This window comes from Rhipicephalus sanguineus, chromosome 4, assembly GCF_013339695.2.
Source record: "Rhipicephalus sanguineus isolate Rsan-2018 chromosome 4, BIME_Rsan_1.4, whole genome shotgun sequence".
Lineage (NCBI taxonomy): Eukaryota > Metazoa > Arthropoda > Arachnida > Ixodida > Ixodidae > Rhipicephalus > Rhipicephalus sanguineus.
Genome location: NC_051179.1, coordinates 130,398,906 through 130,624,417, shown reverse-complemented (window position 1 = coordinate 130,624,417; position 225,512 = coordinate 130,398,906). Strand labels below are relative to the sequence as shown.

General features: G+C 47.9%; 2 protein-coding genes across 2 annotated transcripts; one reads left to right on the top strand and one right to left on the bottom strand.

Moving 5' to 3' along the window:
- Positions 1–20,456: 20,456 nt before the first annotated feature.
- On the bottom strand, positions 20,457–191,703 carry LOC119390700 (neurofibromin). The gene is made up of 50 exons (XM_049415148.1): positions 191,563–191,703; positions 183,981–184,124; positions 182,213–182,317; positions 180,044–180,112; positions 178,111–178,226; positions 176,174–176,280; positions 176,017–176,084; positions 172,798–172,873; positions 171,387–171,490; positions 167,141–167,206; positions 156,714–156,890; positions 156,053–156,181; positions 155,114–155,470; positions 149,121–149,324; positions 147,215–147,578; positions 146,933–147,006; positions 142,357–142,781; positions 135,148–135,319; positions 131,026–131,165; positions 128,120–128,452; positions 121,886–122,064; positions 120,732–120,943; positions 119,988–120,071; positions 110,901–111,169; positions 107,471–107,601; positions 105,901–106,075; positions 104,938–105,177; positions 103,974–104,141; positions 94,047–94,170; positions 91,819–92,121; positions 90,480–90,581; positions 89,616–89,753; positions 88,775–88,955; positions 86,734–87,092; positions 85,857–85,976; positions 84,833–84,950; positions 84,637–84,769; positions 83,076–83,331; positions 81,320–81,514; positions 77,406–77,612; positions 74,269–74,398; positions 73,699–73,786; positions 71,781–71,824; positions 70,384–70,609; positions 59,760–59,949; positions 41,465–41,752; positions 30,682–30,782; positions 24,323–24,462; positions 24,192–24,238; positions 20,457–23,283 (listed from the first exon to the last, which is right to left on the bottom strand). The coding sequence occupies exons 1-50, from the start codon at positions 191,641–191,643 to the stop codon at positions 22,939–22,941; spliced, it is 8,604 nt and encodes a 2,867-aa protein (XP_049271105.1). The 5' UTR covers positions 191,644–191,703; the 3' UTR covers positions 20,457–22,938.
- A 12,574-nt stretch (positions 191,704–204,277) lies between these two features.
- LOC119388990 (uncharacterized) lies at positions 204,278–211,374 on the top strand. The gene is made up of 4 exons (XM_037656298.2): positions 204,278–204,379; positions 206,197–206,323; positions 208,085–208,185; positions 211,058–211,374. The coding sequence occupies exons 1-4, from the start codon at positions 204,356–204,358 to the stop codon at positions 211,232–211,234; spliced, it is 429 nt and encodes a 142-aa protein (XP_037512226.1). The 5' UTR covers positions 204,278–204,355; the 3' UTR covers positions 211,235–211,374.
- Positions 211,375–225,512: the final 14,138 nt, after the last annotated feature.

Sequence of the window (225,512 nt, the reverse complement as noted above, 5' to 3'; positions counted from 1 at the left end):
ATACATCTATATGCCACTGCACGTGTTTTCTTGCGCATTAAATTTTTTGCTTAATCCCTTCTCTGAAAACTTGAGATTTTCTTAGTTCTCACTCTCCCCTTTGTGTGCGATTATGTGCACACTTTCATGCATTTGTGTTTATTTCGGTCCTTTTATTCTGCACTGGCACTTGTTTTTGCAAGTTTTCTTTCAGCTGCACAATTTCTTTCATAATTTCATTAACATCTCATTCAAATAAACCACAAAACTCCTGGGAATAGCAGGGCTCGCCTCTTAAATTTCGTTAATGTCTTTCTCTCGTGCCCACGTAATCCTCGTCTGCTCGGTCTCCCTTCCTAGTGTTTTCTCGTACTATATATATATTCTCTCCTTGCTTATATCGTTGCAGCAATTTGATTAACTCGCTTGCATGCAAAAAAATTCTATCGGTTATGACAAGAGAGTTTACACATAAATTCTTCGAAGCATTCTACAGGATGCACAGTAACCTTGCCTCTTTCCCGTTCACATGTTAAAACGACACTACATGCTGCAGCATGCCAGGAGTGCAAGTGAAAGGCCACCTCACTGTGATACAGCACCTTGCCATGTTGCTGCTTTTTTTCTTAGTAAACAAATGGTTTTGCTGCCCATCACATACGGTGGTGCACACATGGGTACAATGTGCAGCAGGGCGTCTTTTCCTATCCGATGCTTTCTTCATTACAAAGACATTTTTCAACAAATGGAGCACAGCATGCAGAGGGGTGCACCGAGAGGTTTTGCAACTTCCCAACGTCCATTACTTCATCAATTTTGTTGTCTTAGTCTGGCCACTACTTTGCTTACTGCTCGTGAAATTTTTTGTGAGATTACTTGTCTTGCATTATCAATCAATTTTGCAAGATATATTTACCAAGTTTTGAAAAATGCCCTCAAAACGAAGAATTTGGGCCTCTTAAGGTTATTCAGGATTAACGATTGTGCTTGCATTCAAGTTATTTGCGCAAGCCAGATAATCAAATTAAACATTGGCTATGACATGACTGCGCTTGTAGCCCCGCCACGGTGGTCTAGTGGTTATGGCGCTCGACTGCTGACCCGAAGGTCGCGGGATCGAATCCCGACCGCGGCGGCTGCATTTTCGATGGAGGCGAAAATGTTTGAGGCCCGTGTACTTAGCTTTAGGTGCACGTTAAAGAACCCCAGGTGGTCGAAATTTCCGGAGCCCTCCACTACGGCGTCTCTCATAATCATATCGTGGTTTTGGGACGTTAAACCCCAGATATTATTATTATTATGACTGCGCTTGTACTAACAAAATGTTTTAACACTGTCTTCAAAGTTTCTTCCAAACTAGTTTGACGGTACCTTTCAAGCGTACCTCTACTACTGCCATTTCTCCATGGCGCTTGCCAATTTCGAAGGTGGCTGCCGGCATGGCAATATTCATATCAATACGCTGTAAAGAACATGTCCTCGCAGCATGTTCTCGCAGTAATACCGGTGTCACGCTGTCACTTTTAATTGCAATCGGGCCGTGATACAGATCAAATTTCTTGATTGTGATTGGCTGCCTTACGCAAGCTACAGAAGACAACCAATTGCTGTTGAGAAGTTTGATCCTGATTGGGCGATCAGCAATGCACAGTGTGAAACCGGTATAGAAGTGGTGATTTCAGTATTGCGAAACAGTAATGCACTAACACAAGAAAAATCGTTTTTCTCTTTAGTGTCCCTTTAATATGCATTCAAGCTACTGTACTGCCTTCTCGTCAGAGATGGTCTCCCTTAACTATTATGTAATGGGCACTCTATGCCTCTTCCTGCAGAGAGGGCAGTGAGGCGGGCGACAGTCGACGAAACAAGCAGAACGCAAGCACTGTTGGTTTGCAGCCATAGATAAAAGATGCGACTTTATTTCTGATATACATTCAACAACACAAGAGCTGCTGAGACAGCGCACTACACCAGCACGTTGTGTGGCATTGTGCCGCCTCCACATCACAGTTCCCAACAGAAGGGCAGAACAGCAGGACGAAACAGGAAGTGGTGCTTTGGTAGACGCAACTGGTAAACCTGGTGAACACGGCTGCTCCGGTTCGAGCAGTTAAAACAAATAGACACTTCCATTACTATACAGTTTCAGTAGGCAGCACAAGAGCACACGCTACAGAAGCTCGCCGTGGCGCGCATCCCGCATGATAAAGGGCCACGGCCGTCGCAACAAGCTTGCGTCGTCATTCTTTCTTGTCCACGCATTCCGCAAAAGCATCATTGAAACCAGACTCCACAAGGTGTGCTGGTACAAATGAAGAGAGCACGAATGTACTGAACGTTCTTTTGCTAGCATCATGAGAACCATATGTACAAATCCTTACGGAATGACGCGTCTTCAGACTCTCACCAACTAGGCGCGACCGCGCATCGTGTCTTGGTAAAGCCTTTTACATAAGAGATAAGTTGTCCAGGATTACCACTGCTAGAGTGGGACCAGTGAAGTGCTTACAATGTTTTCAAAATTCAAACAATCTGCACTATTATTCAAACCTCAATAAAACATTTCATGCTTGCTGTTTCTTTGTTTGCCTGTGAAATATCCCAATTAAATGAACCACATACAGCACCAACGCTAGCCTGCATCATTTGAGCGAATGTGAGGAACCACTGCTATAAGCAGACAAGTGTTGTGTAGACTTGAAATGGTTTCAACACTAGTCATCAACTAAGCAAATAGTGTCACTTTGCAGGCCCACGCGTAATACAAAATTTCTAGTTTGTTTTCTGACCGTTTTCATACGATTCATCCGTGGTGCATCTTGCACGCCACATTGACCAATCGCGTGCGGCTCAATATAACGGACAGCCTCTGTTCCACTTTGGAAGACGTACAAGATTGCGCCACTGATACAGCCCTACCTGCAAAGCCATCTTGCCAAAGTCATCACCCGAATGATTCACTTAAGCCTCCAATAGGTGGCATGGGAAATCCAACTCTGTAGTAGCTCTGTCAGCAGTTTTTAACTGCTTCAAGTTGAATAAGCTAAGCAACAATGAATAATGGAATCATACTAACAGATTTTATAATGTTGTGAAATGTGGGTACGTAATAAAGGAGTGGGAGTAAGCACAAAAGTCAGCATACGTATTTTATGATATGAAACTTTTTTTAAAATCACTTTGCATGGTTTTCTAGCAATATGCATCCATGAAGGCAAAGCAATGCGCTAGACAGTGCTTTGTTTCTACACCTAGAGGGAAACAATGTTTTCACGTCCATAATGCCTACATATGCCCTTTTTTCCAGAAACTGGGAGATCTCTTGCCATCACATTATGTCTTTCTTGAACATGCTCTAGCTTGCACGCTTAAGGGGTACTGACATGAAAATTTTCAGTTGGTGTTTTTTTGCGCCAAATGAAAGGCTGAGCCCTCGAGAGCCTAGAAAATGTACTAAGCGTGAGTGCACCCTGAAAAAGTAATCACAGTATGTTTTTAAAAGCTAGTTCCGACGTCACAACACAGTATGAGCTTCTAATCACGTGCTCACGTAAGATATCGTGACATTTCCACGGCCGCTTCACACCGTTGCTCCACTGATGACGCACAAGTGGCCATTTTCAATGTTTTGGTGTTGCACAAGCAGCCATTTCGGAAGATTTGGCACCTGATGTCATCACAACTAGCCAGACTGCTGCGTGAAGTCACCAGAATTAGTAGTGTAGCCCAACGCCAAGCTAGTGTCGATGGCAGTAGGTGCACCACGGGAATACTGACTTTAAAGGGGCCCTGCGACATTTTTCCAGCATGGTCAGAAAACGCTGCCGATCAGTAGTTGAGGCTGCCAAGAACACACAAAACATTATAGCACAGCACGCGGCCCCAGATTTACAATAAATTCCCGAAGTCAGCTAAAAAGTGCTTCCTCTTCTCTCAACAAAAATGGTGCTTATGGCATCACTGACACAAGTTTCCTGCCATTGGCTGATTTGAACATGGCATGCTCGGTACCACGGCCGCTATCGGTACACTCACAGAATAGATAGAGTAAAAAGGGCGTCTTTTTTGTCCCACAACAATAATCATAATTTATTTTGCCTTCCTTCACTTGCATTATCACCGTGCGTGCAGCACTTTCTGGTCACGAACGGCATGTGGGCTATCAGCATGACATATCATTCTTGGTAGGAAAGTGGCCAGCGCAGAGTTTTCAAGAAAGGAAACGCAAGGAAGCCAGATGACGATTATTGCTGTAGGACAAAAGGACGCCCTTTTTACTCAATCTATTCTGTGAGTGTAGTTACTGCGGGCGCCGCGGCAAGCTGTCACTTGCCCGTGCGCGCGATTGCAGTGAGAGTACGCCGCGCGTTCGAAGAAAAAAAAAAGTTCTCAAGGTCACGAGCAGCGATTGACATACCTCCTTTCCCCGTGGCACCCCTCCATGCTTAGCTTCCAGCGCTTTCGTCAGGATGAGAGAAGAGAGAAAGCAATTACAGCGTGCGACAAATCTTTGTAACTCCACTCGTACTGGACGGATTCTAAAAGTTTTTGCGGGGGTCGATTCGTGAGGAAATAAGCTCCTTTATTGACGCCATTCCATGGCCACTTGGAAAAGTGTTGCAGGGTCCCTTCAATATCAAAATAAAATATCTTGTCAGCATTTGCTGAGCTTTAGACTTGCTCAGAGCCATCTCTGTATACAGGAGATTAGTATGGCAGAGTAAACTCACCTTCGAAAAATAGTGTCAGTACACCTTTAAACTGAACAGGTCAACCACTTCCTCTGTACGATTCTATCCATCGCAACTTATGAACAGAGCTTTGCATGAACACGCAGAAGGATGCACAGAGACTGCTGTTGTGCGATGTGCCTGCAAAGTCAGTCGAATAACTTGACAGTGGGGGGCGAAGGGGCCCAATTTACGGCACACAACCAAACCGCCTGGGACACAAAACAGTGCACAAATGAGAACTCAAGCACGGCACATACCTATGAAATGCAAGACAAAGACAAAAGAAAAAAAGGCATCGACTGTCTAGAAAGAACATTGTTTGAAGAAACAGTGGATGACATTCATCTCTTTCTGTAGCAATATGTGTAGTGACAACGACACACGAACTGAACACGTGTGTACTCATTGTCGAGGAAAAAAAGAACATTATTCCACAGTGACTCAACAAGTGCGGAGACTACAGCAAACAACAAATGCCACTTACGCAAGATCACAGGCTCGTTTTATGAAAACTTATTACTATTTGCAATTTTCATTATGGCTTTGAATGTGCATCGCTGCTGTCGATAATTGCCCTAGCCACAATAGCAAGTGAAAGCGACTCTACTGGACACTTTGCTTGCCTGTGGGTCACTGCAAGTAATGAAGTCATGCTGCTGGCCAAAGCTGTACAAGCCATATTCTCTACTCCATACAAGAAGACAACGTCAAGAGTAAAACCAGACAATTCTCCTTGATGTGAATGCACCAGAAGCTCTAGGTCAGCTCTTTGAATTCCGTGCTCACGTTAAACCAAACGGTGCATGCCTTCTTTGAAGCATCACACGACAGAAACATTGGATGGCAAGCGTTTTGACCAACAGGCTACACACCCATTTAGATGGCAGCGACAGCGTGACCTTACAGCTCATATGGTTCTCAGGAACGCTAGTGCGCACCAACACGGGACAGCATACTCATGCACTCTTCCAAAATAAAACGAATGAGAAACACCAGAGTCAGCAGCAATCTTTTCAAGCCGTTCTCGCACCAACCAAAATGTAGACGCACCACATGTACGCAGCCCCCTTTCGGGCACCAGTGGTGGCATGAACAGTGGCATGAACAGTGTACCAGTCGGGCATCCGCTTAATGAAGCTTGACGACCTCCCCTCGGCTGGCCACCCTGAAAGAGGGCGCGCACGCCCGTGCGGTAGCCATCAATAAACAGTTCATTGCTTGTCAGCGTCTTGTGTAGTCGTGTCCTTCATCCAAGCAAACTAGAACATGGTGTCAGAAGTGTAGCAGTCGGACCCAACACTGAAGATGGACAGTCTGCCACCTCCCAAGCGACTCACATTGACAAGTGCACCGGCGGACAACTGGAAGAAATTCTGCCAACGAATTGAGCTCTACTTCAAAGCTACCGAGACGAGTAAAGAACGAACGCCAGCACAGAAGGCCACCATTTTCCTCTAGGTCGCGGGCCAAGAGGCAAATGAGGTGTTTAATACCTTCCCCCTATCAGCAGAGCAACGAGAGGACTATGACTCCATCGTCAAAGCTTTTGAAGAATACCGCATGCCTCGGTGCACCAAGACGTTCGAGAGGTACGTTCTGCGCAGTTGACAACAGGAGGGTGAGCCGTTCGAACAGTTTTTGCGCGACATACAGTTAGTTGAAAGCACAGACCTGTAATTTCGGTGAACTAAGAGACTCTATGGTTAGAGACCAGATAGTGTGCGGAATCGTCGACAAGAAGCTACGTGCACGCCTGCTGCAGGAGAAGGACCTAACCCTAGAATCAGCTGTTGAGATCTGCAAAGCCGCAGAATTGGCAGCAGCACAAAACCGTGCTCTTGAAAGCGAAGCGAAGGTGCAGAGAGTCAAAAAAGTGACAAACGCTGTTGGACAGTTTCGTGCGAGCGGGCACCGCCGATGCTGCGGCTACTGTGGCAAGACCCACGAACCAAGACGGCTGCCCAGCATTTGGGAAAACATGCACGCTGTGCAACCAAAGAAACCATCTTGCAGCTCGCTGCAGGAGCAGACACGGCATTCATGAGTTGGGCGTCGCTGCAACAGAAGAAGCACTAGAGTCCTCGGACGCTACGGATGCAGACATTCACATTCTCACGATCCCAATCGGAAACGTTTCCAAAAGTCAGGATTGGACTGTGGCAGGCAACCTTGCAGGGCATCCGACAGAACTGAAAATGGATACAGGTGCTCAAGCGAACGTTTTGCCGTACTCGCACTTTCGCAGGATGCGTTTGTCGACTCTAGTGCAGCCATCGAGCACAGTGCTTACGAATTATGAAGGAAGCAAAATACAACATTTCGGCGGCGTCACTCTGCCGCTACGCCTAAGAGAGAAGCAAGAAAACGTCAATTTTTTTCGTGGTCAAGAGAGGCAAGCAAGCTCTGCTCGGTTTGAATGCGGCTGAGCGCTTCGGACTGATTTCCCGCGTTCACGACGTGTCCACAAGAACTGGCACTAACACTGACTGGGTGACCGAGTTCCCGGAGTTATTCTACGGCCTGGGCTGCATCAGGAGACCGTACACGCTTGCAATGAAAGACGACGCCCGCCCCACTGTCATGCCGCCAAGAAAAGTACCGCACGCACTTCGAGGTCCACTTAAGGAGTTGGGCCGGATGGTCTCGGAGGGCATCATATGCAAAATGGAAGAGCCGTCAGACTGGGTGAGTCCCCTTGTGATTGTTATGAAGAAGAACGGCCGCCTGCGGATATGCATGGAACCGCGGTACATTAATCGAAGCCTTAGACGCGAGCATTATCAGCTACCCTCACGTGAAGAAATAGAGGCAGAGCTAGCAGGAGCTGCGATGTTCACCAAGCTTGATGCTAATAGCGGGTTTCACCAGATGACCCATCAGGGGACCCTGGCGTGGTCCCGGCGCAGCATCAGCTCACTTGCCAAGCTCAAGAAGCCGACTCCAGTCTCAGAAGATCCACGAGGTCACGCAGAGCACCGACACGCTTTGCCGACTCCGTCACCTAAAGAAAAGGGAGGATGTACTACCAGGAGGCACAAAGCGGGGAAGTGCAGGGCGTTTCACCAACGTTGGTATCAAAATAATCACCATTCCAGCAATCTTGAACCTATGGACGCATGACCTCAGCGCGTCAAACTTCGCGCTGCGTTTTCTGGGCATTTCGTGAGCGCTTTCGAGAGGGCGTCGATAGTTCGCCAGCTTGGGCCTCCTTTCTCACCCGGAACACTGTCCTTCCGCTGACACCGAGCATCTCACCGACGAACTTGCACGTTTCCTCCACGGTGCGTTCACGGTCCTTGTCACGCCAATAGGTGTAGCAGCGGAGGATCATGGCGCGTGAATCACGGCAGAGGATGTGACCGCTCTTGTTTTTCGTGCTGAGGTTCTTTGGTGTGGCTGTAGTACTCGAAGCGACACAAGGCTCGTTCACGGCTCGGAGGGCATCGAAAGGCCCGCACCCCTGCGTCCATGCCTTCGTCAAATCGTTGGGCTCCATACGAAAGCACAGAAAACGCAGTGCGCCACAGCAGGCAGAGAACAACTACCATAGAATAAAGAACCAGTTTCAACTACAGTGTACTGCTATAGTACTCTGCAACCACTGCAACTACCACATCTACCACGCGCGATTTCGCGGATTGCAAAAACGTGAAAGGAAACTAAACTAATTTATTTAAAAAAAAACATCACATGAAAATAGGTTTGTTCAAACAAAACATATCAAGGCAAATTTATGCTATTAAAAATAAAAGGCAGCGTCTCCTGCGCCGCGCGGCGCAGCAGCCAGCCCCACACAGAAGTGGCTCCTGCGCCGCACGGAAGTGACGTCACTTTAAAAATTATTACTTAAAGCTATTTGAATGTATAAACTATTATTGTATAGTACGTTAAATTTACAAAAATATTACTAAACAGGTGTTTCAGGAGTCAGTTAGCCTATATTTGTTAATTAAGCACATATCACAAGCATTTTAAATACAGGGGGCGCCATGGGCGCTGCCTGCGGCTGCGAAAGGTAGCGGCAGAGATGGTAGCTGCGATGTGTGGTGGTGGTAACAACCTTATTGAAAACTCCGGCAAATTCGTGGCCTGGGCCTAGGCCGCCCCCAAGGAGGACCGAAGACCCTGTGTCGTCGTTGCCTGAAGGGATTGCTGGATGCCCAGTTGATCCTGGAGGTTGGAGCTAGCGCGGCCGTCCACCGCGCCGTAGCTTCATCCGAGTGTGTGCACCATAAAGTTTCTCAGTGTGAAGTGTGGATTATTGTTGTTGGACGTACTGCATTTTCTAGATTGCAATGCCAAGCGTGTTGTTGTGGAAGGTGAAAGTGTCCTTGCCGCCGAGTTTTGCTTGTCGCGAAGGGCAAGGTCGACGATGAAATAAATGCTTTTGCACAGTTCGCGTGTGAATGTCCGTACGCACATGCATGAAACCCCACTGCGTCTGCGAAGTGTACTTACGAAGCCTGTGATCTCCGAAGGCCAAAGCTACTGCATTGCAGGCTGTTTTGCTAAGTGAGAAAACGTACGGCCGTTCTCATCCGTTGCTACGGAAATGCTCCCGTGCTGTCACAGGCCGTGCGTGTTATTCAGCAAGGCAGAGAAGCTGTTTTGTAGGTAGATGGGCTAATGCAGTTGGCACTTGCCCTTGGGTATCGTTTGTCAAGTGCTAATCGCCTATAGCATTACTTTGGCTCGTCAGTATTTTGAAGCGGCCTGCCGGTTACCTCGTCAGGTGGTGACGGTATGTTGAGCGACATAAAAAAAGTTTCCTGTTGCATATTCGGCGTGGCTACGTTGCAGTCCGCCTTTTTGTCATCAAAACTTTGATAAACCGTGGAAATCAACATTCCTGACACGTGTGCCGGAGAAACTGATGCAGCCAGCTGCATTTGAACTCTTCGTGTCCTCCTGCGTCTCGCCGATTAAGAGCATTAATTCGCAAAACACTTTATCATAATAAATATAGCCAATTCTGCGAGGGTCATCATCAAAGGGCCTGTGGACAGGACCACCAGCAGCAAGTCAAGCTGACGGGAGGCCGATGAGGAGGCGCAAATGTAAAAACAATAGTAGCGCGACCAAAAAAAAAGTAAATAAAACAAACTGCGAAGGGGCTCGAACCAGCGACCTTACGCGTCCTTTATGAGCTGCGCTAGCTAACTACGCCACAGCTGCCGATCATTTCGGAGGGTTTAACAAGCCGGTTTTGTATTGTAGTCACGCTGGACGTAACTTTAACATTTTTCATTTTTACGTCTGGACGTAACTTTCACAGCTTCTATTGTTACGTCTAGACGTAACGCTAGACACTCCCGACTATTCAAACCATATACTATTATTCAAACGAAGCGCCGAACCGGAAAAGTGCATGACGTCACATCCGTGCGGCGCAGCAGCCGTTTCTGTGTGGGGGTGGCTCGTGCGCCGCGCGGCGCAGCAGTCTCTGCCAAAATAAAAAGACAGACTCGAGATTATTTTGACCGCATAACCGCATTTACCATCTATCAAAATGCGGCCGGCGCAGCGGAGCTAAAAACCCAAACATTCGAGTTTCGGCTGTTTCGGCCGGCATTCGGTGCGCTTGACCAGTCGATTAAGCGTCTCCCGCGACCGTCGATATCGCAGCATTGCAGAAGGCTGGTCATTTTACACTCGACGCCCTAAAACATCCCCTATGTCCACGTCATTCAACGACTGCAGCTGGTCAAATGGGAGCTGCCGATGTGTCGCATTCGCTGGTTTCGTTCGAAGACCAAACCGGCGCACGCATCGAGGCACGATAGCTTAGCCTTCAAGCGCCATGTCGCGGGACTTCTATCTCATAGAGTATGGAATACCTTAAAGTGGGAGGAACCGACTGGGATCACGACAGTCGAGCTGGGCACGAGCCCTCAAGAGTTATGGAAGTAAGCTTTCGCGTCCAGCTGCGCGGAGGGAAGGTGGTGCAAATGACCGAAGACGTGCAACAAGACTACCGGAAGAATCCATCTACGATTGGCTCGGGCAAAACCTCGCGGGCCAGTCCTTGAAGGTCCGCTCCGCATCCGGGTGTCACGCGGCCGATGCCAACCGGCTGCCGAGAACTGGAAACATCGCTTCATCAAATGCGGTGCGACCCATGCAGCAGCAGACAATGCCACTTGCCCCAGGTGGCAGGAGGAGAGACGTGTGGCCACTCTCATGGCCACGTCAACGACGCTGCTCTCGAAACGGACAGCCGAGCAGCTGTACCGGCTGTACGCGATAAGACCCGGAAGGTGCGATCGAATGCTGCCGCTCTGAAGCACAACCCGCCACGCCGATCCCTCCTGGCGGCAGCACAACCAGCTGAGACTGCAGCTAGAGGACCCGAGGGATGCTTTAATCACGAACCTCATCGCCACTCGGCAGACAGTCTGCCATTACTTGCTGATGGACCACCCGCTGCGTGCCTTTTGCCTCCACGCAGCCACTGCGTTGCCCAGTGCTCTATACCAGTGCAATGCAGAGTGACTAACAATCTAACCGGCCGCGGAGGAATTTCCTCCACCATAGAGACTCCCACTGTCCACCACACCAGCCTCGGTACCCTGCTGCGGCGGCCGACCATTCTTTCTCTACTTTAGTGCATTAGCGCATTATTCTATCTCCCTCTAATCACCATACATATCGCTGCTGACAAATATCGTGAGAACACTAAAAGTGGCTAGTGGATCACAACATTAGATTTATCAGACTGGACGACTAGCATCTCCAGAGGGTGTTTAACAATGACATCTGCATGTACACAACATTGAACTTTATCGAACTCTACTGGAACACGCAACTCTCAAGGCAACTTGCAGTAATTTTACGTGACTGTGGAAGCATCCTTTGACGCGGTGCTCTAACTCTTGAACATTCAGTTTGATGGCAACCAGCAGGAAATTTAAAACTTAGCGAATAACCTGTATGCACTAGCAGAAAAAAACTACCCAGAAGAACTGTATCGAGGTGGTGTCATGCCCCAGTGCAGGCGAGAACTTTTTCTTTGATGCTGTCCGCTCTTTTTATATCAAGAGAGGAGGCACACGAAACATTAACCACCTTTCAAACTTCCCCTGTGATACACGGCAAGCTGCTGCATAATCGTCTGAAGTGAACCAAACTATGAGTCTGCTGCATTTGACACAGCAAAGAAAACATTAGGTGGCGATGTGGACGGCAGCCGAGTCCACATCGACCAGACAATATCCCGGACGCCGGTCATTGTGCTGTCTAACAACGAGGTGTTTCCAGATGACGACGCCTTCAACCACTGAATGTCGTGGTACAAGTGGAAAATGTGACCCCAACTCAACCATACGCCGTAAGTCACACTCTTTGACAAGTTTGTACTCGATGCCGACTATATCGCTGCCAGGCAATAAAAAGTTCCATCCCGAGTACTTGTTCAGTGCTTTGCATTCTTTGACGACATCAACAACACACGAAGTTAGGTTAGGTTAGGTTGAAACACTCTCTCACAAGTAATGTTGGGTTGTGCACAGTTGGGTTTCTCATTAATTATATAGAGGCACCTGGTTAGGTTAGGTTAGGTTTACTCTCACAAGTTGTGCACTGTTGCGTTTAAGGCGGAAAGCTTAGATGCCTCATGAAACACGGAAAGTAACTGTCAGCGTAAATGCTAAAGTTACAAAAGTCACGTAATCGACGATGACGTCACAGATTGCCCAAATTTGTGACGTCACATGACGACAACATCCCATGACATCATTGCTAGGTCAGAGGTGGGCCAATACCGGAGGAAGTACAACACCATGTGAGCTCGCGCGTCCATTAGTGACTGGCGACCGAAAAGTGACTCAAGGTGTGGCGACCGATACCCCGCTTGCCACACCGAATCCGCGTCTTCTCGCACTGCCATTTCCTCGTAAACTAAGCTGACGTCCTGTTCATGTGCATTGGTTCACTTGTGTGTTCGTGCGACTGCTTCACTTGTATGTTTGCGGCTGTAGTCGCACAACTGAAAATATGAACAGCGAGCACCTGTGCTTAAGTAGTCGCTTTGCGACCAAAACGACCATTTGCAGAATTGGCTTTGCAACTAACTCGGTTGCGTGACACACTGCATCTGCGGGTGCGAACGAGCCTTTAGGCGAAACGCATAAGGGACCCTGTGACTTGCTGTCGCAATCCGGCAGGTGCTGTAGCATTCCCATCACGAGAACTGTGCCAAACCAGTCGTCAAGCTACATCTCATTTACACCGAGAAATATGCCCTTGAGAAGCACGATGTTTCCAGTAGCCGTGGAGGCAATCGCTGCTGTGTAGCGTGCATACGAGCCTTAATTTATTCATTGCTGTCTAAACTGCCAATATGAGAGTTGTACCTCTGGGCCTGAAGTACAGCTCAAAGGGACACAAAGTGAAACAATGGATTAATTTTAACTGAAAATTATTCTTTTAAACTCCACTGCCATTAATTTGTTGGGTTTATGCGGTTTTAACGTCCCAAAGGAAGTCCTGCCATGAGAGACGGGGTAATGGAGAGCTCTGGATAATTTCGACCACCTGAGGTTCTTCAACTTGCACTGAAATCGCTCAGTACATGGGCCTCTCGCATTTCGGTGCCACTGAAATGTGGCTGGGATCGAGGTTGCGTCTTCCTGGTCAGCAGCCGAGTACCACTAGACCACCATGGTAGCTCATTCATTTCAATATCATAAGTTCACCATAAGAGGTGAATAAGAGGTCAGGGTTCTATTTTTTAAACTGCACACTCAAGTCTCCGCACATGAATGTTCGCGTGACGTCATGGATATCAAGGCGGTTTTTCATATTTTGGCCACATTATTGGCTCAATGAAGTTCCCTGAAAGTTGTCACGTTAATGGACATCACGGAGGACAGTACGCTTCCTTTTCCCCTATTAAAACAAATAACGTGGACCTCAGCAGACAGTGTCAAAATCTGCGACGTCGCAGCGAGTTGGAGCGGCATGGATGGATGCTATGAGCGTCCCCTTTATAACGGGGCGGTGACATGTCTGCCACCAGGCTCGAAGAAAAAAAAGAAAAAAAAACTTCCTTGTTTCAAGTTGGCTTAATACCTTATCTACACTGATTAAATCTATATTATATAAAAAAAATTATAAATTCACGGTCCATCTCTCTGCCTCTTAAGGCAGAATGACCTTATTTTTCCCCATTATTTATTTTTGCACTTTATCTCTACTTTTCTGCCACCAATACTCTAATTGTCTCTTACTTATTTCTATCGCGGACGTGTGCAGCTTTCCATTGTTGTCCCTAAAACCCAAGGCTTCATGTAGACTCGTGCCCACACGTATACCTGGGTGAATATCGCCACATTCAATCAGTACATGTTCCATCGTTTCCTTAGTTCCCCCGCAGCATGTACATTGTTCTTCTTCGTTACTGAATCTCGCTTTATAACTACGCGTTCTAAGGCAGCCCGACCTTGCCTCAAACAGTAAAGCGCTTCCCCTTGAATTATCATAAAACCTTTCCCTCCTTATTTCGTTTTTTCCCTTTCGGTAGTTACTCAGAGCCGGCTTCTTTTCCATCGCTGTCATCCAATAAGTCTTCTCCGCCTCTCTGACCTTCCGCTTAATGCTCCTTGTTGCCATATCGCCCGCACTGCTAGCCGTATATTTACTGGTGAGCCTCCTAGTTCTTTTTCTCCACTGCGTGTCAACGCTTTTTCTATACAAATACCTGAAAACGTTCTCTGCCCATCTACTCTTCTTCATTTTCCTCAGCCTCTCTTCGAATCTCATTTTGCTCTAGCTTCCCTCACGGCAACGTCAAGGTGGCAGCGCCACCTGCATTTTCTTCTTGTGCATAATCTCACTTGCATACCAAGAATCTTCTTGCAGCAGAAGTTGGGTTTTTGGTGTCGACAGTGGGCAAGAAAAATCGTGTTTTCGCTTTTATGTCCCTTGAAGGCTGCGAATTCAATCAGTGCTCTAGCAGTTATCGTGCTACTAAAATGCACTGCTTAGATTGATTGCTTGAGAGTCGATAAACAAAGAATACAATAGATGGGAAGATCTCACCAAGCAGCTTAAGTGAACCATTAGTGCGTGACTGACAGCACATAGCACATCATGCATCAACATTTATGCACCCACCTGAGCTGCCAAAAGAAGCGGAGAAATGACAACTGCAGCAGGTCACGATGCCAAATGGTGCCGCAAGTACTCTAGCTCCTACAGTCGGCACCATGAAAGCTCACCAAAGGGATTTATAATGTCGCAGAACTTGGCGAGTGATTAAGGCAAATTAATTTACGTTGTCCCGCCATGTCGGCCTCTAGTAGATTGTTGAGTGAACCCTGACAACTACTACGCTGTTAGGAAACCAGTGTGGAGACTTCACATGCTAACAGTATCACCACAACACACACATCCTGTTAGGCAGAGGAAGTGCCTTTCAGTAGGACAGGCGATGATTTCACATCAGCATGTTTTAGGCACATGCGCCCAGCAACTGCCTCGACTGGAAACTGATGCGTTAGTATGCAGGAGCGCACCCGCCTTCTGAATGCCCATGGAGAGAGTTTGACCGCAAGCGTTGGGTGCTGGTGAGCGTTGTTAGTACGAGCACTCGTTCAGATTCTTGAGGACATTGTACTATCTCTGTGACCTCACTTCCAGATGGCATCAGTATGCCTTAATATGAGCTCAAGCTACTGTAGCGCCTCCCCCAGAGAGGGAAGCGAGATCAGCGAGAGTAAACACAAAAAAAAAAAAATGCCAGGCCTGCGTGAAATACGCAGCACAGTCGTAGAGAAAGCTGGAGGCACGTCTGTTCTATAGCCCTTTGTAAATTCTCTTGGGGCGACTACTACAAGTATACAGTTACAAGGTGCCCACTACTCCATCAGTCATAATTTTTAGAAGTAGGGAAATAACCTCTATGCCATTATTCATCATTCTGCTGAGAAGCGAGGTACCCACTACACCTGTCCAAGACATTATGTGCATTTTTTTGATGGTGTGGCTGATGGCGAAGGATTCTGCCCGAGCCCTTTGTAATGGGTGGGTAGCATTGAACCATCCACTTGTTATGCAATTCGCATTTTGCGACATCTGGTCTTATTTTACTCTTCTACCACGCTATATTACATCTGTTAACGCGATTCCCTGCCCAACATGCTGCCCATGTAGGGTCTCTTTGCGAAGGAGTTGCAAGCAGTGGCGTGGCTCTGTGGTAGAATACTCGACTGCCACGTAGAGGGCCCGGATTCAAATCCCTCTCAATGCTGCATTCTGTTTTTCCTGACTGTGCGCGATAGCAGTTACGAACACTAGCAGCGGACAACTACGCCAACAGAATCTGCTGTTGTGATCTCATAACAGCTTTTGTTGCAAAAGCAAAACGCAAGCACTGTCGGTGTGCAGCCATGGATAAAAGATATGACTTTAATTCTGATATACATTCAACAATACAAGAGCTGCTGAGACGGCGCACTATGCCAGCACATGGCATGGCAGTGAGCTGCCCCCACATCACAGTTCCCGACAGAATGGTGGAACAGCAGGACGAGACAAGAGGTGGTGCTTTGGTATACGCAACTGGTCAACCTGGCAAACAGGAGAGGGGGTTCAACAGTAAACAACACGGCTGCTCTGGTTGGAGCAGTTACAAAAAATAGACACTTCCGTCACTGTACAGTTTGAGTGGGCAGCACAAGGCCGCACACCACAGAAGCTCGCCACAGCGTGCATCACGCATGATAAAGGGCCACGGCCGTCACAACAAGCTTGCGTCGTCGTTCTTTCTCGTCCAAGCATGCCGCAAAAGCGCCATTGAAACCAGACTCCGCAAGGTGTGCTGGTATAAATTAGGAGAGCACGAATGTACTGAACATTGCTAGCATCATGAGCACCATAGATACAAACCCTTACGAAATGACGAGTCTTGCGATTCTCACCAACTGGGTGCAACCACGCATCCTATCTTGGTAGATCCTTTAGCGAAAGAGATGAATTGTGTAGGATTACTACTGCTGATAGAGTGGGACCAGTGAAGTGCTTGTAATGTTCACCAAATTGATTGCAATTCATAATGTTTGCACATCCATATGCTTGTATATGCACCTGCATATGCTTCTCTGAAAAACTGAGACATCTCTTGCCATCACAGTAGGTTTTTTTTTTCTGTAAAGGTCTTGCATGCATGCTTGAAACAAGCTAGGCCAGCCACTTCCTCTGTAAGACCCCACACATTATAACTTATAAACAGAGCTTTGCATGAACACACTGAAGGACCCACAGAAAGCAACACCATGGGATGTGCACGTGAAGACAGCCGAATACCTTGACAGAGCGGAAGGCGCCCAATTTATGGCACACAACCAAACTGCCGGGACACAAAACAGCGCACAAACCAGAGATCCAGCATGGCACATACCTATGAAACACAAGACCAAGACAAAACAAAAAACATATCAGCTGTCTTGAAAGAACATTGTTTGAAGAAAACAGTGGATAACAGTCATCTGTCTCTCTGTAGCAATATGTGTAGTGACAACGACACACAAGTTGAACATGCATGTACTCACTGCTGAGAAGCAGAGAACATTCTGCGGTGACTTGACAACACGTGCGGAGATTACAGCAAACAAGAAACCAAGCACACGCACCTCACACACACACATCACTCGCGCATATCTACAGGAGCAGGCCTCCTTTTGCCATAGAAAGATGTAAAATCTAGAACCACGCAATAAATTAGAACACATTCTCTCTCTCTCTCCACAACAAATGGAAGAGGTAATCAACTTCTTTTTCGCGCAACAACTGGCAAACCCAGATGAAGACACATTGTGCGAAACAACGCTGGATCATGATTTCACGTGACGATGGCATGGATGATGACAATGATGGCAGCAACAACAGCGACAACAAGACCAATAAGAAATGGGGGGAATGAACACCGAGGCGAGAAGCACGTGGCGCAGCACGCGCTCGTCCTCCGATGCACGCTAGGCCGTTGAAGATGCAAGTCGGGGGGAACACAACACACTGTGACGAAAGCACGTCCCGAAAATTGTCCTTCAAAGTGTCTTTTGCGCCTAACTCCTTTGGCAGAAGGGCGGCTCCTTCTCACATCACAAGTCCACAAAGAGTTGTCACACTTTCCAGGGCGGTAGCCTCAGTGTGGCTGGAGCAGACGACAAAATGCGGCCCTGCGCCAGACGACGAACCGGCTCTCACTGCCGTCCTTCATTAGGATCGTTTGGTGTGCACGTGGACACAGCATATCTTTGAACACTTCACAGAACAGAACGCGAGACCCCCAGGCAAATGGAACTATCACTACCTGTTGTGGTGGTGAGATAATATTCTCGCATCTGCCTCGAATGGGGCTGCATGCAATTACAGGGCTCTGCAAACATCATGCCCCGACTGCTCCACAGCAAGACCCTAAACACACTGAAACCACTGGCCGCCCGAGTCTATGTAAAAAAAAAAAGTAACTAGAACAACAAAGACAGAATGCCACTTATGAAACATCACAGCCTCGTTTCATGAAAACTCCTCACTATTTGTACTCTTCATTTTGTGTTTGCATGTGTGTCGCTGCTGACTCTGGAGACCACTTCAACTGGCGAGATAATTGTCTGAGTCACATCGGCGAGTGAAAGCAACTTCACTGGACACTTTGCTCGCCTCTAGTTCAGTGCAGGCAATGAAGACACGCTGGTTGCGAAAGCCGCACAAGCCACATCCCTGTACCGCATACAAGACGACAACGTCAAGAGTCTATAGAAAACCAGGAACTGCCTCCATGACGTGAATTCGCTACCATCTCTAGCTCAGCTCTTTGAATTCTGTGCCCAACTTGAGCCAAACGGTGCACGTCTTCTTCGAAGCATTAGACGACAGGAACAGCACGGCCTCAAAGCCCGTATGATTCTCATGAAAGTTAGTGCAGACCAACGCTGTGAAATGAAACACCTCAATGTCAACCAACATTAGACAGCAGCTAGGATCTTTAACGATCCACTGTACCGAAAAACGTCCGAGTGAGTGGAAACCCTTTTAAAGCTCCTTCTGGACAACTGTCAAAACGATTTTGACGTACCACACGGACACAACAACGCTTTCAGCAACACTTGCGAAATACCGTAACAGTTGGCTCTAACTGTAAGTGGAGTGTTGGTAAGCAAAAAGAAATATGCAAGATCAACAAATGCTGCCTAGCCAAGTTCCCGTGCTGTGAACTTCCGAAACGGCTTGCTCCGCACTGGCCCAAACTTTCTCAACAAATCCTGATTACAGCACTTTTTGAGGGAAACAAGTACTCAAGCCTAGACACTCCACCTATATGAAAATATCAGTGTGCTTTCAGATGTGCAACTGCCCACTAACAAACTGCAGCCCACAAAACGCCAATAGGAAAAACTGCTCACCCTTTTTCACTGATGAACTTGTCTATCAACCAAATGAAAAGTCCAGTCTTTAAAGATTATCCTATCACACAAAAATAATGTATGGCTGATCATTAGTGACCCTTAAAGAAAATCACCCTATGGTACTCTCATTTTATGCTCAGCAGGCAACACTGCACAAGTAGTGCCATCTTAGAAGCCTCGGTCTCCTTATATAGCAGGGCAGTTTATGATTGGCAACACCTACTGTGGTATAGATACGGTTAAACGTCAATGTAACAAAGTCGGTAAAATGGGCAATCTTCTTCGTTATAATGAAACTACGTTAAACTTAAATGCGACCTTTTACTAAAGTACAGTTGCCAAAGGATTCATTTTTTAAATGAAAAGTGGCATAAGAATGTTCACATAATACAGCAGTATTAAAAAAAAAAAAAAACTAATTTCAACGACATGAAAATTTAATTTGTTGCTGGGCTAATTGGTGCATAGTTAAAATATAAGACGGTGGTGCAAAATGGGACAAGGACGAAACAGGAAGAAGAGACGTATACAAGCGCACTTCCTGTTTCGTCCTTGTCCCATTTTGCGCCACCGTCTTATATTTTAATTTTGTTGAACCTAGATCCAGCGACCACAATTTGATGCCGCGACGGTGAATTCCTCTTCACAGTGCTTCGCAGTGTTTCGTTCTGGGGCATTGCTTGCCGTGCTCAGAGCTGAAGAACCCGTTACAGGGTTGCGAATTCCGTTTCCACTGTGCGGTGGCTCAAGAAGTCCTCTAAGTCGGCTTTGTCACAGAACAGTAACATTATACAATAGAGCTGGTAGCGATGTGGGTGGTAATTGCGAGCAGCTCTAAAAAATACTGCTTGTTGCACGAGTGCCCTTACCAAATAAAAAATAAACTGAACTCATTTGTGATAAATGCCTGTAGCTAAGTTCCAGTTCCTTTCGCTGGGAATTCATTGCATTCTTCACAAGGCCAGAATAGCTTCTTTTGAGTTCCACATCGCGAAGCGTGAGCTCTGAGGTATTTCCAAACATGTGGCGACACCATTCTTCTCGCCGATCAAGATCACTAACCAGCCTTGTCGGCGGCGTCCATTTCCTGAACGATCGCGATCGTTTGCAAGATAACTCGGAGCACATTACATTTACTGCTACCGCCTCTACGGCTAGCTGTGCTTGTTACTCGAAATGCGACGATAACGAAAACACTAAATCAGGCATTGACACACGGTGCACGAAGCGCAAGATATGGACCTATGCTGCAGTGGGACAGTTGCATAATGCGCAATATGATGCATCAGGGTTCCAGCTTGGCATGCACCTGACGCATCCCCTCCCTCTCCGAAGATGCAACGTTTCTGCACTGTGCTGCCAGAAAACGCTTCCCTGCTGCGGCGGCTGCACTCGGTCACGTAGTGCGCGACTTGAAAAGTCCGTTGACAAAAGCCGCGTGCAAGTCAACAATATGACCGCTGGCATCATCACAAGCTTCAATTTACTGCCTGCAATTCCTCTTTGGTTAGAGATCAAACTTTGTTACGATGAAATTATGGATAAACACACTTCGTTATATTTGAGCAAAATATAAGTGGTGTACTATGGACATTTAAAAAAAGACTGAAATACTTTGTTATATAGAGAATTTCGTTACATTGAAGTTCATCATATCGAGGTGTAACTGTGCTTCACACATTACAAATAAAACTTAGCATGAGGTTATGTCAAGTCACATATTCTCTGTGCATCTTTGGGATATCAGAGTTTTGGCCCCATGAATCCCCACTGTTCACTGTGGCTGAAATGTACCAGCCCGTCGCTCGGAGGTAAATAGGTTCACACCTAGAACACCTTCTGCGTCATAATTACATAACATATCGCGATGTGAAGGCATGAGCATCGAAATTATATCACACATACTCAACGTGTCTTTCTCCCATATTTGATGCCCTGCTTCGTGTTTGTGAAAGCGGAAGGCAAGAGAAGTGGCGTAGCGTTGCCTGCTCATGCATAAAATAAAGGATGCATTGGTCCTCATATTCCAATGGAAATGTCCAGAGTTGTAAATGCATGGTGTGGGCAGCCTTCCTCGCAAGTACCCAAGAGTGACCTGAATGTTTAACGTTCGGCCGCTCCTCACTCAACGCATTCTACATCAAAGCCAATTGATAACAACGTGGCTGCCATTGTCCAATCACACAAAGCTGGGATAACTGCCGTTAACACCGCACTATGAGAGGGATGCACTGCAGAAATTTGCACAGCACACTGTTTGGCCATTTCACTACTGAGTTTTTTTTCTTTACATATCGGTCGCCTAACGACCCGAATCATGTCAAGCTCTCGCATCACTTCGTGAATCACAGGGTACGTGGAAAGAACCCTCGGCGATTGTCAGTCCTGAAAAAAAGAAATCCAGTGTGCAAGATGCCAGCAATCGGAACGATTCACTTCCGTTAACTTGTTTTCAAGCGTATCGGATATCAACCCGAGCTTCTCTCGAAAGATAACAGAATGAACTTATTGATCTAGAGCATTGTCAGTGCGCTCCCCAGACCAGATCATCCTCAGAACGGCAGAGTTTTCAAGCGATGGTCCTTGTCCTTCGTAAAGCTATTTCGAGGGAGCAACATATTTGACCCAAGAGTTCGAGCTAAATGCAGAGGTCTGTCACACTGTGCTTCCTGTTGTTAAGTTCACAAAAGAACTTTTGGCCTCACCTGCCTAGAAAGGAAGGCTTGCATAATCATTGCGAATGGTCACGATCTTATCCATACTGAAGCAGTTGAACTGCAGCCCTCCGGAATGCGTCCAGAGCGCCACAAATGTGGATGCTAAAGAGAAGATTCTCCGAACAGAGGCCGGGAGACACTTTTCTGCGCATGTGTCTTTCAAGACGAGGTACCATACACTCCAATCCAGCTTGCCATGAGAGAACTCACCACAAGCTGCTTCTTCATTAGACAGCTGTTCAGAACCTGCAGCTGTGCTGCCGCAAGACACAGATTATGGAGCCGCACATCCGTTAAAATTAGTGTGTCGCGAGGAGCTGCGACTGCTGTGGGGAATGCGAGGACGCTAGCCACAGTGTCACGTGGAGGTTTCATCAGCAGGTGACAAAGTGCCGTGATGACTGGGCTAGCTAGCAGTGAAGTTCCGATTATTGTCAAACGAGTGGAGCTAGAAAGAAATGACAGGAACAACTGTCAGACCACGAAGCAGCCCGTAAAGGACGAGAGTGTCAAGCTCTCGCACGTGGTTCTATGGCAATGTGATGCACACTGCAACGAGCGTGCAGCAGCTATCACGACTAAAGCTACCGGAATGGAAGATGTGCTGCCCAATTCCTCGCCACTGACACAGCAGTCACAAGTTAGGTCGCAACTGGATGGCCCTGTCAAGGCCATTGTACCAATCGGTATACGAACAGAGACGTCTTTCACGACACAACCACGCTGCCATCTAGGCCTCTGTGCAGAAGAAACCATCGAAGTCGAGCCCATGGTTGCCTCACACATTAAAGCCAGCCTTGAACCACAGGCTGAGACATCACTTGCCCTAGGTTCCCGAGAGATCTGGCGACCCAGATATGGTGCAGTCACCGAGACTGCAGCAGCCTCGATACGAAGCAGGTGACCCGGCTAGTGGTGCGCGGTGGGATGTTGTCGGAAGCAGACACCTTGGTCCCATCCCAGGAGCGTAGGCTGGGTTTCACAGGGCAGACCGGAGAACATCCTCGCCTGGCACCGTGGAGTAATGGTGTCCAACGAAAGGTAATCACATCACAGCCATCGTTGCAAGGTCCCGTGATTAACGGTCACAAATGCAATGTTCCTTCAGTGCGAAGTGCGTCCGCTCTTGGGTGCCCCCGACCCGCTGGGGTTTTTGCACTTGAAGCTGCGCTGCTTGGACAGTTGGGAGGCCGAGCGGGCACGGTCGGGCGGGGCACCCGACCCGGGCGTGGGTGCGCTCCCGCCCCCGTCCGAGCAGGCCCCGCCGTCCTTGTCGGTGGGCGAGGCCAGCGTCAGACTGCTCATGGAGGAGGAGAGGTTGATGGCCGAGGCCACCGACAGGGAGCTCGGGTACTGGCTGAGCTCACCCTCGTCGGCCGGCAGACTCGTCTCGACCATGGCTTCCAGGCAGTTGACAAACAGCTCGGCATTGTCCAAGTTGGTCTGGCTCTGCACGAGGAATGCGGGAAACATGCGGTCAATGGCTTAAAACAATGATTGGTAGGGATTCGCGAGAAAGCTGCGCATGCAGACATCGACGCAAGAGAAGGAAAACGACGTTTGCATAGTCTATTTCCCTTCTCTTAAGCCCACGTCTGCCGCCTACCTTTTTCTAGCATCAGTCAATGGCCATATCTTTTCTATGATCGGAAGTATTTCGCATTCTTATTAATCGTGAAAGGCAAGCCAAATGGGTGCTCCGTCCACTTCGTGGGCGTCATCAATGTGCAAGTAACCACTGTGGCAGAATACTGAACAGTGCGAAATAGGATGACAAACGGAACCACTGGACAAAGAAAGTGCTACACTGTAGCTCCTGTATTTGTCCTGTGGTTGAGCTACTTAATACTTTGCTGTTTGACAAGATATACCAAACACCAGACATGAGAACGCTGCAAAGTATTGTGGACTGAACATGGACAGCTAGTAAAAACAGTGTACGAATGAACACTGTTTCTTCATAGGCCCATGTCAGTGAAAAATTTACACCTTTTCAAAATGTGTCGATGACTACTGCCGGACTTGCATGTATATCTTTAGCTCTATGCCCCTATTACATTGCTAGTGACCAGCATTGACATTATATGTATTGATTACAACACACCTTACATAAAGCGATTATAAACAGTCTGCTTATACTGATCACAACACACTTTATACATAAAGTGGTTATAAACAGTCTGCACTGACGTGATAACTGCAACAGCATTAGCAAGGAAATGCGCACAGCACCCCCTCAAGCAGTGCAGTGCAATTAAGGATGGGGTACTGCTTCGGCCAACTTGTCTACAACCAGGAATCACTGTGGGACTAGCAGACACACGTGCAAACAGCGATGAATGCAAAATGACACCGACCGTGGAGAAGGGGCCAGCAAACCTCCACAGTCCCCCAAAGCCGCAGGCTGCAATGAAAGAGAAGCAGGCGTTACACACAGCAAAGCACAGCTGCGCAGAGTGAGCGGATTGTGGAAGGAAAGTGAACGCACTCTGCAAGTAGTGCAGCTGCTGCTGGCTGCTGTCCTCGCAGGCAATCATGTTCTGGATGATGCACTGCACGGCACTCAGGATGATGTGGTCGTGGTTCTGTGACAGCACCGTCGTGATCTTGGCATCCAACAGGCTGTGACTGCAGCGAGGTGAGGTGAGCCACGAATCAGCTTAAAAAAAAAATTGCCGAAGCTTGCACTAAGCACTAAGCCGCGCAAGCCTCGAAACAGCGAAACTGGACGATTCTGAAGACTAATCTGCTTGCTTCTAGGTTGTTTCTAGGCCTCCGCTAGGTGATGAGGGTTGTTTCTAGGTTGCTTCTAGGTCGTTGCCAGGCTTTAACTAGGTGATGCTAGGTTGTTTCTACGTTGATTCTTAGTGCAGAGATGTTTCAGTTAAACCACACACAGTCACAGACACGACACGGATGTCCAAACTCCAGAGACAGAAACTTGCGCTGAAACCAAGTGTTCGCACCTCTCATGCAATTACAGACACGACATGGATGACCAGCCAGAAACAAACTCGCGCTGAAACCAAGAGATCAGACCTCTCATAGATCTACGGGTACGTCGTTGTTAGGGGAGGCCTTCCATCACTTCGGAGTTTTCTCGCAGCTGCCGCTGTCTTTCCCGTTCCTTAGTGTTGGGCTAACTGCTGTCTTCTTTTTAGTGGACCAGTGGTGAGTAGTGGGATTTACCCACTTTCTGTTGCAAATACCCATGTATGATGATGACATCTTTCTGGTAGGGAGCACAAATTTCTGTGGCACATACCCGTTTGTTGGGCTAACTGTTGTTTTCTTCATTTTAGTCAGTGCCTCCTCTATTTTTCAGTGCCTGGGCGAACGCTCTCCTCGGGCCGTCGAGCGCGCGCTATGCGTCCGCTCGCCGCTGCCGCGTGGTGGTGCCGTGCAAGCAGACTACGGGAAGCTGGCGCTGAACGGCCGCGCGTATCACGAAGCTCACGAATTCGTGTATGCATCAGAGTTTAATTGCATTTGTGCTTCTTGCAGGCTTTCACAGGTACAGGGGGATGGAAAGAAACGCGAACATAGTGGCGCGCTGTTTTCATCACGCTCGTCACGGTCCCTTATGCATTCATCTAAGACGACTGAAAGGCGAGAGCCATCTCCTTCTTTTTCTTCTAGTCAATGTATTGAACATTCCCTGCCTCCCTCTGAGATATTTCTGTGCCTAACGTGGTTTTCTTACAGCTTCAAGGATCGGAGGCAGTGCAAGCTTTTTGCACATCAGCGGACGCATGCACTGCCTCCGTGATCGGCCCATTTTGACCAAGCGAAGATGTACTATGACGACGTCACGTTGTGTGACATCACGATGATGTCACAAAATTTTATGATCTGTGACGTCATATGATGACGTCATCACGTAATTATTTTTTGCATCACTCGTGCTGACGCCGCCGACTGTCAATTTTCGCGTTTGATGAGGCATCTGAGGCTTTCGCCTTAATACACTGTTCGGCTGTCGTTCCATGAAATTCTAGCTGCCGCTGGTGTTCGGTAGAGGTGGCTTGCAGTAATTAGGCGGGATAATTGGTCTCCTAATACATCTTTAAACTACACTGAATATGCAGCCGTCGTTTACGACGCGAGGACTTCATAGAATATAAAAAGCGGCGGCTTATGAAGGATGCAGTAGCGTAACTCTTTGCAGACTACCCTTCACGTTTGCAGCCCAGGGTAACAACTGAACCAAGCATGGCAAGTATCCCTAAACGTGACCGTGTTGCGTCCGAACAGTCAACGAATGCATGTAGTACCAGTAGCAACGCTGCCTCGCAATCGACGCCATGTGCATGCAGCGCTGACATTAGGTCCCCAAGCTGAAGAATCGGAGCCCATGGACACTACATGCGCTACCGGCGAAACAACCGACAATCATTATGTACATTGTCACTGGAAGCAGCTTAGTGACATTTCATGCTATTTAGCGCATGAACTCATGGCTTGCGTATAGTGCGCTACACCAATAGACGGTAGCACGCATCGGGGAACTTTAAGCGCCCAAGCTTTCAGTATTAGCTCTTGGCAAATGCTGCTTTTGAAAATCAACTTTCAGACAGTCAAAAACCGACTCTCAGTCAAGTGAACGTAAGGGTGACAAAACAATTTTCCGCGCATCACTGGCATGCGTTCTCTGGTATCGGACTAGCAGACCGCGAGCGTCTCGATCAAATAGCCGCGAAGGTCACATGCCTTCGAAATGGGCTGGTTGTCCAAAACGACAAGTGCTTCATGATTCCAGTTTACAAGTTTTCATTATACTTTAAACAACGCGAATACAGCCGCAAACTGAACCATATAGCAGCTTCGAATGCAACCACGGCATTCGTTTCCGTGAGTGACGACGTGACGGCTGGTCTACTACGGTGGCGGCGCCCGGCGGCTAAACGCCGCACTAACGCTGACAGTCGGTTCCCATTGCGCTCCGCTCCATCGCCCAGGCACAAAAAAATAGAGGAGGCGCTGTTTTAGTGGACCAGTGGTGAGTAGTGGTATTTACCCAATTTCCGTGGCACATGCCCATTTATTTTTCGAGATAGGGTCGGACACATTACGGCTAGCTTAAACAGCTTCGCTGTTAAAAGATAGTCAAGGCATCTCTGGCACTTTGTAAGGCTCTTCTAAGGCCTGAATGCGCAAGTCGACACTGTACCACTGCATGTAAGTACAGGACTTCTGGATGATGGTTTGCCGAGTGAATCCACCACAGGGATACAAAACTGCAGTGAATCTTCGCTAAGGAAATGTCTCGCCATATGTGCTGTCATGAGGAATATGAGCGCGAACACACGAGCATGTGGCAAACAGCCTCAAACCCCAATTCAATTGACACTCAGATGGAGCTGTCAAAAAATATAGTGAAAAGGGTGACATTTTTCCATGAGCTCTCGTCCCTCCCACCATGCATATGTTTTTATGACATGCGGAACGTATGATACAGATAACGGCATCAATGTGTCGCGCCTGTTGTGCTCAGGTGCAGCAAAGAGCAGTACTGTTCTTCTTAGTCCTATTTTGCCTGTATGCAGTGATGTGATCGACTGAAGCTGTTTTGGAGCAGGTTTTTGGAGCAGCAAAAAGTGCGTTTTGGAGCAGGTAAAAGGGCTTTTGGAGCAGCCAAAAACGCATTTGGGAGCAGGGAAAACAGCTTTTGGAGCAGCTAAAAACTCACTGCCAAGTGGAAAAATGAACCGTGTGAAGCAGAACAGTCAAATAAGGAGGAACTCTTGAAATAAAAAGTTCTGTCCAATAATCGGTGTTTGCATAACACCACTGGATCACCGAACAGCCCCGTAAGTGTAAACATTGGCATTGCGGTCGTATAATGGCTTAGGGTAGCCAAACAAACAACGCAGGTAGGGTTTCCCAACTACAGTAGAATCTCGCTGATACGAATCTGAAGGGGGAACGACAATATTCGTATTGCCCAAAATTTTGTATCATCAGAAAACTAGCAAAATCTGTTTTCAAACTACAATATACGCACAAAACATTTATTTCCGTCAAAAGAACTTGCGTACGCTTTCCTGTGACACCCGTGAAGGGACCAATAAGGGACGGAGAGCTGGCTGCCGCGAAAGCGCGCGTCAAAGCATCGCATGAGGCCAACTGAAAACTAAGTGAAGTCCGCTCCACCATAGTGGCAAGCGAAGATCGACACAAACGCCGAAAGGCTTCATGCCAGGGGCGTAGGCAGACATCTTTTTCAGGGGGGGGGGGTCACCTCATTGACTTGAAGTGGGGGCCGGGCAGGCAGATGTGGTCAAGTGTCATTTTGTCATGGACTCTGTATGCCATAGCAAAAAAAAAAAAAAAAAATCGGGGGGGGGGGGGGGGGGTCGGGCGTAGTGCACCCCCCCTCCCCCCCCCCGGCTACGCCACTGCTTCGCTTCGTGCCTTTTTTTACGACTATATAGCCTTTAATCTACCGCTGCGTTAGCCGCTTACCTTCGGAGCACGTAGTCGCTATCGATGAACGCGTTGATAGCGACCGTGGTTTCGTGCGCAACGGTTGCGGCAAACGGTAGTTCCGTTTTCAATCCGCCTGTGCTGGCCGCGCAGGTGCCCTCAAAACTACGTCGTTTGTTGCTATCTATAATCGCATCTGTAGCGGTTTTGTCCGCGGCGTTTGCGGGAAGCAGCGTCGCTTGGACTGGGTGGGCGTTGCACGCGTGTGCACTTTCGGAGTTCCGTCAGTTTCATCGTCGCCATACATGATAATGTCAAGAGCGACCGCGGTTTCACCCACAGCGTTTGTGGCAAACGATAACCAGAGTTCTGACAGTGTGTGCGCTGGCCGCGCGCGTACTTCCGAAGCATTCTGATCGCCCGCCACGACGCGGAAAAGTGTTCGTAACATCCACATTTCGGCCCATTCGACACAGTGGAATTCGGCTGCTTGTAGCATGTCGCTTTATCGCTGCAAAGCCATGCTGTTCACGGTTAATAGTCTGACTGCAGACAATGCAAAATCCACTGACATCGCTGCCTTGGCGACACCAAGATGACATAGTGTCACCATTTTCGTCCATCTTGTTCGGGATGTCGACATTAAACTTGGTGGAACGACTTGAGGCTCTGAGACGGCGAGATAGGAACAATGCGAAAAGCAATTCCCCTCAAGAAACGTGTAGCGATACGCTTTTTGCTAATCCCGTCGAGGACGGAACAGTCTTTGTCGATAGCCGTTCCACGGCGAACCCGGGCGAACCCAGTTTTCCAGTTCTGCTCACCGACTGGAGTCGCGTTCCGTGAAAATCCTCAAACAACACGAAGCTGCCAATTAACTGCGCCAGTTCACGGCTGGTGCGAAGCTTGTCCGCCATCTTGCCAGCTTCTCTGTTTGCGATAACCGCGGTTACGAGATTAAGTGCTGTTATTTCTGCTGTGTAGCTACCCCTAACCATGGTTAAGGTTGCCCATGTGACAGGGCTATAACCTTAGTTCGAGTAGCAGAACTTAAAAAGGGGGCCAAAAATAAGACAGGCATGGACGTCGCTGTACTAACAATTGAAATTTTACTTCTATGTTGCTGCGGCGGTGCGGTCACACCAGCTGTCGGCGAGCCGCTCCTTCCAAGGTGCATTTTTGGGGGGTCATGCCAATTTACAGCAGTCTGCAGAGGGTTATGTCGGCCCCCAAAAGCCTGAGCAAGCCAAACCAGTGCTTAACGAGCCTACCCATCAATCTGCGTCCGGTCAGGTCCCCCAGAAAGCGCCGGGCAGCGTGCCGTGAAAAATGATGCACGAACCCATTCCTCTCGCGGCACGAAAATTTTGCCGCGCGGCAGCTTTGGCGCAGTTTTGGCGCCGAACAGCGGAGATGTAGCAGGATGTAGCAGGTTCCACGTATTGGCGCAGTTTGGCGCAATTGGCGCAGCTATCTGCTGTATGTTGATCTTGTGTGTGACACACACATACACAAAAGCAAATGGAAAAAGAGATCAACAGCAGTATCATGTGCAGAATTAGAGACAGCATACTGCCGAGCAGTGTGTGGCATTACCACCTTGCCATTGCGAGTGGCCCGTGCCATGCAGTCAGCTACCCAGGCCCGTAGCCAGGAATTTTTTCGGGGGGGGGGGCACATGCTGAAAGCCTTGACTATTTGAGAAAAACGCCTATTTTCACTATTTTTTTTTTTCAGTAAGACACCATGCATCATAAAAATTTCGGGGCGGCCCGAGCCCCCCCCCTGGCTAGGGACCTGCAGCTACCATTTTGTATCGGCAAAAGCGAGGCGGAAGTAACAATAGTTAGTGGAACCGTGGCGCTCTTCCCATGTTGTTTCCTTCAGTGGCCACCATGAATCGCCCTATATCGGGTACGAGGCTGTTTTCTACACACTCGCATGTTCCCGCTCATATTGCTCACAACAGTACGCATGGACTACGAGAGGGTACAAAAGCACAGCTTTCCGGGGTGGAGTTGCTACACATGTACCGTCAGCATACACTGGCGTGCCGGCAGAAAAAACAAACAAACAAATAAGATGGCCTGCCATATTACACAGTAGTGCACAGACTCTATAGCTAGCTTCTGATCGTGGTGTAAGACCAAACGTACATGTTGGAGCGCAATTTGAGTGAAGCTTACAAATGTCGGCAGGCCAACAAATGTGAGGAAGTTTTTTTAGTCGTTACTAACTTGTTCGCATTACAATTTTCGGAGACAAACCCGCCACAGTGCCATGTAGCTAGGGTCAATTTGGCACTGCTCCCAGCTTCTCTCGTTTACACCTACGAAGCTACCTACAGCAAAGATTGGTCTGAACATTGCACACTGCTCACCTCATTCGCTACAAGGAGTGGTGGAAAGCGGCACTACTTACATGACAGGGAACACTTTGGGGAAGACGACAGAGGCCTCGGCCAAGTACTCGTACAGGATACGGGTCTCATTTTCATCCGTCGCAAAGCGCACGAGGGTTGCCTGCAATGTCAGAGGAACTGGAGGTTTTATTTTGCACATGATCACCATTCGAGCTATCGCAATTAGGATCCACGCAGGACCGGGGCCCCTTTCCCATGGACCAGAAATAGCAACTGTGCTGCGTAAGCCAAATCCACAAATTGTTTAATCTATTAGTCAGTCAGTGCAAGCTAGTGAGTAAACTAACCAACTTTAGTAAGACTTGCTGCTGGGCGAGTTGGTTGAAATCGATCACTCCCCGTAACCAACTTTACTTTGCTCGTTCGTCACTATACTGGAGTTCCTTGTCAATCACAACGCCCCCTTCCCTTGACACCAGGTCTCCTGATTCTAAGGGACACTTCCCTAGAAAAAAGTAAGCTGAGCTGTACACTCAAACCTCATTATAACGAAGTTACATCTTACATGAAAATAACTTCGTTATATCCGAAAATTCGTTATAAACATATATTCCTGACAATGTATGTATTGCAAGACTGTTCTTCCTTTACTTCGTTATAACTGATATTTCGTTATATCCATGGTCGTTATATCGAGGTTTCAGTGTATGAGTGAATTAGAACAGTCCACAATACAGGAAAAAAAAGCACTCTTATAGCAAGAGGAGGCTAGGCAAACCAGAAAGGGCGCAACAACAAAAGATGGGTGTCCATGCAACCATATCACTGTGACATCAATAGATTCGGCAATGTTGGCATGGCCGTATTTAACTTTTATTTATCAATAAAGATGGAATGCATTCACATGGGGCGATGACCCAAAGGGTGGGTACCAGCACTTGTTCACTAAGAATGGCATGGAAATCCCCCCCCGCAAGGACACCATGTGCGCACTAGGCATGCTCATTTCAGAGAATGGCAGGAATGCAGCTATGATGCAGAAGCTGCAACAGCACACAGCTGCCACGGTTCAGCTCATTCGAAGGATCTCGGGTAGAAAAGGAGGCATCAAGGAGGACAACCTCCTCCAGCTCTTCCATGCTTCCCTTTTAAGCCATGTCAATTATGTCGCCTCCACGCATGCCTGGAGTGCTGTCGAAAAGGCTGAAATCGAAGTCCCTATTAGACAGACTGCCAAAAAGGTTTCAGGGCTCCCTTCTAGAACGAGTACTACAAAACTCGAGGCGTTGGGCATACACAATAAGCACGACGAACTAATAGAAGTGCAGCGCACTGCCCAGATTTCCAGGCTTTCATGTACAGGAGCGGGCAAGGTGATTCAAGCCAGAGCAGGCATCACCTCTCCCCTGACTAATGAGAGAACAGCTTCACTTCCATACGCTCTAAAGAAGACAATCATGGTTCATCCACTTGCACAAAATATGAATCCAGTACATAATCAGGCCAGAAGGAGCACGCGGACTAAAGCCTTCCTCTCTCAGTAAAACAGCAGAAGAGAAAATGCGCTTTTCGTAGACGCATCTCATTCGAGACTGAATAGCTTCGTGGCCACCATGGTAGACACGAGCGGCCGCACTGTTAGTGCTGCCTCGGTAAGGAACAAGTCTGTCCGGGTGGCCGAACAGGTCGCCATCTCTCTGGCGCTAACGACTAGAGATCCATCCCCCATCTTTTCTGATTCCATGACGGCCGTCAGGTCGTTTGACACCAACCAAATCATTTTGTCTGCTCACAGCATTCTTACTAATAACACGGTATTCCCTCACGAGTTGGCACGGTTTCCCACCGCATGGGTGCCTCCGTCGACAGCATCGCCAACCCCAACGAAATGGCTCACGCTTGGGCGTGAGGATTCATTCTCCGCACCGGGCAAACGAGTCCCCTGCCCACTGCGGGGGAGAGGAGTGGCGGTGGCGCCAATGGGGACCCGTTGACCATCTTTCAGGAGATATCTTCGCACTACAGACTAGGCATGAAATCCTTTCTGGATGCACACAGAGAGCTAACTAGGAGGCAGGAGATAGCCCTCCGACTCCTCTGGACTAGATCCTTCCCTTTGCCGGCAACTATGGCCGTGTATAAGGACATTTCACCTAACTGCTCGGCATGCGATCAACTCGCAACCTTTCTTCATTTGACGAGGCAGTGCCCCCGCTTGCACATTTTTACAAGGAAGCACCACGTCAACGAGACGGACTTCTTGAAGTGCATTGCAAGTCCAGACCTTGCACACCAACTACGGACGGTCTAGGGAGCCTGTGAAGCGATCGGGAACCTTTGGTTCCCAACCCTGTCATGGGCGATGCCCTCGGCGAGTCCTTAGGAACTCTCTTCCCAGGACGCAAATAAAGTCAATCTGTCTGTCTGTTGCAGTATTTTTAAAGAGCCAAACAAAGTTTTGTGCACTTTTTACAAGGCACAGGTTTACGTGCAAAACAGAAACCCGTGATGTCAGCCTGCTGTAAGTGGCAATAAGCATGACTAAAAAAGATCTATGGTGAGCCTTTTCTGTTCTAATAATCAAGTGCTCACCATTAAATCAATAGACCTTATGCAAAATTGCTGCCATCTGTCGGAGCTTTGACGAAGCTACCGATTCGGCGCCATTGTGTACGAATCCTATTGCTGTCGCTACTACAGTGAAACCTCGTTAATACGTACCTGCCGGGAACGCGGCATAACTACGCACTAAACGGTAGTACGCATTAAACACCAAGTACAAATTTGCATCTCCTAGCGTACGCCATCGCCGCCAGCAAATAAATAGAGCGCCACAGCAAATATTGCCTAAAGTACCCACCACAAAGCCTTTTCTTTCTTTTTGCCAAAGTGGAGAAAAGATCCTGGCACATTCGCACGACCGCCCGATAGCGCGTAGTGGCGACGCCGAAGAGCATTTCGAAACTATTGCAGGGTCCGGGATACGCAGTCAACGCAGTGACCGACATAGCGACAGAACGGACAGTGTCTGCTTTCCGCGGTATATGTGCGTGCGTCTAACCGCGATCTGCTACTAAACGAAAACTCACACAGTTCCAGTGAAACGCGGTACCGCCGCGTGGAGCCGATCGTCTCCCGGCTAGTTGCGTGCAGCGCGTCGCCTACTCGGCTAACGCCGTCACTACTCGGCCGCTTGCTGTGCCGCACGCGCGCATTTATCGTGGGAATGTTGTTCGTACCCACTTCGCTCCAGATCGTGCACAGATGCGGCGAGTAGCTTGTTCGGTTAACGCAGCGATGACGAGCTTCATGCAAGCGATGCGCACTCCGCGATGCTCTAGCGGTCCTGGCAGCGGACGGAGGCGCGTTGGGTGGTCGCCTAATAAAAGCGTGCAGTATGGTTACAACCGCGCTACGCTTGCTGTATTGTACACGTGCGTTTAGTGTGATAGCGTCAATGCAGCGAGGTTTCTCGGCGCCCGCGACCCGCAACGCTAACTACGCAACAGCGATCTGCTTTCGCTTCTACATAGCGGTGCGCGCCTGATGACGGCTTAGTAGCGTTTGCTGTCGGGCTAGTTGGTAAACAGCTGAAGTTCTTCGTCCCTGCCCGAGCATTTGTGCCATTAATTCAACTTCAGCCTTGAAGACGGCCGCGCACAACGAAGCGGCAGCGATCGGCGGCCCAGCGCGTTCAGGTTGTCGCCTAATAAAAGAGTGCAGTAGGCTTAAAAAGTAGCGCTGCGCCGCACGCGTGCCTGGGCAGATAGCTGAAGATACTTATTGTGATAAGGTTGTCGGCGATAAGTCATGTCGGCGCGTTCGTCGGTGGCCGCCACCTCGCCTTCGTTCTTTACCGATGCTTACCCGCAAAGGCGTCGCCGCAATCGCGCGGAAGTCGGAATCGGGGATCGACTGATCTGCGCACTTCTCAGAAAGGCGGAAGACCTTTGGCGGCACATTCTGGCGTCGGGAACTTGAGCGACGCAGTAAAATTTTATGGCACAAAAAGTTATCGCGGTACGCAGGGTACGCAGTAACCGGTAGGCATAGGGCGAACCACTACGGCTTAAGCGGTCAGCGAATGCATCGGGCTCTATGGGACTCGGTCGGGGATTCGTCGCAACTACGTTTTAACCGTTAGTACGTTTAAAGCGGGTACGTATTAACGAGGTTTCACTGTACAACTTCTTGCTTGCATCTGCTTTGATAGTAGGAAATCGGGGCATAAAAACGTCAGACGAGTGTGTAAGGGCCTGTACACGTTACCGGCATTTCCTAGTGATTACGTTGACAATTATTACGAGTAAAGAACTGCCTCACAACGAGAAGGTATAAATTTGTCACCGAGTCGCCTGCATAGGCATGCAGTCATTGAGAATGAAGCTTTGCGCTAGGTTATAAGTTTTGTCTCTCTGTGTTCAGTGTAGCGAATATAAAGCGCTGTTAACTATCGGTATATCATGCTTGTAGTGTACGATGGTTAGGAAGAGGCTATAGCGCACGACACGGCTAGGCACAGTGATGACGGTAAGTGCTGTTGACCCATTTCAAAGCGTATTTCATAAGAGGCAGCCTACGTTGACCTGATGTATTGTGCACCTAATTTTAGATAAAAATGTTGACATCTTCTTTTATTTTTTTATTTATTTTATCACATGCGCGTGAAGAGTGAACATCAAAAGTTTTTGTTGCTCCAAGAAGTAGGTGCCGATTAGCTGGTATTTTATTGAATATCCTTCCGGCATGTGCTCGTAAATAACACGATACGTCAAGAATATTCGCGTTCACATCGTTGCCTTCGGGGCTTACAGGCGCCTCTCAATTTCAACTCATTGCAGCAAGAGATTTTTGCGTAGCCTAGTGAACACTTGTGAAACCACCTCAGCGTGTAACCAACAGTAGCGCACTCACGGTCAAATGCAACATATTTCTCGGAACAGCATCTTTTTTCAGTTTCATACAAGAAGTCCCACACACTTGAAGCATATGTTGCAGGGGCGTAGCCAAGGGGCTGGGGGGGTGGAGGGGGGTTCACCCCACCCCCCCGAAAATTTTCTATTTCGCATACATACAAACGGACACACGAACATACAAACATTTTAGTCGAAACCCCCGCCCCGAAACAATTTCTCGCTAGGCCCCTGATATGTTGACATTTCATAGCACACGGGGGTTGATACAGGATTTTTCCAAAGGGGGATGTGCTTTTGGAAGAACTTGATATATGCTCTTCTTGTGGAATAAATAAGGAAAAAGTAAGGAAGGGGAGGGGGGAAGGCGCGGTCAGGACAAACGGGCCACGCCTCTGAATTTGGCAGTGATAGCACATGAAATGTTTCGAAAATACCCATATGTATAGTGAAGCAGTACGCGCGCAATGCAATCCAACAAACGCTACCTTGTTAAACTCCACAATCGAAAAAAAACTACCAACAAGACCCTCTAGCACAACTGGTCCGTTCACTGAGAACCGAAGATGCGCATGAGCAACCTGTCTACCATGTTATTGTTTTTGCAATGTAATAAACAAAGTAATGTTGTCAACAGCTGGGCAGGCATGCGCGAGTAGCCACGATGCAGCTTTGAAGCACGTACACGAAGCTGATTTGTCTGTGCCTGCAAGCACACGGCATGAAAACTGTCTCGTTCCGGCATGACACGAAAGAGTATTCTCTGATGACTGCCGATGGCGTCACATAGCGCATCTATTAATAACGGCGAACGTAAACACGGCGTTAGTCGTAAGCAGCAACCAGAGTCACGGAACGATCTGCTGATTCTCGTCGGCCGCGAGGAAATCTAACAACATGGAGGTTAGTTTCTTATAAACCTTTTTTTCAGCATGCCAATTTCCTCAATCTGAGCGCACGAAAATATGACGGCATTACTGTTCGTATCAGCCGCCACACGTTGATACGTATGCTCCGTGTGTACGTTTGCGGGGCGCGCCTCACCTTCAACATGGCGGAAATGCGCACGGCGGCCGCTAGATGGCAGCAGATTTTGCATAAGGTCTATAACAACAGATCTGAAAGAGTTACTTCACCAATCTCAACTGCTTGGCAGCTTCTTCTTAGTGTCCACTAATTTGTTCCAGCTTTAAGTGATCGACCCAAATGCAGTTCTAAACTCACATTTGATCAGCAATCTACTGGCCGCGAGATCGAGCGGAGTCGCCGCCTGGCGGCTACTGGCTGAAGCGCGCCTAGTGTGGATTGCTCCATGCGTCGTCTGCTAGCCGCATTGTGTTTGCATGTGCGCGTACGTCATGCAGGGCCTCAAAAGGCGGTTTGTTCCGTTGCGTTGGTGCAACTTTAACCGCTCGTACGTATGCCTAACAACATGTAAAGAACCATTTGGCCGTGATCGGCTGTATGTGTACTGTAATAAGATCAGTGAGTGCACTTGTCGAGAGTGCTGTGTGTGGTCGTCGTACCGTCCGTTCACGAGAGTCATATCAGTGTAGGTGCCGCTCTGTGGTTCAAGCGCATTGCAAAGTGCACTTGGCACTGTCCTAAAGATGAGAAGTATTAAATCTCATGTGAATAAAGCCTTTTAGCGGCTCGGTGGTTAAAAAAAAAGGCTCTCATGCACTTGCGCGTTGTGGTTACGTGTATAGCTTCGGGACTGTCGTTTATAGGTTACGCGACGAGCTTTAGTTGTGTACGGTCCTGGTCCCACTGCATAGAAATATTTCTGTCAAATCACGTCTGACACTTCGGTACTTAAATTGTCCCCTAAACAGAACAGAAAATGGAATGACACGGAAATCGCAAAACTGAGTTGCTTTGCGCAATTATAACTTGTGTCGAAATGTATACAAAGACACCCGTGTACTTGTGAGGTAGCTTATGCCTGTCAAATTTGTGCTTTGGCAAGTTCAGTGTCGGAAGTGCGTCAGGCCTCAATCTCTTCCGCGAAAACCCTTAAAAAAGAGAGCGAGGGAGAAAATATATTCATCAAGACAAGCAGTGGCGATAAACTCGCTCGCGCATTTTCATCGCTTACGTGGCGTGTGAGGGCTCAATAAAAGGATACCCTTTACTCTATGCACCAGATCATGCATGCGCACTTGCCGCGTTTCGGTGCACGTACTTGCCCTGCGGAACACTGAGAACTGTTCTCGCGGCCGTGTAAACACAATGGAACATGCGTGAACTACAAAAGGGCTCGGGGACTCTCGTTTAAACAGACTCATAGCCAAGCGCGAACAAACTTTGCATTCATAGCGCAGACGGTACAAGAATGACAAAGAATAAATTCCATGAATTAATTTTCTTCTTTCTCTATTGATTCTCGCTTAATTTTCCTGCGGAAGTGTAGGAAAATCAAAGCACAGGGAAGTTTCCCCGAGCGTTCGCTTACTGCGACCATCTTCACGCTCGTAGTGCACAGCAGCAACAAGCATATAAATGCACACATTAGCGAAGTTATCGCTGACTACTCACCATTCTTTCTCGTCTGCGAATGCAAATGCACGTCGTCGAAGTGCTTGCTGCATGCACACCATCGCGTACTTGGAAGGCGTCCTGCCGTTACGAAGCCTAACGAGCCACAGTCGGCGACGTTCCGCGTCGGTGGGATAAAAATGGAAGCTTATCCCTGGCTCTGTGCAGTATGTACGGCATTGTGGCACCGAACAAAACCTCACCTTCGATAAAGTTTTCTGCGGGTACGGAACACAAAATCACGATGTGAAAACAGAAGCCCCGTGCACTTCTACACACACCACACGAAACCAGTATCCACACTAGCGGGGTGACGGTGCTGCCACCTATAGGTCGATCTCGCCGCGAATACCACCGCCATTCTGTTTTTTGACATTGTGCCTCCCATTTTCATCACTCATTGCATAATCCCAGGCTCCTTTTCTAAGTTTATTTGTAACTTTTGCAGCTACAATTGAGTGCAAGTGCAGGTTCGACATAACTGTAACAGAAGCGATAAATATTCATAAGGCAATAAACACCGATAGTGATGTCATTCGATGATTACTTTGAAGAGTGTTGCAGGGCCCCTTTAGAGGGGAGGTGGGGATCAGAGCTGAAATTCTTTATTTTTGTAGTAGAACAATGAAATTTGGCATGCTCATTGGGAAGTGCACTGAATGACTATTTACAAAGTTACATTAAAGTATCTCCAGCAGTTTTGACATTATAAATCTTTACTTGCATCATTATTGTACCAAACTTGCAGAAAGCCTCGCGTGACAACAAAACATGGTAAAAGCCCAAAGTTGCTCTTATATTTTAGCCATAGGAATGGTTCATGCTATGACATTCTCCAACTATTTTTATTACCCCAATTTTTTTTTACACGGAACATTACATCCATGTTTGCATAATGCATTCATTATCGTCATGTCAAATTAGCTAAAGAGTAAAAAACGAGAGAGTAATTAAGAAACATAGGAATGTCATACCATAGAGAATTAACTAGGAAATACAATGCAACAGACTTCATGAAAATCCATCAAGCCATAGTCGTGCTATGCTTTCTGCAAGTGGGACAGTCGGGTAAAAACACACTTCTGATAAAACAGGCACTGAAGTTGCACAGCCACTACATGTATATCAAAATGCCCTGGTGCTGTAATATTTAGTGTCCTTGCTTGCAGGGGTTTTCTTATGTCTTTGATCTTTCATTTTTCTGCACTACGTGCTTTCCTTTTTCTTTATTGGTAATTTTTGTCAGCTCTTTGAAGGGTCAGCCTATTAGGTTTAATGTCCAGACTTGCATGTTACAAGTCTGTGGCATGCAAATTTAGGCGTGCTGTGGCAGTTATGGCCAAGACATTGGTGGCACAGGAATTTCTGAGTAGTACTTAATGAAACATATTTGGCGGATAAAAATTCGTCCACTCCTTTACACAAGTTCATTTGTCACCTGGTCGTGGTAATGGTAGTTGGCGAGGCTTTCATTAATTCAGTACATTCACAAAAGCTTGCTGTGATACCATGCACGGCTTGAAGCGCGCCTAAATTACATCACCACAGAGTGCTTGTTTCCCCGCAAAGTGCTCGGCAGCGGGGCTCGGGAAGTCGGTGTCCGATATGCTGGGTGGCGGCATTTGGTGGCAATGCGCAATATGCCAAGCCGCAGCGACGAAACATCGGTGTGCAATATGCTTGGCCTCGCATTTCGGGGCGCCGGTATGCGAAATTGTTGCGGTGCTTCGAGCGATCGCTGTGCGACGAACTTGGCCGCAGGGTCCACGGCGCTGCCGATGCATAAAATGCTGAGCAGCGATTCCGAGCTGCCAACGGGCGATATCATTAGTTGCTCGCAACAAAGCGCATTGCGGCTTGTTCGCTTTCGCATGTCTGCTAGCACGATGTTCTTCCCCACAAAGTTCGAATTCGTTGGTGCCATGAACGTAGATAGGCCTAGCCACGACTCCGAGCAGTAAGCTCGGTCACGGTGTGCGCTGCCGCGGTGCCCGATGTTTCAAAGTTAGCCATGTTCGATCGCGAGCACAAAAAGTCGTCCCACGGTAGTCTTCGTCACGAGGTCCAAGATGTTTACGGGCAGAACTTCTAACCATAGGTCTGACGAGTGAATGCAATACAGGTCTGAGACGTGCTTCTGTGATGTTCACGACGAGAGCGTCGGGCTATCGCAGTCTCATGCAAGGTCTGATGATTGAGCTTCCGGGTGCAGTTGCTAACGCGTAATTATCATTGACCAGCGAACACAAAACGAGTGCGAACGCTTCAGTAATTAGCGTGATTTTTAACAGCCATGACTTTGCAACGTGGAAGCCGCAGACGGCGCACACTGGGAGCGACCATCAGACCAATGGCGAGGCGCGCTGGAACATCATGGCAGCCGCGGCCAATCAGGGGCCTCGAAACGACCTTTAAAGGCCAACTCCGGCGATTTTTCGAGGTCGATGGATCGCAATGAAATTCGCTGGGTACGTTCCTTTGCACGTTTCCGTCATTTATGCCAAATTACAGGCTTGAGACATGCGCAGATTGTTTGCAAATAAATTTTAAAGATTGTCTGCAAACGCCCTCATGGCTTCCCCACAATTATTGGCAACATTGCGTCTGTGACGTCAGTGTTGGCAAGGCGGCGGAAGTGACGCAGCCGAGGGCACCGCTAACTTCGGCGCTTAGGCCGCTACAGCGAGCGTCTGCTGTGCACAAGGCGACAGACAGCGTTGGTTTGGCGGGCGCTTCGCTGGTCGTCCCGGCTGTCACAGTTTTCATACTCTGCGCTGGCGTGACCGGCACGCCTTGCACGACTTCCGGTTCGTTCGTAACAACGTCTACGTCATACATAGACAGTACACTCGGTTGGGTTTCGGTTTCGGTGTTGCGCTTTTTTGCTTATTTAAAATTATTCTCCAATTTGCCGAGCATTTCTGCTATCGGGCCCGTAACAGGAGCATCTCAGGAACATAAAAGCACCATTACTTTGACATGGCCAAAAAATCGCCGGAGTTGGCCTTTAAACGTTTGCTTTTTGTGCACTTGTTTTTAAATGGAGAAGCCAGCTGAGGCGGGGAATTTGAAGACGGAGAAATGCTCTTTCAGGAGAGCCCTAGATGGTGGTGCCTGGCCACGCCGTTGCGGAGCTATAATTTCTTGAAAAGCGCATTCTTTTTTGCGATTTCCGCAATAATTTTCGCCACCTCAATGGGCGCAACAATTTTTAATAGCACTTCTACGTGGTTTTCAGCGAAGATATTTTGGAATTAGATAAAAAAAAGGGCTACAGGAACTGAAAATGTGATTTTCAGAAAATCGACTTTTTTGCCATTTTCCGCGACTTGATCCCCGCGTCCCCCCTTAGATGAGTGGGCAATGATGAGTGAGCACAAGCACAACTCACGAGGACGGTGAGCACCAGGGCCTGGGTGGGGAAGTCCGTGAGCACCTCGGGGTCGAGCAGGACATTGTCCTCATTGGAGACGGACACGCGAGACGAGCGCGGGGGTGCCAGCGCAGCGTCCCCTTCCGCCGTGCCGGGTGGGCCCTTCTGAGAGCGAGGTGTCGGCATGGAGCTGCTCCGTTGGGTGCGGAACAGAGGACGGCCTCCACCCTCGCCAGTGTCCAGGCTACGCCAGAACTTGGGGTCTTTGCTCGACGATGGAGGGCCAGGTGGTGTGCCCCCACCACCCTGCACGTGCAAGGAATGAAACGGGCTTAAAAAATCGCTCGCATATTCGTACTGCAAACATCATGAAGACCCATGAGCACAACAGAAGAAATTCTAGCCAGTTCCATGCTGCTAAAACCGTCAAACAGTGAAGCCGTCGCCCCTTTCATCAGGCATTACATTTTGGTCCTAAGTTTCGACAAAGTTTTCATTAAGGATTTCTTTTTCTTCAGGTTTAGCGATGTGGATCCCGTGTGGCGATATGCTCATTCATGGCTGCACTAGAATGCTCCTGTAGCGTTCCAGTGCGGCCGTGGCGCATCCACCCGCCCACTTGCCCAAAATGCTTATTGCTATCACAGCTACACTGAAATGCATCATCATCATCATCATATGGAGAATCATTATCATTTAGCAATATCACCATCATTCTGTTTTATTTTATTCACACTCCCCCCTCTGGTCACGTGAGCTGCGGGACGCCTACTACTACTACTACTACTACTACTACTACGACATACTAATACAGCGACGATGATGGCACAGGGTAGACTGAGACAGCTTTGCTGTAGAAAAAAGTATGTAGACACATGAAGAGCTGTAGTTCTGTTTATCTGAACAATTGTCAAATGTTAACCGGCTTCAGCATAGGTCGGCAAAAAATGTGGAGCTCACTGAGACTCACTCATGAAATACAGTCGCCAGCCGTTTATTTGGACGCTGAAAATTCGGACATGCTCGTTTATTCGGACAACTTCACGGCACCGCCACTCGTCCCATTGAAGTAATGTAAACTCACGACCGAAAATTCGGACGCCCCGCAGCCTGCCGTTCGATTTTTCGGACTCTGGCTGGCTGATCGAGTCAAGGCGTTGAACGCCTTGACAAGCTGTCAGCAATGTCAATGCCTCCTTGACTAAATGCCCGCCGCGTCGCTCGCTTTCCCATTGCGGCGGCGGTTCGGCGGTTCCCTCAGTTCCCCACAAACTCCGTGAGGCAGCACTCGTAGTCTGACCGACTTCCGACGCCAGCGGAAATACGCTTACCGCAGCAGACGATGTTGTCAGTTCCGCCGCGCGCCGCGCCTGGCACCTCCGAGACGGTAACAGGCGTGATGGTAATCTCGGAGGCAGCAGCACGTGACCTTTGTTAGTAAGTAAGTAAGTAAGGTTAGTAAGGTGTTTCTATTCCCTTTTAACACAGGGCGGGCGTTTTAAGCGCCACAGAAAGAAAAAAATTACAGTGTATCCACGGGGTGAATGATGATTGGGGCAAAGCTCCGGAGGGCATCATCGGTAAACCGTGAATACGAGTAATTCGCCCCACTGAAGTAAACACGTGAGAAATGTTAGACATCAAACTTTCTCACATCGGCTGCTCAACAGTCACCTGTGAAGCGCCGGCGGTGGCCATTTCTCCTGATGTAGGGCTTGGCTGGAGAAGTTCCAGAGGAATGGCCTCGGGACTAAGGCCTCGCAGTCGGCGACTGTAGCGGTGGACAGGAGTATCCACTGCAGGAACGGGTTGCGGGATCGGACTGGCAGAACCGCTTCGTGAAGGGGTGGTGAGCATCAGGCGTTGAAGTCCGAAGAACCGAAGACCCGAGCGTCGTATTCCTCAGAGAAATCGTGGTTGCTGCTCGAGCTTCCCACTTCGTTGTCCTCAGTTATCTAGCCGGCCTTGAACACGTCCGAAGAACCGAAGACCCGAGCGTCGTATTCCTCAGAGAAATCGTGGTTGCTGCTCGAGCTTCCCACTTCGTTGTCCTCAGTTATCTAGCCGGCCTTGAACACGTCCGAAGAACCGAAGACCCGAGCGTCGTATTCCTCAGAGAAATCGTGGTTGCTGCTTGAGCTTCCCACTTCGTCGTCCTCAGTTATCTAGCCGGCCTTGAACACGTCCGAAGAACGGAAGACCCGAGCGTCGTCTTCTTCAGAGAAATCGTGGTTGCTGCTTGAGCTTCCCACTTCGTCGTCCTCAGTTATCTAGCTGGCCTTGAACACGTCCGAAGAACCGAAGACCCGAGCGTCGTCTTCTTCAGAGAAATCGTGGTTGCTGCTCGAGCTTCCCACTTCGTCGTCCTCAGTTATCTAGCCGGCCTTGAACACGTCCGAAGAACCGAAGACCCGAGCGTCGTCTTCTTCAGAGAAATCGTGGTTGCTGCTCGAGCTTCCCACTTCGTCGTCCTCAGTTATCTAGCCGGCCTTGAACACGTCCGAAGAACCGAAGACCCGAGCGTCGTCTTCTTCAGAGAAATCGTGGTTGCTGCTCGAGCTTCCCACTTCGTCGTCCTCAGTTATCTAGCCGGCCTTGAGCTGTGTTTTCATCATATACAAGTACCACCATCCAGCGGACACTCCACGAACTAAACGAGAGGTGGCTACTACATACATCGGGGACGCACGACCCACGGCTTAAAGGCCAACTCCGGCGATTTTTCGAGGTCGATGGATCTCAATGAAATTTGCTGGGTACGTTCCTTTGCACGTTTCCGTCATTTATGCCAAATTACAGGCTTGAGACATGCGCAGATTGTTTGCAAATGAATTTTAAAGATTGTCTGCAAACTTCCTCCTGGCTTCCCACAATTATTGGCAACATTGCGTCTGTGACGTCAGTATTGGGAAGGCGGCGGAAGTGACGCAGCCGAGGGCACCGCTAACTTCGGCGTTTCAGCCGCTACAGCGAACGTCTGCTGTGTACAAGGCGACAGACAGCGTTGGTTTGGCCGGCGCTTCACTGGTCGTCCCGGCTGTCACAGTTTTCATACTCCGCGCCGGCGTGACCGGAATGCCTTGCACGACTTCTGGTTCGTTCGTAACAATGTCTACGTCATACGTAGACAGTACACTCGGTTGGGTTTCGGTTTCGGTGTTGCGCTTTTTTGCTTATTTAAAATTATTCTCCAATTTGCCGAGTATTTCTGCTATCGGGCCCGTAACTGGAGCGTCTCAGGAACATAAAAGCACCATTACTTTGACATGGCCAAAAAATTGCCGGAGTCGGCCTTTAAGGAGCTTCGCCCCTAAAAACCATTGCCTCTGTTGCAGGCGTGCGCTATAGGCGGCGCTCATGGCCTGACCGCGGAGAAAAAAAGAGGGAGAGGGTATGAAACCGGGTTACCGGACCACGCGGCGGGCATCTAGTCAAGCAGGCATTCGCAATGTTTACGATATTTTTGCTAGGTTGCCGGCACTAAAATGTTGCACTGGCTATAACTGGAGATCGTGCCAGTGTCAAAAATCCATGCGGAAATTACCGATCTCGAAGGCTATGTTTGTTGGCTACCTGTAATGGCTGCCTTTTGGCTTTAGCCAGTCAAGTATCCATTGTCCGGGTACCACGGCCAAACAGCAGGCCAAGCCAAGCCAATATTGGAATCAGCTCGGTGCAGCGTTTGAGGCGAATGACAGCGCGTACGAGTACGACGCGGATCGTAATTCGGACAAAGACAGTACGACAACAGACGTGCTGCAACATCAACTAGCCCAATGTCGTTTTCTCTTGGCATGTGAGGATTTGCGTTGTCAGACGTTTCTGTGGCTAGGCCTGATCTGCGTCCCGAGCTTTGTCTCACTCCCTTGTTGCTTGGCGTGAGAGGTGTTGCTCCGACGCCGCCCGTTCCATGTGCGCTGTCGGAACTAAAGAAACGCGGCAACTACGAGGCCCTGATGATGGCGAAAAAAGCGATGATTATTCACCAGGTGGAAGTCGCTTGGGAGTTTTTGCCGAGTTGGGCGATGAGATCATCCGTCAGCTACTCGAACCAGCACATGTGGACAGTGACTGCCGTGATGATGCACCTCCCACACCACAGCCACCAAATGCGGATTTAGCATAGGCTGTTGCAGTGCTATTGCCGACCCGCAGGGGTGGCCAAACATTGGCTGAAATACAGGCCCACTTGGTCGCGCGTAAGCGTACATGTGTACAGACGCGCACTGACAAGTTTCTTCCAGCCGCTGGGCCAATAAAAGTGCTTTTTTCTGGTTAATCCTTTTTTTCGGACTCCCGATTATTCGGACTTTTGGGCGGTTCTCGCCGAGTCCTAATAAACGGTCGACGACTGTATATTTTGCCCTTAGAGCTCAGACACAGCAAAATTTTCCTCAACCGGACTCACTCAGACTCAGAGTCACTGAAATTTTTCACAACCGGACTCACTCGGACTCTCACTGAAATTTTCCTCAACTGGACTCACTCGGACTCTGACTCACTGAAATTTTTCTGAACCAGACTCACTTGGACGCAGACTCACTGAAATTTTCCTCAACCGGACTCAGACTCACTGAAGTTGTTCACAACCGTACTCACTCAGACTCAAACTCACCAAAATATTACTTGCCTGGACTCACTCAGACTCAGACTCACGGTTCGATCTGAGTCTGAGTGAGTCGACTCATGAGTGAGTTTGCCGACCTCTGGGCTTCAGGATCTGTGAAAATATTGAATTTCGAAGTAGTTTGGAGACCATAGCTACTAATACTATACTGCAACGCCCGCTTCTTGTTTTATTTTGATGTATTCGGGTTTGACCAGCAATGGCAGTTAAGGCACGTTCACACCGAGCGCGGATCCGGAAAGCAGAGAGGCGGATCCAGAAAGCGGACGCGGATTATCCGTCAAAGCGGAAAATCCGCGGCCGCTTCTCGGAATCGCACCCGGACCGATTTTCTCCGTGCAGAAAAGTTGACCGCTTTGGCCGCAGCCAATCAGGGACTAAGACAACGGAGACAAGTCCGTGAAAATGGCTACCATCATGAGCGAACCGGCTGTGGTGTTCTCCGTCGAGCTACCGCTAGATACAATCAAGCAGCACCCTGTGCTGTACGAGAAACAGAACGTAGATTCACCCTCTGCAGTACTCCAAATCGCGCGAACAAAGGTGAGGCAACAAAGCATTTTCCTGACCCATTTTATCGCGCTCTTGTAAGGTCGGCCGAACACCCCACCAATGATGGTCGTTGGTGGGGTGTCTTCCTCTGCGCCTTCCATTTGAATAGCAGCTAGAGAAGTGGCAAGTACAATGGCAACCAATTCGTCTTCTTCATCTGAGTTCTTCATCTTGCTCCAGCATGTAGTGGACAGCAGCACGACAATGTTGACAATGTACAACAACAACAGAAATGCGCGCGCGCGCAGTATTGGCAGTATCACACAGTGCCGCAAGGTGGCGGCACGTGCGCCGTGAATTCGTCGATTGGTCCTCCCCCGTGGCGGAGCGGGCAAAAAGCAACGCGGTCGGTCTGAACAGCCGCGCGCACTCGCTGCCTCTCCGCTTCGAAAATCCGCTTGCCCGCTTGCGTGCTCCGCGTTCGGTGTGAACGCGCCTTTAGCAACGCTCGGCACTGACCGCGCGGCAGTGTTTGAGAAGCTTCGCGATTGTAGTAGATCACTTTGTTAAGGGGGGACGTGCCTTTCGGAACGAACTTTCTTGTTTCTGGTTAGATCTTGATGAAAATTGGCACAAAGACTAAGAATGACCTCATAATGCTTCCATAAAAATTTCAAGATGATATCACGAAAACTTCCTGAGAAACAAATAATTTCGAATAACAGAGAGCTGAGCTAGTTGGTAAGTATTCATTCTAAAAAGACAGGGCGTGCAAACAAGGACACAAGAAAGAAGTCAGGACACCACAAACGCCGACTAACAACTGAAGAGACGCACAACGGCTGAAAAGAAAGAAGGCACGAAAACTTATCTGCGCATGCCCATGCAACAGGCGAACCTATCAATCCGGCACGCGTGGCGGTCTACGTTGAAGATAACTGTTAAGGCATTTGATTTCATCTTTATGCAAGTTAATCGACGGTTGGCTCACGCATGCGTTACCACTATTCTCGATATGCCATGCTTCTATCATCAGGCGCGTTTCTTCATTTCTATGACGGTACAACACTGCGCATTCATCGAATTTTGGCGTGCACTTACAATCTCGACAATGTAAAGATAGATTAGAAGGTGAGCCTCCTGTTAGCGATCTCTTATGTTCTAATAATCTCTGGTTGATGCATCGGCCCGTCTGTCCTACGTAGAAGCGGCCGCAGCTGAAAGGGATCTTATACACCACACTCGTACGGCAGTCAGTGAATTTGTTGGTGTGTTTTACGAAACAAATATCGGTCCGCTTCTTGTCTTTTACTCGCTCATTCTTCCTCTGCACAGCGGCGCAAATCTTACCTAGCTTATTGGCAGCCGTGAAAACAACATTAACGCCGTATCTACTTCCTACTTTCTTTAGCCTGTGAGACACGCAATGAATGTACGGTAACCTACGACACGTTTCTTCTTATCGCTTTCTGCAACCATGCTCGGACTTAACACAATAGACTTCTTTAAACGTTCAGCGACCGTGGCCACTGCATCACGAGGATACCCTACATCTAAAAGACGCGTAACCTGTGCGTTAAAGCTATCACTCATTTTGTGCTCACACGACTTGGTGAGGGCTGATTTAAGGCAAGACATGGCGATACCGTTTTTTACAACCTTCGAGTGCTTCGACGAAAAATTTAACAGCGGTTTCGAAGATCTAGGAGAATACTGCCAGCACACGTGGTTCTTCTGGAACGTTAAAGAAATGTCTAGAAATTGTATTCCATTATTCTGAGGCACCTCTTTAGTAAATCTCAGCCCACCTCCATTAATTTCAAATTTTTCGCTCACGGAAGTTACCACCTTTTCAAAGTCCTCACCACTACAAAAGATCAAGTAATCGTCCACATAACGAAAAACCTTAATAACCGAATTACCTAAGGCGCCTTCCAAAAGATTGTCAATCTTGCTAAGGTATAGATCACTAAGAACCGGAGCAACCTTAGAACCAATACATATCCCTGATTTCTGCACATAAACGCCTTCCTTCCAACCTACAAGCGTCGACTTTAAATACATGGAAAGGATTTCTAGAAAAGCCCCGGTAGAAACACCACATTTGTCGGTGAAAACGGTCTGGTGCGCTTGTTCGTAATACATTCATTAACACAATTTAACAACTCCTCATGCGGCAAAGAATAATACAGGTCTTCAATATCCATACTAAAAGCCTTACAACAGCGGGGTTCTCCTCGGAGAGGAACTGCACTAGTGCCTGAGAATTACGCATACGAAAAGGGTCTGAAAAACTCAAAGAGGTTAAGCAGTTCTGCAAATAACTAGATACAGCGACTTGCCAGGTGCCTTGCTCTGAAACGATTGCTCGAAATGGGATCTCGTTCTTATGTGTTTTGGCTGAAAAAAACAATTCTAAAGTAAGTGATTTAGCCTTCTTGACATTACAAGCTATTCTCTCAAGATTATGTCTTAACAAAAGGTCGACAGCACGTTGCCTGACTACCGATGGCTTAAGTTTTACAGTCCTAAAATTCTTTTCTATGGCTGTTAATGCTTTTTCTGAGAACAAACTGTCCGGCATAATTACAAAATACCCTTCCTTATCTGAAATTACTGGCCTGAGTTTCTTTTCGACACAGTAATTAACCAAAGGCTGGACAGGATCAGAACACTTGAGATGCATATTTGAACCCTTGATGCTAGCAACGCAGTCTGAAATGCAGTGGGAACGCTCTTCTTCAGGAACAAGTCTAGTGATTGTACGCGGCAAACTTAAAACGTCTATTGGTTTCAGGTTCGGCTTAAAACAGTATTTAGGACCTAAGGCTAGGGTTTTACGGTGACTATCATCTAAGGCAGCTCCTCCAAGGACTAGCAAGTTATTTTGCGATGAAACAGTAGAAATAATCTTCCTCTTACATGGTTGAAGTTCTCGAAGTTTTACCCTCCATATGAATTCCGCATGCTGGTTAGCTACCCTCATCCCAGTCGGCGTACATCTGCTTCTGGCGGCGATCGTCACGCGAAGTCGAACAACCGGACCTTGAGGCATTCCTGGTAAAATCTCACTTGACGCCATGATTCCGCGGTCAATATGGCACATATCCTCCTGGCATGTCCGGTAGATGGTTGCAGAAACCCGCACAACAGTTGAACTTCAACTGGGCAAACTCTATTCTTAGAAAACCATGAAAAAGTTTCTAGCACGGACCAAGCAAATAGCAATTAAAGAAGCCAAAGAGGCAGGATTGTTCAGATAAGTAGGAGAACACGGAAAAGGGCTCGAGTACTAGAATGAAGCTTAGAATAACAGAGAGCTGAGCTAGTTGGTAAGTATTCATTCTAAAAAGGACAGGGCGTGCAAACAATGACACAAGAAAGAAGTCAGGACACCACAAACGCCGACTAACAACTGAAGAGACGCACAACGGCTGACAAGAAAGAAGGCACGAAAACTTATCTGCGCATGCCCATGCAACAGGCGACCTATCAATCCGGCACGCGTGGCGGTCTACGTTGAAGATAACTGTTAAGGCATTTGAGTTCATCTTTATGCAAGTAATCGCCGGTTGCTCACGCATGCGTTACCACTATTCTCGATATGCCATGCTTCTATCATCAGGCGCGTTTCTTCATTTCTATGACGGTACAACACTGCGCATTCATCGAATTTTGGCGTGCACTTACAATCTCGACAATGTAAAGATAGATTAGAAGGTGAGCCTCCTGTTAGCGATCTCTTATGTTCTAATAATCTCTGGTTGATGCATCGGCCCGTCTGTCCTACGTAGAAGCGGCCGCAGCTGAAAGGGATCTTATACACCACACTCGTACGGCAGTCAGTGAATTTGTTGGTGTGTTTTACGAAACAAATATCGGTCCGCTTCTGTCTTTTACTCGCTCATTCTTCCTCTGCACAGCGGCGCAAATCTTACCTAGCTTATTGGCAGCCGTGAAAACAACATTAACGCCGTATCTACTTCCTACTTTCTTTAGCCTGTGAGACACGCAATGAATGTACGGTATACCTACGACACGTTTCTCTTATCGCTTTCTGCAACCATGCTCGGACTTAACACAATAGACTTCTTTAAACGTTCAGCGACCGTGGCCACTGCATCACGAGGATACCCTACATCTAAAAGACGCGTAAACCTGTGCGTTAAAGCTATCACTCATTTTGTGCTCACACGACTTGGTGAGGGCTGATTTAAGGCAAGACATGGCGATACCGTTTTTTACAACCTTCGAGTGCTTCGACGAAAAATTTAACAGCGGTTTCGAAGATCTAGGAGAATACTGCCAGCACACGTGGTTCTTCTGGACGTTAAAGAATGTCTAGAAATTGTATTCCATTATTCTGAGGCACCTCTTTAGTAAATCTCAGCCCACCTCCATTAATTTCAAATTTTTCGCTCACGGAAGTTACCACCTTTTCAAAGTCCTCACCACTACAAAAGATCAAGTAATCGTCCACATAACGAAAAACCTTAATAACCGAATTACCTAAGGCGCCTTCCAAAAGATTGTCAATCTTGCTAAGGTATAGATCACTAAGAACCGGAGCAACCTTAGAACCAATACATATCCCTGATTTCTGCACATAAACGCCTTCCTTCCAACCTACAAGCGTCGACTTTAAATACATGGAAAGGATTTCTAGAAAAGCCCCGGTAGAAACACCACATTTGTCGGTGAAAACGGTCTGGTGCGCTTGTTCGTTAATACATTCATTAACACAATTTAACAACTCCTCATGCGGCAAAGAATAATACAGGTCTTCAATATCCATACTAAAAGCCTTACAACAGCCGGGGTTCTCCTCGGAGAGGAACTGCACTAGTGCCTGAGAATTACGCATACGAAAAGGGTCTGAAAAACTCAAAGAGGTTAACTTGCACGATTAACTTGCATAAAGATGAAACGATTAACTTGCATAAAGATGAAATCAAATGCCTTAACAGTTATCTTCAACGTAGACCGCCACGCGTGCCGGATTGATAGGTTCGCCTGTTGCATGGGCATGCGCAGATAAGTTTTCGTGCCTTCTTTCTTTTCAGCCGTTGTGCGTCTCTTCAGTTGTTAGTCGGCGTTTGTGGTGTCCTGACTTCTTTCTTGTGTCCTTGTTTGCACGCCCTGTCTTTTTAGAATGAATACTTACCAACTAGCTCAGCTCTCTGTTATTCTAAGCTTCATTTCTAGTACTCTGAGCCCTTTTCCGTGTTCTCCTACTTATCTGAACAATCCTGCCTCTTTGGCTTCTTTAATTGCTATTTGCTTGGTCCGTGCTAGAACTTTTTCATGGTTTTCTAAGAATAGAGTTTGCCCAGTTGAAGTTCAACTGTTGTGCGGGTTTCTGCAACCATCTACCGGACATGCCAGGAGGATTATGTGCCATATTGACCGCGGAATCATGGCGTCAAGTGAGATTTTACCAGGAATGCCTCAAGGTCCGTTGTTCGACTTCGCGTGACGATCGCCGCCAGAAGCAGATGTACGCCGACTGGATGAGGGTAGCTAACCAGCATGCGGAATTCATATGGAGGGTAAAACTTCGAGAACTTCAACCATGTAAGAGGAAGATTATTTCTACTGTTCATCGCAAAATAACTTGCTAGTCCTTGGAGGAGCTGCCTTAGATGATAGTCACCGTAAAACCCTAGCCTTAGGTCCTAAATACTGTTTTAAGCCGAACCTGAAACCAATAGACGTTTTAAGTTTTGCCGCGTACAATCACTAGACTTGTTCCTGAAGAAGAGCGTTCCCACTGCATTTCAGACTGCGTTGCTAGCATCAAGGGTTCAAATATGCATCTCAAGTGTTCTGATCCTGTCCAGCCTTTGGTTAATTACTGTGTCGAAAAGAAACTCAGGCCAGTAATTTCAGATAAGGAAGGGTATTTTGTAATTATGCCGGACAGTTTGTTCTCAGAAAAAGCATTAACAGCCATAGAAAAGAATTTTAGGACTGTAAAACTTAAGCCATCGGTAGTCAGGCAACGTGCTGTCGACCTTTTGTTAAGACATAATCTTGAGAGAATAGCTTGTAATGTCAAGAAGGCTAAATCACTTACTTTAGAATTGTTTTTTTCAGCCAAAACACATAAGAACGAGATCCCATTTCGAGCAATCGTTTCAGAGCAAGGCACCTGGCAAGTCGCTGTATCTAGTTATTTGCAGAACTGCTTAACCTCTTTGAGTTTTTCAGACCCTTTTCGTATGCGTAATTCTCAGGCACTAGTGCAGTTCCTCTCCGAGGAGAACCCCGGCTGTTGTAAGGCTTTTAGTATGGATATTGAAGACCTGTATTATTCTTTGCCGCATGAGGAGTTGTTAAATTGTGTTAATGAATGTATTAACGAACAAGCGCACCAGACCGTTTTCACCGACAAATGTGGTGTTTCTACCGGGGCTTTTCTAGAAATCCTTTCCATGTATTTAAAGTCGACGCTTGTAGGTTGGAAGGAAGGCGTTTATGTGCAGAAATCAGGGATATGTATTGGTTCTAAGGTTGCTCCGGTTCTTAGTGATCTATACCTTAGCAAGATTGACAATCTTTTGGAAGGCGCCTTAGGTAATTCGGTTATTAAGGTTTTTCGTTATGTGGACGATTACTTGATCTTTTGTAGTGGTGAGGACTTTGAAAAGGTGGGTAACTTCCGTGAGCGAAAAAATTGAAATTAATGGAGGTGGGCTGAGATTTACTAAAGAGGTGCCTCAAAATAATGGAATACAATTTCTAGACATTTCTTTAACGTTCCAGAAGAACCACGTGTGCTGGCAGTATTCTCCTAGATCTTCGAAACCGCTGTTAAATTTTTCGTCGAAGCACTCGAAGGTTGTAAAAAACGGTATCGCCATGTCTTGCCTTAAATCAGCCCTCACCAAGTCGTGTGAGCACAAAATGAGTGATAGCTTTAACGCACAGGTTACGCGTCTTTAGATGTAGGGTATCCTCGTGATGCAGTGGCCACGGTCGCTGAACGTTTAAAGAAAGTCTATTGTGTTAAGTCCGAGCATGGTTGCAGAAAGCGATAAGAAGAAACGTGTCGTAGGTATACCGTACATTCATTGCGTGTCTCACAGGCTAAAGAAAGTAGGAAGTAGATACGGCGTTAATGTTGTTTTCACGGCTGCCAATAAGCTAGGTAAGATTTGCGCGCTGTGCAGAGGAAGAATGAGCGAGTAAAAGACAAGAAGCGGACCGATATTTTGTTTCGTAAAACACACCAACAAATTCACTGACTGCCGTACGAGTGTGGTGTATAAGATCCCTTTCAGCTGCGGCCGCTTCTACGTAGGACAGACGGGCCGATGCATCAACCAGAGATTATTAGAACATAAGAGATCGCTAACAGGAGGCTCACCTTCTAATCTATCTTTACATTGTCGAGATTGTAAGTGCACGCCAAAATTCGATGAATGCGCAGTGTTGTACCGTCATAGAAATGAAGAAACGCGCCTGATGATAGAAGCATGGCATATCGAGAATAGTGGTAACGCATGCGTGAGCCAACCGTCGATTAACTTGCATAAAGATGAAATCAAATGCCTTAACAGTTATCTTCAACGTAGACCGCCACGCGTGCCGGATTGATAGGTTCGCCTGTTGCATGGGCAATGCGCAGATAAGTTTTCGTGCCTTCTTTCTTTTCAGCCGTTGTGCGTCTCTTCAGTTGTTAGTCGGCGTTTGTGGTGTCCTGACTTCTTTCTTGTGTCCTTGTTTGCACGCCCTGTCTTTTTAGAACAAATAATTTCATTACTGGACCTCGTGGAGCGGCTGGAGAGTTTAAAAAATGACCTAAAAAGTTGGTAAACACTGTGTGCAGAGGCGAATGTATGCTGAAGGGGGCTGCATTTTCAAAATAATTTTTTTGCAACACTAAAAACTGTAGTTCATGTTTTCTCCACTGATACTTCAATGAGCACATTTGCACTACAAACAAGAAACCCTACCAAATATTCTTAAAAGGCTAAATTAAAAAAATAAGAACGTAGCCCCCTGAAGCACAGTTCAAGGAGCATTACAAAAAAAAAAACGGAATCAAAATCTGTCAAGTAGTTGCGAAGATATCTGCTCCACGAGCTGAGCTACATGCCAAAAAAACGGTATTGAGAAAACGAGGTTCAAAGTTTTTCGTCACGTTTACATGCCTAATAGGCACCAGGGTTGTAGCCCTTAGTGTCCTTTGCAGTGCGGCGTTGCTTGGCCATCTGACCTTTAGCCTGATGAGCTTTCACAGCCTTTTTTTTCCGCATGGCATCTTTTTCGGCTGCTCTACGAAGTGCATGGCGTCCAGGTTGGAGACCAAGAGATGTGCATAGTTGGGTGTAGGCATGGAGGTTCCCAGCATTATACCTGCAGATTGCTTCACTGACAGCAGTTTCTGCAGCTATCAATGAGGCATGCTCTTCTTTGGGCAGAATCGACCAAATAATTGAGTACAGGCTTTCGGCAGCATTTTGAGTTTTTTTGCCCTGGCACCGCTCAAGAAGCTGTGGGTCTGAAAGTCGCTGGTACACAGGCAGCAGGGCGCAGCAACGTGTCGTCCCAGGTGGTACTTATGGGGTGGCCGTGGTTCACCTTTAGCTTCTGCAGCCCGGTGTTTGCACCAGCTATCAGGACCTGGTGGGCAAAGTTCGTGGTGTGGATCGTGGTCAGTCAAAGTGGTGTGGTAGAATGTAGCCATGATCGCTCGCTGCATATCCTCCACTTCATCATGCTGCCTAAGGGCTTGGCCATAATAGTCAGTCAGTTGCTTGATCAAATTTTGTGTAAGGCCACCTTTTCCGCCAATAGGTTGGTCTTTCTTGCTCTTTGTGACGATGGTCCGCAGGGCTGTGCCCATCCTCTTTTTAACATGATTGATACAATCTTCTTTCTTCAGGGGTATAAAACCATAAGTCTGGTCCTGACACAGAGCTAAGAAAGTGCGGCTGTCGCCATCGCAAACGATGGTTGTGTAGCGCAGGTCATTTTTTTTTAGTGAGCGCCGAAACAGTATGAGGGCTGCTTCGACTTCCATTTGGCCTGAGTTTGCCTCTGTGTTTTTCTGGCAAACATGCGCTTCCTTCCACTCACTGTAGCCGTCGTCACTTTCTTTGGGGCCCACAGCACATCCATGACAGTAATTTGACAGGACAACACTGTCAAGCACTAGTCCGGGGTATAGAACTCAATGACCGTGCCCACGCCGATGTGGGACGCGTGGCCGCGTGTCATCCACGTCCCATCGTACACCACCGTGACATTCTTGGTGGGTGTTCCCTCCATTTGGTTGTACACATTGCGAACGGCTGCAACAGCGTCGGAAAACACATTTGCTGCGGCTGCTGCGCCAGCAGGCCGAAATTTCCCCTTGAGATGCCTTTGAAAAGTCTTGTGGTGAATTCCCCTATGTGATACATTCATCACTGACCAAAAATCGCTGAGTGCAGCTGATCCCTTTCCAATCGTTTTTATAGCTTGCATGGCCCAAATATTCACTTCAAATGACTTGCTGTTTTCCATTCGCGGCGACGACCACGCATTTTTCGCGTCCGCGCCGCAAACAGTGCAGATGAGCACCATCTTTACTGCTAACCTGTGCTTAGTTCCGTGCTTCATCTTGAGTCCCGGCTCTTTGCACTGCGGGCACAGGGCACTGCCTAACAGACCATTCAGGGCCGGGCGTTGCACGAGGAAAAACTCATTTTCGTCTTCCGTTTCGATGTCACTCTCGTCCCCTTGGTCCATCAGTGACATCTTGCGCTGCGTCGCAGACACTGCTCTTAGAGACTCCTGAACAGCCGCGGCGCGTTTGAGAGATGCCTCCGCTGACACGAAACGAGGCTCTAATCGGGCCCGAATCGTGCTAGTGGTGGTGCTGGTAGACGACCTCGCATCCTCGCGCGAAGTACTTGGCTGAGCATCCGCGATGTCTACATCCTCGCGCGAAGTGCTAGGCTTAGCATCCGCGATGTCTGCAGCCTGCGCGGAACGACGAACGAATGTTTCCTCCGACGGCACAAAGCACTGCTCCAACGGCATATCAACAGTTTCATCGATGCTCGCGGACGATGCTCCGTGCGTGCTTGTGCTCGGCTGCAAGTCCTCGTCGTGCTGCACGCCGTCGTCGCTGCTTGCAGAAGTCGCCGGACTAAATTTCTTTTTCACGATCGGCGGCTTCGGCTTACAAGCACCAAATCGCTGCGCAGTCTTGCGTTTCTTGAACGATCGCCGGTCCATGATCGCATGTGGGAACCGATCTCAAAACTACAATGCGCCAAACTGGACAACAACGTTTTTCTCTCACGAGCGCCGGTCTTATCACAGCGCGATGCGATCTCGAAACCACGCCGCGACAAGTTGAAAACACTCGCAGTAAGCGGCCCGTCAGCACTGTCAGCGCATAGAGCAGACGACCTTTGCACCGATTGCTACAAGCGACCGCACGGGCGACCAATGCGGAGCCGCCGTACAGTCACGTGACGCGCGTGGCCAATCGGAAACTGTCGTGATACCTTTAAACTTTGGCTTGCTGTGCGCTTGCTCTTGCCTGGTTCAGCCGGCCGAGGCGGCAAATTTGAAACGGAAGAATCGCGCTATCCATAGAGACAAAGATGGCGGCACTAGGTTACGCGGTTGCGGAGGTATCGCGGCTCGAAAAACGCCGTTTTTTTCGCAATTTCCGTGAAATTTATCGCCACTCTAGCTTCGATAAAAAATTTTTACGTCATTTCTACAGCCGTTTTCAGGGACGAAGCTTCGAAATTAGATAGAAAAGGGGTCACAGAATGTGAAAATGAGATTTTCAAAAAATCGATTTTTTGGCCAAATTTCGCGATGCCAAAGCCGCGTCCCCCTTTAAGATTACGCGGAGGCCGCGAACAGCCTAGATTATTCCAGAGCTTGTGCGACCACCAGTGATAAGACTGGAATGTTCGATGCATGAGGTATAAAAGACGGCGCATCCTAGCCATGAGCAGTTTTATTGACGGCCGACGCTTTGTTCGCCGCTATCAGTGTACAGTCAAACCTCGTTACAACGAACACCACATTAACGAACATTTCAGATTAACGAACTTTTAAGAAATCCCGTGCCGACTGCTTATAGTTTCAATGTAAAAATATTTGCACGCGACTTTCGAGCGACGGCGACTGCGACAAACGGGCTCCGTCGCAACGGGAGCACCCATATGTTCGCGACAAAGTGTTACGGTTGCTCGATTGAAAACTACTGCGTGCACGCAGGTAAATTGCGAAAAAGAATTACAGAGTAGAATAATGACAACTTGCCAAATTTATTATTGTCTTGTTTGAGACAAGGAAGCCATAAAAGCGTTTCGTGACTTTCTTTTTTCGCAATCTTATGTTTAACCGCGACAGTAGTATCTGCTGTGATCCCATGGGGCGCCCGGAAGCGTACGCTGCCTACGCTACGTCGCACTTTGCAAACTGGTTATGTTGGGGTTAGTCCACGAGGCGCATCTCGACAACATTTCCTGTTGCTGTCATGGAACGTTTAAGAAAAGCCGCAGCGCCTCACATCGTTGCTTCGCAGGGGGAAGGGCTACCTCACACGACGACGATGTTGACATTGCAGCAAGCTACCACCGAAACATCAAAACGAACCTTCGATCAATATTAACGACAAAATACGGCTGCTGCCTTGTTCTCCGCGCGAGATGGGGCTGTAAAGAAGGTAGTCTATAACTTGCATTCCTAGAAGTACGCGCCGATTGGAAGCATCACGAGCAAATTGCAACCGAGGTGAGGGTCAGAGATGCTGCCATATTGCCAGATATCGTCATGCTCACTTCCGGGCGACAAGCGATGTTTTCTGGCTTTCCAGAAACCTGCGACGCGACAAGCGACGGCGATGGACGGCCCTCCGCGACAGCAAATCCTGTCGCTCGTCGCTGTCGCTCAAAACTCGCGTGCATGCGGTTGGGCCTTAAAGGATTGCAGCGATGACATGGACAACGATGTCACGGTAGCACCCGAAGATCGCGACGAGTCCGTGTCGGCCACAGATGCATTGGACTACTTGAGGAAACTCCGCATATTCATAGAAAAAAGCGGAACAGCGACCGAAGCGACGCATAAAAATGCGGACGGTCTAGAATTGTTCGTGACGCAGAGTTTGTGCTGCACCCGTCAAAAAACGATCACGGACTATTTCAAATAAACGTTCCTTGTCTGACGTTCACGTGTGCATTGTTGTGAGAAACGAGTTCAAGGACGTACCGTTGCAAAGGTAGGACGTTTGCATTACTAAAATTTCATTGTTATGGTGAATTTTTGGGCTTTCAATATAACGACCTTACAGAAGAACGAACATTTTTCTGCGGTCCCCTGAAGTTCGTTATACCGAGATTTCACTGTATAGTGTGTATTGCTGTAGTTTGACTTTCCATTTCACAGCCACAAGTTCGGCCAAATAAAGAGGTTCATCTCGGACACACCGACCGCTGCCTTCGCTGACGTCACGACCCCGTGACAATACAAAACCATGTCTTTTGCAGTATATATATTAACACACGCTGGAAATCCAAACACCCGGCTGCATTTTGCAGCTGTTAAAACATTCAAGCCTTTGCACACCTTGTGGCCAATTAACTTTTCAGACTGTATGTAAAAAGCTTACACTCAACCTCCACACTGGCTGCACAAGAACTTCAGACACTGAGTAACACCAATGATGGCCGTGTGTGAAGAACTCCAATGTTGACGAGATCTCAATATACACACGTATAATAGCAAAGAACAACTGGTCTAAACAGCAAAATCTTAGTAAATACAATGCTTTTTGTGCTTTAGCGGCAAAAATTTTGTCGCTGGTTTTCAGAACAGGCCTCGTAGATCACACCGTGCCAGTAAGCATTTATGAACACTATCACAATTAAAAAAAATTCGTCACTGCATTGAAAATGCATGCAACATAATAAATTGCACTGAAGGCATGGCTTGCGCACAGGCCGTGCTTACTGGTAAAGGCTGCTGTTACATACCAGGGTGTGCATGCCTGTTACCACCACTATCACGCCCCACCAATGGTAGGCGGCGAAACTTTCAAGTCCTTGATGCCGCTTTAGAGCTACAAATGGGCAAGTCCCTCCTTTTAACCATCTCACAAGACTTTCGTGTGCCCATTAGCCCACATGCTCCCCAACGCTTCCATACGTCTGCCCGACACGGGGTCTGGTGTACCTGCTGTTGTTGTTGCTGCTGCTGCTGCGGAGACTGTCCTCCTCCTCCCCCCTGGGCCCCCTGCTTGGCGAGGCGTGCCTGTGCCAGGGCGTTCTGGTCAAGCAGGTCCCAGGACTTCTGGCGCCGGCCGCCCTGCTGCTGTTGGCCCAACGGAGGGGGAGGGTGCAGCTGGTTCGCACTGCTGCTGCCCCTGTGTGTGAACGTCCAAAAACCATTAAATGCTCGCTTCTAATGGAACGCGGAAATGGTCTTTTGTTTTCTTAAAAGGTCGCAAAGTACGGGGTAGAAAGAGAAAACATCTTTTCCTTTTGTACAGTTCTCCAAAACGGCCAGGTTCCGCCGTGACAAAGCACTCCCTGTTCCCCACAAGAGACCTGTACGAGCTAATGCTCAACAATTTCCTGCGCACTGAATACCTTACTCACGTGCTATGCCACTTCAACTAAGTTTTTACAAAGCGGTGCTCGGCTGAACTTAATTTAATTTACCAGGAAATGCCGAGATGAAAATCCGGTACATTCTGGCATTCCGTACTTTCCAGAGGTTTATATCATGGCATTAACTCCACTGCCACAGGCAGCCACAGACGACCAGATCTCACCAGCCTAGCTAATCATCAGAGTTCTTCATTCATACAAGTTGCAAAGCTGTCCACAGGCTCCATGTATCAAAGTCCGCACAAGCCACTGATCAATATCACGTAGGTCTGCTTGTTGTAGAACCATTTGCAGACAGAGAAACAAGCTCATAAAAAAAACTCTCCTGTTTTTTACAATTGCACATGACCGCTAATGATGCTCCAGTAATGAATCGAGCAGTGTGTTAACATTTGTGGATTACATTTTGCGGATGACAGTGCGGCCACAGAACTTGACCTTTCTGAAAGAAAGCACTTCTTTTTGTTGTCACGGTAACTCACACAATGACAGCGAAGACTGCAGCGATCGCAGCAATACGGTGTATTTTCTATCGTCGCTGCCAGGTGGGGCGTCAGTTTGCTATCCTCCACAAATTTGTCGATGAGCATGTCTGGATTTTGAACCAGACTATCGCAACTAGTATTCCGAATTATTTGCATAGATTCATGTGACAGTGGCTGTTCCTGCTTTGTTGATGCTGTATTGTTGCTGTTGCAGCTTTGCGTATTCTAGCTTGCAAGGTGGCAGTGCGGTGACTTTGGAGAGAAAGCGACAGTTTTCTTCGTTGGAAACTTGAGGCTTGTGTTATCAGACGAGCCTCGCACACCGGGTAAGCCTAATCATTTCTGCTTCCTAGGATTTGGCGATTATATTTGTGGTTTCGTGCAGAGCCAACATAAAACTGTCCTTGCAACTCCCATAGGACACTCTGAAAGCTGAAATTGCCTTGGCAGCAAAAGCTAGGCCAAGGGCAGGGTAACTTTGTTTATTTTCGCCATGTTTCCAACACAGCAAATGTAAATAAATCTGAAAAAAACAAAAGATGAGCAACATAAACATAGCATGCAGCATCTAAAACTTCAGTTGATATTACTGGTGCAATAAAGTGGGTGGCAGCAGGACCTCAAAGTCAGTCATCTGAAAAAATTTGTCGGCACTTGTACTACACTAAAAAAAAAGAGTAGCCTTGTCACAGCTACAGTGTTACAAATAAACGTTTATAACGAATTTTCGGATATAACGAAGTTATTTTCGTGGCAGACGTGATTTTGTTATAATGAGGTTTGAGTCTACTGATATTGGTGCACATTTCAACCTGTTTACTGCATTTCTCAAGACTTTTGTTCTGTAAAGTAAGTTGGCGTGGGAAGTAAACTGGTCTGGGAACACCAATTAGCTCAAAGTGGGAAACTAAGTGAGGTCAGTGTTTCAGAGTGTAGCAGCGAGGAAAATATTAAAAAATAGCAACATATCAACGGAGTTTCACTCTATTCAGTAGACTCTCAGTAGAGTTCAGACAATTTATAATGCAACCACTTATAGTTATAGTACAGGCCCGGTTACAATGCAGTCTTTTTTTACTCCTGTTTACCCTCCCACAGAAGCCCATGTGCAGTCGAACCTCTTTATAAGAGACATGCACTGGGGAGCGATTCTTGTCTCTTATATGAGGTGTCTCTTATAGGCAGGGTACCACGCATGCATTTTCTGATCAACCCCTACTTCAATGTAGGCACACTAGTGTCTGTTATACCCATTCGTCTCTTAAATCAGTCTCTCTTATAAAGGGGTTCAACTGATACGCATACTTCTTATTGTGAAGCCCTCCAAGATGAAAGACAGGTTACAGTCAAATCTCGTTACAACAAACACCACATTAACGAACATTTCAAATTAACGAACTTTTAAGAAATCCCGTGCCGACTGCTTATAGTTTCAATGTAAAAATATTTCACTACTACGAACTTCAGAATAACGAACATTTCAGAATAACGATCGTTATTTAATTCCCGTGTAATCTTAACAACACCTCAGTACTACGAACTTATATCCCGAAATGCGAGGATTCTTAGATTTCAGTGTATCGGTCATGGCAGTCGGAGCTGTAAGGTAGCAGACGACGCAGCGCGAAGAGCGGACGCCCTCCCGCTAAAACCTGAGATGGCGCGGGAGGAGAAAGACGCGGGCGGCAAAGTTTTCTTTTTTTTCCCTTCGTTGCGGAGGCGACAACGCATCAGGTTTTGTAAAGGCCCAACCGCATGCATAGCACGCGACTTTCGAGCGAAGGTGACTGCGACAAATGGGCTCCGTCGCGCTGCTCGATTGAAAACTATTGCGCGCACGCAGGCAAATTACGAAAAAGAATTACAGAGTAGATGAATGACAACATGCCAAATTTATTATTGTCTTGTTTGAGATAAAGATGCCATAAAAGCGTTTTGTGACTTTCTTTTTTCGCAATCTTATGTTTAACCGCGGCAGTAGTATCTGCTATGATCCCATGGGGCGCCCGGAAGCGTACGCTGCCTACGCTACGTCGCACTTTGCAAACTGCGTTATGTTGGGGTTAGTCCACGAGGCGCATCTCGACAACGTTTCCTCTTGCTGTCATAGAACGTTTAAGAAAAGCCGCAGCGCCTCACATCGTTGCTTCGCAGGGAGAAGGGCTACCTCACACGACGACGATGTTGACATTGCAGCAAGCTACCACCAATGCAGCAAGCTACCACCGAAACATCAAAACGAACCGTCGATCATAAATAACGACAAAATACGGCCGCTGCCTCGCTCTCCGCGTGAGATGGGGCTGTAAAGAAGGTAGTCTACAACTTGCATTCCTTGAAGTACGCGCCGATTGGAAGCATCACGAGCAAATTCCAACCGAAGCAAGGGTCAGAGATGCTGCCATGTTGTTGCATATCGTCATGCTCACTTCCGGGCGACAAGCCCGGAAGTCAGCATGTTTTCTGGCTTTCCAGAAACCTGGGATGCTATCGCGGAACGATTCTATTTCAGATTCCAATGCCTTTCGTGCTTTTCGCGCTTGGCCAGTGATCAGAACGACGGTCCGTCCGCGTTATCAGCGCGATCAGCCAGCCGTGTGGAATCGGAAATACCGTATTTACCCGCATAATTTGCGCCCTCGCATAATTTGCGCACCCCTAATATTTAGCCAGCTTTGCTAAAAAAAATATTTACTCGCATATTTTGCGCTCCCCGCCCCGCTCGAGCCAGCTCGCCGGCGCGCGCGCACGGGGCGAACTTTGGACGGCCGCGCCCCGCGGCCCTCACCGAGCAGGCGAGCGCAGTCATACACAAGAGAGGCTGCGAGTGCGAAGTCCCTTCTTCCGATTACTTCGTTCTATTCTCTGGAAACCGCCGAGACCGTACCAACCGTTAATCTGTTCACCGGTTGTCGGAACTGTTCGAGCGTTCTCCCGCCGTGAGAATGCATGCACGCGACACGGCACGGACTACTTTCTGCATCGGAGGCGTGCGAGGGCCAGTCGCGCCAACATTTTCCCGCGTTGACCCTCCTCCTCTGCGTCCGCGCTGCGACGCAGCCTTCGTTGATTTCGGAAGTTTAGGTTTCGCGATCAGCCAGTTGCGTTTTCACTGTTCTCTTGCGCTGAGCTACAATAACTATTCAGCAAAATTCAAGCTCACTGTTATAGAATTTGCCTAAGGAAACGGGAACCGTGCCGCAGAAGAGTTCGCTTTTTAATACAAGAGCGGGAAGGAGACCGTTCCGAGGACCGAAGCATGGAAAGTTTCCTGCCGTTGAAGAATACCTTTTCAAATATGTGCGAGAGCTTAGGCCCACCGGTATCGCCGTGCCGTGGCACCTCGTTACTCCCAGCACTGTCGCGAAGAGCTTCAAGAAGACGCCTCAACGCACTCGACGGAACCAAGGACGACGCGCTTTGGGAAAGCGGTGACAGCGGCCGCGGCGATGATTCTCAGTCGGACTTCTCAACCAGTGATTCTGACTAGACCGCGCATGACCGAATCTGGCTGGTTAAAGTACGTGCTAATTCTGTTAAAAACCCTTCGTTTGTGCTATAATTTATTTTCTTCTTTAATGTATTATATCGCGCGTGTTAGGACTATATATTGTGCGTTATTTCAGATGTGCTCGCGAAATCTCCGCGTAATTTGCGCGCCCCCTTTTCGGAGCTCCAAATTCGCGAAAAAAAGTGCGCAAATTATGCGAGTAAATACGGTAGCATCGTTTCGCGATTGCACCCCTGCGACAAGCGACGGCGATGGATGGCCCTCCGCGACAGCAAATCCTGTCGGCCGTCGCTCAAAACTCGCGTGCATGCAGCTGGGCCTTAAAGGGGTCATGAAGCACCCCTTGGGCTGATTGAAAAAACACATCCTGCGGAAAGCTGACACGGCTATGAACTGCTCTGCCAAATATTACAGTCGTGCGCGCCGCGTAATGGCCACAAGCGGAGCGCGAAGTTGCCGTTTCCCCAGGCACCCTCTTTTCAAACAGAGGCCGGTTCTCACTCTCGTCGGTGGGCGGGGCGTCTGTCCGCTGTACGTCGCAAGAGACATAGCATGCTTATTGGCCGATAGCCGACGTAAATCGAGAGCGGCGTTCGGATCAGATGCGCTTCTTGCCGCGGGGTGCCGCCAATTGCCGGCGCCGCACTCCTCAGTACACGGTAGCCGCACTCGCGCAAGCGAATCACAGCGGGAGAGCGATCGCGTTTCATGATGCGCGCTGGCGTAACTTCTTTCCCCCATGCCATCCCTCCCTGTCTAGCTTCCTGTGCGCTCGCCGGCACGAGAAAAGAGAGAAAGCGCTGGGAGCGTGCGCCAAACCCCCGTAACTCCGCTGATTCTTGACGGATTCGAGAAATTTTTGCGGCAATCGATTCGGGAGGCAGTACACTCCGATTCTGAGGCCATTAGATCATTACTTGGAAAAGTGGTTCATGACCCCTTTAAAGGATTGCAGCGATGACATGGACGACGATGTCACGGTAGCACCCAAAGATCGCGACGGGTCCGTGTCGGCCACAGATGCGTTGGACTACTTGAGGAAACTCCGCATATTCATAGAAAAAAGCGGAACAGCGACCGAAGCGGCGGATAAAAATGCGGACAGAGTTTGTGCTGCACCCGTCAAAAAACGATCACGGACTATTTCAAATAAACGTGCCTTGTCTGACGTTCACGTGTGCATTGTTGTGAGAAACGAGTTCAAGGACGTACCGTTGCAAAGGTAGGACGTTTGCGTTACTGAAATTCTATTGTTATGGTAAATTTTTGGGCTTTCACTATAACGACCTTTCAGAATAACGAACATTTTTCCGCGGTCCCCTGAAGTTCGTTATACCGAGATTTCACTGTATAATGTGTTTGCCGGAAAATCTTTTTGACAAACGTGGTGGCGAGTGCACTTCTCTGGTGCGATCTTGTACGTATTGCAAATAAGCACGGAGGCGTGGCGTTACATCCAGCTGCACGCAAATGGCCAATGTGAACCGCAACAAATGTCACAACCCTGCATTGACCAATCGCGTGCGGCTGGATGTAACGCCACGCCTCCGTGCTTATTTTGGAACGCGCACAAGATCGCACCACTTAAAGGAGGTGCGCCGCTGGGAAGAAAGCAACGAGGTCGTTACGGAGGAGGAAGGGACGCAGAGTCAACGAATGAGGGGCGGAGGGACGGAATCAACGAAACTCTTTGCGGTGGCTACACTCGAAGGCAAGGGAATTATATCATTAGTAAAAACGAGGGCATGGGTGGCATGCGCAGCACTAGGATGGTGGTTCGCGATTCGACTGCAATGTATTGCACATCGGGTGCATGCTCGTCAAATCGAACGATCGGTACCTTTCAGCGTGCGAAATTGTGGTCATGATTCAACATAGTTTCTGTGTAATGCGCACAATCGAGGTGGTCTGAAATGTAGTCAGTGAATTCCGTGATGGCACTTTCTTTAGTTATTTTCCCCTGCGTTCAGCGTGTTGGCAACGCAGGTCTTTGGATGTTAATTTTTGAAAATTTGGAAATTTAAATGGTTGTAAGCACACTGCATCACATGCCTCAATTCTCAGACATGCGAGGCTGCATGCTGAACATGTTTTGTGCAATTGCAGCCTTTAAAAATAGGTTGCTTTGGTTATGGTGCAGTACCACTCATAGTGCGGATATAACAGATATAACGTAAGTCCCGCGACTTACCTTATAAGCGGTCTATGCTGTTAATGGAAATCTCTTAAACGGAACAGCTGCTTAAACAGAAGAACTGCCTCTAATACAGTAGAACCCTGCTGATACGTTTTTGAAGGGACCGTAGGAAATAAACGTAAGAGACGGGAAACGTAAGAGCCGAAAAACAGGAAAAACGGCAAAATATTTAGTGGTACAGAATTTTATTTCAATTCTTACGAGCAGCACGAAAATTGGTGCGCTCAGCCGCGATCTAGTCGATGGATAGAAACGCGGAGCTTAGGACGGCCTTATCCACAGAAATGTAATCAACGTATGTGATTTTTTTAACACCAACAGCTGTAGGCATGAAAAAACTAAGCACACGCAATCACGACCGGCGCGGCGAGTCCGACCGCGAACCGCACGCACGACCATGCGAGCTCCAACCAGCTCGAACTCCTCCCGTTCTCCGACAAATAATGATGATGATGAGTCTACGCCAACGCGATGGCAGAAGTGAATGCCAATCTCGAAGGCCTTGCTTTCGCAAGCAATTACGTCATACACGCCATGTTTGTGCAATGCAAATCTCAGAGGCTATGCTTTTGTCAATAGTAAATGCCAATCTCGAAGGCCTTGCTTTCGCGAGCAGTTACGTCATAGACGCCATCTTTGCAATTTGAATCTCGAAGGCCATGCTCTTGTTTGCATCAGTTGAAAGATTCTGTTGCTTGCGCCTCTCATGCAGCTAATATTACGGTCAAACGAGGCCAAGCTGCGTGAAAATGCGCCATGGCCGCTCTCTTTGGTAGTCACTCGGTCGGCTCCGGGCGCACTTCGCGACGTATCATACGGGAACGGTCCGACAGTTACGACGTAACAGCGGGGTTCCCAATACATTGTATCCTATGGGAGCTATGCCGGGACCGGCGGAAAACGACATAACAGCCGGGAAAACGCAGCAGTGAGGAACGTAACAGCGGGGTTATACTGTATGACTGGTTTCATACTTGAACAATGCATCCCTGCTCATCTCTGAGCGAACGGAACTCCTGCTAAACGCAACATATTTTCCTGGTCTCTTCAGGTTCCGTTTAAGGGGAGACGCGGGTCTTGGAACGGTCAAAAATGGTCAAAAAATCGATTTTTCGCAAAGCTTATTTTCGAGGCGTTTGTACTTCTGAGCACCTACTCTCAAATTGCTAACGCTAAATTCGGTCGGGAAACGCGATAAAATCGGCTTTCAAAGCACCCCGGCAGCACTAAAATGTCCCCAAAAGGACGAAATTTGTTCGAACTTCCCGCGCGCGCCATGAGCGTTGCAGCGGGCCGAGCGCCGCCATCTTGGGCTAGATTTGAAGCTGTTTTCTTTGTGCACATTTTGCGCCATCTCAAAATGGCGTCGCTCAAGCAGAACGGCCGCCGTCGCGGGTTTTCTGAAGGTCGTTTCCAGGCCACTGATTGGCTCTCACGCGGCGCGCTTTTCAAGCGCGCCTTTCCGAGTCTCCCATTGGCTGGCGCGACCGACACGTCATTTTTTTTTTCTTTGTGTTTGGTTCTCCGCCGTGGCTGTCCGTTTGTGTGCGCCTGCTTTTGCGATCGTGCGTGTTTCTCGACGGACCGTGTCTCTACTTTGTGCCGGTAGTTTTTCCACGCGATCGAGATGCCTGGAGACTCTCGTCTGAAACCATCGACGCAACGAGCTTTTGGAAGCCGTAAAAAACGGGCTTGGAACAAGAAGGCGCCGGCTGCAAGTGCACCGTCGGCAGCGGAGTTGGAGTCGCGGCCGGACCCTTTGGACCTGCCGGGAACTTCAACTGACGACACCGTGGGACCAAGTTCGACTAGCGAAACACTTCGGTTGATGCCGCGTACTACTCAACGGCGGAGCAGGCGCAGCGAGTTGAGAGATCGGCGCAAACGAAGACCGTTCTGTCTGGAAAGTCGGCTACCCAGCGCAAGTTCGACCTTCTTGGAGTAAGCGCGGAGTGCCAGACCGGTGACGCCGGGACCGATTTTTTGCTCGTCGATATGAAAGTTTTGAATAACTTTTTTGCACAAGCGAAGTGCGACAAATGCGACGCAAAAAGTCTCAGCGTGAGGAAGGCAACGGACAAGGAGTACGGCCTTGCGGTAAAGCTTATTTTTTCTTGCAGCAGTTGTGATTTCGAGAAGAAGCAATTTTCTTCTCCGAGAGTGAGCGGAACTGCCACCATCACTCCCTTCGAAGTCAACATGAGGGCCATGAAGGGGATACAGATGATAGGCAAAGGTGTTACTGCCCTTTCGGGACTTTTGTGCGTGTATGAACCTTTCGCACCGAGGCTTGCACCACAAGACGTTTCAGGGACACCTAAAAGTTTAGTGAAAGCCTGCGAAAACACAGCGACTGAAAGTGAAGCTGCTAGTGTGGCAGTAATAAAAGAGCTGTATACAGACTTCCTGAACCCCATAGGGAACATCGATGTTGTGTTCGACGGCTCATGGATGACGCGAGGTCGGAGCTCACACATAGGTGTGGGCTGCATCATTGAGCTCTACACTGGCCTTGTAATTGACCATGTTGTTTACCTCAAACTTTTGTCTCGGCTGTGCCCTGGGACCACAGCCTAGAAAAAGACTCTCTGCGTTTACGCAAGGCAAATGCAACTCATCTGAAGAGCACCAACACAAAAAAGACTCTTGCAAGGAGACACAAACGGGTGCAACTGAAGATTACAGTCCTGGACTACTTTGAAGGTATTCTCTCAAGCATAGCAACCTATTACCCAGGGTAACATGCTGCCTAACATCTAGAAGGTTCTTCCTAAAGACTGAAAAGACATGAGCAGCCAGTCGCTTGAGCCTCATACCCCATGGCTTTTCCAGAACCCCCAGCCGCTTGTCATGGTGGGGTTTTGATCATGCTTTGCACATTGGAAAATTTTTTTAGATATGATTCCTTGGGTGGAACAAGACACTTTCTGTTTTGTTTTGAAGGGAAACAGATGGGGAACATGTGAATAAAATTTATGGTTAAAGGTTCCTTTTAGAAATTTATACAGTGCGTGTCAATCTTCAAACGCGATTTTCTCAGCTTCACATTTTTTGCCAACTTGACCAGCCTTACGGATCTTTTCATTATGTTTTTGTAAGGTAATTTTGATAAATTTTATACCGTTGAATTCGTAAGAATAGGACTGTGGAGCTACGCTATTTTTTTGTGGCTAAGATGAACATATGAAATTTTGTGAACAATAATGTGAGCTAATTGCATTTCAAGATTACACAATGTCAATACAATTGAAAGTTCTTATATGATGATATATCTCAGTGACAATATAAATAGCATAGCTCCACATGGCAGGTCTTTGGCTACAGCTGCATCTTAAACAGAACCTAAAAATACTGAGGGAAAGTGTCTTAATGACCCGTAAGAAATTACCTAATTAGATTTCACTTATGCTCTCACAATTTGATAACTAATTGAAGTACATGAAAACTAATTATATTTTTGAAAACAGGAGGAAGAAATACATATACACACCCAATTTCATTACAATATCTCCAATAATAAAACTTTTCGTTTCGAGACCAGTGTCTCCCCTTAATGAGAGTATACTGCATATCACTGATGCAAGGTTTTCCAACACAGACCAGGGTCGTGATCTTGTATGCTATCTTGTATGCTAGAATGCTTGCCCTTGCTGCACGCAATTGGCTGAGGCACGCGTTAACATAGCAAACGGGGGACGTATGCATGAGCCTTGGCCAATCGCATGCAGTGAGGACCAACGGATGAAAAAGGCAGCGCTGAAAATTTCCCAAAGACAAGAACGACACAGACTGCCTTTCTCATCTATTACGTTTCAACTAGGCCCTGCGCAAGCTCTTTTCAGGACTAACGTCCCACTGAGGAAAGCATACAAGATCGTGCCCCAGTAGTAAGTTGAGCACCTCGTTTCCTATTAGCTTGTATGCATTTGAACTCTAAACAAGTACCAATTTGTGTAGCAACCTGTTTGTCATAGCTGAGCACGAGAGCACCTACCCAGCTGGCATGAGGAAGGTTGGCGGACTGGGTGCCGCAGCGCCTGTGGCTGACGGAGAAGAAGCGCCGGCAATGGCGGTCGAGGAAGACGACGCCGACTGCGTCCCCAGGGAAGTGGGCACAGGGCTGGGCGGTGTTTGTGCCAGGGCCTCCGACGCCACCCGCGTCGACACCCGGTGCTTCAGGTGGCAACGGCTGCGCACCTCCTCTGACACCGACACAAGCGCTGCGTGGCACAGGCGGAGACAGCATCAGCATTGAACAGCAGTGCCGAATTTGGAAAATGAATAAAACAAATGATGACTAAAGAAAAAGGGGTAGAGGCACCCAAGTGTTTCTGCATACTCTAAGCCCAATACCATATTTGCATTTACTCATTCTTTTGTACACCTTGTTGTGTTCTTCAGTGTGCTCAGTGGTCTGCATCCTTTCATCACGAACGTGCAGTACCTAAAGCTCACTAATGTACGCTGCTACATAAAACAAGAAGTAGCCTGCTCCAATGAAACTTGGAGTGGTCTGAAGCTGTGGCTCTCAGCTCCAAAAATTTTTTCCGGCATCTTCCAAGTAAAAAAAGAATCCATTAGTGATTATAGTTTGAATTTAACGAAGTTCTTTAAGGTTTAAGTTATTTTAAGGTTTAACTGCATTACAAGATGAACTGATGCAGCTTTATATTTTTCATATAAAGAAAACTGCAGTTGCTCCAAACACAATGGTTTCCTGCGTACACACATACTGGGCGAGTAAAAAAATTGGACCATCTCCCCGAAGGGAACCCTGATGGGATGCAAAGCAGCAGCGTTGCGCACGGGTGACGTCACGGGTTGAACGGCGCTAACGCGGGTGCTGCGGTGAGCACTGGAAGATTCGTTTGAAGCGAAACTCGGTGTAGCGTTTACTGGTGTAAACGTTTGTTTGAAACGCAGACATGGGAGGCGAGCGGGCGTCGGAGCCGGCAGCTGCGGGCGCTCCGGCGGGTGAGGGAGAGAGTGATGTATGCGCGCACCTGCGAGGGAAGCGTGCGAGGGGTGCGTGACGTCAACGCCCAGCTGCGGCGTGACCTACTTGGCACCGCTCCAACACCTGCGCCGAGGGAAGCGCGTTGCCTCGCGTTTGTGCGGACGGATGGACAGCGTTACGCAGGCTAGTCAAAGAGCTACTACGCATCTAATAACATGTGCATGCATTAGCTACTAAGATACAGTGCATAGCAGCAAACGCAACACGCGTTTAGCCTATTTGGAAACTGTGGCACGAATGTGCTTCAATACAAGTGACTTCCGAGTGTTCGGGTATGCTGTATCACATACAGACCAATACGTAGACCAACATAAACCAGCAAGGTGTGGTTGCAGAGAAAGGCTACAAAAGGAAATCTGCACAGTGTTTCTTACCAGCCAGGTAGGCCACGCTCTCTGGGGTCACCTCAAACTTGTCCCTGCAAAAACAACAGCCACATCACATGACACATTCCTCCAGATGCACACTGTGTTGGCCATTCACACTGGGATGACTCAAGGCATATGACAAACCAATAAGAATGTGACTTGTTTACCACCAACAAAAGATGAAGAATCGTCATTTGCATTTTATTTCATTAGCAGTAAGCATTTCATGCAGTCAATATCAACTGAGCCAAACTTACGGCCTTGTTGGCTCAAGTCATTCTCACTTGATCTACTACTGAGGCTGACATAAAAGTGGCACACTCACAGCCACTACATAAAACACGGTGTTAGAATGCTGGCTGGCACGTGGTAATGAAGGTTAACGTCCGTTTAACGACCAATCCATCATGACTCACCATGTGCCATTCTGATTGAGCCTTTCGTTATTCGTCACAGACATGCTGTTTGTTGCAGTAGCAGAAGTAGAACTTTGTGCCCTGCTCTGGGTGCACAAACGTGAAATGGTCGTGCCCGTTTCCTTTTCAGCGCCCTAACCATTTGCTTTCCAGTTTCTTCTTTCGGGAATGACAGGAATTGAGAGTGACACCATATTCTATGACGTCACTGTCTGACCCGTTAAAACTAACACGCCAAACCAGACGAGGCCCCATTCGTGCACATACGTTCGCCAGTCGAAACGCCTGCCGCCTAAATGCTAGCCTATTTGAAATAGCTTATCCTTGTTCATCGTGTCCTTATTTACGCAACTTATATTGTCCAGATGGGCAAGGAGTGCTTTGTGCCGCAATGCAACTCGAGCTACAAATCGTGCACGGAGAAAGTCTCCCTTTTCGCTGCTCCGAAGGATAGTGACCACTTGAAAGTGTGGCAACATACTATTCCACGGAAGGATCGCGAGTTGCAAACAACAGATTTTATTCGTGAAAAACATGTTGATGCACGATTTCCTGTATTTTCCGACGTGCGAGCGGCGCGTCACGTGCTAGTGCACGCCCCGAAAGACCTAGAGTTATTCTATTCCATTACATTGAGGCATTTTTCTTCTCGTAAATGTTTACGGAATCTGCAAATAAGCGGTTCATAGTAAAAGACACCAGATGGTCACTTGATCTCATATGCGAAATGCCACTTACGCACGATACCTGCTATTTATATGATGCTGACCGCAAATCAATTAATTAATCTTTCGAGGGCAAATGAAGGGTGAATTCGACACTCGTCATGCAACTGCAGGTTTACTTGTGTCGACAAAATGCGGGCACGGTCGCCTAGGCCACGGTGTTGCCGAGGCCGAAGGTGGTTATGAGCTTCACGCCGCATGCCGAACCGTCATGCATAAAACACTGCTAAGTCTTTATATTTAACTTATGTGTATGATATTACAATACCACACAATCCTCACAGGGCCTTGCGACATCGCTAAACACGCTAAAACACCGAATGTTAGAAGCGTCAGGTTTGCGCTGGGTAGAGCCAGGCGGCCACCGTCCCGCGCGCGCCGCCTTTCGGCAAGAAAGGAAAAGAGGTCCCCGATTTCTCCTCATTCCAACGCGCTGTTGCTCCACCTAAACTATTCTAGCACCGTGACATAGAACAACACTGCATGGACAAAGCTGTTATTTCTCCATTTTGTGCCTTAACATATGCAATCCTTATTTCATTGTATATTGACAAATTTACTCGTTAATGGCACATTAATTACTTGCTAATGGCTATGCTAATACACAAGTACAAAAACGAATCACTTTTTTGGGGCTAGGAATGGACTACCATTTTGCAGCTGAAGTTGCAGAGTAACACTAAAACGAGGACAAAGAGAACATCAGGGCACAGAGCAACACATTAAAGAAGCCCTCCGACAGTTGCCAAGAAAGATGCAAGGAGCTTCAGAGAGGTCACTGACCTCTTGTGTGGCTTGGCCACGATACCCAACAGCATGCTGAGCACCCGTGCTGTTCGGGACACCGTCGTCGCCGTCGGGTGCCTGAAACCTGCGGTGAACAGACACCAGACACTTTGTTAGCCGGCATTTCCTAAATGAACTGTACAAAGCAAATGCCACCGTACTGTTTCGTGCGGTGGCCAGTTTTCAAAACAGCGAAATGGGCATCACCACTGCCGTTGAAGAGGCAGCAAGTTTTGGTTCCAGTCATCACACGGGAGGGATGAAAGTCTAATTTTGATGACGAAACTCAGGGGTGCAATCATTAGACAAGTGTAATCAATAGCGAGCAAACATGGTAAATTCCTGCTAAGGAGAATCGTGCACCAAACACTACGTCGAGAACTGAGACAGATGTCCATTGGATACGGTCTACTTGCTAGATCAGCTGCTCCCAAGAGGGTGCTGGCACGAATCCTCAAACTTTTCATCCTCAACGTCGTCTTTCTCGTACAGCTTTCAACACGAACATGTGGCAACGAGGGAGGACAGCCCTTATGCAACCACCAGTGCTGCGCAGCAGACGCTCACCCTTGAGCAGGTGTCCGACGAGTGCAAAGTGGAAGTTGGAATTGAAGCTGAGCCCGACAGAGTGGTCGAGCTGCTTGAAGTGCCACTCCAGGGGCTCCCGGGTGCTCATCATGATGTGCCGAAGGGTGTTCTGCACACACACACACACAGAACAGTGCTTCACACCGTATGACTCTATACATGGTATGAAGGTACATCAGTTGCACAGCTGTCATTTCCAGGGATCCAAATGAGTGCACATGAAGACACAGGTTTGAAGCGATCAAGCAGTCAAACAAATGGAATCTCTACATGCTGGTAACATACCAAGACAAATATAATGGCATGCTCACATATGTTAACAATGCATGATGGCCATTCTTCACTGTTGCTAAATTAACACTCAACAGCCTACTTGTATTGGCACGTTCTAGAAAGGTGTTAACAGCCTACTTGTATTGGAACGTTCTAGAAAGGTGTTGCTGATTCTATTGCAAATGTCTTATTTAACCAGATTGTGTGCGTGACGTGAACAGTGCTAATACATTGTGGAATCAATCAGTGGAATCTACAAGGAGTTGTGAAGTGTGCCAAGTGTTGACGCGTTTTTCATGCATTCGCAAGCATGCTGAAAGCAGACCTAAGTCGATGCTGTAACTTTTGCTGTTGCCCGAGTGCAGCACCAAGCAGTTCAGAGGGTGCGACCTGTACACAAGCTTCAAGTTGCAGATCCCGCTTTGGTCCGGCAGCTAGAGGATTGCCGTCGTGCTTAGCTGCAAGGATTCTACCTATACAGCCTTGAAACTCTTGATCTTCCCATGTGCAGTGTAGTTGTTGATAAGCAGCAGAAAATGTCAGCTCTGTGTTTCAAATCTTCTTTCTGTACTGCTTACTCATCAAACAACTGCTGAGTGACCCATGCTTTTTTGTTGGCTTTGTACGAAACAGGTGCGCTTACCGCCATCTCGGGTTCTTTGACTTCCCCATGACAAGCATACGAAGCTTCTCACTGTCTGATATATTGCTGTAGATGAGAATGGCCAGCTGTATTCTGCCATGTCAGCCACCGTGGCAAGGGTCACCAGTGAACGCAAGTGTTTATTTCGGAAGCATTTTCTAGAACAAAACAGTCTCACTGCAGTTGACAATGCTCTCGGGAGTGAAATAATGCAACGCAGACCACAGCTTTCCTGTGCGGCACCTGCACAATGGCTGAACTGTTGACAGCGTCACTTTCGGTGCGCATGTAAACTACTAGAGGTCATTTTGATTTTTGATGTTCCTCAACCACCCATCACTGAAATCCTCAATGTTCACTTGAAGCTGACAGCCCCTGCCTTTTGCTTCAAGACGTGACCAGAGAATGGCATTTGCATGGCAGTCTTCGCCTTCAACTGCATGAGGAGAGCCTCTTCAAGCTTGGAGTAGATACCTTGACTCACATTCCTTTTTTTTTTAACCAGAGTTTAATTTCCGGCCTCTTCCAAGACCTTTACCTTATTTTTGAGGAAATCCAAAACAGTCCACCTAGAAATCCCAAACTCCTTGGCCATGTTGGCTTGGGACCGGCCCCTCTGAACTTGCTTGATTACAGAGGCTTTCCTTTCCATCACCAACCTATGATACCATCTTTCACGCTTCAAAGTCATCGGTGAGGATGACAAAGGTGAAGTGGGTGCCATCACTTACAAACAGTGCTCTCAATGAAAACAGAGTTCGCTAGCGAGCGCTGAAGCTCGTAGCCAGGGGGGGCATGGGCCTGGTGTGTCCCCCCTGGCTACGCCACTGACCCAGCTAGCCAAACACCATGTAGTGTAGAAAGGAAGTGGCTAGCATGACCGGAGCTGACCAATATGCGACAATGCTACGTAGTATGATGTTGGGATATGACATCGTGGCTTTGGCTGCAAGCAAGGAGAGCTGGTTCGAGGCTGTAGGATAATCAAAACGGCAGCAATGATGCCATTTCAGATATTCTGCCATGTCGTAAAGTCTGAAAAATCAGATTGCAGAGGGTTTCAGAGTTTAAAATTTCAGATGTCCTTATACACCGACTCTATGGGGTACATGGTGGTGCCACAAAAGCGTCCGAAGTACTGTGTGTCTAGAAAATTAGTCGTACACTGTATTTCTGCTTGATTTGTTAGCCAAATCTTAATGTGTGGTCATGCATGTGAAGGGTGCATTATTGAACAATGTCTAAAATTTTTGTCTTCCTTATACGTTATGGCTTAGACAATGTCTGTGCAGTTTATATATAAAGTTTTCAGGACCACTGGTGATACCGTACACAAGGCTGTCCAAACAATAAAGCATGACTGAATAAATTGCGTCAAATAATCAGGCAGCAAACATATTCGATACCAATGATACACAAGCTTTTTCAAGGTTACTGACAGTATCATTTATAACTAAACATCCAAGTGGGCACTGTAGGCTGCAGTACAATGTGATCTACTCTTACTGACAAAACCTGACTGGAATTCAAACCAAGAAAACTTAGATATATCAACCTCACAAGAAACAAGTGCTTGATGCGATGTGTTAGACTGGCCACTAACACACGGCAAGTGAAAAGTGCTCATGTGAGTAGATACAGTAAGGCAGTGGTTCTCAGCCATGGATGTTTAGGAGACCCCTTGTGGACTGGTGGAAGTGATCGGGGGACCCGTTGCAGTGCGAGAAAGCGGGAGTCATAAATTAACGCAACATGCAGCGTGAAATAGGTGCCTTTTATTTCTACCTGGCAAAGAATGGATGTACATAAGTGCTACGCCAATTCCATCTCAACAACTGGTCGATTAGTTGCACAGCCTGCAGCCATGTTCTACCTGTTTCTAGCTGCGTTTGCTTTTCAAGTATATACAAGCCCTAAAAAGCATGCTATGCATATGTTGTAGAAGACTGCAACGAAAGCTTTACAGTCATCTCATAAAGAAGGGAAAACATAAGTCAGCTCTGCCGCAATGCAAAGGTGTTACGCAGTGAAGCATACAGAAAATCGGAATGTTACGAGGCATAGTGTGGCTTCGTAAAACTCCCGAGCATGGGTTTCGCGGGCTCCCATTTGAGAACCACTGCAGTAAGGGCATCAACATAGGGTGGTGCAAAGGCATCGCAACAGCTTTGGCCAGCTCTTTCGAAAGGCTACTACTCACAGGTGGTGTGTCGAACATGCCCTGCGAGTCGAGCGTGTGCAGGTTCTGCTCGAGCAGGGCCAGTCCCGAGGCATACAGGGCCATCTCGTCCAGCTGCAGCACCGAGATGGCCACCCAGAAGAGGGCCCGGTGGATGGGCGACTCTGGTCGCAGGAGAGGCTGCAGCCGCGTCAGGCCCATGATGATGGCATCGATCAGCTGCAAGTCCTGCACACGTGATTACGGCACAACACATTTGAGAAGAAGGAAGAGCTTCCCGGTAGAAACTTCAAGCTGAGCAGACGGCGAGGAAAGAGGGAAGGAAGGACGAAAGGATAAGAAAAGGAAACCATGCACACACAAAGGCAACCATGACAAAGTATGCATATGGCTTGTGCGTTACAAGGCGTCTCTACAGTAAAATCTCGTTAATTCGACCCCCGTTAATTCGGAATTTCGGTTAATTCGGATGCGGCATCTGGTCCCGTCCAAAATGTGCATTGTTCTATGGCTGAGAACTCTCATTAATTCGGACAGATTCGACCTCGCTTCGGTTAATTCGAACTCCCGACCGAGGTCGGGTCGAGACGGGGAAGCAGCAGCGGATACCGCCACGGCCGCGGTTCGGATATAATTCGGATTCGCAGCCGAAATCGACGGCGCATCTAAACAACTTCGAGATCGGATCATGGCCTCCGAGATTTAAAACGAGGTAACGAGATCGGATTATGGCCTCCGAGATTTAAAACGCGGTAACGAGATCGGATTATAGCCTCCGAGATTTAAAACGAGCTTTGCATCTCGGAGGCACATACACAATGAAAGGCAGTGCATCGCTACTGTCATCGGCAACAGGCAACATGGCGACGGCCCGTCCGCGTTATCAACGCAATCAGCCAGCCACGAGTGGTGGATGATAAGAATAGCATAGAATATGGCATAAGGCATTGTACCGCGATAGCACCCCTGGTGTTCCGCAACGTGCGCGGTGAAGCGTTGTGCAGGCCTGGTGTTCCGGACTTTCCGCACGCCTTTCTACGCACGAGCCGTGCAACATTTTCAACAGTGACGAGACAGCGCTGTTCTTTAAGGTTCTGCCTGACAAGACGATCGTGTTTAAGGGGGACCCGTGCGTCGGCGGGAAACGCAGTGAAGAGCGGGTGACGGTTCTTCTGGCTACGAACATGACCGGCATGGAGTGGCTGCCGCTGCTGGTGATAGGAAAGGCTGCGAAGCCAAGATGTTTTAAGAACATTAAGCAGCTGCCTGTCGACTACCGCTTTAATAGAAAGGCTTGGATGACGGCCAAAATATTTCAAGCCTGGCTGCGTCAGCTAGACTGCCGCTTTGGGGCACAGTGTGCGCGGACAGCCACCTTCAGGAACTTAGCAAAATTGTGATTTCCTTGCACGTTGCCTCCGCGAAGCAAACCGCGATCACAGACTTCTTTAAGAAATAAAAGTCTGGTGGTGGCGGGAGCATTTTTCTAGTGTTTTGATCGTACTCGCGATAATTCGAACCCTCGGTTAATTCGGACATTCTCTCTGGTCCCGTGAAGTCCGAATTAACGGGGTTTTACTCTACATACAAAACACACACAGACTGAGTGAGGCACATCAGAACAAGCAGAAACAAATAACATATGGCTGGCTCTCCCGCAATCAAGAGCAGATGTAAGCATGAAATGGCTACCGGCAAAGCAGATCGGTTGGAGATGATATTAGCCACAATCTTAACATGCGGCCACAACACGACGCAGGCCTGGAGGCTTACCGAGCTGGAATGAATCCGTCTTGAACTGAACCTTGTTGCAAGTCTCGCCTCTAACACCACATGCCTCATGCCAGACGCTGCCAATGTGGTCTACAGCCCGGCCCCACCTCTTGAATGACGCGGCACAAAACCCGACACGCAAAGCTCATGGTTTGCTGGTGTACCGCTGGTGTTGAAAAGAGCACAGGCAACCCTGTCTCAGTACCAAAAGATGACACTCAACTGCATGATGCCCTGCTTCTGCTTTTCGAACATCGCTTTTGGAAATGACAAATAAAACTTCAGTGTACTAAAAGTTACAGCTTCAGAAATATTGTGAACAAACATTAAGAAGAACTCGGAAGCAATATTTTTTGTAACTTATACGAACATTAAGTAGCGTATGTAATGTGGTACTGTACAGTCGATCCCGGATATATCGAACTCGAAGGGGACGGCGAAATAGTTCTATATATCGATAATTCGAAATACGAAATATGCGTATGTAAGGCTTTAATTAAAGCACTGCAGGTCTCGACACAGTTTTCTGAAATCGTAAAAAGCGCGAACATGACGATTCGCTCACATATGATAAAGAACAAGGCGAGAACTTCTTTTGCAAGTTAGCGCACTTTATTTCGCATGAAAAAAGTCCGTCAACTTGTCTTGCTTCTTGCGCGCCGTGAATTCATCAAGTCATCGTCAATATTATTGAAGCTTTCCAAATAAGTAAATTCAGCACCTTACGCCACAACAGCGGTGATCAACGCTGAACGCTGATGCGAGCTCTGTAGCGCGGTAAAAGGTGTAGCGGTGGCAACGGCGGCTGGCATCTTCAAACCGCACGGGTCCATTTCCGCAGCACCGGCAACGTCAGCTATGATCTCGGCATCGATGCAATAAGAAACAGCTACGTCGTTATCTGCACCGATGAAGTCACTCGCTGTGCTCCCGTCCGATACGGCGCCCGCAAACGCTAAGTTGCAAAATTCACTGACGCACCGTACGCCCTAGGCGGCGGTCATGACGCGCCCGAAGTCGTCACCTGGCACCAAGGCCCGTAAGGAAACAGTGCACGACGGTGCTTTACTTGACGTCGTTTCAAGCACCGGTCATCATTTTTATCGCTACGAGCGGGACAACGTTTAGTTCGACTTCCGAATGACGATTTATCAAGAACAAAGCGCGAAGTACACATTCTGCAAGAGACAACGCTGCACGAAGAAACATTTCTCCACCGTCATGTTGGCGATACCGATGGCACTTGTGGCTTTGCAGACGGCAGCCGCTACTTTGGCGAGAAATGCGAAAAAAAGCGTAGCCTCTGAGATCGGCATTTTAAAACCGAAAACACTAAAAATGCGTCACGAGGTTGCGGATCTCGAAGGCCATGCTTTACGGGCCCGCATGCCATCGTGCGCGAAGAGACAAGGAAGGGAATGCAAGCGTTACAACAAGGCTGCCAAGTCACTTCGAATTCTCATTTTGGTGCCCTCGGCAATCAGCCTCTTTGAAAAACACTAGCCCATGCATTAAAACCTGCGGACCGCGCGTCAAATATACCGGTGAACTGACAAGCGCTGCGCAACGAACTAGAGCAACGCAATTTCGTCACCTGCGCGCGACGAGGGATTGGAACTTACAAGAACGCGGCCGAAAAATGATCAATAGTTGTTAGGAAAAATGCACTTTCTGTGCTTCAGCGCAGGGCGGCGTTCGATATAGCGAATGTTTCGCTGTGCGGGAGTTCGATATACGTGCACACCAACCCCATACTTTTGCATGGGAAATTCGAGGGGATTTCTCAACTGTTCGATATAGCCAATAATTCGATATATCCGAGTTCGATATACCCGGGATCGACTGTATATCTGGGGGCCAGAGACCATATTTTCTTAATTTTTTACTGGTTGTCCGGATGTTCTTGTTTGAGTGCCCAGACGACAACTCTGGCTTTTGGCTCGAGGTCACCAAAAGCATTTCATTAAGGTCACTGGAAGGACTAAGGTCACTAAAAGCATTTCATGCTTACAATGTTCTACGAAGCAAGCAGTTGCCCCGTGACCTGTGTGCTCCTCTTTACAGTCATCTAATCATGCCGTTTCAGATAAGATAGGCCTGCATCAAGATGTTGCTGCTGCCGGTATGAGAGAGAGAGAGAGAGAGTGAAGGTGTTGTAGTACCTGGAAAGCCTCGAGTGCCTTGACGAGGACGCGCAGCAGCTGCTTGGCCTCCTGGTCTGTCACCCCCTTGCTGATGCAGCCAAACACAATCAGGGCCCGAGGCTGCAGGGCCGGGTTGTAGCGGAATGCAAAGCTCTTAGCCAGTGCCGTCCACTGGGTGAGCCAGTCGCAGCTGGGAAGGTTCTTCATGCACGCCTGCAACACGAGCGAGGCAAGGATGGTTGAGATAACTGTGTGCAACGAGCCAATTGATACAGGCACCAGTAGCAACGGTAGTACTGGTAATAGCAGTCACACAGTAAATCCTTGTTAATTTGAATTCATATGGGATTGGAAAGTTTTCTGAATAAAAGAGAGTTCTAATGTAAGCTCCTCTGAACAGAGCGCCTAATGACCTGTGTGGCACTGTGAACTAGCGTATACCTTACCCATATTCCTGAGCAGGCATAGGTGTTTCCTGCACATTTATTTTTCGCTTTAGCTTATTCAAAGGTGGGAATGAAGTTATCCGCAATAGGCACTGTCCAAGTCATCCTCACATGTGCTGTCAGGGGTGAGATGAATGCAAAAGAATTTGAAGAGGGGGGGTGCAGGACGGTGTGCGCTTTCTCATCAATTTGGCCAGGCTGTGCAAGCAGAAATGGCTGCAGCGTCTCGGCACTCCTCCTCCGGCTGTCAGCCAGACCGTGCACTCTTCGTGTGGCAACAGTCCCAGCAGCTGACCGCTCCGCTTCCTTTGATTGGTCAGAGCGGGGCCATTCCGTGTGTCGATGGTGGTCAGAGCAGCTGAGCACTCCTCCTCCATTACGCAGTGAAACCACCGATTCAGGGAAAGTCCGCACTGCCACGAATCCATGCTTTACGCTTGAATGTGCACATTACCTGCAGCCTAATTACATTTCTTTCCAATGTTTAAAAGTGCGCTATATGAGTTAAGTAGCATGAGAAATTTTAAAAGATAACATATTTCACCGCTTGTAACTTGCACCCTACTACAGTAGGCTCGTAAATGGAACTTGAAAGCACCAGGAAAATGTGTTTCGTTTAACAGGAGTTCCATTTACTGAGAGATGGACAGAGGTGCAGAATTCAAGTATAGAACCAGTCTGACTAGAGGCAGTTATAGGCAGCTCCATTTAAGCAGAAACTTTTTTTTTCGTTTTAAGAGATTACCAATCCCTGAGAGTCTACTCTACTACTAGTGAAGTCCTGCTAATATTCAAATTGGCTTCAATATCATTCAGTACTAATTGCCATTTGCTTCAACTTCACTTCGAACCAAAAGTCATATTTTCACAAGCCTACCCCTGAGCTAAGTTTAATGCCATGCAGAACAAACAAAAAAGCAGCATGCCGCAGCCAGAGACCAAATACGGCTTCAAATCTGTGCAGGAGACAACCTACAGCATGGAAAGTGCAGTGAGCAGGGCTAGTGGGATGGAGCCGAGATGCTTCAGATGACTAAGTGAGCAAGAGTTTTCTTCACCTTCACCCTTAAAGTTCGAGGTGATAAGAGTGTGTACAGTGAATTTTCACACGTGTATGTGAAGAAACCCATAAGCAATTTGAGGAAGATCCATCACACTTATCAGTACTACTTAGGAGTGCCACTGAGTCGTCACTCCAATGTCAGAGGCAGCGCATCAGTGACATTATCAAGAGATCAACAACAAACTCGACCTGATCGTTCCCTTGTGGCTTTATGGCTTTACAGATGACACCTGCCGATCCTGTTGCCAATGTTCCTAACACTCACCTCCATGATCTCGAGGAGGGCGTCAGTGATGATCTCAAGGTAAGCGAGCGGCATGCGTTCCTGGTCGGCTGTGGCGCAAGCGAAGGACCTGTCCAGCAGGCCGTGCCGGCAGTTGGACCGGAAGGCCGTCACTGCCGTCGACTTCACCTTGCCGATGCCAAACAGGTGGTAGAACTTGGGCAGCGAGAACTCGTCCAGGCTTAGCCTGAGGACACGCTGCGTGTCTGCAAACACCAGTCGGGAGGACGTTGAGAAGCTCACAATCTACAGAGACCACTGGCTGCCTTTGTGAGAACATCGTGCAGGGTTGCAAGTAGGCCACATGAGTATTGCACGCGTTACCACAGGTGCTACGCCCAGTGGCACTGTCTTTTTTTTCTTTCCTAGAACTGTTTCAAGAGGTAAGAAGTTGAAAGCTCAGGTTTGAGAAGTAAAGCCCAAAATGACTCAATTGCCTAAAGTACTTGTGAAAACACAGGAAAATGCCCTACTCAGTATTTGCCCACTTCATCTCAAGTTCACTCTAGGCCACAAATGCATAGAAGAATCTCCTCGGGCACCGTTGTGGAAGATTTGTTGTGGTACACGTTGTTGCGACTCCTTGCGTATTTCACTAAGCGAGAATACCTTACTCTTTAACTACCTAAATCAATAACGTTTGATGGCAAGACTAGTTAGTGATACATTCTTTGTAAAGATACAAGACATACAAAAGTATAAAAAAACAAGGAGGCAGAGCACAGGGTACTGACTTACAACTAGCGGTTGGGGGGCAGCTCGGCAATCACAAAGGTAACATCATCTTTTCATAGGTACACATGTTCCTTTCTCGTACAATGAATGGCACACTGACATAGAATATATGGAAAGCTTCAATTAATCCCATTTCACTGCATCTTCACACTGGCATGGTCCTTTCAGAGCCTGGATTACAAGCGCAGTCTTTAAATCAATGCCATGTGACTCTACACCAGCCTTGCCTCATTGCACTGGTACTCTTTAAATCTCTCCTTTAAGCACCTGCTTGTCTGGACAATATACTGATTTCCACAGAGGACATGTCACTCAAGCACTCCATAAGTCACATACAGCACTGTTTTAAACTCATGGGCATTGAGTGGTATGCACTGACTGCCTTGTATTGCAATGTCCAGACGGCTTTACTGGTGCAGAAAACACCACTAGAACACCTACACGGTTACCTGCCTCCTTCAAGTTGCTCCATCGTGGCTTTGACATTGACAGGCAACTTTAGCTTCTGCAGTAAGCTTCTGGCCACCTTCAACAAAAGAGCTACTATTGTGTAACCAGTTCTTGAAAAATGCTGCACTAGTCATATCTGCTAGAGTGGGTTTCATGCAGGCCACTTGAGCCTATGTTCTAGAAGCAGGCCTCTGCCACCGAAGTCTGCCATCCACTCGTCCAGGACTGAGGACTATTACGAAGCACCACCTGAATTCAAATACACACGTGCGCAATGCTCATCATACTGCAGACATTTAGGTCTCAAAATGACCCAGGCCAATGCACAAGCCAAGGGGTGATGCACTTGCCATTGAACGAAGGTTTGGTGCAGGTGCACAGAGAGTGTATGATGTTGATGACCAGGCCATGGATGGAGGCCCGCAGGGATACCGGCCCAGTGTGCACCAGGAGCGTCACGATGTGAAACAGGTAAGGCAGGTGGCTGGCCACTGCAAGAGTTCACGTGTTGTGAAGAGGAGGGCAACAGCTACCAAGGGTCTATCGTCACTGACCGTCCAGCGAGTTGTTGAAGGACAGCATGAGCAGGTAGCGTGCCAAGATGGCGATGTCGTCCCACATGAGGTGCTGCTCGAGGGTGGGTGTGGGTGACGTGCACGTCTTCTCTATCACCTGCACATGGCCGGACAGAGGAAGCCGCTGTCACGCAAGCTGACGCAACCTCAACATCCAGGAACAAACGCATCAGAGGTAGCAGCAATGCCCGAAGCTACGAGTGAGCTAAAGAGGCCTTCAGCTGTTCCTAAAGGTGGTGGCTCTTAACACGGCAGCAGACAGCCATCCTTGCGCAGCTTCACTGAACGTCACCAATGACTTTTCAGCTGTTCCCAGTGCTTGGTTGCAAGTGTAATTACGTTGACAGCAGGTCACACTGGCTCGATTTCTTAAATGCTGACCCATCACCGATTACAACATGAAGGCAAAAACACTTTACGCAATTAAAGAAATTGCACTACTGTGATTCAGTTCAGCTTGCAAACGAGACATTCCCTTTCTCTAAAGCAACCAGTGGCGAGTGCTGCAGAGCTAAATCACGGCTTGCGAGGTTAAGTTACATCACGCATTGTGCAGGCAAACAGAACAATTGCACGTGGACATCTTAAAGGCAATAAAAAGCCATTGCCCTAGCATACTTATATTAAACCTCCTTGCAGTTTTGTTCACATAAAAGCATGCATTACAGGCGCAATTTTTTGTGAGTGGATTATACAACGCATGAGTTGTACGTTGATGTCACGCAGCGCCTAGGAAGTCTTATAAGCTGGGTTCCACTATATTCGTATCTTTAAATTTCTCTGTCGCTAATCCTGCAAGCTCTTCTTTAGAGTCCTTGTTTAAAAAGAATTATCTTTAGCAGCACTAAGAATATCATCTGAACTTGACAGGCCACTGCTCTGAAGAGTATCGACAAACCCCATCAATGGAGGCCCACTCTAGGATACGTGTCTATCAAAAGGCAAAATCGTTCACATTCTCTAAAGGCTCAAGGTGTGCAGCCATGTGACAACAGGCACGTACCCTGCACAGGCGGCTGATGACTTTCATGGCCACCAGCTGGACATTGGAGGAAGCCAGAGCCACAGCCGTGTCGGCCATGATCTCGGCCTGAGCCGAGCCCAGGCCACCGGTGACACTTCTCTGCAAGGAAGGCAACAGATATCCTTTCTTGACACATCCGCAAAGACGACAATCCCAGGTCATGTAAACTCAATCAGAGGCCCTCCCTGATGTTCTCCTGTCGAAATGTCTCACAGCAGCTGTACAGACTCTGTATCCCTACGGGACTTTCAATAGAGGTGAGTAAACATATGAAAACTTCCAACACCAAATCGAATAGCCACCATTTGCAAGTACAAATTTTTGTCAAATAGTAGTTTCTGAAAATTTGAATATGTTAACTACATCGAAATAAACAAGAAGCCCTCATTAAGAAATGGTACATTTCATCCCCGCAGCCTGCCGCAGGCATAAGGCATAAGAGTTTATGGAGTATCGGGGGGCCATACTTTACCAACTATACAATGATCATTCATGCTCTCTGGAGAGTTCTGTGCATGCAAAGAAGCTGCTTATTTGTTTCTGATGCTTCACATGTGCTTATGAATAACATCATTTTATATTAACTGTAAAAACAACTTCCATAAACTTTTCAAAATGTGTTTGACATTCTGTTTTCTTCAGGCACTATTCGATTCGTATTCAATTAACTCTCAAAACTTTCTGATCTCAATGCTGAAACTAACTCTGTGCAGCCTCTTGTGGAGTTTCCTTTTTTTCTTTTTTGACATCGAATTCATTACTCGACAGAATGTTGCCACTTGAGCAATGGGGCTACATTGGAGACCAGCCAGCTTTTTTTATGCACTACACTCAATAGAGTACAGAGCCTGCCCACCTTGATGAAGCTGTCGAGGACCATGTCCAGCAGGTCGGACACCTGTCCGATCTTGCCCCAGATCTTGGCCTGGATGGAAGGGTACATCTCCACTTCCTCGATGGTGAGCGTGATGAGCTTGTCCAGGATGGTGGCCACCCGCTGGCGCTTGCTGTCGTCCGAGTGCTTGCAGAAGCGAGTCAGGTTGGGCAGCCATGGGGTCATGTACTCCAGGCACAAGTGCTTCAGCTCGATGGACGACGCCCGGAAGCCCTGGATGCACTCTTCCAGGAACTCCAGCGTTAGGTGCGACGCGTTGGTCGCCAGTTTCTCGCTGATCTGCTTGATGAAGATGGTGTTGTTGGACGGGATGCACAGACCTGCATGTTGCGAGAGGGCGCGATGACGTCTGTGAACTGGCACAGGTACGGCAACTCTGGCAAAGACATTGTGTGTCTGAAAACTGCCGTCTCTTACGTAGAGAAGTAACAAGAGATGTATGCATACGAGTGATGGTTGTACCCCATGCTTCTCCTCGCAACAGATCGGTTACGGTGGAGCACTCGGTTACAACCAGCACTGCCAAGCACTGACCAGTTACTGTTTTGGCTCAATCACTTCACATTCTTCTCCCCTGTTGTGCTATGTGGCCAGCCTGGTAATCAACTAAATCATAATACGCCGTTCAATAGAAAGAATGAGAAGTGGCTTGAAAGGCAACTTAAATCGTCACCCTGTGAACTCCTTCGCAATGTAGCAACTGAAGCCTTTTTACTGGTCTTTGAAAGTGCACGTGACTGCCACATTATTACTGAAAACTATCTAGTCTTCTTTCATGCACATCATAGTGCTGCAGACAACTAGACAGTGATATGACAAAGAATAGTGTTTGTGTCACTTTAGTTAGGTTAGGCTAAGCTTGGCTAGACTATGTTCAAAGAAGATAGGTAACTGCCTGCCCTGTTTTGTGCCCTTCTCAAATTGTAGTGGCAAGTATACATACAGCAATACCACATTAGTGAAACCTGTAGAAACTGGAAAAAAAAATTCTTAAGGTAAGCAGTTTCAAGATTAGCAAAATCACAATATTGAAGCCCATTAACCCCATGGAGTGCTTCTAAAATGGCGTGAATTAACAGTGACAGTTTCACATGTCTTGGCACTGACCCCTCACCATTTATCGGCAACAGCATTACAAGCAGTATGCCAAGACTGCATGTTAAAGTGTCATGCCTTTTGCAGATGCCCACCAACATGACGCATACGATTGGTGCATTGCCATTGCAAAAGTGTAAAGTGAGGGTCCTCATCAAGATGTGTCCCAGCTGAAACGCTGCGGGCTCGTATGCCTGCCTCGTTTGAGTGTGGATGTATCGTGCCTGCTCGAAAGCACCGACCGTATTGCACGAAGTTGGTGTGCAATTGACGGCAATGCACATGGGAAGGGGAAGAAAATAAGACACGAACACACGTTCATAACGAAATGAATGAGAGCAGCAGAGCAAGCACCACACACTGAGTGCTGCACAGAATTCAATTTTCTCCTAGGATTTTAATGATGTCGCTTCTGCTACACACTATCAGGGAATGATTTTTCCAGGATGTTTTCACTGTAGCTGTTTCAAGATATCCAAAGTGTGGCACCACAAATTTTCAAGATACAGGCTGAATGGCGTACGCACTTCAAGCATGACCAGAAAAATGTTTTGAATCAGACAATATTTCGAGCTATCAGAGCTTGAGTTAATGAGGGTTCACTATGTTCGAGCTGACTTCTCATTACATGGAAAATTGTACCTAGGTGGCAAAGAAAATGAGAAACAAAGCTCAATTAGCACACCTTGAAGCAGTAGCCTCGGGCATACAAGGCAAGTTCTGAAGACTTTAAAGCATCATTTGATGCCTTTCTTGGTCAGCACAAACAAAAGCAAAAACTTGCAGACCCGGCTTCAAAGGCGCAGATTTGCCAACATTACAACAATGTCTCCTGGCCTCGGTTAGAGTCGAATTTATTAATATTAATGCACCACTAGCGCACTAAGGCAGGAAAAGGAAAGAGTACCAGCAGTCTCCAGCAGCTGCCCTTCGATCTTGAGGTCGAAGGTGGCGGTGAGTGCGCACAGGAGGTTGTACGCAGCAGTCCGCAGGTTGGGGTCCGAACTGCCCAGGTTGAGAAGGGCCATGTTGAGCAGCGTGCCCGGAACGTCCTTGGGTCGGATCTTCGTGTGCACCGTCACTGAATCCTGTTGCAAAACCACAGGGAGAGAGAGTGCATGTACAGTGACAATGATTCCTTTTCTCCCAACCACTGATCAGCAAGTGGGTAGACACAGATGTGAAACTAACTGAATGTAGCTATTCGGTTACTACGCCAGTTAAAATGAAAAAGCGCCTTTTTGACTTGAACACAGTGGGTCATACATAAGCTGACAGCAACTGTACGATGTTAAAAGGAGTGCAGGTCCCTTTTCAGACCTTCAAGTAGCATTGACTTGAAAAATTAAAAGGCCAGACAAATAAACCGATGGTCAGATAACAGACGTTCTGACCAACACCGTTCTAAAGCCATCATACAACAGAAGTCAACTCAACAGACAGCATAAAACAAGGCGTTAATTCACAAGAGCAGCACAAATTACTATAAAAAATTTAGCAAGTTTTGGCCATTGCTGTGTTCTCCAATATTATGCCTAAGTGGAGAAAGACACCAAGAACACAGGCGCCATCTTATGCAAGCTATATTGTACTTTGATACTTGTAATCCCTTATTGCACAAAACCTGCCCTCCCAGTCACAAATGCCAAAAAATGGCATGGCAGGGCTTGGTTTACAGAGAAAATAAAGACACACGGAGGTGCAGCAACATGCAACTCCGTCAGTAAAAAAGTGCTGCCAGAGCTCACAGGTTGTGAGAGTTCCCAGCGGGTGCGTATGTGGATGATGGCCTGGACAATGCTGTCGCAGTCGTTGTGGATGAAGGACAGTGGGCCACTCTCGTTGGCAATGGTCAACGTGAACTGGTTGTCGTCCACCAGGCACACCTGTCATAGAATCATGCAGGGTTGGCAACATCCCAATTGCTAGTGAGAAATCAAACTAATGGCAAGTGCCAGCAGCCGAATTACGGGAAGCATGAGAGGTCCTTTCGAGTACTTCAGTGTGCCTAGGAATTGGTTCAACAGTGCATTGCAACCAACTTGAAACAGTGCGCAGGAATGCCGATGATGAAGTGCGCAAGTGTGGGCATGAGCACGTAGTGGTAAGTGAATGGCATCTCCATCAAATCGCACCGGTGCGCACTGGGGTGTCTTGGTGCGTTGTTTTGTCGAATCATCGTAGTGCCTGGGCACCCCGGTGCAATTTATCAAAGATGGCATAATACAAGCGAGATTATCCCCCAGTTACCACACTGCAGCTACGGTAGAGTGACGCAATTATAAACAGTTTCGGTAGAAGCTGAGGGCAGCGCAAGAATATTTTTTTCTCAAAGTCACGAAAGGGCTTCGCTCTGAAATGGCACGTTTCTTTACACCACTAAGTCATCGCCATGTACTCCAGTGAACACTCGGCATCGTTTCCTTACATGCACAACAGCAACCTTCAAGAAGGCAAACTGCAGCAGTGACCCTCACTGTCTCTGCACCTTGACTTGGCAATGCACGGAAAGCCCAGAGAGCTAAATGCCACTACGTTTAAATCACTGACGTCCGTCTTGGTCACTGTGCCTGCAACTGTGCACTCCAAGTAACCAAACTGAGTTCACAAACCTCCTCAATCTCGGAAGCATAGTAGACGTCGTTGAGGAGAACCGAGTGGCTGAGCACCTTTGTCTTCTCGGCAGAGGTCACCTGGATGGCTGTCGGGCCAACCTGCACAACGCAGAGGGCACGGAATGTCACCACACACCAGGACATCATTTCAGGGGTGTCCAACACACCTCCTCCCCCTCAATATGTATGTTGTGTGTAACATACACACACCGTAAATACAGTAGACTCTCAGTAAACGGAAATCTGTTAAACGGAACTGCTGCTTAAATGGAACAACTGAATCTGATATGATTGGTTTCGCACATGAATTCTGCACCCCTGTTCATCTCTCAGTAAACGGAACTCCTGTTAAATGGAACACATTTTCCTGGTACCTTCAGGTTCCGTTTAATGAGAGTCTACTGTACTTCGAGAAGGGAGGGGGAGGGCAGGTTTGAACCATCACTTTATCCTAAAATGTCTATGTCACAGATGACATCTATGAAATATCTACATTACATCGATAGCATCCAATACTAAATTTTCAGCCAAAGCAAATATCAAATACATAGTATTCTATTGGGTATTCAAAAATCTCTCATATTTGCCCAAGCCTAAACTTCATTACAAGCCTAATGTGACAAGCATTCAAGAGACACTCCAGGCTTACGAGCACCTGCCTCTACAAAGAGCACTTGATGAGTAAATATGACACAGTGACTGTGGGACATAATCCGTTAGAGGAGCTCTGTGAATCTTTCTATGAAAGGCATAGGACCTCTCTAGCACAAGAGAAAATTCCCTTGCGAACATTTTGTGGCAGGAAATTCTCAAAACAGAATAGCCCATTTTAGTTTGCTTGGTGAAGGTATCGAATGGCACACTAATTGTCGCCAATTCCATTAGGACATCTTCGCTGCAAAGGACGCACTCTTCCGAATTGATTTAAGAAGGTTTAGGAGGATTCCTAAGCATACTCTTATGAGGTGAGAACACAAAAGCATTTCTTTTGGCTAGGTTGTCGTTACAAAGGGGTGCAGGGATTCCACTCTCCTATGCTGCAGCTGCACGTGGTTGCTGCGGCAGAGTGTGCAATTTCGCCAACGTTACCAAGAAATACTTCCACATCAGAAACAACTTGATGAGGGCTAGTCGGTTCATAATTGAAACAGAGGATGAAACAGCGCGATCAGAACAAGGACAACAACAGAATGAAGGCCACAAAGTTTTCCAGTATTGAACATTCAGTTGGTGGTCAGCGCTTGCCCCGTGGTCTTCGTTCCTTTGTTGTCCTTGCTCTAATAGCGCTGCTGCATCCTCTGTTCCACATTAATAACGAATGTTTGTGAGTACTGACCTTAATGGCGACCTTGGTGTCCTTGTGGGAGAGCTTGAGGGCGTTGTTGAACACCTTGAGGTCCTCGTCCAAGGCGAGGGTGGCACCCGGCAGTCGCTGCTGCTCGGGCTCAATGTACTCGTGCAGCCGCTGCGGGGTGTCCATGAACACCAGCTTGCGGTTGCCCTTGAGCGGCGCCAGGATGCGGTCGTGGTACTTGGTGTACTCGCGCACCCACGAGTTGCAGTTGTAGACGTACGCGGCCTGGACTTTCTCGTATGCAACCTCCGGCAGCACGACAAACCACTTCTGCAGGAACTCCGTCTGGGGATGGGTGAGCAGTCGGAAGTGATGGTGGTCAAGAAACCAGATTGACCAAGGAACAAGACTGACCAAGCAAGCAGCCTCACCTTGTGCAGTTGCCATTAAGGAAGAGAAGCTTGGTAGTAGCAATGCTTGTGTACAGGAACAAGTTGTCCTGACACTCAATGACAAAGTGAGCCAATAACACTGGAAGCTGGGCATATCAAACTTCTAGGAGATTGTGAGATAGTTCGTGTGCATCAAAAAGTGTCGTTGAGATTGCAAAAGCCAAGAATTTGCCAACTTGTTTTTCTGGGGCCACGGCAAATGTGTAAGAGATTACTTATTCATTTATTCATCCATGCCTTCTCGTGCAGCATACATGTTGGACCAGCAGGCCTTTCACATTCTTGGATCAGTGTAGTGATCCTCTTGCTAATAACAATCTCCACAGAAACTTTGCTGCAAGGCAGTTGTCTTCTTTTTATTACAATCCTTCACCACCAGTACGGGTACGGACTGGACGCCAGGTACAACCTTGTGCACAACCTAAATTTTCCACTGCAAGGCCTTTTCTTAGAAGAAAGGCTGAAGAGAGCGCTGACAGATATCAGCGCTGCTTTAGGCATTTCTTCTAGGAATATCTAACCATTCTTATCACCGTGAAATCATTGTTAGGTGGTGCTTACTTTTGACAACCATGATTCAGCAAAATATCCACCTCCCCTTCGACCCTTCCCACTGCATCTGTTAAAACGATGCTATATTGTCGGCACAAATATTTCTGATGATGCAACTATCACAGGCCAGTAGGGTAAGTACAGCTATGGAGGTGCAGCATGGTGCAACCTACCTTTGACATATCAAATGCAGGAGGTGAACAGGATCTCGATCTACCTGAAGTTCAGTGCTACACTTTTGCATGGGATTTCTGAGGGAACTTTACAAACTCTTTGAAATAGTAAATAGTTTGATATATCTGAAAAGAACTGTTTAGCGAACAAATTTATCACATCCACATCAGCTACTACAGCCAGAATAACACCTCAGGACTAGGGATGGGCAAATAGTGAATTTGAGGTTCGAAGCGAATCCGAAGCGAGTAGTGATTTGGTCGAATAATTTCGAATCGAATAGTTCGAATAGTATTTACCGCATATTGTTAAGAAAAATGAGCATTTTTGTCATGACCCTTGCACAATATTTTTAAGGATTGGAACTAGGTATGAGTCACTTTCTTGGTTTGAAATGAAGCAGCTTGGAATAATATCAAGATTTGAATAGCAGTAGGGTGCAAGTTATAAGTGGTGCAATACGTTACAATTTAAAAATTACTATACTTAGCGCATATAAGCCCATATAACAAGCTTTTAAACTTAAAAAAAATATGTACATTTAACCTTGAAGTGTGGCTTCGCGGCAGTGCAGATTTCCCCTGGATGGGTGGTTTCATGGCACGGCAACTAAATAATGCAGTGAAACCACCTTTAGAGGGGGTTATGTGCGGTCAAATGTATACATATATTCGTTCATTTTGAATACTTCTAAATTTCGAATAATCTAAATTCGTATCGAAGCGAATTCAAATACTGTAATATTCGTTCGAATATTCATGACACTCATGACAAACAGTGCCTAGGAATTAAGTGCAAAAAGACGTAAATGTTGATATTGGCTAGCCCATCCTTAACTGACAGATATGGAGCTTTGCAATCGTGACATGCACTTCCGAGGACAGCTGAAACAAAGTCTGTACAATGCACTTCTCTCTGCTTCTCATTATTTTCACAGCAGCTAATAACATTACGAGCAGCTTGCCTTTCTTGAGGTATTTAACATGAACTGAAAATCTTGAGGAACCTATGAGGCGTATTTGATATGTCCACATTTTAAGCTCTGTCAGTCAAGACTTTCAGAGTTGAGCTTCATCAATTTTCCCTACTCACCCTGAACCGGTTGTCAGCACAAGTGTGCGTGAAGTCAACGATGAGCTCAAACGGCTTGTGGCAGAAAGGTTTCAGAGTGAGAATGACGTGGTAGATGAGCAGGTCGCCATTGGTCTCCCCAATTCTGAAACCAAGAGGCTTCATTCATATAGGCAGAATTGCAAGCATAATTATGCACTTCCAAAAGGCGCACAGAATAGTAGCGGATAAGAATTACACCAGCTTACCGTACACATCTCGCACAACCAGCAAGCAAACAATTTTACGAATGTGCAATGCAAAAAAAGAAAAAAAAAAAAAACAGAACTACACTTTCTATACACCTTTCCCACCTTGTGAACCAATACTAGGCCTTTGTCTCGGGTGTGCTGGGTAATAACGTCCAATGAAATAAAAGCGCCAGCGCCAACTTAAACCTCCTTGTGGACAGGTTTTTATATTAGGCAATGCAAGAGTTTTGCATTCAGCTTACACATGCAAGCCACTCGAGTCCATGCAAAACCAAAGCTGACTTTGGCTTCTCATGTACACAAGTCACCTGTGCAGCCTAGTCTAATGCTTTCCCTTGTTTCTTAAACCCACAAATAAGTGCACGGCAGCATTTTTTTCATTCCGTTTTGACTGCAATGTGGCCACTGCCGCCAGGTATAATACATGCAATGTCAGGCATTGAGCTGCAGTGTAAAAAAGCACGCAGAAAAGAAGAGGAAACTGTCTCTTCTTTCTTTTTATTAAGCTTATTTTTTAAAATAATGCCAGTGTCTCAAATAGCTATGCACCGACTCATCCAACACATTACGCTGTTAAGACTGTGCGTGCAAACGCAAACTAATAGAGTACAGGATTTGCTAAAATGTTCTCACAGATTTCGCTAAGTCTTCTGCAAGATTGTCTCAACCCACTAATGAAAGAAACTTCTTAAAAACATCCTCAGAAAAGAAACAAACAAAGCACCAAAGCTGAGAGCATACTTTATCATGCATTATAACTAAGGGTGTGCGAATATTCGAACTTTCATATATTTTATTGCGATAGCAATTATATGGACACTCTCGACAGGTTTTTGCCATCGCTGTCGTCCGGCGCCATCATGTCGCGTATGTGCATATGCATGTATCTATATATAATAACCACAAAGAAAATTAATTCAGAAAAATTTTTCTGAGGCATGGAATCGAACGGGCGATGTCTTGCTCCACAGCGCGCAATGTTAGATGGCTGGGCCACAAGAAGTATGCCTTTCAGCATGCTAACAGCGGGCTATTTATATGCACCATTTACTTCAGCGTGCTTTCTTGGTCACCAGCGAGATGGCGTGAAGTGCGCGAGGGGTGTGCTTTAAAGGTCGTTGCCCCACTCGTTGTGATGAGCGCGTGCCTCCAGTGCAATTCGCCCGACAGGACGTGGTCGCCTGCGCGCATGCTTATCTCAGGGGAGGGGGGATTTGCATGTCTTGTGCTTTCCCCGCGATGTCCGCGCTGAAGTTAGAGAGCGTACAAAGGTTACTTCGCTCACTGCAGTAGCTGCATTTGCGAAAGGAGTGCACTGTTCAAACAGAAATGACAACTGTGATAGTTGTTAGTGCGCACTTGTCCTGTGTGTGTTCTTTTCATCAGTCCTTTGCACTTGAGCGACGCACTGGAAATTTCGAGCTGCTTCCTGTTCTTCACATTACATTTCAATTTGCTGCTATCACATTCATTGCTTCGCCGTTGCGGCGAAACTGTGACAAACACTGTTCGATCTGATTCGCACCGGAATTTTACTATTCGAAGTATTTGAACTTCTGGAAAATAAATATAATGATTTATAGAAACGGAAAATAAATATAACGACGAAAAATCGGCGCGCAGCATGCTTGGTCTTGCGTTTTATGGCGTCGATGTGCGAAACTGCAAGCAGTTTCCACCAGTGCTCCTAGCGTCCATGCCTCCGAGCGGTCGCTACACGATGAGCTTGGCTGAGTGGTCCGTTGCCGATGCATAAAATGCCCATCCACGGTTCCAAGGAGCCAGCAGATGATGTGATTCGTTGTTTGCGACGAAGCACATTGCGGCTTCTTCGCTTTTGCATGTCCGCTAGCACGATGCTATGCAAGCTTCAGATTCGTCTCGTACATCAGCGCCGTGAGCAGAGTGAGTGGCGCCATGAGGCCTAGCCACGACTTCGAGCAGTAAGCTCAGTCGTAGTGTGCGTGGCCGCTGTGCCCGATGTTTCATTGCATGTCATGCTTGATCGCGAGTACAAAGACTCGTCCCACGATGGTCTTCGTCACCCGGTCCGAATTGCTGATAGGCATAACCTCTAACCACGTGTGCCACGAGTCATAGAGTTGGTCAGAGACGCGTGTCTGCGATGTTCGCGATGAGTGTGGCGCACTATCGTAACCTGATGATTGAGCTTTCGCTTGCAGCTACCAAACGAAAGCATAATTATATTCTAAATGATCGTCAACCCGTGAACACAGAACGAGTGCGAACGCGTGACTAAGTTGCGTGATTTTCGGCGGCCGTGACCTCACCACCCGCAAGAAGTAGACGACGCTTTCCCGAGCGAGGATCGAAAGAAACAACATGAAAGAAACACTTTCATGTTGCTATCTCATAAGAATATGCTTAGGGATCCTCTTCAACTTTTGTTTGTTATTTCTAGAGCTGTGCAAATAGCAAAATTTTGGGTGCGAAGCGAATTCGAATATTGAAGTGCGAGTGCGAATCGAATCGAATATTTTTCGTATATTTCTCAAATATTTCAAAAATATTTTTCGAATACTTCGAAGCGAAATTGCAGAAAAAAAGTTAGAGAGGATTCCTAAGCATATTCTTATGAGATATCAACATGAAAGTGTTTCTTTTCGCTAGGCTGATGAAGGACTGGTCGGATGGTGTTTCATAGTTGTCTTATCAAGACTGGGGCAATGTAGAGGCCGAATTGTATTTATGTTGTGGCGAGGCAATTGGTACTGTTTAACGGTTGCGCTCTCCAGCGGCTCCTAGTGGGTCGTCCTCTTCTAAACGCCGCTCGCGCTCGGAGCCCGTGTTTCGGCCTTGACTGTCGCCATAGCTCATTGTCGCCGAGTGCTGTCCAATAAACAGCTTAACAAATTGGTGGAGAGTGCTCTGATCCCATTCGATGCCCCTGGAGCTTCGTTCCCGTACTCTGCCGCCTACCATGCCTCAAGACGCCGCTCAGCAAACGCCGCCTCCCACACCGACCACATGTCCCGGTGTCCCACGCATCCGCGATCCACCTATCTTCACTGGCGCCGATGGCACCGACGTGGAGGACTGGCTCGCAATTTACGAGTGCATGAGCGTACCCAACAAATGGGACGAAGCAGGCAAGTTGAGCAACTTGGTCTTCTACCTCGCGGGAGTAGCAAGCTTGTGGTACAACAACCACGCGTCCGATTTTGCGACTTGGTCGGATTTCAAGACTGCCGTCATCAACATTTTTGGCCGCCCTGCAGTTCGTAAGCTGCAAGCAGAACAGCGCTTACGCGAACGAGCTCAGCAGGCCGGTGAATCTTTCACCAGTTATATCGAAGACGTCCTGGACTTGTGTAAGAAAGCCAACGGCACCATGTCCGAGTCTGACAAGGTCCGGAACATTATGAAGGGCATTGACGACGATGCCTTCACCATGTTGCTCGCCAAAAACCCTTCCACCGTGGCCGAGGTCATAACACTGTGCCAGAGCTACGAGGAGCTCCGCCGGCAACGTTCGATGACCCGTCGCTCTCCATCACGCGACGAAGAGCTTGCTGGCTTGGCGGCCATACCTGACCAGGCCACGCTGCTGGCAGAAGTGAAGGCATTCGTTCGCGAGGAAATCGCACGCCAGTTCTCTCTCCTGGCCTTCGCCCACCCGCCGCACGTTCAACAGTCGTCGACGACCCTTCTTCCTCCCCTCCGACGAGCAATTGAGCAGGAAATTGCCGAGGTAATGCCTGAGTACCACCAGCAACCTCCGACTCCTGCGCCACAGAGTTACGCTCAAGTTGTCGCCAGGACAAACCAGGCAATCCCTGCGGCTGCTCCATTGAGTTACGCCGAAGCCGCCGCTAGACCTCCGTCCTTCGAAGCGAGCGTGCCGGCTCCGTATGCTGCCGTCATCCCTAGGCCCCGACTGCACCCCACCATGCAGTCGTTTCAGCAGCCGCCCCGTCAATCGCATCCTGCGACATGGGCGGGACCTGCCCCGGCGAACTGATGGCACACACCCGACAATCGGCCCATCTGCTTTGCATGCGGTTATGCCGGTCACGTGGCGCGTTACTGTCATCGCGTGCAGCCGCCTCGAGTCGCGTCACCCACCACCAGCCAGTCCAGCCGTGCATTCTACGAGCCGCCTATGTCACCGACGTCACGCCCGGCTCCATCCACTCGCCGCTCTCCGTCTCCACGACGTCGCTCACTGTCACCCATGCGGCCACGTTCTGTCGCACGAGAGCAGGAAAACTAGTCGTCGCAGTCCACGAGGCAAGGGCTGCGACGCTATCGAACTGTAAAAGCCCTCAGCGAAGTCCATCGAATGTCATAGATGTGTTTGTGGACGGTGTTCGCGCATCTGCCCTTATCGACACTGGAGCCGCCGTATCCGTTATGGACGCAAAACTTAGCCGCTTACTCCGAAAAGTGACGACGCCACTTTCTGGGATGTCCCTCCGTACCGCCAGTTCCCAGAGTATTAGGCCTACAGCAGTATGCACTTCTCGCGTCGTCATTCAGGACGTTCTGTACGATGTCGAGTTCATCATAATTGCTGCATGCTCCCACGACGTCATCCTGGGATGGCATTTTCTTTCCCGCCACGACGCCATAATTCACTGCGCACCAGCCGCCCTCGAACTCTCACCGTTCTCACATTTGACGCCGGCAGACAGTCCATCGGCATTCACCAAGATCCTCGTCAAAGATGATACCAAAGTTCCCCCAAACTCGTCGACGGCCGTGCCAGTTTACTGCGCCGGTCTCTGCGACACCATTGCACTCCTTTCGCCATCTGACCGCGTTTGCACTAGGAAAGGGTTGCTGGTACCTTTCGCGACCGTGAAAGTCACTCGGGTAGCACCGCTATTTTTGTTACCAACCCATCCCCGCACATTGTTACGTTGGTGCGAGGGGAATGTCTCGGCAGAGTGGAGCCCCTCGAAGACGCACAAGTTCTGGACGCACCCGATGACTCGCACTGCACCAGTTCCCGCACCATCAGTGCCGTTTCCACGTCTGATTCATCATCCGCGGATGTATTTGGTCCCGCCATTGCTGACAACCTTACGTCGGTCCAGCGTTCCCAGCTTCTGTGCCTGTTGGAAGAATTTCGTTCTTCTTTCGATGTCGGGCAAATTTCTCTCGGCCGCACGTCAGCTGTCACGCATCGCATCGACACTGGCGCCCAACCACCACTGCGGCAATGTCCATATCGCGTGTCTCCCACAGAACGTCGGGTCATTAATGAGCAAGTCGACGATATGCTTCGACGCGACGTTATTCGACCCTCGGACAGCCCATGGGCGTCTCCTGTTGTTCTCGTTGCCAAGAAGGACGGTTCTGTGCGGTTCTGTGTGGACTACCGAAGGCTCAACAAGATCACTCGGAAGGATGTTTATCCGCTGCCGCGAATCGACGACGCGATTGACAGCCTCCAAGGAGCAGAATACTTTTCATCTCTCGATTTGCGCTCGGGGTACTGGCAAGTACCCATGGCTGATGATGCTCGACCGAAGACTGCCTTTGTCACGCCCGACGGCTTGTACGAGTTCAACGTCATGCCGTTTGGTCTGTGTAATGCGCCCGCGACCTTCGAGCGCATGATGGACACCGTTCTGCGCAACTTGAAATGGCACACGTGCTTGTGTTACCTGGACGACGTCGTCGTTTTTGCTCCGGACTTCTCCACGCATCTTCAACGTCTGCGGCATGTTCTGACGTGTTTGAGCAACGCCAGCCTCCAACTGAATCTGAAGAAGTGCCGATTTGCAGCACGGCAGCTGACAATTCTAGGCTACGTCGTGTCCAAGGACGGAATCCTCCCCGATCCGGCCAAGCTTCGGGCCGTGGCCGAGTTTCCCAAACCTACGTCCGTCAAAGAACTGCGCAGTTTCGTCGGACTGTGCTCATATTTTCGACGTTTCATACGCAACTTTGCCACCATCATATCGCCGCTGACGAAGCTCCTTGGGAGTAACGGGCCCCTACATTCGTGGTCGTCCGAATGTGACGACGCGTTCGCCAAGCTCCGTCGTTTATTGACGTCTCCTCCTATACTACGTCACTACGACCCTACGGCCCCAACGGAGGTACACACGGACGCGAGCGGTGTAGGCCTCGGCGCTGTTCTTGCGCAGCGCAAACCAGGGTTCCCCGAATATGTCGTAGCATACGCAAGTCGTACGCTTACTAGAGCCGAGACCAATTACACCGTCACGGAAAAAGAGTGCCTGGCGATCATCTGGGCTCTTACAAAATTTCGACCTTATTTGTATGGTCGCCCATTTGATGTCGTCACCGATCATCATGCACTATGCTGGCTGTCGTCATTGAAGGATCCCTCAGGCCATCTCGCCCGCTGGGCACTTCGCCTGCAAGACTACGACATCCGCGTGCTGTACCGCAACGGACGCCAGCATGCTGACGCCGACGCCCTCTCGCGCTCCCCCTTGCCTGACGACAACGCCTCCTGTTCAGTATCTGACATTGCTGCTATCGATGTTCACACCATCACTACCGAGCAGCGCAAGAATAAATGGATTGCCTCGCTGATAGACTTGCTCACTGATCCGTCGGCAACACCAATCACTCGCGCGTTGCGTCGTCAAGCCCACCATTTCGCCGTTCGTGACGACCTACTGCACCGACGCAATTACAACGCCGACGGCCGCCAGTGGCTACTTGTAATACCCCGAAGTCTGCGTGCTGAAATATGCGAGTCCTTCCACTCTGATCCGCAATGCGCGCACTCTGGGGTATCCAAAACTTACCAGCGCATTCGACAACGATACTTCTGGCGAGGGATGTACCGCTACGTGCAGAAATTCGTCCGCTCCTGCCTCGATTGCCAACGCCGAAAACCTTCAATGCACGTGTCACCAGTCGGTCTACAACCATTACCTTGCCCTAACCGTCCGTCTGGGCGCGTGGGCATCGATTTGTATGGACCACTTCCTCTGACGTCGGCTGGTAACCATTGGGCCATCGTCGCTGTCGACCATCTAACGCGATACGCCGAAACCGCCGCCCTCCCAGCGGCTACAGCGCGCGATGTTGCCTCCTTCCTGCTACACCGATTCATGCTGCGTCACGGTCCACCCCAGGAGCTTCTCAGCAATCGAGGCCGTGTCTTCTTGTCGGAGGTCGTCGAAGCCATTCTCAAAGAGTGCCATGCTGTTCACCACAAAACTACTGCTTACCACCCGCAGACGAATGGCCTAACCGAACGCTTTAACCGCACGCTCGGCGACATGCTCTCAATGTACGTCGCCGCCGATCACACATATTGGGATGCCATTCTGCCCTTCGTCACCTACGCCTATAATACCGCCCCTCAAAGCACTACTGGTTTTTCACCCTTCTTCCTGTTGTACGGAAGGCACCTGTCGCACACTATTGACACGATACTACCCTACAAGCCATCCGGCTTGTAGGGTAGTATCCATCTGATTGTGCGCCAATTTCTGACACAGCCAGGCTTGCTGAAGAGTGTCGCACACTATTGACACGATACTACCCTACAAGCCATCCGGCTTGTAGGGTAGTATCCATCTGATTGTGCGCCAATTTCTGACACAGCCAGGCTTGCTGAAGAGTGTCGCGAGCTTGCAAAGTCCTTTACAACGCACGAACAAGAGCGGCAGAAGAGCCTTCGCGGTGGCACCACCACTTTTGAGTCCACGTTCCTCCCCGGAGCGCTCGTATGGCTCTCGGTCCCTACCACTACAACTGGTCTCTGAGCGTCAAAACTACTGCCAAAATACGAAGGCCCCTACCGGGTCGTCGAGCGAACATCCCCGGTCAACTACCTGATCGAGCCCGTCGAACCAGCTTCGGACATGCGCCGTCGAGGGCGCGACATAGTCAACGTGGAGCGCCTCAAGGCCTACTATGACCCACTCATAGTGACGAGCTGTTAGGTCGCCGGACGGCTCCCCTTTTCGTACCCGGGGTAATTGTGGCGAGGCAATTGGTACTGTTTAACGGTTGCGCTCTCCAGCGGCTCCTAGTGGGTCGTCCTCTTCTAAACGCCGCTCGCGCTCGGAGCCCGCGTTTTTGCCTTGACTGTCGCCATAGCTCATTGTCGCCGAGTGCTGTCCAATAAACAGCTTAACAATGTATATGATTTGGTGCAACCAAAGTGTTGCCGACAACACTTTACACGTGATGGGCAAAGATGTCATTTCCTCAGCCTCTCCTCCTCTTTCAACTTCTGTGGAAGCCCACCTGATGTGGCGGACAAGGGTGTGCTCCCTTCAAGTCCAGAGTTCCAAATCTGCCTCGTAGACGTCGATATATAAGAACATCTGAAATTTTTGATGCTACAACGCTTCGGCGTCCGATTTTTCGGACATCCTGCCCAAATTTCAGGTCCAAAACGTCATTAATTGAGCCCCCACCTCTGCCACATCTTTCATCTCCATGTTGGAATCAGTGTTTTCTTGAATTAATACACTTGTGACCGTAGGAAAGCTTGAAAGGCAGCTTTGCCGCAATGCACGGTGTGATGAGGTGAAGCATATTGAAAATCTAGGTACCACTTCCAATCGGACGTTGACCGTCTCTTGGCTAAGTTCGACCGTAACGGTGCTTGAAAGGCAGCTTTGCTGCAATACGAGAGTGTAATGAGGTGAAGCATGTTAAAAAATTGGCCGCGTATCTGCGTGCTCCGCTGCAAATGCCGTCTAAAGACGATAGAGGAGGCGCTGCGTGAGATATAGACGCCATCTGGCAATATGTCGGGAAGCATGAGCTTGTGCAGAGGGTTTCCTTCCTCCGTGGCAGAGGGCGTTCGTCGGCGCGCATAGCATGGCATTTTCAGCGCAGCTTAAGAAACTAGGGTCTTTAGAATTATGTATCTATGTATTTTCTATTAAAGGAACACACCACCTAATACTTACCTAGTGATGTTACGCCTCAGATATGCGTAATATTTACTTTTTGATCGACAACGTTCACAAGTATGAACAGCTTCGCCAGTTCAAAATGGGTGGGCGGTAAGCAAGTGGTTCAACTTTGGCCAGGTGGCTGAATTGGGTGACAGACAGACAGACAGACAGACAGACAGACAGACAGACAGACAGACAGACAGACAGACCGACTAATTTGTGCGTTTAAGTTCCCCAAGAAAGACTATCATCTTTAAAATTTGAAGGGGTCACTTTCAATCAGACATTGACTGTGTCTTGGCCAAGTTCAGCCGTAAAGCAGCTTGAAAGGCAGCTTTGCCGCAATACGAGAGTGTGATGAGGTGAAGCATATTGAAAATCTGAAGGGGTCATTTTCAATCTGACGTTGACTGTATTTGTTTTGGGGAAGTTCGAATAGTTTGAATAGTAAAATTCCAGTGCGAATCAAATCGAATAGCAAACACTATTCGAAAAATATTCAAAATTTCGAATATTTGCCCACCCCTAGTTATTTCGCTTCAAAGTATTAGAAAAATATTCAAGAATATTAGAAAATTATTTAATTCGACTCGCACTCACATCTTATTATTCGAATTCGCTTCGCGCCCAGAATATTGCTATCTGCACAGCTCTTATTATAACTTTGATGAGCAGCAACAGGCAGAGAATGCCGCAGATAATGGCGCTGGTACTCGTCCAAGTTCAACGAATAAACCGACCCGAGCACTTCTTCTTTTTCTCCGAATATGTATGCACACAAACACTGTAGGCAAAGACAAGAACACTCAACAAAGTGGCCGACTCACTTGTATCTGCGGGCAATGTAGTAGAACACGGGATTTCCGGCACGTGAGGTGCCCGCCTGGTAGAAGATGTTGAGTGACTTGATGGACTTGAACTCGTCCTTCTCGTGCATGTTGTGCTTGGACATGATCTCCTCGAACTTGGTGCTCGTCATGTCCATGCTGCTCCACCTGCCAAGGACGTTTGCAGTGCCCCGGTTAGTACTTTACACCCCTCTCATTACCAGATTCACATTTTTAGTAAGTTTACTTGTTTTGTATTTTAAGTTCATCTGCACAACGAAAAGGCCATGAAGGCTTGTGAATAATACACTTAATTGGTTTGTAGCCTCCGTATGTGCCTCACCCCTTGTCCATCACCCGATTATGCTGTTCTACGCTTTGTCATGTTTCCGTGTACTCAACTAGCCCACAAGCAAGTTGCAGTGGATACACATAAAAAAAGCAGCATCACAGTTTCCTTTGTTGTCGATAGCGCTTGTTAATTTTTAGCCTTTCTTGTTTTCCACAATTTTCACTACTGCTTTTAGAAGTGACACACAGACACAGTGTTGTGACACAGGGTCACAAACAAAATGCTGACGTACTGGGCTTGTCTTAGCGATAAACATAAAGTTGGAATGGTGTCTGCAGGTTGGCAATGAACATTATGAGTGGAAGGTGGTACACAAGCACACACCAAGCCCACACAGGTGATTCCACTTGCTGACCTATCGGTTCGAGCATAGTGAAGCCTTCATCTCAGCACCAGAGTAATTTACTTAAAATAATACTGCTTATTAAAGTGTGGCATCACTTAAGAGTGTGGATGCATGTTTGCCCAACAATTCACATTACAGAAGATTTGGAGATTGCATCAACTGCATCAAGCATTTAATAGAAATGCTATGTCTTCAAAGGGTTCTTTTTGAATCAAAAGAGCGCACAAGCCAAGTAAGATTCAAGCAAAGAGAAACGAGTGACTCACTGCGAGTCCATGGGCTTGTGCTCGGGTGGCCCCAGGTAGGCCAACAGGGTGGCCATCTTGTCGAAGGGGCGCCTCCCGACCGCCTTGTGGTCTCGCGAGCTCGACAGGTAGTCGCCGATCTTCTCCTGGTGGTTCCACAGCAGCCGGTGCAAGGCGTGCACGTTGGCGTCGCTCACAAACGACATGCTGTGGCTGCCGGGCTCCACCGACTCGCAGTCGGACGTGATCTGCATCACCCATCTGCAGCAACGGCACGTGCCCTGGTAAGCACTGCCCCCCACAGTTGCCTTCAGCACAAGGACGGGCAAAGGAGCTACGAATGGATAGCATCCACGGAGGCAGAAGAGCACAGAGAGAAGGGAAAGTGTTGACACGGTCAAACCCTGTTAACAATGAAGTTGCAGCTTTAGAAGGTACTCGAAAATCACAAACGACGAAGACGAAAGAAACACAGACAACAGGACTTGTTTCCTTCGTCTTCGTCATTTGCACTTTTCAAGTACCCTCTAAAGATTTTCAAATACCCTAAATCAAGGTATTGTTGAAGTTGCATCCTCTACAGAAACGCCTTCATCACAGCTGACGTTTGTTACAGATGATATTCTTTACATGCTGACATCAGAGAAAAAACATTTTAAATGCACTTCATTATCAGCTAATTCATTGTACGAGTCCATTTTATGAGCTATGACTGTTCTTGAATCCACTCAAGGTCTCCTTCTTTATGTGGGTTCTTTGCGTATCACATATCATTTGGTTGGGTTACTGCTGCTATATTTCAGTGGTGTTCAAGTGTACACACCTTCACGCACCAGGGAACAAAGTTTTGCTGACAACTAGCGCTTTCTGCCATCCCCGCCGATGCTCTCACATGTATGCCGAATACGCTTCACTGACTGTCTAGGCCTAACAGACGCATGCTGGCTATCCGCGAACAACTCGACAGCCGAAGGTGCTCCTGACCTGCGACCAGCTTCGAAATTGGCCCGTAAGAAGTCATTGAAGGGTAGCATGTGCTGCTCCTTGCTGAACTCCACGTGGTTGGCGATGTTCTGCAGGATCTTGGACATGAGCATCAGGCCCCTCTTGACACGTGACGATGGCTGCCGGTCCACTATGCCCATCTCGTAAGGGGACACTGCAAGACATGGGAGAACACATGTTAAAGAGACACTAAAGGCAAATAACAATTTATATCAGAGTAAAAGCTCAATGTATGACGTCTAAAACGGCAATATTATCAACAGCAGTACCCTACTTGCCGAGAAATTAAGCTAAATGTATCACACGATGAGCGCCACGAGTGGGACATTTTGGAAGTGATCCCGATGACGTAAGAGAGTCCAACTACAATTAATCACTCATAATCAAACCAGCTGCAATAAAAAACACCTTTTGTGCATCAAGAGACGTAATAAAGTGCTGCTTGTTCGTTTCTGTGTGATTCGTGGAAGAAAGAACCTCTTTGGCGTTGCCATGGGGAATGGCGCGCGTGGTTCAAAAGTTCTGTTTTCGCCGAACTGCGCTTTGCCCGGCGCCCTGCTTCACTCACGCGTGTCGCGTGTCACGTGTCTCAGTGGTAGTTTCGGTATCGCGTACTGCCACGTGTGTTTTGTAGCTCGAGAAAATAGCTCTGACTGAAAGTGCGACAAAATGCCGCATGCACATGATGTTGCCGGATGCCCGAATGGTGCACGCCGCCAGTGCATGCCGCCGCACATAAGGCGGGCTACACTGGGCACGGCAACAGTGACGTGAGAAAGACCGCATTCAGGCGGGTGATTTCAAGTGCGCTAACGCGATGCGGACCACTAAAACGTGATTTTATTTCAAAATAAGCACTTCCTTGGCACAAAAGTAGCACTACGATGTTTATGGACCGCTATTTCAACAATCAACGTCTACTTAATATTTACCTTCGATGTCCCTTTAAACAACACCTCGCAACTTCTCTAAGCTCGCAGGAATAAAGCATACACTTCATAAGACAGACAACTCCACATACCCTGCGTGTAACACAAGACTGCAAATGTATTGTTGTTCATGTCATTTTTGTAGATACTGCAGTAACAGAACATTCTTGCTGTAAAAGCAATTTGCGTTCATTTTCAATAAACGAATTTGCAAGTCTGTACACATCTGTCACCTTTCTTACACTGTGTGCCATCTTGTCATGCAGTTTGTAGCTATGTAGCAACGAAAAAATTTATTTTCGGGTCTGCGAGAAAATGTGGATGTCTTGCCTTTATTCTACAACACTTCTAAAACCACTGCACTAGAATGCTTGGCAGCTGTGGTTTATGTGAACAACTTCAGGACCAGCACAAGACAGGCATGGGCACCTTACCAGTTCAGTGAAACAGTTCCGGTTGTTCACAAAGAATCTCTAGAAATGTTCGAAGCTCAGGACTTACACATCACCCCACGGTAAAATTTGTGAACAGCAATGAGTTTCCAGTGCTCTGTGCATTCCAGAATTTTCCCTTCATCAGCAGTTGAGGCAAAACAGAGACAAGAGAGGAGGTGCACTCACCGATGGCCGGGTTGATGAATCGCAGAAAGATGACAGTGCCCACAGCGCTGATGTTGTGTGGAAAGTTGGGGAAGCGCTTGTTGAGCACCTGGTACAGGCAGTGGCACATGCTGCGCAGCTGGGGAGGAAACCTGCATGCACCGACAGCCACTCATTTGGGACCCGCTGCAAAAGCTTGGTGCTGCTACGAGACTGTAATGTCCTCAATTGCTGGCCATGGGCACCATTCACTGGCCAGTGCCACTGACATTAGCTTCTAGGGCTACGAAGAGAAGACAACACCAAGCACTATATGCACGTATGCTTCATCATTCACCGGATGCAGCAGAAAACTTTCAGATTACAGATGCCCTTGCCTCGTGATAGGAAATTCAAGATGTCACAGCTGATGTTTATCATGTCCACCTGCGGTTAGACTAAGGGCAGGTGCGCTGTGCACATTCAACCCCCTTTTCAAAGCAATGATTTAGCCTGGCTCAATTTCGGTTCTGCTCACTAGGCCGTGTGCTCTGGCACTGCTGTTGCATGCAGAATGCTCCAGCATGCGGTGCCCACGTTGGCCATGTTTCAATGGGGCTGAAGTGCTTGCCAACTTAGATTCAGTTGCATATCAATGAAACCCAGATTCCTCCACAGCTCCCCCACTAAAATGTCTTCAATGTAAAGACGCATGAATTGTTTTGTACTGTATTACAAAAATAGCTCAAAAAGACAACAATAGTAAGCAGGATGAGTGCTGGCTAACGAATGACTGTCCTGTACTGCAGCATTTACAGTGGCCATGCAAATGATAACACAGCAGAGACAGGTAAGCTTAGGTCTGAAGACAGACTGAGATTACAGTCAAACCCCGCTACAACCAAATTGACGGTGCTCGGAAAAATGTTCGTTGAAGCGAACATTTCGTTGTAGTGAAATCGAAAAAAATATGGCTGATCTGAGCTGGTAGAACAGTGAAACTTTTATTTCCAATATTCAAAAAAAGTCTGCTGCTTCCTTTGCATCCCCAGCAGCGTCACGACGCGATTCTCCTATATGCATAGCGACCCCACGTTGAAAAGCACGCAGAAACAACGGCTTCTGCGAACGAATCAAACAAGCACGGGCGCGCAACACGAACTGCACAGTTGCACCAACACGCTAACACTAGCTATTCGCCGACAACGGCAACATGCAGGCGTGCTGTCGCAGAGCGATGACTTACGCCTTATTCTATGCTATTCTTATCTACCACTCGCGGCTGGCTGATCCCGTTAACGCGGACGAATTGTTGCTCCAACCACCGATCGCACTGGCCAAGCGCGAAAAGTACGAAAAGCATTGGCATTGGAAAAGGCGCCATTCCGCGATTGCACCCCAGAAGGGCTGCTCGCGTTGATAACGCGGATGTGGTGGATGTACCGTCACTCTGACCACTAGCGAAGCGCGAAAAGCACGAAAAGTATTGGAAAGGCACCGGAAAAGCTATCGTTTCGTGATTGCACCCCAGTGTCGACAACTGAGCTTTGGCTTCGGATTGTCTGCGACTCAGAAGCAACTCAAGCCAGTTGCGAAAGCAGGGCAGTCTGATCACCATCGCTATCAAGCAATGGCGGCCCCCATGCTCAGTCAACAGCGGCGGTTTCTGGTGGTTCCAACACGCGATTCAGACTTTGAATTCGTATTTTTATGTTCTAAAATGCATCAAAATGTCCGAGATTGCGTTTATTGCACGGTAAATTATAAATTTTTGAGCCCCGAATGGCATCGTCAAATTTCGTTGAAGCGAAACGGCAGCAGAAAAAGTGTTCGTTGTGGCGAGCATATTTATGCATTGACTCCTATGGACTGTTGACGGGGAACCGAGAATTTTTCGTTGTACCGGAAATTTCGTTGAAGCGGAGTTCGTTGTAGCGGAGTTAACGGACAAAAAGGAAAGAGCTGCACACGTGGCTCTGTAACCTAGTCACTACAGGAACACTGAAAGATTATGTCAATGCCCTTTTGCTTTATTTCCTGTCAAAATAGTTATGATGTCTCAAGTTCTCTCAACACATTAAAATTAAGTGCTATGGTACATATACGTACGCACCTACGTTTCTTTGATGTTTCATATGCTCTGGTGCACTCAATTCATGTGAACAACACTGATATCCACACGTCTGTGGTGCCAAGAAAACTAAGACGAGCTGAAGGGCAGAATAACATTAGATTAACAGATTAGATCAGGAAATTTATTAGCACAGAGCAGGTTAAACTGGCCCAAGGAAGGAGTGCTTAACGACATTCCTGCTGCAGTGGTTTTGTACAAATTGGCTAATAGTACTCACTATAAGGCACAGCCCAACTCTTACAGCAGGCTCTTTGTGAAAGCATTTCAGACTATAGGCTGCTTCTGAATTGGTGTTTAACATGGAACAATAAAATTACTCACACATATCAGCAGGGTCAATTGGTAAGTGTGAACTACGTATGAATGAGCGTGAATTAAAAAATGGGTTAATAGTATTGATAAATTGGCTCTCGCACTTATAACAAGGATGGCAACGACTCGACATCGGCCCTTTCAGGGTCCCTCCGTTTTTTTCTTTTTATGCTTTACTAAAGCGGTACGCCGGCTATCACTTGGGCATCGCGCACGGGCATGCAGCGGCTAGTTTCAGTTTCATCCTCTGGGCTTGCAGCCTCAAAACTGATGATTGTCTGGTTTAGATTCTCTCAAAGGGAGACCACTTTGTTACTCTCTCGTTTATTGCTCCCCGGGCTGCGATTACGCCCGTTTCCGTGCAGGCACTGACTTACACAAACAATGCTGTTGTGGTTACGTTTCCTGTTTTGGGGACTCAAAAAATTGCAACGCATCAGTTTTTAACAGCCGTATAAGCCTTTGTATAGAATTTATCTCGCTGTTATTCATGAATAAGCTATGTGTATGTAACAGCACAAATGATTTTTTTGTCACCATATGGTGACCCTAAAAAAATTATGACAATTTTTGTCTGAAATAGATTCGTCTGAAGAATTTCAATCGGCAATAAAAAAACTTTACCCTCGGGGGTCGCAAATGGTGAAAAAAGTCGACTCTCAAAGGGTTAAAAAGAGAGGAAGAAAGTGATGAGGGCATCTTGTAGAATGCGGTGTACACTTGCAACACTGTCCACATAGAAGACTCATTTCTCCCAATATGTCACCCAACATTAATTAATTGACTGATTGAATGAATGATTAATTTGCATGATACACACTTCAGAAGTGACTCTAGAGATTTGAGAGTGGATGCGCGGGGTTATTTGTGATCACATGAGGCTCTCTAACCTGCACCTCAGTAGTGCCGCCTCACACAAGCACTCAACCTCACTCGGAATGCAGTTGCTGTGGCTGGGAATCAAAATCGCAACCCTGCACTTGACAGCAGAATGCTATCGCCAACAATCTGACTGCAGTGACGTACCTGTCCGAGGAGGAGATGACGGCGTTGAAGACCTTCTGCGTCAGTTGAAGCAGAGAGCGTCGGTTCTCCTCGACGTCCTCGTGGTCGTCCACTCGTGCCGGGTCCACCTCATAGCTTGGTCCGTCGGCCAGCAGCAGCAAGGGCTGCACCAGGGGCTCCAGCAGGCTGTGTAGGTACGAGGCCCCGTAGATCTTGAAGCAGAACGCCATGATTTTGCTGCCCAGGCTGTTGCCCCGGAACAGCGTCTGCATGCAGTCCGACAGCTCCACCTGCATCACAAGAAAGCAAATGGGACGGGGCCATCAGAGAACGGATACAATCATAAGCGCAGAATATGGCGGCGGATTCCTAAAAATCATCATCATCATAATCCTGACTATGCCCACTGCAGGGCAAAGGCCTCTCGCATGTTCCGCCAATCAACCCGGTCCTGTGCTTGCTGCCGCCACGTTGTACCCGCAAAGTCCTTAATCTCAAATTGCCCACCTAGCTTTCTGTATCCCCCTCACGCGTTTGCCTTCTCTTGGAATCCAGTCAGTTACTCTTAATGACCAGCGGTTATGTTGCCTACACGCTACATGCCCTGCCCACGCCCATTTCTTCTTGATTTCGACTAAGATGTCCTTAATACCCGTTTGTTCCCTGACACTCTGCTATCTTCTTGTCTTTGAAGTCTTCTGGTTACATGTGGAGTAATGCAGAACATAGAGATGTGTTTTCTTGTTTTCTTTAGGGGTGTGCGAATATTCGAAATTTGGAATATTTTTCGAATAGTGTTTGCTATTCGATTCGATTCGCACTGCAATTTCACTATTCGAACTATTCGAACTTCCCAAAAGCAAATACAGTCAACGTCCGACTGAAAGTGCCCCCTTCAAATTTTCAATAAGGTTCACCTCATTACACTCTCGTATTGCAGCAAAGCTGCTTTTCGGGCTCCGTTACGGTCGAACTTAGCCAAGACAGTCAACGTCCGATTAGAAGTGGTCCCGAGATTTTCAATATGCTTCGCCTCATCACACCCCCGCATTGCGGCAAAGCTGCCTTTCAAGCTCCGTTACGGTCGAACTTTGTCAAGACACAGTCAACGTCCGATTAGAAGTGGTCCCGAGATTTTCAATATGCTTCGCTTCATCACACCCCCGCATTGCAGCAAAGCTGTCTTTCAAGCTCCGCTACAGTCGCAAGTGTATTAACTCAAGAAAACGCTGATTTCAACATGGAGATGAAAGATGTGGCAGAGGTGGGGGCTCAATTAACACTGTTTTGGACCTAAAATTTGGGCAGGAGGTCCGAAAAATCGGACGCCGAAGCTTTTTAGCATCCAAAATTTCAGATGTTATTATATATTATAGGGTTTTGCGGCTATAGCTAGCCCTGAACCCTTTAGAGATGAGGCCGAGACCCAAAGAGACACATCTTTACTGGTCCAAGCCTCGGCTGCAACTGCCCGCTGCCAGCAGCTGCCGCGTGACACGAGCACACACGCGATCGTCGTCACCTTCTACGCGCTCACAGCCGCCGAGCGCCCCCATACTGCCCCCTTCCCTCGGAAAGAAGTGAGCGAAAAGGACGCGAACTTCCCAACGGTAGCCCGCGCAAGTGTCATGGCTATCCTTGGCCACAGCGGACTGTGCATGGCACACAGGACCACCTGCCAGCACTGTCCGTCCACAACTCCTTGTAGAAACTCATGGGCTGTCGGATGTCATAACTGCTGACTTGTGCAGCGGTTGTGCCGCTGACTTGTGCAGGCTCACCGGACTCGCTCAGGTTGACGACCACGTTCATCCGCGAGAGCCCGGTGCAGCACCACACCCACCGAGCTAACGGGCACAGAGTAGTCACGGTAGACCTGCAGGCGCTGAGGTTGTTGCTTGGTGCTGGTGCCGTTGTCGCAGATGTTTCGCTGTCTCGCTCGCTGTGCCGTGTTTTTCCGTTGTAGCCGCCAGGACCAGTCACGTCGGGGTGGCAGCCAGTCCTCCAGGTGGTAGTCGTTAAATGCTGGCGACCTCTGTTTCTTGAGCTCGTTCTGCCCGTCCGTCTTGTCTTCAGCGTCCGACGCTTTGTCGCCGCTATCTGCGTCCTTCGTGTCGGTGTCTTTGTAATTGTCGTCAGTGTCCCTGTCGTTGCCGGTGTCGTCACTTTCACGGTTGGCCTCGCGAGCGTTGGCGTCGTCCTTATCGTCTTCGTTCTTGCCGGCGACCGTTCGCTTCCTCGGCTCCGTCTCCGCGCCCGACGCGTTTGTCCCACCTGGCCGTTTGTCCCTGTGTTCGTTCTGCTGCTGTTTCGTCCGCTTATTTGTCTTGTCTTCCTTCACGACCGCAGCCTGATCATCCCGGGACTCTTCAACCTTTCTGTCACCAGGCTGTGACTCCCCGACCTGCTCGTCGTAGTGCTGAGACACGCCAATTTCTTCTTCACCGTCCTGGCAGTCACCATCTGCGTCGCGAACGATCATCTCGTCAACGTCCGTGTATTCCTCGTCGCTTACGTTCTCCGCAGCCTCCAACATCACCGCGCCATTCACCGTGGCCTTTCTTTTTCTGTTCCTTTTTCTTCTTCCTTTTCTTCACGGCTGCCGCATTGTAATCCCGGGACTTTTTGACCTCCGTTTCAAGGTCGTCGCAGTCACCGGCCGTGTCCCCAGAAAGCGTGTCGTCCAACACCGTGTTCGCATCGCCGTACCGGGGCTCTGCACCGTCGTTGGCGGACGATGCGTTGCCGGCGCGGCGCTTGTCGTCCGGCGGTGCTGGCCCGCCGCACAAGCTCGCACAAGCTTCGACGCCGACCTCGTCAGCGCACGCGTCGTCGGCGCTTTCGTTGTCGGCCTTAAGTGCCGCATCGCCACACGAGCGCGCCAGAGCCTCCTTGACCTGCACGGGCAGCGGGACGCCGAAGTAAGCACCGAGGTGCTCCAGGGCGATGATGGCATGCCGCTGCTCGTCGGGGGTCATTTTCCCGGAAAGGCAGAGGCACACGAGGGTCTCGACCGGCTGATGTAGGAGGACCAGGTCGTAGACCCCGTAGGCGGCCATGTCCAGGAACGCCCGTTTCAGCGCCCATAGCTCCGCAAAGGCGATATCGCGGTGCAGGGGGCCGAAATCAGCAGCTGCTGGGATCCGGCGGGCGATGATCGGGCAGAACATGGCTGGGCGGGGTCCTCCCGTTGGGCGCCAGATGTAGGGTTTTGTGGCTATAGCTAGCCCTGAACCCTTTAGAGATGAGGCCGAGACCCAAAGAGACACATCTTTACTGGTCCAAGCCTCGGCCGCAACTGCCCGCTGCCAGCAGCTGCCGCGTGACACGAGCGCACATGCGATCCTCGTCGCCTTCTACGCGCTCACAGCCGCCGAGCGCCCCCATAATATTGATGTCTACGAGGCAGATTTGGGACTCCGGACTTGAAGGGAGCACACCCTTGTCCGCCACATCAGTTGGGCTTCCACAGAAGTTGAAAGAGGAGGAGAGGCTGAGGAAATGGCATCTTTGCCTACCACATGTAAAGTGTTGTCGGCAACACTTTGGTTGCACCAAATCATGTACGTAAATACAATTCAGCCTCTACATTGCACTTCAACCTAGCGAAAAAAAACACTTTCATGTTGCTGTCTCATAAGAATATGCTTAGGAATCCTCTCCAACTTATTTTCTGCAATTTCACTTCGAAGTATTCGAAAAACATTCGAGAAATATTCCAGAAATATTCGAAAAATATTCGATTCGATTCGCACTCACACTTCAATATTCGAATTCGCTTCGCATCCAAAACTTTGCTACCGTATTTACTCGCATAATGATCGCACTTTTTTTTTTTTTAAATTGACGCAAATTTCGGGGTGCGATCATTACGCGGGGTAAATTTTCCGTGAAATATTTTGAGCCCCGAAAACGCAAACAAGTCGCGTATCGGAATTCTTACGATAGCTATCATGAACATAACCTAAAATAAAAGTAGAGTAAGGCTTACCTTTGTAATAAACGCACACATTACGCAGGAACTACATGCATTACATATTGCCCTTTATTTTTTTCATTCACTGACCCCCTAACTTTCATTCAGAGTTTGAAGCGTCAGTGTCGTCGCCGCTCGATTCCCTGTCGCAACCGGCAGGAGGTTATCTGCCGTTCCGTCGAGCGCGTTAGTTTTGCTCTTGCCAGTTTTGGTTTCGCGGAAAGCCCGGCGCGTGCTGTCGGTAGCCATGAGCTTCTCACGCTGATTTTTCCAATACCTAATTCTGATTTCGTCGACGCCGAAATGCCTGCCGGCAGCGCGGTTGCCGTGCTCGAGCGCGTAATCAACCGCCTTCAGCTTAAACGCGGCAGTGAAACTCGCGTATCGCCCCATCGTGAACCGGCACTCAAACAAGCCCACGATCGAGGTGCATCTCGACAACGTTTCCTCTTGCTGTCATGAAACGTTTAAGAAAAGCCGCAGCGCCTCACATCGCTGCTTCGCAAGGAGAACGGCTACCTCACACGACGATGTTGACATTGCAGCAAGCTACCACAAATGCAGCAAGCTACCACCGAAACGTCAAAACGAACCGTCCATCAAAATTAACGACAAAATACGGCCGCTGCCTTGCTCTCCACGTGAGATGGGGCTGTAAAGAAGGTAGTCTATAACTTGCATTCCTTGAAGTACACGCCGATTGGAAGCATCAAGAGCAAATTGCAACCGAAACGAAGATCAGGGATGCTGCCATGTTGCCGGAAATCGTCACACCCACTTCCGGGCGACAAGCGATTTTTTCCGGTTTCCCCAAAACCTGCGACTGCGATGGATGGCCCTCCGCGACAGCAAATCCTCGTCTCCGTCGCTCGAAAATCGCGTGCATGCGGTTGGGCATGCGGTTGGCCCTTAAAAAACAAACATGGCGGATGGCGGAGCTAAGCAAACGCGTTTTTTCTCGTAAGTCATGGAGGTCGTCAGTGCGTCATGCGCGTCATAACAGTTTCTTCCATCGAAATAATGAATTATTTCGTTTAAATCGGTAAATTTGCGGCAAAAGCATAGCCATGTTTAAAGGACAGAAACAGAGATGGGCGCGTTCAGCTGCGACAGACGTAGAAACACATGGCGGGCATGTGGTGAAAACTACGGCATTTGTCTTTACTGCTATTCTAATACGGCACGCTTCCGCCAAGGGTGGGCAAAAATTAGGAATCTGTTTGGTGCGTGCAGTTCACTTGGTGAGTCTTGAAGAGTTATTTATGTAACGTTCGACAGATGGTAAACATGATGATCATCAGCTAGACTTGGCACACTGCATATCGCTGCGGCAAGTTCGGGGTGCGATCATTATGCGGGGGAAAAAAAAAATCGAATTTTGACGACAAAATTTAGGGGTGCGATCATTGCGCGAGTGCGATCATTATGCGAGTAAATACGGTATTCGCACAGCTCTAGTTTTCTTACAATTGAAAAGTTTTCCAGGAATCACTAAAGGGATGCTGAAACAGTTTTGACAATTTTGTAGAAACACCGGTAGAGCAAGTCCTTAGGATTGTTAGCAGACCAATTTAGGCTCTCTGCAAGAACTGTGTAATTTATTACAAGGCATTAAATCAGCGAATCACTACAGATCACAGCAGCTCAGACAAACAAGTTTTCAACCACCCACTTCTTCCATGGCGTGAAACGGTGACATGCAATGTAATAACGGTGTTCGATCTGATTGAATATCCAATGCATGTCATTGATCATTTTTCTAACCTACCGTATTTACTCGCATAATTTGCGCACTTTTTTTCGCGAATTTGAAGCTCCGAAAAGGGGGTGCGCAAATTACGCGGAGATTTCGCGAGCACATCTGAAATAACGCACAATATATAGTCCTAACACGCGCGATATAATACATTAAAGAAGAAAATAAATTATAGCGCAAACGAAGGGTTTTTAACAGAATTAGCACGTACTTTAACCAGCCAGATTCGGTCATGCACGGTCCAGTCAGAATCACTGGTTGAAAAGTCCGACTGAGAATCATCGCCGCGGCCGCTCTCACCGCCCTCCCAAAGCGCGTCGTCCTTGGTTCCGTCGAGTGCGTTGAGGCGTCTTCTTGAAGCTCTTCGCGACAATGCTGGGAGTAACGAGATGCCACGGCACGCGGCGATACCGGTGGGCCTAAGCTCTCGCACATATCTGAAAAGGTATTCTTCAACGGCAGGAAACTTTCCACGCTTCAGTCCTCCTCGGAACGGTCTCCTTCCCGGTCTTGTATTAAAAAGCGAACTCTTCTGCGGCACGGTTCCCGTTTCCTTAGGCAAATTCTATAACAGTGAGCTTGAATTTTGCCGAATAGTTATTGCGGCCCAGCGCAAGAGAACAGTGAAAACGCAACTGGCTGATCGCGAAACCTAAACTTCCGAAATCAACGAAGGCTGCGTCGCAGCGCGGACGCAGAGGAGGAGGGTCAGCAAGGGGAAATGTTGGCGCGACTGGCCCTCGCACGCCTCCGATGCAGAAAGTAGTCCGTGCCGTGTCGCGTGCATGCATTCTCACGGCGGGAGAACACTCGAACAGTTCCGACAACCCGTGAACAGATTTGGGTGTTCGGGTACGGTTGGTACGCTCTCGGCGGTTTCCGGAGAATAGAACGAAGTAATCGGAAGAAGGGACTTCGCACTCGCAGCAAGACTGCGCTCACCTGCTCGGTGAGGGCCGCGGGGGCGCGGCCGTTCAAAGTTTCCCCGTGCGCGCGCGCCGGCGAGCTGGCTCGAGCGGGGCGGGGAGTGCAAAATATGCGAGTAAATATTTTTTTTAGCAAAGCTGGCTAAATATTAGGGGTGCGCAAATTATACGAGGGCGCAAATTATGCGGGTAAATACGGTAATTGTGAACAAACGCTGTTTGTAATAGCTGAAACACTATAATATCTCCCAAATGCTGAGAAGTAGGGTAACATCATATCACTCTTAGTAGCCTTGATACAAGGTGTGTCACTTATCTTATGGTGCGAATGATTTGATAATGCTGTAGCGTAAACGCTCCCTAAATTTCGAAAAACCATTTCATGGTCCGTTTAGGACTTATAGGCAGGAGGACTGCCAAGTCCTATTTATCGGCTGTTGACAATGCTGCAAACTGTACACAAGACGAAATGTTAAATTTTACCGTGCCTCTTCTAAGCCGTGTACCCATCACAATCGTTGTGAAGCCATTCCAGTACGTATGATGACACAATGGCAGCAGCGTTTCCTTCACATCAACACAGCTACAGCCAAAACATCATATAGACTTTTGCGAAATTGCAGTTTAATTCTTACGCCTTATCTTATCACCGTGAACCCATCATTTTGATACCAACTTTATTTACTTCTCCTGATACAGCTATGGTCATTACTGTGATTATTCTTGCGTTTGTCAATACTACAAAAATGATTGCACTGCTGCTGTTTATGCGAGTTGTTTCGCAGGTGCCTCAAACATATATTTACTGCTTTCCCTCAAGCATAGAATGTGAAAAAGAAAATTTTTGTATGAAGAAAAAAAAGAAAAGAACAGAAACATTCAGGTCGCATCATTGGGCAGTTGCTCAAGATGGCAAACACAGTAGAAGCTCGTTATAACGAAGCGGGATATAATGAACTAATGGATATAATGAAGCAATCGTAATTCCCATAGACGCCCATGTATTTAAAACCTCGTTTTAACGAAGCTAAAATTTCCTCGCAATAGATATAACGAACCTTTTTTTTCCCCATCGAGCATTTCTTGATCATTTTGGTAGCCGGCAAGTCAATGTCTTATAGCGCACGACGGTTTACGTCCCATCACGGATGCGGGAATTCAAAACTCGCGCCTCGCGCTCCCGACGAGCCGCCTGCCAACACGCGTGAGGGTGCGCATCTGCCTGCCTCCCCTTTCCACTGAAACTCGTGGACCCAACCGCGCACGTCACCCGGCCTCCCCTCTCCCGCGGAACTCGTGGACCCGCCCGCTCTCCTGTTGCGCGCGTGGACCACGTGGACGGTGACGCGGCGACCGCGGGCCTTCTTGTTGTTGCTTGTCATTCGCTGCGTGTGTATCAGAACAGCGTCTCTCTCGGTTCCCGCCACTAGACAGGAGATGGACGACGGCAACGGCAAACGAAAGCGGAAAACGATTACAATCGAGCAGAAGGCGGCTATGTTGAAAGCCGTTGAGCCCGGCGTCAAGAAGAAAGTTGCCCAAGATTTCGGCGTAGCGTTGAGCACGGTACCGCAAGCGTGTAATCGACCGAATTCTACTGAATATGAGCATGAAGCACGAGACTACGATCGACCTCTACATGGTGATCGAGATGCTACAGGCTGCTTGGATGTCTGTAACAGCAAGCACGATTGCCAACTGCTTCCGGCATGCCTCATTTGGCGGCAAGAGCGGCGGTGACAGCGAAGATATCGGTGCTGCTGCTAATGAGGGTGCCGCGGGTGACCGAGACCTGGCGTCGTGGGACGCTCTCCTTGACACCGGAGTTGTGCCCGACTGTGACACCTTCTGCACGTACGTCAGTGCCGATGCTGACGCGGTGACATCCGAAGAGCTGACAGAGGCTGAAATTGTGCGCGCGGTGACAGGGGTGGTGAATGACGACAGTGACGAATGTGTCGACGACAGCCCGGAGTTGGCGAACCCGATGTTCCGACGTCCGCGCAAGCGCTGGATGCGGCAGACCTGCTGCGCCGCTTCTTCGGCACTCACGATGACGGCGAGGACGGACTCGACATAGCGGCAGCGGCCGAAAAAGCCATCATTCGTCTGAGGAAGACACGGCAGAAGTCTATTAAGGACTATTTTTCTGCTATGTGAGCCGCCAGCTGGTGTGCCGAGTTTGGCGTGAATAAAGTAGCAGTTCTTTGCTGTTCTTTTTTTTTCTTTTGCTAGTTTTTCTCCATGCGACGGCCGTTTTTCGTTTGCGTGGCGGGCTGCTGTGGGATTTGGTGGTGAGTACATCCTCTCTTGCGTGCTAATTGTCGGTAGAAATGGATATTGGCTATAACGAACTGATGGTTATAACGAAGTAATTACGACTCCCTCTTCAACTTCGTTATAATGAGGTTTTACTGTAAACAGGGCAGAGCCTGCAGGGTGTGTCTCACCTCTTTGTAGAACATGTTCCACAGCAGTGGTGACAACAGGTGCTTAGCGTCAAACAGCGTCACAAACACACGGGCCAGTTCATCCTGCAACAAGAGAAGAGGAACTATTGTTCAAAGTGCACTCCCTGTGACCAGACTCCAATGTTCAGCGGAGTCCGCAAGGCCTTCCTTAAAACATGTTACATTTCCGTAAACACGCTATCAAAAAAGAGTGTGGGGAGTTCAGGTTCATCTGTACAAACATCTCATGTGCATATCAATACATTGATTGTGTAATGCAGCTCTTAAAAGCTCCTCAATTCATGCATCTAGGCGTCTTCAACAACTGCTTCAAATGTACACTTGAAAGAACAGGTACATTCAATTCGCCAACACTGCTGCAAGCCAGTAATTTTCAGTCTCGTGGATAACACAGTATCCCCTGCAAATCATACTCATACACTCGGTCAGTCATTTACATTTTTTAGGATAGTCACGTACAGGGGTTCTCAAACTGATTTCCACGAAGAGTGTTTTAGGAATCCACGAGTAATCAGAACAAATGCTAGCCAATTCCGTTTCACCCCGCTTAACACGATCTGCTAATTTAGAGAAGGGAATATGCATTGCATTTTGGATTTAAGAAAGCCATCTCACGCCACATCGGTGCACTGGGCATTTGTTAGCAACGAGAGAATCATGTGGCAGCTGCTTTAGGACTCATGTCTATTATGAGGAGCAAAGTGAACAGCAGCGTAGACTGACCATCTGCGGGGTGATGACCACACTAGCCAGGGCCATGGCGATGGGCAGCTCGCCCTTGTCGCCAATCATGGTGACCAGCTGGACCAGCTGCTCGAACCGATCGGCCAGCACTGTCTCGGCTAGCATGTCGAACTCGGTGCCTTGTTGCAGGATCTTGGTGAGCACCTCCATGAAGGCTGCTCGTGTCTGCAAGTCCTTGTGGTAGCCCAGGCCTGCAGGCAAGCCCATCACCTCGTCTAGGTTAACAAGCTACATCCACCCAATCAAACCATTGCGTATTGCCGTATATCAACTGAATCGCCACGTGCAGTCGAGTTTCCACAATTTCAAGTCGAAGCGGTTTGAAAATTTGCACAGGTGAAACAGATTCCAAAGCGGAAGGCAACATCAGGCTAGCTTTTCAGGAGACGGAGCTTAACAGCAATGACAGCAGCAACGCATGTAGTGATATGGGGTGTGACATGGCGAAGGGTTTTTCAGAGAAACTAGAAACGAGGAATGCAACTTTGATAGAGCCAATAAATTGCTCACAAGTGATGCTTTGGATGCTTTTGTTTTGATGTGTTCAAAAGTTTAGTCTGCATTTTGCAAAGAGCATGTAATATTTTGCTTCACAAAAGTTGCACCGTTCCATTGCTCTGAATTCAAACAATATTTTGTGCATTGTTAGCACGGACAGTGCATTCTTACATCTATTCTGTGTGAGAAAGGCTGGTAAAGCCCTTATTATGATGTTAAGCTACAGGAGGCTATCTCTGGACCAAATTTTCAGTTTAAATGAACAATCAGTTTAGCCAGATGAATCCCATGCATTCCTGGCACATTTATTCAAACAAACACTTTGTACAGCGGTTGTGGAATGAAATGCGAGGTCAAAACTTTTAATATGACCACCGCCATGCGCAACTGTCCAAGAAAACTATGTCATGTCACTATGAATCTGGCCACCCGTGGGCATGTTGATGTGAGTGTATGAACCGGTATTATAGCAATGTGACAACTGAAGACGGTGGAAATGAAAGTATCTGCATTACTTAGCCCTAAATTGGCATATTTTGCTCCATGAGCACTGTACACTACAAAGTGCTGTCCTTCCGTGCAATGGCATGAGAGGGAAGAAGCCGACAGTGCAATCAGACTCATTCCTAACTCACCAATAGAGTGCATCAGGCCAGAGTCAATGTTGGCACTGAGCAGGTTGGACATGGCCTGGATGGTGCAGGTGCGCAGTTCGCCCAATTTGGACGACTGGAGCCGGTGGCGGCCCACGTCCTTCTCGTCGGGTGCTGCTTCGCTGCACTCGTTCAGCAGGTTCATGAAGAGTGAGAAGTACCTGCAAAGTGGATGTCCCGTCTTCATCTCGTCCTTTGTATTCGTTTTAGTGCTGCCGTTTTACGTCATTATGAGCCCAAATGAACTCACCCACCTATCTGTTATTCTACCTGCAAAGGGCCCAGAGAGAGAAAGAGGCAGGAGCCCACTTAATTTTGCGACACCCTGCACACGATACCAAGCTCGGCACATAAGTGGCAAGAATCAGAGGAAGAGCCTGCATTTCTTTGCAGCATGAGGGCAACACAAATTCAGCATGGACATAGAGAACTCAGTCACATGAGCACTGTACGCGTTGCCTTGCCACACATAGTGCTCCGGCAACCTTCCCTGTTTGAATATTTCTCATCACTTCAAGGTCCCATCTTGCCCTGAACTACTCTCTTGTTTGGAAATCACGCAAATGCAGCTTTTAAAGAGTTCGTTCCTTGGCTTGGCTTGCTCTGTGGCAGTTAGCAGCTGTCAGACTGATTGGTTAGCTAGATTAAAGTGGCAAGTTGGCCTTGTTGGTACATAATTCTGACACACTGCAGTGCAAAAAAAAAAAAAGACCGCGCTGACGGAACACGAACGACGACGACGACGAGCGCTGAACTTGCAACAGCTTTTGTTGGAAAAAACTGCACATATCGCTATGCTGTCCAACACAGACGTCAACTACACATGCGTAGGTACGCCATCTCTTTATCTGTAAGTTGTACGAATGGCACGCATGTGTAGTTGATGACGTCTGTGCCGGACAGCATAGAGATATGTGCGATTTGTTTTCTAATAAAAGTTGTTGCAAGTTCAGTGCTCATCGTCGTCGTTTGTGTTCTGTCAGTGTGTTTTTTTGCGCTGCAGTGTGTCAGAATTGGCTAGCTAGTATCAGTTTTGAATACATAGGTGCCAGCAACTAAGCAAAATTGAAATACTTTTGTTATTCCTGTTACTCCTACACAGCTAAATTACTTTACAGTCACAAAGCTGGAGTCCGTTTTATCGCGCAACATGCTGCATTCCTTCCAAAAATTCCGTCATCCTTATCATTAAGTCTATGGGGCCAGTGGTGGCACCACGGAGCCGTCTGAATGATCAGACATGTCCAACTACTGGAGGCTGGGTTGTGGGTCAGATTACAAGACATGCACTCGTTAGACATGTCAAGCAGGTTCATTAATCTGAAGTACGAGGTGAGAAGCTACTAACACAGAAACAGCAGCCCTGGGGCCAGCAGATGTCAACCAGACTTCATGCTCCAATGATGACAATGTTTTCTTGAATCTTTTTCATTACACGTGCATCAATCAGTTGCAGCTGAAATAAATGTTCAGCACAGTTACTGGTTTCTTTCTGTAATGGTTCCCAATGGCAGTGTAACTGCAAACAAATGTGGATAAAGTACACTTCCACAAAATTCAGCTTCTGTCATGCTTATTAAAAAGTTGCTTCATGCATTTCATTTAGAGCTGTGCGAATAGCAAAATTTTGGGTGCGAAGCGAATTCGAATAATAAAGATTGAGTGCGAATCGAATCGAATAATTTCGAATAATTTTCGAATATTTCTCAAACATTTTTCGAATAATTCGAAGTGAAATTGCAGAAAAAGTTGCAGAGAATCCCTAAGTATGTTCTTGTGAGATAGCAACATGAAAGTGTTTCTTTTCGCTAGGTTGATGAAGCGCTGGCGGGGTGGTGTTTCATAGTTTTCTTATCAACAATGAGGCAATGTAGAGGCCGAATTGTATTGATGTACATGATTTGGTGCAACCAAAGTGCTGCCGACAACACTTTACACGTGATAGGCAGAGATGCCATTTCCTCAGCCTCTCCTCCTCTTTCAACTGCTGTGGAAGGCCAGCTGATATGGCGGACAAAGGTGCGCTCCCTTCAAGTCCGGAGTTCCAAATCTGCCTCGTAGACGTCGATATACAAGAACATCTAAAATTTTGGATGCTAAAAAGCTTCGGCGTCCGATTTTTCGGACTTCCTGCCCAAATTTCAGGTCCAAAACAGCATTAAATGAGCCCCAAACTCTGCCACATCTTTCATCTCCATATTGGAACCAGCGTTTTCTTGAGTTAATACATTTGCGACCGTAGCAGAGCTTGAAAGGCAGCTTTGCCGCAATACAGAGGTATGATGAGGTGAAGCATATTGAAAATTTAGGGACCACTTCCAAACGGACGTTGACTGTCTCTTGACCCTCTTGACTAAGTTCGACCGTAACGGACCTTGAAAGGCAGCTTTACCGCAATACGGGGGAGTGAGGAGGTGAAGCATATTGAAAATCTAGGGACCACTTCCAATCAGACGACTGTCTTTTGGCTAAGCTCGACCGTAACGGAGCTTGAAAGGCAGCTTTGCCGCAATACGAGAGTGTAATGAGGTGAAGCATATTGAAAATCTGAAGGGGTCACTTTCAACCGGACGTTGACTGCATTTGTTTTTGGGAAGTTCGAATAGTTCGAATAGTAAAATTTCAGTGCGAATCGAATCGAATAGCAAACACTATTCGAAAAATATTCGAATAAAATTTCGAATATTCGCACACCCCTAATTTCATTAGCTTATGGTCCACCAAGAATGGAGACTGTTGCTGGGTGGATTTATAGCATTGTGCCAGCAGCAGTAAGCCCCTTCACGAAATGCATGTTTGCTCATTCATTCGGTGAACTCATTTATGTAATAATTTCTGGAAATTTATGAGCCAAAACTATGATATGATTATGGGGCATGCCACAGTACAGGGCTCCAGAAACTTCAACCACCTGGGGTTCTTTAACATGCACCTAAATCTGAATACATGGGCCTCCAGGATTTCGCCTCCGTCGAAATGAGACCACTACAATTAAAATCGACCCCGCATCTTTCAGGTCAGCAGCCAAGCACTGTGACCACTGCACCACCACGGCGGCTGAAATCCTTTATGTGACACCATGGGTTTTTAACATGTAAAGGCTGTTTCACGGGCTGCGACTGCAGTGAAAAAGATCGTACCGTTAATTCTGTTTGCAACTGCCGCTAATGGCAGTTTCGTTTCACATGGGCTGCGAATGGGCTGCAATTTTCGCTCTGTGACTGCCATGGCGTGCAAAGTTGCTTGCTGCCGTTCATTGTGGTAGATAGTATTGCATAATTTTTCAAATGTAATGTAACAATCTGCGTGTTATGATACTGTTAAGTTTTCATCAACGGTAGCAAAGAGTACAGCTTTTGGTCATTTAAAAACAATTCCCAATCTAAATTCATTTCGAAGTTCGTGACAGTGGCCATAACCAAAACCAACTCGACGGCGCAATTTTGACGGCTTGGCCAGCTCAGCGCAATTTTGACGAGTCCCGACCCAAAAAAAAAGTCGCTTTGCCGCTACGAACAGAGAGAAAAATTTGTAACTTGTTGGTCACTTGCAGATGACCACTGCAGTGATGCTACCGAGGACTTCTGATTTGGAGCAATTTTTGGAGCAGCAAAATTTCCGTTTTGGAGCACTTTGGAGCAGCAAAATTTTCATCTTGGAGCACTTTGGAGCAGATAATTTTGCATCTGGGAGCACTCTGGAGCAGCGAACTTTACATCCTGGAGTGCACTACAGAAGCATATTGCAATAACATTCAAGCACCAGAATATTACTATGGGGCTCTTATGAAGGCTAGAAATATTTCGATTCATTGCAAATCTCACGGAAAAAATCATCTCAGGAGAAATCCATATTTCACTCGCTAACGAAAAAATAAGGGCTCATGCAGTTGAGTGTTCTGGATTAACCTCTTCGGCGATAATTTTGGACACTAGCAAATAAACAGAATACCGGATCAATAAAATTGCACCTTATGAAATAACACTCTAAATACATCTATGTGGTTATCAGCAGACGTGGTAGACAAACGCCGTGATGTACAGCAGTGCCTCAATGTCAAAGAGCCACACTGTCCCAAATGCATTCCCCTAACACAACTCCAAGGCGAAAGCCAGGTTCTTTTTCTTCTCGATCGACGGGTTGATCCTCCCCCTCCTTCTCCGCAAGCTTTCTGCACCTCACCTGGTTTTGCGCTAGCTCCATGATCGGCGGACCGATTACGGAAGCAGTGTAAAGCGACGATGTCATGTGATGGCATCATCACGTGACATCACGATATATGACGCCATGATGACGTTACAAGTTTTGACGTCTATGACGTGATGATGACGCCATCACATGATGATTATTTTTTGCATCAATCGATTGACGTCGCCGACGGTCAATTTTCGTGTTTGATAAAGCATCTGAGGCTTTCGCATTAATATTGCGTATTGAACGTTAACAACCTGGCCTTACATACCAAACTGTCCTCCACCATGTCACATTTTTGCCATGCGCGAAACAGCTTCGCTTATCATCCACTTCACGGAGTGAAATGGCTCCTCAACTTTTTTCAAATGTTTATTGTGATAACAATTATATGGACACTTTCCGCGGATTTTTGCCGTCGCCATTGCCTTAATTTTCTGTATAAAGACCAAATTAATAACATCACCACGCGCATTCTAGCCGCCGGTAAAAGCTCGTGAGCGCTGGCGACGAACGCAGCTGAAGCGGAGATTAAACTAGCCGGCCGTCTGTCTCCGCCGCACGGACAGCGCATGAGATAACACCTTCCCGCGTGCGGGCCTGCCATCGATTGCTCATCAAACAGAGAGGAAACGCCCCGCCCGTCTTTCGTGAGGAGCAGGAAAGGACGCCAGGGGAGTGGAGGGGGGGACCGCATCGTTCGAAGGGCGCAGTCGCTTGCGCGCGCGCTTTCTCGAGGCATCAGGAGACGGCTCGTAAACTTGCTGTGCTCTCAACGCTTACTTCGTGTTTAGAGAACTCAGAGCAAGAAAACGCTTCGGTTCCTGGAGCGGGCATATTCCCTTAAACCAGTGTTTTGTTGAGTTACGCGAGATCGGATACAAAAGAGCTGCTAGCCTTACTTCGTTTAACAATGCAATTTGTTGGTATCGCATTCATTGCTTCGCCCTTAAGCGAAACTGAGTTTTTTTAACCATCAGCTATTGACCCCCGAAAGCGAAGGGCGGACGTGTAACATGGCGTAGCCGCTTCACTGTGGGCCGTCAGCGACGGGCCCGCTACTGACAGCTGCGCATTTGTGGCTGCTCCGACCAGGAGATATGATTTTACTAATGAGATGACATTTTTAAAAAAGCAAGCAAAAAATTCGAATTGGAACCCTAGCACGTGAGCTCGAAAGGGCAGGGCCTTTTAGGGGGTACTTACCGCAGAGTGATTACAAACTCGGACGCGTGCTGGCGGAAGGGAAAAAGCTGTTCTGGATGAAGATCCATGGATAAAGTATATCTGAGGAAAAGTGTTAACGCGTTTCCACCGTTCGCGTGCTCTTCCATAAAAGCGAAGCAAGGAAAATTCGATAATGTCCATCTACTGCGAGCGATCCCAGATTTCATTCCGCGATGTCCGGAAACAGAAGTGACAGACATTTTAGCGGCACTCATGCAGTTATTACTGAACATATTGCTTCCCTTACGTGCCATGCGACGCTTGAAACGAGCTATCAGCAGCGTTTCTAGAACAGACGACGTCCGCCGAAGAATCGCCGTCGCACTTTCTCGCTACCGATAGGCCTAGACGTCACGAGCCTCTGCGGAGAGTGCATTTTGCTATCGAGCCGACTTGCAGAACAGAAGCTGCGCCGGCACCGCGCATGGCATCGTGGCTTACTCGGGACGCACACGCGAGCGCTGTTTATTCAGCGGAATAATCCTTGGTCCATGGTTGCAACTTTGGCAGCCCCAAGATCAAGCTGCACATGTTCTGACGCGCCAGCCGTGCGATTGCCGGTGATAGACGCCCCCAAACCCGACTTTGGCGCAGTTTGGCGCAATTTTCGTCGATATTATCAGGATGGCGCAGTAAATACAATTTGGCGCACTTTGGCGCAGTTGGCGCAGGAGTGGAATCACTGCCACTGCAGTGAGAAAGCGAGGCTGTTTTATCGCTGCGAGCGAATTCGCAGCCTGAAAATTACTGTGTTTCGCGTCATGTGAAACGACCTTAAAGAGTGATGCGGTGACCCACTTGAGGAAGAGCTGTGACTTGGCCTCCATGAGATCTCCCCGGTCGCTCTCCTCTGGCTGTAAGGGCAGGCCGAGCAGGAGGGCAGCCACTGCCTGCATGCATGCCTGGTCTAGGTCACGGGTGATGGCCGTCACATCCCCGCAGCCCGGAGGTGCCATCTGGTGGCTGTTGCCCATCACCCAGTCGGTCAGGTACTCGACCAGCTTGTTGCGGAACTTCATCTCCTGGCGGAAGGCCAGGTCGTCCCGCCGGGCCATGGTCGCCTCCACCAGCTGGCACAGCTTTGTTTTGATGTGCAGCGCATGCACCGTCGTGTCCAGGTGTCGCACGTACCTGAAATCAAACAAGGATCATCATGACACCGCTGACAAAGGACACAATCCTTGCTCCGAAATATGAACTGTACAACTGGCACTGGTTGTTGCAGATGAACAAAAGAATGCCTGAAGGTCAGCAGTTTTACGCAGTCCATTGGGAATCCCAACAAAAAAATGAAACATGCACAACGAAGTAGCATAGAATGCTATTTATGATAGATGGGACTTCTACAAAACTACAATTGCATAAGAGTCCACAGGAGATAAGATCTCACTTCTGAATACTTAGAAAAATTCATTTTGCAAAGCCTACAATACAACACAGCAAGCTGCCTCAATGGTCAATGGAGTCATAATGCACCCATTGTAAGAGCCAGAGTTTCTGCTGAAGAGGAGTCATCAGTCATTGAATATGATTTCTGTGGCAGACTTTGCTCAAGGGTGACAGTTTTAGGTCGGGAAACTTTGTTTTGAGCTCTTGCACTGTTTGCTAACTAATGGTAAGCCAGCACCTGTGTGCTGTCAGCAAAGTTTAGGTTTTGGTAGGATTGCATGTATGAAGTAGTGATTACGTAAAAGTTGCTTTCAGATGGGGGGTTTATGTACAGAATTGTAAGCATGTGCCACATCTGAAAGCATTCAGGATGCTTCACAGCCAAAACACAAGCTGCAAGACTTTTTAATAAATAATGCCATGTTTCAGCACCAAGCTGCTCACTTATGAAAAAATAACCTGTATAAGAATAGTTTGTGTAATAAGTCTCTTACAGTTGCACAGTCTTAAAGAATCCTCCAAAGCATTCTATGATTACTATTACGCAGAAGCTCAAGTGAACTTAAGCTGGCTGGAATACATGGATATCTTGGCACAGACAGGGACTGGTTTTGCATCTAGAACCAGCTCACATCTGGTTGTCCAAGTCACCATCTGATGCCAGTTACATACTGGCCCCAGTTGCCATCTGGTTATCATGGCAGCTGGTACCAGGCCATCTAATACCAGACAAGATCTAGGTAAATGGTACCAAACCAGGCCATCTGATAACCAGATGACAACTGGGACCAGATAGATGGATTGAGGCATGGCTCTCGGACAAAACCTTTCTTTTTGATTCACGACTTTTCCCTGCGGCACCTCAAGGAGAATTCACACAGGTCCACCTGCTTGCTGCAAGGAATAACCACATACCCCCCATGTCAAACTGTCATACTGCAGTGCGGGCCCTCTGAGCTCCCCCAATGGACCTCCGAGCACTTGTTCGAGAGCGACCCTGGGAAGGGCACAGCAGCTGTATCTGTGCAAGTGCTTGGTGGCAGCGCATTACTTCGAAGACCATAGGGGAGGATGGCTCACTAGAAATGACGCCATGAATAGTTCCACTGATTCTTCCCGGAAGAAGTGCCCCACACAAACACCCCTTTACCATGTTGCCCAAATGACTGTTTTTTAGGGGTGTGCGAATAGTGAAATTTCACCTCTAATCGAATTCGAATCGAATAGTGCCGAATAGTGGCCAGAAATATCGAATAGCATATTTACACGAAATGTGTACTGCCAGTTACAGCAAGACAAAGGAAAAATCCCTGACGCTACGGCGTGCTGACAGCTTCATTACACACTTGTTCGGGAGTGGCTTTTGTTTCAGCTTTTATGGGCGCGCAGGCATGTTGACAGAAGAGTCGCCATTCCAGTCAGCAGCGGCACTCCTCACCTCCTAACAGAGGGGGCTACGGTAGTTAGTTTTCTTTCCTCATGGTCGAGCAACGAAGCTGATCTGACAGCAGTAATGTTGTGCTTCATCGTCATGGGTTGCTCCGGGCCCAAAAAGTCTTTGGGTGCCCGTTCTCAGCAGTGTTTTAACTGCACGCCGGAACGATGAGAGTGTCTGAGCTAGTGGTGCGGTGCAACAGTGGCGACTGCCCAGCGTGAACAAATTTTTACATGCAAAGCCAATCACCGAGGGTTTCACAGGCCAAAGTCAGGACGACGTTAAGAATGGCGACGTTAGCGTTAGTTTTAGCCAGCGTGAACAAATTTTTACATGCAAAGCCAATCACCGAGGGTTTCACAGGCCAAAGTCAGGACGACGTTAAGAATGGCGACGTTAGCGTTAGTTTTAGCCAGCGTGAACAAATTTTTACATGCAAAGCCAATCACCGAGGGTTTCACAGGCCAAAGTCAGGACGTTTTACAGCGCTTGCGGAATACACAACCGAACTACGAAAAGAAGTCCTTGCCTTCGTTTCGGAAGCGATGTTGTGAAGGACTTGACAGTTTTCTCATGTGTTTTTCTACGTGCAGAAATGACATAATCTTTGTCAAGATCAACATGTGCTCACTTTTGAACCAGGATTTCAGTGGAAGTTTTAAGAATGGCGACGTTAGCGTTAGTTTTAGCCAGCCAACCCTAACCAAGTTGCACCATTGGTCTTTCTCGCGTTTGAGATATTCGTCCTGTCAAATTATTCGAAATTTAGAATACTAGCTATTCGAAAGTCGAATCGAATTATTCGATTAGGAACTATTTGATTCGAATTCGAAACTCCAATATTCGCACACCCCTACTGTTTTTTGAAGATCGCACCCACCTGACGATGGTGAGCATCATGGCCTCGATGCTAGTGACTCCCAGGTGCTCTGTGGTGTGGTCCACTCGGTTTTCAAAGACACTCTTCATGATGAAGATGACGTGCTCAATGAACTGCGTGTTGGTGTCTATCACAGTCACCTGCAAAAGCAACAGGCGCAGGGAAGAGATGATGTACAACAGGTGGGTCCCAACGGGCTCTTGCTTCCTATGCATTTCAACACAACAGTTCTGGAATATTCCCAGGACACAATGAGCAGTGAACCAGCTGAGATTTTGTACTGACCAGACAACTCACATACGCATAAAGGCGAGACAGAGAAATGCACTAGAGCTTTCGGTTCAACGAAGGTCTCAATCTTAGTGTGCATGCAGAACTGGTGTTATATCAGGAATGTGAAGGTCAGACAAGTGTGTTCAAATATTATTTGCCATAAAAGAAAAAATCTTATAGAGTCGAATTTCACTATAACGAACTCCGCTACAACAAAATTTCCACCACAACGATAATTTTCGATTCCCCATCAGCCGCCTATAGAAAACAATGCAAAAATGTGTCTCCACAGTGAATACTTTTCCTGGGCACTTCCGCTCCAACGAAGTTTTCACAAGCACCACCACATAAAGAAATAGAGCTTGCCTAGGACTGCTGCGAAATTCCGCTAGCAACTCGACCATTTCTCGCTGGCCCGTGACTTCCAGAGCCGTGTGGTAGCAACGCAAGACCCATGTCTTCATTGGAGACGCACTTTTTGGCACCAAACGCACATCCCAGTAAATTTCTCGCTATTGAGATGCTCAGCAACAGACTGTCCATCCACGAAGATGCTGCCAGCGGGTATGATGCACGTACGGGCCGCGGAAGAATCGTTCAAGAACTCCCGCCAAGTTTTTTATGTAGTGCTCAAAACAAAACTACTGCTCATCGTCACTAACACTGCAATCGTGAATGACAACCACGGTTTTATGAAGGCACACGAACAGTCAGCGCGCACCCATTCCAATCTTAACTACATCCTGCCGGAACTGCTGCGAACACAAATGTGATCATGGGTGACCACGAAAGTACGCGCTCATCGAACGCGCACCGAGTCAAAGCAATGCTGCTTGCCGCAACACTGCGGGTAAAACCACAGTAGAAGCGATCACAGATAGCAACGATGCAGTTCTGAAGGCACGCACACGGCCAGCGCGCAGATTGAAAACCGAACTACCATTTGCCCCGCAGCCACTGCGCAGGAAACCACGGTCGCTCTCGTCACAATCATCGATAGCAAAAAAGCTCCAAAGATACGCAGCTAACACAGTGGAAGAATAAAGGCAATAAAGTCATAAAACGGCGCAAAGTGTTTCAGCTTTCTTGTCGTTCGCTTATGCCTATGTTAGTGCGGCGCTTCGGCACGCTTGTTTGTTGCGCGGCGCGCTCGGTACGCTCCGAGGGTAGCCTGAATATCGTATTTTTTCGTTTAATATAACCAGCATATAACCGGCACCCCCCACTACAAAATGCGAGAAAAAGAAAAAACATACCGACGTATTGATGCGAATCTGCCTTCCCTGCATTACTACGAAGGCATGCTGTGAAGCCAACTTGCACACCAATATTCGCATATAACCCGCACCCCGAGTTTAGCTCCAAATTTTCTGAATATTTTGTGTGCGTTTTACATAAGAAAATACGCTCTCTCGGTGTGCGGTCAAGTAAGTCTGAGTTAGCGAGAGTTCAATGCAAAAGTTAATGCATGCGCGTGCTGGGACCAGAGGACGGGTCATAATCATCAGATCTTCCTAACTTTAGTGGCCTATACATGAAATTTCGTTGCAACGAAATTCCGTGGCAACGAACTTTTCCACACATCACGTCAATTTCGTTGGTTCGGATGGTTTTATGGTTTTCTTTTTATTTATTGCAAAGAAAAAAGCAAAACGGCTGCATTTTAAACATAAAAAAAGGTGCTGATGCTGGAACATAATCAGTGGTTGGGGAAAGGACAAAAGCAGCTTGAAGAATTCAAGTAGAAATTTTTTAAGAACTCTTCGAAGCACGGTAAGTGTGTCAAGCAAAGCAGTGTGGTGTATGGCCCTCGTATTTTATCAAAAAGCAATCGTTTATTTCTCACGTGTACAAGAGAAGCGTTTTCATGTAAACACTCGGATCTGATAAGTTGAGCGCAGCAGCCTGTTGAGGCTACTGCTGTTAGTCTTCTGGAAGAATACCTGGTTCTGAAGACTAACCTTTTGTGACAGTGTGGGACTATGAGACAGTTGTGAGGCTATGAAAAGCAAGCTTAACTGACAAATGAATTTCGTTGAGACACAAAAAAACTGCTTTCGAAAATAGGAAATGAGTGTACAGGAGCAAGCGTAAAACCTAACTTAGCCTTACCTAATCTTACCTAAACTAACATAACCCCTGCCCCCTTTCCTAACCCACTTTTCTTTTTTGTTCAAGCAATGAAAAGAATAAAGGCTGCTGATAAGCAAATACATAGCATGAAATCACCTGTGCTCTGTTCAATGCAGTAGCTGTTTACTCTAATGCTTCTGAGTAGGACTATGTGAATATTCGAAAATTCTGAATAACGAGTTAAATAATGTCCTCACTGGTGGGTCTTTGGATAGAATAGCCAGCATTCATAAATCACACAAATATTTTCATGATGGTTTTTGGACAGTATAAAATCTTCAAGGGGAAGTGATTAGAACATAAAATGCGAGAAGTAGCGTAGTAAAGCTCATTAGACAATGTGCATGGAGCCAGACGCTTTCTTCTAAAATGTGAAACTATTCACCCTACGAAGAGTCCTGGGTTTATGAACAAGCTGCTTAATTTTTTTCTGAATGATGCTCCTTTTCGACTTCTAACAAACAACACAACATAACATGCAATATTACAACAGAAATTTGCTAGCATTGTCCACACTGCAGGCCACGAACATCATTTTATATTGACAATTAAAAATGCCAATTTTTAAAATAAAAATGTACTTGATATTCAATGTAATTAGACTTGCCTCTAGAACTATTCAATTCGTTTTCTGTTCACTCTCAGAAGGAGCCTACTTTTTAGTAATGCTCACCTATGCCTAAAATCAAGTCAGACTGAAAAATGCACACAGCGTAGATAGACTGACAGTCAACAAGCTTGCAGCCACTCCGGTCCAAAGTGAATAGCATTTACAAAGTAGATAACAGAAGTCTACTAAGCACAACACTAAACATTGAGAATTTTAAATTTTCGAACTTATGAGTGGAGGATAGAAAAATGTGCACGACTGCTTGGACCAGCATACGCATCCAATAGAGCTCCAATAAAGGGCATCTGATAAAGTAACATCTGACAAGTACAGAATGCCCCAACAAACCTTTTCACTGCAGCCATGAATATAGGCAGGGTCTGCTATCATTTCCTGTTAATACATTATATAGCGTATTTTCTCGCATATAAGCCGCCCCTGCGTATAACCCGCACCCCTAACTTTAAGTCTACGAAAAGAAAAAAAAACTATGCATATAATCCACACCCCAACTTTTTAAGCACATCTTTCCGTTTTTTAGGTGTGCGTTATATGCGAGAAAATACGGTATATGTTTGAAACAGCTAGACTGGAAGATCAATCTTTACATCCCAACACTACATGCAGGCTATGATAAGAGGTGCAGTGAAGTGTCGCAGATTTCCTACTTTGTTCACCTGCAGCAACATACCTTTTGACTTAAACCTTCAACACAATGCTCGATTCCATCAATATAAATGATTGTTGGTTTCTTTCTATGAATAACTCACAATACGGTTGTTAGTCCCTACAAAGAAGCTTCACATGCACGCAGCGCGACACACTTATCGGCTCGTCGATCTTGTCAACGTCGCCTCTCGGCCATAGCGCACCATTTTCGTGCCGAAGCAGAAATCAGCGGTCTGTCGATTCGTCCCGCTCTTTTGGTCGGCGGCGTGAATGCTGCCCGCCTTGGGACCGCGCACGGTCCGGCAGTCGCGCGAGCGATTGGGCCGCGGACCAGCATGCACGTCCAGCTTCAAAGACTGTCCCTCGCCCTCCTGTGCGGAGGGTGGAAGGAGTGGTCAAGTTCCCAAAAACAACAACCGGGCAGTGGATCCACTCACCTGTCCCTGGGGGTCGAAGAACTTCTCAACGATGGCCTTGATCTGGTCGAACAGGATCGGGTACAGGGTCGGGCTCATCTCGTGGGCCACCAGGTCTTTGACGTGCTTCTGGATCTGGGTGCCAAACTTCTCGTTGTGGCACACCAGCAGACGCAACAGCTGGCCCACAAACCTGCACCACAATGGCGAGAGGCTTGTTCAGCACATTGGCCTTTTCAATAGACCAAAGCTATGCATTGGTCCGGCCTGACCAATTTGGCTGGTGGAACACTTTAGTGGTCGTTTCGGAAGAGCTACCTAGCACTGAGTTGTGAGGGTACTGGACTGACACCAGGCGGCGGAGAGTTGCGGGCAGGAAAGATTAGGCAACTGTGGGAGTGCATGCGACGTGGTGCAACAGGCAGGGGACAGCGGGACTTAAGGAATGGTGCGCAGTGTGGTGTGTGAATGTGGACTGCAGTGGCTACGACGGCATGGCAAGTAAAGAATGTTCCGGCAAGGTGAGCAACTTACACAGTTGCAATAAACAGACTTAACAGAGCAATAACGCTGACCACCAATTGTACACATATCTTGAAGAGCTAAGTTCCATGCTGGGCCATACAAGTTTGTCTCGCGCAGCTTACAGAATAAAGGTGAATCTTGAACTTTCGGTTGAATTCGATGAAGTTTTGGATGAATCGCAAAGCAAGAGAATCAGCTGCAAAGTGAGCCAATTCGAGATGATCAGTGAGACAATGTAATTTATTTCCTCGTTTATTAAGGGTCACTAAACGCAAATAACAATTTACGGTATGTCAGAGTGAAAGGTCAATGTGTGAGAACGTCTAAAACGTCAGTAGTATCAACAGTAGTGCTATAGTAATCGAGAAATTAAGGTAAATGTAGGACACCATGTGCGCCACGAGTGGGACATTTTGGAAATGATCCCGATGACGTCAAAGAGTACCGAGTACAATTAACCACTACTAATCAAACTAGTTACAATAAAAAAAGAACCTTCCGTGCATCACAAGACGTAATAAAATGCTGCTTGTTCGTTTCTGGTTGATTCATAGAAAAAAGAACCTCTTGGCGCTACCATGGGGAACGGCGCGAGTGGTTCAAAAGTTCAGTTTTCGCCGAGCTGTGCGTCTCAGTGGTAGTTTCGGTATCGGGTACTGCTGCATGTGCTTGGCTCTCGCTATTTTCGCCCTGTCGATACTCTACTTGTGCTGCTGCTGGCCAAGCTAAGCTCCGTTACAGTGAACTATACAGTTTCGGAGTGGCCCGTGGCTGCGTCTTGGCAAGGTTGATGGCCGCTGTTGCGCAAGAAAGCGTAGCTTCGGCGGCCGGGCGGTAAAGGCGGGCAACGTTGGGAACGGCAACTGCTACGTCAGAAGGTCCGTTCAGGCAGGTGATTTGAATGTGCTAATGCCGTGCGGACCGCTAAAACGTGATTTTCTTTCAAAGTAAGCATTTCCTTGGCACGAAACAAGCACTACGAGGTTTATGCAACGCTATTGCAACAATCAACGTCGACTTAATATTTGCCTTTAGTGTCCCTTTAAACATGCACATATAGAACAACTTGTTTTAACAATTGAAATTTCTTGGAAATGGGCATAACAGACCACTCAGTAAAAACAAAGTTTCACTGATCATTCCACACCTATACAATAAAAGCTCGTTAATTCGACCCTCATTAATTCGAAAGATCGGATAATTCGAATGTGTTCCCTGGTCCTGGCCAGCATATGCACTGTTTAATGGCCTCAAACACTCGTTAATTTGGTCCCGTTTAGCCACCTCCCGGCTAATTCGGACGATCCACAGAGCGCGCCGAGCACCAAGCGCGTCAAATGTGCGATGCATAAGAACGAAAACGGCGTTCACAGGAAACCAAAACGAGGCGGCGCTGTCCGCATCGCTGTCTTCATCAGCTAGTAACCATGGTTTCATCCACATGCGGATCCGGCACTCAGCAACTTCGTTTTAAATTGACGTACTGGGCGCGCAATCTCAGAAAACGCAAACATGGCAAAAGATGTTCAAGATAAATAGCTTTCGGCCGCGGTTGGCATGCTGGCATAAAACTCGTTTGCTACATCGCGATGGATGAACTATCAGTTGCCGGCCACTTTACCTGCGAATAAACTATCATCACGTGCGCATGGTGGTGGTGGCGGCGGTACGTAATACAGAAATGAGAACATGTTCTGCACAAATTAAACACTGGAGTCGCACGATGAACACAAAGTCGCACGATGATGAAAATTGTGACTTCTACACTGCTCTTATGCAAAATAAGTACAGGATTTATGTATTTAACAAGAAAATGAAAGTGTATTCATGTAACAGACATTTGTTTATTGTTTTCTTGACACTTTTGATATTTCGGCATTTGGTTCATTCGGACATTTTTCCTGGTCCCATAAAATCCGAATTAACGAGTTTTTACTGTACTAGGCAAAATGCTTCTGGCTCCCGATGCTGTCAGTCTCACCTGATGCAACAGTTCAAAACTTCCTCAAGCTTTTGGCTATCCGGCAACACACGAAAACCAAGCAGGCAGTTCCATCAGGTAAGTTGGTATGGCAAGGCAGGCAGCACAAAATTGACGAGGACAGAGAAACAACAAGGCATGAAACACACTTGCGTTTCAAGTTGTGTTTGTGTTTCGTTGTTCCCCTGTTCTCAGTTTAGCAGTGTCTGCTACCACTGAAGCTGTGCAGAGCTGCCCAGCAGTCATGGCCTCAGAGAGGCCCACAGGCAGTTCCCCCCGTAAATTAGATACCGGAGGTCTTAATTAAGCCATATACATTATTCTCCCAATGCTGTAACCGTAAGGCTGCACCTGACCAGCTGCACTTGTCACGGTCCTATAGGCCTCAACAGCTGGTATGGTGGCGCTGCAGTGTTAGGACAGTCAGCGCCACCAGTAGCGGCCGCGCACGTGATCCCGTCATCACACGTTGCGGGCGTTCTTTGCAATGACATGGTTGAATACGCAGCCCACATTATCATTATTGTGTGGATTCCGCAGAATTGAACACATAGAATGATACAGTAGAGCCCCGCTGATACGTTTTTGAAGGGACCGTAGGAAATAAACATAAGAGATGGGAAACGTAAGAGACGAAAAACAGGAAAAACGGCAAAATATTTAGTGGTACAGAATTTTATTTCAATTCTTACGAGCAGCACGAAAATTGGAGCGCTCAGCCGCGATCTAGTAGATGGATAGAAACGCGGAGCTAAGGACGGCCTCATCCACAGAAATGTAATCAACGTATGTGATTTTTTTAACACCAACAGCTGTAGGCATGAAAGAACTAAGCACACGCAATCACGACCAGCGCGGCGAGTCCGACCGCGAACCGCACGCACGACCATGCGAGCTCCAACCAGCTCGAACTCCTCCCGTTCTCCGACAAATAACGATGATGATGAGTCTACACCAACGCGATGGCAGAAGTGAATGCCAATCTCGAAGGCCTTGCTTTCGCAAGCAATTACGTCATACACGCCATGTTTGTGCAATGCAAATCTCAAAGGCTATGCTTTTGTCAATAGTAAATGCCAATCTCGAAGGCCTTGCTTTCGCACGCAGTTACGTCATAGACGCCATCTTTGCAATTTGAATCTCGAAGGCCATGCTTTTGTTTGCATCAATTGAAAGATTCTGTTGCTTTCGCCTCTCATATGCGGCTAATATTACGGTCAAACGAGGCCAAGCTGCGTGAAAATGCACCATGGCCGCTCTCTTTGGTAGTCACTCGGTCGGCTCCGAGCGCACTTCGCGACGTATCATACGGGAACGGTCCGACAGTTACGACGTAACAGCGGGGTTCCCAATACATTGTATCCTATGGGAGCTATGCCGGGACCGGCGGAAAACGACGTAACAGCCGGGAAAACGCAGCACTGAGGAACGTAACAGCGGGGTTCTACTGTATTTACAATAAAAGCAATCTTCGTCAGAGCAATGATCTTTACACCGGCAATCATGTTTACGGCATTCGGGAGGAAACTGTGTTTGCCAAGGGGCCCTCGGAATTCATTGGTAAGTGTGCTGCTCAGATGAAGAGTGTCGACTAGGACATCCGCCTTCAGGTTATCAAAATTTAATCATTGTATTATTTACATTAAATAAAATAATTTTTTTCATTTTCAACTATTACGTGAAGAGCATCTGCTGACTTTTGCATCCGTTCTGTTGGTAGTAGTTGGTGATTGGGCTATTCAAGAAAAAAGTTTGTTCACTATGTTTCTCTCGCTTTTTTGTGCTCACTTGTTCTTACGGGCTGTTCGATGATTTCTGCCCTTTTTCCCACGTGTCTATAGAACCAATTGCACATTGTGAGAGCAAGGTGCACATGCAAGGCTGGATGCCGAGGATGGCGTAAGCACGCCGCCGCCTTGGCTATGTTTGTCAACAAGTGCACATCCTGCACAAACCTACCATGCGACTGGCTCAGGGAATCGCTGCGTCCCCTTCCAGATATGAAGATTTTGAATGCTTCATCGTAAGGTCACGCTGTCGCCTTTCCCATAGCACACAGGAAGAAGTGTCGGAACATATTGGCCTGGAGATCTTGGAGTGGCGCCCTCTCGCGTGTGACGGCAGAGTGGGGACTCCACTCTCAAACGCGCTGCAGCAGCCGCTGCTCCTGCATGCGGATCGTCTGCTTCAGGCGGGAACGTTGTGGAACGAACAGCCTCGCGACGGTCAACTAACGCCTGCAACGAATGTTTTCGAGTGTAATCTTGAACTTGTTTTAGTTGCGGCCCAATCGATAGGGCCAAGAAATCCCCCGGATCGCTGACGAGTGCACCGATGCCACCGACCGCATTGTTGGTAAGAAAGTGAAACTATGTGTGAGTGTTCTCGCTCGTTATCTTGTTTCCGCCGTACGAGACTAATTAGTTTGGGTGTTTCTTTCGATATTTCAGTAAGCGTGCCGTTCTCCAGCATCTACAAGTATGTAGATGAAGCTTGTGAAAGGTCGCTGTGCCTCATCGAGGGTGAGGCGGTGTACGACGCAGGCCACGTTGTTGAATGCGCGGTCGAGGCCGTCAACGGAGATCGCATCACCGTCTCTCGTCCTGCAAACAAGTGCCGCCTTGTTGGTTGCACACCCCCTGCCGATGCCCATGATCGCAGTTTGTCCCGTAATGTTGGTTCAGTGAGAACGATATTACGTCGTAGTTCATAATAACTCCGCACAGGGCCGTCGCATGGGTATTAGAATATAACAAATAGTTAATCGTTGATTATACCACTCACAGGGCCACAGAGATTAACGTGGCAAAGGCAAGCTGGGTCTAGTTTCACGCCACGCAGCCTAACGAAAAGCTAAAAGAGCTCCACTTTAAAAAAAGTTTCTGCACTGCCTCAGGTGAAAACTTTTAGAGAATGTGCACTAAACAGCGGCAACAGGTTTCGCTTATGAATTTATGATAAGCAGTCCGCTAGGTGTGCACTTGCCTTCATAAATAAAGTACGTATGTACACCATCCAAATGCAGCCATAGTCACAGATATCCTGTGCCGCTCAGCTGAGCTCACGAGGCGCGCTTTCCTGCGAGGCGATTCGGAGGCCGCGTCGTCGGCTCCTTGTCTAGGGGCCTTCGCGGCAGCTTGTGGGACGGCACCACGCCTGGTGTAAGTCGCGTATGCTTATAGCCTGCGTGCAATGAACGCCTGAAGTATTGGCGAGGCGCTTAAACGCGGTCACAAGCTTACCTAAGAGTGGCGCGTACGGTGGGTAGCAGAAGTCACTGTCTGCGAAGTGCTTGCTGCACACGGTCGATGAAGGCGTGAGGCGCTTTCCCATTCTGAGCTTGACTATCCACTTCTTCAGCTTCGGGTCCTTAGGATAGTTGTGAAAGCTCACGCCTTTTTCACGAGCGGACGAAGTACACTGAGGCACAGAGCAGTACTTCACCATTGCGCAGCACTCGCCGCGGAGACAAGCGGCCGCAGTTCTAAGAAACAAAGAGCTGTACTTCTAAATGAACGTTAAAAGCAGACCCACGGTTTTTCCAACTATGTCAGTAGCCACCATACGCAAGATAACCAATTGAACTGCTTTTTTGTTGAGATTTACCACAACGGTGGTTTCAACACGGCGCTCGGCCTACGTAGCAGGCGAAAGCGCGCGAATCCCCGCTCTGACGTCATACAGGCGCCGTTCGCAGCGCCGCCATCGGTCGCACACCAGGCCAATAGGCAGAGTGCAGGGCTTTCGAGCTTCCCTCATCATTGCCCAAGAAGTGGGCGCTGCATATGCGGTTTCAGTGCTTTACAAGCTGCCGAAGACCTCCATCGGGAATAAAAAAAATAAAGGCAGAGTATATGACCATGACGAGCAAATATACGCAATAATAAATAACAGCAAGGAAAGCATTGAAAAATGAAGAGCATCTGTTCACCTCACACGTCGCACCAACCTCGTCCAACACTCTCATCGCTCGTTCTTGTAAGCCTTCCATATAAATCCATATACTTTCATTTTTGACAGCATACTGGCAGCATTTCTGTAGCTGTTGTGACAGCCATACACGCAACAATAGCATAGTTCCTATATGACCACGAATTAGCTTCGTCCTTTCGAGCTCCTGTGGTTCAGCCCGTACGCACCCACTCTCAGCCGCGACTAACTAGTAGTGCACCGCACCGCGGCATCACAACTTGCCCAGTCAAATCTGCAGCACACTAGGCCTATACTGCTATACTCAGCTCAATAGGTGTGGACAACTGCCTTGATTATGAAGCACACCTAGCTAGGCTTTTCCTCTCAGTATACATGGCCCAGAAGAAGCTTTCAAACCATGATTGCTCAAGACTCATAGACACCTGATGCACACAAAACTAATATAAGTGACCCCCTCCTCGAGAAGAAAAAAGAAACTAGCTGTTTCGACATTACCACCAACTCTACCACACCAACCTTCAGTAAACGCAACATGCAATCACTGCCATGGGAGAGGACATAATCAGAGGCTGCGTTCCAAACTAGTGGCTTTCAAAGCCATCTCTTTCTGTGAACACCGACTGGCCGAGTCAGCGAAAAGAATTTTCATCGTACCTGCGAGCCGCCATCTTGGATTAGCGCTTGCCAGAAATGTGTGAAAGCATCCCGGAAAGCAATCCTTCCAGAATACAGACCGGACCCCCATGACGTGACGGAGCAACCACTCGTGACATGACAGAACGGCCACTCACTGCGTGACTGGGCAGAACTGGATGTCCTGTCCCGGCGTCAGCATTCCCCCGCCGCCTCCTCCGGCCACCCCGGCCGTTGCTCCGCCCCCTTTGGTGCGAGCGTCCAGAGAGGTGAGAGTGCCGCTTCCCCCTCCCCCGCCGTACAGGGACGACCTGGTGGCGGGCACCAGCGCCCGAGAGGACGAGGACGGCGACCTGCGCTGCAGGCACACGCCCCCGAGGGCGCACAGGAAGCCCGTCATGTTGGCCCACTCATTTACTTGGTCCTCCAGCTCGTGCTCGGTGCTCTGGTGAGAGGCACGCCGCTTGCCGATGGTGCGGTGCAGCGACTCGCAGATCATTTGGCCTTCCTCCAGCTTGGACTTGGGGTAGCTGACCAGCAGCTTGGTCACTGCGTCCCAGTTCATGAACGTGTCCTCCCAGGCCTGGGTAGATGTGGTCACGGAAACGGTGAATCCGCAAGAACCACGAATGACACAAACATGTAGAAGCACCTCATATATGTTGCAGGACAACGCGAGAATGAAAAGAAAACGGCACGAAATTTGTACCCGATTCAGTTGGCAAATTCAGTAGAAATTCAGTAAATTCGATAGAAGATAAACAATATCTAACAATTCACTTAAAATTAAATGGTCACTCTTTTGGGAACCTGCATGCTTCATGAAACTTTTCCGCAGCCATGTGTTCCAGAAAATAAAGTTTATAATTTTTAAACAGAGTAACGTTGCAAGAACTAAGTGACTTCCCCAGTTTTCTCTAGCTTGGGAAGATATATTCTAAATTTAATTAAGGAATATGTGGACAACTAATTACAAAATTTATAAGAACTTAATCATGAGAGCCAGACAGTTTGTCAGACTTGAAGAAAGTCATTTCAGAATTTTATATAACCGGTTGCAGAGTCGTAGCCAAAAGTGGAGTGCCAGAGTGCAGCTGTTGCAGACTTTAAGGGCCCCTAAACAAACCACCTCCGATAATTTTTTAACATTTCAAGCAAATGCGCCTTGAGTTCAAAATGCCGTCACGATCAAAAATGCCAAACGTGGCAGTGCTACGAGCAGCGGGCCCGCCACAAATTTTGAGAAACAATCCCTTGTCCACTCCAGGCCTTTCAGTATCCTCAGCGTTGGCCATGATGTCACCATGCGCATCTGGGGGGCTATTTTGTACGCGTTCTGCGACAGAACGAAGTGGAACATCACCAGAGGACAAACAGCGGGAGCAAACAGCCGATAGGCGAGCTGATGGAATTCAGAAATGTTTTGAACACATGAAGAAATACAGAATTATACAGAATACTCAAACCTCATTATAACAATGTCGCATATGACTCGAAAATAAGTTTGTCATATCCGAAAATTCGTTATAAACGTATACAGTCGATCCCGGATATATCGAACTCGGATATATCGAATTATTGGCTATATCGAACAGTTGAGAAATCCCCTTGAATTTCCCATGCAAAAGTATGGGGCTGGTGTGCACGTATATCGAACTCCCGCACAGCGAAACATCCGATATATCGAACGCTGCCCCGCGCCGAAGCCCAGAAAGTGCATTTTTTCTAACAACTATTGATCATTTTTCGGCCGCGTTCTTGTAAGTTCCAATCCCTCGTCGCGCGCAGGTGACGAAATTGCGTTGCTCTAGTTCGTTGCGCAGCGCTTGTCAGTTCACCGGTATATTTGACGCGCGGTCCGCAGGTTTTAACAGATGGGCTAGTGTTTTTCAAAGAGGCTGATTGCCGAGGGGCACCAAAATGAGAATTCGAAGTGACTTGGCAGCCTTGTTGTAACGTTTGCATTCCCTTCTTTGTCTCTTCGCGCACGATGGCATGCGAGCCCGCAAAGCATGGCCTTCGAGATCTGCAACCTCGTGACGTATTTTTAGTGTTTTCGGTTTTAAAACGCTGATCTCAGAGGCTACGCCTTTTTTCGCATTTCTCGCTAAAGTAGCGGCTGCCGTCTGCAAAGCCAGAAGTGCCATCGGTATCGCCAACATGTCGGCGGTGGAGAAATGTTTCTTCGTGCAGCGTTGTGTCTTGCAGAATGTGTACTTCGCGCTTTGTTCTTGATAAATCGTCATTCGGGAGTCGAACTAAGGATTGTCCCGCTCGTAGCGATAAAAATGATGACCGGTGCTTGGAACGACGTCAAGTAAAGCACCGTCGTGCACCGTTTCCTTACGGGCCTTGGTGCCAGGTGACGACTTCGGACGCGTCATGACCGCCGACTACGGCGTACGGTGCGTCAGTGAATTTTGCGACTTAGCGTTTCCGGGCGCCGTATCGGACAGGAGCACAGCGACTTCATCGGTGCAGATAACGACATAGCTGTTTCTTACTGCATCGATGCCGAGATCATAGCTGACGTTGCCGGTGCTGCGGAAATGGACCCGTGCGGTTTGAAGATTCCAGCCGCCGTTGCCACCGCTAAACCCTTTACCGCGCTACAGAGCTCGCATCAGCGTTCAGCGTCGATCACCGCTGTTGTGGCGGAAGGTGCTGAATTTACTTATTTGGAAAGCTTGAATAATATTGACGATGACTTGATGAATTCACGGCGCGCAAGAAGCAAGACAAGTTGACGGACTTTTTTCATGCGAAGTAAACTGCGCTAACTTGCAAAAGAAGTTCTCGCCTTGTTCTTTAGCATATGTGAGCGAATCGTCATGTTCGTGCTTTTTACGATTTCAGAAAACTATGTCGAGGCCTGCAGTGCTTTAAAGCCTTACATACGCATATTTCGTATTTCGAATTATCGATATATCGAACTATTTCGCGGTCCCCTTCGAGTTCGATATATCCGGGATCGACTGTATTTGTAACACTGTATCTATGACAAGACTATTCTTCATTTACTTCGTTATAACCGATAATTTGTTACATCCGTGTTCGTTATATCGAGGTTTGAGTGTAGCTAAACATCAACGCTGGCAGGCATTGTTTTTTAAAGCTCGATATTAAAGAGTGTCATGACTTTAACAATTTATTTGTGTTGATGTCTTGATTGGGCCCTAGGTAGTGTCGCAATTTCACGAGTCGTTCGGTGGTGGGGGGCTGGTTGCGATTTTTGCAAGCTATTGGCGTGGAATTAAAGAAAGCCAGGCACAAAGCAGGCGAATTCAATTCTCCGGCTCCAGCGCTTACGTTTTGATTCAATCCAACTTGTTCGGAGGCCGTTCTGCATCCATTCTATTAAACAGAACAGGGCCTCCTTCCATTCCGTGGCTGTTCTGTGCCAAAATGATTGACAGCACTGCCTTTCCCGGTCGCTATTTCTCTCGTCTGACCGTCAGACGAGCCTCGACCAATCCCGTGCAGCTCCCTTTCGTCCTCTTGATGACGTTTCATTCCATTATGTCACACAACGCTTACAAAAAATAGCCCCCCTGGTCCTGTCATCCACAAAGAGAAACTGTTTGTCTGCTCGCAGGTATGTGCGCTTGCTGCTCTTTCTCCTCGCACGGCGAGGAGCACTCGGCCTGGAGGGGAGACGAGCCGATGAACGGAGTGCAGCGAAGGAAAAAGGGAAGCAAGTGAGGGCCACTTTTGGATCGTCAAACGCGTACAGCACCCTTTTCGAAAAATTCTTGTGGCTATGTGTTCGTTGTACATTTGTGCGCAACTGCAACACCACAACTAAATTTTGACCTCTTGGTGATTTAGGGGCCCTTCAACAGATGCCCTTGATTTAAACGGCAGTTCATGCCTAATCGTTCAGTAAGCATTAAGTGAGGAAGATCATTGCTTGATAAAAAAAAGGCTCACTTCATGTTCACCCATGGCCAGGAATGAATGACATGTCTCACCATCGTGCGAAAAACAAGCAGGAAAGGTGTAGTAGTGCATCAGCCCACCTGTGAACTTTATGATTCGTAAATAGCCCCATGCACGCCCACAAATTTCGCAGGACACTCACACAATTTATTAACTGGCAAGCAATTAATGAATAATAAAGTTTCACCTCTCCAAACTGCTCAGTGGAGGGCTCCAAATCAATTTTGACCACCTAGGACTCTGTAATGTGCAGCCAAAAGCCCAACAAATGAGCGTCTTCACATTCTGTCTCCACCAGAATGTTATTACTACGGCTGTGAATTGGACCTGCAACATCGTGCTTGGCATCCACAGCCACAGTCAATGTGCCATTGCCGCTGAGCCACTGCAGAAGGTACACAGTGAACATGGTTTCGGCAGAAACCTGACGGAACATTCGTATTATCACACAATGAGCCCTGATTTGCAAACCTTGTGGAAAATTTGGGAGTTGGCCATTAAAGTGGATTCATATAACGGACCTGACTGCGGACTGATCAGTCACGCAACGTGTGACATGATTTGGATTACCCCGCAGATAGCACTCACACTACAGGGAAGCATTTCAGTATTTCTCGCCTAACTGCGATTTGGGTGTGCATCATCTCGTAAATTGCTTAGAACGGACCAAAAAAGCGCTGTGGGAATGGAGGATGCATGGCCAAGTGATACAAAATCAGCGGGATTGGCTTTCAATTCGTTCCATTGTGTGATTACAGTTTTACAGCAGTGCATTTGAATGCAGGCGATGCTCACCAGGGAACAGCCTTGGGTGCAGTGCTCTATCTTCCTGAGCAAGGCCATGATCCTCTTCTGCAGCACTGCTCGACCTGGAAGAAGAAGAAGAAGGGTAGGATGACGTGCTAAGGACAAGCATCGACGACAGGCCGAAGGAGTGGAGCCCACCCTAAATCAGAGAGACCCTTGTCAAAGACATGTGGGTAAGATGCAGTGTGGTCACGTCATGCCACAACTCTAATACAGCCTTCAAACACAAACTCAAAATCAATGGAAAAAGAAGACGGTGTCCTTTCATACCAGTAGTGAGCACCGTGCTGGCAGTGGCCAGCTCCTGGTAGACGTGGTAGTTTGGCAGCAGATAGGTGACGGTCAGATCGTCCTGTCCGCACCGTATGTCGGCCTCCTCGCAGAGCAGGGCAAAGCAGGACATGGCCACGAGGACAGCGTCGATGTCAACGCTCCAGAGGTACATGAAGAAGACCACCTCGAGCTTGATGTGGGCCTGCTTGCAGATTGGCACGTGGGAACCCAAGTTGGCGTACTCGCGGTGCCTCGCCAGGAAGGCATTGCGGCAGCGCAGCACCTCACGCAGCCATCGCAGTACGTCTGTGTAGCCGATGATCTGGTGCTGGATCAGCTTCTGAGAGATGGAGAACAGCGCCTGCACACGAGGAGAGACGAGGGGCGTTCAGCGAATGTCGCCTCGCATTGCAGCACAATGAACAAGCCGTTGCGTGTGTAGAATCATCATCAGCGCACAACGTCGTCACCGTCATCATTTTGCCACCACCACGCCACGCCTCTCACGTAGCTCATGCGAAGAGTTCGAGGTGCAAACCAGAAGAGAACACACTCGTGATCTCGGCTGAGCTGGGCACCGCAGCCGCCACCACTTTGCTTCAGCCATTTGTCTTCCAATAAGATGGCAAGGACGAAATGGTCCCTTCAGCCGCCGTCACGTCTCTCTCACATTACAGTATGTGACAACACTTGCTTCTGGATGAGAATAGGTGTCCTATTTGTATCACATATGTGAAAAATATCAGCAATGATTATGCTGCTCCATAATATGAACGTTGAGCACAGCTCTATGCGTTTTTTTTTATCTGGGTTTTTAGACAACGTAAGTCCCAACGGCAACAATTATGTGCTTTTCCACACAGGTAATACACCGTAAAATCCCGAGCAAGCGCGCCCCCTCCCTTCTTCAGGATATTTCAAATATACGGCCTCTTCTCCCCTCCCATATTTTTCGCTGTTTCATTCACTGTTTTTATTCACCCAATGAGGGCAAATGAAAACAGAGAATGCATGCGTATTCAATAAAGCATTTCATTACATGCACGGGTGGAAATTCTTTATTCTTAACGGCTCTTCCACTGCCATATTGATTTTTGATCCATGACCAAGCAAGGGCCCCCCCTCCAAATCTTGTCAAAATATCCTTCATTGTAGGATGGGGGGGGGGGCACTTATTGGAATTTTACGGTACTGTTAAACTTACTGAAAAAAGTATGATAAGAATGATTGTCATGTAATCATTGCATGTCGCTTTATCCATTTTGAACTCTATACAGTGACAAGCGAAAGATTGACACAATGCACGAACATGCATTTGATAGGTTTCAATGCGCACGCCAGCTCAACCGCAGAAAAGTTCCGCTGGCGTGCGCAGAGAGCCAGGCCATCTGGCGGCATTGGAAGAAACCAAAATGCCATGCCATGTGACCGCATTGCGGACTCTGATTGGCTGTTGTGCACATGATGTGTTCCTCTTCAACCTTTTATCTTTCGCTGTGCTAGTTCATTTGTTAACGATGAGCGCCAAAGCATGCTGGCACTCAACGCAGGCACAAGCAATATGGCAGGAGGCTTTGGTTGAGTAATGCAAGCAAGCAAATATTTTGATAAACCTGCAAGAGAAGGCAATGCCTTCAGGAGAACCAAACATCATTGATTTTGCTTTATAAAGCCTCCCATGGAGGTGCGAATTTTTACTTATTAACAAATGGCCATTTGATATTCAATCATGCATACCACCTCTGTTCCATGTGCTCTATTGTTAGTAAAGTACTATGCAGACAAGGTTAAGATTGAAGAACTGGCTCAGAAAAGCAAATGAACTGTTTCACAGTGCACACGTTTGTAGGCGTATTGAGTTCCCTACGAGAGGATCCATTAGATATAGCCGGAGAAGGCCAACCTGTGAGGAGAGGTCCCAGCAGGTGTTGATGGGTGCCTCGGGGTTCCAGCGCTCAATGTGCTCGGGCAGGTGCAGCACAAGCAGGGCCTCCATGGCCTCCTGCGCCAGGTCCTGCATGCTGGGTGGCTGGTGCACCAGCGACACCAGACCGTTGATCAGCTCCAGCGTGCTGCTCTGCACCTCGTGGCCCGCCTTGCCCTGGCTCTGTGAATGGAGATGCCGCAGTGGCATTGGCACCACCGAACAGAGCATTTGTACCAGTAGACCCTGTCCATAATCTGCAAGTGCACTTCCCTGCGCTGCATATTCGCCTCTAATAATGGCGGCACCTGTCGTGCTTCAAGTGGAGAGGAGGTCTTAGTTGGACATGCTGCGGCTTGTCTATTATGCGTGTTTATAACAAGAGAGCTTAGTCTTCATTTTCTGCGTCACAGCACAAGCAAACTGCCCTTGAACACGCTGTTTGCAATAAGTGACTAGCCACCATTAGCTGGGCTAACTGCATCGCAGGAAAGTTTGCATTACAATTATGAAAAGGGTCTATACACACGACACTGCAGGCACCCGACACGAGAGCTGTTTCAAGGATGTTTCAATTGTCAATTGGCTGCCTGCTAATGACTACAATCTCACCTCATGCAACTGAATCCATACATAGAAAACAAAAAGAGTGAAGAAAAAAGGAGAAGAGAAGAATATGTACACACAGGACAATATGATGCACAGTTGCTGTTGTACAACATAATGCGCGCATTAACCGTGAGGTGTGTATCACAAATGTAAAAGAAGCACTCAGAAAAGACACCTTGGCAGCCTTGGGATCTAGAACGACCCAATAATGACAAAGACTAACAGCTGCTACCCTAAATCGTGAAATTGGTGCTCAGAGAGTAATAAGCAGGAGGCATGTAGCTGTCATGCACACAGCTTAGGAAAATAGTTGTCCGGGTGAGCTGACAGGCATTCCCATCAAAGTTAGGTTCTTGGGTATTACATGCTAAGCCACAATATGATTAAGAGGCACACTGCAGTGAGGGACTCCAGGTTAATTCTGACCACCTCCTTGGATTCTTTAACTTGTACTCAAATCTAGCTACATGTTTTTTGTCTTTTGCCCGCATCGAAATGTGGCCACTGTGACTGGGAATCACACACCAGCACCCTCAAGTTTAGCAGTGCAACACCTTAGCCGCTAGGCTACCACAGTAGGCCATTCATACCAAAGCTTCAGCACAAAAGAAGTTGACAAGGTGAAAAAATAAAAAAAGGGAAACCACATTGCATTCATGTTATGTTGAACACACTTTTTATCATCACCCGCTTTTACTACTAAACTTGCAAACGGGTTGACCAGCGAATACAGTGGAACCTCGGTGATTCGAATCTCAAGGGGGAGCAAAAATATTCTAATCACCTGAAATTTCGTATCGCCAAGAAAACTAGCAAAATTCGTTTTAAAACCACCACACACACGCAACACATTTATTTCTGTCAAAAGAATTTGCGTACGTGCTTCTGGGACACACGTGAACAGACCACGAAGAGATGCCGCAGCTAGCTGCCGCTAACATGCGTGTCAAGGCTTTGCACGAGGCCAACTAAAAACTAAGTGAACAACAGGAACGCCGAAGCACTTTGCGCCTTTTTACGACTTCATCACCTTTAATCTACCGCTGCGTTAGCTGTGCACCTTCAGAGCTGTGCAGTCGCTATTGATGAGTGCATCGATAGCGACTGCGGTTTTGTGTGCAAAGGTTGCGGCAAACGTAGTTCAGCTTTCAATCCGTGTGCACTGGCCGCGCATGTGCCTTTAAAACTACGCCGTTTGTTGATATGTATGATCCCATCTGCCGCTGTGCAGTTGTTGTGGAAAGCAGCATCACTTTGACTCGGTGAGCACTGGATGTGCATGCACTTTCGGAGTTTCATCATCACCATACATGATCGCGTCGATAGTGACCGCGGTTTCATCCACAGCGGTTGAGGCAAATGATAATCGCAGTTCGGACTGTGTGTGCGTTGGTAGTGCATGCTTCCGAGGCTTCCAGAGCATGCTGCTCTTGGCCGTCCCTCGACAGTTTCGGTACCAAAGTTCGTATCACCCATCACGACACGTGAAAGCGTTCGGAACATCCGAATTTTGGCCCATTGGAGACAATGAAATTTGGCCGGGGAATTTTACGAATTCGTAGCAGACCTAAATTCGTATCAGCTGGGTTTGTATCACAAAGATTCCACTGTACACAAGGACAGGTGCAGTGCTCGTCAAATGAAACCCGAACACCGGCAAGCTTTTGCAGTGGTATAGTGCGCGCCGTCCAGTTACAGTCAAACCCACTTATAACGATCCCAGATATAACGATCTATCGGTTATAACGACCATAGTTCGGTGTACTTACGTTTTTTCTATGCTGCCCATTGAAATTGCGTCCACATATAGCGAACATTTTTCAAAGCCTCATACTTTTAAAACGAATACTTCAGACATGGTCGCGGTAAAAATATGGCGCATAAAAAGCGAAGAAAGTTAAAGCAGGCCTTCTAAAGCACGAGAGGAGCGCGCTCACGCATGCCCCGCTACAGCTTACTCGTGACGAAGACACCCTAGATCGGCGAGCAACACATGCTGATTTCGGACGCTGCGAGCGAGGTCGCTCGCTTTCCTGGCATTTCTTCAGTGGCAGAATGGCAGTGGCAAATAAAAAAAAAAGAAATAGGAGGCAGCATGAAGCCTTGTGGTCAGCTTTCGTATGGCAACCTTTTCTGGCGCCGTTCTGTGCAGCTACGACCGCCTACGATAAACCTATGCCTTGGAATGCAAGAACCCATAAAATACAATAAGCGATGACCGCGATAACTTTTCAGCGCTTAAAAGTTCACTGTGTCGACGTGACAATGTGCTGCAAAATGTCTTTCGTCTTTTCGGTAATGGCAGAGAGCAGCCGATCAATGATTACTACTTCCGCACGACTGCAGCGATTCCTTCACGGATAAGCATCAGAAGAGAGCGAAGGCAATGTGGCGGCCGGTGATGAATGTGCCATTATGACTTATCGTCGACAACCTTATCGCAGTCAACTGCAGCTGTCGGCTCGGCTGCACGTATGGCGTACACTGTTCGGATTAACGGTGGTACGAGCAGTACAAGCGCGCGATGCTGCCGTCCGCAAGTTTGCCGCTGTCGTGCCGTGTGCGATAAGTGGCCGTCGCTTCGTAGAAACCAAAGTAGCTCGCGGGTGTTGAGCGACGCGGGCACCGAGAAACGTCGACGCACTTACAGCGAGCGTATTGGCCTCGAGGAGTTACGGAGTCGCCCTCTATCGGACGCGCCTCGATTGCGTGCTAGGCAGGATGCCGCCGGCGCGCTCCCCATAGGTTTTGCTGTCGGCGCTCTACAAAAACACCTCGCGGGAGCCCTCCAGGGCATTTCTGTAAGTACTTTCGAAATGAACTGCGTTCTTTACTGTCAAGATAATCATTTTCGACGAACTGAAAGCACAAGATAGTCTACAGTCGCTGTCTCTTTGCAGAAAACCGAGCACCCGCTTCACGCTGTCACCGCGTTGGAGACCCCTGAACCGGCTTCTTACGTGAAAGGTAGTCACTCGCTGAGTGCAAACTATGTGAAATATCTCGTTAGAGTAGACTGCCTGTATAAGCAAACGGAGCATAACAGAAGGAAGCCTCAAGCCAGCGATCGCACGGGTTCGCGACGACTGACGGTGCCTCTACATGTATATATGAGCGTCTGCATGTATGTTCGTACTGCTGGTTTCGCTTTTGCTACAAGCGCGTTTTGGCACCGCGCGACCGCGCTGTGAACTTTAGGCCGCAAAACATGAGAATTTGTGAGTAAACAAACAACTACTGTTGCGCGGACGCTATCAGAGCAGTTCAAAAACAATTTCCTTACAACTGCGGCTTCGGTGCGCATGACAGCTTTGTGATCTGCCGTCCCGACGATTCAGTGTTTTTTTTTTTCTTTTTCGGTCTAAATTCGGGTACGTTTCAATGTCATTTGACAAGTTGTCTCGCACTGCGTGTTGATCGGTCTTCAGCGGGCAAATGCCGCTGCTTCTGTTTCTTTATTCAGCGCATTCGTTTCGTTTGGTGCTCACACAAAACGTGAGCAAATGCGACGCCTTTTTTTTAATGCTCCTTATTATCCTTCCGTTTGCATTCCAGTGAACTTGCCGCTCTCTGTGATCAACAAATTCATATACCAAAGCTTCACCACTTCGAGATTGCTGGTGGAAGGAGAACCAGTCTACGAGACCGAGCATGTAGTAGCATGCGACGCCTAGGAAAAGAAAGAAAATACAGTAACGCGGGAGAATCAGTACATCGACTGACAAGAAGAAGATGGCTTTCGCCTTCTAGTCATCTTTAACGAATTCATAAGGGACCCTGTGCGTTTTTTAATTCAACGTATCTAAACAATGACTTGTGCATCTGCAGCCGATTTTGTGGACGCTGAGCACGGGGCCGATGATCAAGAGGTCGCATTGGAGGGTTCTGAGATGGCATCGCACGTGGTAAAATGTAGCGCTTTTACCATCCTGTGGCAGATAAGCATCATTTGCCGGCGGGAAGCGCGCGCGAGCCATCGTCTCAGTGCGCGCTGTCTGCTACTCACCGAACATCGCAGGCCCGACGCAGTAACAAAAGTCTTCGTCGCGGAAGTGTTTGTTGCACACAAGACTCGTAGCGGATGGCTACTTGCCGGTTCTTAGCTTTACAACCCATGCTTCACGCTGTTTCTTGTCCCGCGGTTACCAGTGCAGGCTGACACTGGGCTCCTTTGCGTAAGCGCGGCGCTGCGGCACCGAGCGGTAGAGCCCCATGTTCGTCGCCTTCGGAGGCAGCCACTCTATTAAAATGGTTTCAATTGAGTAGAAAATGAGAGAAAACTTCCGAATTTGAGCAGACCGCAGCGAATGTTGGACTTGAAACTCGTTTTCAAAGCACGCGGCAGTGCGCCACAAGCAGCCGACGCGGCCGCGGAGACCACGTGATCCTGCCAAGTACGTCACGCCGACGGTGGCGCCGGCGTTTCCAGTGGTGGGCCTCGAGGCCAATACTGCGTGTTTTATTAGGCGACAACCCAAGCGTGCCGCGCCTGTCGCGCAGGGCCATCAGAGCATCGCAGAGACGTAAAGTGCGCGTTGCTTGAAAAATGCTCGTCTTCGCCACGTTGAACGAACAGGCTACTCACCGCACCTGTGCATGGTCCGAAGTGAAGCGGGCACAAAGAGCGCACAAATGCGCGTAGTACAGCAAGCGGCCCGGCAATGATGGCGTGAGCCGAGTAGGCGACACCCTGCGCGCAACTAGCCAGGGACGATCGGCTCCACGTGGCGGTACCGCGGTTCGGTGAAACAGTGTCTGTTCGCCGTTAAGGCGGCTTAATTCACTCGTGCCCGCGGGAGGCGTCGCTTCACAAGGCAAAAAGGCCTAACTTCTCACTGAAGGTGTTGTTAGCACTTTTCAATAAATATGCGCCGAAAAAAAAAAAAAGCGGCTTGGTAGCTAAATGCATGTTTTTGAGGGTGAGTCCATTTACGACGAACTACTTACATAACAACCAGTTTTCGTGGCACTTTCGAGTTCGTTATAAACGGGTTCGACTGTATCACCATGGACAGGCAGGCATATGCGCAGTGCGGTCAAACCGGATGCGCGCGCTTGTCAATGGTGATAACTGGACGGCCGCACTATACCATGCGAAGGCTTGCCGCTGTTCGGGTTTCATTTGACGAGCACTGTACACAAGAAAAAGGTGTCGGACATGGACTAACAGCAGCATTCATCAGTGTCCCAAGTCCTTTTTCTCTCGTAAGTGTCCTCGTGTATTCACTGGTCACCCCGTTTTCAAGTTCATCGTGCACCAATTAGCCCAGTGCTCGCTAGTGCTTGTTTTCTACTAAAGCTTCGACTTTTGCACGCAGCATCACAGACACCCAGCCTTTCAAAGGTGTGAGAAGCCCACTCACGTTGAGCATGAGCATGGGGTCGGCATGGATGAGCCGGACCATGAGCAGCAGCAGGTTCTTGTACGAGAGTTGCTCCTCAGTCTTCTCCTTGAACTTGAGCGTGCTCACTTTCTCCTTCAGGGTCAGGCTCGGGATCATCTTGGCGGGTCCCCCCGAGGAGCTTCCCCCGTGCGACACAAAGCCCTGGGTGACGCGGTTCAGGGTTTCGGTGAACATGTGCCGCAGCTCGGGGGCCTTGGAGTAGAGCAGGTCCACCTGGGGCCACCAGGCCAGCCGAGGCTGGCTCACCACCCGGAGCAGGGAGCCCAGCAGCACGTGCTGGTACGTCCACGTGGGGCCACCCGCGTGCAAGCACACCTGGGAAAGTGCAATCCTCGTTAAGCCTAGCCACTGCCATCCAGGCAAGTTCGTTGTCCATTGAGGAAACTGCCTTTCGTGCCAAATGAAGAAAGAACTGAGCTGGGTCCAATGCATGCAGTAATCCACTAATCCACACAGCATGCCATAATAACACGACCAGGAAAAGAGATTTTGCAAATTCTCACAAACACCGTCACCAGGTGAGGAAGATTAGAGAGTCCTTTACAACCCTTTTTAAAATCGCAGAGCTTGGACAGAAACAGCCATTATCAAATGACTGTTTTGACCTTGACCAGGTTACTAGCTCCATGAAACAAGCTACTTCATTGTAACTTCTCAAATTTTATTCTTTGATGGAATTTTCTGACCATTTTGCTCGCTTCGTTAACATCAATGACCGTACATTTCATTACCAACTGCAGTAAACTGTATTCATAATTCACCCCACTCCCCTTTGTCATACCCTTCTTTTTGTGTGTGTCACAATCGAATGCTCATCTTGCTCGTGTGGTAGACCGAGAGTTCAGAGTGGCATGTCACCGTAAGATGAAAAGAAGAGAAAGGAAGGCTGGCTCCAACCTTGAGCGCCTCGTTGTTGTGTGGATTGATGCGGAAGCAGGAGACAAAGCAGTCGGTCATGAGTTCCACGTCCTGGGCCACTGTGGCCTGGCTGCGCACAAATGGCTTGGCTGGGTTGAACAGCAGCAGCTGCACATACAGAGAGGGACAGTAGTTGCAGCGTGCAGTTGCAGATGGGACATCCATAAACATTGCTTTGCATTGTTCACTGCAAAGCTGTAGTATTTCAGAAGAGACTACAAATAGACATGAGCATAAGCACACTGTGAGGTAAACATGCTTGCAGACTATTACTAATGCATTACTGCATAGTGGCAGTTTAGTCTATCATTTCGTTGTCTGCACAAGCCGAACCTTTGGCTACCCGCAGATTAATCGAAAAGCCATGTGACTGGAATTCTGCTAGCTCTTGGTCCCGCTTCCAACTCCTCCTGTACCACAAAAAATGACACAACTTGTGCTAAATTAGCCAGAGAGCTTTTCTCTCAGTTTATGCAACTCCCATTGTTTAAAAAATTTGGTACGGTTGCTTTATTTGACAAACTGCTCGGCTCGTATATTGTTTGTAATACCAGCTTTCCTACGAAGAACCTCATTTGACGACGCTGACGCAAAGAGCACCTGTTGAGAGTGAATTAAGAGAACTGCCCATTCCTCGCACCTTGAGGTCGTTGATGACCACCTGGACGAGGGCGAAGACGACGTTGTTGCTGTCCAGGATGTTTATGTAGGTGGACGCCTTGCAGAGCTTGACACACGTCACGGCTGCAGCTTCCGTCAGCTGCTTGCTGGTCCCGTGAGGCACCAGGGCTTTCTTGACATTGTCGATGAATTGCCTCTGCACATTAAGCAACCCAGAGAAGGCTGTCGTAACTAGGCTATATCCACAGGGATTTCACGCTACAACAAGAAACTCATTCTTTGTTCCGTTCAGAAGACAATATGGGACTGGACAGCTGGGATAGAGGAATTGTGTAGTTATAAGCCCTTCCCTACTTCAACATCCTATAGGAACCTTTATGACAGACCCTTAAAAGGGCCCTGCAACACTTTTTGAACATGGTCAGAAAATGCTTCCAATAAGTAGTCAAGGCTCCTGCGAACATGCGAGCCAAACATTACAGCGTACCACAGCATTAAATTTCAAAGTCAGCTAGAAATCTCTCGTTTTTCTCTCAACAAAGGATGCCACACAGCAAAAATCAATTGCATTACCCTACATACCCAAAAGCGCATGGACATGGCTGTCACCGATCTCGGAGGCGTGTGCGCTGGAGATAGATTGAGAAGGCGCAGGTAGGCACAGCAAACATAATTTAATTACACACAAGAAAAACTATAAGAAAACACTCAAAATAACTAACAGAGAAAATCTTATAACCACAAAAGAAATATGCGAAAGTTAACAAACACACTTCTCAGTACTTCGAGACCTACGACTAGCGTCGCTACTGGAGTGTCTGGCCACGTAGGCCTCGCCGTCGAGTCGTAGTCTGGATGGAACACGCTTACTTGGTTCCGTCAAACTCCATGAGTCCCGCCTCCGTGGGGTCGGATCCGCAGTCGATGTATCCGACGATCCTCTTCAATTGTCGCTCCGATACGCGACGGTTGGCCACGCTGCCGTAAGCCTCTTCCCGGACGCTGACGTGGCCAGGCGTCGCTGCCGCTTAGGCCTAAGTACGAGCTCGGCCCCTGCTGTACATGATGATGTGGCGTCCCGGGGATTGTTGCTGGCCGAAGTTTGAAGGGGGACTGCTGCTGGTGCGTCCGGGATTGCCGTAAGGTGCTGCAGCACCTCCGAGGAGCCTCGCCCGAGCGTCGTCGAGGTCAACGGCCACGCCACGGAGTGCCAGCGTCACGGCCTCCGGAATCGAACGCTCGCTGCCTTCCCGTTGACAGAACGTAGCTGCCAATGCGACCTTCTTCTCCAGTAGCCACGCAAACAGTGCCAGCTCATCGAACTGCTGCCTTCGTTTACGGCTCGTGTCACGCGCATCGCGCCGTGTGCTACCCTGCACGCGCTTGTGCCTGTTCCGCGTGCTTCTCCTCCTACTTCGTCGTCTTCGTCATCCATACGTCCTCTCCTTACTCATGACATGGACATGGCCATTGGCTGATTTGAGCATTGTAAACTGCATAGTTACCACGGTTGCCATGGTGTGCCGCCCACACACTCGTGATCACCCTGAAAGCGAGCCACATTTTCAAAGAAAACAAGAAGGGCTCATGGTCGTGACACACACTGACGTACAGCATACTCACCAGGATGAAGAAGAGGAAAAGCACTTGGGGCGCGAGACAAATCCCTGCAACTCCGCTCGTAGTTGACAGATTCTAAAAATATTTGCAGCAGTTGGTTCGTGAGGCAACAGACTGCTATAAGTCATATCTTAAAGCAAAAAGGCGCACTACAGCGCGGTTCCTCCCTTCTTATGTCCTTGTTCCCGGAGTGTGCCTTTTTGCTTTAAGATATGAACCGTTACCAACTAGCCCAAGTGGCTGTCTTGCTATCCTATAAGTCATTTGATGGCTGCCTGAAAAAAGTGTTGCAAGGCCCCTTTAAACACCCCTCACAAGGCTTCACTGGAAATTTTGGTAAGACACCAGGGTCAATACACTGCAAGGATTTATTTCATTAAATTCGTTCAAGATCCGCAATCCACGGCCAGCCAGTTTCATTGATAGTGCGGGTGGAGCGCCACTTGGACAGTGATTGATGTCTGAAGAACATTATGTTCACTTCACAATCCCTACGCCCCATCAGGAATGTTTAAAGAGTGCTTCATAGCAGTCGAGAAAGGTGAAGGAAATATCAGAAGCAATGGTGTTAAAAGAATGTTCTCCTAAGCTGAGGCTATTTGCCATTGCCTCAATCAGCAACTTCTCGCAGTTTGGTGTTACGAATAAACCATGTGTATGTAACAAGAAAAATGATTTTTTTGGGGGTGTGCGAATATTCGAAATTTCGAATATTTTTCGAATAGCGTTTGCTATTCGATTCGATTCGCACTGAAATTTTACTATTCGAACTATTCGAACTTGCCCAAGACAAATGCAGTCAACGTCCGGTTGAAAGTGACCCCTTCAGATTTTTAATATGCTTCACCTCATTACACTCTCGTATTGCGGCAAAGCTGCCTTTCAAGCTCCGTTACGGTCGAACTTAGCCAAGAGACAGTCTGATTGGAAGTGGTCCCTAGATTTTCAATATTCTTCACCTCATCACACCCCCGTATTGCGGCAAAGCTGCCTTTCAAGCTCCGTTACGGTCGAACTTTGGCAAGAGACAGTCAACGTCCGATTGGAAGTGATCCCTAGATTTTCAATATGCTTCACCTCCTCAAAACCCCGTATTGCGGCAAAGCTGCCTTTCAAGGTCAGTTACGGTCGAACTTAGCCAAGATGATGATGACAAACTTTATTTATGTACAGGCAAAGCTCCTGTGGATTGCCTCGTAGGGGCCTTGCTGATGGTCGGGGCCCTTAGTCCAGGGCTCCGCTGGCTCTTGCCATCCGCTCTGCTCTCTGAACGAGCCTGATCTGGTCGTCGAGGGCCGGGCTGGACAGCAGTGCCTCCCATTGCTCACATGAGGTGTTCATGTTGTGGTGTTCGAGGTCGTGTAGTGTGCACTCCCATGTAATGTGGTACAGGGTTGGTGTGGCCCCGCACCATGGGCATTCATCCCTGTAAGATGTGGGGTGCATGCGGTGTAGTGTGTGTAGGTTTTTGTAGGTTCCGGTTTGGAGTCTACGCCATGCAGTGGCCTCCTTCGTCGCAAGCTTTTGATGAGGTGGTGGATACCTTAGGCGTCGCCCTCTGTGGTAATTCAGTATTGTGGCATACTGGAGGTCAACTGGCTCCGGGTCCGCTGCAGTCGACGTAGGGAGCGCTCGGTTGTGTACGAAGCCTCGAGCTGCCCGGTCGGCGTGCAGGTTACCCGTGATGCCAGAGTGGCCTGGTATCCATATGACGGTCTGTATGTAGGAGTTCGTCCTTGCCTTCCCTTGGTATTTGTGCAAGGACATGTGCCGCAGGCACACCAATTCTGCCCTGCAGGAAGTTCCTGCAGGCCTGCTGGGAGTCTGTGAGTATTGTCAGCGGCTTGTTTGCATGCAGGCCTTCGCGGATGGCAAGTGCGATGGCCAGCTCTTCGGCTTCTGTGATCTTGCAAGGGCGGACAGATGCTCCAGAGGTTATGTGGCCTCGGCGGTCGCATACCACTGCCACTGCTCCTTTAGTCGTCGTCCCATACATGGCAGCGTCCGTGAAACGGGCTGTAGTTTGGAATCTATAGGTTTTCTGGAAGTATTGGGCCCTTGCTCTCCTTCTGCCGCTGTGCAGGTTGGGGTCCATGTTGCGTGGAATTGGGGCAACGTGATAGCCCTCCCGGACATGACGAGGTATCTCGCAGGTTTCCTGGGCTCTCGTTGTCGAGGCTTGGAATCCTAGGGTTTTTAGGACCTGTTGGCCTGTGCGAGTACGCTCAAGTCTCTGTTGTTGTGAGACGTGAAGTGCTTCAACAAGTTCGCTGAGGGTGTTATGAAGCCCCAGTGCCATCAATTTCTCAGTAGATGTACTGGTCGGCAGACGGAGAGCAGTCTTGAATGCCATTCTCAAGAGGGTGTCGGCCCGTCTGGTCTCAGATTGTGTGAGATTATAATAAGGTAGGCTATATGTTATGCGGCTTACCACCAGGCTTCGAACAAGTCGAAGGGTGTCTCCTTCCTTCATCCCTCTTTTCTTAGATGTCACCCGAGATATCATGCGTGATATAGCCTTGACGCTGGTTTGGAGGAGCATAAGGGTGTGGGTGGCTCGTTGGTTACTCTGCAGCCACATGCCCAGGATCCTGATCAATGGTTTCTCTGGTATGAGGTTTCCATTGAGGTATACCTCAAGTTTTTGTGATGGGTCTGTGGAAGCTGCGTGGTTACGTCTGCTTCTCCATACACGTAAGATTTCAGATTTCTCTGGGGAGCACTGTAGACCACGCTGGCTGACATATTCTTGGATGATGTGAGCTGCAGTTTGCAGGCGCTCTTCCTTTTCAGCGAGTGATCCTTTTGTGGTCCAGAGTGTCATGTCGTCTGCATAGAAGGCGTGTCGGAGCCCTTCTACCTCCTGCAGTTTTCTGGCAAGGCCGACCATGGCTACGTTGAAGAGCGTGGGTGATATTACTGCTCCTTGCGGCGTGCCCTTGTTGGGAGGTTGGTATGCAGGAGTCTGGAGCTCTCCGATCTTCAACTCCGCTGTGCGTTGGCTTAAGAAGCTCTGAATGTACTTGTATGTTCTTTCACCACAGTTGGTGTTTGCGAGCCCCTCCAGTATTCCTTGGTGGCTGATGTTGTCGAAAGCCCCTTTAATGTCGATGGCTAAGAGGACGTGTTCACCGTTGCGGGGAACGTTGCTGAGAACCTCTTCCTTGAGTTGCAGTAGTACGTCCTGCGACGACAGGCCAGCACGGAAACCGAACATGGTGTCGGGCAGGTGCTTATTATCTTCCAAGTGCTTCTGCAGTCTTGTGTTTATGATTCTTTCGTACACCTTGCCGAGGCAGGATGTCAGCGAAATGGGTCTGAGGTTTTCGATTGCCAACTTCTTGCCTGGTTTGGGGATCATCATTATTCTTGCGTGTTTCCACATCGCTGGCACCGTGCCTTGTTCCCAGTGTTGGTTGATGAAGGCTGTGAGTGCAGAGATGGACTTGTCGCTGAGATTTCTTATCATGGCGTTTGTGATGCGGTCTGTGCCCGCCGCCGTGTTACGGGTAGTAGCTGCGATAGCTGCTCTCATTTCATTTTCAGTTATAGCTTCATCCATTGTTGGGTTCGGTTGTCCCACGTATGATGTTGTGCATGGCTCTGAGGGAGCAGGATCTCCATAGCATTTGGCCTTGATGGCGTCGACGAGGTCTTGTTGGCTGCCTGGGTAGGTGTGTAGTAAGCGCTCCAGGGCCTTGTGTCCCTCTCCTTTGGTCTTGGTGGGGTCAAGGATGGCTTTGAGGATGTGCCATGTCTTGGCTGTACTCAGGGTGCCGTCCAGGGAGTCACAGAATTTATACCAGTTCGCCGACGCGAGTTGCATGGCGTATTCTTCCGCTTCCGCTGTTATTTTCGCTATGCGTGTCCTCAGTTTCCTATTGTTCTTCTGCTTTTTCCAGCGGCGGATAAGCCCTTGTCTGGCGTCCCACAGATGTAGTAAATGGGAATCCACCTCCGGGATTTCTGTTGTTCTGACTATTTCTTTTGTGTGGTGTTCTTTTTGTCGACAAAGTTTGTTGCACCAGTCTTCCAAGTTTGTGATTGTCTCTTCATGCTGTTCTTGGGCTTCCCTCATTTTTTGCCAGTCAGTTAATTTGGCTGTGCCAATATCCCTGCGTAGGCGTCCGGTCTGTAGTGTTATGTTCAGTATGTAGTGATCACTTCCCAAGTTTTCGAGTGTGTTGTGCCATTCGGCTCGTGTGGTTTGTGTGATGAAAGTGAGGTCGGGTGTTGTGTCACGTGTTACACTGTTTCCCTCCCTTGTCGGTGTGCTTGGGTCTGTGATGAGCATGAGTTGACACAATTCCATCATTGTCTCTAGCTGGAGGCCTTTCCAGTCACGCCTCTGGTATCCCCATAGCATGTTCTGCGCGTTGAAGTCGCCCATAATGACTAGTGGGTTTTCTTTGGCGAGGCAAAGGGTGTCTCGGAAGAGTTTGGCAATGGTAGCCCGCCTTTGACGTGGGGGGCTATAGATGTTTAAAATGAAAGCACTTTGTTTCTGGTTGCCTTTGTAGACGAGTTCGAGGAGTACATGCAGTACGTCTATGTTGTCGTCAGTTTATGTTGTATAGTTGTGATGTTTTTATCCACGAGCGTGGCTACCTTCCACTTGTCATCTTGACTCGAGTGATATGCTTCATATCCCTGAAGTGTTGGTCGGGTACCGATCTCTTGTAGGGCGACGACCCCTGGTGGCCTTGAAGATTGAGCGATCAGTTGTGTCAGCAGCCCTTTTTTCCTTCGGTACCCGCGGCAGTTCCATTGCCAGAGTTCTAAGTTTTCTTTGGCTTGCTTGCGTGGTCTAGGCATGTTTAGACGTGGTTGCTTTTGTTTGAGTCTGGGGTATGTGGTTTGATCCTGTCGTAGAGGTTATCTTGTGGAGGTTCTGTCGTAGTCTATTGCGTAGTTCCGTGTGGTGAATCTTGTCTTTGGCCGTGCTGTCTTTAGGTGCTTCTGTTTCTGCAACTGCTGCCTGTGCGCCGTTAAGTGCAGTCTTTGTCAGCTGTCCCAGCTGAGTGCGAATGTCGTCCATGAAGGCTTGCATCTGGGTGCGGATGGCCTCGAATTGGTGCTGCAGGTCAGTGATGGCTTGGTGTGGCACTGTTTCCTGTGGTTTCTGTGTGAGTTGTGTCACTAGTTCTTTGAGGTGTCTGTTTTCTTGTGTGAGTGTTTGTACCTGTGTTTTTATGCTCGCGAGTTCCTGTTCGAATTTTGCGGATGGTGGAGGCTGTTGGTTTTGGTGCGAGTGGGAAGCTGCTGCTGTCCGGCTTACCCTGTCTTTGTTGGCATCGGTTGCCGTGGTGGAGGCTTCCCTATTCTGTTGGTGCTGCGAGAACCCATTGTCATCGGGTGCTGCGGTGGCTGCTGCCTGCCTCTGGTGCTGGGGCATCGACCTCGATCGTCGTTTCGGTGACTGGGATTGAGGCCTGGGTTGGAGGCGTGAGCGGGACTTAGATCTCGAACTGGAAGCTGGCGGAGACCTGTGGGCACTTGGCGGCTCGGTGATGGCACGTGGCGGAGATCGGTGGGCACTTGGCGGCTCGGTGGTGGCAGGTTTTGGCCAGGTCTGAATGCGCTTTAGTTTATTTTCACACTCTTTTGCGGCTGTGAGATGGGGCCCTCCACACAGGGCGCACTTCGGAATGCAGGTGTGACCGGCTTCTGGGTTTGGAAGGTTGCAAACGTCGCATGCTCGAGCCGTTGGGTTGGGGCATACGTCTGGTCGGTGTCCGGGGGTTCGGCAGATGGGGCAGAACTGCCTTGTCGGCTGGTAGCATCGGCAGGGCATCTCCCCTCCATAGAAGTAGACCAATTGAGGCAGTTGGGGGCCCTCAAAGTGGAGCAGTGCCGTCTGCGATTGTCCGAGCATGCGGGCTCGCACGATGCGAACTCCATGTGTGCGTACCCGAAGATTTGCTAGAAGCTCTTCTTCGCTGGTGCCCGCGTCGATGCCGTGCACGACACCTTTACACAGGTCCTTGGGTGTTGACAGATATACCTTCACAGGGTGTGGCCGTTCCTGGAAGGTGAGGCTCGTAATTTTCACGAGTGTAGCCGCCGTAGCTTCGTGAGGGGTGCTCACGATAATGATGTTCAACCCGCGTCTCAGGCGGACGATGAAGTCTTCCCCCTTGCATGTTGACGCCCGTCCAGTGGCTTGGATGATCGCCTTGGCCACCTGATAGGAACGCAGTTCTCGAACGATCAGCCCTGGGCTCGGGCGAATTATGACCTTCAGATCAGCGCGCGGGAGCGGTGGCGCGCGTTGGCGGGGCCTACTCCGTGCGTCTGCGTTGTCGGGAACTTCGGCGTGCTCGCATGGCTCACCGGTGTCTGGCGTCCGGGTTAGGGCTAGCGCTGCCGGCGTGGTTTTCGATGTAGAAGTGCGCTCGCCCGGTTCCTGTTCGCCAGAGATTTGTTGTTTTCGCAGGCGGCGTCGCTGATGAAGGGAGACGACCGTTTGCCATTGATATTCTTGATGCATGACCTGTTCCGGGAGTACGAGAGACGGCTCCGGCGAGGCCTCGTCCATTGGGGCATCGTCTTGTGTCTTGGGCGCATCTTCCATATTTTCTGTGGTGTTTGGTAGAAGGGCGACGTTGTCCGGGTTTCGGGTGATCGCAGCGACCAGGGTTGGGTTGCCTCCGCGGCTCACGAACGACGCATCAGCCGCCTGTGGGTCTCCGGCGCCCCGGCGTTTGGTGTAGGCCTAACCTTCCCGTCGGCAGCGCCCAGCGGGTTGGGGCTCTCGTTGCTCGTAAAACTTCGACTCGCCAAAAATTTTGGTTCGAATGAGTCGCCTGAACGTTTACGATGGCGCTCCACTCATCTCAGTGGCCTCCGGGAATTTCAACTGCTTGGGAAGTTCAATAGTCGCGGAGACGACGCGACGAACACAGCACCTCCGCCGCCATCTTGGAACCAAGAGCCAAGAGACAGTCAACGTCCGTTTGGAAGTGGTCCCTAGATTTTCAATATGCTTCACCTCATCACACCCCCGTATTGCGGAAAAGCCGCCTTTCAAGCTCTGCTACGGTCGCAAATGTAATAACTCCAGAAAACGCTGGTTTCAACATGGAGATGAAAGATGTGGCAGAGGTGGGGGCTCAATTAATGCTGTTTTGCACCTGAAATTAGGGCAGGAAGTCCGAAAAATAGGAAGCCGAAGCTTTTTAGCATCAAAAATTTCAGATGTTCTTATAGATCGACGTCTACGAGGCAGATTTGGAACTCGGACTTGAAGGAACCATGCCCTTGTCCGCCCCATCAGTTGAACTTCCACAGAAGTTGAAAGAGAAGGAGTGGCTGAGGAAATGGAATCTCTGCCTATCACGTGTAAAGTGTTGTCGGCAACACTTTGGTTGCACCAAATCATGTACATAAATACCATTCGGCCTCTGCATTGCCTCATTCTTGATAAGAAAGACAACTATGAAATATGACCGCACTAGCGCTTCATCAACCTAGCAAAAAGAAACACTTTCATGTTGCTATCTCACAAGCACATACTTAGGGATTCTCTGCAACTTTTTCTGTAATTTCACTTCGAATTATTCGAAAAATATTTGAGAAATATTCGAAAATTATTCGAAATTATTCGATTCGATTCGCACTCAATCTTTATTATTCGAATTCGCTTCGCACCCAAAATTTTGCTATTCGCACAGCTCTAATTTTTTTGTCACCTTACGGTCACGAAAAAAAATTTTTTAGACAACTTTTCTCAAATAGAATCGTCTGAAGAATTTAATTCAGCAATAAAAAAAATACACATTTTTGGAGTGCATTTTGCAAAAAAATTCGACTCTCAAAGGGTTCACAACTGCTGTGCCTGTTCAAGTAAATCCGTCAACTTGGGCTGTACCATAGTCATATCCTTGCTCTTATGTGCAGTGAGGTCAAGATGTGTAGCTTTATGGTTATTGCAAACATACCACATTGCAAACATACCACAGCCACACGGAAACGTATGTAATCACGCCCGGAGGAGCAATAAACAAGAGAGTCATAAGCAGTCACCCTTTGAGAGATTAGAAACCAGACAGTCATCAGCTTTGCGGGCTCGAGAAGTGATAACCACCCAAAGGACTAAACCGAAACCAGCCGAACCGTGTGCTTGCGCGCTCGGATGCGCAATGAAAGCCGGCGCACCGCTTTGTAAAGAAAAAAAATTCAATGGAGAGACATCGGCACATGAAAAACATTCCACATATTCCCGAAGTGTGGCAGCACATGCCAAGCCGGAGAAATGATCGAAAAAGGCGCGCATTTTAAACATACAGGCAATGGTACATGTATGGCGAAAACCCTCAAAGGGTTAAAGAAAATATTTCAGTTCACATTAGGGCAGCAGGAAGCTCAAAAAAAAAAAAAGAAGCAAGTGTAGTAGCTTGCAGAAAGAGCACATTATAACCTTAACATGTGGCACAATTACATGTAATAGAAGTGGTTAGGAATTTGCTATCTACATCTCACTTTTGTGTTTGCACATGCAAACGCTCAAAGAGCACCAATGAAATAGTATTTATTTCTGTTGTTCGCAATCATTTCATGAAAATGCACATATCCTGACCCTGTAGATATGGCAGTATGTAAAAATTAAGGTGGCATCTCCCTTCTGCACGTCCTGCCTGCACAGTTGCCACTTTAAACAAAAACTGGGACTGGTGGTCAAGATTCGGATCAATGGCACACTATGTAGCCCTGCCATTTTTTGAATGGCTGCACTTTTGCACACTTTCTATCACGCACATGTAAGAGGACACATGCGTGCACGTGCCATACAGTAGCACATTCCGGTGCAGATGCTCTAGGACTCACTTTCTTCAGATGGCGTGGTGAGCAGGGGGCCCCAGAGTCAGCATTCACGATTTCCTCCAAGATGATCTGCAAGGGAGGCACAGGTCACACTGATTGTTAAGGGCACTAGGATGCACAATGTGCAAGCTAGCAGTTTTACAGCATACAAGTGATCAAAATCAACGAAGGCGCAAGGTAATCCATCCCTTAACATTAGCACTTATATGTCTTTTGACGATCATTAAAAAACAGTAAAGGTTAAAAATGGAGTACAACATGAGAGAACTCCTTCAATCATAGAACGGTACATCTGATGTGACGTGACACTGCCCCTCCAGAACTTTGCATTGTCACACAGAATAGCGACGGTCCTGGTATGACAAGACTGCCGCCAGATTGCTCACCTATGAAGCTGTGGCTAGGTTCCATAGCTCGCTTGGAATGTCATGCCTACATTATATTACCATCTATGGGTATTACGAGTGATACAGTTCAGGACACGACAAATCCTCGAACAAACCAAAGGGTAGAGCTTAAACACAGGGCAGCTAGACTACATGTCCAAACACAACGGATGGCAATCAAGGAGCCCAGAAGACACCACCAGGAGTGACTGAGTCTTTATGGTAGACAAATCGAAGGGCTTCAAACGAATTAAAAGTGCCTTTCACCCTTTGTTAGGAGTGCTCATTAAATTAGGCAAGTTCCTCACTAAGTTGTAGCAATTGCTGACTACATTACCGTATTTACCCGCATAATTTGCGCCCTCGCATAATTTGCGCACCCCTAATATTTAACCAGCTTTGCTAAAAAAAAAATATTTACTCGCATATTTTGCGCTCCCCGCCCCGCTCGAGCCAGCTCACCGGCGTGCGCACGGGGAAACTTTGGACGGCCGCGGCCCGCGGCCCTCACCGAGCAGGCGAGCGCAGTCATACACAAGACAGGCTGCGAGTGCGAAGTCCCTTCTTCCGATTACTTCGTTCTATTCTCCGGAAACCGCCGAGACCGTACCAACCGTACCCGAACACCTAAACCTGTTCACCGGTTGTCGGAACTATTCGAGCGTTCTCCCGCCGTGAAATGCATGCACGCGACACGGCACGGACTACTTTCTGCATCGGAGGCGTGCGAGGGCCAGTCGCGCCAACATTTTCCCGCGCTGACCCTCCTCCTCAGCGTCCGCGCTGCGACGCAGCCTTCATTGATTTCGGAAGTTTAGGCAGTTTAGGTTTCGCGATCAGCCAGTTGCTATTTCACTGTTCTCTTGCGCTGGGCTACAAAAACTATTTAGCAAAATTCAAGCTAACTGTTATAGAATTTACCTACGGAAACGGGAACCGTGCCGCAGAAAAGTTCGCTTTTTAATACAAGACCGGGAAGGAGACCTTTCCGAGGACCGAAGCAGGGAAAGTTTCCTGCCGTTGAAGAGTACCTTTTCAAATATATGCGAGAGCTTAGGCCCACCGGTATCGCCGTGCCGTGGCACATCGTTACTCCCAGCATTGTCATGAAGAGCTTCAAGAAGACGCCTCAACGCACTCGACGGAACCAAGGACGACGCGCTTTGGAAAAGCGGTGACAGCGGCCGCGGCGACGATTCTCAGTCGGACTTCTCAACCAGTGATTCTGACTAGACCGTGCATGACCGAATCTGGCTGGTTAAAGTACATGCTAATTCTGTTAAAAACCGTTCGTTTGCGCTATAATTTATTTTCTTCTTTAATGTATTATATTGCGCGTGTTAGGACTATGTATTGTGCATTATTTCAGATGTGCTCGCGAAATCTCCGCGTAATTTGCGCACCCCCTTTCGGAGCTCCAAATTCGCGAAAAAGGGTGCGCAAATTATGCGAGTAAATACGGTATTTTGGCAACTGGGCAGTCCCCGCATGTCTTGTAAGCTGCTGTAACAGATTTGACTCTTAGTTTGTTAAGAATCCAGATGCTATGTACTATTATTCTTACACAACTTTTTTTTTTTTTACAAAATCAAGCTTTCACCAGCAGTCCTGGTATCATCTGCAATGTTTACGCGAATATGACAACACTCCCTATGGATGATACCATTTCGTTCCAGACTTCAGCCCACCTTCTTTCACTACCTTAGCCGAGTTTTTGCCCGTTAGTGCTAGGTGTCAGATTACAATAATCATTTCAACAGCCATCAGGATCGTTGTGTAGTGGCAACACGACCCCTGCATGCTCGACTGTTTATGAACCTTGAAGGCCACTGACCTGATAATGGTGACAAAGTGCTCACATCATACGACTACAAGAAAGGTTCATCTGCATGGCAATGACCATGCCATTGGCTCTACTCTATTTCACAAACATTGTACCATGCATAGAAGGCCAGCAATCATGTCAACCAATCAGTAATGAGATGAACACAAGTTCTTTTAATGAAAGCCAGAGCAAGATGTACCACTCGAGATATGATTGCACTACGGAAGTGGCAACGAAAACACACTTACTGTGGCAGTTTGCAAACACCTCAACAAGTAAACTGCTATGTGTGCCCAAGAAAAATAGCTTTTCATGCATATGCGTGAAAGACTCAAAACGGTCATGAACCAATTTTCCCAGTAATCACTAAATAACCTCAGTATTGAAGTTTACTGCCTCATGAACCAATTGCCACGATAATTTCTCAAATCTGTCAAGGACTAGTGTGGTTATAGGGGTTTGTCACCCACTTCAAGCGTCTTCTCTTTTATCTCGTCCCGACGAAAGCGCTGGAAGCTAAGCAGGAAGGGATGGCACGGGGGAAAGAAGTTACGTCACGTAGGCATCATGACCTTGAGTGCGCATGATGAAACGTGATGGCTCTCTCCCGTTGCGATTCTTGTGTGCAAGTGTGGCTCACTGTGTAATGTTAGCAGACTATGGAGCATGGCACTGGCACATTGTGGCACCCCGTGGCAAGAAGTGCATCTGGTTCAAACGCCACTCGTTAATTATGTCGGCTAAATACCATGCTACCCGCTGCTCGACGTCAAACAGTGGGCGTCGTCAGCTCCGAAGCAAGTGAGGACTGGCCTCTGTATGAAAAGACAGCGCCTGATAAAACGGCAACTTCCCACTCCCATTCTAAACTCTCCTTGCCGCGTACGACTGCAAGATTTGGCTGGGCTGTTCATGGCAGTGTCTGTGCTTTCCACAGGAAGTGTTTTTTCACCAAGCACGAGGGGTGCTTCATGACCGCTTTAAGACACTCCAAGAGAAGCGCAGGTTTATGAGGGTGACGTCATTGATGAACTAGGTCTAATGACAGGCTCACATTAAAAACAACAGTTGGCTCACTACAGAGCTTTGCATTTGACTAGTGCGGAATATCAATTGGTCTGGCTCAAAATGAAGCCGAGGTGAATAGTAAACAGCATCGAATAATTCTTAAGCAAATATCTTAAATACTCAGATTGGCATATATTTGATACTGGTGCCTGACAAATTTTTAAAAGGATGGTTCTTTATTTGCCAAAAAAGAAAACAATTTAATTTACGAAATGAGTTTGTTTTTGAAGTATTGTTTTTCAGACAAGTAACTGTATGGTGTCATTACCGTGGGTTATCCATGCATTTTTTTCTTTTCTTGTCTACCATATTTGGAGGTGTGCATTGTGCTCAGTGAAGCTCGGTACATTTTAGATGTTACCATATTTTGAGCACACAGCACTCTCTAAAACCTGAAAAGAAAAAAAAGAAATTGCGGTGCGAGTGATATGCATGCCTCCTTTTTAGGTGTGGTTTCACTGCAGCGCAAGTGCGCCTGTGAAGGTGGCTTCCCTGCAGCAATGGTTACAATGCCGTGAAACCACCTTTTCAGGTGGATTATAAGTGGGGGACAAAATTCGTATGTTTCGGATACTTCGAAAACATCGAACGTGAAAATTCGAGCTGAAGTGAATACAACGGTATTGAACCTAATAGTAAAACAAAAAAACAAAACAACAACGTCGAATATTTGCCAAAGCCTACATTTGACTATTCCATAGTGAGCTATATTTAGTGCAATCTTCCTTCTCGTTATTCATAGCTGCGAATAAGTCAGCATTAAAATATATTATCTCCTCTGTCACAAAGACGTCAGGGCTTGCCTGGTGTACACTTCCAATGATATTTATACTGCACAGTTGGAGTAACGTGGAGGAGGAGCCCTTCCTTAGGCTGGCTAACACAGACTCCACTACACGGACTTTGTGGGATGGATGAGGAGTAGCTGACGGCGAGGCACTATGTTATGGACAAACAGGCAGGCACTCACAGGGCACAGGACCAGCAGCATGATCTGCAGGGGCCAGGCCTGGGCTCGCCGCTTGTTGTTCTCCGCAAAGCTGTCCAGCACATCGAACATGCGGTCGCACGCATCTGGAAAAAAAGGACAGTGGCAGACGCTATTGCGGTCTGAGCAACATTATCAGGGACTTTAGAGAGAAAAAAAAAAGAAAGAAAAACCACACAGCTACTTACACCCTGCTGGCACAATTAATAATAATATCTCGGGTTTAACACCCAAAACCATGATATGATTATGAGAGACGCCGTAGTGGAGGGCTCCGGAAATTTAGACCACCTGGGGTTCTTTAACGTGCACCTAATTCTAAGCACACAGGCTTCAGACATTTTCGCCTCCTTCGAAAATGCAGCCGCCGTGGTCGGGATTCGATCCCACGACCTTCGGGTCAGCAGTCGAGCGCCGTAACCACTAGACCACCGTGGCGGGGCGCTGCTGGCACAAACGAAGACAGTGAAGAATAATGCTCACCAAGTTGCGTTAGCAGTGTAAAGTGAAATCAAGAGTTTGACGAAAACTCGTCTGCTCGGGAATCCTCGTGGTCAAAGGTGAAGAAATACGCCGACCTACCGTATTTACTTAAATGTAACGCGAGTTTTTTTTCCAGATTTTTGCCACCTAAAGTCGGCCCTCGCGTTACAATCAAATACCAAAACTACTGTTTCTTCTACCTGGACACAATGAAAAGTCACCCCTCGCATTACAATCGTGGTCGCATTACAATCGAGTAAATATGGTAATACAAAAAGTACTTTAAAATAAAAGACATTTCAGCTTCCGTATGGGGGCCTTGATCACAATTTGGTTTTAAAGTACTTTTTGTATTTGGTCAGAGCCTTTCTTTACCTTTGACCATCAGCACTGTACAGTGAACAGTGGGGCAACGATCTTCACAACTGTTACAAATCTCGGCGCTGATTCAACAAGCGCATCGTTAAGTGGTCCAGTCATCTCACAAGGCCTGTCTTTTTGCACGAGGCAATGGAAATTCTTTTATTATAGTGTGTGGTACCACTGCGAACGTCTCACATACCGAGCATTCAGAATCGGCACATTTTTGCAGGACAAATGTAACAATCTTGCCTGCATCCATGTGCCACTGAAAATGTTCATTTCAGGAACATTCCTGCAAGCAGCACTGCATGGCTGATCCCGGCCACAGTGAGGCTGTTTCTTCGCTGCCTGAATTGGCAACCATGGATAGCAAAACAAAACCTCACAAAAGAGCAGGTGACTTTGCTTGATGCAAGGATCTGCACATTCAGACGCTTTCTTTAAGAGTTCAGTTACGCAAGAACATTTTTCCTCCTGCAAGACAGACTGGCTTCCATATCGACTGAAAGCACCAATAACAGAATGTGAAAGGGATGTCAATGCTCACCTGCCAGCTCATCATTGGGCTTGTTTTGTAGCTCCATGAACTCGTGCGGATAGGTGTCCATCCAATTCCAAATTGCCTGCAACCAAAACAACAGTATCAGCAGACCCATTCATGGCACACTTCGTAACAACATGTTGAGGCGAGCAGCACAGAGCTTCTTTGGACGAATTTCCACGAAAGATTTAAAATAGGCAACCAGCCTTGCATACATGCATCTCTTTCTGGCATAATGTAAAATCTGATGATCCATGACTGGGGTACACAAGAGTAAGAAGTCAAGAGGCTGCATACTTTAAATGACTTTTGTAGCAGTCCCTTATCCTGCAATTCTGGTTACAGATGAAGAAGTAGGCACTCCTTGTCTGCCAGTGGAAGAGCCTCATTAAAAAAAGGAAAAAGCAGGAAATTCTTCCTGAGAAAAGCCCTGAAACTGTGTTCATTTCAATAGTACCTGCTCCCAAAACTGTATCAGCCTTAACATATTGAGAATGGATAAGGAAAAGCAGGCAGTGCTTAACAGTCGAGACATCAGAGTTCTATTTCACGTGGTCAAACACAATCTCCTTCAACGAGGTTAACAAGACATTTAAAAGTGCTCATTTGGAGCATCAATACTTTACTCAACAGTCGATCTAACTTAATAACATCGATGGCATTGGCCGCCCAACAAAATACACAGAATGTAAAGAACACGAGAAAGAATGGACAAAATAAAAAATTGAAACACCTCAAAATTATACAGGTACGAACGTCATTATAACAAAGTACAAGGGGGAGTTGGAGATTTCGTTATATTCATTATTGGCCTTTACTGCAGTACAGTAGAACCTCGTTGATACGTTCCCGCTTAGTACGTTTTCCGGGCTCCTACGCTCGAAATCGCGAAAATTAAAAATAACTCAATGCAGTTGCGTGTAATACGTTCCGGTTAATACGTTCCCGGAAAATACGATCATTCGGCAGCAACGTTGAGCACCGCGGAAAACTTTGGTCGTATAATACGTTTTATACTCAGAAACTCTCATTCAAATGTGCAAAAAGGGCCCTCTCGTGTACTTGTGAAGCACGAAGTGGCAGACAGCCGCTGCGCGGCGACGGCAGCTTCTCAGCAGTGCCTCCCCCCCCCCCTCCGCAATTGTCCCCTCCGCGTCTCTTCCGAATTGCTCGATCGCCACTCTCTGTCAACCACACACCGACCCGAAGGCGGGTGGAGACACTGGCCATCAAAATCTTCAAATGGCTTGCCGCGGAAACGCACATGCTGCCGCCGTATCGCCACCGCTGCACAACACGCCGCGACCCGTAACCATAGCAACGCCACCATTGTGCCCAGTGAATATGGCCGATAATTTCCCCCACACTTTTCTCCCGGAGCGCAATCGTTTTTGGGTTGCTCGTATTTCTCTGGCTGGGAAATTCTGCCTACCAGCGGGCCGTCAGAAGCTGCCAGAAAAGATTTGTTCTGGAAGATATCTGGAAGGTTTCTCGTTATCAGACGCCAAAACGAGACGATGCGCGCTCGCCGCCGTCTTTGTGAGGACTCGACAAATCAAAGTGCGGGCGCTTGGGGACTTCACTTTCGGTTGCCATTACGCCAGGCGTTATCTTTTAAAGCCCGTTCCGCCGTGCGAGATGGTGCGATTACGAGTGGCGGCGAACATAGCGCATGTCTCAAATTAAAACAGAACGCAAACTGATCAGCGCGAGTGTGCGACGTAGTATGCGATAGCCACGAACATCTGTCGCTTTCGGGGACGCTTATCACTTTCGCGAGATTTCGCATATCATGTTGTACCGCGATTGTGACGTGCACTGCGAAGAGTTGAGCTTGTTAAGCCTTTAGCGGGGCGGATTTTTCTCGCGGACGTTATCGTATCCCAAATGCGTATGCTTGAGAATATCACTTCTACTCTTCGGCAAACCTAGCCCCATATTTCCAAGCGGCAATGCAGAAAGAACCGACGCTCATGCGGCGCAAAGTTTCATCTGCTGACACGGAGGTAGCGTTTCTTCACGTTTACACTGGTTGTCAGAGAGTTCGAGTTTGCAATATTCGGGTTGTCTCGGGATTTCAATACACGTGACCACGACGCTATTTTTGGTCAGGACCGGAACTAGCTGGCTGACCTCTGGCTGCCAGCGAGACGCCAGGAGTTCGAAAATCGAAGAGACCCTCCATGTTTTTTGAGAAATAAATGTTTCTTGCCCTTGCACCTCAATATGGCCTTGTCAGCCTCAATTTTTACAGGATTCGAATCGTACGTTTTCCCGGATCGTGCGTTTATTTTCCGCGTTTTTTTTTCGCAAACGTATCAACGAGGTTCTACTGTATTTGCTGGGTGGCTACACTACTTAAACATTCAAAGGAAAAGATGGCCTCAGGCTTGCCATAGCACTACAGAGTCACTTATGCAAAAAAAAAAAGTTCAATGAAAACACAGCAAAAGAATCTCTGGCACATGCAACAGTCAACTTGTTTGTTAGCACTTGACATGACGACCATTACACGACAGCTGCCTTGTGTTCTAATGTGATGGTCTTTTGCTTACGCATTCCCCTTGGCTCATTCACATTGTTGTGAAACAGGCAAAACAGCAAGACTGACGGAGACAAAAGCTAATGTGCTGTGATGATTGATTGATTGAATTGATTGACTGATTGATTGATGATAAACACCTCCGTGACTGAGCGGCACACAGTACACAAGAAGCACTAGCAAGGCAACTGATCACATTGCCTGGGGAAAAGCGATGTAACAGCCATTTCTTTTGGTACGGGTGAAAGATTGCACAAAGGCACAAGGTAATCATTTGTTACATACATTGGCAGCATGATGTTACATCATTAAAATGAGGTTTTAAACACACGATTCTCTGTGAAGCTTATAAAAGGAATTCAATTTGTTTTGTTTTATTCGTTGGTTTGCTATATACCAGTTGATGTAACAAGGTTTGAGTGTACTCATGGGTTTTGGAGTAAAACCTTTCCTTACAGTACCAAGAAGAAAAGGGGAAAACATTATTTTTTTTAATATACTTTGGAAGAAAGTTAATTGCCAGACATAGACAAAAGGAAGAAAAAGTCAGCACTTTCTTTTTCCCCAAGTATGCGAGCATACCAACTTGTCCAGCTGACAGTAGTTATTTTTCACAAGCACGATGTAATGTGGCAGAATGAACACATTACAAGCATTCAGGCACTTTGCGATGAGCCCCTTACCTTCTCTAGGCTGCTCATGAGGCAGAGATGGGCATTCTTGCGCAATGACCGGAACTTGGAATTGATCTCTGCGCACATGTGAGAAGGAAGACCGGTTAGGTTATTACGAGGACAGAGTAGAAGATAATGAGGAGGTAATGGGCGTGCAGCTCCTCACCATTCAGCAGCTTGATTAGCCTGGCCACGTCAACATTGATGTGCTGGATGAGCTCGATGTCACTGAAGTCTGTCGTCTCCTCGTTGGCATTGGAGAGCTCGTGTAGCCTGCAGGGAGAGTGTCTACTGGTCGGCTGTTCCTCGACCAAGTATGACCGCACTCGGACTACCGTATTTACTCGTATAACACCCGCACTTTTCATTCTATAAAATTTAATACAAAGATGGTTATACACAAAAAGTAACTACAGAGGACCTTGACTTGCCACCAAACTAGTCACTAGAGGTCACTATTTTTAAATGTTGTGAGGTTACATGGTGATATTGCGCAGGTGTAACACGCATTTCTTGGACTGTCCAGTGGCGTAGCAGAAATATTTTTGGGGGGACGTTGTATGCCGCTGGTAAATAAGATAAAGAGAGCCCGTGCCGAAACAATATCTTCAGGCATTTTTCTATGACAGGAACCATTTTTGTCCACAAACTGACACTCTTTATATTTTTGTTCATACATTTTAACATGTCGATGCAGTGTGTAAATAGCATGGGCGAAAAAGAAGGCCCGAAGGATGGGGAAAGGGGGACATGCAGCACTCAGAAAATTTCTGGGGATGTCGTGCCCCTGAAACAACCCCCCCTCCCCTCTTTGACTACGCTCATGGCACCACCTGCATACCTTGTTGCCAGATTCAGAGAAGCTGTAATGCTTCATACATGAGTGCTGTGTAACTACTTTGGTGGAAAAGGTTCAGAAAAATTTGTGGCCAAAATCTAGACTCTGTTGCCATATGCAGTCATAATAAGGCGCAAGTACCGTATTTACTCGAATCTAACGCGCACCTTTTTTCCGGGAAAACGAGTCCAAAAATCGCATGCGCGTTAGAATCGAGTACCGAAAAAAAAAAAAAGAAACTTGGTTATCGTATTGCCATCGACATTTCAAAATGGCCGCCTCCTACGCGCCCTGGCCATTTCTGCCATTTTTTCAGTTCGTACGTGTGCTGAGGAGATTGTCATCCCGTTCTGCGTTCACATCGACGGCATGGAAGTGCCGATTCCAAATACTCGACTAGTGTACCACGATGCCGCATTTAAAAGAATAGTTATTACATGTGCAAAGAGACGGACGGAAATCGGGCCGCATCGCGGTCGTTTGGAGTTCCCGAAACGTGCGTGCGAGACTGGCGCAAACAGAAGCAGAAGATTTTTTACAGCAAAGCTTCGCGAAAAAGTTTTTGTGGACAAAAGCAGGGCCGGTTTCCCGAAATCGAAGAATGTTGACAGCGACGAGGACTGATCCATTACGCGACTCGTATCGCCGCCGTAGTGGTGACAGTTTTAGCGGCGAGGCCCGCTTTTTGACTTTGCGTTTTACTTTTTGAAACTTTAGTTCTTTAAAACCCAAATACTTGTTCTTCTGAATGTGCGAAGTTTGACTCCTACGGACTTTTTTTGTTCTTTTCTCTCATGAAAAATGGGTGCGTGTTACAATCGATGTAATACTTTTTTTTTTTTTTTTGGTCGCGGAAAGCGGGTGCGCGTTACAATCGAGGGCGCGGTAGAATCGAGTAAATACGGTAATGTACTGCTCGCAGCACGAACCAGTGGCAAGAGCAATTATGAAAGTGTTCTTCATGGCCATTCATTGCCGTCACTGATACTCAAAGAGTGCTGCTGAAGCTAACTGAAGCAATGCTTTTTTTTTTTTTTTTTAAGCTTTTTGCGTTTGCCTTCGTGTAATCACTGTGAATTAGCACGTCAGCCATGAGAAGTGGCAGCGACACAAATACGTTCGTCAGTTGATAAGTCCCGTGCTGCTGTCGCGGGGTTGTGCATTTTTCCATTGCATTACATATACGCAGCGATACAGCACTAACGAAAAAAAAGATAACAAAGGTAAGCCCCATGATGGAGAAATAAGAAACGCGTTTCACTTGCCTGCCTGATATGCGGTTGAAGACAGCGTTGAAGTTGTTGAGGCTCAGCGCAAAGAGAACCTTGGAGGCCAAGTTCTTGAGTGGCACCACCATGGGGCTATCCGGCATGTCGATAAACTGCGCAGCGTCAACACTTAGGCACACAGTGAGCCACTTCCATTCAACAGCACAACTGGGGCAAACAGATTGAGCTCAACAATTCCTGTCACGCTAATGAGGACAACACTGCACAGATCAGGACAAGAATATCGCTTGTCCTTTTGCAGCAGTCCGCTTTTCTTCGCTATGGTGTTGCCCTCGTTAGTGCAATACGAACAGTAAAGCATGAATAAACCATCCCAGCAGTGCACGTTGTTAAGACACAGTCCAACCATGGGTAGCTGTCATTTAATCGTTATTCACTAGGCATCAGCCCTGAGACCAGACAGTCAGCAGAGGATAGCAAGCCACTGCTAAATCTATGAATAGCACAATCAAATTCACTGCTAATTCCTGTAACAGTTGCAACTACGTATCTAAGAAATTAAAGCTTGCATGTTATAAGTGGCATACAGCAAACTTCAATAGTTTATGGCCTTCAGTATCCGATAAAACATTACTTCCACAAAATGACATACAAATTTCCAGACTGTACTAATCTGTACGCGAGCAACAAATCATCGCACAGTTTTACTCACTATGGCCTCAAATGCTTTACTCTATCTTAAAGTTTCGGTGTTGACAGTAAACATGCGTGCACGTTCTACACGCACAGGCGGTGGTAGCCAACGACGCTCGAACGACGGATGTCTTCACCCAGAGCCAATGTTTCGACAAGGCAACAACTGACAAAGTCACTTTGTCAAAACATTGGCAAAGCACTCTTGTTCGGACCCAAACATGCACGTGTACACATGCTCAGATAACCACACAAAGTTGACAAGCAAAGCAAACAGCTCGCTTCTTCGTTGATAGATACACATGTAAACAGCCAGAACAGCTAATACAGAGAGAACTGTCTTACACCACTGGTAATCAGTCAGTAAATTGATTTTAGCATCATCGCTTCACTCTTGACGTGCATAGCTATCAAAGAAAAGGGGAACAGTTCGCCTATCTTAAACTTCGCATGGTTATCCTGCGTTGGGTTGTTTATAAGTAAAGCTTTGTCTTAAGGACTCCAGAGTGTGTCTAAGCATCCGTACCATTTTGGGCATATTTGTCATTTTGACAACATTCCTTCGACAAATCAGAACTTTCTCAGTACATGCACATTAGGTGAGATAAAGCAGCATTAAAATGCCATTTTGGAACAATAGCCATCACAAGCACAACAAAATTTAGCTAAGGATACCGTGCCAAAAGATTCAGCTCTCCCGTCCTTCTCCATTACAGTTAACATTTGAGCATGACCTACGGACTGAATGTTCTTGTTGACAAAGAATTATATTTTATGCGAAGCATGTACAATCCGTTTGGACCTATAACCGTAATGCTTTATATATTGGGTCCAGTACTAAAATGCTCTTATAATATACACGGCAAGCAGGGACATTTCAACATGAGAGATGTGTGACAAATGCACAGTGAAGCAAATAAGCTCTGAAGACGTACTCATTTTTGACAACTGGTTAAACATGAAGTCCACTTTAAAAGCAAGTATTCATAGTGTAGTAGAGTTTTCTTCACAGGTCAAGTGAACTTGCATGCTAATTGAACAGCTTTCAGTATGAAGAACACTGTTAAATCCCAATAACCTCCACCCACATGTGCATCCATAAAAGGGTATTCCGAGACAACAGTTAGCTGCAGCCTTTGTGCGAAAGTGTTGGTAGCCTAAATGAGCTAACTAATGACAACGAAGTAAGTGAAAACAACCCTCCTCCCTGAAACACCCTTATGTAATGCACCAGGCAAAAAGTGAAAAAAAAAAAAAAAAACGATCATCAACTGACCTGGCAGAGCTCGCGGAGCAGTGCCTTGACGTTCATGGTCTCGTCGTACCGCGTCGTCTCCTTAGGTTGCTGTGGAAGTGGAGTCGCAGAGATCTACGGTTGAAAACGAGGTCCCCAGACCCAGTCGGAAGGATAGACCCCCGGACATGCGACACCGACAGACACCGACCACACAAACAGCAGCTAGTAGAAACACCCAAGCATAGAGAGCTAGTGGCTGCGGAACACAGCATGCAACATTGCCGACTTCTTTCAAACTAGGGCATTGCATTAATAATATTAGAGAGACATTTGAAAGGAACATTATGTCAGGCCATACTAGCTTTTAATATGCAAAAGAGTCATGCTGAGTAAGAGCTCCGTAACCAGAAAACAAAAAAAGCAAAACGTAGAGACTAGCAGCAACCGTGAAGGTCATGCACTAGCACTCAATAGTCAGATTCTTGGCAATCTCTGGCTGGAACAAGTTGATCGCTTAGCAGTAAACAAGCATCATGTTACCCTTCAGCCAAAAAAAAAAGAAAGAAATGCCTTGCTAGTTTTAACAAACTCAGTGTCCCTCCTAGTTGTTTATTTAAATAAAAAAGAAGCCCAGAAAAAGACAGCATACACTTAGTACTTAGCTTTGGCACACATGCAATCGAACACAAGGCAAATGAGCAACACTGTTCAAGCTAAATGTTTTAGCTAGGTGTGCAACTTCAGTTCAGAGTGATCACCGAGCGATGCTTGGGAAATGCTGCATACTACATACAGTTTCAGTTGTTCCAGTCAAAGCAACCTAACAATGCAGTAATGTTAATTGGGTTGAACAAACTTGGACATTGCTTGGCTTTCATAAGGCACATTGCCGACATATGGCTCATTTTTTTATGTAGTACATAGCACTGTGTCCACTGCATTTTGCAACCAAATTTTAACTATGGCAAACTATGTGTTATCAACCTATTTGCAGATCCAGGAGGAAGGCCCACTACCACCGAAACCCCCCCCCCCCCACGTCAAGAAAAGTCAGCACCACTCCATTCAGAAAATTTAACACGTAAATTAACTATGTCACATAACAAGCAAATACCAACACCCAAAATATTTGAAAATTGTAGAATATATGTCATCGCCTATCAGACACTTGCCCTAATTAATAGTACGATTCCACACATTAAGTATTTGACTTTGTAAATTCAAGCCGAAAAATAAAAATAACCTTGCTGAATGAGCGGAGACGCCTAAAGCACAAGTAAACTGTTTCACCGCGTAGTCAAAATCTCGTTGATCGGAACATGAAAGGCCCAGGAAAATATGTTCTAATTAACTGCAGTTCTGTTTACTAAGGTAGATGAGTAGGGTGCGCATTCAGTACACCCATATGTGCTGAACGTGCATGGAAAATATTATACAACTTTGTGTTTGTATCCAACCTTGTACAATATTGGTGTCATTTCAAAATAGCTAGTTACGATAAGTCTCAATTTTTGCATGCTCTCTGTATGTACAACTAAAGCTGCTTTCTATATGGTCTCCAGGTCCGCTCAATGGTAACATTTTGCCTGGAGGGCCCCCAACATAAACACTGTAAATAATATGGTTTCCTTTGGTTCTGCATTTGTTCTGATTAGCCCGCCTCCCCCACATCAATGCCACCGCACATCTGCCCTGATATTACCCAGAGCGGCGTGTCACTGCACTTATGTTACACGTATGCTAATGCTAGCATGCAGAGGCTCTATAGCGGCATCTCGCCCTGTGTCTGCCAACTCCATTCTATGCCTGTGAATTTCTCAATTAGACTGCAATGTTTTTCTCATTCGTAACCTGTAAACATGAGGAATCTTCTGGTATTTCACTTGATATTAAAAATTATTGCCTGTAAAATACTTCGACGCTTGCCCATTCAAGAGCATCACTAGCAACCCCTCCATCAAGGTGAAACCACTCGACCGGAACACAGCCCACAAGTGCTACCTTGAAAGGAGTGGACGTAAGTTCTGCCAAGCAACAGTTCAGAAACTTTTGCTTCGTTTGTTGATAAGGCCACTTGCAAAATGACCAGACCTCTGACAAAATGATGACGAAAGGTGTATGAGCGCCGCGTCAGAAGGATATAGAGAGAGAGAGAAAAAAGCAGCCCAAAATAAATGCACAGGCACCGTCGTGCAGAGCAGCACTGACCCTGCTGAGGCATTTCTCGAGTGTATCCAGCACAATGAGCTGCGACTCGTAGAAGTTCTTCTCAAACTCTGGCTGGATTGAACTGTGCGTCCTCTGGTAGACAAACTGCAGATGCAAGGATCATCGGGGTGGGGAACAAAAAATTAATAAAACAAAAAGCATTCTCAGCCACTTGGTACCAAAAACAAGCTGTCAGAGCTAGCAAGCAAATGACGTTCCCTCAAAACTTTCCTTAAAGCGCTCCTTACAGAAGTCCGCTCGTAAGCATCGCGAGCAGTTTTCGGGACTGACAAAAGATCCTCTGGAAAACATTTTTTGGCATTTGTGAAGGTTGCAACTGAAGTTTGCAACCTTCACAAATGCACAAAAAAATGTGTTTTCCAGAGAATAAAGGACCCACCGGCATTAGCCGACACATAGAACTACCAAGCCACTTCTGAATTTTGCACGCTGTTTTATCAAAGCTCTAAAGTATGCATGAGAGCAACTTCTGTGCATGTGCCTGCCTTCCCATAGAAGAGGCCACCAAAGAGATGGCATGTTGAACCAGCTTAAAACTAAACACCCACCACTCTTCTTCCATCACATGCAAAGAATAATCCATGGACTCTTACAAAGCTGTCATCTCAAATGCATGGTCAGCCACAGACGGGCACAGGTTCCTTGTACACTTACTAATTCTACTCCTTCACGTTAAGCCACTTCTATTTCAATGAATGACTGTGTGCGATGTAAGAACTATGACATAATGAAACTTAAGCCTCAAAAATGTATGTGTTCAGGCTTTGTAGTAAATCAGACTGTTTTTGCAAATCTCATGTTCGCTGCACATTACTACAGCTGAACATGCTACAGTGCTTACAGAATGAAAAGCGTCAGTTTATGGCACAGTACTAATGCATGAAATTTCATTTGCCCCGGTTTCAGTTCGCGTCAGATTGGCGTAATATTGGCTCGTACACTACTACCTCAGAGCCAAAGTCACTTTATTGGACAGACTTGTAAGCGACCCAAAGCGGTTATGTTGAGCCATTGCGCGTGTCAGTTACTACACAAAGCTTTTATGTTGCATTTCATTCTGTGAGTACTTCACTTTCCTGTTCTACAAGAGGCCCTTCCCGCTGGCATGAGTAGAATAATGCCATTTTTTCGCTGTAGTCTAGCTGCAGTCTAGTTCACATCTAGTTGAAGACAGTCTAGTTAAAATGTAGCTACAGTTTAGTTGAAGACAGCGCAAGTTTTCACTACTGGTTAACCAAGAAAAAATACCTGCACGGCACAACCCTGACATTTCAATGAAGTAGCCATGCCTCCAACGTGGGTCAAACGTGACCCACACCAGAGTTGGTGCATTTTGGATTACCTGTGGGTCAAGGTATTTCTGCTCAGTCAGATGTTATTCGTGTTGTTTTACCAAGTGGACAAAGTGCAAACTTCTCACCAACACTGATTTCTTATTCATTTCCTTGCAAATATGCTGCTTCCGCATAACATGAAAAACACAAATGTTCAACAGTATACTGAGAGAGTAAGGACCAGGATTGAATCACTCGAGCAAGTAAATGCACTGACATTCATTACAGCAATTTCATCTCAGAGCGACAATACATGTGCCTGATTCATGTTGTCAACTGTTCTGTTCTTGCAGACCAACAAACTTTGTGAAAACTCCAACTGCCGTTCCACGAAGCTCGATATTCCCAACACCACATGATGCTATGCAAGTGATACAACAGCAAGAAATGAGGAAACGACAGAAGAGGCGTACCACATCATTGACCGAGTGGAGAATCTTGGTGAGCCCCGAGATGACGAGGGAGAACTTGTACTTGCTGATGTTGATGAGGCATTCCTTGTTCTGTTCCACGTTGATCCGGGAATGGGTTGTCTGGGGCCCACTCCGGCATGGCAGCTGCAAAGAAAGAGCAAAGGTAACTTAGTAAAACTTGTTGTTGGGCTAGTTGGTACATGCTTAATGAAATACAAAAAAAAAAGGATGTGTAACTATCAAGGAAGGACTCGCCCTTTCTGTTTTGTCTCGAGTCCTTCCATGATGGTTATGCGTCTTTCTTTATTTTTTATTTCAGGAAGAGCAAAAGGTTTGCAGCCTTCGTCTTAAAGCGACATTGCTGGGAACCAGGACTTAATTTTGAAATAGAACTTGGACATTACAGGCACTGTGCACTGATGAAAGGGCACCAACATCAGCCGCTAGTGACATGAAGTCCACCTATGGTCAGCGCAGTCAGAGTTGCCAGTTTCACTTATAATAAGCAAATCTGGGCTTCTTTTCTCACCGACCCCCTTGTCGACTTTTCCAACCACTTGTCAAAATTTTTGGGCTTATTCACGTTTTTCCTGAAAATATGGTGATTTTAGTGCTTGTCATGTTCTCCAACAGTGCATTTGTTGATGACTTTGTATAGTTGCATGTTGAAGTCAAGCATACATTGGGGGAGTCAACAAGTAACATTGTTGAAGCACTTCTAAACGTGCAATGAAAAGAATGGAGACTAGCCTGGAGACTGTTGAAAATTAAATATGTGCTTTCGTTCCCAGCTCCACATATTTTCACTGGACAAAATAATTATTTTTCCCCTTCCCTTTGCATTTCAGCTGCCTTTTCTATTATGATTAAAAATATGTTCAAGAATGAGAAAATTTATTGAACTTCAGCTTTTCTTGTGCTGCTTCACAAAAGTTGCACCCCTTTTTTTTGCTCCTTTTGGGACGATTATTTGGCGGCATCTGGCAACCCTGAGTGCAATGATGACCAGACTAGAAGGTGAGGATGGACAACAGTTTGGCCGCAATTCAATTTTACTTCTTCCACTAGCTAGACTGAGTGTCCTAGTGCTGTTGTTGCATGAGGAAAACTCCAGGGCATATGCCTCTAGCTGCTCTAGCCGCTTTTAGGAAAAGGTGCCAGATGACTACAGTAACAACTATTACCAGCGAAATTTAGCTTAGTTCTTTTTACAACCTTCTGCACTCACAGTTCATGTCGTAGGGTACTGTACGTAATTGTACCAATTGATTCGTCAACAAGCAATCATCAAACAGGCACAATGAACAGTGGCCAGCTGTTCTGTGAAGAAAATGATCTACGAGGGCAGATCAGAAAGTTTATGCCCCTATTTTTTACTAGCCAAAATAAGGTACATACAAGTTATTACAAATATACATGCTTTTCTACTCAGTTTAAACTACTACCTTAAACACAGTCCCTATACCAGTTCAGATATTTGTCCTATCGCAGCATTAAATTAGAGATGCCCTAGAGGTGGACATCGTCCTGCTGATTGTGGAACCCCTGTCAGCATCGTTGGAGCACTGGGAGAGTCTGGACCATCCACCATACAGTTTGGGCCTCACCACTTGTGATTTACACATTTTCAGTCTGCTGAAGAAGTTCCTGGCAGGAAGCAATTCACATGCAATGATGAATTAAAGACAGCAGTCCAACGGTGGTTCCACAGTCAGCTGGAGATTTCTAACACAGGGGCATTTAAAATTTAGTGCTGTGACGACTCAGTGCTGGGACAAATATATGAACCAGTGTGGGGACTACGTGGAGCAGCAGCAGCTTGTGAAAGTAGGGTGCGCGTAAAATGCGGCCTTGATGACATGTTTCCAGCTTTTGTAGTGTACAAGAAAAAAAGGTGTGGTCTCCGGGCCTTTGTTACTTCGTTGCAGCCTTTGTCATAGGCACGATATGGAGACCCCCTATTTGTTCTAGTGACTCGAAAAGTTGTGTGTGAAGTGAATCTCCTCTACAGATAATGTGTACAAGAATACATAATTAACACATAAATTTCGAAGTGTTGAGTGGCATACACATGCCCCACGTAACTGTGCCGACAGTTTATGAAATTTCATATGACAGTCGAAGAATGCCGAAAGTTCAGGAAAAGCCCTCAAACCACCGACAGGGTGAAACTGGCACCTAAAACAAATTGTTGATATTCCCACCATTGCAGCATACTAGTTTAAAAAAAAAAACTTATTTTTTTTAACAGGTCAAGCTAACATGTTTCTCAGTTTCCCGACTTGAAATGCCTTACCTTCCATGAATGCAGGGAGGGAAATTTGAGGGAAATTTTTTTTTTCTTTGCCACAACCTCAATGAAAACCGACAGATAATGAAGCCAAGGTAGGTATAGGGGACGTTAACTGTACTGTTTTAAGTGTATCATAGTATTTGTGATATAGATGTGAAGAAAGTAAAGCAAACGAAAAGACAACTTGCCGTCGGCAGGGACCGAACCTGGAACGTTTGGATTGTGCACCCGATGCTCTTACCAATTGAGCTACAACAGCGGTCGTCCCCTCGTCCACTTTATGGGGCATTTATGTGCATGCAAACCTGGGAGTGTTAGTCAGCGTTGCTCGTAGCCATGATGGTGAGTGTTCCACACTCTTTCTTTTTGCCAGATGGCGTCACGTAGCACGTGAACCTTTAATGAACAGACTCAATTGGTAAGAGCATCGGGCGCGTAATCCAAAGGTTGCAGGTTCAGTCTCTGCTGGCGGCAAGTTGCCTTTTCGTCCACTTTACTTTCTTCACATTTATAACACAATTACTATGATACAATTACAATGGCATAATTAACGTCCCCTATACCTTCCTCAGCTTCATTATCTGCTGATTTTCATTAAGGTTATCTTCCTTAAGGAAACATTACCAAGGCCCTGCACTTTTCACGGCCACTTACATAAATAAATAACAAAATGATTTGAAGTTTGAATTAAAAAAGGAACTAGATAAAAGGAATCAACGGAGACCTCAATTCTTTTCTTTTTTCATATGACAAGAGATCACAATCGGTGAAGAGCATCAAATCAGGTCACTTTCTTTAATAGGTGGAAAGAGATGTACACAAGCTCGAGATGTTCAAAATTCAGTCTTCACAATAAATGCGATCGCTCTTTCAGTTCTCCTGGTTGCCTTACGAACGTTGCACCACGAGCTTGCTTCAGTTGAACAACAAAAATGGCAAACAGCCATCTCAAGCACCTTTAGAGGAGTGCGATAGGTAAACCGTGAGTCTGTCTTCATTAATAAAACATTATGTCATAACTTCCTATTTGCTTGTTTTGTGGTAATAGGTTGAATCATTTTAAAGGAAACAGCACAAAACTCCGTTATTTCAATATCTGACACCCTCACACCACACTGTAAATGCCATGTCACGGATTTTAAATTAATTTCCGTATTGAGGCCATTGTTGGTCAAAATTATTTGGAACCTAAGTCCAGTCTTCAGCTCTGCTAGAATACAATGTTGCCCATGTATACCATTAAAATCTTGACCAGGTCCTAACAAACATCAAAATCCACAAAAGAAATTCACCACAGCTTGCCATCACTTTCCAAATTATATGTATATATCTCCGACTTTCCAGGACTTTTTTTCATACACTTTTCTAGTATTGGCGAATAAAACGTTAGTAGTTGCAGAGTAAAATAATTTGCTCTGCAGCATCTCTTTGATATTTACACGTGACAAATTGACTAAAACGTCATCGATGCGTGCGTCACCCATCCATGATGTTTAGTTTGTCGATAACGTAGTAACAGGACGCCGACATGAGCGTCACCTAATCAATGCAAGGCCCTAGGAATGCCTCACAAACTGTTATACTGACAATGCATCCTTACGAGTACCAATCACTCTTCACAGAAACTCGACTGTTTATGAAATGGCTTAAATTCAGCTCACAATAGGAGACAACTAAAAACTGCGTAAAGCAAAGCACAAGTGGAGTTCTCAAAAAGTGGTTAAAGAAAAAAAAACAAAGAAGTCAGGGCTCACAAACAATATGTACTTGGCCATAAAACTGGCATATAATTTAATATTTAATAGTAGCCGTGTTCCAAAGAAAACACATGCTGGTCAGACAAGGCGATTAGACGAACAGCACGTGGCACAATTTTTTTTTTACAGCAGATGAGCAAGCAGTAGTGAGATTTTCGCTGCTTGCCAGCTGTGTTCATGAAGCAGGCGTGCGTCATCTGACTTGTTACGGGAAAAAAAAGCTGCCCCTTCCTCAGTCAGAGGCAAAATGTTTATCCCATGTGGTCATTCTTTTACGCTACGCATACCCTTTGTTATGTCGTGTCAACGTCCCACCCGTCGCGACAGTCTATTCCATGTGCTGTGGTCACACGTGCCAGGTTTGTAAAATTACTTCTAGCTGCACAACTTTAGAGCAGTTAAGAAAATTTTAAGCAGTTGTGGAAAGATTCACGTATGTAAAACAAAAATTAAGACGGGATGAGAGAAAGATGTTGAAAAACAAGACTAGGCACTGGTTTTCAGATGACAAAATCTGCTGATAGAATAAAACTTGGCAAGGGTAGATATTTGGCCTCGTTGGTGTGACACATTCATATTGTAATGCACATTGTGTTGTATTGAGGGTGACTCTACCATCAATTACTCTCATAGAAAGCAAAATTATACTTTTGAGTCTCTTCGTAACTCCAGAAGAGTGGGTGCAGGTGCTGTGTGTGCTTGGCGATTCCCACTTTTTTCTTTAACTCATTTTTGTTTCTGAGAATGGGGCAATAGCATGCGATACTACAAACAAAGTTAAATAGCGTTGAAATATTATGTCAGTTGGAAGTCGGCCCTGAGCCACATAGATTTTTTGTCGTTCTTTCCCACAGCCGTAATTCCAACGCTGCTCTTTGAGCGTGTAATGTATCAGTGCTGCTTTCTACACTTAATTATTCTCAGTTATGGGCAAAATTTGGGGACTTGCCCGGTTCTCTGGCTTCAATGTTCATACATCCTTGAGCCTACTTACATTAACAATCACAATTTGTCATCGCAACTGCATTCCGACACGAATACAACTAGTCTAACCAAGTCTCGCCCTACTGATCACCATTTAACATTTTTGAGAAGCAAGGTTTGGGTACGGGCTTGTTGGTATTCCTCTGTAAAATTGCGTACAGCGCATGGGACAGAAAAAACAACAAGCGCTGCTAGTTTTTCCTGTCTCCTTGTCTTGTATGCGCTGTACGCAAGTTTACAGTTTAAAGAAGACCGTACAATATAAAAAAAATACGAGTTTACAATATCAAACACAATTCACTTGCGACGAGTATTGCTGTTTAACTGTTTCACACATGAGACAAGCTGCTGCAACCTCGTCCATTCATCATAAAATTAAGCGACAAGGCGATTGAATTTGCTACAAATGCAAACCACGTCATTACTTCGAAGAAATCCAAGACCCAAGAGCTATAAACATTTGCCAAGTTCACCGAACTTCAAACAACAACAATTGAAGCCCCAATTCACTCCCCCGGCAAGGTGTTTTCACATGGATGAAAAACATGCGAGGGTCCAGCAGGTATCACGGCTCTAAAAGATGCCACGGTTTAAATTCAGAACTTCATGCGAGATTCTGAGCTAAATGCAGACACATCTGTCCCTGCTGCCAACAACTCACAATGGAGCGATTCCTTAAACTTAGATTCATCTCGGTACACTACGTATCACTGTCACCAGGTGGCTCTGTAAAGTGAAATTGCAAGCATTTCCCACCCGCTTGTACCAGTCTTACCAAAGTCATCCCGTGGGAGGTAGCTCTATACATAGCATTTGCAAGAATAATCATAATAATGGAGTCAGCATCGTACCAACTAAACCAGTGAGAACTGGCTCACAGGTCAAAACAAACTAAGTTATTTTCATTACCAAGGGTCAAACAAAAGTTTTCCTTTAATGTATGAGTACATAGCTTCTCAGTAGGTGAAAGGCAAACGCGCTAGGGTGCCGTTTCCACGTAAGCGTTCAAAGCCAAAGGACACCTGGCATTTCCTGTTCAAGGGATCAATTCAAAGTGCCATGGTGGGCGCAGTCAACGGCGCGTGTAAACACATGCAGGCCCGGTTCACAACCGAAAACAACGGGAAATCCGCAACGTCACACCACAGCAGGACAAGCGACGGCATGGAACGACCACGCATCGCACCGGTATACCGTCGCCAAACCCACGCGTCGCTATGAATGGGCGCTCAGCCGCCAAGGTCGGCACTGCCAAGATCGCGCGTACGGAGTCACGCCTTCTTTCTTCCTTTTTTTTTTTTTTTCGTGAATGGGCTGCCCGCCGGCACGTCAATCGCACGCAAGCCCCGGTACTTGCATCACGCAAGATCACGACTGGAAGAAACACGTCGAAAAAAAAAAATACATCGCGGTCCAACGCAGCACGGAAACCGCAGCCGGCGCAAAACCGGCAACTTCGTGCCCTCAGTTTCATTTCCCTCGACGTTCTATCTTTTGTTTATCGCGATCGAGTGACGATTAAAGGTCTGTCGGGGCGCGTCGATTACCTCTCGCTCGGGTCGCAGATAACGAAGGCAATCGCGCGGAGCGCGCTTCCATTCATAAAATTGCGTCGAGACAGCCTAGCGTATCCTTCCCAGCTCGTGGCGACCTGCCAGCCGCATCACAGTCGGTTTTTTTTTTTTTTTTCTGGTCTTTTATTTTTTTAGAGCACTGCCACAGAGTCGTGCTAGACGCGCGTCGCAGATCGAGCTTTCCTTTCGCTTTCTGTTTCGGAGACCACGACATCTCAGTCGTTTCCGAACTTGGTCCAGCTTGTGGACGCCACCAATACAGCCGTATACGCTACTAGAAACTGCGGATCCGCTGCTGTGCAGCGACTGCACACGCGACAGCGGCTTCTCTACGTCTGATCCCGGTGTTCACCTGTACGACCGTGTCCCGTTATGCGATCGCGGAGGCAGTGCCGGTGTATCGATCGCGAAGCCCGTGCTCGAGGGAAGGGGATGCAAAGACAGGGGGGGGGGGAGAAAAATTGAGCGCTGCGGAGGCTGGCGCGCGCAGTATTTGGTCGAACCGGCCGGATTTTTCGTGCGTGCGATGATGAGTTGACGCGGTGTCGGGGTGCTCACGACGGTGCGCACCCTTGTCTGGCTCGGCGATTGTTGTGACGCCTTCGGGGGCGCGGGCCACGGAACGAAAACCTGCTTCCAAACGGGCGCCAGTGTGGGCGTCCGAGCACTTCCGCTCCTATGCGACACGTTTTTTCTTTTTTTCTTTCTCTCGTTTTCCGTCCCCTCATGGATCGCTCCTGCGGCGAAGACGCGCGGGCGACTCCCGCTGACCGAAATAAAGAAAAAGAACGACACGTCGTTTGGCAGCGGACAGTTGGGACCACGTCGGAGAGCCGTGCCGAAGCGAGTCCCACGGAACGTCAGTACGCCGGCCGAACGGCCAGATCGGCGGCAAAGGTCGCACCGAGAAAATACGGCTGTCGCAGGCACACCGAGGAGGCACGGCGTCCAAAGGACGCCCCGAAAAGACTCACCTGTTCTTCGAAACGCGTGATGAGCGACGAAACCCACTCGACGGGCTTGGTGGCCATCGTCACTTGCGTCTGCAGGAACATCAACAGAGACCACCGAACATTTTGGACGCCATCTTTCCAATAGACGCGCAGCGAGCGCGCATGCGCCCCCTCCGCGTGCGCTATTGGTGGAACGCTCAATAGGCGTCGTCTGCTAGCGCGCGACAGTGCTGCCGCCGCCACCGCGCGCAGCCTGTTCTTTTTTCGACGCAGCTAACGCAGCGATGGCGCATTTTTTAGGCCGCAATTTCTTTGGAAAGGATACGTACCTCATCTCTCACTGAATCAATTAACATTAGGTGCGCGCAGTTGAAAGCTCGACTGAGAATTCAGTCCTCTGTCATGATTGCCCCTCCAAACTAAAACCGATAAATACCGATACGCTCACGGTATGAAAACTATTGCATACTATACGCATTACAGTTGAGTGAAATGACCTACCTTCTGACATTGCAACACAACGCGGCACTAAAATAAACTTGAGAAATTTGTTTGCACGTGTCTCGTGTCCCGACTCTAAACCAATTACGCGCGTCTTCTTTCCTTCTTTTTTCTTCTTTGGCACGATTTCTGCGTTTACATGCCATTATTAGTGATGTAGCAGGGAGTGGCGGTTTTGGGGGGCTTAAGCCATCCCCGTCCCCCCTAAATTTTCACATTTTGTGCGTGCACATACACCCACGCACATACGAACACATGCACGGATACATGAAGCGGGGTCGGACCCACCCCAAAGAAATTTCTGGCTACGCGCCTAGCCATTACTATATAACGCATTGTTTCGTAGCGTGCAAATTCTGTATTTTGCAATGCATAACTGCGGCGTTTTTATTTTATTATTTTAACACGTGTTCCGCACGTGTAACATCTTGCAAATATCGTGATTCTCGAAATGTCTCATTGCTGTGTGGGCTGGGTACAATTGCTCTTTTTTTTTTTTTTGCTTCGTGTATGTTACTTGAATATCAATATGTTGCAAGACCCTCCCACAGTTCCAGATGTATAATGCCGTATAACAGAGGACATTTAGGTTACAATCAATTAAAATTACGATGAAATAGAAATATTGGCGTGAAGAATGAATGAAACTAACATCTACAGAAATCGTGATTTCGTAATGTACCTTTTTATAACGAGTCAGGTTACAAGCGCTTGAAAAGAAACGCTAACACCGGAGCGACTAGGCACTTCTTTTTTACGATCCAGCTTACAAAATACAATGCCAGGGGCGTAGGCAGAAATACTTTTCGGAAGGGGGGGGGGGGTGGTTTATTCACTTTGTCGTTTATTAACGCGATGGCGTTAAAGAGCTTTTTTCGCTGAAATTCCGGGCGGTGTCGGCAGCAGCGTCACAACCAATTGTGAGTGAAAAATCAGCGTTTTCCGTGAGCGAAAATTCGAGGTAGATGCACATAAAGAAATAATCAAAAATGTTTGGTTCGTGTGGGACCGGGAATTCGAAATTGCGACTCCTCACTCTGTGGCGCAACACATCTCGGAGATTCCTCAGCGGCTTCCCACATGAAAATGGGATGTCGATTCCCAGCTGGAAATCGGATTTCCAGCCTGGTTTTCAGCTGCAAACGGCTCTTCAGGCTGGGAATTTTTCGTTCCCACCTGGAAATGGTATTTCCATCTGGGAATGAAACCCATTCCAGGCTGGAAATGGTATTTCCAGCATGGATATGGAAATAATTCCCGACTGGAAAGCCATTTCCAGGTTGAAGTTTTCCAGTTCCAGTTGAGAAGTTATATTTCCAGCTGGACATTTTTCCAGCGTCAGTTGGGAAATAATTTGCTCAGCATGAAATTCTCCTGTTTGAGCGAGAAAGTGGTATAGTTAATTGATTATCACCCACTAGATGGCGCAAAGGGTCCACAGGGCGCGCTTAATTTTAAACGGCACCGCCCCGTCGTGTGGCCGTGTTTCGTCGCGTACCGGAGGGCGACCTCGCTTTGGCTTTTCTTGCGGCACGGTTTAGGTCTCCACTGAGAAGCGAAGCCAGGCAAGCAATTGGGAAGGCGATACAAACACGGTCCGATTACGCTGTCGCGTTCTACTCTTGAAAGCGAAGCTCAAGCGTCCTCCAAGTTTTTTTTTTTTTTTCATTCGTGCATTGTTTTGAACAATGGCTTCCTGGCCCTGTCAAGCTCTTTCAAGTACTTTCGGTAAAACACTGAAGGCGCATTAATATTATCGTGACCATCCTTGATGCCTATTATTTGGCATTTTATTTGCTGTGACATTCATCTAAGTGAAGCAAGAAAATGGTATATTATGCAAGCTGCCTGCCCCCCCCCCCCCCTCCGCCGCTACGCCATGATATTGCCACGCCCGCTTCTTCTTTTATTTTGATGTGTTCGAGTTTGACCAGCAAGGACGGTTATCAACGCTCGACGCTGGCCCCGAAGCAGTGTTCGAGAAGCTGGTTGCGGTGCTTTATTCGTCGGAGTAGGCTCGGGAGAATCGGTGAGGCCGAAAGCATTGCTGGCTTCTACGATTTCTTCGATGTAGGCGACCGTCGTGCCTTTGCTCACGTGCTTGTACTCGTTGCTGAAATTCGTGAGCATAACTGTTGCTTTCCCTGCCCGCAGCTCTGCTACTCCTCTTGCGACGCAAATCTTGCGGTTAATCAAGTGGTGCTGGTCGCCTTCAACAACGCCTTCCAGGTCTGCTGATTTCTGAGTGCCGACGGAAATGATGACGCTGGAGCGAGGGGGAATGGTGACCTGGTCTTCCAGCACATTCAAGGCATGCTTTCTTGGCGGAGTGTGCTGGAAGACCAGGTCACCATAAAGCCCCTTGATGTTGGAAAGTAGCGACGCTCCTTTATCCACGCCGGCTCATCCTCGGCGCGCCGTCAACCTCCTTTTTTTTCACCCTCTCTTTCGCGGAGCCGGCGCATCCGCAACGCTGAATGGCTGCGACGCGCGATAGCTCCCAGTCAGGTGACCCTGACGTCACGAGAAGCGAGCGCAAGCAAACTTCGCGCGCTTTCAGCTGCTCACGCCCGCCATGAACCCTCCAGGCGTCAACCCTCCAGGCGTGTGTGTACGGGTGTGTGCAGGTGTATGCGTGTTTGTATGTGCGCATATGTGCACCTGCGTTTGTATGTGCGTGTGCGCACGTGTTAACGTGTGAGTGCATGTGAGTGCGTTTGTGTATTCGCGGTGTTTGTGCGTGTACGCACGTATGTGTGTGATATCGAGCGCATTCCCGCGTGTAAACGGAGAACGAAAGCGAGCGCGACCAGCCAACACAGACTCCGGTGACCAACTGCCTTTATTTCAGTATCAGTTCGCGCGCTCCGCGAACTGCGCCGTTAACACATGATGTGGCGCCATCTGTCGTGCTCCTCTGCGAAACGCATGGCGAGCCGTTACACTCCTCCCCACCCACACTGGAAAACACTGGTCTAGGGCGCTCACGGCGAATAGCGCACCACGGCACGTCTTGCTCTTGAGCTTCTTCGGAATGGTGGTGTTTGCGGTTCAGACGAGGAGAGCGCTGAAGCATCTGGCACGTCTTCTGCTGAACCCTTCCTGGGTTGAGCTTCATTCTGTACAGCTTCGTCCAGGCCGTTGGCGTTCAGATGAGGTTGTCCAACGTCGTTCTGTTGGTCATGTGCACTCATATCACGCGGACAGGTCTGCGCCTCCGCCACAGCATCCGAAAGCGCGTCAGGTATAGCGAAATCAGGGCGCAAATGCTCCTGGTGTCGCCTCCAGAGTCGACCATCTCGCAGTGTGACGTCAGCGATCTGGTCGCCCGACGTGGAAGTCACTGTCGCAGGAACCCAGGGAGGACCGTCTCGAAAGTTCCTCGCATAGACAGCGTCCCCCGGTTGCGCAATTGGCATCGGGTGGACGTTCTTCTCATGCGCTACCTTCTGCCGGATCTGCATTGTCAGGACTCTGGACCTCATGTCGGGATGTAAAAGAGTTAAAGCTGTCTTCAGCTTACGTCCCATCATCAACTCGGCCGGTGAGCATCCCGTGGTCTCATGCGGCGTTGATCTGTAGTTCAGAAGGACGCGTGCGATCTGGCAGTCGAAGCTTCCACCCACTGCCTTCTTCAGCTTTGCCTTGATTGTTTGTACTGCACGCTCTGCAGCACCATTCGAAGCGGGATGATATGGTGGTGTCAGCACATGCTTAATGCCATTTCGCTGGAGGAATTCCTTGAAACTGGCACTCACGAAGGCTGACCCATTATCCGACACGATTACGTCCGGCAACCCATGGGTGCTAAACATGGTGCGCAAGCACGGAATAGTGACATCCGTCGATGGTGTGGTCACAGGAACGACTTCTATCCATTTTGAATAAGCATCAGTCACAATCAGCAAGTACCGATTTCTGAGAGGTCCGGCAAAGTCAATGTGAATTCGCGACCACGGCCTCTCAGGAAACGGCCACGGCGTCATTGCTACTGGCCGCGTGGTTCTCTGGTTCTCCTGGCACACGCGGCACTGACGCACTGTATTGGCGATATCATCATCCAGGGTAGACCACCACACATGACTACGAGCCACCGCTTTCATTTTTGAAATGCCAGGATGGCCTTCATGGAGCAGGTGCAGCACCTGCGGTTGCAGAGTAGTAGGAACTACCACGCGTGAACCTAGCAGAATACAGTTTTCTTGCACGCTCATTTGCGTACTCCGATGGGCATACAGTTTCAGCGCCGGTTCCCGCAGCTCTTTTCCAGCCCACAGTGCTTCACGAACCTTTGCCAACACAGGATCTTTGGAGGTCGCCTCAGCCACAACAGACGGTACCAAGACCTTGGGATACGCAGCCTCGAGCATGAACACGTCTGCCGGCTGCTCGACGGTGTGTTCAGAGACGGGCAGTGGCAGTCGACTCAAACAGTCAGCGTTCGCGATGCTCGATCCCGGTCTGTACTTCAGCTTGTAGCTGTAAGCCGCCAGCATCAGTGACCAGCGCAGCACTCGCGGTGAGCATGTCGCAGGCACAGGTTTTTCAGGGGCGAGCAAGCAAAGGCTTGTGATCGGTGACCGCTTCGAACTCGCGGCCCCATACATACTGCCGAAACTTGGTCACCCCGAACACAAGGGCGAGAGCCTCTTTGTCCAGATGACTGTAGTTGCGCTCAGCCGGCGCGAGACTCCTCGACGCAAAAGCAATCGGCCGTTCGGTGCCGTATTCATCGCGGTGGGCCAGAACAGCACCTACACCATACGGAGACGCATCGCAGATCAGCACCAGGGGCTTCTTGGGATCGTAGTGCACCAGAACAGCTGCCGATGCGAGTAGCTCCTTGCTTTGTTGAAAAGCTTGTTCTTGGTCGTCTCCCCACACCCATGGTGCCTTGGCTCCAAGGAGTTGATTTAGAGGATGCAACACGTTGGACAAATCGGGTAGGAAACGCCGATAAAAGTTCACTAGCCCAAGATAGCTCTGCAGTGATTTGACGTCACTCGGTCTTGGCGCCTTTAGTACAGCCTCCGTTTTCTCGGGATTTGGGTGAAAACCCGCAGATGTAACGACATGGCCCAGGTATTCGACCTGTGGGGCAAGAAACACACACTTGTTCAGCTTGAGCTTCAGTCCAGCCTCCTTCAGGCGCCCTAGCACTCGGGCCAGGTTTTCCAGGTGATCCTGGTCGTTGCGTCCCGTCACCAACACGTCATCGAAATACACAACAACGTGTCGCAGCCCCTGCAGAAGGTTGTCCACCTCCCTCTGGAATATCGACGGTGCTGAGGTTATGCCGAAGGGTAAACGGGTGTACTGGTACAAACCTCTCGGTGTGTTGATTGTCACCAGCTTAGTTGACTCTTCAGCAAGCGGCACTTGTAAATATGCATCCTTCAGGTCAAGTTTGGTGAATTTCTCCCCACCACTTAGCTTGGCGAACAGGTCCTCAACACGGGGTATGGGGTAATTCTCTGGCACACTTACTGGGTTCACTGTGACCTTGAAATCCCCGCAGATACGAATCTGCCCGCTTCGTTTCAAAATGGGCACAATCGGTGCCGCCCACTCAGACGTCTTCACAGGTCGCAGCACGCCTGTGCGTTCCATTCGAAGCAGCTCCTCATTTACGCGATCCAGCATCGCGAACGGGACAGGGCGAGGTTTAAAAAACTTGGGCTTCGCATTATCCTGAAGGGTGATCTTTGCAGCGACGCCCTTGAAGGTCCCCAGTTCGTCGTCAAAGACAGTGCGGTACTCCGCAATAACGTCCTGAATGGACGACACTGCGTTGACATCCGTCGTGCTGCGAAGTTCTATTCCCAGTCCTTTCATCCAGCCCCGCCCCATGAGGGATGGGCAGCGGCCCGAGACGACGTGTAGCAGATCGTCGCACTCGTGGCTGCCAAGCCGCACGGTCACGGCTAGGGTTCCTTTGACAGGAGTGAGCTCGCCCGAATAGCTTTTCAAAAGGACAGTTGACGGTTCCAGGCGCGCAGACTGGAACTTGCGGCGAAAGGTGTCCTCCGAGACAACCGACACACTCGCACCTGTGTCAAGCTCCATCAGCAGCGAAATTCCATTCACGGAAACTTCGACACGGAACGGCTGCGTGTCCTCAGCTCCTTGCAGTTTCCACATTTCGTACACTTGGGGCGCATCGAGCCGCTTTTCTGCTCCGTCGCCCCCGGTGTCGTCCACGGCGTGCACAGATTTTTTCTTCCCAGCCGGCGGCGCCTGTCCTTTGGTGTTCGTTACACTTTTCTTCCCGTTACACACACGAGAGAGATGGCCTTTGAACCCACACTTGTGGCACACACTGTTCAGATGACGGCACTGCGTCGCCAGATGCTCGCCACCGCAGCGAAAGCACACAATTGCCGTTCCTTCCCTCCTCGGCTTCGACGAACCACGTGACACGGCGTTCGTCGGCGCGACGAATGGCACCGGCGCCATCGAAAGCGCGCGCGAATCCTTGCTCGCCGCCTCCATGGCAATGACGGTCTTCTTCGCCATGTCTAGCGTCAAGTCCGGTTGCTCCAACAGTCGTCTCTGTACAGCTTCATCGTTGATGCCCGCCACAATGCAGTCACGCAGCATCCTGTCACGAAAGGTGCCAAACCCGCAGTCGTCAGCGAGTTTGTTCAAAGACGCAAAGTAGTCCGCAGCCGTTTCACCCGCCTGTCGTGTTCTAGAGTTGAACTTGAAAGTAGCAACGACTTCCGACGGTTTTGGCGAGAAATGCTTCCCAAGAACATCAAAAATGGTCGTCAAACTTGCGTCGCACGGTTTCACAGGCGCCAGTAAGTTCCGAAGCAAGGTGTATGTGGCCGGGCCACAACACGTGAGTAAGACAGCTCTTTGTCGTCCGGTACGTCGTTGGCAATAAAGTACTGCACAGTTCGCTCTCGGTATTCTTCCCAGCTCGTCTGCGCGTCGAACGGCTCCAGCTTGCCGACGCCAGGCATTTCCGAAGTGCAGAAAACGCAGCCCAGGGCAGCAGCGGCACTAGAACGAACAGCCTCCACGCAGCTCAACGCGTCTTCCTCGTCGCCATTGTGATATCGAGCGCATTCCCGCTTGTAAACGGAGTACGAAAGCGAGCGCGACCAGCCAACACAGACTCCGGTGACCAACTGCCTTTATTTCAGTATCAGTTCGCGCGCTCCGCGAACTGCGCCGTTAACACATGATGTGGCGCCATCTGTCGTGCTCCTCTGCGAAACGCATGGCGAGCCGTTACAATGTGTATGCGTGCGCCTGCGCGTGCGTGTCTGTACTCTGTATCACTTGCGCATGCGCGTGCGTTTCTGTATCGCTGTGTATGTGCGTGTGTGTCTGTATCGCGTGTGTATGTGCCTGCGTGTCAGTATCGCGTGTGTATTTATGCGCGTGCGTGTCTGCATCGCGTGTGTATGTATGTGCGTGTCTGCATAGCGTGTGTATGTATGTGCGTGCGTGTCTGCATTGCGTGTGAATGTATGTGCTTGCGTGTCTGTATCGCGTGTGTATGTATGTATGAGCGTGCGTGTCTGTATCGCGTGTGTATGTATGTATGAGCGTGCGTGTCTGTATCGCGTGTGTATATGTGCGTGCGCGTGTGTATGTATGTATGTGCGTGCGTATCTGTATCGCGTGTGTATGAATGTATGAGCGTGCGTGTCTATATCGCGTGTGTATGTATGTATGAGCGTGCGTGTCGGTATCGCGTGTGCATGTATGTGCGTGCGCGTCTGTATCGCGTGTGTATGTATGTATGTGCGTGTGTGTCTGTATCGCGTGTGTATGTATGTATGTGCGTGTGTGTCTGTATCGCGTGTGTATGTATGTGCGTGCGTCTGTATCGCGTGTGTATGTATCAATGTGCGCGTGTGTCTGTATCGCGTGTGTATGTATGTGCGTGCGTGCCTGTATCACGTGTGTGTGTATGTGCGTGTGTGTCTGTATCACGTGTGTATGTATGTGCGTGTGTGTCTGTATCACGTGTGTATGTATGAGCGTGCGTGTCTGTATCGCATGTGTATGTATGTATGAGCGGGCGTGCCTGTATCGCGTGTGTATGTATGCGCGTGCGTGCCTGTATCACGTGTGTATGTATGAGCGCGCGTGCCTGTATCACGTGTGTATGTATGTGCGTGTGTGTCTGTATCACGTGTGTATGTATGTGCGTGTGTGTCTGTATCACGTGTGTATGTGTGTGCGTGTGTGTCTGTATCACGTGTGTATGTATGAGCGTGCGTGTTTATATCGCGTGTGTATGTATGTATGAGCGTGCGTGTCTGTATCGCGTGTGTATGTATGTGCATGCGTGCCTGTATCACGTGTGTATGTATGTGCGTGTGTGTCTGTATCACGTGTGTATGTATGTGCGTGTGTGTCTGTATCACGTGTGTATGTATGAGCGTGCGTGTCTGTATCGCATGTGTATGTATGTATGAGCGGGCGTGTCTGTATCGCGTGTGTATGTATGTGCGTGCGTGCCTGTATCACGTGTGTATGTATGAGCGTGCGTGCCTGTATCACGTGTGTATGTATGTGCGTGCGTGCCTGTATCACATGTGTATGTATGTGCGTGTGTGTCTGTATCACGTGTGTATGTATGTGCGTGTGTGTCTGTATCACGTGTGTATGTATGTGCGTGTGTGTCTGTATCACGTGTGTATGTATGAGCGTGCGTGTCTATATCGCGTGTGTATGTATGTATGAGCGTGCGTGTCTGTATCGCGTGTGTATGTATGTGCGTGCGTGCCTGTATCACGTGTGTATGTATGTGCGTGTGTGTCTGTATCACGTGTGTATGTATGTGCGTGTGTGTCTGTATCACGTGTGTATGTATGAGCGTGCGTGTCTGTATCGCATGTGTATGTATGTATGAGCGGGCGTGTCTGTATCGCGTGTGTATGTATGTGCGTGCGTGCCTGTATCACGTGTGTATGTATGAGCGTGCGTGTCTATATCGCGAGTGTATGTATGTATGAGCGTGCGTGCCTGTATCACGTGTGTATGTATGTGCGTGTGTGTCTGTATCACGTGTGTATGTATGAGCGTGCGTGTCTGTATCGCATGTGTATGTATGTATGAGCGGGCGTGTCTGTATCGCGTGTGTATGTATGTGCGTGTGTGTCTGTATCACGTGTGTATGTATGAGCGTGCGTGTCTATATCGCGTGTGTATGTATGTATGAGCGTGCGTGCCTGTATCACGTGTGTATGTATGTGCGTGTGTGTCTGTATCACGTGTGTATGTATGTGCGTGTGTGTCTGTATCACGTGTGTATGTATGTGCGTGTGTGTCTGTATCACGTGTGTATGTATGAGCGTGCGTGTCTATATCGCGTGTGTATGTATGTATGAGCGTGCGTGCCTGTATCACGTGTGTATGTATGTGCGTGTGTGTCTGTATCACGTGTGTATGTATGTGCGTGTGTGTCTGTATCACGTGTGTATGTATGTGCGTGTGTGTCTGTATCACGTGTGTATGTATGAGCGTGCGTGTCTATATCGCGTGTGTATGTATGTATGAGCGTGCGTGTCTGTATCGCGTGTGTATGTATGTGCGTGCGTGCCTGTATCACGTGTGTATGTATGTGCGTGTGTGTCTGTATCACGTGTGTATGTATGTGCGTGTGTGTCTGTATCACGTGTGTATGTATGTGCGTGTGTGTCTGTATCACGTGTGTATGTATGTGCGTGTGTGTCTGTATCACGTGTGTATGTATGAGCGTGCGTGTCTATATCGCGTGTGTATGTATGTATGAGCGTGCGTGCCTGTATCACGTGTGTATGTATGTGCGTGTGTGTCTGTATCACGTGTGTATGTATGTGCGTGTGTGTCTGTATCACGTGTGTATGTATGTGCGTGTGTGTCTGTATCACGTGTGTATGTATGAGCGTGCGTGTCTGTATCGCATGTGTATGTATGTATGAGTGCGCGTGTCTGTATCGCGTGTGTATATGTATGTATGTGCGTGCGTGTCTGTATCGCGTCTATATGCGCATGTACATGTATAATGTGCGTGCGTGCGAGTCTATATCGCGTGTGTATGCGCATGTGTATGTAAGTGCGTGCGTGTCTGTTCGCATGTCCACGCACGTGTGTCTGTAACATGTGTGTACGCGCCTGTGTATGTATGTGCGTATCTATATTGCGTGTGTATGAGCGTGCGTGCCTGTATCCCGTGCGTATGATCGTGTGTATCTATGTGTGTGCGTGTCTGTATCGCGTGTGTATGCATGTCCGTGTGTGTACGTATGTGCGTGTTATCACGTGCGTATAAGCATGTGTGTGTGCCTGCGTGCATGCATCGTGTGCGTGCGTGCGTGTCTGACAGCGGCATTGACACAAAAAGGCTTCGGGCTCACTCATTTGGCCCAATTTAAGTAAACCACCACATTCCTTCTTGGGTGCCTTCTTTTAGCGCATCAAGACCACAATTATGAAAAAAATTCTCGCCTATACTTCATGCTGGTTACATCATATGCGTTAATACACCGTGTTAAGGACAGCCCAGGCGGCGACGGCAAGGTAAACCGCTCAGCCACCAGTTGATATACTCATTTTTTTTCGAAGCGCTTATTTGTATATACCGAAGCGTCTTTAAAAATATATTTGTCACTTTGTTCTATCGGAAGCCCACTTTCGTCATGACTATTGCTTAAGAAACAGGTTCTCATTTGACGCTTCAAGGGGCCGATCAAACAAGCGCGCGCAGTGATTTTAATGCGGCTGCGGCGAGCCAGTGGAGGGTTCAGCGTGCCGTGCGCAGCGCGCCGGCCGGGGGAGGGGAGAAATCCGAGGAGAATTGAGGAGGAAAACACGCGCGCGGAGGAGAGTGTCGCTACTTTCTAGATCAAGGGGCTTTAGGTCACCATTCCCCCTCGCTCCAGCGTCATCATTTCCGTCGGCACTCAGAAATCAGCAGACCTGGAAGGCGTTGTTGAAGGCGACCAGCCCCACTTGATTAACCGCAAGATTTGCGTTTTTGATGTGTTCGAGTTTGACCAGCAAGGACGGTTATCAACGCTCGACGCTGGCCCCGAAGCAGTGTTCGAGAAGCTTCACGATTTTGGTAGATCGTTTTGTTAGGATTGCGCGCCTCACGTGAATGTTCCAGCTTTGTCGAGAGATAACGCCGCCACCAGCGATATTGCTGGAAAGTTCCATAGCGCCTGTATAAAAGCCGACGCGTTTGACCGCTTGTCAGTTGATCGACGGACGACGCCCTGTTCGCCGCTATCATTGTACAGCGTGTATTGCTGTAGTTCTGGTTCTCGTTTTCCCGGCCACAAGTTCGGCCAAATAAACAGTTTCATTCTGAAAACGCCGACTGCTGTCTTCGTCGACGTCACGACCACGTGACATCTGGTGGAGGTGCGGGGTAGGTGACCGGCCCCGGGTTGGGCCAGTGTATGGTCGGCGTTGGGGAGAGGCGTAGCGGCCTGGCGACGGCAATTGTGAAGCTTCTCGAACACTGCTTCGGGGCCAGCGTCGAGCGTTGATAACCGCCCTTGCTGGTCAAACTCGAACACATCAAAATAAAAGAAGAAGCGGGCGTGGCAATATTGTCAAAATTTCGATCCCCCTGACAGAAATCCTCCGTGCGTTACTGGTGTGTGTGTGTGTGTGTGTGTGTGTGTGTGTGTGTGTGTGTGTGTGTGTGTGTGTGTGTGTGTGTGTGTGTGTGTGTGTGTGTGTGTGTGTGTGTGTGTGTGCGCCTTTTTTGCATCGACAGAGAAAAAAAAGAGGAAGGTGCCTTTCGCCTTCGAGTCGTCTTATGCGAATGCATAAGAGACCCTGTCAGTTTTTTTCTTTTTTTTGGTGGAGCGATAGAACATTTATACAACGAGAAGAACCCACTACGCGGCATCCCTGGTATATAGCGTGTGTGCTGTTCTGGGACTTTACGCGACTGATTTGTATGCATTTAACAATTCATCTAGTGCACTCAAACAGTGCCATGTCCGTGCGACTAAAACATATATATCTCCGTCTCGCGAATCCTTCGCAGATGTCATTTTTACGAAGGAGTTTTTTAATCATGCAGTTTTGCTTCAGTAATTCTATAACGTCTCGCCTTACGGCTGGAGCTTTTCTTTAGTGCAAAACAGACATATGGTGAGACGGCGGTTGCAACAGATCGTGCGACTATAAGAAAGCGCGCTGCGTAGAGCCGTCAGTTACGCGAGTCGTGACACGTGAATCGCCCAGATAGTTTTGAAGAGGCCTGATTGAAGCTGCACACAGAGGTGGCACTTGGTGCAGTTTCGCACGCGAAGCGAGGCCGAAGAAGAAGAAGCCACCGGCTAGCTCCAAAATGGCGGACCAGGCGACCGACACGGTGAGTCCCTGTCTGCACCGTCATAGTATAAGCATCAAGGTCGCCATTACAGTCGCGCCGGATTCAGTAGAAACGTCGTCTCTAATACACCGTGGCGCCAACAATTTCGAGCGTTAGTTCTTTCGGCTGCCTTGTTGCGTGGCCCTGGCAGGACGTAAGGGCGCAGCCCTCCGAGTGTGCTTCGCGTGTTCTTTCTTTGACTTTCTTTTCGATATTCTATGGCAACCAGCGTAAGCGTGCGCAGGGTTCACCAGTAGGGGGGGAGGGGGGGGGGGGTAATTCATTTTCCCCGCAGCCATCCCCACACTCCCCCCTTCGTTGATCGAGACCGAGAGACAGCAAGCTCCGCAATGGGTGCGAAAATGAAAATGAAGCGATGACGACGGCGTGTCATTGGTCCGCTGCTTTTCGGAGGTGAAGGTCGGCAGTAAATAGTACTTTGAATACAACATCGGGGTTCGTCGGCCGCCACTGTTGCAAAAAAAGAAAAAAAAAAAAACAGGTGAGGCTATAACCTACTGATTCCGAAACTGAGAGCAAGGTCACGAATATTACATTTCTCGATTGTTCGTAAGCATGCGTAAGCATAATGTTACTCAGTGAATAGAGAGAGAGAGAGAATAAATTTTAGTGAAACAAAACAGTGGCGTGGATAACCGCGGGCAAAGGGCCCCGCTTGTCACGGCGAAAGCGGCGAGATATGACAACGAAGAGCACCAGGATTTGTTGGAAAGAAAACGGGGGTTCTACTTTTAAGATTGGGCACGCATTGAAGAACACCGGGAGGTCGAGATTGATTGGTGCCTCACTGTCACAACCTGGTTTTGACGCGTAAAGCCATGTAATTATTATTACAATTTCATCTTACTTCGCATTCTATAAAAAAAACCTGGGAAGTTTCGCAATCGCGATCCGCGTCAAAACGGGGTTGAAATGCAAATCGATAAACGACGCTCAGTTTTCTCTACTGAGTTCGAGCAATCGATTTCATCGTTTTCTCAGCGGGTAATAAAGCCTTTTGCAGGGGCGTAGCCAGAAATTTTTTCGGGGGGGGGGGGGGTTCAACCATACTTTATGTATGTTCATGCGTGCGTTTGTGTGTGTGCGAGTACATATACGCAAGCAAAACTGAAAAATTTCGGGGGGGGGGGGGGGTTTGAACCCCCAACCCCCCCACCCCCACCCCCCGCCTGGCTACGCCCCTGGCCTTTTGCCCGCCAAGCAAATATGAATGGAGCCTTTTAGGATAAGAGGATAAAGTTGGCCAGTGTTTCCTGGCAGGTCCGTCACGCCAGAGGCATACTTTTCCCTCATTTTTTTGTGTTTTTTTTGGGGGGGGAGAGGGGGATTGGCGAGCCAGGATGCGACGACAGTGCATGGAAATGGGATTGGGGGGGGGGGGGGCAGAAGTTCGCAGCAGCTGTATCTTGAGGGTGGAACAAAAAAACATTACAACTGAAGATTAAACTTCACGTGTAAGTCAGCGTCTGTTCTGTCCGCAATATTTCTTGCCGCACTGATAACAGCCAACGTTTCTAATCATTCTTGTGACAAAAACTTTGAAGTTTGCCTACGGTGCATTACATGCTACTTGTCTAGAACAAATTCAGCCTATAATTGGGGACGATAAAGTTTTCGGGGAAAGCCTATCCCGCCTGCTTCAAAGAGGAACCGTTTGTACGCTTTTGTGTGTGTGGAACGTTATATTATTATATCCCACCGAAGCACTACTGCAGTTATTTGGTACTGCGTAGCTTATAACAGACACGTTATTTTAACGCGCGCCTATATATTTCCTTTCTCGTAATCCCGGACAGGCGTGCGTCGACGTCCAGCAGCGCGACAGTGGCGCCGTCTCGCCGAAGCACGTCCTCGCCAAGGACGCCGGGTCGGCCTTCTTCCAGGAGGGCCACCTCAACGCCGGGGAGCAGCAGCACGCAGGAGGTAATGAGTGCAGTAAATCTCAAGTCCTGTGGCGCACTGCTACAATGCATCACGCGACTCGAAGGTTTGAATCTCTGCAGGGAACATTTCGTTTCATTGAGATCAGAATTTGTATCTCTTTGGTAAAAGTTAACTCGGCCTTCAGGATCTCTGCAGCATTTTATTTATTTATTTATTTATTTATTTATTTATTTATTTATTTATTTATTTATTTATTTATTTATTTATTTATTTATTTATTTATTTATTTATTTATACGGTGCCCTAATAATATTACTACGTGTACCCGAAGGGCCCGTCAGGTCACAATAAGAGGGGTGGGGGTGGGGTATGGAAACAAAAGAAGGGCAAGTGTCATATGTACGGGCAGTTTAATACGAAATACTAGTAGTATTATAAGAAAGGTACCTAGAGTATTATACAACATCTATTAGAGAAACGATGAAGCAAGCGCATGTTAACGTCGCCCTCGCAAAAGTGACGGGTAGATTTTAAGATTGCACAATAATATATATAATAATGTGAAGAGATTCAATACAATGGAAGATAAGCAGAATGACCGAGAATGTGCTTAACATACAAAAAAGAAATTGCAATGCTAAAGAACCTTAAACAAACGAGGACACGTCTTAAAGGAAATGCACACAAATTCATTTCGGTTCCTGCCCGTTTCGCTCTGTGTTAGCAGAGCAGCATGAAATGGTGATAAGTGAGATGTCATTAGATCAAGGTAAAGAGCTCCATTCGGCGATTCGCCATATTCATAGTCGGGGGACTTTCATCTTGTTGCCGGGTAATTGGCCAGTGTAACTGTGCGGCACCGTTGAGTGGATTTGAAGAGAAGCCAGAGCTCAGCCTGAAAGTAGCCAAAGTAGCCATGCCATTTGATTTTATCGCCAAATTTGTAGCCAGATAGAACAGAAGCGGTACTATGAGTAGAGAGAGCCTTTCAGCCCACAGATAAAGATAAGTAGCAAATAAATGAATAAATTATAATAAATTCAGTGCGCCTTCATGAGTTTAAGCAAAATAAGCTTCTTCCCAGCAGAGTGATTCTGGAACTTTCCAGCCAATAAGTCAGCATAAATATTAAATCTTCAAATTAAAACTGCAGCATGCGCAAAATGACAAACAGGGACACAACACAGTGAGACGAACAAGGACGAGCGCGAACTTGCAGTCAGTCCTGACGTGAGCCCGGTAGACTTCTTCCTGTTCCGAAATCTCCAGAGAAGTCAGAAAGGTCACCGTTTTGACGGTGTTATTCCTGCCACCCAACAGGCTGTCACAGACTCACTGAGTGAGGTCACGGCAGCTGACTTTCAGGGAGCCTTTGCAGCGTGGGATACGCGTTGTAAACGGTGTATCGACGCCCAAGGAAACTAGTTTGAGGAATTTGAATAACATGTACCGATTGGATCAATAAATTTTTACGAGAACCAGTCTTGTTACCTTACGGACAGATCCTCTATAGTTATAATACCAACTGCTGCCTGGAATCAAATGTAACAGCGGGAACAGACGGCAGAAAATGCAGACGTAAATATTTACTGCGTACTTTTCAAAGTCAGGTGACAAGCTTCTTCTAAGCTTTTCAAATTCAAAATTCACTTTTTATCTCTATAATGAGGGTAGGCTCACGAGAAGACTGTCCTTTTGTCACTTGAAGGGAAACCGATCCTTCGAACTGTGGGCAAATACGAGGCGAGGCCTTTTTATATAGGCGTGCGCGTCGACCGCATTTGCACTTATTTCGCGCAGAGCTGGCCAAGATGATGGCGAAAATGATGAGCTGCTCTCCCATGGACATGGGCCCCGACGGAGGACATCTTCCACCGAACGACATGGCCGCCTCGCACAAGGTACGTCCGCTGCCTCACCTGTCTCTTGAACCCAACACTGAGACCGAGAACCGGAGTGCTCCTATGGAGGTTGTCCAAAGCCGCCATAGTGTCGAATTCGCAACATTGTGTCGGCTTTGATCGGCTCACGTGGCCGCTATGGCCTCTCTGACTAGTTCGAAACATCGCCGTTGCAGTGTTCGAAAATTAGCTTGATAGGAGGGCGTCCAGAACGTGTAGCAGCCGTGGATGTCGCTTAGGGCACTTTTCAGTACACACCGTCTCACCAGCTCCGCACAGCGCAAGGAAAGCTAGAGATCGCGTGGAATCAGCTTATTCAAAAGATCCATGCCAAATGACGAGGAAATTTGCGGAAAAAGTGACGCTCTGTGGTACTTGAAGAGAATTTCAATGATCGCAGTCAATTCCCTCGTGGCTTGGCGGTGATCTTTGGGAATAAGTTGATTGAGCCACTCCTCGCTGAACTGAACGGGGGGGGGGGGGGGGGGGGGCGTCCGGTGCGACATATATACGTCTTTGTGGTCGAAATTTTCGTCTTTGAAACGCTTTAAACAATTTTCAGCCGCCCTAAGTTTCGCCATCCACTTCACAAGTCTTTCAAGCAGCGTATGCGATTTTCGCACCTCGATTAAACGTAAAAGGCCGAAGCCGTCGAAAAGCTCTTTTTTTTTTTGTCGACTTGAAACTCCATTTCGATATAGCTTGAAAGTGCAAAAATAATAGTAGCAAGCTAAACGCGCCATTTCGTAGCGTACACAATTCTCCACTGAACAGCAAAAACGCATTGTCAACAAATTTTGTTTTGCACACGAAATTTTCACATAAAAAAAAACGCCAGGATTTCCGGGCAAGCCCAATAATGTAAATACTTTTAGCGGATACTCGTACGCTTTTAATAAACAATAAGCTAAATGCAGTGGTAATGCCTTTATCGGATCCTCTTTTATGCGGTAGGCCCCAGTAATGAATCCACGTTTCTCATTTTCCTCGAAAGCGCTATATAGAAATGCATCGCGTCAATTCTACAACCACTGTATGCCATGCGCTGCTTCTACTTGCGTGAAATTTCCATTCACTAATCATGTCGTGGTTTTGGGACGTTAAACCCCAGATATTATTATTATTAGCGCAGTGGGCGATCAGAGGCAATCATAAATGAAAGATCCGTCATGGTTGTCGTCTCCGATCGGTTGAAACGGAGCCGGCGAGAAGGGGCACTTGGATCAGTAGCGCCGTTATGTGACACTGTGATGCCGTATCGCGCAAATATTATCTGTTTTCTTTGTTTTACTTTCATCTGCGTAAGACTGTGGCGTACGTTTAAAATTAACATATCTTAGCGAATGCCGGATATGAACGTCTGAAGAGATGCACAGAAGATATACATGCGCCATGGGGAATTCATATAAACGTCGTCCGTTAAATGTCGTACGCCCGGGATAGTTTCTACGTTGTATTTACTTTGCACGCTGTACTTTGAAGTTGTAGAAATAAGATTCATTGCACTTAAGCTATTGTGAATATATGAGCCCGTAAGCATACAAGTTCTCGGGAGTCCTTTCAAGACACTGTCTCTATGCGCGTCATTGAGTCATTCACGAAAGCACTTGCTTAGCTGAGACATTTTTTTATGACTATCTTTACGGGGCGTTGTCGCGTGTGCCCCGCAAAATTGAACGTAACATCAGCCACTCGTTGAGCGTACATGCGAGAATGGCGTGAGGCTTATGATAAAGTGACCAGACGTCCCGATTTAGGCGGGACATGTCCCGGTTTTGCGGCTGGGGTCCCCCTGTCCCACCAACCTGCTTACGGACGGTGCTTTGTACCGCTTTCGGTCGAAATCCGGCTCGCAGTCGCGGTCAGCTGGCCCGACCACCACACCACTTTGCTATACTGCACTATACATTGCTATGATCTGGTTTCTTTCTATCTCTCTCTCTTCCTCTTTCTCTCTATTTTCTCATTCTCCCGTCCATAGCAACGCAATCATATTGTTCCCATAAATGCTTGTTCAGCTACCGCGCCTGGATAAGCCGAGTGGTTACAATGCTTGCCTTCGGACCGTGGGTACACGGGTTCGAATCCCGCCTCGAATAATTATTGCGTTCTGTTTAATTCTTCTTCTTCTCCGCTTCCCATCTCCTCTTTTCCTTCCTCCTCCCCTCTTCGCCGAGCAGAGTTTTCACGTGACGCTCGCCTCTCTCCTCCTTCCCGGCTTCTTGCCTCAGCACTCCTCGCTTTACTAGACTTTACTTTCTTCCACCTTCCCCACCGCACTCTACCACTCTTCTTCGCTCCGCTCTCTCCCTCTAATATCTTCGCTTTCCCTCGCACTTGCTGTACTCGGTTGTGGGGCTTGCCGTATTACTGTGGCACATACATGCCGGAGTACGCTACGCGGGCTTACTCCTACAGGCTAAAACAGCTCCGCCCTTAAAAGTGGAACTTTCTGTTCTTCTTGCTCTTCGGCTTCTTGTCCCTTATTGCCTTGGTATCCACCCCGTCGATCCAACTGATGACTACCGGATGTCTGCACTACACGTTACGTGGCCGGCCTAGGTCCCCTTCGTTCACTTACTGTCTGTCAGCTATAGTATGAGGTATACACCTGTTTGCTGTCCGACTGGGCTTCACAGTGCTTCACTCTATACGCTGTCCGTCTACCATTAACTACGCTAAGGACCAAACAACTTCTGGAAAGGTTCTGCACAGCTTAGTGCGACAATTATGGCAATTATATTGCACTAGATTCGATGAGCTGCCCCGAAGGTAATGATAGGCCAACGTGATTGGATCACGAGCTATACCCGACGTCGTATGGGGCGTCCATCTTTTTCATCCTCCACGGGGATGCGTGCTCGTCTTGCAGATGCGTGACCTGCTGGCCAAGGCCGAGCAGAGCGGCGAAGAAGACGGCAACGCCGTGCAGCGGTTCGAGGACCTGGTGGCCCAGGGCAGGCACATGCTCGAACAGATCAACGACACCCTCAACACCCTGCTGGCCGCCGAGATGAACAGCGCTGCCGCCGAAGATGCGTCGCGCTGAGCACCTCTCGTTGACGACGACGGATGAGGGCGCCAGCGCTGTCTCGGGGCTCCAACGTGTCCTCGCGGGGAGCAGAAGCTCCGCAAGCACATTCCAAACACGGTCACTGTCTGTTATCCGGGCGACCTACGAATACAACATCTGGCTAAATCAAGCTGTGTTCATTTGTGCATATACTACATTCTTTTAGGTGTAGTGATCAGCCAGTCAGTTCACCATGGATGACAAAGGCGCCTATATACAGAGGCGTCAGTCACGGAGGGACGTACCCCTCTAATGAACTTGTCCAGAGCTGCATACGTAAGTTAGCCACCCAAATTATTGCTTGTTGCGCGACGTCACAAATAAGTGGAATCTCCTGGCGTTGAAATGACGTGTGCAAAGTAAACAGCACATTCATATGCTGAACATTAACTGAACATTTTATGGAATAGCCGGACAGTGTTTCCTTTTGAACGTAATTCAAGAAGCCTACCAGCCGATCGTATTGGCAGCGGGCATTCAGATGCATTGGTGAGGCAGTCTAATTTCTGCCTCTCTCATTGACTTCGATTTGCCAGTAGCCGGTGTACAGGTCCATAGACGAAAAGTACTTCGCGATATGATAAATTTTTGCAGCCGTAGTAAAACGATGTTGAGCTGCTTGTGCGCATATGCAGCCCTTTGAACTCATCCTTGCTGAAAAAGAGGGAGAGAGAAATTAGCGGGGCTTAGCGTGCTTATTTGTCGTCCGTGTTTTATTTTGCGCTGTAAAAGTCAATTCAACATGAATTAAGACCATGGCGCGACTGTTAATTGAGCCTCCTTAGCCCAGAAAACAGTGGACCTTGACCATCTCCCTGGTCCGGTAGATCAAGTTGCGGGGCAAGCTTATGATTTAAATTCCAGGCCCGACAGAGCAGAATAAAAGCATGACAAACTGTTTTAACTTGATAGCCTCTCTGCTCAGCGGTAGCTCGCTCTGCAATGTTGGCGCACAAGGCGCGAAAGTGTTGCATAAGCGGCTTGCACCGCAGACAGCCTATACAGTGCGTGGCCGTGAGACGCGGAGGACAATCTTCACAGCAGAAGCGTAGGACAAATGTCATTATAAAATTACGTGATAGTTGTGTTGAAGGAAAACTTCGCCTGAATTGTTGCTTTGCCACCGCGCAGCCAACAGTGACCACTATCGAAAGGGGGGGAGGGGCAAGGGGCCGGTAGATACGCCTATGTATGCATGCTTTATTCTTGGTAAATGTTGCGTTGCTGCAACGCGGTAGCGTTTCGGGTCCCGTTCGCATCGCCTTCTCATTCGCTTGTCGAGCTTCGCTTCTCGGTGGACGCCCAATAAGGGAAAGAACGCCTGTGCGCGTAACTATAGGCGCCTCACAATTTTGTAACCAGCAGGGTCATGTACTCTGTCCCTTACATCTACCTCCGCAAACATGAGGAAGAAAAAAATCGAAGCAATCATTGGGAAAACGGTAAAGAGGGCCCTTGATATTCCGATCTCTACATCCAACAGCCGGCTGAAGGCTTTGGGTGTGATTAACTCATATCAGGAGCTCAGGGAAGCCAATCTCCTCAACCAGTACACACGGTTGGCCCAAACAAACTCGGGCCTAAGTCTGATTGCGCGACTGCGTATAAAATATGACTTCCACCAAGAGGAGCGGGCCAAGGTGCCAGAACTGTGGCGCCGCACAGCCCTTCTGGTCCGACATCTACCCACTAAAGTGGACAGAGGTGAACACACCGCACGACGTGAGGCACGCGCTCGGGCGCTGGAGCTACAATATGGACAGAAGACAGGCGTCTACTACGTCGATGATGCTGGCCCAAACCCCGAGCTGTGGTACACGGCCGCTGCTATTCACGAAAGAACACAGGTGAATGGGCTAACCCTTAGGGCGCATTCTGCAACACGGGCTGAAGAGGTTGCCATTGCCCTTGCGGCCTCTCACAGTAATTCCAGATCCATCATTACGGATTCGCGGGGCGCGTTTCGTAAATATATATGCGTAGCAGGGTACATCTCACCCTTAGCCAACTGCGCAACTGCATAAGGCACGCGGACCCTCACCCGAAACATTATTTAGACACCGGGTCACCAGGGACTGCGGGGAAATGAGGCTGCAGATGCGGCTGCCCGAGCGCTCATTTCCGGGTTTCCTCCGTCAATCCTAATGGAGAGAGACAGGGAAGGTTACCCTCTCCTCAGGTATAGGGACATTGTAGAATATTATAAGGAAAGTCATCGCCGCTACGGCGCTACCCTCGTCCCGCAAAGGGGTTGAAGAAAGCAGACGAACGCATCCTATTAAGACTTCAGACCAACACGATGTTATGTCCTGCTATAATAAAACATTTCGACCATACGGTCACAGGACAGTGCCAGCACTGGGAGGAGGTGGCGGATACCTACCACATGGTGTGGGCATGTCAAAACAACACAGCCCTTACTCGTCACCCAAACCCTACACGAGAGGACTGGGAGGCGGCCCTGCTCGGCTGTTCAGACCTTCGGGCCCAGCAGGCCTTGGTACAGAGCAAGGGCGGCGGCTTCAACCAATGAGGTCCCGGAATAGAGACTCCACATATATAGTCTGTAGGAACCTCTAAAGAGGTCCTACACAGCTCTCTTTGGTAATGAATGCTTTTCGCCGCCACCACCTACTGCAATTAGAGTCGGGAAGTACCCACAACGCGTCTGTTGAAAAAATACGCGGACCTACTTAGCTGCATACTTTGTGATTGTGTTAAACTTTGTTGATGCTATGGCTTATATGCTAATGATGAATTATTGCTCAATCCTTTGTAATGGGTGGGAAGCTTTAAACCACGAACTCGTTACGTATGCCGTGAATGATGATGATGATGATGATGATTACTTATTGCTCAGCCCTTTGTAATAATGGGTGGGAGCTTTAAACCACAAACTAGAAACGCATGCTGTCACCGATGATGATGGTAATGGATCATAGCTCAAACTTTTGTAATGGGTACGTGGGAAGCTTTCAACCACAAACACGTTACGCAACTGACATGGTGTGACGCGTGGTGCGATTCTACACATCTGTCATTACATCCGTTAACGTGACTACTAGCCCGACATGGCGGCTATATAGGGTCTTTTTCCAAAGATGTTCCAAGCATTGGCGTGACTATGTGGTAGAAGCTTCAATGACACGGAGAATACCTGGAGTCGATTCAGGCAGGTGTGATTTCCATGTATCTTATTATATTGAGGTCACGTAGGTTCTTGCGCCGCGCGACGCCGCCCGCGTCTACTCTCGGTGCGTCTTCTTAATTAATGAGCCATGTAGTGGGTACAAGCCATCCTGGTGGAGGCGAATCAGTGGTTCCAGGAGTGCGCGTGCCGTCGTTCCTTCAGCGGCCACAAAAGCCTCTGACGCTCAAAGTGAGTTCCCGTCCGAGTCTCCGCTTTCGTTTTCCCCGTCAACGTTCTTGCCTCCACAGTCGACGCACGATGCCAGACTACGACGACTACGTGAGTACCATAGCCTCGTGCAGATACGCTATTCTTGTGTGTATTCGATATACTGTAGTAAATTCTGCGTTTTTGTGCGCCTAGACAAGATACCATTGTAAGGCACGCCATAGATAAACTACACGTCAGTTTCGACCGCCTGGGGTTCTTTAATGTTCACCGAAAGCTAAGCACACGGATGTTCTTGCATTGCGCTCCCATCGAAATGCTGCCACCGAGGTCGTCGTTGAGCTTAGCCGCGTAACATCTTAGCTACTAAGCTTAGCTAAAGCACGCCTTAGGCACTAAGCTAAGGTGTTAGTTAGTAAGCGGTAGGTTGTATATTCGCTCTAGGCCGGAAGCCGAATACGTTTAGCCCAAATTCCACGCTTTTCTGGAGTGTTCAGGTCATGGATGGCGACGCACTCACATAGGATGCAATGGCGTGTGACTAGGCCTGCCTCAATTTGCGTAAAGCAGTTGGTGGAATCATGTCTGCTCATTCAGCCTGCACATGTGCCGGATGATGGGAGCCGATTCTCTGAAAGTGAATAAATAGACGGAAATTTTGTCGGAAGCCGATAAAGTAGCCCGGACTTGCCGACACGTTATCCATTGAACGGACCAGTAATGTCAGATATCGTTGTTGGCCGGCCTTATACCCTGAAAGGGACACTAGAGAGAAAAACAATTTTTCTTGTATTAGTAAAATACTCTTTCACAATACCAACCGTTCTTGTTCTGCGCTAAAAAAATGTAACAGGGGGACGACACGGGAACGCAGACGTGCGCAAACTTTCAACTGTTTATTTGCGATCAAAGCACGTCAATATATACACAGACATGAAAGGGCAAGAAGCAGATACAAACGTGACGTAGAACATGAAAAGTCGTGAAAAATGGGAGAGGGTGCAAATCTACAGATTTCATGAAGACGCGTGTGTATTTACGTGATGGTTGTCTACGAAATTAAAAGCGGGGTTTCCCAGAACCACAGAAGGAGAGCTTACGTATGTTGATTGATAATTTTTTTGCATGAAGTGGGCCTCCATGATTTCTCGCCCTTTTTTCGATTTGCTGTGTTCCAAAACCTTGGTATCGCTGAACATAGGCTTACACCCGCAACGTGCACAGTGCGCTGCTAAGTGCCCTGGAGAGTGTAGCATTTAGTCGCGTATCTATGTTCTCTTAATCTGATAATTAAGCTTCGTCCCGTCTGTCCAATATATGATCTTTCGCACGTGAGGGGGATCTTATAAACAACGTTGTCCACACAATCCACATACCGGTTAGCATGCCTTATCCTGCAGCTGTTGCTAGATGGTTTTTCTTTTTCGGGATTAACTTTCGGAATTAAATTTTTTTTTTAGCGCAGAACAAGAACGATGCAGTACCAACTAGCCCCCATTGAATCCTTATTGCACAATATGACCAAGCCTGCCGCGAGAAAAAATGCGCAAAAAGAAAATGCGGGTGGACACGCCACCTTGAAATTCCCGCATCAATCACCGTGACGTAATAGATTTTGACGGTGTCTACTAGGGCCTACGAAATTTCTAACAGGTAAAACTGAAGTACATTGCCCTCTGAGGGGGCCGGAGACTTAACAAGCCAAGTTTCGGAAAATTTCGTAGAGCCAATGTCGCCGAAACGCGATAAATACACTTTGAAATCCGTGATGTCAAGCGCGGGGATTTCGGCGCGAAGCTTAAAAATGAAACGTTGACCTTAATTTTCTCCTCTATCAATAAACCCACGATGGTTAAATAAACGTCATCACAGTCATAAGTGTACAATTTACCTATAAAAACCGATTCATTGTTTCACTCTGGCGTCGCTTTAACGGGGCCCGGCAACACACTTCGAACACGGTGTGAAAATGCTGCCGGTCGGTATAGCTCAGGCTCCCGTGAACGTGCAGGCCAAATATAGCACGGAATGCGGCATGAAACTTACAGTTCCGTTTCAACTAGAAATCGCTCACTCTTCTCTCGGCAAATTCCGTGATAGACTCGCCCGACTACGTCATAGGCGGAGGGACACGGCCATTGGCTGACGTGTGCTTCATAGTTAGCCGCCATGTATACCCGCGCGGCGTTATGTAGTGCTATAAAATGACACACTACAGAATAACACTAGCACTCTCGTGATCACGTCGAAAGTGAGCGTTCAAGTGGGAAAAAAAAAATGCGCTCAAGCTCATGACGCGCTGACGTAGATTCTTGCCCCCTTGTCATCCCCCCTCTGTAGCTTGCGGCGCGCTTCTCCGCTCGTACTCTGCGGATTCGAAGATTTTTCGCGGCAATCGATTCGTGAGGCAATAAACTCCGACACTGATATTCGAGTTTCGGTCGCCGTCACATGCAGCGACCGAGTTTGTAGTTGCTTTGCACTGCGTGTTCTTGCTCGCAACATTAATTTGAAGGAGAAATGTCGTGCCCCATTCCACGCAGCTGGTTGACCAGCGAAACTGCGAGGGCGGCACTGCGGGTTTATCTGCAAGTGCAATGCGCGGAAACACAAAAACTCGTGCCGTCTTACACAAACGTGAACTACTAGAAAAATCGCGCCGCGTGTCGCGGCCGAGCTAGAGGACACTCCCAAATTAAGTTACGACGACAACACGCTTTTGTTTCAAGCGTTTTATTAGCTTCGCGGCCATCCACGGTGTTTCACTAATCACCACCATTGCAGGAAGGGAAAAAAAGTTATGAGAAAGCATTGCGCGACGCGATAGAAAGAAAGAAAAAAATGGTAAGTCAGGCCCGCACACGCCAAGCTTCGCTTGCCGCCATTTTCCCGACAGGGGCTCCCACCTTTTTAAATACATATCGCACTCCCGAAGGATAAGCCCATAAAAAGGTGGCGAACGCTCGCAGGAGACCGAATTCACACATGCGGCGCTGGCGGAGTTCGACGCCGGTGGTGAAGACGACGACGACTTTGGCTCCGACTTGTGGCTCAGCACGGACGAGGACTCTGATTACGAGGAGGAGGGTAACGTGAATGAACGCTCCTCTAAGCACACATCATCGCCGCTCAAGTGTTCGTCTATAAGCGCTTTTCTGCTTATCACCGCATAATACCCAACTTATAAACATACGTTGTTATGAGAAATCGTCGAACTCGGAATGTCGCTGGAGCCAACGTTCGTTCGACAATTTTTCATCGCTTGAAGCCTCAATCCTCCCCTGAATATCGATCTGCATATGTGTGTGCTAGTTATATGCCTGTCTCATAATGCCGATATATGCGCGGTAAACTTAACACAATGGCCATATTTTATGCTTTAGGCATGCTGGAGAGCAAATCCAGGGGCTTAAATTTTTAACAGACATTTAATCTATTTATACAATAACTATTTCTTCTAAAAAGGTAGCAAATCTGGCGAGTTGGGATATGATCACGATGGCCAGCGCAAGCAAGACACAGGACTACAAGAAAGTACGCGCGACACAAGCGCTGTCTAACAACTTAAAGTTTAATTTAAAAAAAAAAGCATGAAATATATAAACAGAAAGGGTGGCAGTTAACAACAACCGAACTATCCCCCCTCCCCCGCCCCAAATAAAAAACTAAAGCCACTTCTACACGCCTGTGCAATCTTTAACCGGTAAGCAACGGAGCTTAGAGTTACTATGGTATATAACTCTTGCGGAGCTGCCAAGCAACACCACCTCACGGACGCACACTGAGTTATTTCTTCATCTTCTTAATTCGTTCTTATTTCTTGCACGTTTCTCTCTTTCTATATTGCCATCTCTCCTCCTCTATTTCACACCCCTTGCTATGCTGCACATATGGATATATGCTCTTGTATAACCTCTCAGTTCCTCCTCCCCATAACAACAGTAGAGACCGGATTTTAAGCAAATGCTTATTTTGTTCGTTGCACTCCTATCGTGCCATTTTGATATATGAGCATGAATGAGAGGTTAAGAAGGGCTTTTATAGTGTTTTTATAGCGCCTGTAAATGCCTATTTTTGGCGTTCATGCTTAACGCTTACAAATGCCTATAAATGCCTATTTTCAGAATTGGCGCATATGAACACTATTTAGCCTCAAGTTTAGCTCCCGGGTGCTGTTTGAGACCGTTATTCATGTTACCGCACAACATTGACTGTTCGGAACTATGGGGTTCAACGTAGTCCTCTAGTTCAACCAACTCCCGGAAACAACCGCTAGCAGCAGTGACGTGGGACACTCCGGCGAGCATTCGCCGACGCGCTGACATGGCGCGAGCGCTTGGCGAATGGGGGACCGTGGAGAGCCGTCAGTGGAAGGCAGTGAAGAGCAAAACAAGCCCGCCAAAAATGTGATGTGCGCGCGGCTTTTGTTTTGTTTGAAATTTACAGTGTTAAGTGTTCACTGCAGTAGCGTAGCCAGAATTTTTCGGAGGGGGGGGGGGGGGGTGTTTGTATGTGTGCGTGTATGTATACACATGCAAAACTGAAAGGTTTCTTTTATCTGAGGGGGGGGGGGGTTGAAACCCCCAAACCCACCCCACCTCGCTGCGCTAGTGGTTCACAGCCAGGCAAGAAAATGGCCCGAATCGCGTAGAGCCCTCCCTCCTGGTCTTTTAGCGATCTGGCTACCTGCGCCTGGTCTGCCCTTCTCAGTCATGCCGAAAAGACACCAAGGAGTGTGTTGATTCGACAGTGGACACTTGACTCACCGTGCAGAACACGGGAGAGACCGTGTTCTGCAAACCGTGCGGGACAAAGCACAATTGCACGGCTATATTCAACTGTTGGTGCCTTTGTGCCATATTAAACAATGATATTTTTGTTTTCCAGTCGCAGATAGAGGCCGCGCACGTCTTCGTTTAAAATTTGCCTTTATGTGAAAGTTTATTCTGCCTATATTTATGATATTCGAGGCCTAAAACGTCGTTTCGCCTACTTATTTTTGGCCCCTAATGTGAGCTTTTTTTAATGCCTAAAAATCCATCAGTCTTTCTCAGCCTCACTTCCATTTCCTTGCACTATACAAGGTTATGTCATGCTTTAACCTCTCCCCTCCTCCTTTCCTTTCTTCCTCGCCCTCACGTTATACATGGCTATGCTGCGCATCACTCTCCTCCTCACCCTCCTTTGCTAGACATGGCTTGAACAGCTCAGCTAACACATGAATTATAAATAACAATAACATGACTTAAAGTCTGAATGGGGAATTTAAGGGCTCTTTCCTTTGTTAGACACAACAACAATGACAGCCAACAGACAATCAAGCCAAGGAATGTACATGGGACGTTATTTGTAGTAATTATGACACAAATGTGAGGAAAGTAAAGCGGACGAAAAGACAAGTTGTCTTTCTGCAAGTTTTCTTTTCGTCCACCTTGCTTCCTTCACATTTATATCATAGTTACTGCAAATAGCGTCGCCTATACTTTCCTTGGCTTGATTGCCTGTTGGTCGTCATTAACGTTACGACTTATAAGTCGTGACATCAAAAGCATGACATGCTCATCGCTTACGCCACCATTAAGGCTGGTTCACACCGGCGACTTGCAACGGTCGCGCGACTAAGTTAGTCGCAAAGCGACTGGTCGCAAACGGTCGCAAATGGCCGTTTTGGTCGCAAAGCGACTGCTTTGGCTCAGTCGCTCGCTGCTCGATTTTTCAGTCGCGCGACTGCAGTCGCAAACCTCTGAACCAATCAGATGTGCAGGAACAGGACGTCAGCCTATTTTACGGGGCAAACGGCAATGCAAGCTGCATACGAGCAGACGTGAATTTTATATGGCGACGGTTATAAGTCGCACGCAGGTGTGAACATCGGTCGCTTTGAGTCGCTTTTTGACTTCCAGTCGCAAACGGTCGCGCGACTATTGCTAGTCGCCGGTGTGAATGAGCCTTTAGCGATAACTCCAGCATTGCATATGCGGCTATGAGCCACACGTGGAAACAAAGAAGGAAAGGAAGAATAAAAGAAAGAAATACCATAGTCATAGTCATACCAGCATTGGATATGCGGGTATGAGCCGGAAAAGCGGAGCAAACGCCCGGGTCTGCATAGCGCCATTAAGGACACTTACTTGGAACATCAAGGTAGCCTGAATTTTTTATTACTGTTTGTCAAAAGCACAAAACATTGGAGGTGAGTAAAACTAAGTGGTTTTTACGCTGCCGTAGGCATCGGAGTAAAATTGTGTCACGCCACTTTTATACTCTGAGAGAGTTCTTAGTGCCCATCACCTATCAAAACTCCCATGTACATACGCTCATTTTTGCTCACAGTGAAATGCGAGCGCCGGTGTGAACGCGCTGTCATTCGGTTGCATGACGCAGAATACACGGAATCCTTCACTAACGTGATCACCCAGACGGCCTGCCAGCTGAGCAGCCCTAGCAGGCGGATGCTGGACAGCGAGGAAGAGTACGACGACGAGGAGGAGTCAGAGGACGAGGAGTTGGACGAGACCAAGGTATGGCTGCTGCGTGTTTTCGAACAAGTGCTTCACTTCGCTATTCGCCTCACTGCAGTAACAGCATATACCTGTCGCATACACGCAGCTTCATACATTTACCATGTCGTACGGTGACCAACCGCGGTGCGGCTGAGGAAGTGCTGCGCTGCTGAGCTGAAGAAAGCGGGCCCGATTCCCGGCCCCCAGAAGCGTATAGCCAGAATATTTTTTCGGGGGGGGGGGGGGTCACCCCCCCCAACCCCCCCTGGCTACGCCCCTGCCGGCCACGGCGGTCGCATTTCGATAGAGGCGAAATGCAGGAATACCAGCGTATTAAGATTTAGTAATGTCTGGCGCTTCACGTGCAAATATCACGATGACACTATAAGGCACGCCGTATAGTGGGAGACATCGCGTGTTAACCTTGGCTATACATAAGCTCCACTAACGAGAACCTAAATTTAAGCGGACGGGTGCTTTTGCAGTTCGCCCCCATGTGGTCGGGAGTCGAAACAGCGTGCTCGAGCTTGGCAGTGCGACATCTTACCCGCTTAGCTACAAAGGCGACTGTGTACTTGGATTTAGCCACCATAATTTAGGTGCACATAAAAGGACCCCAGGTGGCCAAAGCTAATCCAGATTCTCTCGGTTTTCAGCTCGGTTTTCTTCTGCTCGTCACAGAGCCTGTCATTCTTGAACTTGTCTACTTTACTGGCTTGTGAAGAGCGTGCTGCGCGGATGGGAGTGGAGGAGGTGGAGCAGTGCGGGCTGGCCTGGCATCGTCAAGACTGAGAAGCTGATCGATGAGCTCTTCTCTGAAAGCTTCTTGATCTAGACTCTATCGAACAGAAATACAACAGTGTGAACAAACAGCAAGCCTCTATGGCTATTCGCGAGAGAAGCGAATGTGAAACTAAGCTCACCTATGAGTACTGGCTAAAGTCCCAGGTCGATCCTTGTCCGAATCACCCTCCGAAGTTAAATCCGACCTGTTAAAGTTATCTTCGGACTCGTCGCTGCTCGACTCATAAAAAAATATGCCGTCGAAGCAGCGGAATCACGCGATTCACGTCGGTTTCTTTGCGCAGCCTGACGCGAGGCTGACGCCATGGTCCGCTAAGTTCGCCGCCGCCGTTACCCACAAATCTCTCTCTCACGTATCGCCGCCTTCCGGAAAAAAACATGGCTGATCCCTCCGTCATAGGAATCGGCATAACACGAAAGTGAAACGTGCCTTCACAGAAGTAGTGCTTATTGTGTAGTGATATATGAGAGCTTGTACAATGTCTATTCGTGTTTGGCAGCTATAGCACCGTTTGACGTGGATGCACCCATGTTTACAGCGTGTCTCTATCGCGACGACTAACGCCCATGATCATGATTAAACCGTTGAGGTAGCTGACGGTGTGAACATATATTTGGACACAGCGAATCGTGAATCGCGCGTAAGGATGATATCAACAAGCTCATAATCAACATTGGTACCCGGTATGCACTTCTTCAAAGCGTCGTCAATTAAGGAGAGAAACGGCACGGTGTGCGCTTTCTAGTAATGGGTAGCCGACGCCTGTGCTCATGCATACATAACACACACTGCACTTCAGCAACGCGGGAGGTAGAGGTTCGTAGCCTGAGCCGCAAACGCGTGCGTCCCGCTGGCCTCTGTCTCGCAGGCGCTGCTCTCGCTCCACCAAGGCACGACATTCGCCCGTCGAAATCGCGTCCTTTCTGCAACGCATATTGCAGCAGTTTTGTTAGTCGGTGCTCTCGCAATTGAAGCAGTCGGCGGCAGAGATATCCCGTTCGTGCACGTGGAAGCTGCACTACTCCGATGAGCCGACGCACGCTAACACGAATCCAAATGCAAAGGACGTAACTGCGTCAAGGGTGCTTCGGCGACGCCAGCGCGGCCAGTCTACCTTTCTGGTATCGAGACGCTTTAACCATGACCTCCGATATCACGTGCAATCTCGGAGTAAGCGCTAGTAAGTGTCGATCGTGAAGCATTACTTCTTTTCACCTCTCACAGACGGCGGCACCGCCCCGCTCCGCCCGCCGCGAAAGAGAAGGTGTGAAAGATATAAGGCGCGTTCGCGCAGTTCGTAGCATCTCCCGAGTTGGCTTAGTCGGTAGAGCGCCGGGCGCTTGCCGTCGCGGCCGCAACGTCGTGGGTTCGATTCCCAGCGGGGTATCTTCTTCTTGGTTTTTTTCTTTCTCATCCGTTGGCGTCCATTTTATCAACGTCATATCCGTGACGGATGTACTTGGTGGACCCCGGCATAAAACACTTTCGTGTTAAAATGGCAAACTATGCAGAAACCGAAAGTCTAGTGATAAAACTACACGCTAAATAGCAATACGTTTAAAAACATGTCAAAAATTTGAACTCGGCAGCGCGTGGAAACCCGTCGATCATATATGATCGATGCTCCAAGGGAGCAGTCTCGAAAGAGTTAAGCCGGCCTTTCTTTTGCAAGGTGTTCGCGGAAACTCTCCTAGCTATGATGTCACTGCGCGTTGCCTAGCGACCACCTGGCACATTGCGCCTGGCTTCATCGAGCTACACACATAGCCATGACATCACTAAAGCAACAGCTTCTCCTAGCTGTGCCTAGCCGTGTCGCTGGTACCCAAGGGAGCTCCTGCAGCTGCGCATGCAAAACAAAGACTGCGCATCTACTTCGTTCGCGGCCGGCGTGGGCTTCGCCTAGCTGTGCCCGGCTGCTGCGTGTGCATTGCAGCTTAGTTATGACGTTACTCTGAGGATATAACACGGTGTCGCCGCGTCGGCTACAGAATTCCAGGAGTCTCCGCGTCGAACGGTCGTCGCCGAACATATGGGGCGGCCGAAGAAGTGCACTACTCCCGAGGAAGAGGACGCCGGTCGGAAAGCCCGTCGCACCGCCGCTCACGAGCGAATGCAACGGCTGCGGTCCGACCCGCACTACCGTGCCAAAGCTACCGTCCAAAGGGCAGCGAAGAGCGGCGGGTCCCGAGTACAGAGAGCGCGAAAACGAGCAGAGCCGGTCGAGCGACCGCAGGCGTCGTGCGGGCGATCCCGGCTACCGAGTCATGCGAAACTTCCAGTGCCGTGTCCACCAGTGTGTGGGTGACGTGAACGGCCGTTTCCAGCGGGAATTCCTGGGCATCGAGTTTGGGCACGGCTGTCGCGTCGACGCCGAGGCTGACATAGAGAGAAAAAGAAAGAGATGGAAAGAAATGGAAATATATAGAAAGCATAGTATAGCCATGTATAGTATAGTACAGCAAGGGGGCGGGAAAGGGAAATGATGGTGAAGAGGAGGGAGAGAAGGAGGGGAGAGCGTAAATAGCATAGCAATGCATACTACAGTATAGCAAGGGGGGTGGGAAAGGGCAGTGCGGATGAGGTGGAAGAGGAGGGCCAGGCCCCAATACCCAAGCTCCGCTCGTACGCAACACTAGTGCGTAGTTAACACGATTGTATTTTCGATTCATGGGCGCCGCCATCTTGGGCTGATAAACGATTGTTTCGCCGGTTTTCTACGTCGTAATATGAAATGATCATGGTCATGAAACGTTGAATGTACCAGCCCAAGCGTTTTCGTGGGTGCTAGTTCACCGTAGCACGTTTGTTTATTTGATACGGTTACAAAGCTGCAACGTTATCTGTCCAAGATGGCGGCGCTTGAGCACGTCCGGAAAATGGTGTCGATTGAACCGACAGCTGCTCGAAGGCCGAATTCGGAAGACGAAAAAAAAAAGACAAGAACAAGAAAACACGGCTCAGGCTTGAATTTGATTTTTCTGTTTCGGAGGAAGAAGTTAATGACGTACGATATATCGAAAAATGAAGACGATGAGTTAATGAAATGTATACGGTGCGACGCTTTCATTGTTATTGATATCTCTTTTTGATGCACTTTTGCGTTATCGTAAATAATTCAGTTTATATGTTACGATAAATAAGTATAATCGCTTGACCGAGAGGTCATGTTGTCGTCTGCTCTTGGTGAGCTTTGTTCCTGTATTACATCCGTGCTGTGTAATCATTCCTCCGCTTTTGCTTATGTACATATTTTAATGCAGAATCGTAAATAAATAAATAAAGTTTATTTATTTATTTATTTATTTATTTATTTATTTATTATTTATTATTTATTTATTTATTTATTTATTTATATGCGCTTCAACCCCTACAGCAGGAGTGACTAGCATGCATCGAATGATATACAGTAAAAGCTCGCTAATGCGACCACCTTAATTCAAGAAATTGGATAATTCAGACGTGTACTGTGGTCCAAGAAAGCATATTTATTGCTTAATGGCATCAAACTCTCGTTGATTCGATCATATTTGGTAAAAACCCGGTAAATTCGGACGGTCCTCGGTACGCGCGAAACACGAAGCGCCG

What these genes read in the sequence shown, in the direction of transcription:
- LOC119390700 (XM_049415148.1), bottom strand. Translation starts at nt 191,643, where the DNA reads ATGTTCCTGCAGACGCAAGTGACGATGGCCACCAAGCCCGTCGAGTGG. An exon ending in TCATGAGCAGCCTAGAGAAG is followed by an intron (nt 172,874 to 176,016) that starts GTAAGGGGCTCA and finishes TTTTGGTTGCAG; the next exon opens with GCAATTTGGAATTGGATGGA. An exon ending in GCCCAATGATGAGCTGGCAG is followed by an intron (nt 171,491 to 172,797) that starts GTGAGCATTGAC and finishes CTTTTTTTCCAG; the next exon opens with ATGCGTGCGACCGCATGTTC.
- LOC119388990 (XM_037656298.2), top strand. Translation starts at nt 204,356, where the DNA reads ATGGCGGACCAGGCGACCGACACG. An exon ending in CGGACCAGGCGACCGACACG is followed by an intron (nt 204,380 to 206,196) that starts GTGAGTCCCTGT and finishes AATCCCGGACAG; the next exon opens with GCGTGCGTCGACGTCCAGCA. An exon ending in GGAGCAGCAGCACGCAGGAG is followed by an intron (nt 206,324 to 208,084) that starts GTAATGAGTGCA and finishes TATTTCGCGCAG; the next exon opens with AGCTGGCCAAGATGATGGCG.